Below are 288,358 nucleotides of genomic sequence, written 5' to 3'. Positions count from 1 at the left end.
CTGGGGCGGAGGTTCACCTTCCAGCAGGACAATGACCCTAAACATAAAGCCAGGGCAACAATGGAATGGTTTAAAACAAAACATATTCATGTGTTAGAATGGCCCAGTCAAAGTCCAGATCTAAATTCAATCGAGAATCTGTGGCAAGATCTGAAAACTGCTGTTCACAAACGCTGTCCATCTAACCTGACTGAGCTGGAGCTGTTTTGCAAAGAAGAATGGGCAAGGATTTCAGTCTCTAGATGTGCAAAGCTGGTAGAGACATACCCTAAAAGACTGGCAGCTGTAATTGCAGCAAAAGGTGGTTCTACAAAGTATTGACTCAGGGGGCTGAATAATTACGCACACACCACTTTGCAGTTATTTATTTGTAAAAAAAGATTTGGAATCATGTATGATTTTCGTTCCACTTCTCATGTGTACACCGCTTTGTGTTGGTCTTTCACGTGGAATTCCAATAAAATTAAATCATGTTTGTGGCAGTAATGTGACAAAATGCAGAAAACTTCAAGGGGGCCGAATACTTTTGCAAGCCACTGTATGTATATATATATATATATATATATATATATATATATATATATATATATATATATATATAAAATTTTTTCATCAAGTCACCCTTGCTCTGTATTATAGCAGTAAATCCAGCAGCTGCATCGCAGGAGGGCTATAAAAAGTCATTATAAAATGGTTTCTTTCCTGTAACACACTTGACAAACTCTCTAGAACAGCAGCCGTTTTATTACTGCAACTCATCTAAAGAAACAGCATGGAAGAGCATGAGCATACAACCACTTATTATCCTCAGAGGATACAGAAAATATTACAAATAAATCCCTGATACAGGAATACAATATTGGTTTTAATTATAGAGACATTTTGTTCTAATTGGCGGAAGTATAAAAAAAACAAAAAAAAAAACAAAACAGAAAACTATGCAGACTATGCAGCTTTTACCATAATGCAATTTTGTAGTGATCACTGTAGGCGAACCTTAGTAATATTGTTTATTGGGCCCGGAAAATGCAGGCTCCCACCACCCCACATGACCACTGTCTGGCCTCTACATTCATGGCAGACTATAATGTGAATGTTGGTAATACATACTAAGTATTATGGTGTTTTCAGTCTTCAGTTAACATGCTACAATTTCCAGCTGTGATGTCTGCCAGTGCACACCAGCGGCGGAATGCCGAGACCTGAGCTGCGGCTCCTGCTTCCGGGTCTCGGCAAGCTGCTGACGTCACTGGAGCGCAGGAGACCCATTGGTCAGGCGGAGGATGCTCTTTTAGTAGGTGCTCCGCCGATGTAAACAGTAGCCACGTGTTGTTGCGTGTCAGCTGACTAGCTGAAATGCTGATCTGTAATTGGTTTATGTTCAATTCTGCTTTGTATTGATTGGTTAGCGCTAGTATTTAAACTTAGTGAGTGCCCCCAGTCATCGCCCGTGATAGCATTAGCTTTGGCTTGTTGCTGGGTGTGTGCTCATTGTCTGATTAATTCCTGTTGCTGATTACTGCCTTGTACCTTGACCAGATTTAACCTCTGATTGATTCCATTTGCCGACTATTGCCTTGTATCCTGACCACGTTAACCTCTGATTGATTCCTATTGCCGACTACTGCCTGGTATCCTGACCATGCTTATCTCTACTGAATTTCCTGTTGCCAACCTTGCTCTTGTACCTAGATTATGCTTGCTAACTGCCTGGATTGACCTCTGCTTGGATACGGACTTGCATGAACGCTGCCTGGACTGGGACTGACCTCGGCTTACCCTGACTACACTATCTCTGGAAAGTATTATCTGGATTGCCTTGCTATTCTGAATCATCTGTCTCTGCAGTCATCTGATTAATTCGTCTGGATAGCCTCATCCTCCAGGCCTCAGGTGACTATATATGTTTACTTGTGTAGCACCCATGGTTTGTTTGCTATAAATATATCTATAGGGGTTTTCCATTGTGTTGCCATTTTATATTGTAGTACTGTTATTCACCACAAGATGGAGCGTTTTTTTTAATCAGTACATATCAGGGCCGGGCCGAGGCATAGGCTGGAGAGGCTCCAGCCTCAGGGCACAGTGTAGGAGGGGGCGCATAATTCATTCAGCTGTCATTCCTAATTGTGTTTGAAGCAGAAATAAATAAGAAAAGGGGACACATGGCAGTGACTGCAAGCCAGATAACTACATACTAAGGTGTTGGGGAGGTTGTGGGCCCTGTGGCGCCTCTTAGTCTAATAGCAATCAGTGTGTGATGGCTGGGGTGGCAGGGATGGAGGGGCGCACTTTGGTGTCTCAGCCTTGGGTGCTGGAGGACCTTGTCCCGCCTCTGGTACATATCTACAACATGAGGGAAGTTTCTGGAAAGGGAGAGACAGAACAGGGAGGAAGGAAAAAGAGGTTCTGAGCCTGATATAGAGTGCTGAGAAAAGCCCCTTTGGAACTGAGTGCTTCCCCCACTTTTCTGGAGTGTCCTGGACTCTTTCATTGGAGCCTTTTGCAGAGGACATCAGGAGAATCCTGCACTGCTTCAGACCCTGCTGCTACTGGACTGTGAGGGGGACATTTTCATCTCATCAACCGGGCAAATTGCTGTTTGGGAGCTGGTCTGTACATCCTGCTGTTTACAGAATTGCATCAGCACAGCGGTAAGGGCCTGTGGCCACCTCTACATGTTAATGCAGTACTGGGTCATTAGATGGAGAGACTGCCACTCTCTAGGAACTGAAACTGTTTAGGACTTAGGCTCAACAGTACTGCTCATCAGACTCTGGGAGTTATTGTTCCACCATCTAAGTGAGGAGTTTCTTCATAACACAGTGCATATAACTTTCTTGGTTTCAAACGAGCTCCAACAGGGCCCCAACGTTAAGACTTAATAGCAACTGGCCAGTGAACAGGGTAGATTAATAGTCATTTTTATAGATTGCTAATAAGCCTGTTTAGATCACATTATTATTATAACTAATTTGCTTACTGCAGTTGTCATTGCTTTCATATTGCATTGAATTGTTGCAAATATTGCATTCCCTCATTGAATATTGAAATGTGATATCTTTCACTGTTTATATACTGTACTGTGAGACCTGTTATATTATTTTTCTTGCTGAGACTAGGGACCTCAGTTCAGAGTAAATCTTACTGTTTCTGCTACCTTGGCGTGTGGGGTGTTCACAATTCTCTGGGCTGAAGAATATTGCAGAAAGAAGGTAGGAGAACCCAAATCATATTCAGCAGCCCTGCAAGGGTTTGTTACACGTGCTGGCTTTCGTCCGGGATCCTCCTAGCTTTCCTGTGCCAATATGTCAGCACCCACAGCCTCCAACCAGTGCATGAAGATGGATGCAGAGAGTGTCACCAAGTGGTGTGTACAACATCACGCAAAACCAGAACTGTGTAGAGCATTGAACTTCCCTGGTCAAGATTGGGAAGAGAGCCAAATTCGTCAGTTTATTACTTCTTTGACTCCTGACAATCGAGGTTTTATACTGAGCTGTGAAAAAGACGATTCAAACATGTATGCTTTGATAGAATGGCGAGATACAGTCCCACTGTGTTTTCAAGCACAGAAAGTGTTCCTTCCCAGTGGCACAGAAGTTACAGTGATCGTTCCGCAGTGCTCAGTCAGTCCTGCAGAGGGCGATTTAGCTCAAGATGTTTCAGTGCCTCCTGGAGATACACAAGCCAAATTCTATACTGATTTTGGGAAAATGGTGGAGTGCTGCTTAAAGATTTCTAATAGCACCACTAGTCATGGGTACAGAAAATTACGATTTTTCTCAGGAAAAATACCTACCCCAACTGGCGAGGAAGACTTTGAAACCTGGGTAGATCAAGCCACTCATGCCTTAGAAGAATGGGATGTGTCAGATTCCCAGAAGAGACAGAGAGTAATTGAGAGCTTGCGGGGACCCGCTGCAGAAGTGATCAGAAACCTAAAAAGAAGTAAGCAAGATTGTACTGTTGAAGAATACCTAGAGGCTCTACATGAGGTTTTTGGTCGAGTTGAAGAGTCAGAAGATCTACTACACTTATTCAAACACACCTATCAAGGGGATGAAGAGAGGTTATCTGAATACATTGTGCGGCTGGACAAAATCATGCAGCAGATCATTCTAAAGAAGGGGATACAGCCAGGGAAAGCTGATGAAGCGTTATTACAGCAAGTTTTACATGGAGCCAGACCAATGGACCCCATAATGTGGAAGCTCCAAATTAGGGATCGAACAGGAGTGCTGAGTTACCCCAAGTTAATTAAGGAAGTCAGGAAAGAAGAAGCTTTACTAGGTGAGAAGTCACAGAGAGTTTCTCTAAAACCGGGACTGGAGATCTTGGTATATATCAAACGGGTATGTAACCTAAATTTGACTCCATGCCCGCTTATGCTTCTGTTCAACTATGTGGAATCCGACAAGACAGATCCTAATGCAAAAAATAGCCAGAACTTTAATAAGTTAGCACATCTGATCATTATCGCTTCTCGAAAAGTGATCTTCAACAGATGGATCTATCCAAGCGTCCCTACTGTGTGGGACACACAAGAAGAACTCCAGCATCTTTTCAACCAAGACAGGCTTGAGTCAATCATCCATAAGGATAAGAAAACAGCAAGTTTCTTCAAGAAATGGAAAGGATTTATCCTGGCAACACTTACAAAAGACGAGATAGGAACTTTAATGGAACATTTTAAATATACCAAATGGTACCTCACGGAGCATCTGAAGGGATCTCTAGGCCGCCTTGATATTACATAAAGGCCAAAATGGCAAATGATCTGCTCTCAGAGGTGACAGAAGGGGGGGGGGGGGTTAAGGGGGTTTCTAAGGTAAGGGAAGGGTAGGGAGGGGCGACAGGAAATAGAGCTAAGAATAATGCTGTAATTAAAGAATGTACATACGTTTATTATGTGAGATGCCTATACGTGATACACAATCTTGTAACGGACATTTATGTTACAGCTGTAATGTACCATTTCCTGTCAGAACATATGCTGGGTTCAAAATAAAAATGTTGTTTAAAAAAAATAAAACCGGGACTGAGATACAGAAAAGAGGAGGCTTCTGTGTATTCTGCTCATGTGAATCCTTGTACTGCTGGGAAAGAAGAAGATAGCGATAAGATGGATACTCTGATCAAAACTATGACTCAGATGATGCACACGGTAACTCAAGCAGTCACCGATCTTCAGACAACTGTAGTCAATCTGACAACTGCAAGTCAGACACCTATGTCTACAGTACCTCCACATGATAGAACATCTAGATATATTGGAAGGTGTTTTAACTGCGGGGAAAGTGGGCACTACCAAGCAAGATGCCCAAGGTCAAGGCATGCATCCAGAGAAATGGAAGAGGTCGTTCATAAACAGCAAGAAAGACGGCAACAGGGAAACTTCAGTGGGCCCCGGTAAAGGAGCAACCTGGGTGCCTGGAAACATCAGTCAGCTCCAAATCTGAACATACCATTTACAAGAAGAGAGGACTCAACTTACCCATTAAGCTTGAACCCCAAACTAAAAACATTTGGCAAAAAGATCAGCACCCCTCATCCGTTTCTTTATCACAGGAAAAGCGCTCTCATCAATCCAGAAAGCTCAAGAATAAACTTAAAGTCACTGTTAAGCCTACTATACCAGCTGCTCAGTCTTCAATACCAAAATTTCCTTCTGGATTGGTAGGACCTTCTCCAGTAGTTCCGGTGCAAATAGAAGGAATCTATACTCGAGCCCTGTTGGACTCTGGCGCTCAAGTGACCTTGTTATATCGGGACTTTTATGACAAATACCTGAGCCATTTGCCTCTCAAAGAACTTCAGGAGTTGGAGATCTGGGGGATAGGAGAAAAGCAGTTTCCTTATGATGGATATATTACAATCACTCTGGAATTTGATCCTACAGTAGTCGGACACCCAGGAACTTTTGAAACATTGGCTATTGTGTGTGCACGACCTCCAGGCTCTTTAAACAGCTCCATAATAGTGGGAACTAATACTGATCTGGTGAGAAGAATTTTGGCACCCATTGCATCTTGTTATGATCTGCCCCCAGAGTCGGTGCACCCTCTGTTGAGACAAGCTTATCAGCGCTTGGTTCAAGAGTCGAAAGCCCCAGAAGAAGGTGTAGGCAAGTTATGGCGACTTGGAACCAGGGAGCATACTTTACAGCCTGGGGAAGTGACCTTTCTTAAGGCATCAGTAAGGTTAAACTGGAAACAACATGGATCACATGTGTTGTTGGAAGGAGTTCCTGGTCGAGAAGAAGCATCTGGAATAGAGTTAGTACCAGAAGTGGTTACTACGAAAGCTCTGGAAAGAAGCCAAGGACAAGTCACTATAAGCATTCGCAACACTTCTTCTTCTCCACTGAAGCTCAAGTCAAGGATGCTGTTAGGACAAGTGCATGCAGCCACTCCTATTTCACCCTCTGTTTCAGTGGGGGGAGAGAAGACTGCTGATGAGTTGCATGATGACTATTTTTACCCTGCTGACTCCCCAATCCCAGAAGAGTGGAAGATTAGACTTCAAACAATGCTGTTAGAACACCGCAGATTGTTCTCAAAGAATGAGTATGATGTAGGGTGTGCGAAGAGTGCAGAACACCGCATCAGGCTGACAGATGATAAGCCATTCAGAGAGAGATCACGGCGAGTTCCCTTGGGAGACTTGGAAGACCTTAGGGAACAGATAGCAGAGTTAAAACATGCTGGAGTCATCAGAGAATCAAGAAGCCCCTATGCCTCCCCTATTGTTGTTGTCCGAAAGAAAAATGGTTCCATTAGAATGTGCATCGATTACCGAACCCTTAACAGCCGCACTATCCCAGATCAATACACAACGCCTCGCATAGAAGATGCATTGCAGTGCCTTACTGGTGCCAGGTGGTTCAGTGTGTTAGACTTACGTAGTGGGTATTACCAAATACCTATGCACCCTGATGATCGGGAAAGGACAGCGTTCATCTGCCCTATGGGATTCTTTGAATGGAACAGAATGCCTCAAGGGTTATCAGGTGCCCCAGCAACATTTTAGAGACTGATGGAGAAGACAGTAGGAGATATGAATTTGCTAGAGGTCCTGGTATATCTTGATGATGTGATTGTGTTTGGGAAGACTCTAGAGGAACATGAGCACAGGCTGAAGAAAGTATTAGACCGTCTTCAGAAAGAGGGGCTCAAGCTTTCTTTAGAAAAGTGCCAGTTTTGCTTACCCTCAGTCACCTATCTTGGACATGTTGTTTCATCAGAAGGAGTGGCCACAGATTTGAAGAAGGTGGAGGCAGTAACCACTTGGCCTAGACCTCACAACATTACAGAACTGCGATCCTTTTTGGGGTTCTGCTCATATTACCGGCGCTTTGTGGAAGGATTTGCTAAGGTAGCTCGACCTTTAAATGAGCTTCTACAAAGTGATTCTGAAGAGAAGGGATTTTCAAGAGCTATTCTGCCTAAAAGGTCCAAGGAGCCTTCCAGGAGAGGTGGACAGAAGAGTGTGAGTCAGCCTTTCAGCAACTGAAGTGGAACTTGACACATGCACCTGTGCTGGCCTACGCTGATCCATCCAAGCCTTATGAACTACATGTCGATGCCAGTCGGGATGGACTCGGAGGAGTACTGTACCAAGAGTCAAATGGTCAGCTGCGACCAGTGGCCTATGTTAGCAGAAGTCTGACTCCTTCGAAGAAGAATTACCCAACTCACAAGTTGGAGTTCTTGGCATTAAAGTGGGTCGTGGTGGACAAACTAAGGGATTATCTCTATGGTGCAGAGTTTGAAGTGAAAACAGACAACAATCCCCTTACTTACCTTCTCACTACTGCCAAATTGGATGCTACTGGGCATCGTTGGTTAGCTGCTCTGGCTGAGTTCCGTTTCAGTCTTAAATATAGGCCCGGAGTGGGCAACCAGGACGCTGATGCCTTATCCAGAAAACCATATGAGACACAGTCACCTAATGAGAAATGGACACGGCTCACACCAGAAGGAGTACAAGCCGTATGTCAAGGAGTTGAGAACCAAGGTGCAAGGGCAGGGGTAGCTGAAAACATTGCAGTAAGAGCTGCTAGTGTTCCAGACCTCTACTGCAATTTGGCTAGAGTTCAGGCCACTAATCTACCCTCGCTCACTAGACAAGATCTGCGGAATGACCAGTATAATGATCCTTTATGTCAGCTAGTCCTCAAATCTTTGAAGAGTCAAAAACCAGAGATGTTAAAGACTGCTACTACAGAGGGAGCAAGGCTTTTGTATAAGGAGTGGAACCGTCTTCAGCTACGAGATGGATTAGTTTATCGTCGGGCACCTGCTGATAATTCAGAAGAGAAGTGGCAGTTGATGCTTCCTGAGAAACATCGGAACACTGTATTAGTTGCTTTGCATGATGATCATGGACACCTAGGTGTGGAACGCACACTAAGTCTCATACGCGATCGATTCTTTTGGCCCTGCATGAGAAGAGAGATAGAAGAATACTGTCATTCATGTATAAGGTGCATTCAGCGAAAGACCCTGCCTGTCCGGGCTACCCCGATGGGCCATCTCCAGAGCCAGGGACCAATGGATCTCGTATGCATGGATTTCCTGTGTTTGGAGCCTGATAGAGGAGGATATAGCAATATTTTAGTTGTTACTGACCACTTCACTCGGTATGCTCAGGCGTTTCCTACAAAAGATCAGAAGGCCACAACCGTTGCAAAAGTGCTGGTGGAAAAGTACTTTGTCCATTATGGGTTACCCAGAAAACTCCATTCTGATCAAGGAAGAGACTTTGAGAGCAAGATGACTAGAGAACTTCTAACAATGTTAGGGGTACAGAAGTCTCGAACAACCCCCTACCACCCTCAAGGGGATCCTCAACCTGAGAGATTTAACCGTTCACTTCTAGACAAGTTGGGTACTCTTTCTCAAGAACAGAAACAACACTGGAGTCACCACGTAGCCACTATTGTTCATGCATACAATAGCACGAAAAATGATGCCACAGGATATTCCCCTTACTTACTCATGTTCGGGCGAGAAGCTCGTCTTCCTGTGGATTTAGCTTTTGGGACATCAGCTGATGACACTTCCGCCGCATCTCATAAAGGTTATGTTGATCGACTGAGAAAGAGTCTAAAAAATGCTTTTGATCAGGCCCAAGCTACTGCTGATATCCGGGCTCAACAAAACAAGAACAGATATGATCTAAAGGTTCGTGTTCATGATTTAAAGCCAGGAGACAGAGTCCTACTGCGCAACTTACGTATACCAGGGAAACATAAATTGGCTGATAGGTGGAGTCAGAATCCCTACATTGTTTGTGCACAACTCCCTGGCCTTCCTGTTTACCAGATCCGTCCAGAGAATAAGGTGGGCCCTATTAAGACATGGCATAGAAACCATCTACTACCTATTGAAGAAGCTGTTCGAGTACCTCCAGCCATTCAGCCTACAATCAATCGGAGAGTTCCATTAACCAGGTCGAAAACACTGCACAGGCGGCTACCTACAACTTCTGGTTCCGTTGCAGTTGAAGAAGGATTATCTGAAGGAGAAGAAGAGGAGAACTGGCACTTTGACCTGAGGGACAGTTGGTTGTGGACAGATGAAAACTCAGAACTTATATCAACAATACACAGGGAAGCTCTTAGCCCACTGCGAGCTGAGGCTCCAGAGTTCATACCTCAGGCCCCTGGGGCAGTGTGTTCACAAGCTACTGAACAAGAAATGGAAGAGAACAACCTATCTGCAGTGAGCTCTTTGAGGTTCGAACAAATAAACCAAGAGGAAGAACACTCTCTAGCTCCAGAGTCTGGGGAAGGTAGTCCTGCCTTGCCTACCATTTCAACTCAAGTAGACAACGCTACACCTAATATCAGTGGGGAGAGAGAGCCCTGCACACAGAGAGAGCGACGCCACGTACGGCCTCCTCAAAGGTTGACTTACAATACGATGGGATGCAATTCAGAAGAGCCTGTCCTCACAGCCCATCGGAATGTTAATGCATCTTTCCTGAAAACTGCTGAACAAATGAAGTGCCCACTTTTGCTGACACCCAACACGCCATGGTGGGAGGTCCCTATTTGTACATCATATTTAAATAACCACTATTTAGTTCCTGTGAATGGTTATTAAGTTACCATAGTATTTATTGTTATAAATTGTTTCTTTGGGGACCAAAGTTGTTTAGTGGGGGGAGAGTGTAGCACCCATGGTTTGTTTGCTATAAATATATCTATAGGGGTTTTCCATTGTGTTGCCATTTTATATTGTAGTACTGTTATTCACCACAAGATGGAGCGTTTTTTTTTAATCAGTACATATCTACAACATGAGGGAAGTTTCTGGAAAGGGAGAGACAGAACAGGGAGGAAGGAAAAAGAGGTTCTGAGCCTGATATAGAGTGCTGAGAAAAGCCCCTTTGGAACTGAGTGCTTCCCCCACTTTTCTGCAGTGTCCTGGACTCTTTCATTGGAGCCTTTTGCAGAGGACATCAGGAGAATCCTGCACTGCTTCAGACCCTGCTGCTACTGGACTGTGAGGGGGACATTTTCATCTCATCAACCGGACAAATTGCTGTTTGGGAGCTGGTCTGTACATCCTGCTGTTTACAGAATTGCATCAGCACAGCGGTAAGGGCCTGTGGCCACCTCTACATGTTAATGCAGTACTGGGTCATTAGATGGAGAGACTGCCACTCTCTAGGAACTGAAACTGTTTAGGACTTAGGCTCAACAGTACTGCTCATCAGACTCTGGGAGTTATTGTTCCACCATCTAAGTGAGGAGTTTCTTCATAACACAGTGCATATAACTTTCTTGGTTTCAAACGAGCTCCAACAGGGCCCCAACGTTAAGACTTAATAGCAACTGGCCAGTGAACCGGGTAGATTAATAGTCATTTTTATAGATTGCTAATAAGCCTGTTTAGATCACATTATTATTATTATTATTATAACTAATTTGCTTACTGCAGTTGTCATTGCTTTCATATTGCATTGAATTGTTGCAAATATTGCATTCCCTCATTGAATATTGAAATGTGATATCTTTCACTGTTTATATACTGTACTGTGAGACCTGTTATATTATTTTTCTTGCTGAGACTAGGGACCTCAGTTCAGAATAAATCTTACTGTTTCTGCTACCTTGGCGTGTGGGGTGTTCACAATTCTCTGGGCTGAAGAATATTGCAGGAAGAAGGTAGGAGAACCCAAATCATATTCAGCAGCCCTGCAAGGGTTTGTTACACTTGCAAATACTGTGCCCATTGCATTGCTAAAGTTATCAGGTTCTGTTGGTGGATTACTATCTGTCAGTCTGTATGCAACATCTACCTGCAGGGTATTGTAGTTCTGTGTTAGGGAGGAGTTTGTGCAAGTGTTATGGGCTGGGCTATAGGTCAGTCATATGGGCATAAAGCCTGACCTAAAGTCATTGACCAGACAAGCCTGACACCAGCTACTACTATATTAGGGAAGAAGGTTCTGTTGTCTTACATTTAATGTAACATAAATAAATGTATTGCTACATTTAGAACAATGCAGAGTCAGAAGCAAATCTGAAAGTCAGACGACCACAATACAAATATTAAACTGGTCCCCTCATGATTCATACTTAAATCTTTAATAGTGCTCTTAAGCTGTGAAGAGCTAATATTTAGAACAATGAGATAATCTCTTCTTTTTCAGTAAGCCTAATATGCCTACTAAAGGCTCAGTTAGATAAGAAAAGAGCAGTGGAGGGAACTGATAAGCTGGTTTATTTTGTACAGAACATAGTGTGAGTACACAGCGGTTATAATGAACTAGCATTTTGGTTTTGCAAACCCTAATCTCATGATTCCAACATCAATTATACCCGCTGCAAAAACCATGTCCAAATGTACAGTCTGCATAGAACTGTGGACTTCATTACATTACTGGTACCCTAAAGTATGTGACAGTATTTGACCTAAACTGACAGTCCTGTGTTATTGGTCCAGCTTGCCACATCACTTCCTGGTTGTTTATCCAACACACATCACTAGGCAATCAGTATGTATGAATATGGCCACACAGGGCCAGGGCATAAGTTCTGGAAAGGCCACCAAGGCCTGAGCATTGGACGGCGGCAGCCAAAGGGGGCACCTTGACATAAAAAATAGGCTGCTACATTTTCAGTTAAATGCTGTGGTCATTGTTCAAATGAAAGTAACACATACACGAGTGACTTCGTGTTAGTGTACTAACAGTATGCACAGAAAGATAATGTGTGAGGACATCTTGTGGCTAAATAGTAAAAGTTCACCTACATACATTTTTTTAATAAAAATACATACATATCCCATTCAAATTAACCTCTTACCTCTCCCACTCTCCCATAGTAACCAATATAAAACATTTGTATATAAAAAATGACATTTAAAAAAATACATAAACAGTTACTATAGGGACCTAACATTTTAAAATGTATGTCATAAGGGTATATTACTGTTAATTTTGCAAATATGGCCTTGTAATTAGTGATGGACACAAAAATGAAAAAATGTACCTTATTGCTAAATAAAATATTGTCGCAATACTTTGTACTGGGGATATAATTTAAACGTTGTGATAACCAAGACAAATGGGAAAATAAAACGTGCGGCTTTTCTCCACAGTAGCATCTATTATTTTATAACTATATTGGCTGAAAACTGAGAAATAATTAAATTTTCCCATTTTTTTTTTATTATTATTTATGTTAAAATGCATTTAGAATAAAAGAAAGCCTAATTATGGCAAAAGAAACAAGATATAAATAATTTCATTTCTGTGTCATAAGTAGTGATACATTTATTGGCAAATGAATGGGAGGAGCGCTGAAAGATGAAATTTGCTCTGGTCCATAAGGGGAAAAACCCCTCAGTGGTGAACTGGTTCATTTTATAAATGTGTATGTGGACTGCCAGTTTGGTTGTGCAATAATAAATCGAGAAACCTTTACTCTTTTCCTATTCAATTCAATATGGCCATGTACTGCTGCTATTACATTTGGGCAAGGCCCCTGGTATATGCAGAAGCTCGCCAAAGGGATCACCTATGGGGCCTGTAGGCAAGAGGGGCTTGGTGGTCTCTGCCAGCAATAAGGGGGTCTGCAGTGGGCCTTGATGATCCACGGTGGATTGTGCTACGAGCCCCATGATTTATAGCTACACACCTGAAGCTAGCTGTTGTATACAACGTTGCTGCTTACCTAGTGCTTGGCAATGGAGGCAGCAATAAGTAAGCCCCCCAGGTTAGTAAATTTCCATCTAAGTCAGAAGTAGTTCTATGCTGACAGGTACACTTTAAAAGAAGGCATTAGTATTCCTTTAGTATTCAAGCTACTACCCAAATTACAAGCATTGTACAATGCTGGGGTCTAGGGACTGCTGCGTTCTGCACCTTAGACTATATATCACTTACCACTTTGCCCTTTTTTTCATACAATACAATTTGCAGATGCGTGTTCATTCCAAACCATCTGTTACTCATATGATTTTCTCAGCGTTTTCACACTATCCCTCCACCACTGAAGGATGTCTCATCATTTCTCATCCTGCTCCACGCTCGCTATATAATGCAATGCTTCCCTTTCTCTCTGTGTATGTGCAGTCTTCCAGTTAAATCATTGTGCTGGCTTCATATCCAGTATCCAGGCCAATGCTTCTATTTAAATTATGCAGGATATTTGTGTAAACTAGATAGATAATAGTGTTCCTCAAACAGGCAGCAGTCGCTTTCACACCTAGTTATTAAACATCATTTATCTCTGGTGAACAGCTGTCTTGATAGAACTGTTAAATCCCCTCCCTGTGTATATGCTGTATAAATAGACTGTCTGGGGCTGTGAGATATAGAGCCCCACTCTTCTTGGACAACAATGGGTAAGATGCTCAGCTGAGCTGCTAGAAGTGGATCAGTGATGTGCTATTTAACCACCTGTGCAATGACTAGGGCAATATACAGCTCCACTCATTTCACATCTGCTCTTTCTCTAATGTAACGCATGTTGGGGATCACTGACTTTATTTAAAGGGAAATTCAAATCTTGTTCTGAAATTCTCACGGTGTGTCTTTTTGTAACTTGAAGTTATTTCCTTCTCTTTGTATATATTTCAGCTTGCAGCCAGCTAAGAATTTCCACCGACAGTAAGCTCAATTTGTAGTCATTTGCAGCCATGACAACAGCACGAGGTTTGGAGTACAGACTGTCCATAGACTCATAGACAGAAGCCATTGTTGTTCCTTCTCACAGCAGCACTTATCCATTACCTGGCAGTAGGGATGGCATTGTTTAGGAGAACTCATGGAAAAGCATGTGATCAGTTTGATTAGTTGATAAAGTTGTAAGGCTCTGATTTGCTGTGATGACTTTCTGGTTTAGCACATGATCATGACCAGCAAATCAGAGCATAAAGGCCCATACACAGGTCTGATTTTTTTAAACGATTTTTGGACATCCAAACGACCCATCGTTTAAAAAAATCAAAGACATGTTTAAAAAAATCAGACGTGTGTATGGGCCTTTACATGGCGTTTGACTGGTCAATGGACTTGATAGAAAAATAGACTAGATCAAATGACTGATCAAACCACTTGTTGTTTGAAAGTCTATTAGTGCCACCCCCTCCCCCAGTGTGATGTCAGGACAGTTTGCTGTCTGTGAACCTCGTTGCATTGTGGAAAATAACAGCTTTTTCCAACTGCCAAGCAAGCAATATCTCCCCCTGGGTGGATGTTTGCTGGTGACTGTTGTTAGCCAGCTTGCTCTACTTCTGTGGACGTGACTGTGAGCTGCGGTTGCTACTAGTTACGCTCCAATCTAGTCCTATCTTGTACCTGTCTGAATGCTTGCTATCGCTAAGGCAGCGCAACATCGCACTGCGCTGCCATTGTGTCTTGCTTGTCTAGTTACACTCCAATCTATAGTCCTGTCTTGTACCTGTCTGAGTGCTTGCTATCGCAAGGGCAGCGCAACATCCCATTATTTGTAGTGATATCGGAAGCCCAGAGCTGCAGTTGCATTAATCAGCTACCAGCCTTGTTGCTCTGGGGGGTCAAAGTTTAACCACCAAGCATTACACTTGTGATTTGTAGACAGACAGTATTGCTTACGAACACAAGCATTACAGAAAGTGCTTCCTTAAGGGCCCTTTCAATTCACACATGTCCATAGTTCTCTTTCTTTTGCATTTGCATTCCACTATGGAAATGTCCCGCAGCACACAATTTTCCAGATATTGGACTGCGTTGTTATTCATGCCACTACCCTCTGCTCAAACATTTCCATTGTTGATAGATTCTACCAATAAAGTCGAGGATATCTAAATAAAAGGCTTTCTCTACATTGAAAATAAATGGCTGCTACCAGTTGTCACACAACTATAACTTCTCTAATTGATTGCTCTTTTCTACAGGGGTCCAAGGGATATGTGGGTCTCGGCCACTGTTACTTCTGACTGGTTGGGCTCTTGTTATTGCACATGGATACAAGCTGGATTTGTCTGCTATATTAAATCTTCAGAATGGCCACTTGTTAAATGGAATCAGTGCTGAAAATGTTATGAACTACCCAAGCAGTGGTAAGTGGCATACATAATTTTTTAAGCAAGCCTACAGATTTGGACGACTGTATATTATACAAAGTAGAGAAACTGGTGGCCAAACACTTTAGAGTGCAGCTTACCAGTAGCCGAATGTCAGTATTCAAAGGAAGGGATGCAGGGCAGTGCACATCCAAGTAAAACTTCACCTTTAATAGCACAGTTAAAACCAGTTACAGGCAGTCAGTTGCAAGATGGAGAGAGGTATTGGCAGTGGGAGTTTGACAGCCGTTTCGCCTTACAGGTATGGTGCTTTGTCAGGACAAACTGCCCCCCAAAAGCATAACCCCTTAACCACTTCCCCTCCCCCGGGACGAGTAACTACGTCTCAGCAATTTCTCACTTTACCTTGCAGGGACGTAGGTACTGTGTCCCTTGCCGCCGAGCTTTCCCGCTCGCTCCCCCACATGCTCCCACACTCATTCTCACAACTGACCGTTAGAGGTGGAGATGAATAAAAGGGAACACAGTTCCCATTCATTAATCTCTGTCCCCGTGTGAATGATCGCTGATATCAATGAGATGCCGCAATCATTTGTATACTTCCGACATAACACATCCACGCATTACTTCCTATTTAGCATACTATAAGTACTATAAGTATGCAATAGGAAGTAATGTGCGAGGACATCTTGTGGCCAAATAGTAAAATTACACCTACACACATATTTAAAAAAAAGACCCACATTTAAAATTAACACTTTACCTCCCACACTATCCCATAATTACCCAATTTATTTATATATTTATTTTTGTTTTGTTTTATTTTTACAATTTAAAAAAAACAAAAAACATAAATAGTTACTTTTGGGACTGAACTTTTTTAAACATTTATGTCAAAAGGGTATATTAATGTTCATTTTTAAACTATGGGCTTGTAAATAGTGACGGACGCAAAACTGAAAAATGCACCTTTACTTCCAAATAAAATATTAGCGACATTCATTGTACTAGTGTAGAAGCACCTTCTGAAACTTCACATAAGGTTAGGTCAATCATGGACACAGGTGCTGATTTATAAAGATAGCCACAATAAAAACTAGAGCAGCAGCAGAACAGTTTCCAGAGCAGCCAATCACAATGCTTATTTCATTCAACATCTAAAAACACAATTGGTTACCCTGGACTGCTCCACATTTGATCCAGTTTTCCTTGCATTTGTCTTGTCTGCCTCACAGTCATTAAAGGGGCAGAAAATAATGTTTTCATCGATCTCTCAGAGCAGATTATAGCCAAGAGTAAATATATTAAAATGAATTGCTCTAACTGATTACACATCGACATGTGTATGTACAGTGCCAAGCACACAAATAACTAGTCTGTGTTCCTTTTTTTTTCTTTCTCTGCCTGAAAGAGTTAAAAATCAGGTATGCAAGTGACAGTTCATGTCTGGGTCGGGACCGGGTTGGACTGGGTCAGACTATAGCATAACCCTCACTGACTAGTAACTACAGCCATCAAATACTTTTACTTTCCTGTCAGTAAATGGCTTCTGAGAGCAAGAGGAGGTAAAATGGGTAAATAATTCAATGATTTCAGCTCTGCCATACTTCAATGAAGGTGTCATTGAGTAGAGACAATGAAACAGTACATTTTAAATATAAAATAAAACTGTGGGATATCTTAAAAGGTCATATTTAGGAGAAGGAGGATATATACAATTGTTTTTTTCATCAGTTTATTTTCACCTTGGATGTCCTTCTTTAAAGGGACACTTAAGCCAGGAATGAAAAATCAGTTTTACTTGCCTGGGACTTCTACCTGCCCCCTGCAGCCATCCTGCGTCCTTACAGTCACTCTTGGAGCCACCGGTCCCCCGCCGCCAGCTAGTTTCATTGTCGCTGACAGGCCCTGACAGGAAGTCATCGGGGCTTTCTGTGCCTGCAAAGGCCTGGCCACGTGTATCCTTCTTCATGTTCCCGTTCTCAATAGCATCCTGCACAGGAGCAGGACGCTATTGCGGGCGGGAATGCGAAGAAAAATATACGTGGCCAGGCCTGTCTGGCCTGTCAGCAAAAACGTAACTAGCTGGGGGCGGGGGACTGGAGGCTCTGTGAGTGTCTGCGAGGGCACGGGACGGCTGAAGGGGGCTGGTAGAAGCCCCAGGAAAGTAAAACTGATTTTTTATTCTTGGTTTAAGTGTCCCTTTAACCACCTGAGCGGTCTGGACGAGCTGAGCTCGTCCAACACCGCCGGAGGTCGCCGCTCAGGCCCTGCTGGGCCGATTTTAATCAAATAAAAAGCAGCACACGCAGCCGGCACTTTGCCAGCCGCGTGTGCTGCCTGATCGCCGCCGCTCTGCGGCGATTCGCCGCGAGCAGCGGCGAAAGAGGGCCCCCCTAGCCGCCTGAGCCCTGCGCAGCCGGAACAAAAAGTTCCGGCCAGCGCTAAGGGCTGGATCGGAGGCGGCTGACGTCAGGACGTCGGCTGACGTCGATGACGTCACTCCGCTCGTCGCTATGGCGACGATATAAGCAAAACAAGGAAGGCCGCTCATTGCGGCCTTCCTTGTTTATTCTGGGCGCCGGAGGCGATCGGAAGATCGCCTCCGGAGCGCCCTCTAGTGGGCTTTCATGCAGCCAACTTTCAGTTGGCTGCATGAAATAGTTTTTTTTTTATTTAAAAAAAACCCTCCCGCAGCCACCCTGGCGATTTAATCAGAACGCCAGGGTGGTTAAAGAGACACTGAAGCGAAAAAAATATATGATATAATGAATTTGTTGTGTACTATGACTAATTACTAGAAGATTAGCAGCAAAGAAAATATTCTCATATTTTTATTTTCAGGTATATAGTGTTTTTTCTAACATTGCATCATTCTCTAATATGTGCAGATTACACAACACTCAGCATTTAAAATGATTCTTTCAGAGCAGTCTGTGAACTAATGACCTCTCCTCTGGCAGAGAAAAAGTAAATAGTTAACTAACAGTTGAGATAATAAAAGTCAGAAAACAGCCCTCTCCACGACTTTGAAAGTCGCAGAGCTTAATGGCTTTTTTGCATAGATAACAACTGGAGTTTCTTGTACTGGAAACAATTAGACTGATGTATCTGATCTTAATGTTTTATTTCTTAGCTGTACTACACATACAAATCATAATATCATAATTTTTTTTCGCTTCAGTGTCTCTTTAAAGGAATACTGTAGGGGGGTCGGGGGAAAATTAGTTGAACTTACCCGGGGCTTCTAATATTCCCTCGCAGACGCCCTGTACCCGCGCAGCCACTCACCAATGCTCCGGCTCCGCCTCCAGTTCACTTCTGGAATTTCAGACTTTAAAGTCTGAAAACCACTGTGCCTGCGTTGCCGTGTCCTCGCTCCCGCTGACGTGACGCAGGAGCGTACTGCGTAGGCCCAGTAAGTGAACCGGAGGCGGGGCCGGAGCATCGGTGAGTGGCTGTGCGGGCACAGGATGTCTGCGGGGGACCATTAGAAGCCCCGGGTAAGTTCAACTCATTTCCCCCCGACCCTCCTACAGTATCCCTTTAAGATAACTGGATACACTAATTTGTTCAAATTTTCCATAGACAGCAGGCTACCACTATTGCTTTATACTGTCCTATTAAATAACCTAAACCTCCAAACCTCTAAAACCTCATATACATATCAGATAATGACCACCTCTGCCGAGAATCTAGACTTGGTACAATGGCTCTTGAAGCATCGGCCAGCGGTCAGCCCAGCAGATCGACTCGGCTGGTCACTTGCCTAATGGATTGTTCTTATAAGCCATGTGATGCTTCTCATGCCATGCGCCACTGCTCTCCCCCCCCCCCCCTCATATTAAAAACCCATTACTAGCTAGGAGGCTAACATCACGTCTATACAGCCTTAGCCGTGCATAGTTGCCCGAGGGATCGAATGCCGATCTCTGCTAGGCAACTTTCCAGGTATGTGTGCATGAGGCTTGAGAAATGGCAAGAAGCTGTAACTGAGGTCAGCTAGGATGAGGATACATTTCCAGAGGTGATCAGTTGCTGAGACAGCTGATTTAAGGATGGGTGTTGCAGAGATTTTCAAGATTAGTGTGTTGCAAAGGGAAAATTCCTCGGACAACTGCCTCGTGAACCTCTATCAACCCTTTGCAAACAACTACAATGAAACAATTATTAAACAGAACATACTCCACTTGTCCACACTAAACCACAAAGGAAGTGGTTTTCTTGAGGAATAAGACCTTTTTTTTGTTGCATAATTCATAAACTGCATTTGCTAAAAGGTGAAATATATTTATGAAATGTTTGTCTCCCTCTGCCCTAAGCATTTGTACAGTATATCAGTAATATCTTCAGCAGTCTATCTAGTATTCATGTCTGTCTTTTTTAATAAGATAAGTAATAACCCATAAGCAATTAATTGTATCTGAGTTTTTTTCCTAGAAGATAATTTACATATTCTCTTTCAAATAACTTTTTGCCATTTTACAATTGAAAAAAGTACCCAAAAGTAGGTAAAAATGTACTGTAAAAATTATTTTGAGTATTTTCTTGCTTGCTGGTGGCTTGAAAGCCATTTTATTACAAGGTGTGAAAATATCACCTAGGAGAAAACTTAGGCGAAAAAGTAAATTGCATATGGGCCAATAAGTCATTGTAACAGCGTAAAGGGTGGCCAAACACTGATCCATTTTGGTGTTCAAACAACCAATAGATTTGAATCTTTTAACAAACCAATTGTAAATCGATTCAAGTTCTAGTCATGCAAACCAATCGATTTCTACCAGATAGTAAAAAAACAGGCGGAAAATTTCTGTTGAAAGTGCATTTCAGTTATCTATATCAAACCAAGATCAATTCAGTTTTTCTGAACATGCACGTCATCAACTTGATGGAAGGGAGAAGAGGGATGGCATTATGACTCACTTCCTGAAAAGTTTAATTGCCAGCGCATTATCTATCAAAATCTATCAGGTATTAATTTCAGGGTGTGGAGCACTCATCGATCACGCCTCAATTGACAAAAGCAAACATTCCTAATCGAAAAAAAAATCAATTGATCGAAACTTTGACTGGATATAGTTAAATCAGTGTATGGCCACCTTAACTTAGCCTGACAGCAGTTTTCTGCCTGCTCTAAACTGACATGTGGTTGGTTGTTTTTTCTAATTAAGCCCATGATGAAAATAATGACTGCTGGAGTTTTGTTTGGCAGGTAAATCTTACCCAGAAAGCTGCACAGCAATAAAGCATGGGATCAGTGGCCTATACGTCATTGAACCAGTACCAGGAAAGCGTCTGCTAGTACGCTGTGAGCTTGGTGAAGCAGATGGTGGTTGGACTGTCATACAGAAGAACTGTAGAAAAACACCAAGTATTTGGGACACAACATGGCAGTGTTACAAGAAGGGTTTTGGAGACCTGCAAGGTGACCACTGGCTGGGTAATGAACACATCCACTTATTGACCACGCAACGGCTGCACCATGTTCGTTTTCGAGTAAGTTCTGCTAGTGGGATACAACACATTGCCAACTATAACTCATTTAACCTTGAAGGGGAGCAAAACTGCTACCGGATTAGACTGGGTCGATACTCAGGGAATGCTGGTGACGCCATGACATCTGGAGAACCTAGTGCAGGACATGACAACATGAGATTTTCAACCCGAGATCAGGACAATGATTTATCAATGTCTCATTGTGCACAACTTGGAGGTGGTGGATGGTGGTATGATAACTGTAGGTTTGCCAATCTAAATACAGGTGGTGGAATTTACTGGCACCAGCTATGTAAAGGGGATTGTCAATCTAGTGATATACTTATTCAGCCAGTTTATGACTGTTCAGAGGATGATGGAGGAAATGGAGGTGAAGATGGTGGTGATGGAGGTGGAGGTGATGGTGGTGGAGGAGATGGTGGTGGAGGAGATGGCGGTGGAGGAGGTGGCGGTGGAGGTGATGGCGGTGGAGGAGATGGTGGTGGAGGAGATGGAGGTAATGGTGGTGGAGGGGATGGAGGGGATGGCGGGGGAGGAGATGACGGTGGAGGTGATGGTGGTGGAGGAGGTGGAGGTGGAGGAGATGGCGGTGGAGGAGATGGTGGTGGAGGAGATGGCGGTGGTGGAGGTGATGGCGGTGGAGGCGATGGCGGTGGAGGAGATGGCGGTGGTGGAGGTGATGGTGGTGGAGGAGATGGTGGTGGAGGAGATGGTGGTGGAGGAGATGGAGGTGATGGCGGTGGAGGGGATGGAGGGGATGGCGGTGGAGGAGATGGAGGGGGTGGCGATGGAGGAGATGGAGGGGGTGGCGGTGGAGGTGATGGTGGTGGTGGAGGAGGTGGAGGTGATGGGGGTGGAGGAGGTGGAGGGGATGGTGGTGGAGGAGATGGAGGGGATGGCGGTGGTGGAGGCGGAGGAGGTGGAAATGTGGATCCTACACCAAATCCATGTGAATATGATTAATAAATGGTTGCCAAATTACTGTATGTATCCATCTATATATTTATATCAGACTATGTATAATATGACACCAAAGCTCAAACAAAAGTTGGATCTAATTTATTCTCAGCTTTTATGCGTATGCTAAATTTCCATTAGTAAATGCAAGCTAACCATAAAGCTTCCTTCTATGGTACCTTACTTACCATTCCCCGGGCCGGCAGTCACCTTTTAAAGACATACCTCTAATGATCCCCAGCAAGTCTAATTTGTTTAAGGTAACAAGGACTTAATTGATAGGCACCCTGCCTCCTTACCCTATGTGACCTCTATTTGGCCTCTGCATTGGGGGAGGGCACAAAGGTGCAGGATCCCACTGAGACCCACCAACGCTCAGTAAGGTATTTATTTAAAGAAGTGACACCAGGGGCGTTTCTAGGGTCCTTGGAGATCGGGGGCACCTGTGGGCACCAGGTGGGGAGATGGCAAAAAAAATGGGCGTGGCCATGAGGTGAGTGGGCGTGGCCATGGGTGGGACCAAATGTACATGAACTTAGCAGCGGTGTAAGCTACAGATAACGGGCCTGCCCATCGAAATATTGGATGGAGCCCCCTGTCCTTTATTTAGATCATTTACAATCAGTATAGGCATGGATCAAAGATGTATACGCACATACAATTTTAATTGGTCAATCACTGACCCCCAATTTTACCACCCTCGAGAAGTAAGTGGGCCAACAGACAATGAATTTTATGAACAGAGCTAAAATTGGCTAATCAAAATTGTATGTGTGTACCAGGCTTTACAGCTAATACTGTACATACTGAAAGTAGCAGGGATCAGCATACAATATAGCTGGTTTACAATCAGTAAAGGCACAGAGTAACACCTTACACTGTACACACTGGAGGTAAATCAGCACACAGTGCAGGCACTAGAGAACAGCGTATACTGTACATACTGTAGGCAGCAGAATTCAGCACACTGCAGTTAGCGTGCCAAAAATATGAGGATCACGTTGTGCGGCGTGCTTATCGCGCCGCACCGAAAAATGGGTAGGCCATGGACCAGAATATAGGTGTGGTAACGGGTGGAGACAAATTTACATGAACCTAGCAATCTTGGGACATTAGATTATGACAGTGGTGGCGAACCTTTTGGAGGCCGAGTGCCCAAACTTCAACCCAAAAGTCACGTATCTATCGCAAAGTGGCAACAGCAATTTAAACTAAATACTGTACAAACGTTTTAACTCATACATGAACATTATGGAAAATCCAAGTTGAAAATAAACTGTGAAGATAAATAATTTCATCCATCCTACTCCTGAAAAATGTATTCAATTTTTTAGAACCTCCCAGTTTTATTTTCTGTTTTAAAAAGCTAAAAAACTAGGTTTAATGCTATTGTCTCATATGATAAGGATTCAGCTTTTCCCATAGTCTCGCAGTTAGCAATCATGTGACCCCCAACAAGACAAATTCAGCAATCATGAGGCCCCCAACAAATCCTGAGGCCCCCAACAAGACAAATTCAGCAATCATGAGGCCTCCAGCAAATCATGAGGCCCCCAACAAGACAAATTCAGCAATCATGAGGCCCCCAACAAATCATGAGGCCCCCAACAAGACAAATTCAGCAATCTTGAGGCCCCCAACAAATCATAAGGCTCCCAACAAGACAAATTCAGCAGTCATGAGGCACATAAATAGACAGCATTTCACATAAATAGGCAGAATGCCCCCTTAATATGGGAGCCCCCCCCAAGTTAGGTAGTGAGTGACAAGGACCCCCAGGTTAGCTAGTGAGTGACAGGCGCCTCCAGTTAGGTAGTGAGTGACAGGGACCCCGATTGTGAGTGACAGGGAGCCCCTTTAGGTAGTGAGTGAGTGCCAGGGAGCCCCTTTAGGTAGTGAGTGAGTGCCAGGGAGCCCCTTTAGGCAGGGAGTGAGTGCCAGGGAGCCCCTTTAGGCAGGGAGTGAGTGCCAGGGAGCCCCTTCAGGCAGTGAGTGAGTGCCAGGGAGCCCCTTCAGGCAGTGAGTGAGTGCCAGGGAGCCCCTTCAGGCAGTGAGTGAGTGCCAGGGAGGCCCTTTAGGTAGTGAGTGAGTGCCAGGGAGCCCCTTCAGGCAATGAGTGAGTGCCAGGGAGCCCCTTTAGGCAGTGAGTGAGTGACAGGGAGGCCCTTTAGGTAGTGAGTGAGTGCCAGGGAGCCCCTTTAGGCAGTGAGTGAGTGACAGGGAGCCCCTTTAGGTAGAGAGTGAGTGCCAGGGAGCCCCTTCAGGCAGTGAGTGAGTGCCAGGGAGCCCCTTTAGGTAGTGAGTGAGTGCCAGAGAGTTCCTTTAGGCAGTGAGTGAGTGACAGGGAGCCCCTTTAGGTAGTGAGTGAGTGCCAGGGAGCCCCTTTAGGTAGTGAGTGAGTGCCAGGGAGCCCCTTTAGGCAGTGAGTGAGTGCCAGGGAGCCCCTTTAGGTAGTGAGTGAGTGACAGGGAGGCCCCCCCTCTAGCTGCCGCCGCCGCTCCCCCCTCACCTGGCAGTGTAGTCAGACCTCAGGATCAGCGGCGACCCGACCAGTAGTACGAGCGGGCGCCGGACGCACCCGCTCTATATGCGGAAGTGATGTCACTTCCGCATATCAGTGCGGGTGCTGGGTCCTAGCGCCCGCACGATTGGTCGCCGGCTCGCCGCCTGATCCTGAGGTCTGAGTGACACGGCGGCGGCGGCTGGAGGGAGCCGCTGAGATCCGTGGCACCCCAGGACAGATTGGGGGCACATGCCACCCCAAAATAGGGCTAGCGACACCCCTGAGTGACACCAGGAACTGGTAACTAAGGCTTCTTAAACATTTTTTTAATTCAAAATATTTAGTTGCACCACTCTGACACATACAACGATAAATAAACACTCCTTCAAGTCTATGAGCATTTCAGTGCATACTTTTCACCTTTCTCTTTTCATAACTTGGGTTATACAGGTGGCAGCCATTAGCAACTCCGCCTTTGCCGGACACCACCTACTCCACCTGTCGGATTCTGTCCCGGCAATATGAAAGAAAGGGAGGGGTTCCTCCAATAAATGTAAAATATTTTATATTTGTCATCATGCAGCTGAAAAAAGGCTGCTATTTATAATTATAATTTAGAAAATAGATTTTATTTCTGAAATCTTGTATTTTTAATTTGGGTCCACTTTAAAAGACAGGGCCAATTGTATGTGGTCCGGTGTTAGTCTTGGAGAGAATCCAAAGACATAACAACAAAAGTTGCTTGGATGATACTTTTAATGACTTAATGTACAAGAGTTCTTTGCAAGCTTTCGAAACTTTAAGTTTCTTCTTCAGGCATGATGCAAATCTAGATCAGCACTATAGTTCTGTACAGTTCCGATCCAGTTCTCTACCATGCCTTTTGTTGTTATGTCTAATATAGTCTGACTCTTTCCTCCTTAATTAACTTATGAAGTACCAAGCATGATTGTCTCTCTGCTCTGGCTGTAGTGTTCATAATGAAAATCCAAAACATATAGGCCTCAATTCACTAAGCTTTATCAAACACTTTACCGAACGTTTCATAATTTACCGCATGGGTAAGATCTCATTTTGAATTCACTAAGGTGTTATAGATTTGTTGAACATTTTATCGATAAAACATTCAATAAATCTGTAATACCTTAGTGAATTCAAAATGAGATTTTACCCATGAGGTAAATTATGAAACGTTCGGTAAAGTGTTTGATAAAGCTTAGTGAATTGAGGCCATAGAAGACACAATAAGAGTAAGATACTTTCATATTGCTACCAGCAGGTGGTTAGCACGTTCACTTCAGAATCATTAGGTAAGAGGTGTGCATGCACCACTGTATAGAAATCCTATAAATGACTGCTACACTTGTCTGTAGTTCTGCTCACAGTCTTTTATACACAGTCTCCAGAAGAGAAAAACAAGTAATTATTTATTTGTGTAAGGCAATCAAACAAGCAAGAAGGAGAGTCCACCCAAGAGGTCAGACACAAGGAGTCAAGGTTATTTCACATTCTAAAACGTCTTCAAGCCTTATGAATAGTAAATGATGCAGCAGGATGCAGAGCGATTCCAACCCGAACAACTGAACAAATTCAGAAACAAAACCTTCCTTATGCAGCAATGACATGTAACTTAGCAACCGTTTCACGCTCTGTATGCAAATAGCAAATCAATAGAAAACAATAATAAATACATCACAAAATAAATATAATACTGTTCACCCTTGATGACGATTTTTTTTACTATCAGGCCTTGTGAAAACTTGGATTTGAATTTTGTCTTTGAGCGTGGACTGTTGATTGAACGTAATGAGTTATTTGTGGCTATGAAGTGTCAGTTGCTGTTTAAAGAAAATGAGGTTGATTTATTGCAGTAGGCTACAGTATACTTTGTGCTAGAATTACTGTTGTGTGCCGCAGCTTATTGCGTGCCATAATTCAATGAAACTCTATGTACATTCTCTAACGTGCTATCCAGCGCTCTATGACAACATACGTGTACATACGTCCAATAGCTGTGACTATTTCACTGAGAAACGCTCATTGTTCTGCAGTTATAGCTGTGATCAGATTCAAAGACACGATATTGAAGATGTTGTTTTTAATAATAAGCACAGAAAATATAAATTCTGCAGGTATATTTGAAAAATAAATGCTAGTGTTTTAAAAAGCTAGCTTTGGAAAGGAAACATTATACTTACTTAGAAAGCATTCCCAGTCAAAGCGGGTAAAATGGGTTTTAGGGCTCTTTTCCACTGTGAATCGCGATTACACTCGTGATAGCATTTCAAACCAATTTCCACTAATGCGATTGCAATTGCAATAGAGCTACTATACTCAGTACAGCAGAGCTCAATCGCATACAAAACGCAGCAGGACGACGATTGCGCTCAGGCCAAAATCGCAACGCAATCGGATCACCCTAATGGAAATAGCCACTGCCGTTTCTGTTAGTTTTACTTTACCCTACGTTTTGGGATCCATTACAAATCGGAATCAGATCGCAAAACACAGGCTAGTGCAAAAGGGCCCTAAGGTCTCTTGCACACTACAAATTGTAAATCCGATTTCTGATTCCAACTTGCGATTCTGATTTTCCCTGGATGATATCAACACAAGAAAAAAAACACAGTAAAAATGCAACATGCAGGACCGATTTAAAACTGAATGTACAACCGAAAATCAGAATTGCATGCAGTGTGCAAGAGGCCTCAAGGTGTGCATTGTAATTCTGGCACCCTTATAGGCAGCTATGTAGTTAGCAGCTATAGCGGCACCCAGTGTGTGATTTGGGTTCCAGAATTTGTTTAGGTGTAGGGCAATATATAATAAAGCCAAATGCTGGGGAGGGGGGGGGGTGTAATTTAGGCACCGGGTTAGTATAGGGGGAAGGGCCGGTTTAAGGGGCCCTGGGGCCCCACGGCAAACTTAATCTGTGGGGCCCTCCTTCCCCCCACAGTTTCCTCCTGACCACTAATAATAATAATTTACCTCACCAGGATTACACTTTTATTTAGCTTTCCTGTATGACAAGAAGACACCCAACACTAGGGGAAGAGGGAAACAAGGGTGAATGAAGGAGTGCTGGTGCACACCAAGAGGGCTTCTGAGCATTTTTCAAATCGAATTGAAAAGCGCTTGGCTAATGTTACCCTATGACGGTGTTCTCACAGCAGGAAGTAGCATTGTGATTTTTTCAAAATTACAAACACACGGCATGTAGCATGTTTTTGAGCGATTCATTCAAAAATCGCTCTGAAAAAAAAAATCGCTTCACAAAATCGCACTCACAAATTGCTAGCGATTGCTATTGTGGTTTTTGCGTGCACTAGCCCAGAGAGAGAAGAAGGAGTGGAGAGAAATTGACAATAGCCTGAGATGGAGCAGAGAGCTTATCTGTATTGCAGTCCCACATCCCACAGAGGCTATTTGCCTGTAATATGACTCCTGTCCCTGCCAGTCTCTCACACAAGACAGAAAGAAGCCCTCCTGGAGTTTAGGGACTGTCAAAAACTGTTCAACTTGTATAACACCTTATCCACAAATGCAGTCATTATAACAAGGGGGAGAGACCAGACAGATATTTTCCCACAGACCCTCCAGGCAAGCTCTGCATCATGCTGTGCATATTTACCAGCTTGCCTACCCTGGAATTGCACTTTTATCTGCTAGCCTAGTGTTTCACATTGCCTTACAACAACAAACCTGAATACACCAGGCACTGGACCGGCCCTAAATCACTGAATAAAAGGCGGCCTGGGGGGAGATTGCCCCCCTTCCCCCAGCACTAGAGAGGGGGAAAACAAGGGTGAATGAGGGAGAGATGAGGAGTGGAGAGCTTGAGATAGGGCTGGTGCACACCAGAGCGGTTCTGGAGCGTTTTTAAAACGCTTGCAGGGGGAAACCGCTTGGCTAATGAAAGTGAATGGGCTGGTGCACACCGGAGCGGCTCGCTTTTCCACAAATGCAAACTCGGGGGCTGCAGCATTTTTGAGATTTCTGAGGCATTTCTGCCTCAATATAAAGTATAGGAAAGTGGAAAACCGCTCTGAAAAACGCCAGATCAGAGCGGATTTCCAGGCGTTTTTGTTACAGAAGCTGTTCAGTAACAGCTTTACTGTAACAATATATGAAATCTGCTACACAAAAACGCTCCAAAAAATGCTACGCATGTTTAGAAAACCTCTCTAAACATGCCTAGAATAGCTCTGAAATCTGCTTCAAAAACCTCTAGCATTTTGCAGATCTGCTAGAGGTTTTTGGTGTGCATTGTCTGGGCCTTAGAGCAGAGAGCATATCTGTATTATTATTACAGAAGAAATACCGCGCTAGAATACACCACCAGATATTAAATCTAAATTCAAAAGAAAGAATGTCTCTTTAAATCGTGGAGCGCAATAATAAAAAAGTCACTTAACTTTCAATTATTGTATATACGAAAATATTGCGCTACAGTTCACAGTTCCAATGTAATGATGAAAATAGAGTTCACTAGGAAGATATTTCATCCAAAGGCCACCGGAAGCAAACACTTTTAAAAGGAGTCAAAACGAAAAGACTTCATAGGGCAACACTGTTATTTCCAATAGGTTACCATCACCATGTACACCTGTGCGATCACAAAGCCTTTCCCAGAGGACACCACACCTTATGAGTGACAGGCACCCCCCTCACTTAGCCCGCACTCACCCAGGCGACCTCTCAAGCAAGAGGTATATAAATCGCTTTGGGGGGTTGTTTATCGATTGCACAGCTTTCCCAACCTTTCCAGATGCACTTCCACAGGGTCCCTCTCACAACTCTACTTCAGTTGTATACTGAAACTCAAGAGGAGGCGACCATAGCGTAATACAATTTATTAAAAGAAACTTTAAAACACAGATTGCACTCACAATGTTCCAGAAGATACAAGCCTTTAAGCATCACCATTGAACCCAGCACTTCCTTGCGGAGGCGGAGCCTACGGCGGTGCAAGGAAGTGCTGGGTTCAATGGTGATGTGGATTGGCGTTCTCCGTGTTTACAAAGGCTGATGCAGTGGGAGCGGTGTCCTGGGAACACCATATGCTTAAAGGCTTGTATCTTCTGGAACATTGTGAGTGCAATCTGTGTTTTAAAGTTTCTTTTAATAAATTGTATTACGCTATGGTCGCCTCCTCTTGAGTTTCAGTATACAACTGAAGTGGAGTTGTGAGAGGGACCCTGTGGAAGTGCATCTGGAAAGGTTGGGAAAGCTGTGCAATCGATAAACAACCCCCCAAAGCGATTTATATACCTCTTGCTTGAGAGGTCGCCTGGGTGAGTGCGGGCTAAGTGAGGGGGGTGCCTGTCACTCATAAGGTGTGGTGTCCTCTGGGAAAGGCTTTGTGATCGCACAGGTGTACATGGTGATGGTAACCTATTGGAAATAACAGTGTTGCCCTATGAAGTCTTTTCGTTTTGTCTCCTTTTAAAAGTGTTTGCTTCCGGTGGCCTTTGGATGGAATATCTTCCTAGTGAACTCTATTTTCATCATTACATTGGAACTGTGAACTGTAGCGCAATATTTTCGTATATAGCATATCTGTATTGCAATCCCACAGAGGCTACTTGCCTGTAATGTGTCTCCTGTCCCTGCCAGTCTCTCACACAAGTCAGAAAGCAACCCTCCTGGAGTCTAGGGACTGTCAAACACTTTTCAACCTGTGAAATACCTTATGTAGCTGTCCACATCAGTCTTTACAATAGTGAAAGAGCTGAGTTTTTCCCACAGACCCTGCAGGAGGCAAGCCTCTGTACAGTTACCAGCTTGCCAGCTGCTTCAGCGATTTCAGGGAATTTTTTTTTAAAGGTACAGGAGGTATTCCAGACATCCAGCTAGCCAGTGATGTCTCCCACCCATTCACCTTTTCTTGCACACAGTCACAGCATGTCTCTATCCCTCAGCCCCTTCTCCCAGGAGATCAGGGGACATCTGCAGGCTGAAAGATGAGATGCAATGCACAGTGAGTTAGACTCATGGAGATGTGTCCGTGTTCCTGGCTGCTTCCAGCCTTGTCAGCAGCACACACAGACACAGCATGTCTCCCTCCCTCAACCCCCCTCTCCTAGTGCAGTGAGTAACACAGACTCACTGAGATGTGTTCATGCTCTGGGCTGCTTCTGCTTCATAGTCTGCCCCCCTGCTTCAGAGGCGTAGCTAGGGTTTTCAGCGCCCGGGGACAAAGACTATTAATGCGCCCCCTAAGGTGAAGGGTCGTGACCAAATGTGGGCGTGGTTATGGGTGCTCCACATTTGGTCACGCCCCTTCAAATGTACATGGAGGTTAGCAGGCTCACGCTCACCCACCCTCCCTCAGTATGTACCTTCCAGCATGTTCCAAGACAAATTCAGCAATCATGAGCCCCCTCCATCAAGACAAATTCCGCAATCATGAGTAAACATGAGGCCCCCAACATGACCAACTCAGCAATCATGAGGCCCCCAACAAGACAAATTTAGCAATCCTGAGGCCCCCAACAAGACAAATTCAGCAATCATGAGGCCCCTAACAAGACAAATTCAGCAATCATGAGGCCCCTAACAAGACAAATTCAGCGATCTTGAGGCCCCCAACAAATCATGAGGCCCCCAACAAGACAAATTCAGTAACCATGAGGCCCCCAACAAGACAAATTCAGCAGTCATGAGGCACATAAATAGACAGCATTTCACATAAATAGGCAGAATGCCCCCTTAATATGGTAGACACCTCTCACCTGGCAGCAGTTCCCCAAAATACACTCAATCTGACAGCAGTGCTTCCCCAAAAATAGGTAGCCCCAGGTCTATAGGTGTCCCCAGAATAGGTGGCCAGCAGTATAGATGTCCCCAGAACAGGTAGCCAGGGGTAGAGATGTCCACAGAACAGGTAGCCAGGGGTATATGTGCCCAGTATATGTAGGCAGGGGTATGTGTCCCCAGTATATGTAGCCAGAGGTATATGTGCCCAGTATATGTAGCCAGGGGTATATATGCCCAGTATATGTAGCCAGGGGTATATATGCCCAGTATATGTAGCCAGGGGTATATATGCCCAGTATATGTAGCCAGGGGTATATGTACCCAGTATATGTAGTTAGGGGTATATGTGCCCAGTATATGTAGGCAGGGGTATATGTGCCCAGAGTAGGTAGCCAGGGGTATATGCCCAGTATATGTAGGCAGGGGTATATGTGCCCAGAGTAGGTAGCCAGGGGTATATGTGCCCAGAGTAGGTAGCCAGGGGTATATATGCCCAGAGTAGGTAGCCAGGGGTATATGTGCCCAGAGTAGGTAGACAGGGGTATATGTGCCCAGAGTAGGTAGCCAGGGGTATATGTGCCCAGAGTAGGTAGCCAGGGGTATATATGCCCAGAGTAGGTAGCCAGGGGTATATGTGCCCAGAGTAGGTAGCCAGGGGTATATGTGCCCAGAGTAGGTAGCCAGGGGTATATGCCCAGTATATGTAGGCAGGGGTATATGTGCCCAGAGTAGGTAGCCAGGGGTATATGTGCCCAGAGTAGGTAGCCAGGGGTATATATGCCCAGAGTAGGTAGCCAGGGGTATATGTGCCCAGAGTAGGTAGCCAGGGGTATATGTGCCCAGAGTAGGTAGCCAGGGGTATATGCCCAGTATATGTAGGCAGGGGTATATGTGCCAAGAGTAGGTAGCCAGGGGTATATGTGCCCAGAGTAGGTAGCCAGGGGTATATGTGCCCAGAGTAGGTTGCCAGGGGTATATGTGCCCAGAGTAGGTAGCCAGGGGTATATGTGCCCAGAGTAGGTAGCCAGGGGTATATATGCCCAGAGTAGGTAGCCAGGGGTATATGTGCCCAGAGTAGGTAGCCAGGGGTATATGTGCCCAGAGTAGGTAGCCAGGGGTATATGCCCAGTATATGTAGGCAGGGGTATATGTGCCAAGAGTAGGTAGCCAGGGGTATATGTGCCCAGAGTAGGTAGCCAGGGGTATATGTGCCCAGAGTAGGTAGCCAGGGGTATATATGCCCAGAGTAGGTAGCCAGGGGTATATGTGCCCAGAGTAGGTAGTCAGGGGTATATGTGCCCAGAGTAGGTAGCCATGGGTATATGCCCAGTATATGTAGGCAGGGGTATATGTGCCAAGAGTAGGTAGCCAGGGGTATATGTGCCCAGAGTAGGTAGCCAGGGGTATATGTGCCCAGAGTAGGTAGCCAGGGGTATATGTGCCCAGAGTAGGTAGCCAGGGGTATATGCCCAGTATATGTAGGCAGGGGTATATGTGCCCAGAGTAGGTAGCCAGGGGTATATGTGCCCAGAGTAGGTAGCCAGGGGTATATATGCCCAGAGTAGGTAGCCAGGGGTATATGTGCCCAGAGTAGGTAGCCAGGGGTATATGTGCCCAGAGTAGGTAGCCAGGGGTATATATGCCCAGAGTAGGTAGCCAGGGGTATATGTGCCCAGAGTAGGTAGCCAGGGGTATATGTGCCCAGAGTAGGTAGCCAGGGGTATATGTGCCCAGAGTAGGTAGCCAGGGGTATATGTGCCCAGAGTAGGTAGCCAGGGGTATATGTGCCCAGAGTAGGTAGCCAGGGGTATATGTGCCCAGAGTAGGTAGCCAGGGGTATATGTGCCCAGAGTAGGTAGCCAGGGGTATATGTGCCCAGAGTAGGTAGCCAGGGATATATGTCCAGTATATGTAGGCAGGGGTATATGTGCCCAGAGTAGGTAGCCAGGTCAGGTGTCCCCCTCCCCAGCAGGAGAGGAGCAGCGCAGAGAAGAGCTGCTCTCCCTTCCTCGCTGTCCCCTCCAATGTCCGGGTGGCTGGCAGCGGCGGGCGGAACTTACCTCCGTCTCGTCGCAGCGCCGGATGGATCTGCCACTACTCTGGTCTGGTCCAGACCAGAGCAGCGGCTGCGCACCCAAACTTCCGCCCGGCGCTGGAGCGAGACGGAGGTGAGTTCCGCCCGCCGCTGCCAGCCAAGAGCCAGCCACCCGGACATTGGAGGGGACAGCGAGGGAGGGAGAGAGCACCTAAGGTGAGGGAAGGAGGGGGGATATGGCCCCCCTTCCCCACCGTCCGCACAGCTCTCCCTCTTCTCTGCGCTGCTCCCCTCCGCCGCCAAAAAAAAAAAAAAACAAATGAAAAAAAACCCCGCAGCTCAGCCAGGCGGAGGGCGCCCTTGGGGACCAGGCGCCCCGGGGCACTTGTCCTACCCCGACCCCCCCTAGCTCCGCGCCTGCCCTGCTTGTACACACAGACACTATCACTATACCTCACAGATCAGCAGCCTCTGAATGCCTGGGGGTGGGCAGCGGAGCTTTCTGAATTGTGCTAGTAGGCGAGGCAGCCTGCATTCACTTGGCTTGAACTTTTAAGCCTCTTTAGTAAAAACAAATAAACAGCAGTGGGGAAAACAACTCTGTCAGCAGGGGGCCTTTGAAGTGGTGGGGGCCCTAGGGCAAATGCCTAGTCTGCCTGAATGGTAGCGCTGGCTCTGATAGGGGGGAAGGTTGGTGAGTGTTAGCCATATATAGGGGGAGGTTAGTTGTAGAAGTAGGTGGGGAAAGGTTAGTGTTAGGCGTAGATAGGGGACAGTTAGTGTGAGAATTAGACTACAGAGGGATAGTAGAATATTGGTATAATTACAGATAATCTACTATCGGAATTGGGGATAGTAGAATATTGGTAAAATGATCAGTATTCTACTGTCGGTGTTTCCTCTCACCCATTTTACCAGGCGTCCCTTTTAGTTGTATGTTCCCCAGAGCAGAATCATCCAAATCAACCAAGGCAGAAGCCTGGGGCCTAGTGGATATTAAGGGGCCCAGCTACCACTTTCTCTGGTTACTCTCCCACCTCCACTTACCAAAATACTATAGGAGGGAGTGCAGGCTAGTATCTTACCTTGGGCCCCATTTCATCTTCATCCTTTTGTAATGCTCCCCAACAGTGGCGTAGCTAAGGAGCTGTGGGTCCTGATGCAAGTTTTTACGATGGGGCCCCCCAAGCACTCTATACATAACAATTGATACGGCGCACCAAAACCTGCCAATGGCAACTACAGTGTCAGAGGAGCAGGAAGGGGATGGGGAACTGTTTGTTAGTGATTACCACTATTCAAAGTATCCGTAGAAGTGATTGTTATGAGCACAGGACCAATAGAGAGCTAATACTGTAGTTGAGGGAGGGCCCTTTGGGGCCCCTCTGGCCCAAGGGCTCCTATGCAGTGGCTACCTCTGCACCCCTATTGCTACGCCCCTGCTCCCCAATCCCCCTCTTCTTTGCCCGAGACCCTCTTCTCCTTCACTGCTGCTTTTAGTCATGGGTGCTTTCTCACAGTTTCCAGAAACCTCACTGGTAATTGGATATTTTCTATGACAAAGTGATTGCCATTACGGTCCCAATGGGCAGGCTCCTAGAAGGGGCAGGGTGTGGTAGCCATGATGGTGACAGCCTGAAGTTATTCTCTGAACAAGCAGCACCATTAGTAGAGATGAGAAGTCCCAAGCAAAGAAGAGGAGGTTTGGGGACCAGGGGAAGGCTGTCTAAGGAGGTAAGTACCGTATAATGTTTATTTCCCACAGGATTACCTTGAATTCTGAGCCTGGGGTTTTACTTTAAGCATTGCTGCTAAAAAATATTTAAAGTGAACCTGAACCGAGTAAAATGTTTTAAAATAAACACACGATGTACCTGCACATGAATATTACATACGTACCTCGTTGTCAGTTCCTTTCAGAAGCTCACCATTTTCTTCTTACTATGATTCCTTCCAATTCTGATAAACATTTTTTGTCAGAACTGAAATATATCAGTTGCTGTCAGCCTGTCAATTATATATCAGTTGCTGTCAGTCAGTTATAACTGAAAAGACAACTGATGAGCAAGGTAATGTCCATGTTTCCCTATGGGTCAAGCGGGTAATATTACAGCCAGTGTGCTGACCAGGAAGCTGTTATGAGATAATGGCCATTTTCAAAATGGAGATCTATGCAGGAGGTAAGTATGATGTGTGTATGTTTAGTTTGACTGTCATTTTCTGCACATTTATGTAAAGCAAACCTGAGCTGAAAATTAAGACAACAATGTAATCAACATAAATTACTGTTAACCACTTCAGGACCAGCACCCTCTGCCCCCTTAAGGACTAGAGGGTGCTGGTCCAGTAAACCGCCACTTCCCAACGAATCGCCGCTAAAATCCGCCGCTCACGAAGGTCACGCCGCTCTATCCCCGCCGCAGACTGCTCTCTCTGCTGTCGGTATGACGGCAGAGCGCTGTGCGCCGGTCAGGAGCCGCTTTCAATGGCTCCTGACCCTGCCACTCCATGTAAGCCAATGGGAACGGCTTACATGAATGACAGGGCCAGGAGCCAATGAAAACGGCTTCTGCCCGGCTCACAGTGCTCTGCCGTCATATTGCAGCGGAGATCGAGCGGCAACAGCGGTGGGGACGGGCGGGGGCGCGCGGTCAATGGGACTTAGAGTTCACGTCAGGTCAGAACCGCAGCACCCCCTGTCCGCCGTAGATTTATACTGCGGCGGTCCGCAGGTAATTAAACATCTACATGTTTTATTATTAAACATTAGCTCCTGCAGCACTCTGAATGAAATATCTTCCATAATAATACATGCCTATAATTAGCATTGCTGATGCCTAATGAATGGCCAATAGATGCACAATCTTATGCCTGGACATGATCAATGGCATTTTTTCTCACTAGTAAACCAGTCACAGAAATGTCTGACATCATACAATTGTCACATAGCCACAAAAAGTTGGCTCTCATAAACACAGCACTATAATACACCAAGCTGCAATTAGCTCCCTGGGTAGCAGATAAATAACTTTTTAAATAACATGGGGTCATATTCCGTAAGCTCCAGTAAAGCTTCTGTGCACAGGGAGCACACGGCCATTTTGCCGTTCCTTCTGTAGACTATTAGAGATGGACTGAATGGTTCGACAGCGAACTTATTCGCACAAACTTTGGTGGTTCGCGTTCGCGGTGAACCGCAAACTTTATGGCGGTTCGACCAGCCCCCTATACTACATCATTAGGGTCAACTTTGACCATCTACATCACAGTCAGCAGGCACAGGGTAGTCAATCAGGCTACACTCCCTCCTGGAGCCCCCCCCCCCCCCTTATAAAAAGCAGGCAGCGTCAGCCATTTCAATCACTTGTGTGGCTGCAGTAATTAGAGAATGCAGAGGTGTTGCAGAGACATTAGGGAAAGCTTAGTCAGGCTACAATTAGGCTTGTTAGGTTGCTCTTTCTTGCTGATACTTATTGCTAAAAAGCACTCCTCATCCCCAACAGCTCTTTTGAGAGCTAATGTTGTTCTTGTGATCTATTTTGTGTGTGTGTGTGTGTGTGTGTGTGTGTGTGTCCCACAGACACTTGTGTTGCATATACAACCCTGTCAGTCAGTCTTAGCTGCTGGACCTTGGCCCCTTGGTAATTCCTACTGTGCCACTGCCAGGCCTAGCACCTTCAGTGACTACCTGTGTGTGTGACAGGTGCACATTTGTAATACCCATCACTGCATATACCTACCTACGTGATGGCATGCAGTGTCACTGCACCTGTTCACGGTACCTGTGTGTGTGTGTGACAGCTGCACATTTGTAATACCCATCACTGCATATACCTACCTGTTGTTCAGTGCCCCCACCTACCTACGTGAGCACACACAGTGTCACTGCACCTGTTAACGGTACCTGTGTGTGTGACAGCTGCAAATTTGTAATACCAGTCATTGCATAATTGTTCACAGTACCTGTGTGACCGCACGCTGTGTAATATACCACTCCGTGCATACCTGTTAACTGCACCTGTGTGACAGCTGCACATTGTATTGTAATACCAGTCACTGCATACCTTTCACTGCAGCTGTGTGACTACACGTTATATTAGTCAAGTCAGTGCATACCTTTCACTTCATCCCCCCCAATATGGGCAAAACAGGCAGAGGCAGGCCACCCGGCAGGTCTGTTCGAGGTCGTGCTGTCGTGATTTCATGCGGCCTTGGACCAAAGTACAGTGTTCAGAAGGCCCGTGCCATCAACCCCCAAGATTGTCAGGACGTAGTTGACTATTTAACACAGAACACCTCATCTTCCTCAGCTTCCGCACGGAACCGTGACATATCTTCCTCCTCCTGCTGTGATTCTGGCACCCCTCTTAACACTCAGTCAGCCACCACCAAAGTGCCATCACCCCAGGGCTCAGCGGTGTGGAAATTTTTTTGTGTGTCTGCCTCAGATGAGAGCAATGCCATCTGTACTCTCTGCCACCAAAAATTGAGCCGTGGAAAGACCAAGACCCACGTAGGGGCACCTTCTTTACGAAGACACATGATGACAAAGCACAAATTGCAATGGGATGACCACCTGAGGAAAAGCAGCACACAAAAGTAAAGCCACACACCGCAGTGAAAGATACCAGGCCGCAATTATTTCTCAAAAAAAGTGATACCCAAACTGTACTGTGATGTTGAAAGGCAAGTGGTGTCATCTCTGGCACACAGCGTTGGGTCAAGGGTCCACCTGATCACGTGGTCTGCAAAGCACGGTCAGGCCTGCCCGAAGACTAAGTCAGTCCTCACTGACTAAGACTAAGTTGCTCCCCACACAGCATCTCTGCCTGCAGGCCGCTTGACTGCCTTCTCGGCCACCACCAACAGGGTCCAGGACTCCAGGCGGATTCCTGAATTTTTAAGGCCGCTGCTAGCGGTGGCCGCTATAATAATTTTTCTGGTGTGTGTACATGCCTGCCTAATTTTTCTGGCTGCACTGCGGCTGCAAAAACAAAAGGCATGTACATGTGTCAATTCCCCTTCGTGATCGTTACCTTGACGCGGGGAAGGGGCTTGCGTATCACAATGGAGCAATGACCGAAGGCTAAATGTGTGTCTCGGGGGGGGCACACCCAAGATAATAAGGTTGTTGCTTCATTGTGGACAGACCAAATTCGATCAGCTGGACAGTCACTGTTGTTCTGTCATTGAGCTACCTCAGCCCTGAGCTACACTCTGCAGGGCGCCATGTGCTGGCGGCGGCTCACTTACCAGCAGACCGAGTTCCAGCGTTGACGTCACAATTCTCTCTCCGCCTCCACTCTGTCTGTAGTTAGAGCAGGGATGCAAGAAAATGGCCGCAGATGTCCACAACTGTGGACATCAGGGGCCGTTTTCTTGCAGCCCTGCTCTAACTACAGACATAGCAGAGACGGGAAACAGCGGGGAGAAAAGTGTGACATCAGTGCTGGAAGGGAGCTGGTGAGTGAGGCACCACTGCCATACACGCTACTGGCTTCCTATACTGAGGGCACCTATGCTTGAATTCCTAGGCACCACTTATATCTGGCTACCTATACACCTATACCTTGCTACTTATACTGAGGCTGGCACCATCTACACCTGGCTACCTATACTGGAGCACCACTTGGCTACCTATACACTTATACAAAACACAGAGTCACTCAACAAACTATAAAAATATAAATTTTATTTTGTCAATTACTCTTCCAAAACCCAAACTTTTCCCCAAGCCTCAAACCTCCCCCCCATAAAAAACTGCATGGGCTATCTTACAGGAGCGCTCCTGGCCTCACATCCATCACCAGTTACACCACAAACATACAATCTTGATCGGCCGATCTTATAATTGACATCATGTGGAAACTATGAGGTTGCAGAGGATTGTCCGTTTAAACTGGACTGAACACAACAACTCGTTTGACACCTTGATCTTCAGCAGATCACCATGAACCCCAGGTAAAGCTTCATTAGTAGGACATAGTCCATCTCTTTATACCGCCTTTATGGCCGGATTCCGCCTTATTGTAAGCCTGCGGCTGTATATCAAAAACCGCCCTGCTCGGCCACCATATGACACTGCCAGTCACTTGAGGACAGATGTTCCTCTTCAACACGGCCACCACACGGAAAACATAAGCTTTTACCTTTGTTCTTCAAAGTATGTAAGTGTTCAGACTTATGTTGCGGCGTCCCGCAACACCAGGTACCCGGTATGTGCAGCCCAGCGGACGGACATTAAACCTGCGGCATACGTGAGGTGAAGGAGCGTCCCATCAGCGCTTTGCAGTTAACCACGCCCACATACGCGTTACGCCCACATCACGTGGGCTTCTTCAGTGTGATGACGCTGTGGATCCTCCTGCTTGATCCACAGCGTCATCACACTGAAGAAGCCCACGTGATGTGGGCATAATTGATTGGTGACCTGCCTTCCCCTTCATTGGGTAAACTAATCTACTAAGGACCTGTGCACCAGATTATTCTAATTTTGCAGTACTTATACACTTATGCCTAGCTACCTATACTGTGTCTGGCACCACCTATACCTAGCTACCTATACTGGGGCACCACCTATTCCTGTCTACACTGAGGGCACCACCTTTATGCCTGGCTTCCTATACTGAGGGCACCAACTTTACCTGGCTACCTATAATGAGACATCACCTATACATGGCTGCCTATACTGGGGCACCTATAGCTCACTACCTATACTCAAGGTACCTGTACCTGGCTAACCTAGACTGGTGCACCATCTATACGAGGCTACCTATACTGGGGGCAACTATACCAGGCTACTTATACCAGGGCACAACCTATAGCTGGATACCTATACTGGGGGCACATGTACCTGGCTAGCCTATAGTGGGGCACAGCCTATACCAGACTACCTACTGTATACTGGGGGCAACTATACCAGGCAACCTATACTGGGTCACCACCTACAGCTGGCTACCTCTACTGGGGGCAACTATACCAGGCTACCTATACTGAGGCACCACCTATAGTTGGCTACCTATACTGGGGGCACCTATGCCTGGATATCTATACTGGGGCCACCTAAACGCCCAATTTTTCACCATGATGCACACGCCACTTTCTTCGGTGTCAGAGCCACACACATTTTTGCCGTGGCACACGGATGTGGGGTGGCTGGTGGGTGGGCACAGCAGCCAGTGGGTACGCCTGGGGAGGGGGGGGGGGGGCAGGCCTGATAATGTGTGAGGGGTCTTAACATTTCTGATGGCGGCCCAGAGCTCTTGAGGGCTTTGAGTCCAACAGGAGAAAAGGGCTATACAAATGTAAGGATTAGTGCCCCCACAGCTCTGGGTCACCCTGCAGTCACAGAGGATACTCCCTTGTAGTTACACCTCTGACTGGCCATGTCCCCAACCACCAGCTGTCATTACTATATAAGCTGCAATCATCTTTGATAAATTCAAACTACACCTCCTCCTTGCAGTCTGAAACGTAGAGATGATGCAGTCCAGACACCAGGACCAGGCACTCCCACAGACTTTGAAACTGACCCACTCCACTCTGTTGCTTCTGGTCATGTGCTCAAAATTTCAAAATGGGATTTTTAGCTGTAGAAGCATAATTTCACACAGGATGGCTACATATCAGCTTTCTGATTACTAAACTATTAGATGGTGTATTTCCACCTGTGCCTGGAGGTGGGCTTTAATGCTTTACATGTGTGTGTAAGTTGATTGTATTGATATACAATGCCATGTCTTCTTAGCCATAAACTCAACCTATGTCATTCTTTTTAAGAATTACTTATTTTAAAGCATTCGCGTTCCGTCGTTTTCACTTGAGCAATGTTCACCTCTCATTCATTAGCCTATAACTTTATTACTACTTATCACAATGAACTGATTTATATCTTGTTTTTTTCCGCCACCAATTAGGCTTTCTTTGGGGGGTACATTTTGCTAAGAGACACTTTACTGTAAATGCATTTTAACAGGAAGAAAAAGAAAAAAACGGAAAAAAATCATTATTTCTCAGTTTTCAGCCATTATAGTTTTAAAATATTACATGCCTCCATAATTAAAACTCACGTATTGTATTTGCCCATACGTCCCAGTTATTACACCGTTAAAATTATGTCCCCATCACAATGTATGGCGACAATATTTTATTTGGAAATAAAGGTGCATTTTTTCCGTTTTGCATCTATCACTATTTACAAGTTTAAAGTAAAAAAATATAGAAATATTTCATCTTTACATTGATATTTAAAAAGTTTAGACCCTTAGGTAAATATTTACCAGTTTTTTTTTTTTTTATTGTGATTTTGTTTTTTTTATATTAAACATTTTATTTGGGTAGTTTTGGGAGGGTGGGATGTAAACAATAGATTTATAATGTAAATGTGTGTTGAGTTTTATTTTTTTTTACTTTTAGTTGTAGTTTTACTTTTTGGCCACAAGATGGCGGGCATGAGTTTGTTTACATGACGTCACTCTAAGCGTAACATACGCTTAGAGAGACGCATGGGGGATGCTACAGCCAGAAAAAGCGAAGCTTCCGAGAGAAGCTGTCGCTTTTTCAGCGGGGGAGAGGAATCAGTGATCGGGCACCATAGCCCGATTCACTGATTGCCTGGCTAACAAACTGCGGCCGGGAGCGTGCGTGCACGCGCACAATCGGCCGCGGGAGCGCGCATGGTTCCTGGACGTAGTTTCTACGTCCAGGAACTAAAATAGGTTAAACAAAGGTGGAGCAGAAAATGTCCACTTATATGTTTCACAGAGCAACAGGAACCCCTAAAAGTCAACTTAAATCTCTCAGTGTCCTGAATAGGGATGATCAATGAGATGCAAATATTTCCAAGTTTATGCAAATGTATGTACATTTTTATGCAAATATATGCAGCTTGAAAATGGACCAATCAATTTAAACCGGGGTGGGACCTGATTGGTCCATTTTCAAGCTGCATATATTTACATAAAAATGTACATAGATTTGCATAAACTCTCTTTTCAGACTAGGCATACTGTATGGGTAATGGGACGGTCACAGGTGTGCCGGACTACCTCCACGGTCACAGCCTGCTGTTAAAAACAGTATGTCACAAATATAAAAAAAAAAGAAAAAGAAAAGCACCTTTAAAACTGTGTTTATGAGCTATAAAATTGTGTATTAAACTATATATCTAATAATTAAGAAGGTATTAAAAGAAATGTATAGTACTATCATGCAAAGGTTTTTAGATTGACATTTGTAGTTGCAAGCAGGGCTGTGACCGTGGAGGTAGTCCGGCACACCTGTGACCGTCCCATTACCCATACAGTATGCCTAGTCTGAAAAGTGAGATATTGATTCATTTATCAATCAATTAACTATTTATTTGGATATTAATAGTTTGTTTGGGCACTCATGCCCTATACTTGAGCTCCCATCAATATGTGCTCATTATACATATTTCATCATTATGGGAATTTAATGTGTAAATGCATACATCTATATATATATTTGCTCCCCTAGCTATTTCTATGCACATACGCATTGAGATACGTGGATGTGCATTATCATTTGCACAAATTTTCTGTGTCCGAATATATTGCATACAAATCTATTCGTCTTGTCAACTACAAGATTTACTAGCTCTTTTATTTGAGTGACCATTTATCATAACTGTTTGTTTAAATACCCCCTGCAAACCAGTTCATAGCAATTCTACTAACTATATATCAGCTACTTATTGATTGCATAGACTTGTATGCATCCATTGTATCCTCATGTTTTATTGTCGCATTAATTTTTCTACTTGAAATTTTTGTTTTTTATTTATATATTATATACGTATTTATTAACCTATATGTTTGTTATAATGCTGAACTGTAGCACTAAGCACCTCTCTGGATGGTTGTAGGCACTTTATTTGGCCTGAGGAAGTGGGCGAGTTCCCACGAAACGTGTTGCCTGTGCTTTTTTTTTACTAATAAATATCCATTCCTATATGGGTGTGTCATCATTGAGGTAAGCCATCTCATTTATTTATATTTTAGTTGCTTTTAATGTATTTTATTCACCTTGGGCGCCTCTTTACCCCTTTTTACTGCGTCTCACCCCATCGCGCTCGTTTGTAAGGCAGGGGTGAGAGCGGCTATTTCTATTTTGCAACTGCCGCTTGTACACCCTTATACTGACTTAGTCTACACCACGTCGCCGTCGCAAATACAGGGGGGATTAAATGCATAATGTAAGTTTTTATGTTTCATAATGCACAATAAGAAAAAAATAATGCTACTCACATTACACCAGCTCTTAAGGTATCTGTTTTTGTAAAAAAGCCCAGTCATGATACTGGTCCTTTAACTGCCTTATCTGCCATGGCGGTCATGTGACTAAGGTGGGAGATCAAATTACAACTTGTGATAAGACAAACTTAGACACAAATAAGGGGGAATTAAACAGGCTAAACTGTCTAAATACATACAGGGTGCATTTCTCTAAGTTTTCCTTCTGTCCTGTGCAAGTGATCAGGAACACTTTAAAAGCTCCCCCAAGCAAGTAATTACTCAGAATAAGTTTAAGAATACTTGTTTGTCGTACGTTTTAGTACTTTTACAATCGCTAAGTTCTGAGAGGTTTTTTTTTTTTTTTGTTAAAGATAAAAAATGATTTCTTGGGAGAAAACTCATGAAAAAAAGTTAACTGAATATGAGTGTTCATAATAAAATATTTACAAAGATTATTGCAAACATACAAGAAACATTTACCAAGAATCATTAGACTTGACCACCAGATTTTACATAGAGCTGAGAGGACAACAAAACAAAAGCACTGCATCTGATTCAGTACAATCAGAAGCTATATGGATGCAGAGTTGGCTTTCAACTGGGTTGCAAGGGATTGTATAGAAGCAAAGCTATCCCATGGCCCTGGTATTTGTTGTTTGCTTAATAAAATAGCTCTTTATTATAACCCACATGCAAGGGTGAAGGTAATCTGCAATCCGTTCCCCCTTGGGTTCTGCAACGCTTCCCTGTCTCAATTTTATTGTTTTTCTTACACTGGAACTCTTTATTAGGATCATTAGTATGAATGACTACAATAATGAGTTTTTGCTAGAGCAACAAAGTGGAGAGGAGCAAGTAAAGAGGAGCTTCAGCCTAAACAAGCACACTGTCATTGAGCTACAATAACAATCTCAAACCTTCAGAGACTGTTAGAATATTTGAGGATGTTTAAAGCATACCAGAGCTGAACGATTTATTAAAAACGGGAGGAGGAGCGAGGCATGTACTAGATACAGTCCTCATGCCCACCCCTCCCCCTTCTCCTCCATCCCCCTCCTTTGTGCCTTAAATCGCAGCTGCAGCTCAGTCCAGGTCGCCCAAGTCGGGCGGTAGTGCGCAGATGCAGGCAGCCAGGAGAGATCTGTGCATGCGCACAATGGCACGATGACGTCATTGTGCCATTGTGTGCAGCCACAAAGCGCTCCTGACTGTGTTGACCTGCGCACTACTGCCCGACCTGGACTGAGCTCCGTCAGAGATTTGGGGTAAAAAGTAGGGGAGATGGAGAAGAACAGGGGAGCAGTGGGCATGAGTACTGCATCAAATACATGGCTGCTCCCCCTGTTTTAATAAATCATTCAGCTCTAGTATCCTTTAATTTCAGAATCAGTCTGACACAAAATCAGTAGCTCTAAACATCTTAGTTTTGCCCGCTGGGACTGAAAGCATCCAGCTCTGTTTTACATTTATTTGGAATGGTACAGCCTTGAAATTCTTAAGCATTTTGCTCCCAAAGGATCTGAACCAGATTTATAATTTAAACTACTTATCTTTGTGTGATAAGATCACAGATCACTGCCAATTTAAATGCCTGGCATGAACTCACGCTCTTGTGGATTGGAAGAACCGCAGTGACTAAATCTTTTAACCACGGAACTATATTTCATGCCAACTTTACTTACACCACTGCCTCCAAAGTTTCTGAAACAATTAGGGCCTGTTTCCACTATCGCGGTTCCCGCCGCGATTCCGCAGAGTTTCCCCGCACATGAATCGCACGGGGAAACTCTGCCATAGGGGATGACGGCGCTGCGGCGGAATCGCTTGCGGGAGCGATTCGGCCGGAACCCCCCGCAGAATTCGCAGCGGAGGCTGCGAATCCCATAGCCGTGCATGGCACGGCTCATGGGATTCGCCTGCGATCCCGCTCAGTACCGGCGTGCGTCTGCGACACGCACGCCACACTAGTGGAAACAAGCCCTAACAGAGCTCAATGACTCATATGCAATTAACTTTTTTCTACAGAATTTTCTCCCAAGTCAGAGGTGTCCAAACACTTTAGACCAAGGGCCATATCACTGTTCTTGAGAGCGCTAGGGGGCCGAACTATGGAAAATAAACACAATTTTTGCTGATTGCAGTTAGGTACACTATGCCTGTGACATGCTGTGAAATGAACCTGGAAATAAATAACCCATATAAAATGTACAGATGGCACAGTGGCATCAGTGGCTGTTACTGCTGCTGGCATAGTGGTGGTTGCTAATCAGTGGCTGCTACTGAAACAGTGGTGGCTGATAACCTACAGGTAAGCAAAGGGATTTCCAGTGAATCGGGCAGCACGGTGGCGTAGTGGATAGTACTCTTGCGTTGCAGTTCTGGGTCCCCGGTTTGAATCCCAGCCAGGTCAACTTCTGCACGGAGTTTGTATGTTCTCCCTGTGTTTGTGTGGGTTTCCCCTGGGCACTCCTGTTTCTTCCCACATCCCCAAAAAATACAGGTAAGTTAATTGGCATCCCCCTAAATTGGCCCTAGACAACAAAACATATATTACACAATATAGACATAAGACTATGGTAGGGATTAGATTGTGAGCCCCTCTAAAGGCGTACGTTAAAAAGGGGCGCTGGGATAAAAGGGCGCGGGGTTTTAAACGATAAACATGGATAACGTTTAAAAATATAATGTACTATATTTCGCTTAAAAATAATGTTTTATAAAGTTATAAAACATTAAATAATGTGCATGAAATTGGCAATTGTGAAAACGTTAATCTTCCGTTTAAAAAGTGAAACGTATAATAACGTTTAAAAAAAATAGTAAGTAACCCTCCCTGTACCTACCCCTAACCCCTAGACCCCCGTGTTGGTGCCTAAACCTAAGACTCCCCTGATGGTGCCTAAACCTAAGACCCCCCTGGTGCTGCCTAAACCTAAGACCCCCCTGGTGGTGCCTAAACCTAAGACTCCCCTGATGGTGCCTAAACCTAAGACCCCCCTGGTGGTGCCTAAACCTAAGACCCCCCTGGTGGTGCCTAAACCTAAGACCCCCCTGGTGGTGCCTAAACCTAAGACCCCCCTGTGATAAGCATTAATAACGTGTGAAAAAAATATTGTGCTGTTTTTCGTTTAAAAATAATGTTTTAAAAAAGATTGTACTGTTTTTCGTTTAAAAATAATGTTTAAAAAATTATAAATCATAAAATAATGTGTAATCATGAGAAGCAGTTATAAAACAGTAAAAGTCTCCGGGCGCCGCTTATAAAACGTTATTTTTCTCCGGCGCCCTTTTTTCCTGTCGGGCGCCCATTAAACGATATTTATTATGGGAGTGAATGGCGGCGCCCGATTTGTCCACTTGCCTCAGGCGCCCGAATTTACTGTTACCCTCTAAAGGGACAGTTAAGTGACAAGACAATATACTCTGTGCAGTGCTGCATAAGATGTCAGCGCTATATAAATACTAAATAATAACATACAGCATAATTGTTAAATGTTGTATTTTCTCTTTCACTGTTCTGTGTGCGATGTTAATGTTTGCATTGTTTTAGAGTGCTTATGTTATATTATGTGCATATGAGTCATAGCCATGCCACACGCCACAGAAACTGGTAAGTAATAGGGACAAAATTTGCTGTCAGTCAGAAGATGGTATAAAACTGGAGAAATCCTGTCCTGGGATTAGTCCTTCCATCCATGTATCTAGTCAAGGGACGTTTCTGTTTTGCAGCTCCTGCTTTTGCAGAAAGCCTATGTCTTACATTTTAATAATCTGCCTATTAAAGTATACAAGACATACAACATATGAACTTTGTAGCCAGTTTAAATTTGCCTTGTTAGTAGAAATGCCTTGTTAGTAGAAATGTAAATATGCATGCATATGCTATATGAAACTCGGCAGAGACAACCATCTCTGCCAAGAATCTAGTGTGTGTACAGCGGTCCCTGATTCATCTTGAAGTCTCGGCCTGTGATTGATTCAGCCGCAAGCATTGTTCTGCCCACTCACCCTATCCACTGTGATATGCTCCTCATGCGCCACTCAGTCGGACCTCCTCTCTCCCGCATAGCAACAGAACGCATCACTAACCTGGATTGGGTAAGATGACGATGCACCTTCAAAAGAGAACAGAGAAACAACAGGATCCCCCCCAAAAATGGTGTAGTATGTCACTGCACGGAGGGTAGTGGAAATGGAGCAGTAATCACAAAGAAGAGTCAACAGGTGGAGATGTTGACCCTGTCTCCACTGTCAGGGCTGGATTTGTACTTTCCAGTGCCCTAGGCCTGCTGTCACCAACCGCCCCCCCCCCCCCCCCCCCCCCACCAAAAAACATTCTGTCAAACACTTGACTAGCGATCACTGGTTTGAATGGGCTCGTTTCAGTTGTGCTGCTCTGCCCCCCATTCAACAAAGAATTCCTTTAATTTGCGCTCCTGCCCGAATGTGCAAAGCAGCCAATAGTGTTCTGGGCATGCATACTTGATATATGACCGGTACTTGTTAAGAATGCCTAACACTATACTGGCCTCAGTTGCTGTGCACATCTGGACAGGAGCGGGAAATTACAGGGAGTGCGAGTGGCCAGAGCATGAGCTGCTTCTTTGTCCTCTGTGTGACTGGCTGCAGTCAGAGCCACAAACAGGTGGCAAGGCAGTGGAATGGAGAGAAGCCCAGATTCCAAAACAGAGAACAGGTAAGTAGACTCACTTTGGATGTTCTGTTGTAATTAGAGTGGACCTGAACTCAAAACTTCCTCTCTGCTCTAAAAGATATGCAACAACATAACCTTTAAAGAAAAACCTTTCTTTGTTATAGCTTATATAAAACCTGAAATAAATCTGTCTACTTCCTGCTTTCATGGAAGCAGACATATTGTTAACATCCTGTGCTTTCAAATGAGCTTAGTTGTTGTGGCAGTCAGGTGACACAGGACAAGACAAGACAAGACAAATAACATTTATATTGCGCTTTTCTCTTGGCGGACTCAAAGCGCCAGAGCTGCAGCCACTAGGACGCGCTTTATAGGCAGTAGCAGTGTTAGGGAGACTTGCCAAAGGTCTCCTACTGAATAGGTGCTGGCTTACTGAACAGGCAGAGGCGGGGTTCGAACCCAGGTCTCCTGTGTCAGAGCCCTTAACCATTACACTATCCAGACACAGGGTAGAGATCAAATTACAACTTGTGATTAGACACAGATTAGGGTTAATTAGACATGCTCTCTAAATACATACAGGGTGCACTTCTCTATGTTTTCCTTCTGTCCTGTGCCAGAGTTCACCTCCACTTTAAAGCATCAGAAAGTGAAGAAACTAGCAGAGCTCACTGATGTTTGTGAATGCCTTTAAAACTCACCGGACCTTAGTTCTATCTGCCTTGTAATGTAAATCCCTGGTATTTCTCACATCGACTTGTATGTCCATCATACAGAGGATCATCAGGTGACAGCAGATGATGATTGTCATAACACATCAGGAAGTGTGTGTGAGAGAGAGAGAGAGAGAGGCAGGGATTGGGGAACTCTGGAATTCAGCTATTAGTGCAGAGCAGGGCGCTGGCTGGCTGCACTGCGGGACTAGAAGAGGTGATTTACTTTGGCATATGACCTCTTCTCTCTCCAAGTCCTGCCGCCCTTCTGATCTTATCTGATGTTATCTCCCTAGGCCATGGCCTTTGTGGCCTTCCCAGAAATCCGGCCATGTCCACTGTTAAATAAATCCAGTGTTAAATAAATCTTTTGTATTATCCCAGTGTCATCTTTAGAGGTAAGCCGCCTCTTCCTTTTCACATTTTATGTGTTTTTAACATAGTTTTATTTCTCCCTGCTCATCTTATCCCCTTGTGCATTAATAGCCTGCAAGCTAGCAATGCATCCGTACAGCCTTGGCCCTGCAATGCTTTCCAAGAAATTGAGTTCAGATCCCTGCCGAGTGACATGCCTCATACGTGTGTACTTGGCTGAAGACTGCTTTATCAATCAAGGATTGGCTTAAAATAGTGTGGGAGCCCACTACTCCTACCTCTCCCCACCCACATGCAGAGTATCTCGGGGAGCAGTATAATATTTACCTGCCGCTGCACTGTGGGTCTCCTCCATGCTTCACTGCCACACACACTTTATTGCCATTCGACGACTACCGATCATCTGACTGATTTTAGTCAGGTGATCAGGAGCTGGAAGATGACAGCAGAGAGTGTGTGGCTGTGAAACGTGGAGGAGATCCGCAGCGCCAGAGTAGGTAAATATTATCACCCCACTCCCTGCACTACTCGGCATGGCAGGAGGAGATGATGGGGGATGGTCTGTGGGGGGCAGGGGGTAGTATTTGTTATATATTTTTTGTTTGTTTATTGGCTGGCTGCATGGTCTATGGGTCCATAGACCAGTTGGCTCCATACATTCTAGTTATGCCGCTGATAAAAGCAGAATTAAAGATTTATCAAAAACGCTTTACCCCTCTCTTTCGTCTGACCCGATAGCAATGTAAGGGCGCAAACATCAACAATTCAAATATATATTATCCACAGATTAATTAATATTCATATAACTACAGAGTACGCGTGGATTATCAGTATCCATGTCTGCACTAAGATTCTGTATCAAAATGTAGTTTACCATTAAAAACATTCAAGCCTGCCTTGAAACAATTATCTTGCTGCGGTATGTAATTGTTGCTATTTTCAATCTATAGTGCGGTCCTTATTAGGATAATTGATCCCTTGCGGAGCTGCTGTGTGGTTACACTTGTACTGAATGAAATCAGCTTTCATTTGACCCTCATCTATGTAATGCTGATACAAACTGACTTCACAGGAGAGGATTTTTTTTTATATTTCTGTGGTTAAGAGTAGTTTGATCACAATATCAGAACAATATATTATTTAATAGGTTAGGGGTTTATAGGCGGTGGATAGATTAAAAAAAAAAGGTAAATCACTCATATAAACCACATTATAAATTATTATGCAAATTGTGTTTAAGTGTCATAAAGATTACACTTTTTTGTTTTTCAATTAAACTCATGGATGGTATTGTGTCCCAGGGCTCTTTTGATCAGAGAAATCAATCTCGGACACCTGTGATAATTAGATTGCTAGGTGAGCCCAATGAAAGAAAACTACTATTATTAAGCAGGCCACCATTTTCAAGCAATATGGGAAAGAAAGTCCTGAAATAGTAGAATACTATTGGACAAGGTATGCAAACCTTAGATATTTACAAAACCTTAAAGTGATACTGAAGTAAAAAAAAACAACGTATGCTATAATGAATTGTATGTGTGGTAGGGAAAATTAATATGACATTAGTAGCAAAGAAAAAAATTATTTTGAGTTATATACGGTAGCTTTATTTTTATATAACATTGCACAATTCTCTAATATTTGCAGTTATCAAACTACACTGTATTTTAAACTATGAAACAGAGCAGAGCTAAATGACCCTTTGAACTTTCCTGCAGCAAAACATTGAACAAACAAGACACAGTGAGAGACAGGTTGAGATAAGTGCTTCAGAAAACATTACTGTAGCCAGGTCAAAGAGCTCAGAGAAGCTCTTTTGCATAGATAACTGAAGTTTCTTAACTCTTCCTGTACTGGAAACAATATGAGACTCATACCTGTTCTTCTAATGTTCTATTTCTTAGCTGTATACTACACCTACAAATCATTATCTTGTACGTTTATTTTCCACTCTGCGGATCGGTCAAAACCAGCCTTATCAGCCTGCCGACAGCCTGTACACACGGGCAAACTGTCGTCAGAACGGCCGCCCCGCGGGCGGGTCTGACGACTCGTTGTTTGAAGAAATCAGGCATGTGCACTTTAAATGTATTATATGTTTTGTATCAGTAATTTAATTTCTGACTGTGTGTCAATAGTTTCCTGTGGTTATTCCTATATTATATTCATTTATAATAGATTATTCCCTGGGGATCTTATTGGCAATTACATTGTACATTTATGAGTGTTTCTTACTCTCCTTTGGCTTGTGGTTGTAAAGGTGTACACTGCTCAGCTTCCTCATCCTGTTGAAGGCCTTTGGTTCATGTAATAACTGGTAGATGACATGAGTTATATAGAGGTGTGCAGCACAGAAGAAAGCAGAATGGGCCCACTGTACTTTTCCCATCTTCAGCTGATCTGATTCTGACGTTTTCAGCAGAGCTGGTCTTCCTGTTAGCAAAGTGCAGGTAAAGTGTGGATTACAAAAGATTAAGGGGGTTAAAGGCATAGCCTGACTGTGGCTGTGAGCTGTGTGAGTGCTGCATGCAGTGAGCATGTAAATTGTCTGTGATTTCTCTGTCTCGCCTAACTTTCACATGGCTGATCTCTGCATATTTGATCTTTATGTGTATCTCTCATTCCCTTGACATGTAATGGTCTCTCTGTGTTTGCTAAACCTAACCCTAGTCTTACATAGAACCCCCCCCCTCCCCTCCCCACACACACACACACTTCCCCAACCTTAAAAACTCCACCTTCCTGATACCTAACATTAACCCTTACCTTGACACAAATCCGTCACAAAAAACACAAAATTTTGTGTGCCACCATAGGCATAGCTCCCAACTGTTCCTCTTTTGGAGGGAAAGCCCCTCTTTGGGAGGCCTGTCCATCTGTCCCTCTTTCCTCCTCATTTGTCCCTCTTTTAGGATTGATGTAAAAATCTATGTAGATATATGTATTTTATCTCCTGAAAAATGAGTTTTGTTGACTTTAAACTTTATTCCCATCATTTAAAGAGGAACTCCAGTGAAAATAGTGTAATAATGTAGCTGCTGCTAGCTGTTTTGGCTGTTAGAGACAGCTGTAAACAGCTATTTCCTGTCTGTGAACCTTGTTACATTGTGGCAAACTGTCAAAAGTACCGCGGTCCTCAGAGCTTCATGTAGGAGGGGTTTCACCACAATATCAGTCATACAGCGCCCCCTGATGGTCTATTTGTGAAAAGCAATACATTTCTCATGTAAAAGGGGGTATCAGCTACTGATTGGGATTAGAGTTGGGCCGAACGGTTCGCCTGCGAACGGTTCCATGCGAACTTCAGTGGTTCGCGTTCGCGTCCCACAGGCGAACCTTTGCGGAAGTTCGGTTCGCCCCATAATGCACATGGAGGGTCAACTTTGACCCTCTACATCACAGTCAGCAGGCCCAGTGTAGCCAATTAGGCTACACTAGCCCCTGGAGCCCCCCCCCCCCCTTATATAAGGCAGGCAGCGGCGGCCATTACGGTCACTCGTGTGCTGCCTGCGTTAGTGAGAGTAGGGCGAGCTGCTGCAGACTGTCTCTCAGGGAAAGATTAGTTAGGCTTAACTTGTTCCTGTCTGGCTGCATACCTGTTCTGTGAACCCACCACTGCATACCTGTGCTGTGAACCCACCACTGCATACCTGTGCTGTGAACCCACCACTGCATACCTGTGCTGTGAACCCACCACTGCATACCTGTGCTGTGAACCCACCACTGCATACCTGTTCAGTGAACCTGCCACTGCATACCTGTTCTGTTCAGTGGACCCGCCACTGTATACCTGTTCATTGAACCCACCACTGCATACCTGTTCAGTGAACCCGCCACTGCATACCTGTTCTGTTCAGTGGACCCGCCACTGTATACCTGTTCAGTGAACCCGCCACTGCATACCTGTTCTGTTCAGTGGACCCGCCACTGTATACCTGTTCAGTGAACCCGCCACTGCATACCTGTTGTGTTCAGTGAACCTGCCACTGCATACCTGTTCTGTGAACCCGCCACTGTATACCTGTTCTGTTTAGTGAACCCGCCACTGTATACCTGTTCTGTTTAGTGAACCCGCCACTGCATACCTGTTCTGTTCAGTGGACCCGCCACTGTATACCTGTTCAGTGAACCCGCCACTGCATACCTGTTGTGTTCAGTGAACCTGCCACTGCATACCTGTTCTGTGAACCCGCCACTGTATACCTGTTCTGTTTAGTGAACCCGCCACTGTATACCTGTTCTGTTTAGTGAACCCGCCACTGTATACCTGTTCTGTTTAGTGAACCCGCCACTGCATACCTGTTCTGTTCAGTGGACCCGCCACTGTATACCTGTTCAGTGAACCCGCCACTGCATACCTGTTGTGTTCAGTGAACCTGCCACTGCATACCTGTTCTGTGAACCCGCCACTGTATACCTGTTCTGTTTAGTGAACCCGCCACTGTATACCTGTTCTGTTTAGTGAACCCGCCACTGTATACCTGTTCTGTTTAGTGAACCCGCCACTGCATACCTGTTCTGTTCAGTGGACCCGCCACTGTATACCTGTTCAGTGAACCCGCCACTGCATACCTGTTGTGTTCAGTGAACCTGCCACTGCATACCTGTTCTGTGAACCCGCCACTGTATACCTGTTCTGTTTAGTGAACCCGCCACTGTATACCTGTTCTGTTTAGTGAACCCGCCACTGCATACCTGTTCTGTTCAGTGGACCCGCCACTGTATACCTGTTCAGTGAACCCGCCACTGCATACCTGTTGTGTTCAGTGAACCTGCCACTGCATACCTGTTCTGTGAACCCGCCACTGTATACCTGTTCTGTTTAGTGAACCCGCCACTGTATACCTGTTCTGTTTAGTGAACCCGCCACTGCATACCTGTTCTGTTCAGTGGACCCGCCACTGTATACCTGTTCAGTGAACCCGCCACTGCATACCTGTTCTGTTTAGTAAACCCGCCACTGTATACCTGTTCTGTTCAGTGAACCCGCCACTGCATACCTGTTCTGTTCAGTGGACCCGCCACTGCATACCTGTTCAGTGAACCCGCCACTGTATACCTGTTCTGTTTAGTGAACCCGCCACTGTATACCTGTTCTGTTTAGTGAACCCGCCACTGTATACCTGTTCTGTTTAGTGAACCCGCCACTGTATACCTGTTCTGTTTAGTGAACCCGCCACTGCATACCTGTTCTGTTCAGTGGACCCGCCACTGTATACCTGTTCAGTGAACCCGCCACTGCATACCTGTTCTGTTTAGTGAACCCGCCACTGTATACCTGTTCTGTTTAGTGAACCCGCCACTGCATACCTGTTCTGTTCAGTGGACCCGCCACTGCATACCTGTTCAGTGAACCCGCCACTGTATACCTGTTCTGTTTAGTGAACCCGCCACTGTATACCTGTTCTGTTTAGTGAACCCGCCACTGTATACCTGTTCTGTTTAGTGAACCCGCCACTGCATACCTGTTCTGTTCAGTGGACCCGCCACTGTATACCTGTTCAGTGAACCCGCCACTGCATACCTGTTGTGTTCAGTCAACCTGCCACTGCATACCTGTTCTGTGAACCCGCCAAGGTATACCTGTTCTGTTTAGTGAACCCGCCACTGTATACCTGTTCTGTTTAGTGAACCCGCCACTGCATACCTGTTCTGTTCAGTGGACCCGCCACTGTATACCTGTTCAGTGAACCCGCCACTGCATACCTGTTGTGTTCAGTGAACCTGCCACTGCATACCTGTTCTGTGAACCCGCCACTGTATACCTGTTCTGTTTAGTGAACCCACCGCATCAGTGCGCATACCTGTGCAGTTAAGTGAACCCACCTACCTACGTGAGTGCACGCAGTGTGATATACCACTCCGTGCATACCCGATATGGACAAAACAGGTAGAGGAAGAGGTAGTGCCAGAGCCAGAGGAAGGCCACCCGGCAGGTCTGCGCGAGGTCATGTAAATGTAATTTCGTGTGGACCTGGCCCACAGTACAGTGCTCGGAAGAAGGCACGTCCCATCACCTCCCAAGATTGTCAGGACGTGGTTGAGTATTTAGCGACACAGAACACCTCATCTTGCTCAGCCACCAGCGCTACTACTAGCACCACTTCCGCTGCATTTGACACTTCGCAAGAATTATTTAGTGTTGAAATCACTGATGCACAGCCATTGTTGTTACAGCCAGATGAATTTTCACCAGCTAATATGTCTGAGTTACGCGGCAACACTATGGATGTAACGTGTCAGGAGGATGAAGGACCTACTGATGGTGCAAGTTTGGATTTGTCTGAGGCAAGCGAAGCTGGGCAGGATGACTACGATGATGACGGTAATAGGGATCCTCTGTATGTTCCCAATAGAGGAGATGAAGAGGGGGACAGTTCAGAGGGGGAGTCAGAGAGTAGTAGGAGGAGAGAAGTTGCTGAAAGAAGCTGGGGCAGCTCTTCATCAGAAACAGCTGGTGGCAGAGTCCGGCACCATGTATCGCCACCTATGTACAGCCAGCCAACTTGCCCTTCAGCATCAGCTGCTGAGGTCCCCATAGTGCCCACATCCCAGGGTGGCTCAGCGGTGTGGAAATGTTTTAATGTGTGTGCCTCAGATCGGACCAAAGCCATCTGTTCGCTCTGCCAACAAAACTTGAGCCGTGGAAAGGCCAACACTCACGTAGGGACAAGTGCCTTACGAAGGCACCTGGAGAAAAGGCACAAACAGCAATGGGATGGCCACCTGAGCAAAAGCAGCAGCAGCACACAAAAGCAAAGCCACCCTCCTTCTCCTCTTCCTCCTCCATCAGGTGCATTATCTGCTTCTGCCGCTTTCTCCCTTCCACCTTCACAGGCACCCTCCTCCACTCCGCCTCTGCCCTTGAGCGGTTCCTGCTCCTCTGCCCACAGCAGCAGTCAGGTGTCCGTGAAGGAAATGTTTGAGCGGAAGAAGCCAATTTCGGCCAGTCACCCCCTTGCCCGGCGTCTGACAGCTGGCGTGGCGGAACTGTTAGCTCGGCAGCTGTTACCATACCGGCTGGTGGACTCTGAGGCCTTCCGTAAATTTGTGGCCATCGGAACACCGCAGTGGAAGATGCCAGGCCGCACTTATTTTTCGAGAAAGGCCATACCCCAACTGCACCGTGAAGTTGAGAGGCAAGTGGTGTCATCTCTTGCGAAGAGCGTTGGGTCAAGGGTACACCTGACCACAGATGCCTGGTCTGCCAAGCACGGGCAGGGCCGCTACATTACCTACACAGCCCATTGGGTGAACCTGGTGGTGAACGATGGCAAGCAGGGCGCAGCGGACCAAATTGTGACACCTCCACGGCTTGCAGGCAGGCCTCCTGCCACCTCCTCTCCTCCTGCTACATGCTCTTCGCTGTCCTCCTCCTCCTTGGCTGAGTGGCAGTTCTCCTCTCCAGCTACACAGCCCCAGCTCCGCAGGGCCTATGCTGCATGCCAGGTACGACGCTGTCACGCCATCTTAGACATGTCTTGTCTCAAAGTGGAGAGTCACACTGGAGCAGCTCTCCTGGCTGCTCTTAAGAAACAGGTGGATGAGTGGCTGACCCCGCACCACCTGGAGATAGGCAACGTGGTGTGCGACAACGGCAGCAATCTGCTTGCCGCTTTGCATATGGGGAAGCTGACACACATACCCTGCATGGCATATGTCATGAATCTAGTGGTTCAAAGATTTGTGGCAAAGTACCCTGGCTTAGCGAATGTCCTGAAGCAGGCCAGGAAGTTCTGTGGGCATTTGAGGCGGTCTTACACAGCCATGGCACGCTTTGCGGAAATTCAGCGCAAAAACAACATGCCGGTGAGACGCCTCATTTGCGATAGCCCGGCTGGAACTCGACCCTGCTCATGTTCTCCCGCCTGCTAGAACAGAAGAAAGCCGTGACCCACTACCTATACAACTACAGTAGAATGAAACAGTCTGGGAAGATGGGGATGTTCTGGCCCGACAACTGGACACTGATGGAAAATGCATGCAGGCTCATGCGGCCGTTTGAGGAGGTGACCAACCTGGTGAGCCGCAGTGAGGGCACCATCAGCGACTTAATTCCCTACGCTTACTTCTTGGAGCGTGCTGTGCGTAGAGTGGCGGATGAAGCTGTGAATGAGCGTGACCAGGAACCGTTACGGCAGGAACAGGCATGGGACCAATTTTCATCAGACCCAGCTGTTTCCTCAACACCTGCGGCAGCACAGAGGGGGGAGGAGGAGAAAGAAGAGAAGTCGTGTGCAGAAGACGAGTCAGACTCAGAGGATGATGAGCAAGGTGTTTCTTTGGGGGAGGAGGAGGAGGAGGAGGAGGGGACAGCGGCAGGAGAACAACCTCAGCAGGCATCGCAAGGGGCTTGTGCTGCTCAACCTTCCCGTGGTATTGTTCGCGGCTGGGGGGAGGAGGTTGACTTACCTGACGTCACTGAGGAAGAGCAAGAGGAGATGGAGGGTACTGGATCCGACTTTGTGCAGATGTCGTCTTTTATGCTGTCCTGCCTGTTGAGGGACCCCCGTATAAAAAACCTCAAGGGGAATGAGCTGTACTGGGTGGCCACACTACTAGACCCTCGGTACAGGCACAAAGTGGCGGACCTGTTACCAACTCACCGGAAGGTGGAAAGGATGCAGCACATGCAGAACCAGCTGTCAACTATGCTTTACAATGCCTTTAAGGGTGATGTGACGGCACAACGCCAGCAAGGTACCACTGCCACTAATCCTCCTCCCGTGTCCACGCAGTCAAAGACAGGACGCTCCAGCGATCTCATGGTGATGTCGGACATGCGGACGTTCTTTAGTCCAACGCCTCGCCGTAGCCCTTCCGGATCCACCCTCCACCAACGCCTGGAACGGCAGGTAGCCGACTACCTGGCCTTAAGTGTGGATGTAGACACTGCTGTGAACAGCGATGAGGAACCCTTGAACTACTGGGTGCGCAGGCTTGACCTGTGGCCAGAGCTGTCCCAATTTGCCATCCAACTTCTCTCCTGCCCTGCCGCAAGCGTCCTGTCAGAAAGGACCTTCAGCGCAGCTGGAGGCATTGTCACAGAGAAGAGAAGTCGCCTAAGTCACAAAAGTGTTAAGTACCTCACCTTTATCAAAATGAATGAGGCATGGATCCCGGAGGGCTGCTGCTCGCCCCAAGACTAAGTCAGTCCCCGCACACACAGCATCTCTGCCTGCACGCCGTGTGACTGGCTGCCTGGCCTGCCCCAAGAAGACTAAGTCGCTCCCAGTCCCTCCACACAGCATGTCTGCCTGCAGGCCGCTTGACTACCTTCTCCGCCACCACCAACAGGGTCCGGGACTCCAGGCGGATTGCTGAATTTTTTAGGCCGCTGCTAGCAGCGGCCGCTGTAATAATTTTTCTGGTGCGTGTACATGACTGCCTAATTTTTCTGGCTGCACTGCGGGCAGCTGCAACAACAAAAGAAAAGGCATGTACATGCGCCCATTCCCCTTCGTGATCATTACCTTGCCGTGGTGAAGGGGCTTGCGTATCACAATGAAGCAATGACCGGCGCCTAGATGAGTGTCTCGGGGGGCACACCCACGATAATAAGGTCGTTGCCTCATTGTGGTCAGACCAAATTTGATCAGCTGGACAGTCACTGTTCTGTCATTCAGCTACATCAGCCAGGCGACCATATGGGCTGTAAAGCCACCAAAACCTGCACTCTCGCCATGGTGCGCACCAGTCCAGCACGGCCGTCACTACACAAACAGCTGTTTGCGGTGCGTTACACGGTGAGTTTGGTGTGTCAGTGTGAAGCAGTACCTTAATTACACTACCTGATTGATGTATACACATGCAAGATGTTTGAAAGCACTTTAGGCCTGTCATTTAGCATGCAATGTGATTTCTGCCCTTAAAACGCTGCTTTGCGTCAAATCCAGATTTTTCCCGGGGACTTTTGGCATGTATCCCACTCCGCCATGCCCCCCTCCAGGTGTTAGACCCCTTGAAACATCTTTTCCATCACTTTTGTGGCCAGCATAATTATTTTTTTTTTCAAAGTTCGCATCCCCATTGAAGTCTATTGCGGTTCGCGAACTTTAACGCGAACCGAACCTTCCGCGGAAGTTCGCGAACCAGGTTCGCGAACCTAAAATCGGAGGTTCGGCCCAACTCTAATTGGGATAAAGTTAAATTCTTGGTTGGAGTTTTTCTTTAAATTGATATACTTCTTGTTTTCAAATGTTAAGATGAAGGAAAATGAACCAGGATGGAAAGGACCAGTGTGGTTGGAATTATAAAATAACATATTTTTCTTATGAAATCTTTATGATATGCGTGACTAGGGGTGTGCTGGGGGTGTGATTAGTACATATGGTAGGGGGTGTGGCTTATGTGTCCCTCTTTCTTATCTCAAAAAGGTGGGAGGTATGCATAGGTGCTCATAGTTATAATAATTATAGATTGAAATTTGGGCGCCGGAGGCTGCCCACTGTCTAAACTGTGGCTACAAATAGCAAACGCCATCAACTTTCCATCTGTAACTGATATTAACCAAACTTCTTCTGCAGTACAGGCGGCACCTAATTTTCCTGCTTCTTGGGAGAGAGAGGGGTACCCGTCCAAAAGTTTTGCAAGGGGGCCCGAGATTTCTAGCAAATATATATATACAGTATATGTATATATATATATATATATATATATATATATATATATATATATGTATGTGTGTATATATACTAAACTCCTCCCCTAACATTCAGGGAGGGTGAACATGTGTTTCAATAATGTAAACCCATCAGGACACACACACATATTTTTATACATAATGAATAGAGATCTGAGGGGTGTTAAATCTGAAATGACACAACGGGATTGTTAAATATAGCTGCACATACCAAATTCAATAGAACAAATTAAAATCCTATCTGGCGTTAAACCCATCAGGTACCCGAGTGTTAAAGGGAACCTGTACTGAGTAAAATTATTTAAAATAAACACATACGGTAACTTCAAATGAACATTACATAGTTACCTCGCCGTCAGTTCCTCTCAGAAGCTCACCATTTTCTTCTGACAATGATCCCTTCCAGTTCTGAGAACATTTTGTCAGAACTGAAATATATCAGTTGCTGTCAGTTATAGCTGAGCAGACAACTGATGTGCCAGTTAATGAGCCATGTTTCCCTATGGCTCGTGTGGGCAATGTTACAGTTTAACAGTGTGCTGACCAGAAAGCTGTTATGGGGTAATGGCCATTTTCAAAATGGAGGACAGAGAGTTCCCTTGATCACAGTTCGACAAGCAGGGCGCAGGAGGGGAGAAAGAGATTGAGAAGTAGACTACGCAGGAGGTAAGTATGACATGCGTATATTTATTTTGATGTTTAATTTTCAGTTCAGGTTTTCTTTAAGAAGGAGTTTCAGAGGGGGGTGTTATTTGCAAAGGCTCCTCAAAGGAGAGGATAAATGGATATATATTTTTTTATTTCCACTTGATATTTGCATTTATATTTAACAATCAGTAATATTAGAAATTTTAAACTATATTTTACTACAGCCTAGCCTATCCGTATTCTCACACAGAGCCCTCCCTCTAACAATGCCTGAACCTAACCGTCCTTCCTCTGATGCCTAAACTTAACCCCCCCCACTCTGTTGATGCCTAACCCCAACACCCCCATGCCTAACCCTAAAAAAAACCTTCTGCTGCCTAAGCCTAACCCGAAACCCACCTCATGCCTAACACCAAACCCTCCCACACAAGCCATTTGTCTTGCCAGTCAGGATTGAGCTTAGCCACCCATGCATCACTGTGGGTAATAAGCACTGTACAGATGTTTTGTCCTGGTATTCCTAAAGGACACTAGTTGCCGCTATGGAGGTTAGACGAGGGCATGCCGCAATGGGGCAGCATCCAGTGGGCATGTTAAGGGAGGGGAACAATGTGTTTGGGGGTTGCTGTTGTTTAAAGTGAACCCAAGGTGAAAATAGACTGATAAGATAAACAATTATATTTATCCTCCTACTGCTAAAAATGACTTTCTTAAGTATCCCAGAGTTTTATTTTATATTTAAACATTTACAAAGTAGGTTGAATGTTTTACTGTCTCTACTCAGTGGCAGCCTACCGAGTGTCCTAGAGTTAGAAAAAGGTCAATAGTTCATGTATTTTATCTCTCCCAACCCTCAGAAGTTGTATTCTGCCAGGAAAACGTTTATGGTTGTAATTTGCTTATCAGTTATGCTTGCTATCACTTCCATGCCTTGAAATTAACTCTTTCAGGCAGAAAAATAAAACAGGTAAACAGCCTGGTTAATAATATGTTTTGTATTGTACATACACAAGCCTGGCAATCAAACTGTGATAAGTAGGGATGTTCACCCGGATTCCGGATATCCGGGTAACTCGGATATCCAAACTTTTTTCAGCTATCCGACCGGATTCGGATTCCGGATACCTGGATACCGTGACACGTGTCAAGTGCCACGTGCCACGTCCGGCATGCTAATGGCACACGTTACACCTGCTGCTGCTGCATTTCTCTGCTCCTGCTGCCTGTGCAGCTCCCTCTGCCAGGGTGCCACTGGCCACTGATACCACCTATATTTAACCCAAAACACAATTGCTGCATAATTTTTTGGGAGGTGTCTTGGCTGAAAACTGTCATGTCCCAGTTGTGAGGTTGGACTTTGGACACAATGTGGGCTGCACGACTGCTGTCCGGAACCTAGTCCTGATGTTAATTGACGGCCAATTTTTATTTTAATTTTTTTTGGTGGAGGGGGGGGGGGGGATTTTAAGTCCTTACATAATCAATTAGTGTTTCTTTTTTAAAAAAAACATGATGCTACATGCCTCATTTACCATACAAAAAGTTTTAGAAGCAATTTAAAGCCCACTTCCGTTTTTTCTATTCGGATATCCGAATCCGCCTGGATAGCCTGGATAATGCGTTCGGATATCCGCATGGACGCGGATATCTGAAAGTTCGGATTCGGATATCCGATCCGGATCCGGATATCTGGGTATCCAGATCCGGATCAGTTCGGATTTTGAAAAGGGGTATCCGAGCACCCCTGGTGATAAGGGCAGCAGTTTAAATCTGCCTATTAGTGGGTTAAACTTGATTGGCTGATGGTGGCTATACCCACTTTTCATGCTATGAACAGTGTAGGAATGGCTGCAGTTTAAATATCCCCATTGAAAATGAAAGAGTAACATTTGATTGGCTCTTTGTGGCTCTGCCCACCTCTTCAAACACTAAACTGCAGCCACCAGTCAACCAACTTTGTAAAGTTTGGTGTCCGTGGCATTAATACTGTGAGAATCGCAGTAGTTTAACATTCAATGAGGGAAATCTGATTGGCTGATGGTGACTTTGCCCACTTATCCAATTTTTCCTACCCACACAAAATGTCACCTTTTTTTACTTAGTTTCATGACTAGGTGATTTAAGTTTGGGGTTGTATGGGTGTCAGCAACTTTAATATGCTCCCAATAAGTGAATGAATGAAGGAATGAATGAATGGGGTCTTTGGTGGGCCATGCCACTAAAATGTAGAGTGAGAAGGCTAACAATCTCCTAGCAGCGATCGCCGCTGGGAGACTGATGGCGGAGCGAAGCTCCATCATTCATGAGGAGATGCGCGCGCTCCTGCAAAACACACCCCCAGGATTGCATGCCAATTGGCGTGGAGCAGTCATTAAAAGGTTAAATTAACTTCTTAAAATTAGAAACACAAACAAAAGGAAAAAACAGGCCTACTTTTCCACATGCTTTAAATTGTAATGCAACAAACACATTTCTGTTGCCTTTTATTCTTTTTGCAATGAGATTAGCAGCAATTGAGGTATCTGGCACCCTTCAATTCACTGTTTTTTTATACTTTTGTGTGGTTTAAAAATAGAACAAAAGAATCGGCCCTGAAAAAACCATTGCATTCCTAGCAGGATTAGTGACACATAACCTTTGTGTTTTTTACACTTATTTTAAGACCTCACCAGAAATGTGCCTGGCTTTATGTAATAGTATCTACTCAGTTCTATAAAAGCCTATTTAAGTATATGCACACATTCAATAAAGTGCATGGCCAACACCACGATATGACCAACCCCAGGACAAACCGTTCACATGGCTTGTATTTTCCACGCACCAAACAACTGAACAACCAACTCAGTAACATACTGCGCGAGCAAAGGACGGATTGTACGACAAGAACGCATTCAAAACACGTGCCCAACTGCACGATATCAGCCCAACAGTCGTATCAGTTGATCTGCATCACATTGGAAGTATTGTCTCGCACTCACTAATGGATCAAACCCATAGTCTTTAAGGGGAGTGCAACAGCTAAAAAGAGGGATGACGCCCTCTATGCTGTATTCAACAAGGAGGAAAGCTGGCACATCCAAAATCAATCTTTATTACTTCCATGTAAAAATATGGCCAATGTTTCGGAGCCGCGTAGGGCCCCTTTGTCAAGGCAATATTTGCAATATCAGCAGCAGCTGCTGCCCCCGGACGAATACACATCGCTGATAGCGAGTGTTTTAGAGGAGCCAGACTCCTGAATTCCTATGTAGAATTTTTGTGCAGCAGCAAACAGATCTTTGCCTCAGAGCAAATATTGCCTTGACAAAGGGGCCCTACGCGGCCCAGAAACGTTGGCCATATTTTTACATGGAACTAATAAAGATTGACCTTGTATCAGTTGATCTGCCGGATGGATCGGACAAACCGCTTGTTATCAGTCACTTATCTAGTTGTTTGCCAAAGTTACACATTGGGGCCTGCCACCACTTGCAGTAGTTACCACCCCCTCTTTCTGGGCAACAGAGGTGGGGATGACTCCCTTGTCCATAACCTTCTATGGTGAAACAGAAAATTTGAGTGCGAGCGGCACTATGGAAAAAAGGGCGCTACCATAGGCACTAATTAAAAAAGACGCAATTAGCATGCAGTGCAAGGAAATTTAGACGCACAAGCTGGTGACGTGGCTACCAGCAAAGCCGTCCTGCCTATGACGCGGGGTGATGCAGCTTCCTCAAGCGGCGGAAGTGTGGAGGCTGCACTAGGCAGAAACAGGAAGAAAAGAGTGCGCCTGGCCTGCCGGCGCCCGCCTTACCACCACCCGTCTGTAAGCAAGCGTATGTGTCGCCGCGTCCACCGCATATGTGTCGTGGTGTCCCCCACTCTGTTTCCGTCCCCCCCTTGTTAAATTTCATCCCCCAATCCGTTTATTACAGCAGGGCTACAAGAAAATGGCTGTCAGCGTCCGGATTTGAGGACATCGACGGCCATTTTCTTATAGCCTTGCTGTAAAAGACGGAGCAGAGGACACGATCTGACAAGCAGGGAGGAAAACAGAGCGGGGGGCGCTCTGCTCCGTCTCCTGTGAGCTTTCTCCTATCGGAAGCTAAGCCGCGACCTGGGAGGTACTTCCTGGGTCGCGGCTTTGCTTCTGATAGGAGGAAGCTCACAGGAGGTGGGCAGCGGCGGGACAGAGGCGGGGGAGCGCGCATTGAATGACAAACAGAATGTAAATAGATGGCTAGTGACAAGAAGACTGTCGCTAGCTGGGCGCTTTTTATATGGGGGCACAAGAGACCCCGGGGATACTAGAGGTGGCAATAGCGAGACCTAGAGGCATGTCATTATGCACAGGGCATGCCTCTGTGGTCTCTTAAGATTTCAAATACCCGCCTCGGGTTCTCTTGAAGGCAAATCAACCAGGTCGTGACAAAAGGTTGTGGTAGCAAAATAACATAAATAGATAGCCATGTCCCCAAAATAACATTTAGGTAGCGTGTCCCACAATAACATAATTCAGAAGGGATGTTCTTCAAGCAGGTCTGTGCTCTAAATAACATTTATGCTGACATACTCCCCAAATAACATAATTAAAGTACACCTGACCTTAGCAAAACTAGGGGAAGAGGTAGGCTTGCTGCAATTTTCCCTCATATCACCCTCCCATTCTTCCCCAACACATTGACTGCCCTTAAAGTACTCCTGAACTGTATATTTAGTAAACTGTAAAAAAAAAGCCACTGCATAACTTACCTACTCCAGGCTCCCTTCGCTGACTTCCGGCCTGTCAGCTCTCTCATTCCGCTGCTATGTCCTCTCGTATCTGCTGGCATCTTCACCACTATGGGGCTGGCCCGAAAGTACTTCCAGGTCAGCGCCATAGAGGTGAAGATGCCGGCAGATACTAGAGGACACATCGCAGTATGGCAAAGCTGAACCTTAAATAGGTGAGTTATATGGTGGCTTTGATTTTTTACAGGTTACTAATTTCAGCAGTATAAGGTGGCGTGATCGAGGGCATTCCTAGGGAGGATAGCTGCCTCTTCCTCCCCGACCATACTTGACGGACTAGATAGGTGACCCTTGGGGGCACTGTCCAAATATCACTGCACCAGGTATCAGGTGATTCACAAAATTCCCCCACACTACACACCCCTTATTCCCAGACGCTCCCCGGATATAAGCCACCTCACAATCCAGGTGGTCATTGCAGAATAATGTTGCGTGTCAACTCACTTCCCATACAATCCTATGGGCCTGTTCACAGTACAGCATTGTAGCAGATCGCATTATTCTAACTCGCTGCATGCAAACTTTGTATTAAAGTCTATGGCCCGGCTCACCTAGGCAGTAAAAAACGGTTTGTTCGCACATCGGAACGGTTCTTAACGGATGCGCATAGATACAATAAAAATCCGTTTGATCCGTTCACATCCATCCATTGTAAAGGATCCGTTCCGCTGAACAAGTTTCCTAGACCGCTGAACTCAGCGGAACCAAAACAGAAGCTGAAGCCCTGCACTGGGGGCAATGAGAAAACGGAACGTTTCTTCACACTAGTGAAGAAACGGACCATTGTAAACGGAAAAATCCACTTTGGGAGTTGGAGTCTGGGGGCATGCGGGGAAACTGATCGGAAGCAGCTGAACGGCATCGGAGTGAAAACGGATTCGATCGACCGGTAATGAGATCCGTTTTCACGGCTGTATCCAGTCTTCATTGCAGTTCATACTCATTATAACGCGTGTGTTATGCAACAGACCACTCTGAATTCAGCCTTAGTTGTATTTTTTCTTTTTTGTCCTTCTTCTATTTTTCTTTCAGAAATCCTCCCAATGCTTCCTCCTGTCTCGACACCATCCAAAACTAAGCAGGAAAGCTGCCATCTTCAAATTTTATAATTCCCATTTGGGCTTCCCTTTTACCTGGCCTAATGGGAATCTTTGGTGGCAAATTTCCCCATTGAAGCAGATTTGAAATTTCCAGCTGGGGCTTATTTGAAATTGTTACCTAATATACAGATAAAAAACAGAATACATACAAATAAAAGTACCATAATTACCAATGAATAATAGAGTGATTACAAATGGAAACAGAAAAAAATATTCATGAACATCGCAAATGACACCATAAAAGGAGTCATAATTACTGTAACTAATCTTATATGGATGAGACAGAGTACTGAAAGTTTTATTTAAGGGGGTTTTCACATTCCACCCCCTACTCTTACCTGCACCGGGACACCATGGGCTTGATTCACAAAAGGGTGCTAAGTGTTAGCACACCTGTGAAAAGACCCTTAGCACACATAAAGAGACTTTGCGCACGCTTATAAGTTTGCGCGTGCAAAGTTTAGTGCTGCGCGCAAAATGTCGCACCCGGTGCGACTATAACTTCCCACCGGGTGCCCCTAAAACGTTGCACCTGGTGCGCCCAAAATGTCACGCAGTGCAACGTTTTGGGCGCACCAGGTGCAATGTTTTAGGAGCACCCGGTGCAATGTTATAGTCGTACCCAGTGCGACATTTCGCGTGAACCACACAGCACTAAACTTTGCACGCGATTAATAAAAGCTTTAGCCGTGCTAACTGAGTTAGCACCCTTTTGTGAATCGAGCCCCGAATGTGGGAATATGCCCCTTATGTCTCAATCTGCCTTTGTAAGGTAGCTCCCAATTTTTACAACTATGCATGTTTAAGCCCCATGAAGTACACATAGCATACAAAGCAACACAACCCTTAAAGAGACTCTGTAACAAAACTTTCATCCTTATTTCTTCTATCCTATAAGTTCCTATACCTGTTCTAATGTGCTCTGACTTACTGCAGCCTTTCCTAGTTGCACAGTGGCTGTGTTATCTCTGTTATATAATTGAATCTTCTGTCTTCTGTCGGCTCTGTCGGGCTCAGGCACTCAGGCTTGAATGTGCTGGTCTGCTTGTGATAGGATAGAAGCTATACACACCCTCTCCAGTCCCCCTCCAAGCTCTGTATGACTCACACACTGAGCTACTCTCAGCCTATCACATGCTGTTAGCAGCCATGTCTTTTGTTTGAAAACACTGCCTAAAACTGGCAATTACAAGCCAGGATTGCAGCAGGGAGTGGCAGAAACAGCAAAGAGGGGTCCAGGAGAACATAAGGAATAGAATGGTATGCTTTTTATTGTAAGAATTTTAGAGTACAAATTCTCTTTAACGTTTAACTGTCAGGCGTAACAACAAAAACCAATTCTTTATTTTTATTTGGTAAATAAGTTATAAGAATGCTAACCAGGCAATCCAAAAGTTAAAAACATAATTTCCCAGTTTCCCTGGCTCTTATTTGGTACATCTACTGCACAAAGGAAGTTGCAGGGCATGCTGGGTTTTCTTTTTTCTTCTTTACTTTCCCCTCAGACATAGCTAATGCAGCCTGATTGGCTGAAGACACTTCCCCTCCTATTTTCCTCTTCCACACCTCTGTTCCTCTTTGAGGTCTCATTGAGACAATGCACTTTCTACTGCAGAGCTGGATGGGAGTGTCTGAAGACTGGGAGGAGGGAGGGCAATGATACACAGACAGAGTAAGGGAGGAAATGATGTCAGGATTTACTTCACAATAGACACAGTAAAAATGGAAAAAAAAAGGATTTTCTCTTTTTTACTATAGAAAAATCACTAAAATCAAAATGTGGACAGTGCAATACATATGTACTGTAAGTAGAGCAAGTATTTATCTACTCATATATGTTTATTTCTGAGATAGTATGGCTGACAGCTCTTTAAATGCCCTTAATAACCTGTAACATCCAATCACTGCAAACCAATCCATCATTTGAAACCCATTAATTAAAAGAACAAGATGGGAAACTGCAGGCCTTGAAGGAAAAAAACAAACAGCCCCTTAACTATCAACAATACACATACAATAATACTGCTGCAATCAGTTGCTTAGTAAAACAATGCATAGCAATCAATGTTAGGGGACCAGTTAACCAGTTCACCCCCAAGGGTTTTTACCCTAACGGACCAGAGCAACTTTCACCTGTCAGTGTTCCTCCCTTTTATTCCCTAATAACTCTATTACTACTTATCACAGCAAAATGATCTATACCTTGTTTTTTTCGCCACCAATCAGGTTTTCTGTGGGTAGTACAATTTGCTAAGAATTTTTTTTATTTTAAATGCGTTTTAATGGGAAAAATAAGAAAATAATGGAAAAAATGAATTATTTCTCAGTTTTCAGCCATTATAGTTTTAAAGTTGAACGTTCTCCTGTGGATAAAACTAACACATTTTATTTGCTAAGTTGTGCCGATTATTAAACTGTTTAAATTATGTCCCTATCACAATGTATGGTGACAGTGAGGTATATTATTTGGAAATATAGGTGTTATTTTTCTGTTTTTGTTATAGTACATGCGGACGCGGCTGCCAGTAGCTCCAGGCAGCCGCGCACTTCCGCATTACCTGATGGCATCCCTGGTTTCTCTACGGCTGTGAGTCAGTGCAGCGCTTCCAGCCATCCCTCTGGGCGAGCGCGCTTGGCTCAAGACAGCCTTTATAGGCTAAGGAAACGAGTGTGAGGCTGGTCAGCCGACACAGCGGTCAGCTGACACTTGGGAAGCCTCTGATTGGTTGGGAGTTCAGGGGCATGCTTACACGTTACCCCAGTATATAAGACTTGGCTTCTCAGTTGTCCAGTGTCCGTTATGCTATATATGTACTAATGTGTTACCCATGGAGCGTGTTAGAAAAGAAATAATGGCATATAATATATATACATTACTGTTGTGTTGCCTTTTATTCACATATTTCTGATTATAACAGCAGCCCACGTAATTGTGTGGATTTAATACCGTTAAGAATAAATTATATTGTTTCTTTCACATGCATGTTTTTTTAATATATATTTGTGTTTAATATCTAGGAGACTGTTTAACCTCTGGCTATCTATAAGCAGCAACACACATCAATTGAACAGATTAGGTCAGCTCAGTTTCCATAACAGAACACCTCATAAAATATGCATAGTTTAAATTATTTGGAACACTGGAAATACTAACAGAAAAACTGAATTGTAATTACAGCAAAAAGCTTTACCATGAATGAAGTAAAATAACAGTATGAAGAGATATAATGAGATTTTCTGGTACATAGCACTGTATATAGAAATCGGTGGGCAGCTTCTGTATGTGGAAGCCAACGTAGCTTGAATTTAAAAAAATGTCTCTATGACTGAAGTAATGATTAGATTAACCTCTTTGTCATCACTTACTGCAATAAATACGCCAGGTGACCCTGAACATTAATATTTAGTGCTGTTGATAGAATATAAATTACCAGAAACAGTGCCTGCCACTGGCTTCTAGTTCGCTGGACAGCCTGTAAGACCACAATGACTCCTTCCATATATCAGGATAATAAGTCATGTAATGAGAATTTCTGCACTTACAATAAGTAATGTATTTCAGCAGATGTTGCTGCTGTAAGAAAATATGAAGTTTAAACTTGAACCTAAACCATTCTGAATCTTTCTGAAGGCTAAAAGGCATCACTACATAATATTTGGGTAGAGCAATTAAGTCACGCTTCCCAATAGGTGCCATGTCCATCAGCGAGACATCTGCAAAAGTAAAAACATAAGCCGTTGTTCAATTCACTTTTTCTCCTAGATCATTTTTCACCTCGTCTTTAAAATAACTTTTCAGTACTTTGCAATAGGAAAAGTACTAAAACGTCAGTGAAACAGTACTGTCAAAATTATTTTGAGTATTTTCTTGCTTGCTGGTGGTTTATTGTCAATGTACGAGAAAAGTGAATTGCATATACTGTAGGCCATAGCGTGAAACTTTAGAGTTAAGTAGCATTAAAGGATACCTTAGTCTTAAGATGGCTTATGTCGATGGTTCCTGTGATTAAAACAACCCCAGTTTCATCTAATAGACAAAAGGAGACCAGGAGCCCAATGGTGCAGAATCGTGTTAGATTTAGGAAAGCAAATTGCTAAGGATGTTTATACTCACAAAGGTGGGTTGTAAATCCTTGCAACCACCGTTAGAGCAGGCGGGAAATTAACTGTCCTCGCTCAGTTTTCCAGCTTTGTGACAGGAAGTAGGTTGTCGCACTCCGGAAGTGCTTTAGGACAACTAAAAAACTATCACCTCTAAAAGAGGTATAACAAGACACATAAAACAAGGGTGGAGGCGCCCAATGCATAAAAGATAGGCTAATAAGCTGTTTTTTAAAGGGACACTTAAGTCAAACAAAAAAAAAATGAGTTTTACTCACCTGGGGCTTCCAATAGCCCACTGCAGCTGTCCGGTGCCCTCGCCATCTCCCTCCGATCCTCCTGGCCCCACCAGCAGCCATTTCCTGTTTCGGTGACAGGAGCTGACAGGCTGGGGACGCGAGTGACTCTTCAAGTTCCTGGCCACAATAGCGCCATCTATGCTGCTATAGCATATATCATATACCATATAGCAGCATAGAGGGTGCTAATGTGTCTGGGAACGCGAACAATCACTCGCGTCCCCAGCCTGTCAGCTCCTGTCAACGAAACAGGAAGTGGCTGCTGGTGGGGCCAGGAGGATCGGAGGGAGTCGGCGAGGGCACCGGACAGCTGCAGGGGGCTATTGGAAGCCCTAGGTGAGTAAAACTCATTTTTTTTGTTTGACTTAAGTGTCCCTTTAATGCAATTTATTGAAGAAGTAAGACTATTTCCAGCTCTCATATCAATTCCAATACAACATATCCTCAATTTTCAAAATTACAAAATACAAAATAAACAAAACCCATAAAGAAACCCCACCCTCTACTCTCCTCAATCTTCAAATCTACAACTCGTAAAGAGTTCAACATTATTAGAATTTCTTCTCTAAAGATCCCCTCCACCAATTACCATCCAAAGTACTACATAAAAAATTATAATAATTTCTAATTACAGGAAGCTCCTTCCCCTACATTTCCACTACATCTCCATACTCCTTAGTATCTTGAAATTCACTCCCTTTTCCCCATTAAACATTACATGCCTCCAATCTATCCTGCTGCAAAGTAATCTGATTCTCCATATTCTTCACCATATTAACCCTCTCAACCCATTCTTAAAGGGTTGGAGAACCCTGGCATCTCCACTTAACTGGAATTAAACTTTTAACCGCAATCAGGAGCTGAGGAACTAATAAGCTGTTAATCTTATAAACAGAGAGGGAATCTTACCTCTCCTGAAGAATTAGGACCAGTTTATTGAAAAAAGGTCTTTTATTCGAGCACAAAAAATTGACAATGCGTTTCGTGGGTACTGTCTTGTCCACAGAGAGGTGCTAATGCTTGCTACACAGCCATAGCAGCTAAAGCAGCTGTTTTTTCATTGACTTGACGAAGTGGGCAAGTACCCACGAAATGCGTTGTCAATTTTTATGTCCTTGAATAAAGGACCTTTTTTAAAATAAACTGGTCCAAATTCTTCAATAGAGGTAACATTACCTCTCTATTTATAAGATTAACAGTTTATTAGCTTATCTTTTATGCATTGGGCGCCTCCACCTTAGTCTTAAAGCAGAAAGCAAACTCATAATGTCCTCTCTTCTCTAAAAGATAAGCAACAGCATATTCACCTTTAAACAAAAAACATTTCTTTGTTACAGCTGATACAAATCCTAAAATAAATCTGTACTTTTTCTACTTCCTGATTCATGAAAGCAGACATATTGTTAACATCCTGTGCTTTCAAATGAGGTTATCTGCCATCTTTGCCGTGGCAGTCAGGTGACACAGCAGAGAGATCAAATTACAACTTGCAATTAGACACAAATGAGCTGGAATTAAACAGGCAAACCTCTCTAAATACATACATTCTCTATGTTTTCCTTCTGTCCTGTCCAAGAGTTCATGTTCACTTTAAATACATTCAGTAATTGATGCCCTGTGTGTGGAGGGGAGGTGCGTATAGGCTTACTGCACCTCCCGTGGCCCAGCATCTGTCTCTGTTTAGACCAGGTCCAAAGTCCTGGTCGGCGCGGTAGGCACAGATGCAGTATGTTCAAGGGAGTATGCGCACACTCCCGCGGGAAGATGTAGCCAGTGTGTGTGTCAGAAGGTGCCCAATCGGGCATACTGCACACAGTACTCCTTTAAGGCTGAACATTGTATGAACATTAAAAGGACTTTGATGATGGGCAGGCTTATAGACGTAGTCATCCTAGGAAACTACATGGAAACGGATCAGGCAATCCAGTTGGCATTTGACCTAGAGTAGACCAATACTGCTTAACCCCAAGTCCAATCCAAAGAAACCGAATACAGCAACAAACCCCCCTGGTGACACTTACTCTGAGACTGATGCTCAGAGTGATTTTTTATCAGAAGGAAGCGAGGTAGAAAGCGAACCAGAAGGGGCGGTAGGATGAGACATAGGAATGGACCAGCTATTACATGTAGCACAGGGGTCTTTAGTGAAAAGCAAATTGCAGGCGCAGTTGAATCAAGTGCAGCGATTTTTGTTCTCTAATGTGCACACTTCACCTGCGTAGGTAAGCGCAGTGTTTTTTTTTTTCACTACTGTTAACACCTGTGATCTTGATTTCACTGCTCACTATTATATCTGGGCAAGACTTAGATAGCTAGTTCTGTGCTCCAGATAACATTAGGTCACTTGAACTATACCGGTTAGGGCTTGTTCTGTCATGATCTTTATTATTTTCTAAAATATCTTTTAGATATTATGTATGCGCTTATGTAGCTCACACATAAATATTGATCTTTGCTTTGCTCACCATCCACCTGCTGAATACTGAACACTTTTGCTTGGACATTTCAAAGAAATCACATCTAGATCCTCCTCAATTGCCAGTAACCTGCTCATGGCTTGGAGCTCAGTTTTGTCTTAATTGTGCATGATAACTGGAACACATTTCCTACATCAGGGTCGATTGTTTAGGACTCAACATGATTTCTCGAATTCAGGTGCTCAAGTTGGATTCTTATGGATGAAATCAGAAGTTGCTTCAATTCTTTAAAATATGGGGATAATCAATGAGTATGCACATCTATGGGGAATGGACGTTTTCACAGTGCCCCCTTACATCTGCATGGGCGCTTATATGTGCCCCCCATTTATTGCTTCAATATATTATGCCATGGTTATATTGGATAACATTACATTGCTTAGTATGATTTATATGTACGGTATGTTTTTATCCCATTGTATTTTTGATATGTCTCCTCCAGCAGGGTTTCTCCTAATCTGTCCTTCTGGGGATTTTAGTCTTTTAGTCATCTATTCCCCATTTGTTTCTAATTTACTCCATACAAGTGCATTACATCTGCATTGAATTGGACTGTGGTTTATGCACTTGCATGGGTATGGGGGGTATTAGGGGCTCTGAAGTAACCCCCTTTCTGTGACTCCCTACCCTAGGCCCTTCCAAGTAAGGTGCAGAGAGAAAAAGCGTTCTGTTCTCTGCACAATTGTTCTAATGAATGCATCTGCTCAGCCACTGATAAGGAATCATTCAAAGTTTTGTAGGCAGTCCCTATTCAGTGGGCAGGAGGGTCTTGTGTACAACTCCCTGCCCCAGCCTCTCCACCCCCTTCCCAATTTCTGCTCCACCCTAGGAGGACGGTTAGTGTAATAAGAAGCTGTGGCTGGGAGCTCAGCATACTTGTCTGTCAGTTTTCTGTGTGCTTTTTCTGTACACCATGTGTATCTTTATAAGTGAAAAAGCATGTTTTATCACAGAAGCCAATGTAACTGATAGATAAAATGTGTGCAATGGTAAATGTACTTTCAAACTAGATAACGGTACTTCCAGCAGTTTACATAAGGACTTACCATACTGTGTGGGCTGCCATAGTCAAAGTCTAATGTCCCACCAAAATATTATTATGTATTAATATAGCACTGACATTTTCTGCAGCACTTTACAGATCACATAGTCATGTCAATGACTGTCCTCAGAGGAGCTCATAATCTAATCTAATAGACTAAAACCATAGTCATAGTCTAATGGCCTATCATATTATTATTATTCTGTATTTATATAGCACTGACATCTTCTGCAGCACTATACATAGCACATAGTCTTGTCACTGACTGTCCTCAGAGGGGGCTCACAGTATAATCCTATTATAATCATAGTCTAATGTCCTACCGTATTACTATTATGTATTTATATATCACTGATCACTTCTGCAGCGCTTTACAGAGTACATAGTCATGTCACAGACTGTACTCACAGGAGCTCACAGTCTAATCCTATCATGGTTATAATCTAATACTTTCACTGTTGGATTGTTTTTATTGTGTGTGTGTGTGTGTGTGTGTGTGTGTGTGTGTGTGTGTGTGTGTGTGTGTGTGTGTGTGTGTGTGTGTGTGTGTGTGTGTGTGTGTTTGTGTGTGTGTGTGGGTGGGGAGTTTGAATGTGTGCATCAAGTGGAGGGGGAAGGTTTGGGACAGTTGGAGAGCATGAAGGGGAAGGGTGAAGGTCACATGTCACTGCAGGGCAAAAGGGTTGGGGGGAAGATCCCCCACCGCTTATTGGTATTACTGTGCATTTCAGAAGGAGGGAGGGGAGGCAGAGGCCCATTTTTTAAACTTGAGCACACCCACTTGAGGATCCTCTGCACGGCCCTGCTCTGTGTCCTTAGTTTGTGCTCCGGGGGCCACCATCCATACTATCTGGTGCCATAGCGCTCCAGAGTGATTAACTTTGCCTGTGGTGACGAACTTCCGCTTTCATCCCTTCAAGCCTACAACAGAGCTTGGCTCCCTGCGTTCCAGCAATCAGGAAGTGCGTCTTTTCAGCGCGCTCCTGCATTATCTAACACACAAGTGTTACTAATTGTTCACTGGCCAATCCTCTGCACCCTTTTGGATATAAATGATAGGCAATCACCCTTAATTCACAAAGTTTTAAAGGACGCCTGATTTCTATGCATGATCCAGTTGTTCAAATAAAAGTTTATATTTGTGCATATATTTTGGTTGTGCAGCCCAAGTTTTCAAGATTTCTCTTGCTTGGTTGGAATACAGGGCTATTTTCAGAGAGAGATAGGAACATAAATGTTGCATGCATCCATGTTTCCCTTCCCGATGAGTAAGTACCAAGAACCGCTCCATCCTCTTTACAGTGAGTTTAAAGAGGAACTCCAGTGAAAATAATGGAATAAAAAAAGTGCTTCATTTTTACAATAATTATGTACAAATGATTTAAAGAGTGTTTTCTCAATGTAAAATCTTTCCTCTCTCTGATTTACATTCTGACATTTATCACATGGTGAAATTTTTACTGCTGACAGGTGATATCACTGGAAGGAGATGCTGCTTGCTTTTTATGGCAGTTGGAAATCGGAAAATTGATACTTACCTTCCGTAATTTTCCTTTCCTGGATCAAACGATGGCGGCATACATATGGGTATTGGCTCCGCCCCCGTACATGATAGGACAGATCACCTATAAGATTTCCGCTCCGCCCCCCTCCAGCCATTCTGGTGAAAATCAGGCCTCGAATGGACAAGAGGGAGGGATCTGTATGCCGCCATCGTTTGATCCAGGAAAGGAAAATTACGGAAGGTAAGTATCAATTTTCCGATTTCCTGGACCAAACATGGCGGCATACATATGGGATATAACAAATCACGCTTGAGGGAGGGAACTGTTGCAAAAAGATTAACACTTTATTTACACAGACAATACAGCTCTCCCAAAATCAACAGATGACAAGGAAGCAGGGTCAACATGGTAATGTCTCAAAAAAGTATTAACGGAAGACCACCCTGCTGCTCTACAAATAGACTCTACAGAGACTTTAGAAAAACAAGCCCAGGAAGCAGCCATGCCCCTGGTTGAATGAGCCCGAACTTCAGTAGGTACAGGTAATTTCTTAAGAATATAAGCCTTCTGTATGGTCTTTACCAGCCACGAAGCAATAGTTCTAGAGGTTACTGGCATTCCTTTCCTGGGGCCTCTAAAATTGATGAACAGATATTCTGAGGCCCTGAACAAAGCTGTAGCTTCCAGATACAGTCTTATGGACTGCCCCACGTCTAAAGGATAATAACTCTCCTCCGCCAGAAGAGTGGGTAAAGAAAGCTCCTGATTTATGTGGAACGAAGAGGCTACTTTCGGAACAAACTGCAGCACTGGTCTAATCACAACCCTGTCTGGGAAGAACTCCAAAAGGTTGCCAGAGCAGCCCAGAGCTTGGAGATCTGACACTCTTTTTCCCGAGGCCATCGCTGTTAGGAAGACTGTTCTCATCGTTAGATCTTCTAATGACAAGGACTGCAGAGGAAAGAATGGAGGAGAGGACAAAACCTCCAGTACCAAAGACAGGTCCCATTTTGGAAAGAAGGGCTTCCTGGGAGGACGCATTTTAAGAAGTGCCTGGATAAACTGCACCACTATAGAGTGAGTGGCCCATCGATGACCTGTCAATGCTGATAAGGCTGAAACCTTAACCTTTATGGCTGCCACACTAAGGCCTTTATCAACTCCCGTTTGTAAGAAGTCAAGGATGTTCTGGACCTCCGGCTTCATGCTATCGAATCCTCCTTCCAAAGCGAAACTCACAAATCTTTCCCATATCCGGTAGTATGTGGAATTCGTGGAAGGTTTTCTTGCTTTTAGAAGAGTCTCTATCACCTGTCTGGAACATCCGATGTTCTCATACCTCTTCCTTTCAACCTCCAGGCCGCTAAATCCAGCTCCTTGACCCTCGGATGAAGGATGCTCCCTTGGGACAGGAGTTTGTGACTCATTGGCAACCTGATTGGATCCTCCACACTTAGAAATATTGCTAGGGCAAACCAAGGTCTTCGGGGCCAGAAGGGAAGTATAGAGATGATCGTGCATGATTCTCTGCACAGTTTCTGAAGGAATCTCGCAATCAGAGGGAACGGAGGGAAAGCATATCCCAGATCGAAGTCCCACTTCTGGACCAGACAGTCCACTCCTGCCGTCGAGGGGTGATGAAACCGAGAGAAAAACTTCTGAACCTTCTTGTTCCTCGGGGAAGCGCATAGGTCTACCTGTGGAAGACCCCATCTCTTGGTGATTTCCAAGAAGACTTGTCTAAGGACCACTCGTGGGGATCCACAAATTCCCTGCTCAGCTGATCCGCCAAGGTATTCTGCTCCCCTGGTAAATAGATTGCCGTTAGGTCTGCCAAGTTCTTCACTGCCCAGGTCATGAGATGTGCGGTTTCTTGAAGGAGAGACCCGCTCCGAGTCCCCCCCTGTCTTCTGATATAGGCCACTGCGGTTACATTGTCTATTCTCATCAACACTGACTTCCCGTAGATCATGTGCTGAAGAGCCTTCAAAGCCATGAAGGCCGCTCTTAATTCCAGTAGATTGGAGGGTATACCTTCCTGTATCGTCCTTCACCTGTCCTGAACTTGCACATCCTTGCAATGGGCTCCCCATCCTCTGATACTGGCATCGGTCGTGATTACCACTGGGGGATCTGGCTGAATCTGCCGACAATTCCTCAAATTCTGCTCCCTGGTCCACCAGAGAAGAGAACTCTTCACATCCAGAGGGAGGTAGAACCTCTGACTCAGGCTCCTCCTGTTCCAGTGAAGAAGGAAAAAGAATTGGAACTTCCTGAGAAACCAGTCGGCCCACTTCACCATCGGTATTGCAGATGACAGAGAACCCAGCAGGCTTAGACAGTCCCTTGCTGACAAACTTGCGACTCGCAGAGATCTCTGAACTCTTTTCTGTATCGCTTCTACCTTCTGATCTGGTAGGGAGATTTGGTTCTGTACTGTCCGAAACCTTGCCCCCAGAAATATTAAGTCCTGAGCCGGGGATAGCTGACTCTTGTCGAAGTTGACCAACCAACCGAGCTGTTGCAGCAGACTGAGCAAGGTCTTCTGATGCTGCAGTAAGCCCTGGCAATCTTGATGGAGCAGCAGGATGTCGTCTAGGTAATGATAAATTCTCAGCCCCTGAACTCTTAGATACGCCACTACCGGAAGCAGGATCTTGGTGAAGGTCCTTGGGGCTGTAGACAGGCCAAATGGTAGGCATCGAAATTGATAGCATCTTCCCTCTACTGCAAACCTGAGGAACTTCTGAAATTCGCTCTTGATGGGAATATGTAAGTAGGCGTCTGACAAATCCACCATTGTCATCCAGTCGTCCACAGCTATCATGGAGGTTATTGACTGCAAGGATTCCATTTTGAAGTGCTTTATACTTATGTGCTTGTTTAGAAACTTCAAGTCGAGGACCGGCCTCCATCCTCCTGAGGATTTTCTTACCAAGAATAGTGGTGAAAAGATTCCTACATGACTTTCCTCGACTGGGATGGGAATGATCGCTTCTTGTCTGAGTAGCGTCTGCACAAAATCCCTTAGAGCTAGATACCTCTCTTTGTCTCGTGGGATCTTCGTGGGTGTGAACTTGAACCGTGGAGGTCTCCTCTTGAACCTCCAAGAATGTCCCACCTTCAGAGTGTTCACCACCCAGGGGTCTTTGATTATTCCCACCCAAGATTCCCAGTAACGGTGCAGTCTGGCCCCCACCTGGGAATCCTGAGTGGACGTCCCATCAAAAACGCTTTTGACTCTGCTGGGGATCGGATGAGGCCTTGTTCTTCCAACCCTTAGCAAAGGAGGCCTGGGTCCCCTTCCAATTCCTATTGAACTGTCGGCTCGGTCTGTACGATCTTGACTGCTGAAACCTGGTACTGGGGTTTCTTCTAGAAGTCTGCTGCCTAAACGGCATCTGCTTTCGATCCTGTGGGATCAGACCAGACTTTCCCCCAGTCACCTTTGAAATTGCCTCATCCATCTGAGGGCCGAATAGATAAGACCCATCGAAAGGAATCTTGCACCAATTTGCTTTGGATGCTGCGTCGGCGGACCAAGGTTTCAACCAGAGAGCTCTTCTGGCCGTGACGCTGTGCAGCATTGACCTGGCGGCTGATCTGATAACGTCAATTGCTGCCTTTCCCATAAAGTCCCCGGTTAGTTTTAACTCCTCCAAAGCTTTTATTATCTCCTGCTTGTCCGCGCCCGAATTCAGGGCTGATTCCACATTCTCTACCCAGACATGAGTAGCCTTTGCCAAGGAAGTTAAGGCAATAGCTGGCTTGCATGCGGCTCCTGCCGCTAAAAAGGCCTTCTTGACGTCTGTGTCAATCTTTCTATCGGAAGGTTCCTTAAAGGCTATCGCATTTTCCATGGGGAGCGTCACGTGCTTGGCCAATCTGATGACTGAAGCGTCCACGGCCGGTGCAGAATCCAGCAGCTTAGCATTAGAGTTGGGCCGAACCTCCGATTTTAGGTTCGCGAACCGGGTTCGCGAACTTTCGCGGAAGGTTCGGTTCGCGTTAAAGTTCGCGAACCGCAATAGACTTCAATGGGGATGCGAACTTTGAAAAAAAAAAAAAATTATGCTGGCCACAAAAGTGATGGAAAAGATGTTTCAAGGGGTCTAACACCTGGAGGGGGGCATGGCGGAGTGGGATACACGCCAAAAGTCACCGGGAAAAATCTGGATTTGACGCAAAGCAGCGTTTTAAGGGCAGAAATCACATTGAATGCTAAATGACAGGCCTAAAGTGCTTTAAAACATCTTGCATGTGTATACATCAATCAGGGAGTGTAATTAAGGTACTGCTTCACACTGACACACCAAACTCCACTGAACAGAACAGGTATGCAGTGGCGGGTTCACTGAACAGAACAGGTATGCAGTGGCGGGTCCACTGAACAGGTATACAGTGGCGGGTCCACTGAACAGAACAGGTATGCAGTGGCGGGTTCACTAAACAGGTATACAGTGGCGGGTCCACTGAACAGAACAGGTATGCAGTGGTGGGTTCACAGAACAGGTATGCAGTGGCAGGATCAATGAACAGGTATGCAGTGGCAGGATCACTGAACAGGTATGCAGTGGCAGGATCAATGAACAGGTATGCAGTGGCAGGATCAATGAACAGGTATGCAGTGGCAGGATCAATGAACAGGTATGCAGTGGCAGGATCAATGAACAGGTATGCAGTGGCAGGATCAATGAACAGGTATGCAGTGGCAGGATCAATGAACAGGTATGCAGTGGCAGGATCAATGAACAGGTATGCAGTGGCAGGATCACTGAACAGGTATGCAGTGGCAGGATCAATGAACAGGTATGCAGTGGCAGGATCACTGAACAGGTATGCAGTGGCAGGATCAATGAACAGGTATGCAGTGGCAGGATCAATGAACAGGTATGCAGTGGCAGGATCAATGAACAGGTATGCAGTGGCAGGATCACTGAACAGGTATGCAGTGGCAGGATCAATGAACAGGTATGCAGTGGCAGGATCAATGAACAGGTATGCAGTGGCAGGATCAATGAACAGGTATGCAGTGGCAGGATCAATGAACAGGTATGCAGTGGCAGGATCAATGAACAGGTATGCAGTGGCAGGATCACTGAACAGGTATGCAGTGGCAGGATCAATGAACAGGTATGCAGTGGCAGGATCAATGAACAGGTATGCAGTGGCAGGATCAATGAACAGGTATGCAGTGGCAGGATCAATGAACAGGTATGCAGTGGCAGGATCAATGAACAGGTATGCAGTGGCAGGATCACTGAACAGGTATGCAGTGGCAGGATCAATGAACAGGTATGCAGCCAGGGACAAGCTAAGGCTAACTAATCTTTCCCTATGAGAGACTGCAGTAGCTCGCCCTACTCTAACTAATGCAGGCACACGAGTGGCCACGGCCGCCGCTGCCTGCCTATATAAGGGGGGGTGGGGCTCCAGGGGCTAGTGTAGCCTAATTGGCTACACTGGGCCTGCTGACTGTGATGTAGAGGGTCAAAGTTGACCCTCAGTGCATTATGGGGCGAACCGCAATGGGGCGAACTTTTCCGCAATAAAGTTCGCGTGCGGTACCCGCACGCGAACCACCTAGGTTCGCGCGAACCAGGTTCGCCGGCGAACCGTTCGGCCCAACTCTACTTAGCATCCTCCTGCTTTAAAGGGTAAAGCTTTGAGAATCTGTTGTTAAGAGAGGCTTTCTGCTCCACTTTACTCCATTCTTTCATGATCACCTCCCTAATGACCTTCATGAACGGGAACGCCTCTGGTTGCTGGTCGAGGTGAGGATAGTATTTATCTGGCTCATGAGCCGAACCCTCTTCCTCCTGCCAGTCAATAGCTGATTTTATGGCTGATAGAAATGCTGGCACCAGCGCGAAACTGAAGCCTCCTTGCGGTGAATCCTCCTGAGGGAGGGGATCCTCCAATGGTGCCTGAGGGACCGCTGTCGCTGCTGGTTGCGGAGGTGCCATATTCTGGAAGGTGTCTCTAACCGCTTGTTGAATAAAGGCCAGTACCTGCTCGTTATCAGTGTCTCTCTCTCTCCCAAGCTCCGCAAAACAGGCCTCACAGACCCTCTTATCTGGCATAGCTGGCTGAGAACAAGACCAACACTGATTTTGTATGGGCCTCTGAAATGGCTCAAGGGCCTCAGACTGAGGCGAAATGTCCCAATCTCTACGGGCCCTCTTAGGGGACCTATAATCATAACGTCCTCTGTCTCTATAAGGAGAATAACGATCCCTATTCGGAGATCGCCTTCTTCTAGTGTCTCTGGAACGCCTGTCCCTTGATCTTGATCTGGAGCGGTAATCCCGCCTCCTCGAGGACTCCTTCCGATGTCTCCTGCTCCTACTTCGGGATCTGGATCTACGATCTCTGGAGGACTTGTTCCTCTTGGCCGATCTATTACGGGAACGACGGCTTTTGCTCCTGTCCCTTGATTTCGACCTGGTCCGCCGGGCCTTAGATGGGGATCGGTGCTTGGATACTGCCCGGCCACCTCCTCCTTCCCCCGAACTGCAAGATAATATAACATACACAATATGCTTCAATTACTTCCCTTATGACTACATTAAGAAAAAGGGGAACTGCACTCTTTTACTGAACATCCCATAGGGGCCCTGTGCCAGGAATATTATATATGATGACACCATGTGCATAAACAGAAAGACTACATTTAGTAGTCTATACCTGTTAATGACCACCTCCTCCACATGCTCTCTAGGCTCCATATCTCTGTTTAAGAGAAGGATTTGAACAACTATAAGCCAACCTTCACATAATGCAGGTAGCAACACTGGCATATTCTAGAATACGGCAGATGACTGCATACCTTCTTCAGAAGATTTTAAGCCCCACAGGAACGACCAGTCTGACCCACAGCGGTGTATGGCAAGAAAGACTCCGCAATCCGGATCAGCAAGGCCTCAGCAAGGCTTCAGCAGGCTTCCGTCAGGTTTCCGCAAGGCTTCGCATCCAGGAACAAACACACACAGCCTTCCTCCGCCAGAACGCCAGGAACAGCGCGCAGCCATCGCTCTGCGGCTTCCTGTACGCCCAAAGATTTCTCATGGGAAAAGGGGTATCAGCTACTGATTGGGATGAAGTTCAATTTTTGGTTACGGTTTCTCTTTAAGTACCAAGGGCAGCTCCTTCCCCTTTACAGTGAAAGAGAACCAGGGACAGCTCCTTCCCTTTGAATACAAGTACCAAGGACAGCTCCTTTCCCTTCACAATGAAAGAGTACCAGGGACAGAACTGACTCCCCAGCATGTTACAGACTGAGCAGCATCAGTGAGGGCTGCTGTCACGGTGAAATCACGCTGTGTACACGGCACACAGGCAGCACAGATTAGGTATCACTTATCAGACACACTGTTGCACAGCACAGCTTGTCGATGCTCCCAGAAAGCCCCACCCCTTCCCACAATCCCCTGACTGAGAGAGAGGAAGATAGGAGAGGATGCGTTTGCACACTGTGCAGGGCTAGGAGGGCAGCTGACGGGATGTGATTGCTGCAAGGAGTCGGCTTTGTGCTAGAGCAGAGGAGAGATCTAGGAAGGGGAGGCAGGCATGTGCGTGCTGCAGCAACTCGCCATCATATGATGCCCAACTCACTCATTTAAGGGCATATGGGGAACGGGATCTAGATAGTTATTATGCACAGACCTCATCGTAATCATTATTAAGATACAGTAGATTTTAGGTCTATTTGGGATAAATATCTAGCTGAGGGTCGATCTGGCCGCGCTGACCTACATGCATCAGTAGGATGCTCTGTCAGTATGAGCGATAGGCAGTGACAGGGCTTGCAGAGCTAGCAGTGGGCTGAGGAGACATCTGCCACTCTTTGTTCCCGGAAGCCTGTATCAGCGCCCTGTGTGGCCCTTGGTGGGGCCAGGATGAAGGATCGCACCCGGGAGCTGCGTGCTGTGAGTATCTGATCATTGGACTTGTTGCATAGGAGTCTCTCCCCTGTGGCCCCCAGGCATGTAGCTCGCAGGGGTAGCTGGAGAGTACTGTGGGATCAGCTCGATGTGTACCCCTCGGCTATTCAAGTGCCCACTAACGGTACAATTTTCAGTGGAGAAACGACTGAGCGATCAGATAAATGTGATTGGATTGGCAGAAAACCTCATTCACGTCCCAAATAGATAATGGTGATTGATGACACCTTAAGGTGGCCACTCACCGTCCAATTTCTGGAGAACAATCGTTAGAGCGATCAGAAATTCTGATTGGATTGGTTGTAAATAATATCAGTTGATGGGCACAATTGACTACAAACAATTATAAAAATAGTCGTCCGATTGGATTTTTGTCAAACCAAAATTTGGATTTTCTTGTTGGTTGTGATAGATAGGAAGCAAAGATTGGTTTGTTGATGGTGTGGTGAACGATTTTTCGTCCGATCAGAATTTCTGATCGCTCGAATTATTTTTCGCTAAAAATTGGACCGTTAGTGGCCACCTTAAGTCAATCAGAGAAACGTTTTTATAAGTGGTTGCATTGGATAGAAAGTACAGGTTAGTTTGTTGACAATTAAATAATCAATGTATCACAATATTTTATTTCAGATAGCATTTATCTGTTCGATCTGGCGATTCTTCTCTGAAAATTGTACTGTTAGTGGGCACCTCTGGGGCCAGTTCACATCGGCTTCTGTCGGCATGTCGGTCAAATGTTTTCTCCAAGCGTGCAAAGAAGCATGTGACATCTTCTGGCGGCTTTTGGCATTTTTCACCCCGCAGGGGGACAGACGCGAAGGTGCGGTGGTAAGCGACCCTGGAAGCAGCATGTTGCTTCTAGGGTCGGCTGAAACAACCGAAAAATCGCAATTGAAACGTGGCATTTGTGCAAAACAGCGGTAAACGACGATACAGGCACTGCCAATTTGCTTGAATGGGCATCGTTGATGGCAAGCGCCACGGCCGGCGGTAAACGTTGAAGAGACGCGCATGTGAACCAGTCCTAAGTTAGCTTTTTATGAGTGCAATGTGTATAATGTTTTATCTCCACGCTGTACCCAGCCCTTATGCAAATTATATTCTGTACTAAAAAGAATGCAGAATCCATAAGCAATGCTATAGCAATTTTTTTTTTAATCTGCAAAGCTCTTGCTGTATCCACTCAAGTCTGTGCTGTCAGATGCAGCTTGCTGTTGCATTGCTAGAGGGCATTTGGCTGTGAAATGGTTAAACATGGAACATCACACATTGCCAGCTCATTAACAGAATGCATTCCAGATCGTCAGCTTCATATAAAGTATCACCTATAAACATATACTGGAACTGTATAGCTGTTGTGCTGTAGAATAGTACACCTCTGGTAATTGTGTATACTGCTGTCAGTGCAGTCGCCTCCCTTGTCAGCTTCACTCCTGCATGCAGTGCAATATAACATATAATTACAGTGTAACAGATGCCTGTTGCTTAGAACTAGATTTCAATTATGGGAAGTGTAGCAAGAGGTTCTAGAGGGCCCCATTTGGCCATTAACAAATGGGATTGCTTGTAGAGGACGTGACCTGAAAACGTGTTTGCTTATCCCTTGGTCTCCAATTTAGGTTGGGTCGATAAGCAAAACCACAGATACAATTTGCACACTTAATTCTAGTTATGAGAAAGTTAAACTGTTGAGGTAGGGAAAGCCTGTAGGATTTATGTAACAGGTAATGACCAGTTTCGATCTTGGATAGGACATCATACGCATTGAAATTGCTGAGGGATTTGAACACACATTTTTTCTACTCATGCATTTGAAATGTAATCAGAATATGCATTCAGATGTATCTGCCTTTCGCCATCATGTGTCTATGTGCATTCAAATGTGTTCATGTGAATGCATTTCTGGATGCAGTGGGTAATTTTGTTCCTTTTCAGGTTGGTCTTTGGTGTTTCACGCTATATTACTACAGTGATGTTTAAAGGGAACCTAAACTGAGAAGGATATGGATTTTTCCTTTTAAAATAATACCAGTTGCTTGACTCTCCTGCTGATACTGTGTCTCTAATACTTACAGCCACAGCCCCTCAACAAGCATGCAGATCAGGCAGAGCAGTGCTTTTCAGCGCTGCTAGATTTGGGCGCAGCCGGCGCCTCCATAGACTTCAATAGGAATCATTACTATTGAAGCGCTCAGTGAGTAACGTCGGCTCCTTCAGAAGACGGAGCCGAGGTTGCTTAAAAACATAATAATTCGGCCTCCAGCAATCGCTGGAAGCCGAATTATTTCATTCCCCCACTATCCATGGCAGCCTGGAGGGGGAATAGTAACCCCGGACTGGGACTTGTGCAGAAGCAGGATCAGCTATATACTGCTGTATCCTGCGCCCAAGTCTACCGGCGCCGATTTCAAATGTACTCCAGATCAGGTGCTCTGACTGAAGTCAGACTGGATTAGCTGCATGCTTGTTTCAGGTGTGTGGTTCAGCCACTACTGAAGCCAGAGAAATCAGCAGGACAGACCAGCAACTGTTATTGTTTAAAAGGAAACATCCATCTCTCAGTTTAGGTTCCCTTTAAAGCTAATGGGAATTGAAAAAAAAAATCAACCAGATACTCACCTAAGGAGAGGGAGGGCTCTTGGTCCTATAGAGCCTCCCCGCTCCTTTCACAGTCCCTTCATTTAAGCGCTGGCTCCCCTTTTGAATCTCCCGCTGCGGGAGGCTTCAGAAATCTTTGGGAGCCCGAGTACTTCTGAAAAAGGGGCGGCTCCATACTGTGGATGCATGCGCAAGAGACCCTTGCACAGGCGCAGTACGGAATCACCTGTCTTCGGGAGCACTCAGGCTTCCAAAGCCTCCTTCGGTGACCAGTTGGTCGAATACTGCTACCAGGGGAGTCAGCGCTGGAACGCAGGGACCGTGAAATGAGCGGGAAGACTCTATAGGACCCAGAGCCTTCCCTCTCCTTAGGTAAGCGCCTGGTTGATTTTTTTTCCCCGATTCCCATTTACTTTAAATACATCTTAACATTGAAAAAAAAAAAATAAATGCTACTTTGGTTAAAATGCACTGGATGTGTGTTGTTAAAGTAGAGGCATATGACAAATTTAAACTGTAGAATGATCAGTGCATAATTCATTAGTATTCTACTTTTCTAGTTCCTTAAATCTGTTTATAATCAGGCTAAGCTCTTGTTTGTCTGTATAAACATTTCGGCTTGGTACTGTTTGGCTTACTGAATAAGGCTAAGAACAGTTTGCAAAGGAACAGGCTTCTCTCTTATTGGTGTGTATTCAGCACAATGACATCTCGTTGATAGGGGTTAATGCACTTTCACATCATTTCAGTAATGCTTTATTCAATAACCACATATGGTTTTCTGTGCATTTACCTTGTAGCTGCAGAGCAGAGCATATTGTTATGTAGTGCCCATACAGTGACTGAGCTGGCTATTTTGTCTCTCCAGATACTTTCAATGGGGGCTACATTAGCTGCATGGAATTCTTGTGATTAATGCGCTATTTTGTACATCCAGATAGTTTCTGCTGGGGTTACATTAACTATTCAGATCCATATGGTCTTGGGTGCTGCCTGTTTCACAGACCTGCACAACCTGTTTCTTTAGTGTGGATGCTATCCGGGCCTTCAAGATCATCATGCTTACCCATTCAGATGATACTTAGGTGATCACAGATTAGCCATATGCAATCACTAACTGCCTGCATGGTATGTACTCTCGCCTTATAGTAAAGCCTGGTACACCATCCAATTTTGATTGGCCAGTGACTGACCAATTTTATCACTTCTATGCATGGCTGTTGAGTCGAGGAGTCAAAGCAATTTTTAGGTATCTGGAGTCTTAGTCGGTGGTTTCATAAACAGGGGTCAGAGTAGGATGGTTTTTGTACCGACTCCACAGCTTCCATGTAGCATAAGACATACTACATAGTACACACATACTACATGCTAGGCATACTAGACATACTACACATTCTGTTCATAGTATTCAAAGTCTGTCAGTCCTCATTCTACATGGAGGTAGCAAAATTGGTCAATTAAGGCAGTGATTGGTCAATTAAATTGGAGGTGTGTATGCACCTTAACTTGAGGTGGGACTATTTTAAAGAGCAAAAAGGAAGGTAACCAGAGCATAGAAAAGGTTCACAATATATATACTGTATATAGATAGATGGATAGATAGACACACCCCTTTTCCCATTTTTTTTCCAGCTCATCCTTTTTCAACAATATTAAAGCTGGCCACCTATAATAGATTGTCACCCTTTGTAGCAAAACAATCAATTCTTCTCTGATCACAATCCAAACAACTGCTACTGCACATTGATTATGTGCTGTTGATCTACCACCGCTCCTGAAACTGCCCCCCCTCCCCAATCGGCAGAGATTTTTCATCCTGTCAATCAGTAGTTTCTGTCAAAATCTGACTGTTCAAATCTGCTAGGTATCAAACTGAAAAATCAATAAGTGTGTGGATACCTTAAAGAAAACCTGAACTGAAAATTAAAAGTGAAAATCAACATACACGGGTCATACGTACCTCCCATGTAGTCTACTCCTCAATCTCTTTCTCCTCTCCTGCGTCCTGTTTGTGCACTGTGATTAAGGGAATTCTCCGTCCTCCATTTTGAAAATGGCCATTGCACCATAACAGCTTCCTGGTCAGCACACAGTTAAACTGTAACATCGCCCACTTGAGCCATAGGGAAACATGGACACATCAGCTCTCCTCTCAGCTGTAACTGACAGCAACTGATATATTTCAGTTCTAACAAAATGTTGTCAGAACTGGAAGGGATTGCTGTCAGAAGAAAATGGTGAGCTTCTGAGAGGAACTGATGGCAAGGTAACTATGTAATGTTCAATTGAAGTTACCTCATTTTTACCTCATTTTATTTTAAATAATTTTACTCAGTACAGGTTCTCTTTAAATCTAAATAGGATACTATACAATTATTCACATCATTTTGATGTAGCTGTTCCAGAGCACTACCCTATGTATTTGTCAAGTCATGTGACCCCTTCAGAAAGCATAGTGCTGGCAAGTAATGGATTTTTCTCTTGCTCTCACTACTGAACCCACAGTGCCTAATCACCTGACACTGCCCTCCCTATACTGGTTACAGTTTAACTGTTTGTGGCAGCACTGCAGCTGAGCAGATTATTATCATTACTAGTTAACCTAAGCCCATTAAAAACAGGCTCTAGGTCTTTTCACGCCGCCTCTGCCAGTCATTGCGTTTGCGTGCACCCGTCTGCCCGGCTCCCTGGCCCCCGTCGTCCTGTCCCAACGGCTTTCCGATCCTGCACATGCACAGTAGCGCAACACACAGACGCAGGGACAAGATGACGCAGGGACACAGGGATATTATTAGATAGGACTAGACCTAAGGCCTGTTAAAATAACGGGCACTAGGCCTCTGCCTCACAACCTCCCGCCCCTGTCGCCACTGCCGCCGCATGCGCGCGCATGGCTGCGACACATACTCGAGTGCATGCCTACCCCCTGGCTCCATCCTCCTGCTGTCCCAACAGCTGCTCACATGCCGCGCATGCACAGTAGGCCGAAATCATGTACACAGGGACACAGGAGGAGGACGCAGGGACACAGGGGTTTTATATAATGTGATGAAACTGCTGGGAGGAGGGGTCAGGTGACCTTTGCTGATGGGAGAGACTGGGTTGTGCTCCCTCATAAGGGCCTTTACACATTACACACACAAACTCAGTGCAATGCAATTGCGTTTTTCAATCAAATTTCTATTTGCAATGCTTCTGCGCTTGCGATTTTGCTGAGGCTGTCTTTTACTTGTTTCCGAATTGTTTACCTAAAAAAACGTAATGAAAATCGCATGCCTTGCGTTTTTCATGCGTTTTTGCAAATGCAGCGCTTAAAAAGTACAGTAGTCAATGCGATTGCGTTTTTCTAAAGACGCACGCGTGTGTACAGGTCATCACAAATTTCATGATTTTTCAAAAGATCTTGCCATTTATAAAATGCAGCAGTGTGTACCGGCCCTAACTCCACTCCAAATACCTTGCGGTGATGGGATAGGGGGGGTATTCTAAATATCTTTCTCTCCAGTAAAATGTCATTGTCTTCAGTGGGGAATGAAGCTGTACAACACAGTCAGCCAGGAATTATCAGAACATATGCACTGTAAAAAGCATAGGCGCTCAATGCACAAACTGCCCTGGTAAAATACACACTTTATATAAATAAACATTCATTCACATGGGAATGTGGGTAATAAAGCGATATGAGAAAACAGTGAGAAGGTCTGGCTCATAGTTCCTAGCTACTTATTATCCTATTAGCTGCAATCAATGGACATCCTTATATTCTTGTTAGCTGAAACAATCATTAGCAATTATCATGGGTAGCAGTTTCTGTATGAGTGTTGTATAGACACGCTGCTTAGTTCGAGTATACTCTGCTGTATACACAGGGGAAGAGGAGGACAAGATAGTAACATCTTTTTCCAGGATTGCCAAGGTTCCCACAAAACAGCAGTGGTTAGACAGGGCAATCTTCCCGGCTGAATAGCTAGTGGGGAGCCGATTGATGTCAGGGGAAACTCAAATTTTAATCAGGGATAATTGTCTCTTTCGGTGAAAATCCAAAAGGTTGTGTGTAGCCTCTTTTGTGACATGGTCCTTTAAGACCTCCTTAGATTGAGGTCTTACAATTATTCATCACTTACTTTCTCTGAACTACAGGTTTGATTCTTGACATAGCATACAAGAAAAAGAAAAGGGCAACCATATAGGATACTATAATGAAAACCCAAAGCTTGTAGCCCGTGTATTGGGAAGAATATGACTTTATTGGAACCCAAAAAACAAATAAAAACACGCAAAAACAAATTAGCACGGGGGGGAGGGTTCTGGTCAAAATGACTGTAAATCAAAATACAATAATTATAACTGAGTACGTAAACAGGTAATAATCCACAATTGCACAATCCAGTAAAGAAACACTCCTGCCTCAATAGGCTTATACAAAAATAAAAACATCACGCCTGGTAACTAGACATGGCCCGAACTGTTCACTTGCGAACATCACATGGGGAATGATATCAGGGTCACTTCCGTGTTCACAAGCTTCCTCAATACTACACAAAAGAGGAGAAAGCAACAGGCACTGCAATAACAGGAGTTCAAAGTTACGAAGTTGCATAAATCGGACTGCTATGACATTGACTGGAACTACTGGATTGAAGGGTTGCGTGCTCTAATCCACAAAAGCAACAAGGCATATATAATGTTCCAGAAGAGAGTGAGGATTGGCACATGCAGAACTCCTTATTAAAACACAGCTTTATTGTGTCCGGCTGTACATCACAGAAAAACAGGACATATCCAAATGTAGTTAAAAAGATTCCTACCCAGTCTAATGTCCGGTGGGGTGAGGTGGGAGCGGTGGCTTGCCTGACGCACGTTTCGCTCGTATGAGCGTCTTCTGAGGCTCTGCGCACGCCGGTCATCTTGCGCTGTAGGTTTAAATAGGGAAATCCCTTATTATCCGGCGTGCAGCAGGCCATTGCCCGTCCCCAACTTCCGGTATATGACGTGATGACGTCCTCCGGAAGCTCAGGGGGAACCACCGTGGTTGCTGGTCTTGCGCATCTACTCTAGTTGCGTCCAGCCGGCTCAGCAACCACTAGGTGGAGCCAAAAGATAATCAAGAGGCGACAAACAACACAGCATGGATTTATATAGGCAGACATAGTGCCCACCTACATAGCGGTATAGTTTGCGGCTGCAGGACAAAGGAAGGAAAATTTTTTTTCTTTACTTATGGAATTAAAAATACTCAAGTAGGGCAGGAACGGGGGAAGAAAAAATGGGGGAGGGCAAGCGGTGGGGGGGGGGGGGGGGGGAAGAGAAAAGGGGGAATCCCCTGGAAAAGTTTCTCAAGTATATTTCTATTACTTTAGGCAATTTTAATGCCTTTAATACAAAGGAACACAGGGGGATGTAAGAAATATATCAATGGCTTCTATTTCATTACAGTAAGACCATGCTTTGCTGAATAGATCCCCATCGAGTACCCTTTGTAAAAAATCTTTGAGTTATTCAAAAAAGCTCCCACCTACAACTCCACTTCCTCCACCCATATCTCCCCCCATCCCACCTACGTGAAATTAAAAACCCTTAGTAAAAAACCAATAAATTAAGAGAACTATGGACAATTAACATTGCATTATTCACCCCTATATCAAGTTCAGAGGGAGAAACAAAAGAAATAGTAAGGAAAAAAGGAAAGGAAAAAAGGGGGGAGGGGGAAAGAGAAGGGGGAAAGAAGACGGGGTAGATAGGAGAAAGACAAGAACAAGAAGAAGAAGGGAAGAAAACACATAGAGAGAGAACATAAGGGGAGCAGAACCCCAGAGAAATCAGCTCTATTAGACCTTCTTCCTGTGATTATTATATCAGTACTGTTCATTCAAGGAAAGACTTCTGTATAGGGCTTCTCCTTAGCTTGACTTATTAAGGATCCAAAAAACAGGCCATGTCTATATAGTCATTAAGACCTAGAGGTCCCATAGCATCGGTTCCTATTATCCATCTAGTTTCCCTCCTGAGGAGGTGCCTCTCTCTGTCTCCCCCCCTGGATTGCAGAGGGACATGCTCTAGGCCTGCGAACCTTAGACAATTCGGGTCCCATTGGTGCTCTGCCCTCACATGGTCTATTAGGCGGGGACTTCCTTTTCCCGATGCAATTGATCGCACATGGTCCTGAATTCTCTCCTTTAGTTTACGTGTTGTCATGCCAATGTAGAATCTAAGGCAGGGGCACCAGATAATATAGACAATGTACTTTGTTTGGCATGTGATAAGTATTTTGAGCTTGTTCTCCACCGGGCCTACCTTAAGGCTATCACCTTGCTTCATTAATGGACAGACTGAGCACCGTCCACATTTCCGGTTTCCTTTTGGTTGATGCCTCTCCAGCCAGTTACTTTGTTTTATGGTTTTATACTCACTACTGGTAACCTTGCTGCCTATTGTCGGTGCCCTTTTAAACGTCACTAAAGGTGGCTTCTTGTAGATTTTCCCTAAGATCGGGTCTCTTTTTATTGTTTTCCAGTTTCGCAGGATGCTTTTTCTAATCTCCTTGGCCATTGGGGTGTATTGGAACACAAAGGTTAGTCTTTCCTTACTCTGGTTATTGGCTCCTTTCTTTTTAATTTTCCTTTTTACTAGATCCTCTCTATTCCTTCCCCCGGCTCTCTCTTTAGCTGCCTCTAGATCCCCTCTGTCGTAGCCTCTTCCTAACAGATCTACTGTCAGCTCTTCCGCTTGGCTGACATAATCCTCGTATTTCGAGTTATTTCTTCTAAGTCTTAAGTATTGGCTATATGGCAGAGATTTGAACACATGGTCTGGATGGTAGCTATGTCGATGTAAAAGGGAATTCCCTGATACTGGTTTTTTATACCCTTTTGAAATCAGCTGTCCCTCCTCAATTTTCAGGATAAGGTCCAGGTAGGTGACCTGGCTGTGGCTGTATTCATATGTAAACTCCATATTGTTTTTCCCATCATTAAGGTAATTGAGGAACTCTTCAAAGTCCCCCTTGGTCCCGGACCAGACCACCAGGATGTCATCCACATATCTGGACCATCTCCTGAGGCAAGCGCCATGGGGAACACCAGGGCCATACACGTATTGGTGCTCCCACCATGCCAAAAACAAATTAGCATACGTGCACGACACCGATGTCCCCATGGCGGTGCCCGACAGCTGCCAATACCATTTGCCGTCGTACAAAAACGCATTATGGGAAAGCACAAAAAGGAGGCATTCACAGATAAAGTCAATATAACCTGGTTCCTTGTTAGTCTTCTCTAGAAAAAACCTAACCGCTGTAACCCCGTCTTGGTGCGGTATTCTATTATACAAACTGACTACGTCTATGGTGACAAGAGCATCACCCTCGTGCCACGACGCGCCTTCAATGCTTTTTAACACGTCGAGCGTGTCTTGGAGGTAAGATGGAACCTGTTCGAGCAAAGGCCTCAGGAGATGGTCCAGAAACTTAGATAGCCTCTCGGTAAGGGATCCCATACCGGAGACTATCGGGCGTCCCGGTGGTCTATCCCGGGACTTATGAATCTTAGGTAAGTGGTACCAGATTGGTTTTATGGGAAACTCCGGCAGGAGATCCTCCGCCATTTTTTGTTTCAGGTATCCCTTTTCCACTCCTTTCCTCAAGAGGGTTTGTAGTGCTCTTTTATGTTTAGGCATAGGGTTTTCATTCAGAGGTTTATATGTTTCTCTATCACCTAGCTGTCGCAGTGATTCTTCATTATATTGCTCTGATGTCATTATCACCAATGCCCCGCCTTTATCGGCCCTTTTGAGTATCAAATTAGGTCTTTCTCTAAGCCACTGCATGGCCCTCCATTCTTCTCTATCTAAGTTGGGTTCTGCCTTCCTGTATCTAAGTGCCTTTAGATCATCCTCCACTTGCATTTGGAATATATCGATAGCAGAGCCTTGTGTTACTGGGAAAGGTTTTAGAGACTTGCATGGTCTGAATCCGGGAACATCATCTTGGGGTTCTCCTGTTATCTGGTCATCCATCTCTGGATTACTTTCCAGCCACAACTCCTCCAAGGTCCTTAGATTCTGTAGATCCTGAGTTCTCCATTCCTTTCCTGGAATGAAACCTAAATTCCCAATTTTTGCTGCTTCTTCCAATTGCTTTTGGTGTTGGTCTCTCTTTCCAAACATCTGCTGAATGTTCATCCGCCGTATACCCTTATACAAGTCCACTTTAAAATCACAGAAGTCAAAATCCTGGGTACATGAGAAATTTAGCCCCTTCTTTAAGAGATTTTCGCATTCTGGGGGGAGGGGAACCCCACTTAGGTTTACTATTTCTATCTGCTGGATCCTTTCTGGTATTTCCTTTTCTTTGGTCTCTGTTCTACATCCGTTTTCTGACCCTTCCAGCTTACTTGCTTCTCCTGTTTTGCCTTTGGTTTTGCCCCTTCCCCTGCGTGTCCTCCTCCTAAAGGGGCCTTCTTGTGTGCTTTCCCCTGCCCTCCCCTCTGCTGCTGTTGTCCATCTTCATGTTCCCCATCCCCTAAATTCCGCCCACTACTCTCCTCTCCACTGGACTCCGTTTCTGTCGTCCAGTAGTCTTTAGCCTGTTTGGGATTTCTTGGACCTCCTTTGGGTCTGAAAGGTCTTGGTCTTTGTATATTCCAATTAAAGAACTGGCCAGTCTTGAAATCTTCCGTATCCCTCAGATACTTCTGCAATTTCCTTTGTTTAATTTCTTCCTGAATTGGTACTAATTTTTTCTCGATTTTGCGTATATTGCTGCAGTAGATTTCATCTGTCACCAGAATCTTATATTGCTCCTTTAATTTCTTAATCTCTTTGGTTAATGTGGCTAGCTCTTCTTCAGTTCTTTCCAAAACTATATCTTGAAAGATAGCTGCTTGTGCCAAATGAACATTTCTCCATTTCTCCATGAACTTAACATCATCACGGTATTCAGCGGGTTCTTGATAACGTCTAAAACCCCTTGCTGTAATGCTTTTACTTTTGTATTTTTTGAGGGTTGTCACTGTCCAGAATATCTTAATTTCCTTTTTGCAGAGCCTCCTGAGCTTCAGCTCCACCACTCTTGCCCCCACCGCTTTATTCCTGACAGTTGAGGTGGCTGGGTTGTCAAATAAATTGTCCGTATCAACCCGTCCCGCTTCTATGGCTTCATCCAACTCATTATTACTGTCAGTACTAGAAGAATTTTCAGCGTCTTCCAATAGATCATCAAAATCTTCCATAGCACTCTGCATCTTGCGTGCTCTTGTTGAGAAAACAGTTTAGCATTCAATGTAGACACAAAAGAGGAGAAAGCAACAGGCACTGCAATAACAGGAGTTCAAAGTTACGAAGTTGCATAAATCGGACTGCTATGACATTGACTGGAACTACTGGATTGAAGGGTTGCGTGCTCTAATCCACAAAAGCAACAAGGCATATATAATGTTCCAGAAGAGAGTGAGGATTGGCACATGCAGAACTCCTTATTAAAACACAGCTTTATTGTGTCCGGCTGTACATCACAGAAAAACAGGACATATCCAAATGTAGTTAAAAAGATTCCTACCCAGTCTAATGTCCGGTGGGGTGAGGTGGGAGCGGTGGCTTGCCTGACGCACGTTTCGCTCGTATGAGCGTCTTCTGAGGCTCTGCGCACGCCGGTCATCTTGCGCTGTAGGTTTAAATAGGGAAATCCCTTATTATCCGGCGTGCAGCAGGCCATTGCCCGTCCCCAACTTCCGGTATATGACGTGATGACGTCCTCCGGAAGCTCAGGGGGAACAACCGTGGTTGCTGGTGTTGCGCATCTACTCTAGTTGCGTCCAGCCGGCTCAGCAACCACTAGGTGGAGCCAAAAGATAATCAAGAGGCGACAAACAACACAGCATGGATTTATATAGGCAGACATAGTGCCCACCTACATAGCGGTATAGTTTGCGGCTGCAGGACAAAGGAAGGAAACATTTTTTTCTTTACTTATGGAATTAAAAATACTCAAGTAGGGCAGGAACGGGGGAAGAAAAAATGGGGGAGGGCAAGCGGTGGGGGGGGGGGGGGGGAAAGAGAAAAGGGGGAATCCCCTGGAAAAGTTTCTCAAGTATATTTCTATTACTTTAGGCAATTTTAATGCCTTTAATACAAAGGAACACAGGGGGATGTAAGAAATATATCAATGGCTTCTATTTCATTACAGTAAGACCATGCTTTGCTGAATAGATCCCCATCGAGTACCCTTTGTAAAAAATCTTAGAGTTATTCAAAAAAGCTCCCACCTACAACTCCACTTCCTCCACTCATATCTCCCCCCATCCAACCTACGTGAAATTAAAAACCCTTAGTAAAAAACCAATAAATTAATCAATACTACGCAGACGCTTTGACGAGGGCCGGGCGATCTCGATCACGTGCCCATAGCCGGGAGCACTCTACGTGAGGTCATGCACATGCGCAGAGCGCTCCCGGCTACGGGCACGTGATCAACGATGCCTGGCCCCCAGGTCATTCCCTATGTAGTGTTCGCAAGCGAACAGTTCGGCCATCTCTAGTTACCAGACGCAGTGATGTTTTTTGTATAAGCCTATTGAGGCAGGAGTGTTTCTGTACTTGATTGTGCAATTGTGGATTATTGCCTGTTTATGTACTCAGTTATAATGATTGTACTTTGATTTACAGCCATTTTGACAAGACCCTCCATGTGCTGATTTGTTTTCAAGTATTTATATTGTTTTTTGGGTTCCAATGAAGTTCTATTCTACCTAATACACTGGCTTCAAGTTTTGGGTTTTCATTAACGTACCCTATTTGGATGCCCCTTTCTTTTTCTTGTATGCTAATGTAGATTCATCCATTATCAGGATGTCAGTTTTGTTAGTTAGCTAATGGGCTAATTTTTGAGTTTATTATGCTTCTTGGCACAGGACACATGGTTTTTACAGTAATGCTGGGAAAATAGTCTAGCGCCTGTTCTTCTTCCTACTTTTGCTGTCACATGATCTCACTTGACTGGCCCACCCACCAACTGAATCCAGAGAAGAGAGGAAATCAGTTGTGGTGTAGCTTGCCAGATATATTTGGCCAATGAAATAGCGATTCTGACCATCACTTTTACTTTTGCTTAATGTTTATAGAGCTGTTGTCTGTTAGGAATCTATGCAGCATCAGTGTGAACAAGCTTAGTGCTCAGAAGCCACAATACTGTATAACAAGCACATGCATATAATCCACGTTCAGCGTGGGCCCTCTCTATAGGTAAGTATTTAACTCTTGACCTGAGGTTCACCTCGGGTTCTCTTTAATATTCCTTTCTTGGATAGTATTTGAAATGTGCTGTGCAGCTTCTCATGGGCTGCGCCTGTTTTACAGTAATAAGTTATAATGGGGCCCTAGGCAAGGTAGTAGATTTGGGGCCCCCTTGTGGTCCTTTTGGTAAGCTAAAGTGCAGAGAGGTCAGAGAAGGTGACAGGTGGGCCCCTTGACACACACTAGGCCCCAGGCACCTGCCGAGGTTGCCTGGTGGATGATCCTGCTCTGTACATGATTGTGATCTTATTGTTATAATAAGTGTTATACGTTATGGATACATGACAGACTCTCATTGGCCTATAAACTGTAATCTTTTTGTTTGCACTCTCTTTGTGATATATGTTAGTAATTTGGGGTAGCCTTTATTGTATTATTGACTTCCTTTGTCTATACTATTGATGCAGTGCTAGTTGTTTGATGGATCTAGCAAATGATGTCTTTCACCACACGATTTCAATCACATTTCAGCAAAAATCTTTTCAAATCAATTGAAAGGCTGTCACTACTAGCTTTATACTGATTATTGCAGTAAAAAGCTGTCGGTTTCATGACACTCCTGCATCTAGCATGGCCTTTCCTGATCAACATTAGATCCATATTCCTGTTGAATTTGTTTAAAGCGGACCTGAACTCTTGCAAAACACACAATGAAAAGTTTATATTACACATATAGTTGTTAAAGCAATGTGCTTTTCTGTGTTCTGTGTTTCTTTAGGCAGACCAAAGTGTCTAATTAGGTGTTATCAGCAGATGTGAATAGAGTGCAGGAGAGCTCTGCCTAGGCAGCTCTCCCTGCAGCAAACACTGAGGCTTAACTCTTTCGGTGCTGCCTGAAAATGTAAAACCAAGTGAAGCATCAGGTTTTTCTAAGATTTCCATAAAATGTAATGAAGATTTTTTTACCCCATAAATATTATCATGCTGTGGCTAATCTTTTAGAACAGAGAGGATGTTCTAAGTTTAGTTCCACTTTTGTTTAACCAAGGCCCCAGTTTTCTTTTGTTGTTTTTCTTTTGATGCAATGTTTTTCGTTTAATGCAATGTTTTTGTTTTTTTAATTGTACATTTAATTGTTTACATTTCTAACAGTGTATGTTGGCTTCAGTATCATACAGCTCACCTTTTAGGAAGGAATATATTGATTGTGTTGTGCTTGAGTAGCAACTGCAAGAACAACCGGAGTGTGTCTGCTTGTAATGCTATCCTCTCAGGAAAATTAAGATTTGCTTTAAGGGGAAATTCTAGTTTTGTTGAGAGAATCTCAAATATTACATATTTGAGACCTCTCCCTTCACCACCACTACTACCACACAGGGCCGGATTTGGGGAAAGGCACCCAAAGCCCGTGCCTAGGGCGCCAGAATCCACGAGAATCCAAAGGGCGGCAGGTGGTGACAGGCTGACTGCACTTGTTGTCACCAGCGGTAAGAAGGACCGCTCCGCAAGTCAGCAGCCGCCCGCCCCTTTACAATCGGCAGCTTAGAGTGCGCCGCTCTTCCAGGCAGCGTGGAACGGCTTCCTGAGGCTTGGGCAGCAGGGTCACTCAGCTCAGCCGCAGCCCGCACCTGCCAGATTGGCCGCTAGATGCTATCCCCTGCCAAGTGCCAACTCTCCCCCCGCCCCAGCAGGAGCCTGTGCGGATGTCTTCTCCCTCCCCAACCCCGAGAGAGCGCGGGAGCAGCAGAGTAACGTACCTCTCCAGACTTCCAGCGCTGCCACCGAAGTTTCCTCTGTCAGCCGCCGCTGTGCATCTCTCCCTCTCCTGCTGGCGATTCCTGTCATGTGACTCACCGGTAACTTGCCAGCGAGTCACATGTGAGAGACACCAGCAGGAGAGGGAGAGATGCACGGCGGCAGCTGACAGAGGAAACTTCGGTGGCAGCGCTGGAAGTCTGGAGAGGTACGTTACTCTGCTGCTCCGACTCTGTCTCGGGGTTGGGGGGAAGACATCCGCATAGGCTCCTGCTGGGGCGGGGGAGAGTTTACAGGGGATAGCATCTAGTGGCCAATCTCGTGGGGGGGGGGGGGGGGGAGTTGCAGCATCTAACTTTACTGGAGGGGGGGCTACCAATGCTAAAGGGGGGGACATGGCTACGGGCTACCTATACTGGGGGACAAGGGGGGAGAGAATCTGACTACCTATACTAAAGGGGGGGGCATGGCATCTGGCTACCTATTCTGAGTGGGGAAGCCTCTGGCTACCTATATTACTGTAAAAGGGGGGGGGGCAGGTTCTGACTGACTACCTATACAAAAGGGGGGGCCACAACTGGATACCTACAGTGAGGGGGCAAAGGGGGAAAGCATCAGACTACCTTTACTAAAGGGCAGGGGGGGAGACACATATCAACTGTCTGCCTATAGTAATGGAGGGCGAGGGGGGAGTTCAGCATCTGACCACCTATACTGTGGAGATGTTGTAAAGTGTGTGGAGGTGTGTGTGTGTGGGGGGGGGGGCGGCTGGTGACAGTAGGCCTTGGGCGGTAAAAGGTACAAATCCGGCCCTGCTACCACATAGAGAAGTATAGGCAGTGTAATGATACCTAACTCCTCCCTCCCCCATGGCAAGTGTGTCCAGTGTAGCACTGCTCCCTTACTCCCTCCACATAGCAAGAATGGCTAGACCCCCTCCCCCCACCTCACCACCCTCATAGCAAAGTGTGGCCAGTACAACAATCCCTAAATGCAATTCACTAGAGAAGAATGGGCACGCACTTCCAATGCAAAATTGTAATTTATTTCCACAAGTTTAAAAATCATTAACGGCTACAGTACCGTATGCAGGAGAGGAGTACTCCTTAGTGAATTCAAAATTAGATTTTACTCACAAGGTAAATTATCAAACGTTTGATAAATATATAACACCTTAGTGAATTCAAAATTAGATTTTACCCATGAGGTAAATTATCAAACGTTTGATAAAGTGTTTGATAAAGCTTAGTGAATTGAGGCCCATGAGTTTTCACAAAGGGTGACACCATCCCTAATGATGCCTCTGCAAAGCTCTGTGATTATAGTCAGTTCCAGAAATACAGTACTTAGTGGTCTGAACATTTGAATAGGTAATCTGCATTACATTCAATGCAGAAGCTCCTGTTTTCAGCTGCCATTTGTATTTACTGTGATTTTAAGGTAAAACTAGATTCTCCCTTTAACAGTAAAAAACAAGCCTTGATGCAGATGTATGTTGTTTATACAGGAAAAATATGTATTAAATATTTCATGTTGTTCACTTTCTAGTGTCAGTATTCCATTTGGAACTGCTGCTGTATGTGTGAATATTATTATATGAATTAATTAATTTATTAAAGAACACAGAGCTTTGGAAAAAAAATGAGCCTGTGGGGAGGAATGACTTCCTCACATCTCCCAGGAGGGGTGCCTTCTCCTACTGAAGATCCTCTTTCCTCTGTCTTCTGTAGCATCCCTCTTCAGTTTGCTGCTTCGGCCTTCCGCATCTGTTTACTATAATTTGTGAAATATGAGAGGCCCAACAGGTCTGCCAGTCAGTCCTGCAGCCACTATTTTCACATAGCTCCTGTGGTTAGATTGGAAGGGACGCTGTAGAGGCACCCAGAGGTATAGAAAAATTAAGTTAAGAAAACAACTAAAATAACAAAAATAAGAGATGGCTTACCTCAATAATGACAAGTTCATATACCAATGACATTTATTATGCACTGGCAACGCATTTCGCGGGTCTAAGCTACTACCTCAGGCCAATTGTAGCGCCTCTGCACTCATTGTTCATCCTAAAGAGTAACTGTCAGGCATAAAATCCAAAATCAATTCTCTATTTTTATCTGTAAGTAAAATGTTGATAACCAGGCAATCCAAAAGTTCAAAATCAATCTTTATGGTGGCCATACATGGTAATTTTTTCATACAATCTTACCATTTCTATGTAGTATAAGGGTACATTAAAGGGGAACTTCAGCCTAAACAAACATACTGTCATTAAGTTACATTAATTATGTTAATTAGAATAGATAGGGAATATAATCTCTTACCCACCCCGTTTTAAAAGAACAGGCAAATGTTTGTGATTCATGGGGGCTGCCATCTTTGTCATGGGGGCAGCCATCTTTTTGGTTGAAAGGAGGTGACAAGGAGCAGAAGACACAGTTCCAACTGTCCTGTGTCCTGATTACCCCTCCCAGCTGCTCACACTAGGCTTCAAATGTCAAATTCAAAATGTATAAAAAAAAAAAATTGCACCAAAACAGCAGAAGGAGAACCACAACATCAGAAATCCCATCATGCTTTGCACAGCATCAGGGGAAAAATGCCCGGGCAGTTTTTTTCTGTGCAGCTAAAAATGAGGCTTGTATAAGAGAAAAAAAGTTCTGATGCTGTGAAACAGTTAAAGAAACACCAGGCCTTTCCAGTGCTGCTGAGTCAATTTTTAGTCTGGAGGTTCACTTTAAGTGAATATACTGAAAGGATAATTTAGGCAGTTCCCTTATATTACATAGAAATGGTAAGATTGTATGAAAACACTGTACCATGTATGGCCACCATTACTTTTCTTTTCCATTAGAATATAATTCTCCAGGTCCCCTGGCTTTTATCTGGTACATTTGCTGTACAAAGGAAGTTGCAGTGCATTCTGTTTTGTTTTTCTTCTCTACTTTCCTCCCCTACATTAGTTACCGGTATTCCCTTCAGAAACAATCAATGCAGCCTGACTTGTTGAAGCCTCTTTCCCTTCGATTTCCCTCCCATGCCTCTGTTTTGCTCTGATTGGCCAAAATGATGATGTATGAAAATGCACTTCCTACTACAGAGCTGAGTGGGAGTGTCTGAAGATTGGGAGGAGGGCAGGCAATGCATACAGAGTCAGAAAGAGGAGAAGAAACAGAGTAAGTGAGGAAATTACGTCAGGATTGGCTTCAGTCAGAGGGAATCCAAGATGGAAAATGACAGGAACAGAATTCTCTTTATTTACTATACAAAATTCACTGAAATCAAAACGTGGACAGCACAATACATATGTTTTGTAAGTAGAGCAAGTATTTATCTACTTATATATGTTGGTTTTGTTTCTGAGATTGTATGGCTGACAGTTCCTCTTTAACAGATTCATGTGGCAATACAATTTGCCTGAGGAAGTAGGCTTAGCCTTGCGAGACGCTTTGCCAGTGCATAATAAATGTAATTGTTTTGTGATACCAGCCAGCCTCCCTACTCACTTGCACACTATTTTGGCCAAAAAATAAGGTAGTTATTTGTAACTGGTATGGACAATAGCATCTACTGCAGCTACAAATACAGTCGATGTCTAGTGGACACGTCTCTTTCCTATGCAGTACCCTGGTGTCTAGTGGCCGCCTTCTGCATTCATGGCGTTTCGCTACCCCCTTTTTGGGCTTTTCAGGTCTCGCCCTGCTGCCAAACAAATTCTGGGTGGCGTTAATTACTATTCCCCCTCTAAATTCTAGCAACTAGGAGGAAGAAGTAATTCGGTGTTCGGCGGAGCTCAGGTCAGTCACCGCGCATTGCAGTGTGCGTGCCAAAACGACCTGCTTCGTGCCTTAACTCATTCCCATATACAATACCCTTGTGCCTAGTGGCCCTCTTCCTCCCCTATACAGTTCCCTGGTGTCTATAGCCCCCTCCCACCCTTATACAGTTCCCTGGTGTCTATTGCCCCCCCTCTCCCTTATACAGTTCCCTGGTGTCATTTGCCCACTCCCTCCTCTTTTCAGGTCCCTGGTGTGTAGTGGATCTCAAGTACCCTTTGACGCATATATACAGTATTTGTTAGGAGTACTCTACAGCTGTGTATAAATCTTTTTTAAACATACCTTTTATGTTTGTCATTAACTAAAAATACGTAGGCTGATTTGCATGTGATTTTAATTTTCTTGAAACTCCAAACTCATTTTGATAGACTTACTAAACCAAGTTCAAGTAACCCTTGAACCCCTCCTGAGTACCCCCAGGGGTACACGTACCATGTGTTGAGAACCAAAGGACTAGAGGACTGCATGGAGTGCACTGTCTGAGATTCCCGCTTACATATTTCACAGCATTGTGTTCTGAAAATTCACTGCTGCATTCATTTGACCTATTTAGTGTACTGAATGAGGTTAGCATGGCAATAGAGAGCAGTGTAAGAACTGCGCATTGCAGTTTAACACACAGCCACCTATATTGCATAGTGGAAATGAGGCCTAACAAATGACCTATGTCTGTAAGAAGTGTATTCTGGGGGAGCGTTTGTTTTTGATTGATAAAATACAATGTTAAAATACCTGCTGTACCAAGTCATAAGTTATTGTTTCCACCATAGAGACATACCACTGACTGCTCACCCCAGTGAGTGTGTGAACCACTCCTCCTTAAGTCACATGGGCATGCAAGGGGCAGAGGGATTGCCCTGCTGAAGCCACACCTCTCTGCTTATCATGGCTGTCCACTCGCAATTAAAGCCTTATGATTATGTTGGGACCCTATCCCTTTAGGTGACATTGAAGGGCCCAGGCTGTACAGCTGCGTTGCTAGCCTGCATGGGTAGGGGAGCGCGGACGGAGCGTCGCAGGAGTAATATCATGCGTGAGATGTGAGTTGGGAGAATAATACTCTTAGCCATTGATCGGCCGAAGCGATCCACCAAGTAGATTGCTGGCCGAGCACCTGGGGGGAGTCGGAGGCTGCTGTACACACACACTGGATTCTTGGCAGAGGCGGTTGTTATAGGCGGCCTCGGCCTAGTGTCAACTAGTGTGCGTACAATGCTTAATACAGATCGGTGGGAGCGTTCAGACAGCTGCAGGCTGCTGAGGACATGCGTATCTGTGAATTGGTGCAGCAGGAAACTTACTTTTTTTGTATTTTACTATTTTATGAATTATTCATTTAAAATAACGTTCTTTTAAGTGTTTTTGATGAAAGCTGTGTCTTAAAGGGAATCTTGAGTAAAAAAAAGCCCCATGGACTCCTACCGAGCCCACGACATCCTCCTGATCCCCTCCGGGCAGCGGCAGCGACACCGCAAGACATTGCGGCAGCTACTGCGCACCCTAGACGCGCTACCGTGCATGGTCGGGAGCGTTCTTCACATGCGCAGTACATGTAATTCCCTACTGCGCATGCATAAAATGCTCCCAGGATTGCGACCAGGGTGAGCGCTGCTTGGGGCCACACATGTACAGTACCCACCGACTGGTGGCGACAGCCCAGATTTGCGGGGGTCACCACCACTGCCCAGGGGGAATCAGGAGGACGTCGTGAGCGCAGTAGAAGTCCAGGGGGCTGGAAGAAGCCCCAGGTAACTTTTGAGGGGGGGCTGGGGGGGGACTTAAAGAGACTCTGAAGCCTCTTTAGAAATAAGTTTTTACCTTTTATTTAGTTTAAGGATCATTGCCAGACCTAAAACACCGCATTCCTGCGGCCGAACGAGGGTTTTATCACCCTCAAATCCTAGTGCAAAAAAAGCCCCCTGGACTCCTACCGAGCCCACGACATCCTCCTGATCCCCTCCGGGCAGCGGCAGCGACACCGCAAGACATTGCGGCAGCTACTGCGCACCCTAGACGCACTACCGCGCATGGTCGGGAGCGTTCTGCACATGCGCACTACATGTAATTCCCTACTGCGCATGCATAAAATGCTCCCAGGATTGCGACCAGGGTGAGCGCTGCTTGGGGCCACACATGTACAGTACCCACCAACTGGTGGCGACAGCCCAGATATGCGGGGGTCGCCACCACTGCCCAGGGGGAATCAGGAGGATGTCGTGGGCACAGTAGAAGTCCAGGGGGCTGGAAGAACCCCCAGGTAATTTTTTTTTTTTGGGGAGGGGGACTTAAAGAGACTCTGAAGCCTCTTTAGAAATAAGTTTTTACCTTTTATTTAGTTTAACCACCCTGGCGTTACATCAAAATTGCCAGGGTGGCGTGCAGACAGTTTTTTTTTATTTTTATTTTTCTGAATCATTGTACCTAACTTAAAGTTAGCTACATGATTCACCACTAGAGGGCGCATCTGCCCATCTAGTCTGATCGCCGCCGGCATTTACAGCAAGCAGAAAATCCAGTTGTAAATGGGATTTTCTGCTTGGCTTCCCTCGTCGCCATGGCGATGATCGGGATGACGTCATCGACGTCATCCACGTCATGGCGTCGGGGGGTGTCCGATCCAGCCCCATAGCGCAGCCTGGCACTGATTGGCCAGGCTGTGCAAGGGGTCTGGGCGGGGGGGGCTCCCTTACGCCGCCGCTAGCGTCGAATCGCCGCGGAGCGGCAGCGATCGTACCCCACACGCAGCTAGCAAAGTGCTAGCTGCGTGTATGAAAAAAAAAATCATCAAAATCGGCCCACAGGGGCCGGAGATATCCACTGCGGCGGTAATGGACGAGCTGAGCTCATCATTACCGCTAAGGTGGTTAAGGATCATTGCCAGACCTAAAACACCGCATTCCTGCGGCCGAACGAGGGTTTTATCACCCTCAAATCCTAGGGCAAAAATCCACGACTTTCAAAGTTGTGGATTTTGCTGCCCAGGGAGGCAGAGCTTAGCGCTATAGCTCTGCCTCCATTAGCGTCAATCCACCACGGATCTCCGACTCTCTCCCGCCCTTCTCAGGGAAAGAAGAATGGGAGTGAAAGAGCATGGAGATGCGAGGAGAGGCAGAGCTACTGCAGAAAGCTCTGCCTCTACCAGGAAATGCTGCCCATTTTTCCCCCCCGGAGATTTGGTGGTGATAAAAGCGTACGAGAGAGAACGGCGCAGGAGGCTTGTGCGCAGAATTCAGCCGGTATATGGCTGATCCTGCTAGCGCACAAGTCCCGGCCGTATTAAATACTGTTCCCCCTCCAGGCCGCCATGGATAGTAAGGAATGAAATAATTTGGCTTCCAGCAATTGCTGGAAGCCGAATTATTATGTTTTAAAAGTAACTTCAGCTCTGTCTTCTGACGGCGCCGAAGTTACTCCCTGTGCCTGCTACAGCCGTAATTCCTATTACGGTCTATAGTGGCGCCGGCTGCGCCCAAATCTCCATGCGCTGATTTCAGCGTGTTCGTGATAAAACCCTCGTTCGGCCGCGGGAATGCTGCGTTTTAAGTCTGGCAATGATCCTTAACCTCCTTGCCGGTTATCCTGAGCTCAGCTCGGGGTAACCTGCGTAGGAGGATTTCTCCGGCCCCGCCGGGCCGATTTTCACAATTTTTTTTCCTGCACGCAGCTAGCACTTTGCTAGCTGCATGCAGTTTCTGATCGCCGCCGCTCACCGCCGATTTGCCGCTACCCGCTGCGCCGCCCCCCCCCCCTCCAGACCCCCTGCGCAGCCTGGCCAATCAGTGCCAGGCAGCGCTGACGGGTGGATCGGGATTCCCTCTGACGTCATCCCGCCCGGTCGCCATGACGACTGGGGAAGCCCAGCAGGAAATCCCGTTCTGAACGGGATTTCCTGCTTAGTCTGATCGCCGAAGGCGATGAGAGTGGATAGGGAGATGCCGCTTGTCAGCGGCTATCATGTAGCGAGCCCTCGGCTCGCTACATGATTTAAATAAAAAAATTTTTTTAAAAGTGCTGCGCTGCCCCCTTGCCGCCAGAATTGTAACGGCAAGGGGGTTAAACAAAATAAGAGGTAAAAACTGATATTTAAAATGGCTTCAGACTCTCTTTAAGTTTCCCTTTAACTTGCGATGTAATATTAGCGTGACAGATGCTATAAAAAGATACCTTTTTGGAGAGTTTTTAAATAATTCAACATGCTAGGAAGAGGCCCATCACCTGCCAGTGCACAGGTGAATACAGCGTTGTTAATCTTTAATTTCCAGTATTTTCATAGCTTAAACCAACTACAGAGTTCTTTTCACAGTATACCGAGCCTTTGCACCTGTCCCTATCACATTCATACAAGCACGCTCTCTACACTGCATTTTGACCAGGGGTCCCCAAACGTTTTGGGTCTAGGGCCGGGTCAACATACTTCAGACTGCTGGGGGGCCGGAGTATACATAAAATGATGTAGAAGTCTTGGCAAGCCAGACAGTGAAGCATACCCAGGTGACAACCTGCAGTCCAATTGGACAACAGTGTCACCTGATGTGGAATTTGATTGGAAACCAGCAAATTACTGCTTTCTGGCTCCATTCTATATGTGGACCACCAATATTTAAAGATGTAGCTGACTGCATCCATAATACATTTTGTTTGTGGGGGGACGGTAAAAAAGCCTCAGGGGGCCACATTCGGCCCGCGGGCCTTAGTTTGAGGACCACTGATTTTGACCATATGCCAGGTTACCAGTATGTTTTTGGAACATTTTCAATTTACAGAATGCAAACTCCATACAGATAGTCCCTGAGGTAGTGCTAGTTCCTTGGAATGGAAACACAAGAGTTCTGAGCTCCCATGTGATGTCTGTGTACTGTGATTGGTGTAAAGGACACAGTGAGGCTGTAATAAGAAGCACCCATTTGACACTGTGGCTTAAATAAATTTGGAACCCACAGCGTTAGCAAGTGCCAAATACAGTGCTAAATCCTTGATGCGGCCGTCTGCGTGTCATCAGCTCTATACATTCAGAATTACAGCAATGCCATCTGCACAGCACACAAACTGCCCGCTCCCCATGAAATGGCAGCACAGTGTTTGCATGCTTTACTCAGCAGAGCCTATGTGACGGCAAATACAGAGCTGCATATACTGATCAGCCACAAGAGCAAAGCCACTGACAGAGCAAGAGAATAACACTGATTGTCTCATTACAGTGGCAACTGTCAAGCCATGAGAGAGATTAAACATCAACAGTCAGATCTTGATGGTGTTGTTGTGAAAGCAGTTAGAAATAAATGTAAGGGCAAAGGTCAAATTCTGACGGTTAGATTACTTGGCCAGAACATCTCAGAAATGGCAGGTCTTATGAGGTGTTCCCAGAGTGCCGTGGTTATTACCTTCCAAAAATGGTCCCAGGAATAATGGCCAGCAAGCCAGTAAGAAGGTCACAGGCATCTAAGGCTCACGACTAATGTACATGGGAGCCAAGGCTAGCCCACTGGTCTGATCCTGCTGCAGGAAAGACAGTAGCACAGATAGCTTAAAAGCATCTTGCGAGCCATTAAGAGAAAGGTGTCAGGACAGTGTGTTGCAGATTTGTGTCCGAGGTTGCATAGATACGGACCAGTCAGTGTGCCCATAGTGAACCCATTCCACCAAAACTAGACCATGGAGCAGGGAAAGAAAGTGTTTTTGTAAGGGCCGGTTTAAGCAGCACAGGAGCCCCGGGGGAAAAGATAACCTGGGGTCCCCCTAACCCCTCCACCCAGCAAAGTCAGCCCCCCTGGTAATCTCCACTTGACTGCTCCCCAGGGCCCCTTCACGATGTGTGGCTAAATTATAATAACTTACCTGTCCCGGCTCGGTGCTCCACCAGTGCTCTGTCTTCACCCCCACTTCCTGCCCCATCTCAATTCGGCACAGGCTATTTACACATAAATAGAGAGCCATGGGGCCATGGAGAAGAGGCGGGAAGCAGGGATGAAGACGAAGCACGGACAGGTGACACAAGGCAGCCACACATCATGCAGGGAAATTGGGAGCAATTGGGGGGAGACCACCTGGCGTGGGGAGCCTGGCAGCGGTTGGGAGGCCCTTGGGCAATTGCCCCCCCTTGACCATAAAGGGACCCTGAGCAGTGATCTGAAATGACCAAATTAACTTACATGGGACTTGTAGCCCCTTGTAGTCTGTGAGGTCTCCCGGCGTCCTCCAGGCTCCCTCATTTCTTCCCATGGTGGTTCCATTAGAGCAGCGACTTCAGCTAAAATTGTGCGCAATTGCATATGCGCAGCACCTCCATGCGCCTGTCTTGCTCGTGAGCCTTTCGGTGTGAACAATCTGCGCACGTGTGGTTTAATTTTTCTTGAACCGCACATGCGCAGAACGCTTACGGCAATGTGTGTGCGAGCGAGACAGGTGCGCAAAGGAGCCATGCATGAGCAGTTGCGCACGACATTTGGCTGAAATCGCCGCTCTAATGGAACCACCATGAGAAGAACGGAGGGAGCTTGGAGGATGCCTGAGGAGCTCGAGGAAGTCCCAAGTTCCTTCATTTGGCCATTTTAGATCACTGCTCACGATCCCTTGCCAGAGCCCTGGCTCTGGACTAATGAATCGTGTTTTAATTGGCCTTCAGATTCCCCAGATTTCAATGTATCTTTCAGCTTTGCTGAGAATATACCTGTAGCCACAATCTGTGGAGTTTAACCCTTACAGTTTATAGGACATAAAGGTGTGCCAGATACCAAATGACACTTCAATCAATTATCAGTACTCTCTATCCATACACTCTATACATACACTCTATCAATTATCACCACGATTTGGGCACCCGAAACGGCTAGTTACCGATCAACTAGGTGAGGGGGAGGTCTCTTGAGGCACTTATGAGAGGGGGGGGGGGGTTAGAGACCTGTGGAGTCCATGTCCTGAGATGGACAGAGCTGTTTTGGTAGCACAAGGGAGACTTTCACAGTATTAGTAGGTGAGTATTCATGTTTTTGCTGATTGGTGTACATTTTCTGCTATGGACCTTTACCTTTCATGTCTGTAAATTCTGCTAGATTTACCGGTACATTTTCCTTGCCCCACTTATGTTTTTCTCTGTAGTACTTGTAACATTAGGCAGCCTTGGCAGATGATTTTCTTTAAAACAGGTGTAGCAAGCCTGACATTTAATAACAATGCCCAGTGCTATCAGAGCTATGTGCAATAGTTATCGTAATAAGCACACCCCTACCCTCTCTGTCCACTTAGGGAGCCGAGATCTGCATGCACAACATATTCTTTGTGGACACTGCAGTCTTTAATACTGCTAATCTAGCTGACTCTGTTTTGAACGACAACACTTAGGTGTAGCAGGCCTGCTTTTTAATCTGATGTTGTGCTGTTGGGTCCCATTACTATTTTAACTGTCATATAAGATTTATTGCAAGATATTTTAATTACTCTTCGAGAATCCTCAAGAGATAGGCAACACAGCTCCTCACAGCACGTGACTCGTATCCTCACCAAAGTGGTACAGGCTTCTAATTAAATTGGATTGTTCCATGCCCGCCGTTTCTTTGCATGGGCCGTTGCCTTGGCAATCAGTTTAGATTGTGGAACATGCTTATGAAGCAATACAGAGCTGATTAATAAAACATGAAGAAGCAAAGTGGGGAATTTTTTTTCTATAGCAACCAATCAAATTCTAGTTTTCATTTTATAACATGCCCTGAAGTGGAATAGTTTTTAAAGGATGAGCTAGACATTTCCTTTGATACAGAAAATCAGCTCTGGTGTTTTGGGTGATGGATTTGTCGGTACAATGCGAGACTTTTTAGTATTATTTTGCAAAGGAAAGTGATAGGTTTTGTACAGCCGATAGAAAATGAAAACCAAAGCTTTTTCTACGTTTTGCAATCAGCTGTATATTATGCTAGGTACACAAGATGCAATTTTTTGACAGATTTACTATCAGATCGACTATTTCCAACATGTCCGATCTGATTTTCTGATCGATTTTTCATTCACTTCTATGGAAAATCGATCGGAAATCAGGTCGGACATCAGTGGCGTAGCTAGAGATCATGGGGCCCCATAGCAAATCTTCCATGGGGCCCTCTAATGTAGGCATAAGTTCAATCCTGGTTTCCTATCAAGTGTACTGTGTTGCTCCTGCAGTTGGTGATCACTGTCTCTGCTATGGTATTACACCACCACCACACCCCAAGCAGTGGGCACTCACCAAATCGTATTGACCCTCTATTAGATGGGTCTCCAGCGCCTGTGGGGTCGTATGGCCACCCCCTGCCTTCTCGAGCACCCTTGTCCACTTGTTTCAACCTTTCTCATGGGATCATCACACCTCAAAAGACAATATTTGGGACAGCCATAGCGTAAAACCATAAAAACAATAAATAATAATAATAAATAATAAAAACAATAAATAATGTAGGCACTATTAAAGAGAAACTCCAACCAAGAATTGAACTTCATCCCATTCAGTAGCTGATACCCCCTTTCCCATGAGAAATCTATTCCTTTTCACAAATGGATCATCAGGGGGCTTTGTATGGCGGATATTGTGGTGAAACCCCTCCCACAGGAAACTGTGAGGACCATGGTCCTGGCAGTTTCCTGTCTGTGAACCTCGTTGCATCGTGGGAAATAGCTGTTTCTAACTGCCAAAAAAGCAAGCAGCAGCTACTTCCACTGACATCACTTGCCAGCAGTAAAAATGTCACCATGCGATAAATGTCTGAATGTAAATCAGGGAGATGAAAGATTTTACAATGAGCAAAGACTGACTAAATCATTTATACATAATTATTGTAAAAATGAAGCACTTTTTTTTTATTACATTATTTTCCTCTTTGAGCAATACCACCTGCCCTTTTCCTATGAATGAGTTACTGTAATTGGTCAATTTACATTTTCATGAAATTAACACTGCACATAGTTCATGGGCACTGAGGCAAAATCAGAGGGCGGAGCAACACAAGAAAGTTATTGGTGAATATAATAAGTACCACCTGGGCCCCTATGCTCCAGGGCCCCATAGCAGCTGCTATGGCTATTGTTACACCCCTGTCAGACATGTTGGAAATAGTCGATCTGACTGTACATCTGTCAGAAAATTGCATTGTTAGATCCTTGCAACAAAAGGGAGGTGGTTTCCTGGTAGATTGGTGCTGCCTATATAGGAAGGCACCAGAGCTGCGACTGCCACTAACCATGGACATCCGTGCACTGGTGCTTTACTCGCCTAGACTGCCAGTTACTGTGCATACACAGGTTTCTATAGCATTATCTGCAGGATGTTCATGTTTAACAGCTGTAAAAGCCTCCCTGTAGCTTATCTGACATCAGACTAAATCAACTGTTCAGCACAATATAAGAAAGTGTTAAAGTGAACCTGTCACTATTTTACGCCTAGACAGCAGAGATGGTCAATTTATTTTACAGAGGTTCCAAGGATTTGTTAAGCTGGCCATACACTTATACACTTTTGACGGCATCCAAATTGCTGTCTAAACGCCGCTATTGCCATAATTCACATTACAGCCGGTGCGTGGTGCGCCCAAATTTCCCTGCGCCATTTTACGCTGTCTCACTTCAGAGGTGCTTTAGATTCTTTGTTAGGGACACATGACCCCAAAGATCATGTGGTGTGAAATGCAGTTACATCAGTTACAGGAAATTATAGTTTCAAAAATAAATTCATTGTGCTTAAAGGGGCAATATGGCGAAACTAGCAACATTTAAAATGTGAGAAAACATAGACAAATAAGAAGTATGTTTTTTCCAGAGTAAAATGAGCCATAAATTACTTTTCTCCTATAATGCTGTCACTTACAGTAGGTAGTAGAAATCTGACAGAAGTGACAGGTTTTGGACTAGACCATCTCTTCATAGGGGATTCTCAACAAGGCTTTTATTCTTTATAAAGATATTTCCTAAAAAGCATTTAAACAATGATGCTGGCCAGCTTCCCTGCTCCCTACACAGTTTTTTGGCAGTGGGACAGAGCAACTGCCATTCACTAAGTGCTTTTGAAAATAAATCCTTAAGAATACCCTATGAAGAGATTAACTAGTCCAAAACCTGTTGCTTCTGTCATATTTCTACTACCTACTGTAATTGACAGCAACATAGGAGAAAAGTAATTTATTGCTCATTTTACTTTGTAAAAATTTGTACGTTTCGCCATAGTGCCCCTTTAATACATGATGATAAAAATGTATTTCCTTATATTAAAAAAAAAATGCAAGAAGCAGTAGCTTCAAATGCTGAAATGCAAGAATAAGCTAATAGGTTTTTATTTGGTTTTTTTTTTTGTTTTTTTTTTTACTAATTTAACAGTGTGCTATCTGCTGTACTTCATTCCTAAACACAGACTGCACCGAAAAAAAATTCGGAACTCATTATTTTAGTGACTCAACAAAGCCTTGTCAGTTCAGTGCCAGATTTCTGGCCTCTTTGAACTCTGATATGTCCCATAGCTGTTGCAATTAGCTGGTGATGGATCTCTGTATATTGCTTGCAACAGATGCTCTATTAGATTGAGATCTGGAGACGAGAGAGAGACATTGTATTAAGCTGAATTCACAGACTTCTCTCTGGAACTAATCCAAGACTTTACTAACCTTGTGGCGTGCTTACTGCAGACCCTTTTCAGATGGCTTCAGCTGTGGTCGGATACAGCTAGCGGTATATGATGTTCATGTATGCTGTACAGGCAAGTGAGCTAGCTTAGACCGGATCGCCCATCGTAGCGCTTTGGCATCAGGTGAATTTATTGCATGATGGTGACATATATAGTCTCCAGCTGTGTTTGACATAAACAGTAGCCCAGATAAAACAAAAGTTCCATTACATACACTGTGGAGATTTAGCTCCCATTCACACTGGGAATCGCAGAACGCTAGCAAAATCGCTAGCGTTTTGCAAAGCAACTTTGCTGTGATTTTTCACTGTATGGAAAAGCGATTTTTTTTTTTAGCGATTGCATTTTGCAATTCTTTAACATTAAAACGCTGTTGCCCCAAAATCACAAAAAAATGCTGCACTCACCACGTTTGCAATTTCAGCAAATCGATAATCGCTGGTGAGTACTGCACTTGCACTTTTCAAAATGTTAGCGATCGCAAGCGATTGAAAGCGCTGCTGAAATCGCTAGTTAATCACTCCAGTGTGAATGAGGCCTTAAAGCTTGTTCACACTATGTGCGTTTGCTGATTTTTTTAAGCGCTGGCGATTTTGCAAATTACCCTGAAATGGCTTGTATAATAATTCCCTATGATAGTGTTCACATGTAAGCGTTTCGATTTTCTTGAAATCGCAAACGCGCTACATATATAATTTTCTGAGCACTTTGACTCAATGGAAGGTATATGGAAATCGCAAAGAGCTTGGAAAAGCGCTTTGTATAGTGTTTTCCCCAGCGCTTTTATGAATAAATATATTGTATTTATTCATTGCGTGTACACGCGTTCACTTCCTGACTGATGTCAGGAAGTGAAAAAAATCATCACTGAGCAAAAGTGCTTAGAAAAGCGCTCACGAAAGAGCTTTTCTAAGCATAAAGCACAGGGAAAAGCGCTTTAAAAAAGCTCAATAAATCGCTACGCACTTGCGATAGCACTGGCGATTTTAAATGTGAACAAAGCCTAACTGTGTAAGTGCAAAAGCTTGCGGTGAAATGAAGTTCTGTGTACTTCAAACATGCACCCATGCAGAGCATTTTCTATGGGTTCAAAATCGTATGTAAGCTATTGGCTACTTTATGTAAACAGAACCACTCGCCTGTACTTATTAAGAAAATCTCGGATGTAATGTGAAACGGCTAAAAATATCATTAACACCTATGAAGGAAAAGGTTCCCACATCTGTACAGAAATGAATATAATTGTTAATTATGTAACTCGGTTGTGCAGCTGTTGGTCTGTGGAAGCTACCTTGGGAAGAAAAAGAGTTTAGCAGTTTTCCTCAATGAAATTAAGAGACAGGAAATCAGCTGTGTGCTGGAAAATAACACTCCCAGTCATGAAAGAATAAGTTTAGCTAAAATAAAGGGGGAATCTGGGTCATCACTGCTTAGACATTCTTTGTTACAGTCATGCAATGTCACACTTTCTCATAAGCTACAAGTCCTGGTCGTTTCTTTCTGTGCTAATGGCAGTGTCTGCAAATACAGTAGGTTGTGGTGGCTCTGGGGTCATAACCTCTGCTTGCAGACAGATTACTTAACCATTTACCAGCAATAAAAAAGGATCAATCACACCCAGGGGCGTAACTAGATGGGAGCAACCCCTGAGGTCGCAGGGGAGCTCAGAGCTGTAGAGGACTCCCAACTGCCCAACTCCCAACAGGGCACTATACCTCAGATCAGGTGTTTGTGTGGCTACACTTCTTATAAGTGTGAAAATCATGATGGCCACACCTGTCTTATGGCCCTTGTGAGATGGGCATCTAGCCAATGAAGGGCAAGAATGGGAGGCAAGGGAAAGAGTGTAGACATTTGAAAGGCCCCATCAACGTTTCGCTGGGGGGGCTCCATGGATTGAAGCTATGCCATTGACCACACCTGTCACTGTGGCCTATGGGAACAGTTCTTCAATACCCTAAAACTATAGTCCATTTATACTTCTCTCAGCACATATTGCTTCTGCTTGCCAAACCACTTTCCCCATGAATGAAAAAACACATACCAGGAAAACTTGGGGATAATAAACCTGGTACACACTTTCACAAATGACTGGCCAATCACTGACCAATTTTACCCCTCCATGTAGTATGAGGGTCAACAGATGTTGAATACTGTGAGCCGATTGTGTAGCTAAACCCTCATACTGCATGGAGGGGGTGAAATTAGTCAGTGATTGGCCAATCATACGTGAAAGTGTGTACCAGGCATTAGAGTAAAGCTGCCCCATACACTTATTGATATTGACAGAAATTCGATCAGAACTATTGACAGAACAGGATGGAGAATTTCTATAGATTGGGTTGGGACAGGACCAGTGTTCGATGGGCCATAGTGTTGCACTTTTAGTTATCATCCTTTATAGAAAAGACTTCCGTTCACTGATCAGACTGGAGGAAGAGAAGAAAATGCAAACGAGGGCGGATTGAAGCCTCGCCTTCTGCAGAATACAGTCAAAAGGAAAGGGATTCATTTCAGATTTAAATCTATTGGAAATCGATCTAAATGCATTGTTAGACCATTAGATCCAATGCAACTCTATGGGCCATCGATCTGCTTCCAGCAGATTTTCCATCCAGTCAGATAGATCAAAGAAATTGAATCGGCCGCAAATCGATCGACCGGCTGATTCGATAGAATCGATTTCCGATCGATCAACTCCATAGAATCCATCGATCGATGCCATAGAATCGATTGATGGCTGAAATCAACCAGTGTATGGGCCCCTTTAAACAATTGCCTGGTGGACATTTCTTAAGCTGGCCACTAATGGTCCAATTTCTAGCGAAAAATCGTTCGAGTGATCAGAAATTCTGATCAGAAGTGAAATATTGTAATACATCGTTCACTACACCATCAACGAACCAATCTTTGCTTCCTATCTATCACAACCAACAAGAAAATCCAAATTTTGGTTCAACGAAAATTCATTCGGATGACATTTTTTTCACTCAGTTATAATTGATTGTGTCCACCAATGGAGATTATTTATAACCAATCTGATCAGAATTTCTGATCGCTCAAACGATTTTTCGCTAGAAATTGGACCGTTAGTGGCCACCTTAAGAGTTCACACTGCAAGACCTTTTTCTCAGTGCTTGTGATTTGAAAAACTCTTGCTAATGTAGTGCTATGGGTGTGATCCCACTTGAGCGATGTGATTTTATAAAAATCCCCCAAAGCATTGCATTAGCAAGAGCTTTTCAAATCGCAAGCACTTAAAAAGCGCTTGTAGTGTGAACCAGCCAGTATGCCACAGAAATGCTGCCTGGCATACCACATGCTCTCCTCCTTAGGACAGCCCTCTGACCTGGCATGGAGCAGCTTACTCCTGACAGGAGCTTCATCATCTGTGCTGCTGCTAAAATGGACATAAAACATGCTCTCCTGCACTACCAATGACTTTTATTATGTCCAATATTGTCCTGCTGGCCATCAAATTGGGTGCAGATGGATCTTTCTGCAACAGATGCAAAGCGATGTGAATCGGCCTCTTTGTCCGTTTTGATTCCACTGTCTTATCTGTCAAAATGCAGAGCAGCAGCCTTAGTTGGTCCAATCCAATTCACTTCTCATAATGCTGGGAACACACAATGCAACATAAAGCATGAAGTACTTTCTAGGTCGCGGCTTGGCTTCCTATTGGTGGAAGCTAACAGAGGCGGGGAGCTGCCGGGGGAGCCTGGAATCGAGGCGGCGATGCTACAAGGCTGACTGACAGCCTCACATAAATAAAGCCAGCTAGCGACAAGCAAATTGTCGCTAGCCTGGTGATCTTTTAAGGGCGGTGCAGGGGGGGCTGGCAGCGGCAATACATTATAATATTCCACCTCGGGTTCTCTTTAACTGTGGCTATTTTGAAGCCAATCCTGATGTAATTTCCTTCCTTACTCTCTTCTGCCTGATTGTGTATGCATTGCCCGCACTTCACTATAGAAAGTGCATTGTCTCAGCATGAGAAGTATTGGCCCATCAGAGAGGAACAGAGTTGTGGGAGGGGAAAACAGGAGGGAAAGAAGCTTCAGCCAATCAGGCCGCATTAGTTAAGTCTGAGGGGAAACTAGAGAAGCAAAAAAGTACAACCCAGCATGCCCTGCAACTTCCTTTGTGTGTACCAAATAAGAGTCAGGTAAACTGGGGAATGATCATTTATCAACAAGAAAAGTAATAGTGATTTTTAACTTTTGGATTGCCTGGTTAGCATCCTTATTACTTGTTTACTAGATAAAAATAAAGAATTGATTTTTTATTTTATGCCCGACAGTTACACTCTTAAAGGGCATTTTATTGGTAAGTTGTGAAAATATCGCTTAGGAGAAAACTTATGAGAAAAAGTGAATTGGATTGGACCCAGTGTAAACAGGGCCTTAGAGGCAGATAATCACCTTGCCATCCAGGCAACCCATTTTTTAGAATGAGGTCCGTATAGTCACTTTTAATAACATCTCAGTAGAAGTCGGCTTTAAAACTTAACTTGTAACTTTGCATTGCCTCAGATGAGCCATTATTTCTCACAGAGTTAGAAGCTACGCAGTAAAAACTTGGATGGCTCTGATTTATTATAAAATCAAAGTACGTGTAGAGAGAAGACTGTTCAGACTTCTAAGACTTTCTTTTATCTGAAACGTTTGAAAGAAAGGGTCAGATTTATAAAGCTGCGGAGTCAGTTTCCATTGCGAATTCACAGGGAATTCACAGCAATTCTCCTATCACATCAAGACAAATGTATAATGCTGCAGACTCAGATTCTGGCAGGAAAACACAGGGATTTCCCAGGGAATCTACCACTCTCTCAATGCTCAAAACTCGCAGTACATATAAAAACCTATACAGTTTGTTCTAGCCCAAGTCTAGGCATAGAGGTATCTTTAGTCCTCTGTAGTTACTCAGTGACAAGCCTTGCAACAAAAAGAAGAGAAGAGATCGAGAGCCCCCGATAGTGTATTATCGTATGATATATGGCACAATTGTGGAAAAGAAAGATTTATACTCACAAGTATGGGTTGCCAATAGGGGCAACCACTTCAATTGCAGACGAGGAGATTAGACCTGTCCTCGTTCAGGTTTAAGAAAGTCGCTCTCCGTAGAAAAAAAGAGGGGTGTCAACACCCATCCACCAGGTGGATCAAGTTGTACTCAAAAGAGGAGGCGCCAAAAGGTTAAAAAGAGAATCAGATTAAAATGTTAAAATTGTAGGTGGCAGTGGTGGACTTGCTCACCTCACAAAAAACTCCAGCACTGGTTCAGTGTAATAAAATCATATAATTTAATTACTACTCCTTAAAAAAAATTCAAGATTGCAACGCGTTTCACGGATCTCAAGTCCGCTTCATCAGGCAACAAAAGTCACACAGGCAGGAGCAACCGTGGTGCTGCGTAAACACGTCTGGCGCCTCCGCTGTCAGGGTGTTTGAGTTCAGTGACAAGCCTTGTTTGTATCTGTGTATAGTAAGCTTCTCAACCCCCCCATGTCGGGCAAGTCATTCATGTGAGTCCTGGTTATTTAAAACATTCCCTACTTTTTAAAATCTGATATAGACTTTTATAACGCCAAATGCATATTTTATAAAAAGGGAATCAGACTTATTACAGTATTAATGACTGCTTTCATTGCCTTAGGGTCGATTCAGATGAGCGGTAAACGTGGCGCTTTCGATCATTTGAAGTGATCAACTGCTATTCCAGTCAAATGGAAGAAAGTTTTTAGTAAACAGTAATAACTTTTCACGTAAATGCCATGGCAGATCCTATTGTCTTGTTTCGTCTTGGACACTACATGTAGCTTCCAGCTTCAGGTGTTTCGATGTCCCCCTAGGGGATAAAAAAAACACAACACTATGAAAAAAACGCCGGTAACCGATGCTTGCTAGTGGGAAAGCGTTGAGCATTGTCTAAACGAGCCCCAACCAGCCATCCCACCAGCCTGGCTGAACCAGTCCTTACAGTAATGCAAAGGTCCGCGGACTGCCAACCTAATTAACCTAATCCGTTGAATCAAGAGTTCCATTCACCTGAACAGAATGACTTGTTTTCAGCCACGAACATCACCTCTTATCAGAAAAACTGGTGGTACGTGGACTGTTAACGTTTTACAGCAGAAATGTAAGGCAAATTAGCAATCGAGGCATTAAGAACAAATAACACTGTTCTTTACTGTAGTCTGCGGTGTTCTCTTCTTTAAAAGTAGCAAACTGTGTTTGGCAATCTATTTGTAGTTTTTTTTCACCAGATCATTCTTTCAGCTCTGTCAGCCAGTCTAGAGTCAATTTTATTGGCTCCTGACCATGTAATCAATGTGAGCCAATGAGATTGGCTTATAGTGATTACGGGCTCAGGCGCCAATGACTGGCTTACAGAGCTTTGCTGTCTTACCGACAGCAGGGCAAGTGAGCTGCAGCAGCGGGAGAGCAGCGTAATCGGCAGTAACGTGCGGTGGGCTAATTGAAATCTACACCCTAGTAGGGATAACAGGTCCCAAACAGGGCGTATAGTTGGTTTAAGATCAGACCATTTATAGAGATCGCCTATAGAGCTAGGCGCTGAAACTGTGAACCTGTGAAGGGAGAGTGGCTGCTTCAGACAGACATAGAACATTTATATTGCGCTTTTCTCCTGACGGACTCAAAGCGCCGGAGCTGCAGCCACCTAAGGCGTGCTCCACAGGCATCAGGATCATTAGAACGCCTTGACCAAAGACTCCTTACTGTTTTACATACTTGCTTGAGCCAGGATTCGAACCCTCGTCACAGGCCTCAAATCAAAGGCAACAGCCCGTATAGAGGAGGGAGGGGGGCCACTAGACATCAGGGAACTGTATAGGGAAGGGGGCCACTAAACACCAGTGAACTGTATAGGGAAGAGAGAACCACTAGACACCAGGTAACTGAATAGAGGAGGGAGGGGGCTACTAGACACGAGAGAACTATTTAGGGGAGGAGCCGTCAGACACCAGGGAACTGCATAAGGGATGGAGGTAGCCACTAGACATTGAGGTTAGCCTGCGACTTGGTCGCATTGTATATTTGAGTTTGACACCCCTGATTTATATGTATGTTTACAGGGTTTACTTTCTATACCCACATATTCTCAACATAGTTTTAATAAAAGATGAATTTTAGTTTTGCTGCTGATTTTCTGTTTATGTTCTTCACTTGGGTTAAGGATTACTTGAATGATTAAATGTCACATGGCAGGGAATGAAGGTGTTGTTCCAATCACAGTTCTGTCAAAAATAATATCTTGCCCTTGGCTTGTTGTTGTTCTTGTGACAGTGACTGCAGTGTGGATTGTAGGGCACAGAATCTCTTACAGAGGCTCAGGACTCATACGTCTGCTATTGAGTCATTGCAATAAAAGGGAAGATACGGTTTCCTACCTGTTGAGTTAAATGTACAGAATCTGTTCTCAGGAAGAACACTTGATAGCATAACACCGTCCAAGCTTCCTCTCTGCCTGAGCTTCTGACGTCAGCTGTGAGAGATGATTCTGCGGCCTCTGTCCTGTGGGTATGGACAAGTGGAGAGGTAATAGCCCTTACATTGTACTTAGTGTTTCCTGTGCTTTCCATTATGTCAGTGTGACCTCAGAGCTTCCTCTGGCCATAAAGCTAGCACGGATTTTTCTTTAAACCGTTAATGCTTCTTGCTTAGTAAGAGCTCTAATTGCTAGAGGGAAACAAATTGAACATTTCATGTGCAATTTACCATGACTCATCAGCTGATATCCATTGATTCAATGATCTTCAGAGTTTTCTATTCAGAAATGTAGCAGGGGGATGACATTTTAAATTCTCCCACTCAGGCTCCTGGTCCATAATGTGAATTTAAAGTGTAACTCAAGCCTTATTTAAGGGGGGGGGGGGAGGGGGTATTTATAAAAAAAAAAAGCATTTGATTTAGAAGCTATTTTACACTTTAAAGTCCAGCTAATTTCTAGATTTAAAAGGCAAAATCTAAAAGCAATCATGTTGATTAGCGTTAATTTGTATACTTTTTGGACCTGATTTTTATTTATGTAGATTCTTCCAGCCCCCTGTAGTCATTCTGGTCTCTGGTTTTCATTCTTCAGTGTTCCATTCAGCCGCTCTTCCACTCCAAAAGTTGCATATGCAAGCCCTGTGCCTTCTCCTTAAAGCTCCTGTGGCTGGGTACATTCTGCACATGCACAGCATGTAAAAATTGTCCCTGTGCATGCGCAGGTGAGAGGCCACTGGCTGAGTCAGCCAGCTTCCAAAGGGGGACAGAAACTGAACGGAGGAGCGCGGAATGATGGCGAAGGATAAGGAGGACTTGAGGGGGCTGAAAGAAACCCCAGCTAAGTTAAACTGGCCAGTTCCCTTTTGGTACCTTTTGAGACATCTAGAGCATGTTATTTCTTGTAAAAAAAAATATACTCCTTCTTCCTGTAAACCGCTAGGTCTTAACGTCTCATGTAGACATGGTTTGTACTGTAATGCCAGGCATAGCCAGCCAGGCATCTATGATATTAGTGTGTTACAGGGTCCTAAGAAAGGCAGGTCCTGCTACTGCATCAACACTGCTGAACACTACAGCTGGGCACTATAATTGACCAATACGATGCTATTCTTTTGTTTTTCATTGAACTCCAATGCAGATTCCATGCCAATTTAATGAAGTTGGTACAGACTTTGCCAGAAACATAAACTTTTTGTTTTCGGTAACCTAAAACGTACCTGTCATAAATCAGAAACAAGGATTAATACTTACCTGGGGCTTCCTCCAGCCCTCTGTAGTGTGTTGGCTCCCTCGGTGACTATCCGGTCCCATCCGTTCATCCGCTGTCCGCCCCGTAAAGTCCTTGACTGGCCGTGTGCCTGCTCAGTCAACTGCACAGTTACAAACCTAAACTAACTGCACAGGCGCAGAATGCTTCTGGTCACTGGAGCGTAACCAAGGAGGCGTCCCACCAGGGCTGTGGAGTTGGTACAAAAAATCATCCGACTCCAAATCCGACTCCTCAGTTTATGAAACCACCGACTCCAACTCTGACTCCTGGTACCCAAAATGGCTCTGACTCTGACTCCTCGACTCCGACTCCTTAGTCTAATTCTTACCAGGGTTGTGGATTTCGTACAAAAATCATCCAACTCCGACTCCCGACTCCGATTCCTCCGTTTATGAAACCACTGACTTCAACTCCGACTCCAGGTACCCAAAATTACTCCGACTCCTCGACTCCAACTCCGACTCCACAGCCCTGCGTACCACAAGGGCTGCACATGTGGTGCAGTCCCTGACTTCAGGGGCTGACAGCAGGAGAATAGAGCGGCCCAGGAGGACACTGAGGAAGCCAATGGACTACAGCACGTGTCGAACTCCAGGCCTGGAGGGCCAGAACCATGCCAATGTTTAGGATGGACTGAGAAGGAAAGGAATTTATTCTACCTGATGGACCACACCTTTCTTGATTCAGACCCATCAATTAATTTGAACTGTGTCGAAAATGTGTGAGGATCTCGGCCCTCGTAGGACTGGTTTGACATACCTGGACTACAAAGATCTTGAGAAGGCCCCAGGTAAGTATAAATCCTTGTGTTTCTTTGGTCTCAGGTTTCCTTAAAAAGTCCTTTTTTTCTGCAGATAATATCTCAGTATGTATTATTTGCCCACATAAAATAAACATTGGCTGCATTACTGTTATTTTACGTGTAAACATTAATTTAAATAAGAGTGAGGAAATGAGGAGTGGTACCTGGTCATTTTCCTTGGTCTGTTCATCAGGTGGACATTCTCACAGTCCCTGTTAGTCTTGTAGTTGCTAGGAGGTTATACCTTCTCTTGAATCATTTAATACATTTTTCGCGACTGTGTCATGTGTTGCTTTTGCATCTCTGCTTTTATTTGTACCAGGCCTGTGGGTGTGAGCGCAGAACTTCTGCCTATTTAACTGATTTAAAATACTCTAGAAGACATTAGAACAGACATGTAATTTTCTTTCTTCACACCACTAGCCATTTACGTTGAAGTACGCCTGTCACTCACGCAGAATAGACAGACATTTAGTGTGACTACACACTGTTCAAGTATTGTAAATGGTGTTGTTTCTAATGCTTGATATTTAGCTGTCAAGTAGGTAATTTCCTTATGCATTAGGGGTTACGCTAAGGAAACCTGAACTAGGGTCTGTGTGAGGTGTGGAGTGTTTAGAGCTCTTTTCCATTTGCAAGAGCGCTGCGTTTGCAAGAGCGCAACCTGCTTTCTTTTACTCGCCACGATTGCACTGGTATCGAAATGCGGTTGCACCGAACATCATGCAGATTGCTGCGATTGTGATTTGGGCAATATCAAATCATGCTGATGGAAAAAAAGCCCTGTCATTTACATGTAATCGCAAAGCTGTTGCTATCGTCAAAATGGCAGCAATCCATTTTTTTTTTAGTGGATCGCAGCAAGTGGAAAAGAGCCCTTACTGTGTATTTAATAATCAAGCCATCATTCAACTTGGAATCTTGGAAAAAGGGTTCCAGGATCTTTTTAAGCTGTTGTAAGACTTTTCTGTAGTGTTCTTTTTATGATCCAGGATTTGTAATTTTATTATCGTTATTATTTGTTTTATCAAGTCAGGTGCAAAGAAAAGTAGAACAAAAATGGAGCACTTGCTCAGAGTAAATCATTCTTTTCTTTGTATGAATCTCAATAATTTATCTCTAGACCACAGGTGCCAAACTCAAGGCAATTCCAGCTCTCCTTTCAATTTTATGTGGCCCTCGAGAGATTCAAATGTGCATCATTGTAAGCAATAAGTGAATGACGGAACACTGCTTTCCCATCCAGAGAAGCACACCAGTGACACTGGTTGAAACACTGTCAGTTTGAGCTATAGTACAGCAGCAGTCCACAGGACCCCCAAGCAAAATTGGCATGGAGCCCTTCCTTCGATCCAGCCTGTGTGGCTGATAAAACCTCTACACACCTCTCCCGGCCCCCCCCCACCACCACCTTTCTGGCACCCTCCCGCAACATATCAGAGTACCGCAGGAGAGCAATGTAACATTTTCCTGCTCCAGTATTGCATCGGGTCTCTTCTGTTCCTCCTGACAGCTGCTCTGTGCTTGCATAGCTCCAGTTCCTGATCACTTGACATGCACTGGGTTCCAGAGGTATTCAGCATGTGACTGACCCGATCTAGCGCTAGAGCAGGTACATTTTCAACTGCTCCACTGCACTTCTCTGCAGAAGGGGGAGGAACGGGCCCCCACAATCCCCAGCCCCCCATGGTCACTATAGCAATGCCACTTAGTTTGAGACTGTTCAATAAATGATGCATCTTAATAAACAATTAGGCAGACAACTTAGACTATGTTTTAGATGCTGGCAACTTACGAAATTGAGATTGACACTCTTGCCCTAGATTAGAATGTCTGGGTTGGGCAAATTGATTAGAAGTAAAGGTGCATACACGCATTGTCACCCACTGAAATCAGGACTCGATCCCCCCGGCAAGAGTTTGGGGCCAAGTGCTATACAGACATGTTGCTAGTGTGCAGCTTTGCGACACATGTTGTTTCCATGGGGAGGGCCAGTAGTGCAGTACACAATGGAGTAGCTTCCATTGGGCGGGATAAGGAGGAGAACAATGTTTTTGGCCGAGATAAACCTGAATAATCCATAGTTGGCTCCGAACTGCCACCTTGACCATTAACACTATAGTTTGTTTAGCAGCCTTTACAGCAGTGGTCCTCAAACTAAGGCCCATGGGCCGAATGCGCCCCCCAAGGCTTTTTCACTGGCCCCCCAAGCACAAAATGTATAACTTATAGATGTGGCCCACTGCACCTTTAAATATCAGCGGCTCGCATATAGAATAGCAGTGCTGGCCCCACCCATCCACATACTGGGGAAGCCAGCGAGCAGTCATTCGCTGGCATCCAATTCTGCATCAGGTGACACTGCTGTCCAATTGGATGGCAGGTTGTCACTTGGGTATGCTTCACTGTCTGGTGCACAAAGACGTTCTTTGGGCGCCACACGACTGAATGGCTGCGGCTGCTGGGAGTTCTCCTCCGGGCATGATTGTGGAGAATCAATACCTAGATTTAATGTAAAGTTTTTCATCATTTTATGTATTTTCGGCCCCCCAGCAGTCTAAAGTATGTTGACCCGGCCCTTCACCAAAAAAGTTTTGGGATCCCTGCTTTCTAGTGTTTTGTAAAACAATTTACAAGTTAGAAAGAAGGCCACTGACCACAAATGCTGACAGTACGTAGAATTTGTTATATATATAGTACAATTTATTTTAACTGACTTTAGAATAAAAGCCTCTATACCTGGAATTTGTATTAAGTGCATTTTAAAGGCAAAGAGGTTGATTCTCCTATGTGAGGAATCCTGGAAGTCTGGCGAAATAATAAAGTAAATAATAATAAAGCTTATGTACTGCCTATGTGATTGGAGGTGGAGATAGCTACTTTTCGTTTTAATTTGCTTTCAAGTAAACCTAAAATGATAATAAACATTTGAGATAAAGAATTAGGTGCAGTAGCAAGGATGAATAGAACTTTCACCGAGTGTCATAGTCTTATTTAAAAGCTTAAATGTAAACAGCCATGTCAGTGTGAATTAAAACCTGGTTCATTCAGCTGCCACACAAAGAATTAATTACCTTTTGAATTTAATACTATATTAGACTACTAGCCCCACTACCCGACCTGCATAGATAAAGCCCTGGTTTATTAACTTTTGCAGTGTGAAAAAATAAACAAATAAATATGTCAGTTCGTCCGGCGTTGTCGACGATGACCAAGAACATCATTCAGAGGTTGACTTGGTACAATGTGTCCAGCTGTGATTCAGGCTTAGAAAGCTTTGCCACATGTAGGGCACAAGTGGTTTGCTGAGATGGTTGGCAGAGCATTGGCTCTGGATTTGCACAGCTCACACTTTTTCCGCACCTCTGCAATCCTGCTCTGCTCATAGGAAGTAGCACCTCTGCTTGTATAGGTGGGGCAGTCTTTTGCTAGGCTCTTCCAGGAGTCCAGGTCAATGCCTAGGCTTTTCACAATGACCTTGATCGTGCGCTTGAATCGCTTTTTTTCTGCCCATCTCAAGTGCGTTTTTCTTTAGCCAGTTCACCATAGAATAGTCTCTTGGGGAGACGTGTGTCTGGCATATGAACATGGTAGCTTGCCCACCTGACCTGGTCTCTCTTCAGGACACTTGACAGACCAGCAGCTTGAGAGAGTACATCTGTGTCTAGAACCTTGTACTGGCAGGTAATAAAAAGAGACATCAGACAAGTTCTTAGTAGGATGGGTACTATATGTATCCATGTTTAACTCATGTCAAATGTCAGTTCAAATACACTTTCAAAAACAATGTTCTTTTTGTTCCAAATCAGTGGTTTCTACCCATTAGGTACTATTTGTTGGACCTCACAGGGGTCTTAGCAGAATCCCCAGTTAACCTATTTTTTGAGGAGGGTGACCAAATGCTCCCCTCACATTTCCCAAAATGTAATACAATAGGTGGGGTTCTCCTGCCTTGTCATTTCCTTTTCTCAGCATTTCCCTGTTTCCTCATGCTTATCCCGCTTTCTCACCAGAATTATGGGAATGGCCATGAGAGGGCTGGGTGCTAGATTCAAGAGACAAGGTATAGAGAGGAAGGTGGCTGGAGTGTTGCAGTGGCCATTGTGAGTCTGGCTGTGGGTACCACATCATGACTGTTGATCTGTGGGATGCAGAAGAGGACCCATGGTTCAGAAAAGAGCTGATCAGCAGCTAAAATGATGTTGAAGAACTGAGCTGGCTTTAGTTCTGGACAGGTGGCCTTCCAAGTGGAGAGACAGGTGAAGCAATTAACAGTTACTCTGTGTAAAAGGACACTTACGATGGTTTGAGGTAAACCATACAAACTACAACATACAAATAGGTTAATTAGTTTCTGCCCAAAATTGGCCTAAAGCCTTGTACACATGCCTGACTTAAGTCAGCTGAGGGGGCTGAAAACTACCATCTCAGCTGATAATCAGGTGTGTGTACCCCATGCTACATCCCCCACCGTTCCCATTGTTCACCTCTCCCCGGTCCGCCATGTGACGTCACGCACCATTCGTTGTCCCTCATAGCATAGCACAGAAATGCACCACACTATCAGCTACACAGTGATGTCGCCCAAGGGGATCAGGTTGTGACTCCCCAATGGGCGGCATCCATCAAATGTGTGTACACACCTTTAGACTGCAATAGGAACATAAGATAACGACTGACTATGTTAGGGATTAGATTGTGTGCTCCTCTGAGGGACAGTTAGTGACAGGACTATATACACAACATATAAAAGCACTGCAGAAGATGTGGGCTCTATATAAATATAAAATAAGTACATAGCAGATTGTTAGTGGTGTGGTGAGGTGCCAAATTCCTGCAGCTAAGTGAATGTTGATATTAGTTAGTGAATAGCAGACTGGTAGGGGAATGCTGAGAGGCACCATGCCTCTCAGCATTCACCGACCAGTCTGCTATTCACCCTGAGACTGAAATGTTTGGAGCTGCTGTTGTGGGTGATGCTGAAGTTCTGCTAATGCTGTGATTGTCATACAAGGTGTGATGGAAGCTTTGCTCTGCTAATTATACAGGTTCTATGAACTCATTACTTTAAAATAAAACACAAGCTGCAGCTTATTGCTCCATGTTTCAAATATTCCTCTTCTTAATTAGCAGCAAATTGTGTGCTTTTAATTCCTCCATGCCAATGTCCTGTTACCGAGCTCAGGCTAATCCCACACCTGTTCAAGTCAAATTAGGCATTTAAAGAGGAACTCTAGTGAAAATAACAAGTTGCTTATTTTGTTGACAATAATCATTTATGAATTATTTAGTCATTTGCCCATTGTAAAATCTTTCCTCACCGTTATTTAAATTTTGAAATGTACGACATTTTTACTGCTGGCAGGGGATCTCTGCAGATTGTTTACAGGGAGTTCTAAAGCCAGTAAAAAAAATATACCCGCTCTCCCAGAATGCTCTGGGGGTAGAGAATTCTACATATTTAATCAGCCTAGGCTAAACACAAGGAGGGCAGGGCTACAAAAAATGTACAGCTATATGTACTGAATATAGAAAGGATTTCTGATACTGAAGCCAGGATAATTAATGTAGAACTGGGTATCCAGAATAATTGAATTCTATGTTGTATCACCACATTGTCTCATTAAGCAGAAAACGAATTGGGCCCCTTTATGGAAAATGGTAACATGGGCACTACACCAGTTCATAAGTGAAGACATCGTCCTTTTACAGGTACATTTAAACTCAGCAAGGGAGGGATGTCTGACTGACACTTCTGTATGACTGCATGCATGCTCATATGGGTGCATGTTTGGCGTGCAACAAGTGGACATTTTATAAATAGATAACAATTAGTGTGAAGGTTTCCCCATGATTTGTATAAGACCCACTCCCCAGGCATAGCAGCTGGTAATGAGCAGAGAGAAGACCAGTGAGCAAGTGGGTCCTCCTGAGCTCTATTTACTATCCCACCATACCTGCCATCAAACAGAGGATTGCTTGCAAACGAGGCAGCTTACTCTCCCCTCCTCACCAAGCACTGTGCACACTGATGGTGGAAGTTTGAGTACTTTGGGTGTGCCATGGCCTGTGGGGATGGCTTGTGTTAGGCGTTTATGGTGCTATTAATTTACCGGGTTTGCTGAGCACCCCCAGCTAAGGAATACAGCCCATAATGTACTTGCTTTGTTAGTGTATAACATTATAGTTAAGTAAGCCACATGGGATTTGTAATATTTTATTTTCTTCTTAATGCTGACACGTCTTAAGGGTTTTCCTCTCTTGCCATTTTCTGTTAAAATTAAGAAAACAATTAAATAAAATGTTTTAACCCCCATGGTCTGTTATCTACAATTTACATATTAGGTAAAAATATTCTTTTTACCCATTACCTGAGTGGTAGTGGTTGTTTGTCATTATTTTGGGGTGGATGGACCGAGAGCAGCTCCATTTCCTACATTGGCCTCAATTCACTAAGCTTTATCAATCACTTTATCAAACGTTTGATAATTTACCTCATGGGCAAAATCTAATTTTGAATTCACTAAGGTGTTTTATAGTTATTGAATGTTTTATCGATAAAACATTCAATAAAACTGTAATACCTTAGTGAATTCAAAATTAGATTTTACCCATGAGGTAAATTATCAAACGTTTGATAAAGTGTTTGATAAAACTTAGTGAATTGAGGCCATTATATTACCCCATCACTTTCTGGGAGTTAGTAGTACAGCGGTGATGAAAGACTCCTTGTCTGGATCCTCCAGAGGCTTCTCCCATCTCCTTCCACCTTGGCAGTCCAGCGCCAAAACCTTTGAAGCTCGCTGCCGCCCATACAAGAACAAGAGCATGCGTACTGAGGGCTCAGGTATCAGAAGCCATGTGGATTGTTAATGGGCAGGGGCAAAGCCCCATAATTATGGTCTCTTTCTTTCTGGCCCCCCCAACCTGCATGGCTCAAGTTAATGAGGCTTGGGAGAAGCTTTTCTTTAACAAATATTTTAAAGATGTAAATATTAATATAACATTTATTGCTAGTTGTGCTTCTATTTTATAAACATTTATCCAATGTTCATAATGCTGCACCATATGCTATTTGTTGGCAAGCACTGCAGCCCTTGCTTGGAGCAGAAAGCTTTGTAGGAATGGACTGGGATTGTTATTGTGAATACAGTGGGGATTTGGGGTACACCTGCTTACATACAGGTACATGCTTGCACACCAACACTCTCATAAATATGTGAGCAGCATTTGCAAATCAGGCCCAGTGTGACCATGTTACCGAGTAAACAGAAAGGCTTTGTTCACATCTAAAATCAAAATTGTGAACGCAAGCATTTTGCGATTCTATGCGCTTTATTTTAGCTCCTCCCGGTGCTCCACTGCACACTACGATTTTGTACAAAGCGTTTTTGTAAGCGTTTTTGCAGAGTGATTCCATTTTCTCACTTCCAGACGTCAGTCAGGTAGTGAACACTTTCACCCGGAAAAAAATAAATACAATGTATTTATTCATAAAAGCGCGAACGCAATCGCCAGATAAAACGATTTTGTGAGCGTTTAGCGCTCTTCCTATACCTTCCATTACAGTAAAATGGCCCCATAATTATTACAGGCACCGCTTTGCGAGACGCAAAGCGGATGAAACGCGCTGATAAAAACCTTCTTATAGAGAATCAATGCAGAAGCGTTTTGTTGCCGATTTTGAAAATCGCCTGCACTTGAAAAAAGACCAAAAATGCCCTTAGTGTGAAGGAGCCTAAAAAGTGTCACCATTTCACCAGAGATGGTGATGGCCATACAAGGGCAAAGGAACCTGTTTTGCCTTGTGAGCAGAGACTGTGTTGCCATGTTACTGACAGGGAAGTCATAGCTCAAGGGTAAAGTTGACCTCTAGATACTTCTCTGTATGGATGGTCAATGAGATGCAAATAATTCAGGATTAAGCAAATTCTGTATGCAAAGTTGTGCAGCTCGATAATAGACCAATAGGATTCCTTCTTGGCAGGATTCAGTTGGTTTATTTTCAAGTTGCATAATTTTACATACAAAGTTTGCATAATCTTGCTTTAGCTCAGAATTATTTGCATCTCATTGACTGTCCCTGTTTCACTACATTCGTTTTCTGCAATTTTGGAAACGCTTTTTATTCGAATTCCCAAATTTATGGTTGTCTAACCTCTTCTCCACACCCAAAGCATAATAGCAATGATTTAGCATAATGTTGTACTGAAGACTGTCCAGTTGTGGATGTGAATTCTCCTGGACTGATGGGTGCACAGGCAGTAGACACCCACATGGCAGTGCTTGCCCATTACGCTGTTAGTGAAGGGACTTGGAGAAGACTTCACAACCAGGAAGCTAAAGTCACTATAGTAACTGCTGTTTAATAGGAATTTAACTACCAGAATAATCACCATTTATGGTACAGTGTTAAAATATGAGCTACTGTGGTTCTAGGTCACCATAGGGTTTACTGGTTGGACTTGATGTACGAATGTTTTTTTACAACCAAATTAACTATGAAACTCATGTCTTCAATGGAACCTGAAGTGAAAAAAACATGGAGTATGCCATATTGCTGTCATCTTCTCAAAATGCCATTGGCTTAGCTAGCACAAAAAATCCGTGTACCTCTCTCTAGTACCATATATTAACTTTATTACTGAATAGAATTTACCGTAATTACACTAACCAGTTAACAGCTAACAGTGATTGGCATGGAGGTTATAGCATAGAGTAAGGAAACTATGCCACAAGCAGTGTAATGCGCAGTGGACCAGACAGTGGTTGAGCAGTGGATGAAATACACTATTTGATACTGCAGGCAAGGTGAGAGCCCAAGCCATAGGGCTGAACGATCTTAAAGAAAGCTGCCCACTGTGGTACTGTAGACAGAGGAGACCGGAGCTGGTGGAATGATCTGCTCAGATGAGAGGCATGCTGAGTAACAGCACCCTCCGCCCGCTATTGCTGCGGAGGGAGGGAGAGAGAGGAGAGGGGAACACTGTTGCAGGGAGGAGGAGGTTAAAAAACAAAGTTTGATGATCACGTGATTGTCTTGTTCTAAATTGCGATTTCATCTACAAACGATAGATCGCTCAGCCCTATCAGGCACCACAGATTGAGCTTGCAATCCATTGCTTATCATAAGCACACACATCATGTGCCAATTATATCATCTGATTTCAACAATATTAAAAAACTGGGGACTATTGTTAAATTGGACACAGTGGAGAGACACTGAGCAGCAGATTGTGGGATATGGAGCAATAGCAAATAGTATAACCACAATTTTGTATAAATATAATAACCTCAAAACCAATTGGTAAAAAACACACCAGCATTATCACTTGGAGAATCTATGGTCGGGAATGCTGAGATTATCAAAGGTAGTATGAGTCAGGGTTGCTGACAAGGGTAGTATGACTCACAGTAGCTAATGCTAACAGTGCGTGAATGCAACCTGCAATAGAACTCAATAATTAAAGATGAATAGTCTAATTACCCCAGGATCCAATAGCTGCTGAAACTTCTAATCCCGCCGTTCCTCACACGTATCGTGGACTCAAGTCGCTTCATCGGATATTGAAAAACTAATATAGGCTAATTGCAGATGCAAAGGAGATGCAGCATTTCTCCAAAAATCAAAGCTCATTGGTGGATAAGGGGCACCACGATTGAAAAAAATCACTTCAGGTTTCATACATACCTATGTAGAGGGAAGACTCTGATGTTCCTACTCTTTAGTCACGGTGCCCTTTCAGAAGAACACAAGCATTCTGATAATGAAATCGGAATGAAGCCGGTGGAAAAGAGCCGTATGGTATTTGACAATGCCCTCTGCAATCAGCATAGCTGCGTGTAACGTCAAGTTTTATCGCAAACTTTCTTTTTATAGAACTCACCAGCCACAATGTCTTGTATATCATTATTATCACTGTATAATGCGGCAAATTAAGTATTTAAATATTGCTAACAAACAGCGATAAGTGAGCTAAAGCCCCAATAATTTTCTCATCTTGTTAAGTGGAACATCGATATTTTCACAGCAAAAGAGACATTTTTAACACCTCTTATCTCTGCTGGAATCTCTTGGTTTATTAAGTCTATATAATGGTATAAGCATCCTAGGGCAGAGCTGACTCGAGAGCACAGGCTCAATGTACACAATGGTTCCTGGTGCCTGACGTTTCATTTCTTCTGCCCTGTGTGCCTTGATTGCATTAATTTCACCGCGAGTGTGTGGTTTAAGCACCATACTGACAGCAGTGATATTAAACGCTGTGATTAATCTAAGATTGCATGGTGCAGCTCTGGGCCTGGAATTACTAATATAGGATGAGAGGAGCAGATTAAATACTGCACACATTTCAGCGCTGGCTATAGAAACCATCACATCTCTTTGATTAAACTTCTCCAATTTCACATTTTATTAAAGTTTATAGAGCGTCAATACATTAGTGGTTAACACACCTGAAACATATTCTTGAGATAATGAAATGTATTCTTTGCAATTACGGTATGCATTACCATCTGTCTATAATGTAGTGCAGCTGACATTTCCAGAAAGCCATGGGAATCCTGTTAAAATGTTTAATTACTAGCTCATTTATGGTGGAAATAGACTGCGAAGACAGAAGGGGCCCACCTTGTAAGAGAAACCTGATTGTACGTCTCAGACCCTATACCAACATGATGCTCCCCCCCCCCCCCCCCCGGGATTGACAGCCTGACCGTATAGAAGAGCATTTTACATGGAGTAGTATACTGTGGCTTAGTGTAGCGTAGCATCTGCATCATTGAGGGGTAAAGCCAGCCTGGCCACCAGAAAGTGGAGTCTGTCTGCTATGATTTTAATGGCAGTGGAGGAAATCTGGAGATTGTAAAGCTGTTTGAAACTCTGCTGAGAATCCAGGTGTGTGCTAGGTGAAACCTCTGCTGAAAATCCAGCGTGTGTACAGCAGCCCCCGACCCCCTTGTCTGCTTACCCAACGTTCTAACTGGTGGATTGCTTCGGGCTAACAGCAATGTTCTCCCCACTTTCCTGTCTCCCATGTGACATTACTCCTTTGCTGATCATTTGGCCCTTTGCCCCCTTGAATAGCAACAGAGTAATGATTCCAGTATTTGTATAACGCTTTTCTCCTGTTGGACTCAAAGCAGTTGCAAAGCAGCCACAAGGGCACACTCAGTAGGCAGTTGCAGTGTTAGGGAGTTTAGCCCACCAACCCCTTACTGAATAGGGGCAGGCTTACTGAAATAGGAAAAGCCGAGATTTGAACCCAGGCCTCTTATGTCAGAGGCAGAGCCCTTAACTACTACACTATCCGGCCACGTATACATTGCTAGCCTGCTGGCTAGCGAGGCGGCTATACAACTATGGTCCCGTAGTGTCGCCTGAGGGATAGGGCCTTGATCATTGCCGGGCAACATGCCTCCTACGTGTGTATGAGGCTTGAGAGGACACCTATTCACATTAAGCATGTTGCATCATGTCATAGCGCAATGCATTGTTATTTTTTACTTACATTGTGTTATATGAGACCTTTACTTATAGTTCCACAGGCCTTTGTAGGAAGCACTGCATTATGCATATTGGTGTGCTTTGCAACTGAGCCCCATTCAATGTAGTGGATGGGGTCAGCAATGCGAGTGGCTACCTGCGTTGCATAGTGTAAATGGGCCATAAAGCTGCCCTGCTGCTTGTAAAATGCCTTTGAACTTTCAGAGGACTCTCTTGGTTGCACACTTGGTGGGTGGATATGGGGGGCGGGTACTGTTAAATATGTAGTTGCCCTTGGGCTATAATGGGGCTTCTGTGGCTGAAGAATAGTGGAGAACATAGGACATCCAATGAACCCAGGCTGGGTGTTTTTTTTTTTGTTTTTTGTTTTGTTTTTTATTATTATTGTGAATTGTTAGATGAAAAAAGTGTGCAACCTTCACTTAGGCAATATCAGAATAAAGTTCTCACTGAAGGTGTGTGCACATGACCATAGTCCTACAACAACCAATCTATTACCTTATATACTCGTGTATAAACCTAATTTTTCAGCACAAAAAATGTGCTGAAAAGTTACCCTCATGGCTTATATGCGAGTTATTGGAGCAGAACGGATGGTGGAGCAGGTTTTGTTACTGGCAGAGGAGCGTGATGTTCTTGCACCAGTGATGCTGATTTTGCCAGCTGACTTCCTGCAGTGTTCATGTTCCCATCCCCTGCAACATGGTGTGCAGAGTGCTCTGCTCAAAACTACCTGTGTACCCTGGCTTGTGGAGCGGAGCATGCAAGCAACGTCTCAGCGGTACAATGATCAGGAACTCTTTCTGTGTGGCAATTGTTGTGTCTCATCTGTATGACGCCATCTAGTGGCGTCTTGAGACACAGCTGTATCATCCTTGGGGCACATCTGGCTATGGGGAGGGGGGCTGATTTGTACCTGGAGCACATCTGGCTACTGTGGAGTGGGATATACTGGGGAAGGGGCTTATACACAAGTGAATCACTTTTTTTCCTGGTTTCTGAGAGAAAAGTGGGTACCTCGACTTATACGCTGGTCGGCTTATATGCGAGTATATACGGTAACCTTTTGACAAGCCCAACTGTGTTCTGACATGACCCAAGAAATGGTTGCAAACAAATTTCCACCTATTGATAAATATTTTTTATAAATCTAGTCCCGGTTTGTTGGATCATCTGTGTTGTCCAATTCAGGTTCGTGAAGCTGCCTTCCCTACAATCAGCACAAATAAATATTCCACTGTGCATGGAGTTCTCTTTATGTTTCTTCCCAGGCACTCACTTTCTATCCACATCCCAAAAACATTTTGGGAGGATAATGAGCTTTCCTGAAAATAGGCCTTAGAATGCCACAGGGACATGGGATTGTGAAGTGCTCAATGTACTGCTGGAAATGTCTCAGCACTGTATAAATGCATAATAATAGTAATCAGCATAGCTGTGATACAGGGGGGAGGGGGGGGTTGGGCCGGAGAAAGCCCCAAGTAAATGCAGATTCTCATTTTAAGGGTCTGCTCTGGGGCCCTTTAACTTTTGACCCTAGGTTCACCTTTGAAATCTAATGCTAGTAGACCAAATAAAATGATCAGCATCCGGTAGCTATCAAACGTTTACTTGATCTTCTGGTTTACATTTTTTTATACAAAGTTTATAGTTGCATGCTCACCGGGTTTAATCTTGGCTTCAATTTCTCATCTCCATGCTGCCACTGCAGATGTCGTCTCTTGAGCCTGTATGCTTTCTCCAGCCCCTCCATGTCCATGTACCTATTATCTGCATTGGTTGATGAGCTGGAGTAGAAGTTCCCCCTGCATGCCACATATCATGGCATCATCACTCATACAGGGGGAGTGGCAGTCAGAGTGGAATATTGACATTTATGAGGCGATGGGGGAAGATTCTCATTACTTTTAGCTATGTTTTTGGAATTAGACTCAACCTCAGTTGTAATACCTTAAGAGAACCTGTACTGAGTAAAATTATTTAAAATAAACACATGAGGTAACTTCAAATGAACATTACATAGTTACCTTGCCATCAGTTCCTCTCAGAAGCTCACCATTTTCTTCTGACAATGATCCCTTCCAGTTCTGACAACATTTTGTCAGAACTGAAATATATCAGTTGCTGTCAGTTACAGCTGAGAGGAGAACTGATGTGTCCATGTTTCCCTATGGCTCAAGTGGGCGATATTACAGTTTAACTGTGTGCTGACCAGGAAGCTGTTATGGGGTAATGGCAATTTTCAAAATGGAGGACGGAGAATTCCATTGATCACGGTGGACAAACAGGACACAGGAGAGGAGAAAGAGATTGATGAATAGACTACACAGCAGGTAAGTATGACTTGTGTATGGTTATTTTGACTTTTCATTTTCAGTACAGGTTTTCTTTAAGGTTTTTGCAGTTTTATGTTCACATGAGTGAAAAGCAACACCCATAATGCATTAGTTTAGGACAGCTGGTGCAATAGGGAGATCTTCCTTTGTGCCCTTCTAAGTGCAGAACTACTGGTTTATAGCACACCTAAAATTTGCAGATTTTACAGAGTTTTATATTCCATCTAGTGGACAGCTTTTTCATCAGTAAGGGCTGGGACCCACTACGTTTTGGCAGCGTTTTGGGATCACTTTTAATCGCTAACGACTTTCCAAAATGCAGTGGATTAGATCACTGGAGGGATTTCAATAGGGAAATTGCAATCGCAGGACATGCAGCATTTTGGGAGCGTTTACATTCTGATGTATTGTATAGGAGCAGGGAAATCGCTTGCAATTTCGGTAGCGGTTTGCGCTTTGTAGTGGGTCCCAGGCCTAAGGGCCTATTTCCACTAATATACTCTGCGTTTTGCATACGAATTTGCATATGTGAATTTAGTGCAATTTGGAAACCGCATGCATGCGATTTTATGTGCGTTTTAAATGTGAATTTTCGCATCTGATTTTTAATCTCCATAGCAACATGACATCACCGTGACTACACAGCAACAACAATGTTAGATGGGAAAATAGATGCAAAAAAATTTATTGAGAACATGAAAGTTCGGGGCAGTGTGTGTTGCGGAAATCTGCAGCATGCAGTCCATATTCACATTTGTAAAAACTCCTTCAATAGAGACAACTGCATTAAATTGCATTGGTTTCAGTGTTAATGTGAAAATTCCCATTGCGATTTCGCACTCAGTGAATGGGCTGTTGAAGGAAATAAGAAATCTGATTGGTTGCTCTGGAGCAGCTGATCACTTTTGCCCCAGTTTACTTTGCACCTGTCTTCATAATTCAGCCCCACTGTGCATAAGGCCCACGGATTACAGCATTATGTGCTCCATTGGACTGGCAATAAACTCCCTAATCTTATTACTATTGCAATAAGTACTGCAATAAGCAATGAATACATTTGGTGGTTCCTCCCTGCAACGTTCAGTGTAATGTCTGTACTAAGTATGATCTGAATAGAGTGTTCTCATTTAAGAGAGCAGAAAGTGGGCTAAGCAGCTCCTTCCTTGCACACCTTCTTAGCATTGTCTATGCTGCCTCCCTGGTGGGTTGGCCAAAGCATTCATTACTGAGACACATGATTCGAAAATAGCTTTTATGATCAGCTGAAATTAGGCTGCAGAAAAGAGATTGCTTTCACGTTTTATGATCACGGTTCTGTGTCTCACATTTCTCTTAAAGAAAAATGACACCCAATTAAGAAGACTGCAGTGGTAGATTACTTGTTGTGAGAATTTGGAGTGGTTGCGTACAATGGTTTTGAATTTGTTAGGATTCGGTATTGTGTCCTTTTTGAATATGGTATTTGACAATGATTAGATAATTTTATTTTTAGATTGAATATCCTTATGTATTTTTATTTCGAATAGCCATACGTTTTAGGACTGGTATTTTTTTCCTCAAAAATCCCATGTTCTTGGTCTATTTTTCCATAATTTATTTCTCATTTTAAATAAAATGTCCATGTATTGATATTGTTGATTATCCCATTGACACAGCTTTCACAACACCCAATATTAGGTATAGATTATTGTAGTAAACTCTGATCAGTGTTGGACTGGGAGCTGGAAAAGCTGAGGAAATCCACTTGCTGGCCAAGCAGCAGTAATCAGGTGCTGCTCATAGTGAAGACTTGCTGCAGGTTTCTGTTGGGAGTGATAACACAGGGTTTCAGCTGCTTGGCCAGCAGATGGATTTCTTAAGTTTTTCCACCTCCAAGTCTGACACTGACTCTGATTCTCACAAAACTACTTCTGTTGCTGCCCTGACACAACCTTCATCCCCCCACCCTAACCCTTGTTCCTTGGCTCACCTTAATTTTTCCCTAAAAGGTGTACCTGCTCGTATTGCTTTTTTTGTGGAACTGATGTCTCTATTGCATGCAGTTCTCAACACCTGTGTATATGGGCGGAGAAGTGCATCAGCTTGGTCTGTGCTTTTACAGGAGGCGGGAGTCTTTTGTTCACCCATATACAGGACAGGTGTTGCTTGGTTCAGAGCACTTGCTCTTTTCTACCTCTGTGAGAGAACCAATAACAGTAAGGGAGGTCTGATGTCTGATGACTCTATATATTGTTTTGTCTGTCTCCATTGCTTCTCTGCCAGATTGTTGTCTAGGTGAGAGGTTGCAGCAGAGTGCAGCCCTCACCCAGTGTTGTCAGCTTCACTGAGAGGACTCAGAGTTCTTGAGGATAGACACCATCACTGGTCATTCTTAAAGAGGACATCCAGAGCAAATCCTAAAATCTGTCAGCCTGCAAGTAAAACAAAGTTATATTAACCCGAGAAGCCTTGTCCTGCGATTCCATCCCGAAGTCCCTGCATCACCCGACTTCCGTCGCCTGGCCCCGCCGCCTCTCTAGGCGGAGGAATTGGGGTGATGCAGGGACTTCGTGATTGCATCGTGGGACAAGGCTTCTCGGGTAATTATAACTAAATTTTACTTGCAGGCTGCCAGATTTTAGGATTTACTCTGGAGGTCCTCTTTAAGTGAACCCGATGTGAGAGTGATATGGAGGCTGCCATATGTATTTCCTTTTAAACAATACCAGTTGTTGCTGGCAACAGTAGTGTCTTGAGTCACAACCCAGAATGGATGTGGCTAATCCAGTCAGACTTGAGTCAGAGCATCTGATCTGCATGCTTTTTCATGGTCTATGGCTAAAAGTATTAGAGGCAGAGGATCAGGGGAACAGACAGGCAACTTGTAAACGAGATGTCAGACAATAAGGTGAACATTGTTTTTAGAAAGAAATATACATGGTATCCTTCATATCACACTCACCTTGGGTTCCCTTTAACGCAAGTCGCCTCTAGAGACATATCGCAGCCTCTGGAGAGAGAACAAACCCATTGTTTTACATTGGGTCATTCTTACTTACACCCTTGTGGTGAGCAATGCACTGCTGCACACATTTTTAGCCTACAACGCATGCGTTGCTAATTACACAAATGAATAGCATCTGCACTGCAACAGACATATCAAAGTTAACACGCCTTATCAGAGTAGCATAGCGAGCGCTGTAACCCACAGGGGCTCAGGGCAGGACAAGTGGAGCTCTTGTCATTACCAATTAGCAGGCATAAGTTCGCTATGCTACTCTGATAAGGTGTGTTATCTCTGATAAGGCATGCTATTTGTCTTACGCTGGGAATACACGGCTCGATTTTAAGTCATTTAGATGGCTCGATAGATAATTTCCGACATGTGAGATCTCCCGCCCGATCATTTCGCCGCTCGATTCCGGATTGAAGTGAATGGAAAAAGATAAGAAAAACGAGCGGAAGATAAGAGAATTGACTGCGGAAACAAGCACCAAAATGATGGAGTGGGAGAATTGAGCGGCAAAATCGAGCCGTGTATGCCCAGCATTAGTGAATCATTGTGTTGCATCAAGAGTTACCACAAAGCAAAGCCATAGTTTAAAGAGAAATTCCGACCAAGAATTGAACTTTATCCCAATCAGTAGCTGATACCCACTTTTACATGAAAAATATAATGATTTTCACAAACAGACCATCAGGGGGCGCTGTATGACTGATTTTGTGCTGAAACCCCTCCCACAAGAGGCTCTGGTACCGTATGGTACTCTGGGCAAACTGCCACAATGTAACAATGACACACACAGGATATGGCTGTTTATAGCTGTCTGTTAAAGCCAGAACAGCTACATAATCTGCCCACAGTAACAATGTCACCATGTAATACATGTCAGAATGTGAATCTGGGAGAGGAAAGATTTTACAATGAGCAAACTCTGACTAAATCATGTATACATAATTATTGTAAAAATTAAGCACCTTTTTATATTAAATTATTTTCACTGGAGTTCCTCTTTAAACATTAATTTTACATTTAAATTTACACAGTGAACTCAATTATATTCTAAAAGCAGGTGCACCCTTGGAGATAGGACTGATGCTGGTTCATGTTGTCAAGCAAAAGACATTCTGCTTGTAATGGTCCTCTTTAGTCTGGCTAAAAAGTCTAATGTTGTCTCATAAGGGCATATCAGTCACTTGTCCATCACAAAGTCTTTCTGGAAGGCTTCAGACCACACATGCCAAGCAGGGCCTATAGCGGGCTAGTCATAGAGAACTTAAATAGCCAGCCCTTTCCATTACTGTCAAATGTATTTGCTCAGTTGGTGTCGGGCCTTGCAGACTTCACCACAAAGATCTCGTCTCAGCAGTGATGCTAATTACAACTGAATTGTTTGACTGAGAAATCTCAGATCAGGCGATTTTTCAGCAAAGGAAATAAGATGGCTCTGCGACTTCTCTTTTAATCCATTTTTCAATGTTCTGTGCTTGCCTTTCTTCTGAACCTTCCCCACCACCTCCAGTGAACAGCTTGCACAGAGCAGTTTCATTTGTGTCATTCTCTCTAGAAATAGCGGATGGGTTATCGGTCTTCTGGGGCCTGCCATCTAGGCATTCTTAAGAAGATTTATGGGATTTATGTTGCAGGTGCTATATTTTAGTTTTTCTTGTGTGTGTAACAGTTTATCCATAAACAGGAAGGAAATCTGTAGTATTTTTGCATTTCAATTTAGATATACTGTACATGCAAAGGTGACAAATCTAATTAAATTAATTTTCACAGTACATAGAATATTTAAAGCCCTAGTTCAGTCAAGTGTTTTTTATGCAAATGTGCAAAATATATCACAATAATAGTCATCATATAAGCCAGCAGTGCTTTCTGTTTATGAATGGGGCAAATATGTGCAGTAGAGACAAAGCAGGGATTCCTAGACGTGGCAGACAGTGTCTACTCTGGACATAAAATGCTGTCCTTTATTTCAAAGAAAAAAACAAGACTTGATCAAGCACATTGGTTCACTGTGTTCTGACCTACAGTTTACGCGTGTGCGCTCATCATTCACTGATGTGTTATAAGTTAGCATGGGCAGCAGTATGCATGTAAAATGTAAGGCCAATGCGACTTTTCTGCGCTGTGTGAGACAAAAATCTGCTACAGATGTCTCACCACGTCCCTGAGGGATCACTAAGCAACACCTACATAGGTGATGGATGAGGGGATTGTTACAGTGCTTATCCTGCCTGCCAAAAGTTGCTTCAATTAAATACTGTCCATCTTTCTCTCACTATTGAACACTAGCAACTCAGTATACCGCTTTTGTTCCCCACAGTGTTGCCCTAACAATGAAGCCACTATTGTTATGGACAACACTGATTGTGTGTGTGTATATGCAAACCTGAACTGAAAATTAACTCAAGAAATAATTAATTGTGTGTGTAGTAGCAAAAGTATTCAGAACTGTCCTGGGGTCTCATATTAGTATTCTCATTGTTCAACTAATGCATTTGGCTCCTAAGAAAAACAACAAATAATTCGCTTGGAGACTGAGAGAACTCTTTTGTCATCAGCAGTTGTTTGCTCAGCCAGATAAAAGTGTTTGGCTTCTATTTACTTTTCAGTAGAGCAAAATGAATTCTACTCCTTGTTCCATTGCCTCATTTGCATAGATAACAGCACTGTTTTTTTAGCACTTGCTGTGCAAAAATATAGAAAGGAACCTCTGAAAAGTGAAAAATTAGTAGAACTAGTAGTATATATAGCCATGGTTTTTCTATAATTTCGCATGTCAGTTCAGGTACGTTTAACTACAGTTTTATTTGCATTAGAATAGCATTCCATTTACATTTGAACAGAGTTTGATAATAGCCACCCATTGAATTTAGTAATGGATTCCAATTGCAGGATAATAGGACATGCTTCATTTGGAAAAATGTAAAGCTTGTAAAATGCTAATACAGATCCAGCCTTACACTGCTGCAGAACACGGCTGCTCAAAACCTTGTTTTTAAGATCAGTCCATATGCTTCAGAAACAAAATGCTTCAGAAACAAAATGTCCTTGTTTAGAAAACCCAACATATTGTATACTCCCTCAGCTGCAACCTAACTTAATGGAGAACTCCAGCGAAAAAAAGTAAGCAGTTAAAATCTGTCAGAACCAACAGGTTTTGGACTAGTCCATCTCCTCATGGGCGATTCTCAAGGTTTTCTTTATTGTCAAAAGGATTTCCTGAATGGCAATTCCTAAGTCTAAGGTTGGTTTCACAGTGGGACGTGACAGGCGCACGTTAGAGCAGCCTGTAACGCTCCCCACCGCACAGCAATGAAAAATCAATGGGCTGTTCACAGTGCCCACGTTGCGTTACTTAGTAACGCTGCGCCATGAGACAACGTACTGCATGCAGTACTATTTAAGCGGCAGAGCCGCGTTAGACTGCTTGCACATGCTCAGTAATGTTGGGGAGGAGCGGAGAGCGGCCAGGCACATGGCTAATTAATATTCACTGCACTCAGTGACGTGCAGTGTTTACTTCCTGGAGCGGCCGCTCTGTGCGGCGATTGGCCGGGTGGGACCACGTGATGCCGCATGCGTCAAAGAGTACGCATCACGGCATCACGGACGCCAGAGTGAGCTGCACAACGCGGCTCACTCTGACGTCCACATCATAGAGCACCAGGTGTTGCGTTAGGGGCACGTTATGCGACCATAACGTCCCCTAAAACGCAACGTCCTACTGTAAAACCAGCCTAACTGACAAATAGTGTGCAAGTAAGTAGGGAGGCTGGCTGGTATCTTACTATTTTGGCAATTATCCTGAGACTCCCCCATGAGGAGAGGGACTTGTCTAAAACCTGTTGGTTCTGACAGATTTTAACAGCTTACTTTTTTGCTGGAGTGGTTCTTTAGAGAATGCCGATAGGTTTTCGAGAGCCTTACTGATAACCTTTCACAGCAATAGAAGATTAATACAAATTTATCAGTTTTATCAGTTTTATTCGTTTATTTGCTCTCTTAATGTTATTTATAATACATATGTAACATTGGCTTAGGTATATACTGGTGTTGTTAGTGATTTGTGTTAACCATTTGTGTCACTACAGTGGGGTGCGAAAGTTTGGGCAACCTTGTTAATTGTCATGATTTTCCTGTATAAATTGTTGGTTGTTACGATAAAAAAATGGCAGTTAAATATATCATATAGGGGACACACACAGTGATATTTGAGAAGTGAAATGAAGTTTATTGGATTTACAGAAATTGTGCAATAATTGTTTAAACAAAATTAGGCAGGTACATAAATTTGGGCACCACAAAAAATTAATAAAATCGATATTTAGCAGATCCTCCTTTTGCAGAAAAGACAGCCTCTAAATGCTTCCCGTAGGTTCCAATGACAGTCTGGATTCTGGTTGAAGGTATTTTGGACCATTCCTCTTTACAACACATCTCTAGTTCATTCAGGTTTGATGGCTTACGAGTAGTATGGACAGCTCTCTTTGACTCACACCAGGTCTGGGGACTGAGACGGCCTTTCCAGAACGTTGTACTTGTCCCTGTGCATTATTGTCTTAGTGGATTTTGAGGAGTGTTTAGGGTTGTTGTTTTGTTGAAAGATCCAGCCCTGGTGCAGCTTCAGCTTTGTCACTGATTCCTGGACATTGGTCCCCAGAATCTTCTGATACTGAGTGGAATCCAGGGGAATTACAATAGGGGATGCAGCCCCTGCACCTGCCTAATTTTATTTAAACAATTATTGCGCTCTTTCTGTAAATCCAATAAAATTAATTTCACTTCTCAAATATCACTGTTTCTCCTATAATATGATATATGTAAGTGGCATTTTTTATCGTAACAACCAACGATTTATACAGGAAAATCATGACAATTAACAAGGTTGCAGAAACTTTCGCACCCCACTGTATATTGTTTTGTGATGTGACTTTGTCTCTTTGTGGCAAAACCTTGTGATGAATATATTGTGCTAGATAATAACCTAGGTACTAAAGAGAAAGTGACTGCAGAAGAATGCACTGACCTTGGACAAGTCCATTTATCTCAAGGAAACTGTAAACTGAATTGTACAGGCAGTCTGGGCCTAGGAACGTCTGCCTATAGAGCCACAATGATGATAAAGAATGATTGCAGGTAGAGGTTACATTTTATCAAGATTCTTTGTATGGTGTCCCTGACTCTCCATGGAGAACTGTTTTCTTTCTGTAAGAAAGTCTGCACTTTCTAAAATACTTCTGAGTTCTTTTTACTGATTATTGTTATTTGTGGATTATCAATATACATAGCATGGAAGGTTTATGCATAATAAGCTCTCATTTCTTTTTAAAGTCATTTGAACCCAAAAGGAAGCATGAGAGGCAGATAAGGATTAAAGCCTTACTATAAGGTAAAAAGAAAAAAAAAGTTAAGAGTTTAACTCACCTGAGGCTTTTACTGTCCACTTGCAGACATCCTGTGCCCGCGTCGGGAGAAAACAATCCTCAGGTCTCCTGCCACGGCTCGCTTTTGGATTTTGTGACTTTAATGTCACGTGCCACTGCGCCTGCACAGCCCTGGCTGCACGCATCCTCGCTCCCGCACAGGTCGCCGACCTCGCTTTCGCTAAAGTCACAAAATCCGGAAGCGAGCTACGGCAGGGGACCAGAGGATCATTTTCTCCCTGCGCGGGCACAGGATGTCTGCAGGGGGCTGTTAGAAGCCCCAGGTAGGTTAAATTCTTTTTTTTTTACTTTTTTTACCTTACAGTGCTCCTTTAACCTATTGAGCCTGAGGTTTATACCCCCCCCCCCCCCCCCCCCACACACACACACACACACACACACACCCCAGTGACCAGGCCATTTTTTACAATTTGGCACTTCACAAGAGTTTATTGCTCTGTCATATAACGTAGTACCCAAATGAATTTTACCTCCTTTTCTTCTCACAAATAGAGCTTTCTTTTGGTTGTATTTGATTGCTGCTGCTATTTTTAGTTTTTTTTTATTTCAATTAAAAAGACTGAAATAAAAAAAAAACATACAGATAAGTTAATTGGCTTCCCCCTAAATTGGCCCTAGACTACGATACCAACACTACACTATACATTCATAGACATATGCCTATTGTAGGGATTAGATTGTGAGCCTCTCCGATGGGCAGTTAAGTGACAAGCCTATACTCTGTACATCGCTCCGTAAGATGTCAGCACTATATAAATACTTAGATTGATGATTACTTATAAAAAAAAACAGCCTGCCAGCACTGATCATTGACTGGCAGGCTGATCGCTCTGGCCCGCTGCTCAGACTGACGGGAGCTTGCGCTTGTGTAAGCATGCGCTTCCGTTACATCGTATATGCTTTGCTGAGGATCGAGAGAGCTGCGGACCCACTGCCATTCAGCAATAGGCAGTCAGGAAGTGGTTAAGATGAAATGGGGCGCTAGGGAAGATACCAGTTTTTTCCAACTGCTAAAGATCACCTGGCTTTTTTAGTAAAATTTGTTGGAGGCTAGCATCCTCCAGGCCCCTAGACTCTCTCCAGGCCTTAGGCCACTGCCTAGAATTGCCTTGTGGATGATCTGGCTTTGATGAGAGGAACTGTAACCAAAATTACATAAAGAATAAAATTGCTTTTTTTTTTTTTTACAATATTAATTTATAAATTAGTCAGTGTTTGCCCATTGTAAAATATTTTCTCACCCTTATTTTTTTTCTTAAATTTATCACAGGTGGTGACATATTTAGACCTGCCAGATGTTCTCTGTTAGTTTACTGAGAGTTCTAAATCCAGTACAAAACACAGCTGGTCTCCCAGAATGCTCTGGGTGGGGTGGAGGGGAGTTCTGCATAATAAACACCCTAGGATACGCCTAAGTTAGAGGGTGGTGCTACATACCAATATAGAGCAATATATAGCTATAGAAAGTGTTTCTGATGCGGCAACCAGGATATTAAACATAAAAGTGAGTATCCTGAATAATTTACTGCATTCTACTATATGTTGTTACGGTTCCACTTCAAGATATGTAATTAGAGGGACTTTGTGTTTGAAAACAGTACAAATATGCTGCTTGGCTCCTAATAGGGCAGCTTAGGAGGATGTGCTAGCATCACCACATTGCAGAACTGTCTTTGAAGCTTCTGCAGCAGCAAAAACACAACAGCGGTCAAGCCTACTGTATTGTTATGGGGAGGGAAGCAGCCACTTATGCACACTTTCACTTCCACCTGAAACAGACAGGAGCAATAGTTTTGTATGAAATAAGTTATTCCTTTTTTAATAAACTATCAGTGCTGCTTTTTCACCTTTTTATAGTACTTTCTTGCTTGTTGGGTACTGAAAAGGAACAGATAGGTGAGAAAATGATGAGACAATAATGGGAAAACCATTTGGACCCGGGGTCTCCAAACTTTTTCGGTCAAGGCCCGGGTCATCATACTTCAGACTGTTGGGAGGGCGGAACATACATAAAATTATGTTGAACGACATTACATTGAATCTAGGTATTGATTCCCCCAATTATGCCCAGAAGAGAACTACCAGCAGCAGCCATTCAGTCATGCGGCTCCCGAAGAATGTCTTTGTGCACCAGACAGTGAAGCATACCCAGGTGACAACCTGCCATCCAGTTGGACAGCAGTGTTACCTGATGCAGAATTGGATTGGAAGCCAGCAAATGACTGCTCGCTGGCTTCTACAGTTTGTGGATGGGTGGCGCCAACACTGCTATTCTATATGCGGGCTGCTGATATTTAAAGGTGCAGTGGCCACATCTAAGTTATACAATTTTGTGTTTGGGGGCCAAGGAAAAAATCTCGGGGGGTGGGGGGGCACATTTGGTCAATGGCCTGTAGTTTGGGGACCACTGATCCGGACCTATGTGTGAGATGTGTGGATACAGTGTTATGTTAGGGAATCTCTAATGCCTGGTACACAGCATGCAATTTCCTGTTAGACAGACGGGTCAAAATGATAATTTCCGATGGGTCTGATCTGATTTCCCATTGTTTTTCTGATCAATTTTCCAATCACTTCTATACCAAATTGATCAGAAAAAGATCGGAAAGCACTTGGGGGTACTTATAAATTTGACTGACTTTGATAAAAAAAGAGAGCCTAATCATAACTGATTCCTATAGTTAAATTCCCTTTCTGAGGTTTACCATCCAAATGCTAAACCTAACCCTGACACTCTTTTCCCTACCCAACATTAACCCTTTCCTTATGTCAAACCCCAAAAGGAAGGCCACCTTATGCCTTTATTCCAGGGCTCCTAATCTTGAAGCCTGTCCAGAAATAATAACCTTAACATATAGTCACCTTCCGTTGTCAGCTTCGACTTCAGTTCCAAGTTTCAGCATGTCCACAGGTGTCTGCGTATATCTTATTTAGATAGTGCCCAAGTCAAATTCCATATACTGATATGTTTTGGCACACATAGCACAGACTTATCGGGAAAATGTGCCAGTTTGACCATCTTTGACAGCGCCATCTATTTGTGAGGTTTTTATGGGTCCTAAAAAGATACAAAGTGCTTTGACCAACCTTCTCTTCCAGTTTTAGCTCCTCCCATCTATCCATTAACAGTACATAAAGCTGTCACCTTGAAACCACTCATAGATATGATCATCCCCACTTTGAGTTTGCCTACTTCAGTGAAGGGAAAGTACAGTGGACAGAAGAAAAAGGAAAGGGATGACACTGTGATGTGCCAGTGTATTATAATTTAAGCAGGGATCGTTTGTTCCCACCTCCTCAGCAAGATGGGTACAATGACAAAGAAGTGGTCATGTGACCTGGATCATAGATGGGAAAAACATGTTACAAGAACAGGCACCAGAGCCAATAAAACAGGGGGAAACAAGGGGCAGAATGATACATTCACCATCATTCCAGGGGACCTGCTTTAAGTGCTTGTGTGGGCACATAGTTCAGTCTCTGCTCCCTCTGCACTGGAATTCCTGCTGCTTTCTCCATTGTGTAAAATAAATCGAAATTCCACTGGGGAGATTGAGGCTTAATGGAATCTGCTGTGACAGGTGGACGGACCTGGAAACATAAGTGCTGAGATCTCGCCGCTAGACTTCTACGGAGATAAAGTAATTTTCTGGACATGAATGCATTCACCTAAAGCTGAAATATCGGGGGGAGGGCGACCCAAACCTCTGATGGAAGCATATTACACAGACTGCAGATGCCACAAAATACTATAAATTGTATATATGGTTTTGTGGTTCATTTGCAAGGGTTTTTGTCATAGCATCTGCAGTCATTGGCAAGTCTGTTTACTTGTGTATCTACTAACATGTTCCTTCTCTGGTTTCCATCTACTCCTTTGTTGGAAATCAATAAAGTTGCACAGAAAATGTGAGAAAATCCCGAGTATGGAATTTCTAGAAATGAGATGGACCACCTCATTTGTGCTACATTGTATCTTTTTGCATCCAAATGCTAAACCTTGCATCTTTTTGCAGGTGTAGCTTAATCACATTTTAGGTGGCAAGCGCTATTCAAGTCTGAGGCAGTTGACCTCTGAAATTGTGAGTGCGTTACTTTTTCAGTTTTAAATGAAAAAGCTGTTATTATGCTATAGCGAACTCCTTTAGTCATTAGGAAGTTCCTGGTGAGACCTGCCAACTTGTGTGCTGGAATAGGCGGAAGTGAGGAGACAAATAAGCGCATTAAGCTGGACAGCAAAGAAGTAGGTAAAAGACCATTGTTTGCACTAAGGTGGAGGAGAAGCGGTGGTGGAGTTTAAACATGTTGGCCCATATGCAATTCCCATTTTCACCTGAGTTTTCTCCTAGGTGAAAAATTGTAATCTTTGATTAAAAATAACTTTTTAGTACTTTGCAAAGGAAAAAGGTATCAAAAAGTAGGTAAAAGTACTAGCAAAATAATTTTAAGTATTTTTTTTTGCTTGCTGTTGATTTAAAATGCATTTTATTGGCAAGTTTTAAAACCTCACCCAGGAGAAAACTCAGGTGAAAAAGTGAATTGTATATGGCCCGTTGTGTTGCTGTCTGGTGTGGCAGCCATAAAGAAGGTGAGAGGTTGTGATACCCAAATGTGAGGTGGTGGTGGTGACCATTAAGAGGAGTTGTGTTTCACAGAAACCTAAAGAAAGCATGGGGGACATATGCCATTCACCTTTTCTCCTGAGTTTTCTTCTTGGTGATATTTTTACAACTTGTCAATACTGTACAATGCCTTTTAAGCCACCAGCAAGCAAGTAAATGCTCGAAATAATTTTGATAGTACCTTTCACCTATTTTTTGGTACTTTTACAATTGCAAAGTGCTGAAATATTATTTTACATAAAAGATTATCTCCTTGGAGAAAACTCATTGCATTTGGTGTTAAGTGAACAATGCAGTATTACACTATGTTCTTTTAGCTGTCTCTTTGAGGAGATTGCACATAAAAGAGGATCTAGTGGGGATTATTATATTAGGAGAATGCCTGGATTGAACAGGAAGATTCTGTTTAGGTAGGAAACTGAATATATAATAAAAAATATTACTATTTAGCTTTTTTACATAGTACCCAGTTAAGCCATGGGGAAGCACAACTGCTAGGATTACTAGTCCTCTTTTCTCTGGACTAGCTTTCCTCACTTGAGTTGATACGTGCCCGAGAAAGCAGGTTGGATCTCTGGAGCACTGGTTGAGCCTTCATTGGCGTAATCACATGAATTACTGTTTGTGATTAGAAAGTTGTACAGTTACCTTTTATCTTCACTGGTGATTAATGTACTTGATATCACTTGAAAAATACTTTTGTTGTTGTATTGCCCTATTATACAGGTAGCGTATAGAGGCTGTAATTTCTGCAAAAGGAGGATATACTAAATATTGATATCATTTCTTTTTTGTGGTGCCCAAATTTATGCACCTGCCTAATTGTATTGAAACAATTATTGCGCACTTTCTGTAAATGCAATAGACTTCATTTTACTTCTCAAATATCACTGTGTGTGTCTCCTATATGATATATTTAACTGAAATTTTTTATCGTAACAACCAACAATTTATACAGGAAAATCAGGACAGTTAACAAGATTGTCCAAACTTTCGCATCCCACTGTATGTTGAAAACCAATAAAACTTTTGAAACATAAATAATAACTTTTTCATTAAATCAAATTGTCTTATTTTCAAAGATATTATTCTACCTCTAATAAAACACCATGGTCCATATGCAATTAACTGTTTCTCCTCAGCTTTCTCCTAGGAAATAATTTTTCATCTTCTATTTAAAGTAACTTTTCAGTACTAATTGTAACTTAAAAAGTAGGTGAAAAGGTACTTTTACAATTATTTTGAGTATTTTCTGGTGGATTAAAAGGAATTTTATTGTGAAGTTTGAAAATATCACCTAGGAATAAACTTCATTGAAAAAGTGAATTGCATATGGGCCCATGACTCTAAGGATTTTTATTTTACATGGGGTTTGAACACTGCCCACCCCCAAAGAAAGGAAAAAACACAGCAACGTTTATACTTTTCTGCAAATCTGTTATTGCCGCACATCCAATGAAATTCTATGGAGAATTTAATGTTTGCCTCCAACTTTGAAAATATGTACTTGTGATTTATTTTGCATAAAAAAGCACATATTTTGCAGCATTTCAAGGCAAGACTATGGGAATGCATGGAAATGCAGAAAAAAAATCCCCTTTTTGCTTAAAAAAAAATATGCACTTTGTTTATTTAAATTAGCTAATGTGTGTATATTTGCATGGGTTTTCTCCACACATGTGAACCCTGCCTTAAAGGACACATGAGTCAAAAAAAATCAGAATTACCTACCTGGGGCTTTCTTCAACCCCTAGAAGCCTATGTGTCCCTTGCCGCAGCTCCACTCTCAGTCAGTCTTCTGGGGTCCCCTCCATAGCGGCCACCGACCCATGGTGAATCGTATAAGCCACCTTTAGTGTGACAGTCAATCAATCATGATCAGTAAATTGGGATAATTTTATGAAATAGGAGAGCAATAACACTTAGTTCTAAAGGTGCCCATACACGGTACAATCAAATAGTTGATTTTCCCATTTATTTGACCAAAAAGATTGAATAGAGAAAAATTGTAGAAACAGAGGCACCAGTAGAATGTAAAATTGGTTTAAACAGTTTAAAAAAGGAAGGGGGGTAGTGGGGCTGGGGATAGTGGTGGACCTACCTCCCCACAGCTGAAATGATGGTTAGATATCAAATAAGAACAGTCGTTTATTTCTTACTCTAAAAAAAGTGCTGCAATGCGTTTCGCAGGTCTATGGCACGCTTCCTCAGATAAATACAAAACATAGAAACAATTTTAAAGAATCTTTTGTTGGATCAATAAAAATGATTATTCCATTTTTTGATAAAAATCTGATTGGATGTGTTGGAAAAATCAGGTTCACTGATTTGAAAATTGAATGGTGTATGGTAGGTTTGATAAAATAATCTAATAGATCAAAATCTTATAAACAAAAAAAATTGAGTTGTGTAATGACACCTTAATGGAAATAGATACATTGGATCAAAATATTTAAATAATTGTTTTAGAATCTTCTGCGTTCATTGTAGAATGGGTTGAGTTGAAGCAAATACATGTGTGGTTCCAGCATTAAGAAATGAAGAGATGTGGTCTGTGTACAGATTTGAAAAAGAAGAAAGGATGTGGGATGCTGCTAGATAAGATGGCTCATCTCACACTAAGAGCCTTTCTTTGTCTTAATAGCACCAGATGAAGAAACTTAATCCTAGTCTAGGTTAACCACTTCTGTTCTCCCCTTGCCATCAGCATTTCTTCATAAGTATTCAAAATAACCCTTCTCTGCTCACAATGTGCTGCTGAGATAACTCTGTAGTCAAACATGAAGTCTTGTGTATGGGAATTGGGCTTTGAAGTGAGTAAGCAAGGTATGCAACCTGTGATACTATGAGGTGTTATGTCTATTTTTGTTGCATTCTTTTCTTTGCAGAATCTGTAACACTTAGCAAATGTATTTTTACATATCTCTTATTTGTGATAGTTCTCTCTTCACAACTGTTGAGCTAAAAACTGTTTAATCAAATCACACTTGAAAAATAAACAGGCCACTAAGCAAAAAATTCAAAATAGCACACCTGCTCAGGAGTCAGCGGAACGGAGCAATAATGACTCTCTCAAAACAAGCCTTCATCATGTCTTCCACATGTCATATGAGGTTAAGGCCACTGTACTAAATCCTTAATAGATTAAACGTGGCTGTTCAGTCGTTCAATTGATCAGTCATTGATCGAGAACGGTCATAATTTATCTAATCAAGCGGCATTAATACTTGAGTGCCAGCTGAATTTGTTTGGTATTGCATTGGACAGGATACAGCTAGTGGCAAGCTGTATCAGATCGGGAACTCTGTTGAGATCTGATCTGATCTAATACCAAGTGGGGCAAGGTGGTATTGTTAGGATTAGCGGAGACAACGCCGCCACGCGGGGCAACATGGCGGCGGTCTCCGCTTCCCAGCCGGCGAGTTCCGCTTCACATGCGGAACTGCCGGCACAGGTTGAGGGGGACGGCGCCGCGGCGGCTGGCGACATGGCGGCGGGTCCTGCAGTGCAGCCGGTGGACTTCGGTTCGCGTTCATGCGCGGACCCGGGGCCTGGCCTCTCTGGTGCACAGAGGCAGAGGGTCATGCGCGCGCACGCAAGGAGGCAGGACTTTTACCTCCTACGTAGGAGGGTCAGCTGACTCTCCAGGCAGCTGACCTCAGGAGGTTTTCTGATTGGCTGGGCGGCTGAGTGGCGCTGCAGATGCGCTCCCAGCATATAAGGAGCTTGTGATCAGTTGCTCCTTGTCTGCTGTCGTGAATACTTAGGTGTTAACGCTCAGACCTTAGCTCAGTTCCTAGGTGTTGATATCAAGGACGTCACACCTCAGTTTAGGATTGTATTGTATATTTATCTGTGTCTTGACTTTGGCTATCCCTGACTACTCTCTCCTCTTCTCGATTTTGTACCTTTGCCTATCTGATTCTTAGTTGCCGACCCTGCCTGTTAACCTACTCTGAATCAGCCTTCTGTTCCTGTACTGCTGCCGTCTCTCTGTTGCCGAACCTTTGCCTGTCTGACCTTTCTTTCCCCCAGTGGAACGTCTCCCACTGGTGGAATATCTCTGAGGCTTGCCTCTCCGAGACGCCTGCCCTAGCAGACGATTACTGCCAGGGGCTGAGATCCCAATCTTCACCTGGGCTGAGGATCTCACACACGGGGTTCCCATTCAGAGGTAACCACACCTCTGAGGAATCACCGTGTGGTGGATATTTCCACGATCTTGTATATTGTTACAGTTTTGATTGTCATTTTCTGCATACGGTATCCAGAGGTTAGTTGCACTTGCATTATTGGTGATTCTGCAGATCATCAATAATCAGGTGACATCTGCATTATTGGTGATACTGCAGATCACTAATAATCAGATTCTCTCTGCTTACTGACACCGATCGTTACAGGTATCAAATAGTTGTCAATCATTTAACATGCCTAATGCAGCTCTGTTAAGGTGCCCATGCACTAATTGATTTTTCCCATAAATATCCCAACATGCCCACCCAATCTAAATTTCAATCAATTTTTGACCTCTTGAAGAGAGGTGGGATCAGCGGTAGAGCGGTATTGGTACAGTGGTGCTCTGCATTGAGCAGTGCAATACTGTGTTTGATAGATGTTCAATAGAAACATCTACAGGCAGTTCAGAGAGAGTAAAAGAGGCACCCAGAGGTATGATAAAATTGAGTTAAAAATGAGAACAGAAAAAAAAAATGAGGTATGCCACCTCATTCTCTTTTCTCTTGTTTTTAACTCAGTTTTATCATGCCCCTGGGCACCTCTTTTCCTACCTTTGTGCTTGCTTGCCCTCCTTTGCAGGGATGTGCCTTGGCATTCTGGGACTTTTCCACCATTGGGACCATCGGTTCTTTTACACAAAGAGCGCAACCACATCTAGTATTCCTGGGCACCCAAATGGAGTCGGGTTTATACATCTCCCATTGCTTCTAGTAGTTGGTTGCCCTGCTTGCATGCAACTTTCCTATGTAAGTTCAATTTTTTTCTCAATGTATACCACTTTCTTTTTTGTGACATATTGCACTATTGGAGCTCCTATTGTCTCTGTGCTTTTTCTTTCTGGGATGTCCAATCACAATCACTATCTACAATCTATGGGCAGTGTGTGGAAGGAATAGACTCCTTACCGATCACAGAGGGGGATGTATCTTTTGGGCAGGTTGGGTGGCATTTTTGACTTTTGGACAAGTGTATGGCTAACTTAAGTGCGTGTTGTCTGCCAGGGCTGTTCCACAACAAGAACGCTTTTTAGCTATTTTTCGAATCACTAGCATTTTGAAAAATGCTGCATTAGTGTAATCTAATGAGCTATTTCAGACTGGAACAATTAGTTGTTTTTTGTTTTTTTTAAGAAATCACAAAAGCATTGCATGCAGCATTTGCGCTTTTGTACAAAGTATAGAAAAGCAAAAGCACTGTGAAAATCGCTTCAAAATTGATTGCCAAAAATCACCATAAAATTGTTCCAAAATCACGAATATCTAACACTTTTTGGTGTGAAGGAGCACTTAGTGAGTGAGTGGATCTGTTAGTAATGTCTCCCATGGGTGTTTTTATCCGTTAGTGAGTGAGTGGCTTAGTTAGTAATGTCTCCCATAGGTGTGTGTGGTCTGTTAGTGAGTCAGTGAATCTGTTAGTAATGTTTCCTGCAGGGCGGTGTATGTGGTCCGTTAGTGAGTCAGTGAATCTGTTAGTAATGTTTCCTGCAGGGCGGTGTATGTGGTCCGTTAGTGAGTCAGTGAATCTGTTAGTAATGTTTCCTGCAGGGCGGTGTATGTGGTCCGTTAGTGAGTCAGTGAATCTGTTATTAATGTCTCCCATGGGCATATGTTGTCCGTTAGTGAGTGAGGAAATCTGTTAGTAATGTCTGCCCTGAGTGGACCTCAATAAGCCACACATATTAGTCTAATTACACAACAGGCTTTTAGTCGTTCTTGTGTCCTCAGTGTCAATGATCTCCCCGCTAGCAATCCTGTGAGACAGATCGTTCTTGCCCAATGTCTGTTGTAACTGCAGCGCTTCTTTTGATCTCCCACAGCTGGGTGGCACCCACTCATTCTCCTCCCCTCCATGGAATAACACAGTGCTCATGGTTAAACTGCTGCCCAAATGATGGATACAGATGATCAACGAGATGCTGATGCTGCATTTCCATCTTTTATGCAAGCCGAATGTACATTGTATGTAGCTTTGAGATTGGCCAATGATAAATGCCAGGAAGTGCATATGATTGGCCTAATAATAATAATTCCAACATTTGTATAGCACTTTTCTCCTGTCAGACTCAAAGTGCTGCAGCCACTAGTATCTTTACCAACGTTTGTATAGTGTAAAGTATAGAAAATTACCATGACGATATTTATCAGAGGGGTTATTTAGTGATGAACCTTGTTTTAGATTACATTAGATATCTATATATTTATCGATTTTATATATTCAGGTTTCTATTTCCTTACTCTGCCATTCCTTAAGGAGACACTGAAGCGAAAAAAAATTATGATATTATGATTTGTATGTGTAGTACAGCTAAGAAATAAAACATTAAGATCAGATACATCAGTGTAATTGTTTCCAGTACAGGAAGAGTTAAGAAACTCCAGTTGTTATCTCTATACAAAAAAAGCCATTAAACTCTACGACTTCCAAAGTCGTGGAGAGGGCTGTTATCTGACTTTTATTATCTACACTGTTCCTGAACTATTTACTTTTTCTCTGCCAGAGGAGAGGTCATTAGTTCACAGACTGCTCTGAAAGAATCATTTTGAATGCAGAGTGTTGTGTAATCTGCACATATTAGAGAATGATGCAATGTTAGAAAAAACACTATATACTTGAAAATAAAAATATGAGAATATTTTCTTTGCTGCTAATCTTCTAGTAATTATTCATAGTACACAACCAATTCATTATATCATATATTTTTTTTTTCGCTTCAGTGTCTCTTTAAAGTTATTGCGTTTGATCGAAAATCTTTGTAATGAATCTACTGCTGTGGATTGCCAGTTCCGTTTTCCATAAATGTGATTGCTGGTTGGTTGGATGGTTGCATGTGTGTGAGGGTGAGATGTTGCAATGTGGCCACGGATCGCACATTTTTTATGTGTATATATGAGTTTTTAAATAAAAAAATATGATATTTTACTAAACCTGTTTGTTTATGGCATAACTGAAGTGCACACTCTCAACCCCTTTGCTTTAAAATTTTCACTTGATTGTTTTATGAAATTGAAAGTGTGGCTAGGTTCACAGTGGTTAGTTGCACAACTCACGCGTTATAATGGCTGCGAACTGAAATGGAGACTGGACGCAGAGTTTAATACAAAGCCTACATGCATCAAATTAGAATAATGGGATCACTTACAAGGTAGTACTGTGAACAGCCCCATAGCAATGTATGGTCAGTGAGTTGACATGCAGAATTATTCTGCAACTCAACTGACCACTGTGAACAGGGCCTGAATTGAATGATTGTATTTGAAATGTGTGAGGTCAACATTGGTACTCTGACAGGTCCTTAATCTGTTGCCACATTTTTCAGTTGTGATAAAACATCCACGGTACTACGGATTTAAGAACCTGCATGCATGATCACAGTGCTCAATGTAGCTCCCAACACCAGAAATTATAAACTGATATGTCAGTAGCATAAACAGACAGAGCCCAATAGTGTCAACACAAATAAATTAACACAACATGGGTCCCCCACATCCCTACTAATATAATCTGAAAAAAGGGATACATTTTGAACATAGGACTTTAAAGGGGAAGAAAATCAATAATTGGTTTAAATAAATATTCATGACCACAAACCCTATGTAAGGTGAAAACTTAGCCCTAATTAAGGTCAAAACTTTATACGACATAAGCTTACATAATAAAACATTGGTATCCTGGCTAATTACAAAATCATGTGCCATCCTGAATAAGCAAGTAAGTAGAATTTGTATATTCAAAAAACACCACACTTCTCTTGAGAGCAGCGAGGAACTTGTGCCTTGGATTGCTTAAGTTATTTTTCTGCCTATGCTTCAGTTTTACTCCTAGTTATTCAATACATAAAGTTCTCAATTCACAAAGATCAATACACCCTTCCTGGTAGAGACTAGTAATTGTAATTAGCCAGAATAAGTTTGAATGGTCTAAAAACAATAATTAATCTGAAAAGTCGAATAACTTTCTCCTGAGGTCCATGAATCGCCTACAATTCTCTATATCAGTTATTCTTAATATGAGGAAATCATTTAGCTTTCATTATACTAGTTATCTTGTAATTTGTGCAATGGCTTCTATTTCACAGCTACAGACTGATGGCCTTTATGTACCAATGAGAATTGCAAAGCTAGCAATGGGCCTTCAGGCTGGTGATGCCTGGAGGTCCCAACCCTGACCCTCATTCAGCTATGCTTGACCCGTCTCCTCCAATCCCCCAATGCTGTTCAAGTGAAAGGATCATCCTGATGAGTTCATGAGTAGACAAGGCTTTTGTGCTCAAGCGTGTATTTTATTGTGTGAGACGTTTGTATTCATAGGAGGAGCTCTTGATGTTGTTGTGTGCCTTTTTTTTAAATATATTTGTACGTTATAAGTATTTTCTTCTAGTGCATAGTCACTGCTTAATTAAATGGATTCACAGAAAATTGGCAGCTGGAATTTAATTCAGGCGCTATTCCCCAAATCAATGAATGTCTTCAGTGAAAATGTGGCAAAATATTTTTCTTTCCAGGAGAATGATATGGAAGTTTGTGCCGTTGCTAAGAATGTCAGTAGGAAATTTCCATGGGATTCCTCCATGAGCATAAGGGATAAGGGAGCACAGAAACCAGTGGATTTTGAGCTGCTACTAATAACAGGTTTTTGGATCTCAGGAGGGCCACTTTGGAACCTTTCCCATTCCAGGGAATAGAGATAAACTATAAAGTACAGTAGCTTCCCCAGGAAAGACCCAAGACTTCATGTGCCAAACACAGCAGGGAGAAACAATAGGAAGCAGTGCATCAATGTAGGCAGGCTACAGAAACTGACTGCATTGTTCTCATAGTGATGACACTTTCCCTTAGACTCAGGCCTATGCTATTTAAAGGCATACATAATGGTTGTCTTTTGTCTTAGCATAAAATCTCTTGGCCACTATCTCGTTTATATTGCGGGATGTGTTTCTGCACGTTATAATGTCTCTGTTATATTCTTAATAATTAATAATCATCATAAGCGCTTGTGCATTCAGCTTAGCTTGAGATGCCTGAGTATTTTGTGACACTGCTAAGCTTACTTAATAAGGCAGTGCAGAGCGCCGCGATGATGTGCACAGTACATTAACCCATAACACATAATCACGTTTAAGTTTAATGCAGTCGCATCAGTAAAAGATACATTGTAATTGGTTGCTGTGGGTCAGTGCACTTTGCATTGCCTCGCTAAGCAAGCAACTCTTTTCAATTTGTAGAACAAGCTTGTCAAGAGAGAATCTGCACAGGAAGCAATGGAGTTGTCCAAGGTTCTGAAACTGGGACTTCCTGTTCACAGCTGCCTTGATTGTCAGATGTGGCTGGTAGAGCGTTTATTGTGGCTTTGACCCAGCGTTTCACCTGGAGAAGAAAAAGCCAGGTTTTCCTTGCCAGTTCCAGCCCAGCATTTGACACATGGCATGGTAGAAAGGAGCGGCCGCCTGCAAAGCTTGCAACAGATCAGCTGGGAGAAGTACACGTTCAATCCCCATCTAATCACTCACTTTACATGGGTTTTGTTCTACAAAAGCGCCTGTATTTTTTTTTCTTGTATTTGTTTCATCTGAAGCCTGTAAGTAGAGCACAAATAAAGTGGCATTTTAATCAATATATTTATAGCATGCCCTATTTTTCCAGCTGGATGTATACGTAAGCAGGTGTGAGGAATGATCCAACCTGGATTTTCTTGGGACCCTTAAAGTGTTGAAGTGCTGAAATGAAATTTAAATAGGTACAACAAAAGTAACCTATCACTCCACCCTTTAACCATCTGTAAGGTGCTGACTGGGACCCATCGAAGCACCATCAGTTCTGGGAGCTCGAAAAATCCATTTGTTTTTAATATTGACATGTGCCTCTATCTTCACACAAACGAGAAGTGTCTTTGTTCTGTGAAAGGACCTGTTCAGACAGATGAAGCCACTTAGCAACTATCAATCAACCACTATTCATCTGCTGTAAATGCAAACTAGTGGGGACATCCACACAGGCAGTTCAAGCAGCTGCCAGGCAGTTATAACAGTTCATAATAGCCGCATGTAATAACTAGAGGTCAGTGGCAGTGGTGTACTCTGCTGTGTAAGCAGCATTCCATGCTGTCTACAGCCACCGGTGAATGTCTGCATACACACAAAGGTGATGGACGAAGCAGCAGAGCACAGATGAAGTTAGAAAATGAACTGAAAGAGGGAACTTCATAAGAGTTAGCTTTAGAAGCAGGCATGTGTTTTTTTAGTTTTTTTTTTCATTCAAATATTCTTTTCTTAGGCTGCATTCAGAGTGGTCCATTGCATAACGCGTGCGTTATAATGTGTGTGAACTGCAATGGAGACTGGACATAGACTTTAAAAGCCTGTATGCACTGAGGTAGAATAACACGATCTGGTACAATGCAGTACTGTGAACGGGCCCATAGAATTGTATGGGGATTGAGTTGACATGCAGAATTATTCTGCAACACAACTGAGCACTGTGTACCAAGCCCTTAGTATGGATGTTTGTTTGTTTTTTACTTTTCTTTACTTAGAACCTTTTTGTGTGAATAAGTAATGGGATCGAAGAAAGATCATTTTACCTATTCATCTTGGGGGGGGGGGAGTGCGGGGGGGGGGGGGGAGTGATGTCACGATCTGTTATTTAGGGGTTGACCAGATAGTAAAACAACCCCCAAGTTTCATTTCATTATTACTTTAACCTGGCTGGGAGAAGGCTGCTTCTGGCCTTTTTGGCCTTCATCAGTGTAATGTATATTGTGACTCAATGCGTTGTGCTTGTGGCTATATTAGGGCCACAATAGCACAAAAATTGTAAAATGTAAAATATATTTTGTCCCAGATTAAAATGTGCTATAAATTATTTTGGCTTCTGTTTCTGTATTTATAGTAGGCAGTAGAAATCTGACAGGTTTTGGACTAGTCCATCCCTCATGGGGGATCTTGGTATGTTCTTTATTCTTTGCAAAAGCAATCTGTGGAAAGGATCTATACAAAGATGTTCGCCGGCCTCCCTACTCATTTCCACACTATTTTAGCAGTTGGACCAAGCAACCGCCATTCAGTAAATGTTTTTAAAAATAAAGAAAACTTTGAGGATCCCCAATGAGGAGATGGACTAGTCCAAATCCTGTCAGATCTGTCAGATTTCAACTGCCTACTGTAAAAGATGAGAACGTAGGAGAAAAGTAATGTACTTCTTATACCGTAAGCAAGTGTACACATGTATTTTAAATGTTTCTTATTTTTCCTGATGGTGGTCCTGAGATCCCACTGAAGCATATGTATGAATATGTCGCCAGTGAGCTGGGTGCAGGGTGTGCCCAGTGACAGCTCACCATGCTGCTGCTCAAATCCCAGGTGGTGTTAAATACTTTTCCCCCTCCAAGTTGTCGCAACTCAAAGGGAGAAGTGATTTGGTGTCTGGCGAGTGTCCGACTTACCCTTACGCGCCCCACACACTATAGCATTGCTGCTATAGTGGCACTTAGTTTCAGTGCTGTGCGCCAAAACTATCTGCTTCGCCACTGAATATGTGAAGGACTAGAACCACCAGAATTTAGTAGTATGTAGACATTCATGTAAATGTTCAGCTAAGCATTTGGGTTTAGGAACTTACCTGTTGTGATAATGCCCTGAGGATAGTTGGTTCAGATTTGCCGGCCTCTGATGCCTGTGGGCGGCATTAGTTTACATTTCCTGTTAGTGAAGCAGTAAGAGATGTGACACAACCAATTTAAAGCAGGGCAGCACCAATGAGATTGTAGGTCTTTTAAGCTTCCCCATTGACTTCCCAGTTGGGAGCGACACTGATAAAGAGTCTCCTTGGCAAGATGACGACATAATAGGAATACGTATATGGATGGTAGTTAGAATTTCTATGGTACACTTACAAGTCATCTTTGTCATTGGCAGTACTTATTGTGTAGCGCTCTTTTTTCTGTAAATGTTCACATATTTGTGCCTCGGCTGCTTCTTTTGTTGTGTTTATTGATGCTGCATTGATGGCCGGGCTTCTGTTGTTTTACGTCTGTTTGTATTGATTGGACCTATGGAGGGTTTAAATAAATGAATGTATACAGCGGCGGCTGAGAACGCAGAGCTGTGCTCTGTGCTCTCACTAATGGAGCTGATTCCATAGGAGGATCCTGTCACGCTGGATTTCAGCTACACTGTAATCCAGAAGTAGGTCACAGGCTGCTTTCTTTCTGAAAGCCAAGAGAGGCCTGCTCGGTTAGTGCAGATCCCGCAGGCTTGCACAGAGGATGCCGGCAATCCCATCGCACTTTGGGGGAGGAACAGTCGAGGCCAGAATCTGAGAACAGATGGGCATATACCACGAACAACAATAAAGCACCATTACAGTGCAGAACAGGAGGAAGTGTACAAATGAGAATCCTTTAGTGGTACACGGGGGACAGGAAAGCATGATTCATGAAATACAAACTCACCACTTATGTCTCGTTAACGGCTGTGCTGTCAGAGTCTATCATCAGTATTCTCCATTATTTATAGAACAGAAATAAATATGCACCGGTTTATAAAGAACATTTTATCATGGTCAAGTCAAGTTTAGAATCCCGTAGGGATGTATTCACTAAACTGCGGTGAGCAGAATAAGGTGCGTAAAGTCTTACCGCACGATGAGTAGAGCAGAATGCAATGCATGAAATGCAATGCATGATGTTCCACTCATGTTATTCTGATTACCACAACTTAGTGAATACACCCCATGGTTATATAAAGACAGACAGCGATGCATACACACACTAATAAAAGTGGGTGCAAACATTAAAGCCTGGTACACACCTTCAATTTTGATTGGCCGATCACTGACCACTTTTATCACCTCCATTTAGTGTGAGAGTTTACCTACACAATCTTTTTATACTACATGGTGGTGGTAAAATTGGCCAATCATTGGCCACGATAGGGGGAAGACTGAATATTTTAGTGGAGGTGCCCAGTATAGCTGTAGTATATCTATCAGGTCATTTCAAGAAGTTGTGCCTGTGTGTCTAGTAGTAATGAGCATGAGCACCTCCTCTATAGAGAGGAGGCGCTCATGCTCATTACTACTAGGCACACAGGCACAACTTTTTGAAATGACCTGAGGAAGCTGGCGAGTACCCACAAAACTAGTTGTCTATATCTTGTGTTGAATAAATCTTTTTCCAGTTAAACTGTTGCCGTATTTTCCAGAGAGGTAAGAAATTACCTCCCTTCTCTTTTTGATTTTTTTTAATATATAAATGTATAGATATATATACTACAGATTTACCGGGCGTCACCACCATAGTATTTAGTCTAGTTCTAGACCTCCAGAGTAGGTATTTATAGATTTACAGTTTGTCAACTATAAAGTCTTCTAGGAAAGAGCGACCATCTAGCGTCCAGTTGGGCCTGGAGAACAGAGCGGGGCGGTTATTTTCCCATTGCAACCCACCAACCCACCTTTGTGAGTCTAAATCACAAACATTACACCTTGCTCCGATACCTAGCGGTACTACACCGTAGCGCTCCCAGTCTCTCCTTTCTTCTTTAGGGGGTACTCATCATGAAGATCACTGATACAGTAGGGGGAAGATGTGCCCTGGAAAAATAAAATTCATTAAAATCAAGTTTAGGAGGTGGCTTACCTAAAGGATGACACAGATACAGTATGAACTGACATTTATTTGCACTAGGGCAATGCATTTCGTAAGCATACACCACTAACTTCATCAGGCATAGTATAAGTGCCAAGAGCCAAAATAGCCTAGCATTGAACATCCAATGCTAGGGAGCGGGGCATCATCCAATGACTGTGCAGAGGATGGCATCTTTATAGAAGGAACATGGAAGGAAGAGAGAAGAGTAAGTGGCAGATGTGTAGGGGTGGAGGCAGAAGACAGGAATTACTAATCAGCTTAAACAGCAAATGCTGGGTGTTCCAGTATTAGGCAAGCCTATCCTTTGAATAGAACCTGTAAAGAGACAAGGCACGTCAGAAGCTTTTTGTATGGAAGTTGCAATTTACAGTACTGCTAATGCATTGATGCAGAATACATCTAGTATTGATGTCAAGTAACACAGGGTAGTTACCCATGTAGGGTTTGACCAGACGGCCCAGATATTTGTCCTCCTGTCCAGATGAAAGGCGGGTGTAACATGGTAAAGAACTGCAATTATCTTGTAATTGCTATCAGACTTGCAGCCATTGTCTGAGTCATATTGGGTCATACCATGAATTTGTTGGTGAGAATTTTCTGTAATAAATGAAGGGAATGCAAACATTCCTCTTTGCAGCTGAGTGCATTCAACTGTAACTGCTATTCTACACTACATTATTTCACTAACTTGATAGCAAGCCACGTTTTTATCATGTCCCAAACTTCTGCCACTAGGAGCAGACAGATTTTTAAACACAATCCAATGCCTGGCTGAAGCAAGTTATTAATACAGGTTGCGAAAAAAGAAACTTCTCAAAGTCTATTTAAGCTTCACTCAAGCATAGTGGCATATGTAACTTTATTTCAAAGTATTTTATATGCAAAGGAAAAACAGTATTCAAAAATATTTTGATAATCATATGATGTGAGTTTACCTTTATGTAATATATATTATAGACCCCCTGTAGGTTTTCCACTGTTCCCCACACTTGAGGATATTAGTAAGTCAGTCCCATCAGAATAAGAATGCTGATGCTTAATGAATAGTTTTTTGCCCACTTTTGGAAATAGTTTGTATGGAAAAAGAAAATTGAAAATCAAACCCATTCTTGTCCATGGGGGAGCTTACTTCAATTATACTGGTCACCGATAAAGTAATAAAAAGACAAGTGTGCTGCTCCTTTCATGTGGTGAACCACCAATCAGAATAGATCTAAAAAACAAGACAAATACAGAGAGGCACTCCTTGTGTTTAAATATATGTCGCCCTCTTGGGTGTATGCAGCTCACTTTGGGTTGTTACTGAGATAGACAATACTGACTTGTCAGTAAATAAGTCTTATGTGTGAAGTCATTCCCGGTAACCCAGCATCTGGCAATGATTGGTGTTTCTCCAGTCTCGGTCCTCCTCTGCATCCTGGATGTGATAATGTTTCCAGACTAATTTGCAAACTTTCCCAGATGAGGTGGAAAATGCGTTGGATTTATGTTTTACAATAATAATGAACTTTTGGTTACTCACACTGAAGTACCCTGCCTAACTTTACCAATCCACCTAAACCTAAGACAGGAGAGGAATCTGGAAACAGCCAACCTTATTGCATCCAGGATACAGAGGAGGACTGAGACTGGAGATTCTCCAACCATTGCCAGATGCCAGGTTACCCTCAGTGATTTAACTCAAAAGACGTATTTGCTGACAAGTCAGTACTGACTACCTCAGGAACTACCCAAGGTAAGCTGCATACTTTCAAAAGGGTGACCTATCCCTATACAGGGCACGCCTTTCCCTGATCACTGATCTGGTCCCAGCTGCATTACACAAAGTTCTGTATGGAAATGAATGCTGGCTGCAGTATCTGTGGACACTAAAGCAGCTGACAGGGATGATGATAGTAATGCCATAAACCATTGCATAGATAGATTTCTGTTTTACTATTTCTGAATATTTCATACAAGTAACGGATGGCAATGTTTGTTGTTTCCTGTTGTCATCTTCTTGTCATGGAAGGATAACCCTGGCTTTCCATACATGACAAGTCCTGTACTGATGCTGAACTAAAGGCTTAATTAGCAGATAACCCCATCTGCCTTTCATGACTCAGCTCAGTGAATCTGTCCAAACATAAACAATAGTTCCTCACTAAACACTTCTTATTGGATTTATCATAACCGGTCAGCAGAGCACCCGGGATACAAGACTTCCAGCGCTAGCACCTCTCTTTCCATAATGGCATTAATTACTGCAGGCTCTGTAAGCTGCTTTGCTGGCTAATATCTAGAGAGATTCTTATCCCATTACTGTGCTGCCTGAGAAGCATCCCGTAAGGTCAGGAGAAGATGTAGGAGGTGTAATATGTATGTAGTGAAAAGCCGTGGGAGGCATCTTAGATTTGGTTTAAATTATAATAATCGACAAACCTACCGTATATTATACTTTGCACTTCATTATAGGTATAAAACATTATCGATCTATATATGTGAAATATGAGAGTAGTGGGGATAAATGCTTAGCTACAATTTTCCACTTCTAGTTTTTGTACCACTTTGCATGATTCTTGTTATTTGGAGGCGGGGGATACCTTAGAGGGTGGTTCCCCTTCCCCAACACGCACATACACAACACACGCTCACTCTCTCTACCCTCTTTGCAAAGCAGACTTGTCCATTGTCAAGAACAAAGGGATCGTCCTCACCCCCAAGAGGCGGTAAGGGTAGTTATATGGGGGAGTGGCTTAAAAATAATCAGAATAATATAATAAGGGATTTGGGTTAAGGAGTACAATTGTAACTCTTGCCCACGTCCCCAAACAGTTGAAAGCGAAAAACAAAAAAAATACACCACCTGAAAAGATACTTTGCACAATTTTTCTAAAACTTCTCCCCCTAAGGGGGGTTTGTTAATTGTGTGGGCTTCTGGGTGTGCAGCAGGCATTTCTTTGCGTACAGGGTGCTGATCAGTATCCCCCCATCTATATGGAGGTCTGCATTTTCTATGTCCCTGTGCTGCAGAACCACAGGTTCCAACTTCCCACAGTGATATCCCGAGTTCCTTGACTCTTCAATGCATGCTAGGATGCGTGATGCATACTGGGAGATGTAGTTCTCATTGATGTGGTTATGCCTCCTGGCCGGGAGACGTAACCACATCAATGAACTAAATCTCCCGGCATGCATTGCAGAAGTCAAGGGACATGGGATATTACCGCGGGAACTTCAGCCTGCAGCACAGGGACACAGAAGATGGAGGCTTCCATATATATATAGGGAGGCTAAGGAGCAGCCCCCTGTAGGTTAGTAAATGCACGCTACCTCCCAAAAGCCCCCACAATTAATGAACCTCCCTTTGTTTGAGAAGATTTTTGCACTTAGAGCACCCAGGTGCTCAGGATGTATTAAAGCGGACCTGAACTCAGAACATCCTCTCTGTTCTAAAAGATACGCAACAGAATTATAACCTTTAAACAAAAAACATTTCTTTGTTACAGGTGATACAAATCCTAAAATAAATCTGCACTGTTCTACTTCCTGATTCATGGAAGCAGACATATTGTTAACCTCCTGTGCTTTCAAATGGCTTTATCTGCCATCTCTGCCATAGGCAGTCATGTGACACACGGGAGAGATCAGATTACAATTTGTGATTAGACACAAATGAGGGGGAATTAAACAGGCTAAACTTTCTAGATGCATACAGGGTGCTTTTCTCTATGTATTTCTTCTCTTCTGTCCTGTGCAAGAGTTCAGGTCCACTTTAAATAAATTCTTAGGGCTCATTCACACTAGAAGTGCTTTTCTGAGCGTTTTGCGATTGATTAGCGTTTTTAAAATCGTTCCCATTCCCTTTCATTAAAATCACAGAAAAAAATTGCTGTGATTTTCGCAGCGATTTTTCCACAATTTTTACCGCGGTTTTAATAAAAGTGAATGGGAGCGATTTTAAAAAAACACTAATCAATCGCAAAACGCTCAGAAAAGCACTTCTAGTGTGAATGGGCCCTAAGAGCTTGGAATCTGACAGCACCACATAGGTAAATTATAGGTCTTTATTGGGTAGAAAACTGAGAGATAGCCATGACCAGCCGCAGATGCTGCTTTGGCTAAATAAATTCTTCAATGAAAAATGAACACAAGACAGAACCAAGACACATTTTTTTTTAATCAGACCATTTCAGTAATCCAATCAATACAAGCTGTCCCGATCATTGTAATCCAATCTAATCGAGGAGCCATTAACGTAATCCATGAGGTTCTTCTAAAAAAATCTCGATTGATAAGCCCCCGAGACTGCTGGGACTTTCCTATCCTTATCTGGTCAGTGGCATCACCTGAATCCTTGCTGCCACTTTTCATTTCCTTGCAACCATAATGGGGATTTTCCAACTTAAATGGGTGCTCCCACCAGCCAGGATGAGGAGAATGCAAGTCAGGTGACCTGTGCTAATGGTAAAGACAGGCTTGAGCTCTCCCCGCCTCTTTCCTGACCGCCTCGTGTAGGTGATGATGGAAAAAAGGGGAGGAGTCTGCACAGCTTTCTCTCAAGCAAACTGTAGCTGTCATCACAACAAAAAAGTGGAACAACAGATGTCTTCCAGCATGCTCATTTTTATATATTAATTGCATAAAGTACAGATGTGCTCAAAATATTGCTAATTAACTACTTAAGGACCACGATAATTGAAATCTACACCCTGTTTTGATGGCTATCTGGCTGCCAGGGCGTAGATTTCAATTTACCGCCGCAGCACGCATCCGCCGTTTTCGTTGCTCTCGCCACTCTCTCCCTGCTGTCTCCCGCCGTAGCTCACTCACCCTGTCAGTCTCTATAACGGCAGAGCCCCGTGAGCCGATTTCATTGGCTCCTGGACGTGTCTATCAATGTAAGCAACTCCCATTGGTTTACATTGATAGATACGGTCAGGAGCCAATGAAAACGGCTCCTGACCGGCTCACATGGCTCTGCCGTCAGAGACGGCAGAGTGGATGTCCTGAGGATCCCGGCGTACAGTGTTTGCGGCAGGTATGTGCGGCGATTAGTCGGTATTCTATCGTTATTGTACCAGTGGTCTCTGGTCCTTAAGGGGGCAGAGACCGCTGGTACTTAAGTGGTTAATGAAACTTTACTATGAAATGCATTAAAAAGTGACAGGCAGGATGAGGGCTTTAGAAATGTCATATCTGACACCAGCTAATCAAAGCACATATATGCAGATAAAGTTCCACCCTACACAAGAACAGCATTTTATTTTAATTATGTTTTTTCTCTGGCACGTATAACATTCATAGATGATCCAAATAATAACTCAGAATGGAAACCAAAACAGTACCAAGAAAAATATATATATTGACTTGATCCCTCATATGAGCTATGATTCATAGCTAGAGTAGGTCATTTTGATTATAGCAGGTCTGTAACAGCTGTAATAAGGTCTGCTTTGTACGTTCCTCTCTTTACACAATAGCCCAATGTGTTCAGGAACTTTCATTTCCATATCTCTGATGGCTCCTGATACAGGTGTATGAGGCCACTTACTGGTCAGACTTCCGCAGATCACACAAGTAGAAAGTATAAATAGCACAGGATTCTTTATTAGTGTGAAAGATGTAAGAAAACGGATAACAATAGGAAATACAGCAGTCCCTGGGAATTTTACCTCTTCTGAGATGGCATCTGTGGGTTAAATAACAAATAGCTCAGGTTCCTTTATTAGTCTGGAAGATGTAAGAAACGGATAATAAAAGGAGAACACAGACTCTGGGAATTTTAGCTTTGTTAAGATGATGTCTGTGGGTGGTTAGATGGCATTGCATGACCTCACCCAGTCTTCACTTGGGAGATGTGTGTGTTGTTCTCTATACCTGCTTGTAATTAGTGCCTGCCTGGACTGCTGTGTTTTTTTCAGCACCTGTAGCGGGAGGCCAGTGAAGTAAGGGGCGGGGTGGGGGGGGGACACCAGGCCAGATGTTCCCTGGGACAGATGGTGTTTCATTTTGCAGCCTGCCTTACAGCGTTTAGACAGGCTTAACACCTTCAGTACTATACATATGAAAACTATTCCTAAATAGTGTTCTGAGCTATATTACCGGCTCATGAACAGAACAGACATTTCTCCTCATAAATAAATGCAGTGGCTGATAACCTGGAATACATGTAGGGTCAGAAGAAGCAGATGAGGAAAACCTAGAAAAACAAATGAAGCAATAATTATTGTATTTGTTCAAGGTTTTAAAGTGTACCTGAAGGAAAACTTACCTCAGTAGAGGCTTCCGCCCTCTCTCTCTCCTCCTCGCATTTCCAGCACTGAGACCCCCGAAACCTGTCGACAAGGGCTTATCAACAGAGCTTGGCTGCACTGCCCAGGCACAGACTGCTTCCGACTGCGCACTTCCACAGAACTGAGCAGACTCGACTTTTTCCGCGGAGCCTGAGTAGTCTAGTCTCTGCGCACTGCGGCCAAGATCATTCTCGTATGGGAGGGAAGACGTGCTTTAGGAGTCCCAGCGCTGTAACAGAGAATTAAAGAGGTATGGGGAAGACTCCAAGAGCCTTCCCTCTAGTGAGGTAAGTATTTTTTTTCTAGAAAAATAATGAAATATCATATCTTTGTGTGGACAAAAGTAAGTCTGGTTTTCAATCAACCAGATGGCAATCAGTGGGTGAGTTTTTTTTTTAAAAGAACTGAGATCCTGCAAAGCATGATCACACATACATCACATAAGGGGTAAGTATTATGGCTCAAACAAAGGAGGTGTCTGAGGACCTCTGGAAAAAAGGGGGATAGTTGATCCCCTGAAAGCTGTGAGAAGCTACGAGACCTTCTCTAAAGAGATTGTGTACAAATACAGGAAGTTCAAGACCGCTATTACCCTACCCAGAATTAGTAATCCATCAAAGATAATAGCAACTATTACATGTGTACTAGTCCAAGAGGTTACAAAGGAATCCAGGGCAACTTCTAAGCAACTGAAGGCGTTTCTCAGACTGGCAAATGTTGATGTTCATGAGTCCACCATCAGGAAAGCACTAAACAGTAATAATATGTATGACAGTGTAGCAACAAGAAAGCCACTGCTTTTCCCCCCAAAAAAATGCTGACTGAGGACAGTCTGCTAATGATTGTGTGATTGCTAACGATTGTGTGGAGAAACTTTTTGGGTTAGATGAGAAGAATTACATTTGGAGGAAGAAAAACACTGCATTCCAGCATAAGAACCGTACCCCACTACGAAACATGATGCAAGTGTTCTGGTTTGGGCCTGTTTTGTGGCATCTGAATCTCGACAGCTTGCCATCATTGATGGAGCAATGAATTCTAAGCTATACCACGGATTTCTAAATAAAAATGTCAAGATATCTGAACTGAATCTCATTAGACAATGGGCCTGATCCAATTCACGTTTTCTCCAAGTTTCCTCCTAGGTGAAATTTTCACATCTTATAAATAGAATGCCTTTTAAAGAGAGCCAGAGATGAAGCACCCCATGTATTTTATTACATTTATCAGTGGGAACATGACAGTAAACACCTACCATGCTTTTAGTTTTATTCTTCTCTGCCTAATCTGTCTGTTATCAGCTGTGATAAGAATCCCCGACTGAGCATTCAGTCTAGGTTTGACCTGGAATCATTACAGCTGAGTCAGTCTTCTGTGGAGTCTTTTCAAGCCCAAGCCTGCCCCCTCCTGGCTCAGCTTTCCTGCTTTGCATACTTAGAGCTCTGATGACATGGGAGGGGCTGCTGCTGCCGAGAAAGAAGCTCTGAAACAGACAAGTGTATCTGTGTGCACTGTGCAGCCAGTCTTTATCTACTGTATGCAGTTTAATTCCTATGAGAGACACTTCCTACAGGCAGCCACACAGCATGCCAGAATAATAAAGTTGAACGCACACAGATGAAAGGCTGCAGCAGCCCTGCTTGTCTATAGTCTCAGAGACTAGACAGCAAATCCAGAACAGCTGATAACCTGGAAGCAGAAGGGATATGAGCCGGCGGCTATATTGGATTTTTCCTGGAGCAATAATGGATAAAAAACACTCAAAAAGGCACACCAGAGTGGCGAAATTATCAGGTAGAGCATTTATTCTTTACAAGCTATCAACTGATATGTTTATTTTGTGTGAATTGTTCATCTCTGGTTCCCTTTAAGCCACCAGCAAGCAGGAAAATACTAAGAGTAATTCTGACAGTACTTTTTCCTTTTACTCGTTGGTACTTTTTTAATTGCAGTGCTGAAAAGATTTTTTAAACAGAAGATGAAAAATTATTTCCTAGGAGAAAAGTTAGGATAAAAAGTGAATTGGATTGAGCCCAATAGGTCATACAACAAAACAATGACCTTAAACATACAAACCAAATAGTGATTAAAGAAGAATAAAATAAATATTCTGGATTGGCCAAGTCAAAGTCCGGACCTCAATCTAGTTGAAATGTTAGGGAAAGACCTCCTAAAGCAAGCGGTTCATGTGAGGAAACCCACTACCATCCAAGAGCTAAAGTAGTTCTGTGTAGAGGAATAGCCCCAAAATGTGTTTAAAAGTCTATGTGCAGGACTGATCAACAGTTACTACAAACATTTAGCTGCAGTTATTGCTGCACTTGACACATCAAATCCTGAGAGCATGGTTCACTTACTCTTGCAACACACGTTATTGGGTCTTTTTCAATATATAATTGACTGAATATAATTTTTATTTAATTTGTTTAGGTAATTAGGTTTCTTCATATACTTGTAGGAATTGTATGGAAATTAAAAGGTGTTTTAGGTCACTTTTAAACCTTATAAAAACTTAAAAATAAAAATATCTAAAAAAAAAATCTAAAAGTTAGAATAGTGATTCTTGCAGCACAAACCTGGCACTACCCAATGCTGCCCATAAGCTGTTGTAGGAAATGTTTTTATTATTATTATCTTCAAAAGCAAAGCAGCACAAATCTTTATTTTTCCAGCACAAATGTAGCACTAACCAAGCATGATGGATTATGTATTTGTGCTGATTGTAGAGGGTTGGGGGGGGGGGGGGGGAGTAAGGCAGCTTCAAGTAGCTATGTATGTGGCACTCACTGAAGATTCCTGATTGCAGTGTCTCTGTCAAAGGGACAGGAAGTAATGGAAAATGTGCTCCATTGGTACGCAGCATAACATTCCTGGCAGGGTTAACCCTTCCCTGCTGTATCGTAAACTGTTGGCTGGATTCCATTTTTAATTAAATTGTTTAATTGAGAACAGATAAAATTAGTAGCTTGACTCACTTCACTGACACTGTATCTCTGGAACCACTGGTAGGGTTTGGTTTATTTAGCTTAAATACCCAGGGACTGTGCGTAGTTACATCTACACCCAGCTTTCTGCTTCAAGGACATCTGAAGTGAGAGGGATAGGGAGGCTGCCAATAGTATTTCCTTTTAAGCAATACCAGTTGCTTGGGTATCATGCTGATCCTGTGTCTCTAATACTATTAGCCATAGACCCTGAACAAGTGTGCAGCAGATCAGAGGTTTGTGACATTATTGTCAGATCTGACAAGATTAGCTGCATGCTAGTTTCTGGTGTGATTCAGACACTACTGCAGCCGAATAGATTAGCAGGACTGTCAAACAACTGGTATTGTAAAAAGGAAATAAATATGGCAGCCTCCATACACTTTTCGCTTCATGTTCCCTTTAAGCCCACAGCATATATTTCTCGCCCTCCTACTGTTATCGCTCACACGAACTGCATCTTAACTTCCATGCACCGATCAGGAGCCAATCCCATTGGATTCCCAACCCAACATAGTGGAATAGTGGCAGCTGCACAATTTGGGAATCCCTGTTCTATGGGAATGTGCTGCAGTAATTAAGGCCACCCTGAAGTGAAGGAAAAAAACTATTGATACCTAAGAAGAGGGAAAGCTCTGGATCCCATAGTAGAGCCTTCTCCCTGTCTCCTTGTTTCACTGATGTCCCTCCCAGTTGAATTATTCCACCTGCAGGTCTAATGCATCTTCGGCCCTCCCCAGGCAGCCTTTGGAAGTCCCCGTGCCCCTGAATACTTTCAGAGATGAGTGGATCGTACTGTGCATGTACAAGTCCAGGCTTGCACATGCGCGGTACTGATGTGCCCATCTCGGGAAGGAGTTACTAGGAGTCCCGAAGGTGCAAATTTTATACAGGGGACAGTAGGGTAATGAGGAGACAGAGAGGTCCAGGAATGCTCTTCCCTCTTCTTAGTGTCTAAGACTTTTTTTAGGTCGTTTTAGGGTTGCTTTCAATTATCGTGCAGTGGTGGTAAGGGGCAGAGGCATAGCTAGGGATTTCAGCACCCGGGAACAAAACGTTTTTGTGCCCCCCTCTGGACAAAATGGGTGTGGCCACTGGAATGGAGTCAATAGTTATTTAGATATATGTGCCCCTTACCCGATTCAGATTTAGCCACATTAGCCAGATGTGCCCCCTTTAAATAGCCAAATGTGTGCCCCTTTAGTTAGCCAGATGTGCCCCCTTCACCCTGTTTAGATACCCAGATGTGCCCCCTTTAAATACCCTTATTCTGTTGCTGTTAATGCTTCTGCAGAGGGAGGGAGAGAAGCAGGGGCACTTCGGGCAGCCAGCGAGCCACCTCTCATGCACGTGGGGGTGCAAGGACCGTGCTGAGTGCCCTCATAGTGCTGCGCCCGGGGACATATGTCTCCCCTTGCCCACCCATGGCTACTTCTCTGGTAAGGGGTTAACCAGCAGGGCATCTCTGGAATCTGTTTTACAATACTGGCAGCTCTGAATCTAGAGTCCTTCTTCTTTAGATTCAGAGATCCTGTGGGAGTGAATATCTTCTTAATTGACTGCAGTATCAAAATGGACAATTTGGAATAGCTTCCCTCAGTGAGGCTGTGTCTGGAATAGCAGGGGTCCATCTTCTGAAGGGGCATGCATTGCTCAGCCACTGTGTGCGGTGTTTCTGTGATGCTCTGTTTTATTGTCTTTCATCTTGTCTTGAGCTCTGTATAGCTGGTTGCCCTGGCATGCCTTCCCCTTGTTCAGCATACACAGTTCTACATAAGTGGGAGGAAAGATTCATCTGCGGTTCAGCTCTTGTAGAGAGGATGATATATGACAGTGTCAGCTCTGCTCTCTCACGGCCGGTAATTCTCTTGTTGTATTGTGCGGGAGGTGGGAGCGACACTGCCTGCCCACATAACATCAAGAAGCCATTGACAGCTCCTCTCTCTGGTAATCCACCAAGAGCTGCACTAAAGCTCTTCCTTGGAAATCCTGCAATATTTATGCATGTGTCTGTGTTCTGATAACGCCACTTCTAGCGCAGTCCCTGATTCATTAACCTCTGGAAGTGGGTGACAGAACCCCCCCAGAAGGCAGGATTGATCTATGCTAATAGTTCCTTAGAGAGCGTGTAGCGTGGCCCGTGATGGAGGGATGTCAGTGAAGGTTCTGCACACTGATTTGAAAATCAGAAGCCAGTAATAGCCCACAAGCCAGATTTATTTTAATCTCCCTACCTGAATGCCCAAAGCTATTAATAGAACAGAGGTAAATTATTGAGGAAGCTGTCACTACTGTAGTACCTTCATTTGTAACTCTTCAGCCATCTTTTAATATGCAATACCGGAATACATATGCTAATATTAAATTGTATGTTAATCAGACTCAGAGGGTGGATTATCTCTGAAAATAGAGCAACTGTCATACTATGTAATAACATGGAGCCTTACTTATTAGCGTCTGACATTATAACAGTCCACATTGCTCCATGATAATATTAAACCCAGTTATTTTCTCTTCCCATGTGTCATTTTCTGAACAAATATTAAATTACTGTCACCTACAATAATGGTTTATACAGTAGTCAGTTATACAGTAATCAATTGAGCTGATTTATCTTCAGCCATAGAAATGAGGAGGTACTTTACCTAAAAGTCCCTTTAACTTCAAGATGGGTACAGTGATACAGTGGGTGTGACAAATTGCAGCCTGACGGCTGTTTCAGGCGACTTCTTGCTTCGTTAGAGGCTACGCTCGGCCTCTGACAAAGCGAGAAGTCTCGCGAAACAACTGTCAGGCTGATTAGAGATGGTATATGGGATGCAGATAAGATGGAAGGGAAGCAGGAGACACTACACTTAAACACTGCATATGTAAGCAAAAACAATCATAAACTGTCCTTTCAGTAAGGAAATATCTAGTATCTGTAGGGTGCATCAGATAATTGGTACATAGCAAGGAAATGAACAGCGCTACTTAAAAACAGGCAAGTGCCTACCTGCAAAAGAGTGCAAGCCCCAATTGTGGGATATAATACACACCGAGCATCAGATAATTGACCAATCAGTGCAGCCTTATCTATAGGTAGTGCTTATGACATATACTGCTTAAACGGTACCTGAGGCAAGTTTATCTCTCGGGAATCGGCCTTGTGATTCTGCATCACCACCATGTTGATGGCCTTTTGTCACTACTGTTACCATTAAATTTTCAAGTAACTCTGCTATAAAATGTTATTGATTTTGTTAAGTCTGGTTTGGGTGGAGATACATAGGGAAAAGTGTGATGTCCTGAGTTACCGCACCGGGTGACCCCAACCCTAGTGATGACTCTGATCCTTATGAAGAGGGAAGCCTTGGATCCTCCAGAGGCTTCCTCTGTCTTCCTGGAAACTAGCGTTGCTATGCATAGACCTCTGAAACATATCCTACAAGGGCTTATCGGATATGTCATCATGGCCGCATTCTTCCCTGTGCACGAGTGCAGCCGTATTGCACCTGCGGGAGTACGGCCACACCTGCGCAGTAAACCAGAGCCCTGTACAATAGGCATGACCGAACTCGTACACAGCTGAGAGCATAGACACAAACTTCAAAAGGTTCCCATCATGGGCGGCACTACACTGGGGCACGCTGCCCCCCCCCCCAATTACTGTTCCCCCCTCCCGCGCCGAGTCCCCCCCCCCCCCCCCCATGCTTGACAACCAACAGCTAACTGTTTCCAGGCTCCAGAAACGTACAGTGAACAGGATAGGGTCTGTAGAAAACTCTCCATGTCAGACTAGCCTATGTCCATGTCAAGTCTATGTATGTGTTAAGTACACCAAGAGCCATATAAATACCTCACAATCCTTGTAAGGTCTCTTGTAATTAATGTCTTTGTATGACACTTATATTTGCAAAAAAAATGTCTCTACCTCCTTCTGATTGTTTGTTCTAACATTGTTAGTCAACAGGAATATGGCTCGAAGAAGGCTTACAAGCTGAAAGCTTCCTGTTTTTTTTTTAAATTAGCCAATAAACTAGAGCTTGTATTTTACAGACAGAACATTTTGAATCAGGCTAATACAGCAAAATACAAACTTTAGCCTCAAGCAATGCTTAGCTACTAAGATAATGAATTACACACACAGTATTTCTCTCCTGCCTGCCTGTTCTCTCTCCCCTTGCTTGTAGAGTTATCAGACTCAGGCTGGAGGCTGGAATGATGTGTCTGTGATCTGTCCACACAGGAGCAGCTTGCTAGCAAGTAAGGATTAAAACACACAAGGAAACTAGTCAAGTACATCAGTAGGTAACTTTTCTTCAATAATAGCACATGGACAATCTGCTCTGCTCAAAAACCTCTGTCTGTGATGTTTACATTTGGTTCCTATCAGTGCTGAACTAGTTAGCCTTAATTTTATCATCTGAGTTAGGTAAAAATATCTAAATCTTGCCATGCAAGCATCGATTTTGATCACCCAAATGGGCCCCACCAGCGAGCCATCATGACCGCCACTGGGTCCTGTGCAGAGGAAGTGCTCTCGAGGAGGAAACCTTCCCTCTTCATAGCTAAGTATCTCATTTTTCATTAGGTTCACTTTGGGTTTGCTTTAAGCTAGTTATACACTTACCGATTTTTGTCTTTGTTTGACCTCTAGATTTGTTTCTTAAAATGAGTCGATGGTGAATGTAATACACCTTTGGCTGAGGCCCCTTTTACACTTGCGTTTTAAATCTGCATTGTCTCACCCTGTATTACCCAGGGCTGTGGATTCAGTACAAAAAGCATCCGACTCTGACTCCTCAGTTTATAAAACCACCAACTCTGACTCCAGGTACCCAAAATTGCTCCGACTCCTTAGTCTAATTTTTACAAAGGCTATGAATTTGGTTCAGAAATCATTCGACTCCTCAGTTTATTAAAATCACCGACTCTGACTCCAGCTACCCAATATTGTTCCAACTATGACTCGACAGCCCTTGCTTTACCGCAGGGTAACGCAACAGCAATGCAAGGTGATGGGGCCTAGCACACTTACCACGTCACGTTGCGCCAGAAGTGCCGGATCTGCCGGAAAGTCAACAGCGCATTACCGGCCGACTTCCGTGGTGGCTGAAGGCATTAAAGTTATTGGATGATGCATACATTTTAAAGATTTTGACACATGGAATGACGGAAAACTAAGGGAATCCCAGTGATGTACTTCCTGATCAGCAGGGAGTACGTCACGTGGCGAGGGGCGTGCTGGTAAGCGGCTCTATGCAAATGACCTTGTCAGCGTACTCTGACGCAGGGTCATATGTTTGTGATTTAGTACATTGCGGCGGGGACTGGGCATCGCAACGCAAACAGACGCACATCTCAAAAGTAAAACTGATCTGATAATTTGGATGAAATCTATCTAATATTACTACCAGTATATAATGCTTTCATACTGTAGATTTCTTATCAATCAACGTAATATCGATCGATCAGAACTTGATGCATCTATAGTCACCTTTAGGGCCCATTTCCACTTGTGCCCGGTGTACAATTCCAAATCGCATACTTGTTACAATCAGTGTACGCATGTGATTCCCACTAGCCATAACACGCACAGCCACGGGGAATCTCACGTGCGATGCAAAATTATGCAACATGCCATCCATTTTTCTTCCACATGCGATTCGGACGGCAACCTGATTTCAATATGCTGTGTTTCCCTATACGAATCACATGCGGGAAAATGCTGTGAATTTGCAACAGTGGAAACAGGCACTTAGCACTGTGGTATAGACAGAACAGGGCTGGTGTTTCCATAGAGGCAAAGGGGGAAATTGCCCCAGAGTCTGTAGCCCCCCCCCCAACTTACTGGGCCCCAGAATAGAGTAGCGCCTCACCTGTCCTGGCTGGCGTTCTATTCCATCAGTCCGTGGCTCCGTACTCCTCATATTCATCAAAGCCTGGCTGTGCCTCTAAACATAACATGTACCAGTTCACAGAGGAGAGGCACCCCTGTGTGGATGAAGTCCAGGAATGCATGGAGCCATAGACTCACAGAGGAGTGTGCCCGCCAGCACAGGTGAGTCACTATTTTGCCAAAGACATTGCAGAGGTGCACAGTTAGGTGGGGGGTAATAGGGGGATGGAAGCTGGCACAGAAGACCTTGGGGGAAATTTGGCTGCAACACAGGGCCCCTAATGCTTCTTTTTGGTGTGGGGGGTGTCTGTCAGCGGGGGTTAATTTTGTCCTGGGGCCACATTGTTACTACACCCGGCCGTAAGACAGACTACCTGTGGTGTGCAAAAGAACATATGGTCACGAAGAGTTAGGATCGACTAAACAATTGAGGAGGATGATGGATAGTAATAGGCAGAAGACATAGGAAGGCCGTGCTCATTCCAGTGTACCTATAAGGGTACATTGGACAGTACAAGACAAAAATACGCTAAAGCGGCTTTCACTTAAAATAACAGAATATTTTCATTGTCAAGAAAGAAAACCTGTCATTGTTTGTGGCGGCTGCTTCCAGGTAAATGGGAGGCAGCATTCATTGTTACAGGGATCCTAAAACATAACTTTAGTAATGACTACTGACTGAAGGGAAATTAAAGCAACATTTTGTTTTTGATTTTTGTTTCAATCAAACAGCGGTTGGGCTGCAGTATTGGCTTTGCTTAAATGTCAGCCTATTGCTATTCAATAACCAGGTCTGGGAAAGTTATATAATGTCAGTATCTGATGTTTTTGCTACCAACCACACAATACTGAAATATTTTCTTTACGTTAAGTTGTTTTCTATTGGCATTCGCATGAAAGTGAGCTGTAGATCCATTAGACCCCGGCATTACAGCATCAGCATTTATTATTATGTTTTATTCAGTGCTGGGCCGAAATTACGCATGAGCGTAATTACGCATCGTAATTCAATGTAAATTTACGCGTAAGCGCTACGCATAAATTACGGTCTTACGCGTAATTATTTACGCGTAAGCAGTAGAGTGGTATCGTAATTACACTGTCTACCGTAATTGCTAGGTATGCGTAATTTTACGAACACTTACGCGTAATTTTACGCGTAATTACTAACGTAAAAACTCCCCTTTTCTAAGAGTAGCCAATCAGTCAACATCCTAAGCAACCAATAGTATCTTTTCCCGCCCTTCAGTATAAGCGTACGTTTTGACGCATACGAATGATATGTACGCAATAACTGTCACATTGACGGCTATTGCGTACATATCGTCCGTATGCGTAAAAAAATATGCATTAATGGGTATTACAGCACTACGCGTAACATCGTAGTGTAAGCGCCTACATTACAGTATCCTTACGCGTAACTGCGTAAGTTTACGCGTAATTACAGTGATGTACCGTAGATAATTTCCTACGCCGTAACCGTAATTGCGTAATGCGTAATAGCGTAAAATTACGCGTAATGATCCGTAAGCGTAGATTTTTCCATTACGACCAGCACTGGTTTTATTTATATGGCACTAATATCTATCATAGTGCTGTACATAGTAAAAAAAGAAAAAGGCAACAGTGGTGAGCATACAGCAGATGCATGATACACTGTACAATCAGGACATCTAGCAATACACAGATAAATACATGCATAGTAGATGTGTGGTTTGAAACATCACCTAGTATATGTTCATTTGATGAAGAGCAACAGAAACAGGGGGAGGACCTTGCGAGTTTACAATGTTGAGGCCTTGTCACCTTCAGCTCTTTCTATTTTAAAGTGATGGCAGAATGTACCATAACACATCTGTAAGTCAACATCTATAGCTCCTGTTTCAGAAAGAGCAATGAAATTCATACACTGGCCAGTGGCGCAAGGCATACCATCACATCCAGTCTACCCATTATGGTTTCCCTAGTTTGAATAAAAGGAAGCAATCATATGCAGTTACCTTCTGTTTCAATAAAGAATAACTATACACTGTTTTGCAGATGGATTATAGGTTCCTTTTGGTGTACTGCATAAAATCCATGTGTTTCTGGGTCATATGACTAAGCTGAATACCAGTGGCGTAGCTAAGGAGCTGTGGGCCCTGATGCAAGTTTTACATTGGGGCCCCCCAAGCACTCTGTACATAACAATTTATACGGCGCACCAAAACCTGCCAAAGGCAACTACAGTGTCAGAGGTGCAGGAAGGGGATGGGGAACAGTTTGTTAATGATTACTACTATTCAAAGCATCTATAGAAGTGATTTATTACAAGCACAGGACCAATAAAGAGCTAATCCTGTGGATGAGAGTGGGCCCCATGGGGCCCCTCAAGCCCAAGGGCCCTGATGTGGTCGCTACCTCTGCAATCCCTATTGCTACGCCCCTGCTGAATACAAACTTCTCTCTCCCAGGCAAGGCTGGATTTGTATTGTTTTCACTCCTAGTCCAACGTTCTCATGGCTCCTGCATGTGCAGCAGGTCCCCTCGCATTCCATGTGCATCCACCTCTTCCACTCCCTCTTCATTATTTTGCTGCCTATTTGCATTCTCCCTTTTCCATTTGCCTCCTGGGACCATTTAATTGGACGCAAAGTGGTAAATTGGGTGTTGCAACAGGCCACAGTGTAAATTTTGATAAGTGTAAATATGGCTACAAAATAGCCGAACATCTATCTAGCAGTGGTGACCCCAGCCAGCGCAGTGCTTTGGGATGGTGTGCTCAGACAGGTGTCATTGGGCTCCAGTGGCTGGTTTGCAGTACTCATTGCTCAGCTATAATATAGCCATGTGCTGGGGGGGGGAGGCGTTTAACAGCGGCTGCAGAAGGTTAGGTATCAGCAGTGGGCTGGCTACTGGTTTGTGTTAGGTATAGGTAGGGGGAAGATTACTGTGAGGATTAGGTTGGAGATGTCGATAGTAGAATATGAGTAACTTTACTGATATTCTACTATTGGCAGTAATCGCGCCCAAGTCAACAAGCGAGATTCATTAAATGTACACTTTGCAGCCTCCTCTTCCATATGCAGCAACCTCTCTTCCTTGTCCAGTCATCCTCTTCAGCAGTAGCCACACTAGGCCTTGGTCTCTGTGGCCTTTCCAGCCCTGCTCCATGCCTCACCATACAGACATATTTAGATCCATACCATATACTGAGGAGGGGCAATCTCTATGAAATGACTGTGTGAGTAGAATTTCTGTAGTTAGTGTGCTGTAGTCCGGGGTTCTGGATGTATTTTCTGGCTCGCAGAAGCAAAAAGGATTTGATTTGCAATGCCCTGAAGCGATGCATTACACTTGTTCCATTTCAGACTCAGAGAAGTGATAATATGTCTTCTGTTTTAAAAAGAGAGAACTGTGCATTACAGTGCTTTTGTAATAAGGGCTTTTTATTCCTCCACAATGTAAAATCCTGGTGGTTCTGGGTTGGTACTACGTGACAGATCAAATAAAAACGAATTTGATTGCTTTTGGTCACAGCAGATTGCTGCTGTTTGCAGCATCTTATTAAATACAGTCTTACATAGATTTTGTAGTGTCTATATTGTAACATATGCTTCTCCCCTTCATCTTGGAAGTAGGAGTCACTAGAACAAGCCATAGCCAAACGTAGCTTCTGAACACCCACACCGCCACAGAGCAGTGACAGTGATCAGTGTGCAGCTGCTGGGTTTCGTGGGAGATATAGTAACAATGTGCCTGAGCAAGTAATGGGGGCAGAATGCGGGGATATGAGGAGGAGATGGAATACAGAATAGCTAACAGGTCTCAGGAGACACTTGGACAAAGTTTACGGAGCAGTGTAGTAGGAAGAAGAGACTGGCCATAAGCAGGTCAGCCCAGCCATTATCACCCCCTGACTAGAGGCTGGAGAGAATGTTAAAGGAGAATCCCAGCTTTTACCAAGGTTGTTTCCTTAGAATACAAATGGTATCATCCTGATTCGAACCCCCTTCCTTAGAATATGAAACTGATCAATACAAATAAATGCTGTAAGAAAACTTAGTGCTGGAAGTAAGTGTAGGTTCACACTGGCCATAAATGTGTTTGATTTTCTACATTGGAAAAAAATGGACAAGACAATGGATCCTATGTTATCTTTATAAGCTTTTCTGGCTTGTTATATTCAAATACACAACAGAAACTGCGGATGCTCACAAAAACAGAACGGGTCTGTTCTAACTAGGTCTTTTCTCCTATCTGTTCGCTTGTCTTCCCACCTGTTTTGTCACTTTAACCTTATCTGTCCTTCTGTCTCCTCATCTTCTGTCTTCATCTGTCCTTCTGTCTTCTTACCTTCTGTCTTCAACTCTCCTGTTTTCTTACCTTCTGTCCTCTCACCCTCTGTCTTAATCAGTCCTTTTTGTCTTCTCACCTTTTATCTTGTCACCGTCTGCCTTCAGCTGTCCATTCTTCTCACCTGCTGCATCGCCATCACTGCTGGGCACAAGTGCCACAATACCAATGGGAGTCTCAGATACTACCCTTTTGATTGGAACTGACCAATCTGTTCACTTGTCTTCCCACCTGTCTTGTTACTTTGACCTTATCTGTCCTTCTGTCTTGTCACATTCTGTCTTCATCTGTCTTTCTGTCTTCTTCCGATCTGTCTTCATCGGACCCTCTGTCTTGTCACTTTCTGTCTTCTTACCTTCTGTCTTCTCACCCTCTGTCTTCATCTGTCCTTTTTGTCTTCTCACCTTATACCTTCAGCTGTCAATTCTTGTCACCTGCTGCATCGCCATCGCCACTGAGCACAAATGCCGCAATACCAATGGGAGCTCCAGCAGCTACCCTTTAGATTGGAACAGACCAATAAGAATTCTCCCTCCAAAGGATGATTCTAATTGGTGCAGGGAGTGGTCCCAATGTATATTATGTCCCCACATTTTCTCCTTTTCTGTTACAGTTTGTACTTCTTCTGTTACCGTAACTCATAATATATTGGTGCTGTAACGATCGGTGTAACACAGAGAGGGTCTGATTACCGGTGAACTGCAGTATCACCGAGAATACAGAATATACCCGATTATTGGCGATCTGCAGTATCACCGATAATCAGATATATCTACTAACCTCTGGACACCTGATATAACCAGTGAGTGTTTGGGTGTAACAGTAACACAGTAGACTGTACCTAAGGAGTAGGTACAGAGGCAGTAAGGAATACTGCACCGTAGTATGCTCCTTCCGTAAGCCTAGACTCTCCCGGGGAAGGAGCTAAGCAGAATGTGGGAAGGACAGAGCGTGAGTGACACTAATGAGCGGGTGTCACTAACAGATCTGGGAACAGCCTCTAACAGTAAGGCTAGTTCACGAGGTCGGCCAAGCCAGGTCGTCAACACACAGACAGATAAAGTACAGAATCAGAAGGCAGATACGGAATCCAATAACAGGCAGGGTCAGGCAACGGAGAATCAGAATAACGAGGTACAGAATCAGGAGGCAGGCACAGAGTCCAGGAACGAGCAGAGATTGGCAACAGGATATCAGAAATAGCAAAGTACAGGATCAGAGTTCAGAGGAATAGTCAGGCAGGCAGAAGGTCATAACACATAATACAATTCAGTATTCCTAATGCTAAGGTGTGAATTCCTTGATGTCAACACCTTTGGAAACTATGCTAGAACACAGAAACAGACAAGGCCTGAGTGCTACCACGTAGTGATCGCAACGACAGACAACCAGAGAATGACCAGCACCCAGTATATATACTAAAGCGCTCTCCAGCGCCACCCTAAAGTGCTGGACCAATGAAAAGTGGTGGAGATGTCAGCTGACCAGCTTGGTCAGCTGACCTTCTTCTGGCTGTCATATAAACTCTGCCTCTCAGCGCGCGCGCGTCATTCTGAACCTGTGTGGACTATCAGTCCCAGCCACACCAGTCATGTTTTGCAATGTCTCTGCTGGCCTGCACGCGGGGTGAGGCGCACCGCTATCTGCACATGCGGTGGCCTCCCCGCCCCTGGTCAGACCGTCAGTAGCAGGCCTGTGTGCGCAAACCGCCGCGACTCAAACCGCCGCGTCAGTCGCGGCGGTTTTTCCGCATTCCGCTATGCCAGCCGCGGAAACAGCCGCCTCATCCTGCGTCCATGCGGCGGCTTTTCCGCGTTTCTTCACAGGTGCTTTATTAAAAAAAAAAAAACTAAATAATGTCAACAATATTATTCACATCAAAGTGAAGAACGGAGGGAAATCATAAGTTAGGTGATATATATATATATATATATATATATATATATATATATATATATATATATATTTATTTTTATATATATATATATATATATATATATATATATATATATATATATATATATATATATATATATATACATACACACACACTGTATATACACTGTTTGGTGATTTACTGTATATATGTATACACACACTGTATATACAGTACATTTTAGTTTTAGTACTACTGAATTTTAGTAACTATTTGATAAAACAAACTGATTTTTAATTAGTGACAGGTTTGCATGCTATATAGAAGGCTGAGATTGAGGGTTTCTGGACTTAAACTCTCAGCTATGTGCTTATCGTGCTACTTAGATATCTGAGCTCTGCTCAGACTGTGTATGTAACACTTGTGCTACACACCAACACAGAGTGAATACATCATTCCTATTAGCCTCTTATGGGGAGTCTATAGCATGTGGTTTAGTATAAAATCTCTAGGGCAAATTAAAAATGTGGCTGGCATTTGAAGCCTCTAGGGTAAATCTATAAATACATTGCGTAGCGTCTTGGGTGATATACGTAGCTATGCTTCTCTGTTACAGATATCCTCCCCCATGCTTGTAGAAGGATTCCCTACTCAAAACCTAACATAAAAGGAATTCTGCATACTTAGGAAACAAATGAACAATTATAGATGTGTGTGTGATGGTAAATATTAAAAGTGGGGAAAAGGGCTAAAGTAAACTGATACCGTGTACATAAAGTATTCAGTGCTGTGAGATCTTGCACTGGAATTTGCTATTGTTAAAGAAAATGTGTGCACACATACAATTACTATGTCCATGGCCTGCAGAGATCAGATCTCAAATTTGAGTCCTTTGCAGATGCAGTGCTAGCTTAGAGGCTAGCAACACATTCTGTTACTATGGCGAGGGCAGGGGGATGACGGCACAGTGCATGATGGAGCGGCAGGGAGTGGGAGGGGAAGTAGGAGACCAAAAGGCTCAGCTTGTTCTCAGCCTGCTCTCAGCCAAGATGATATGGCACTCCAGATCTCTCTGCAATGCATTCTAGGCAGAGGGACCAGCTGTCTCAACCATGAACCATAGCATTTGTCAATGCTTCAGTCTTCTTATGCTTACAAATGCTTAAAAGTGCACTGTAATCAATAATGTCATATGCTTGTATTGCTAATCTTTCCTTAAACCTCGTTAGCGGTACTCACGAGTCCAGCTCGGGGTGGAAAAAACAAGCCAGAAGCAGTAACCCCGAGCTGGACTCATGCCGCCGGAGGTATATGCAGAGCGATGCATGCAGTAGGCGGAGGATCCCGCCGTTGGCTGCCATTCTTCCTTCTCTCCACGAAGGCTCTGCATCCCTCTGGTGAGAACGCTGGTCTGTCGTCATGAAGACAGATGGTGATCTCACTACAGGGTTACAGCGCCACCCGGGGGATGGAGGGAAAATTGCAGCGCTGGATCTCAGGGAGGTGAGAGTGCTGGGCTGCTGCAGTTCTCCCCAGCAGCATGCTATTTTTTCCCGGTTTTAGGGTCTAAAAGCATGCAAAAAAAATTGCACCACTTTTAGACCCTAAAATCCGGAAAGAATCATACCGCCAAGGGGTTATTCTGGGCTTCTGCTTTTAGTAAACTAACTGCAGTGTGTGAGGATCTTATCACCACATGCTGAGAATGGGGTATGGAACTAGTAATGTAATGTCACAACGCCACTTGTAGGACAGGAGGGAGAATTGCAGTACTGGATCCCAGGGAGGTGGGTAATGCGCAGGGCTGCTGCAGATCTCTGGGGGGCGGGGGGAGAGGTATGATATTTTCCTGCTTTTAGGGTCTAAAATCACATGACATTTGTTTACCACTTTTAGACCATAAAATCAGGAAAGAATCATACCGCCAGGGAGGGTAAGCACAATCTTCCACTTTTAAACAGCATATGCTAACACTGACAACATAAAAGGTATATGAAGATTAGAAATCGGGTGTAACATTGCTGGATGCTCTGGGTGCCTAAATCCATTTTACCAAATATGAGAACTCCTTTTAGAAATAAATGACAATTCCGGGAAGCAAGGATTCCTAGATTTTGGGCTTGTATTGAATACAATTACTTTTACCTAAATGCTTTTGATTCCGAGCTCTGCATCTTCAGCGCTGTGGTTTCTGACTCTTGCGTGCTCCTGCTGGCCGCTCTACCATGCATTCGTTGTGCTCACAATACTCACAAGCATTTCATGGCTGACTGATGCTAGGTCTGTACAAAGTAGCAGGTTACAGGTGCATTTGCACCAGAAAATACATATTTTAAAGGGTAACCGAAGTGAGAAAGATTTGGAGGCTGCCATACTTATTTGCTTTTAAACAATATCAGTTACCTGGCTGTCCTGTTGATCCGCTGCCTTTTAATACTTTTAGTCATAGACCCTGAACATCCATGCAGATCAGATGTTTCTTACAAGAATCTGACAAGATTAGCTGCATGCTTGTTTCCCGGGAGATTCAGACATTACTGCAGCCAAAGAAATCAGCAGGACTGCCAGGCAACTGGTATTGTTTGTTTGTATGTTAACCTCCATATCCATAAAGCAATTTCAAGTAACAGTAGGGAAGAGATCAGGCTAGTGCTGGCCCATTGGCTGCATGAAAACAGACCATTTTGCTACCAATAGCTCATGAAACTGCTTGGGGCTCATTTGCATTTCAAGGTTAAGCCAAAGAAGCCTGGGGCTTGTTAATGTTTTTTCTTCTGAATAGAAGAATGCATTTAAGGCAGAGATGAAAGTCTGGAAATGCGTGCTGTACAAATAAATTCAAAGTCAAGGTCACTATTATAGATGTGGGCATGTTATAGGATATTATGATTCTCATCACACTTCTGCGAGTCTTAATTAGTCATGCATATTCTGCTGGAGACTACTGAATGCTTATTGAAAAGATAAAGGCCAAATGTTCAAATGCAGTTGCAGCTTGAAAAGGTACTTAATATCTCAAATAGAAAGGACGTTTTAGTATGGTTAGTTTATCTCTTCATACATTCTGACTTTATCAATACGATAGATAATGTGTGTGTGTGTAACCCTCCATAAAGTCACTATCATTGGTTGATGAGCTTAGCTACGCACAGCAAGTACCCTTAAAGTGGGATTGTCAGCCATAAAATCAAATTCCATTTACCCACTGCTCTGTGTTTATTATGCAACCTGCAACTTTACCCTGCATTGCAAACACTCTAATCTAATCAGAAATGTTTCTGCTGTAATAAATCTTATCTTAGTCAGGTTGGCTCTATTTGGTACATTGCCGAAGTGACGGGAGCTTGTCATCACCCCTCCCATATTCCTGCTCCTCACTGATTGGCTGAGGGCAGTTCAATGAGCTGCTGAAATACGATCTATGCCTGTGCTCTCATGTGTTTACAAAGCAAGCTAGCTATCACTGTGCAGTTTCTAGGAGGAAAAATACGGAAGGGAGGAAATTACATCAAGATTGGCTTCAGTCAGAGGGAGTTAAGATGGAAAATGCCAAGAACATTTTTCTTTTATTTACTGTAAAAAATTCACTGAAATAAAAATGTGGACAGTACAATACATGTGTATCTACTCATATATGTGTTCATTATATGGGATGGCTTTCCCTGCTGCTTTAAAGAGACACTGAAGCGAAAAAAAAATATGATATAATGAATCGATTGTGTACTATGAATAATTACTAGAAGATTAGCAGCAAAGAAAATATTCTCATATTTTTATTTTCAGGTATATAGTGTTTTTTCTAACATTGCATCATTCTATAATATGTGCAGATTACACAACACTCTGCATTCAAAATGATTCTTTCAGAGCAGTCTGTGAACTAATGACCTCTCCTCTGCCAGAGAAAAAGGAATTTGTTTAGTAACAGTTGAGATAATAAAAGTCAGATAACAGCCCTCTCCACGACTTTGAAAGTTGCAGAGATTAATGGCTTTTTTCCATAGAGATAACAACTGGAGTTTCTTAACTCTTCCTGTACTGGAAACAATTAGACTGATGAATCTGATCTTAATGTTTTATTTCTTAGCTGTACTACACATACAAATCATAACATCATAATATTTTTTTCGCTTGAGTGTCTCTTTAAAGGGAAGGTCCAAGCAAAATAAAAAAAAATGAGTTTCACTTACCTGGGGCTTCTACCAGCCCCATGCAGCCATCCTGTGCCCTTGTAGTCACTCACTGCTACTCCAGTCGCCCGCTGGCAGCATGCCGACCTCGGAGGTCGGCGGACCGCATTGCATACATTTTTACGCATTCCTGCTAATGCAGGAACATTAACACATACATTTTTACGCGTTAGTGGTTCAATGCGTAAAAATTTACGCATTGAATTACTAACGCGTAAAATGTATGTGTTACTGTTCCTGCACTAGCGGGAATGCGTAAAAAAGGGTATGCAATGTGGCCCGCCGACCTCTGAGGTCGGCAAGCTGCCAGCGGGGGACTGGAGCAGCAGTGAGTGACTACAAGGGCACAGGATGGCTGCATGGGGCTGGTAGAAGCCACAGGTAAGGGCTCGTTTCCACTATTGCGTTGCGGAATCGCCGGCGAATCATCGCAGGCAAAATCGCATGCGGGTGCGACTCCGCATGCGTTTTTTGCCGCGATTTCGCATGCGATTTCGCATAGGGTAGTAAGTATGCGATTTTAACCATGTCACTGCCTGTGTGAATTAACATGGGTACCTATGCGAAATCGCATGCAAAATCGCGGCAAAAAACGCATGGGGAAAACGCATGCGATTTCCCTATGAAATACATTGTGTCCGATTCGCCTTCATTCCACACGCAGGCGAATTCTGAGGGGTCTGCCGTGCAGATTTTCCCTGCACACAAAAACGCTCCGCACAACGCACAAGTGGAAACAGGCCCATCCACTTGTATTGGCTGTGCGAATCCGCATGCGGACAACGCATGCGGATTCGCTATAGTGGAAACGAGCCCTGAGTGAAACTAATTTTTTTATTTTGCTTGGACCTTTCCTTTAAACATCTGGGGTCTCTGTTACTGATGGTATCTCCCAGTAAATTTAGAGAGCCACTTTCCAGTGAATTTAAAACCTTTCCTTCCACAAATAATAATATGCATATTTACATAGGACTGTAAGTGCATTTGAAACAGTAAGGGCTGGGACGCACTAGAAAGTGCAAATTGCAATCGCTGATCGCTTTAGGCAGCAAATTTAGGGGTGTTTTTCTTTTTTGAAAGAATATTATTGATTTTGTTTCATTAGAAAAAAGACATTCAACAAATACAGCGGCAAACAACAATGCTGTAACATTGCTCTGCTATTCCAGACAGCTAGGGCCTGTCTCCACTCGTAAATTTTCTGTACAGGAAAACTGCAACCAATGTTAATCAATGGGATAGTTCACACTTAAATGCATTTTTCACATGCTGAAAAACAATTGACAGCAATGTAGAACTGTCAGACAACTCATGCAGAAAAACTGACCCAGAGCAAAACTGACGAGCATAGTTCTCATAAGCACAGTATTGTAAAGTGTACGGTTGGTCTTGGTTTGTTTATACTCTTTCCAGGGGCCTTCCATACATACCCCCAGTAGCCATGTGAGCTTCAGTGACTAAGCTTCAGTTTATAGTATGATATCCAGCAACCCCAAACGGTTTTGACATTTTTTGGGGACATTTTTGTTTTACATATATATGCTTCAGCAGCATCAGCCCCTTGTGGATGTATGAGACCCAGTGCTTTTTCAATGGGGATGCAATCTGATTCCATTTCAGGATAATCATTTTGTGAGCATATGCTACTACTGACCTGTAAGCAGCCATTTTAGGACTGGAGAGGGCGTCTCCATCCAGGTGTCCCAGCAGTAGGGCAGTAGAGGGATGCTGATTTTAAATAGTTTTTGTAATTCAGAGTGCGTCAGTGACCAGTAACGCTGAACAATTACTAATTGTGCCAGACTACATGTATAGAATCAGCTTCCAGATTGGGAGCATCTATTACATAACCCATTAGCAGTATGATCTATTTTCTGTAGCCTGATATATACTGTAGGTTCTGTGTAGAAATGTAGGTGAGATCAACCTGTCCCTTGCGCAGCAACAGGAACTACAAAGTAGTCCTGGTCCAATTTAAAGCTGCATGCAGTTCGCATTCAGTTATTAGCATCTCATAAAGCATTGCTTGCAAAACTTAACCCAATTAAAGGGTGAAGAAAAGCGTGGGTGCTGAAGAGTGAGAGAAGATGTGTGGCTCTAAAGCAGGGGTGTCAAACTCAAATACAAACTGGGCCGAAATTGAGCTTTGGGACCTAGTCGCTGGCCAACCTCTGAACCTCAATGCCTAGTGGCCACCTCTCTCCCTTATAAAGTTCCCTGGTGTCTAATAAACTGCCACTACATCCCCTATACAATTCCCTGATGCTTAGTGGTCCTCCCTCCCTCATCTATACAATTTCCTGATATTTAGTGTTCTTTCTCCCCTATACAGTTTCCTGGTGTCTAGTGGCCCCTTCTCTCTCCTATACAGTTCCCTGGTATCTAGTGCTGTCCCCTCCCCATATAGCTTCCCTGATGATCTAGGGCTTACCCTCCAAAATAGTTTCTCTGGTGGTCTGGAGTGGGCCAAACATAATGCAAAGTGGGGAAAAACCACCTGAGGGCCAAATCTGATGACTCAGAGGGCCAGATTTGGCCTACAGGCCGGAGTTTGACATGTATGCTCTAGAGCCTGGGAAGACTCTAAAAGTTTGCACCTGATTTAACTTCAAAATAGTTTTCTGTTGTAGTGTTCATTTTAAAGAGGGCCTGAACTCAGAACTTCCTCTCTGCTCTAAAAGATAAGCAACAGCATAATAACTTTTAAAGAAAAACCCTTCTTTGTTAGAGTTGATACAAATCCTGCAATAAATCTCCAGTATGTGTACTTCCTGCATTCATGGAAGTAGACATAGGATTAACATCCTTTGTTTACAAATTAGCTGCTCTTCGGAGGCAGGCAACTGACACAGCTGAGAATATATACATACAGGGTGCATTCTCTATGTTTTCCTTCTGCCCTGCACAAGAGTTATGGTTCATTTTAAAGATTACTGTATATTCCTGCGTATAAGACTACTTTTTAACCCTTGAAAATCTTTTGAAAAGTTGGGGGTCGTCTTATACACCAGGTATCATTGATGCCAGGTGATAAGCCCTATCCTGTTACCACCTCTCAGATCTCGCTGCTGAGGACTGTAGTGAAGCGGCGCAGGCGCATATGTGTGAGATCTGAGAGGCAGAGAAGGAGGTAAATAGGATACAAGGGCGGGGCCAGAAGGGTGAAAGAGGCGTGTTTTTTGGGCACAGCGCAATCTATTCTTCCATACCCCTCTGATAAACAGGTAGACAAGGAGAGCTGACCTATCCACTTTGGGAGAGGGAGAGCTGACCAATCCAACCAGTCAATTGACTATATACTGTTATATACTGGGTACCACATACAGTACAGCACCAGTATATGATTTTTTTTTTAATTTGGTGTACGTTGGAAGAGGGGTAGTCTTATACGGTGAGTATATCTCACACTTTATATTTTAACTGAAAAAGTTGGGGGTCGTCTTATACACCCAGTCGTCTTATATGCCGGAATATATGGGTACTTGAATACAATAAATTAAAAAGTTAGATACTTACCTCAGTAGTGGGTGGGTGGTCCCTGGATGGTCCAGAGACTTCCCCGATCCTCTTATAGCCCTCCATTCCAGCACAGGATCCCTATGTACCTATTTGACTTATGCAAGTCGAATACGCTTCTTCTTGCCGCAAGCACAGCATTGGACAATCACATCCAGACTGGTCATGTGCAAGTAAGGTCTGGGCATGCCCAGTAGAATGAAACACCCATGCATGGAGAACAAAACTTTGCACAAGCGGCTTTGTTCTACTGGGCATGTGTGGACCTTACTAAAGCATGCCCAGTCCGGATGTGTTTGTTCATGGCTGGGGGCATGGCCAGAAGATGAAGAAGACCAAACACTGGATCGGTGGGCTCTACTAGAAACCGAGAAGCCTCTGAAACTTCCGCAGGCTTCCAACTACAGGTGAATATCTAACAACCCCCCTCACCCCCACGTCCCTCCTATTTCACGTGTATTTTAAAAAGGGCTAAAACTCAGGCATAACATAAAAAATAAGGTTTTCTTGCTTTTTATTACCCATACAATTATCATATTTGCTTTTATGCACAAGTAATATGGTCTGTTTACAAATTACAAATCCCCAAAGTACAGTTTATCTGCTCTGAAAGCTGCCATTGTATTTTATTACATAGCTGCTATGTTTATATATGATCACTTCTCAGCTGCACACATACTAGAAGCAGGGAGAGCTCAGCTTCAGCACTTACTAAATGTAGCAGACAAAGGAATGTAAACAAAAGATAATGTTCGCACCTCTTTGGTTGAGGCCAGAAGCTGCCCACTGCAGCAAGAAGCTTTCTGCTGAAGAACAAAGTGCTGTGTTTAATGGTTTGAATGCTGTTGTGCTACAATTTTTATTGTGGTAGTAGATTTTATGCTGTGAATAATCTTTTAGCACAGAGAGGAAATACTGAGTTTCATACCTCTTGAAGTAATCATTTAAAGCTAAATGAATCTTCTTGTCTTGCAGGCAAAAGACAGTGATGAAGACGATGAAGTGGCTGTCAGTCTGGCTCGGGACCGCTTCATGGATGAGTTTTTCGAACAGGTATAATCTTCACCATGTATTCTGAAATTCTCCATTCTCCTCACAGGAAACCTCAGACCTGCCGTGAGCAAAGCCAGCCTGTCTGTCAGTTCAGCGCCGCTTTCAAGAGATACGGCTTTAATAAGTACTGAGAAATAGGCAATTAGTTGCCCGGCTATTTTCATAGCTGCACCTGTGCTCAGGCAGAAATAATCCTAGAAATACAGCATTGTGCAGGCCGGGGCCTTCCTCCGCTCACATCCAGGCTGGAAATTAATAGGGCATTACATTTCTCCTTGTAATGGAAAAGGAATCTGCTGTACCTTACATTCTTCTTCTGTATGAGGAGATTCTCTTCCCACTGAATGCCAGTCCTTCCCCATCCTCTATTTTTAATACACAAAAGGTATGAGTGTATGAATAAAGCTGTATAAAAATACCTCTGAATCTCAGTATCCACCAGATATATAGCGTTAGCCAAACCCAATAAGATTGCAGCCGCATTCAGGCGTGAGCAGTAGAGATGGTGAATGAGATGCAAATGAATCCAACTTGCCTGCAAATTTCCTGCAGTTTGGAACTGGATCAGTCAAAATCAACAGGAAATACTTTTATGAAATGATTTGACTGTCATTGACTGTCTCATTGACTGTCTATAGTGGGTAGCTTACAGTCACAGAAATTCGGGTGCCTTAAACCTGCACCCATCAAATCATGTTTTAAAACAACCCACTTTCAAGAGAATATGTACTGTAAAATTCTTACAATAAAAAGCATACCATTCTATTCATTATGTTCTCCTGGGCCCCTCTGTGCTGTTTCTGCCACTCCCTGCTGCAATCCTGGCTTGTAATTGCCAGTTTTAGGCAGTGTTTATAAACAAAATACATGGCTGCTAACCAGAGTGTGATAGGCTGAGAGGAGAGCTTGGAGAGGGTGTGTAAAGCTTCTGCCTATCACAAGCAGTGCTGCACATTCCACACATTCCAGCCTGAGCCCGACAGAGCCGACAGAGGAAAGAAAACAAGATTTATTACAGAGACAGTGCGACTAGAAAAGGCTGCAGTATGCCAAAGCACATTAGAACAGGTATAGGAACTTATAGGATAGAAGAAATAAGGGTCAACATTTTGTTACAGAGTCTCTTTAAAGTCTATGCTCACCAAGTACTCCCTGGAGTGCATGATGAATATTAAGTATGACTCAAGTTACAATGTTTCAGAAGCAAAGCTGTCTTTATGCACCAAATACACAGTACTGTTTTTTATTACATATTTTTGCTGCTAAATGTTACAGTACAGGTAGTCCCCGGGTTACGAACGCCCGACTTACGAACGACCCGCCGATATGAACGCCGCGACCGTAGCTCCGCCCCGTCTCATGACGTCACGCCCGCCGGGGACTACCTGTTCTGGCCCGTTGAAAAGCAAGAATATGGGCAGCGGAAGGTAAATAGAGGCCTACTCACCTGATCCTCGGCGGTAGAAGGTGCCCTCGTGGTGCCCAGGAGGTCCGCAGCCCGTCCTCTCGCTTCCTCCATTGTTCCCCGGCAGCTCCTGGCTTCACGTGCGGCGCATAATGACGCAATTAGGAAGCGCCGCCACTAGGGGGCTCTTCCTGATTACGTCATTATGCGCCGCATGTGAAGCCAGGAGCCGCCGGGGAACAATGGAGGAAGCGAGAGGACGGGCTGCGGACCTTCCGGGCACCCCGAGGGCACCTTCTACCGCCGAGGATCAGGTGAGTAGGCCTCTATTTACCTTCCGCTGCCCATATTCTTCTTTTCAACGGGCCAGAACAGGTAGTCCAGAGTTACGGACAGATTCAAACACTTGAAAGAGGATCTGTAAAAAAAAAAAAAAAAGAGCCCCTGGGGGATACTTACCTCAGGAGGGGAAAGCCTCTGGATCCGTCCCTCCGTTCCAGCGCTGTCCGCCAAAGATCCTGCTGGGCTTCATGATTAAACCAATCCTGTGAGAGCCACGCGCAGGCGCAGTAGCGGCTTTTGTTCAGGCTCAGGTGGAAATAGCTGAGCCCGATTGGATCCACTCTACTGCGTTCCGATGGGACACAGGAGGACGGGGAACCCTCATTAGGTTCCAGAGGCTTTCCCTTCTTAAGGTAAGTACCCCCAGGGGCTCTTTATTTCATACAGATCCTCTTTAAAAGCACATTGAAAAGACCTAAACACATAGTTTATACTATATGTTCAAATCCAGATTTGTCTGAGAGTAATTCATTTATCCACATTTCGCCATGTGTAACACAGGACTCAACTTACAAACAGGTTCAGCTTACAAACAATCTCCTGGAGCGGAACCTGTGTACAAGTAGGGGACTGTACATGGTAATTGTCTCTAAACAATTTCCAATCATTTATTATTGCTTTTAATTAGCTAAAATACAAATTTTTTGTTATGGTTCAAGTAGGATTTAACATTTTCTACTCTGAATATGTTATACTTAGTTATATCACGCCTGAGTACCACCTGGACTCACCAGACGTACCCCCTGGGGTACACTTACCACACGTTAAGAACCTAGGATATACACTGATCAGCTAAAACATTAAAACCTCCTGGCTAATATTGTGTAAAAACCCCTTGTGCTGTCAAAACAGCTCGGACCCACAGGTACATAGACTTCATAAGTCTGCTGAAGCTGTCCTGGGAACTTGGAGACTAAAAATAAGTGTTTCATCAGACTAGGCCAGCTTCTTCCATTACTTCCTGGTCCAGATGCTCACAGGCATGTTCTAGGCATTTTTAGCAGTGGTTAGGGGTCAACATAGGCACTGTGACTGGTTTACAGCTACACAGTCCCATATGTTTCAAGCCACTGGTAGAGTCTGGCTGCCCAGTAATCTGTGGTGTGGTTTACTTAAAGGGACTCCAAGCAGTGCAGAAACTATGGAAAGATGCATACCATTTTGAAGCTCTCTTTCTCCTCTTTCCAACGACACATAAGCTGACGCTTTACACCTTTTAGTTTTCGTTATTTTCACGATCGAAATTGCATTTGCTGCGATTTCGAATGCGAAAATAGCGAAAACTAAAAGGCATAGGGCGGTGGTTTATATATTGTTGGAAAGAGGAGAAAGAGAGCTTCAAAATGGTATGCATCTTTCCATAGTTTATGCACTGCTCGGAGTCCCTTTAAGTTTTTGTTTCCCAGAATAGTTGTTAAAAAGCACAGCTGTCCTTTCAATATGTTGGAGTGGTGTTTAGCTGTGAGAAACAGGCTGAAATAATTAACCACTTAAGGACCTCCTCCTCCCCTTTCCCCAATGACCAGGCTATTTTTTTTTCCAAATAAGGGCTCTGCTTTAATGGCTTGCTGCAGAGCCACACAAAGGTGTACACAAATGAACCCCCCCCCCCCTTTTCTGCCCACCAACAGAGCTTTCTATTGGCAGGATTTGATCGCTGCTGCAGGCAGGTTTTTTTTTTATTATTTATTTATTTAATTATCTTTTTGTTACTAATAAAATTGACGATTTTTTAAATGTTTTTTATATCCCCGATTTCTCCTCCCTCCCGCCAGCCAATCACAGCGATCAGCTCTCATAGACATCAGCCTATGAGAGCCGTTCACTCTCTGAGCCTCCCAAGGGGACAGCCGAGTGACATGGCTGTCCCCAGTGCAGTGCTGCTGTAGATCGCAACGCTGTACAGTGTAAATAGATGCCTAACAGTCCCCTAGCGGCGATCGTCGCTGGGAGACTAATGACTGAGCTCACATCGGTGCGCGCGATCTCCTGCAAAACATGCCCCCATGACTGCATTGGCGTTAGGTGATTCTGGGGCTGCCGCCGCACCAACGCCAATTGGCGTGGAGTGGTCTTCAAGTAGTTAAACATCATTTCTGAAGGCCACACATGTGAGAGAAGGTGATTCAAAGCACATAGAATGCAGACTGACATGCCATATACCTCCTATGCAGTTACAAGAAGGCCTTCTCATGCTGGTTGCTGACCACAGCCGTTGCTTTTTATTGTCTTCTGCCTTGTGGAATGATGCCAACGTTTTTGTCAATACTTTTTCTATTTTTTTTTTTAGCAAGGGTCCAAAACAACAGCTACATAATATGTCCAAAATAAAATGAGTTAGCTCTAACGGTACACCTTTTTATGTTCTTATTAGAAGATCTGAAGAAGGGGCTGAGTGGAGGTGATGAAACGTTTTCAAGAACATGTAAAGGTGTTTGTTACATTATTGCCTCTTTGAATATATGGATAAATGAGAACCTTCACGGAAATAGGCTATCTGTTTTTCATCTGTGACTTTCATGTCAGTCAGTATCCAGCCATCCATGCTGAACAAGGTACATGTGGGTGGAGTCCACCTCTTTCTCCTGGTCCTCATCCATCTGCACATCAACATTGTGTGAAGAAGAGAAACACAGAGGAGCATGATGTGCTGTCCTTCCCACGCTGGCAGCCAAACAATAGTTATAACCTTTGAAAATGTATATACCGGTATGTAACTAAATGTTGGCAGTCATTAAGGTGGTTGTCCACCTTTCTGTCTACAGGTGGAGGAGATAAGGGGCTTCATTGACAACATTGCAGAGAATGTAGAAGAAGTGAAGAGAAAGCACAGTGCTATCCTTGCATCTCCCAACCCCGATGAGAGTAAGTGGTGTTTTATTACCAAACACTTTACATGGAACTATCTTGCTGCACTTAAAATGTATCATTAATACAACTTAAATGAAAGCATAATTGCAGTGTATAAGCTATGCCATACATTCATTACTTTTCAAGGCTAGTTCTTTGTTTCTTTGTTCATATGTTGTGTGAGATAATGTGTGGCAAATGGTTGTTGCACTAAACTGCATTCAGAGCAAATGGATGTAAGTATGTACAGTGGGTTGGCCCCCTTGAAGTTTTCCACATTTTGTCACATTACTGCCACAAACATGCATTAATTTTATTGGAATTCCACGTGAAAGACCAATACAAAGTGGTGTACATGTGAGAAGTGGATCGAAAATCATACATCATTCCAAACATTTTTTACAAATAAATAAATGCAAAGTGATGTGTGCGTAATTATTCAGCCCTCTGAGTCAATACTTTGTAGAACCACCTTTTGCTGCAATTACAGCTGCCAGTCTTTTAGGGTATGTCTCTACCAGCTTTGCACATCTAGAGACTGAAATCCTTGCCCATTCTTCTTTGCAAAACAGCTCCAACTCAGTCAGATTAGATGGACAGCGTTTGTGAACAGCAGTTTTCAGATCTTGCCAAAGATTCTCAATTGGATTTAGATCTGGACTTTGACTGGGCCATTCTAACACATAGATATGTTTTGTTTTAAACCATTCCATTGTTGCCCTGGCTTTATGTTTAGGGTCATTGTCCTGCTGGAAGGTGAACCTCCGCCCCAGTCTCAAGTCTTTTGCAGTCTCCAAGAGGTTCTCTTCCAAGTTTGCCCTGTATTTGGCTCCATCCATCTTCCCATCAACTCTCTGAACAGCTTCCCTGTCCCTGCAGAAGAGAAGCACCCCCCGAGCATGATGCTGCCACCACCATATTTGACAGTGTAGCTCTCTGCAGCTCGTCCAGAGTCACCATGGGCCTCTTCACAACAACAACTTGAGCACAATGAAGAAGTAATACAATAAATCCATGTTCATGGACCAACAAATCATAAGACAACCGAACAGAAGTCCATATTGAACCAAATATTCAAAGAATCAATGCAACTCCAAGCAAGGTGAATAATACATTTATTTAAGGAATGCTGATAAAAACAATTAAAAAACCACACACAGAGCCCAACACTCTCCGTACAGCAGACAATAAATAAGTACTATGAAAATAAATATGAAATATATATGTGTATCCCGCATGCATCATGGGAAATACTCATACCATAAACATACATGAAAATCCAAGTAGGCTGCTATGCAATAATATTTCCGTAAATACGTGGCAGTTGGTATGTAATAATGGTATCTAGTAGATATGCTTACCCCCAAGAATGCTGCTGTCCGCTGGGCGAGGCTGGGCTCACTGACTGTCAGTGAGCCCAGCCTCGCCCAGCGGACAGCAGCATTCTTGGGGGTAAGCATATCTACTAGATACCATTATTACATACCAACTGCCACGTATTTACGGAAATATTATTGCATAGCAGCCTACTTGGATTTTCATGTATGTTTATGGTATGAGTATTTCCCATGATGCATGCGGGATACACATATATATTTCATATTTATTTTCATAGTACTTATTTATTGTCTGCTGTACGGAGAGTGTTGGGCTCTGTGTGTGGTTTTTTAATTGTTTTTATCAGCATTCCTTAAATAAATGTATTATTCACCTTGCTTGGAGTTGCATTGATTCTTTGAATATTTGGTTCAATATGGACTTCTGTTCGGTTGTCTCACCATGGGCCTCTTGACTGCATTTCTGATCAGCGCTCTCCTTGTTTGGCTTGTGAGTTTAGGTGGATGGCCTTGTCTTGGTAGGTTTACAGTTGTGCCATACGCCTTCCATTTCTGAATGATCGCTTGAACAGTGCTCCGTGGGATGTTCAAGGTTTTGGAAATCTTTTTGTAGCCTAAGCCTGCTTTAAATGTCTCAATAACTTGATCCCTGGCCTGTCTTGTGTGTTCTTTGGACTTCACGGTGTTGTTGCTCCCAATATTCTCTTAGACAACCTCTGAGGCCCTCACAGAGCAGCTGTATTTGTACTGACATTTGATTACACACAGGTGCACTCTATTTAGTCATTAGCACTCATCAGGCAATGTCTATAGGCAACTGACTGCACTCAGATCAAAGGGGGCCGAATAATTATGCACACACCACTTTGCAGTTATTTATTTGTAAAAAATGTTTGGAATCATGTATGATTTTCATTCCACTTCTCACGTGTACACCACTTTGTATTGGTCTTTTATGTGGAATTCCAATAAAATTGATTCATGTTTGTGGCAGTAATATGACAAAATGTGGAAAACTTCAAGGGGGCCGAATACTTTTGCAACCCACTGTATATAGAGTGTGCTTAATGACTGCTTTCAAAAGCATAGTTAGCATGTGTGATGGACTGAAATGTACATATCTGTAGTAAAATCTGATTAGTTATTATTATTGATTTATAAAGTGTCAACATATTCGATGGTGCTGTACAAAATAAGAAACAAATATGGGGTACAAAATAATACAGCCAATGATATACACCAATTTATAAAATACAGAATCGGTACAAAATACAGAATTGGTAACTACAGTGACAAAACTAGCATTAATTAAATGTGTATCAAATTCCAAGACACAAAAGGATGAGAAAGCCCTGGCCTCGCAAGCTTACAATCTAAAGGAATGGGGAAAACAAGAGGTGGGGTTGTATACAATTTTCATACCTAGAGGAAATGTGTTTTAGGTTATCTAGTAGGAGTACTACAGAGGTCAAAGGGGAAATGGCCTAAAGTAGAGTGTGTGGTTCACAGAAAAAGTGAGTTTTGAGGGCTTTTCAAAGTTTGGAGAGGGACGGATGTGTTGTGTAAGAGGATTCCAGAGGAGGGGTGAAGCATGTGCAAAATCTTGCAAGGTGAATGCGAGGAGGTGATTCTAGAGGAGGACAGAGAAGGTCATGTGCAGATCTGAGATTGCAGGTGGGTTAGTATGTGGAAACAAGTGAGGAAACGTATAGGGGATGGAGATTGTGGAGTTAGGGTTGAGAGTTTGAACTGGATCCTCGGGTTAATTGGTAGCCAATGGAGAGCTTGACAGAGAGTTTAGCAGAGGAAGAGTGAGAAGAGAGATGAATGTGACAAGCAGCCGAGTTCAGAACAGATTAGAGCAGTTACAGTCTGATAGTTCACAAAGCAGTATATTACAATAGTCCAAACAAGATATTATAAGAGCAAGTATTAACATTTTAGTTGTGTCCGTAGGTGTAACTATGTAAATTAACATAGTAGTGTGAGCGAGTGAAGTATTGCGGTAACGATACTTTACAGGACCACCCACAGTTAATGTTAAGTGCATTGCTATGTAAGCAAAGCGCGTAACTAAGGAAGGCAAGCTCCTTACATAGCAGCGAGCACTGAAGGCAGGCAAAGTGGGCGCTCTTTCACAGTAAGCAGTGCAGCTTGATAAATCAGGCCCATAGACACCATCATTGCCCTGTTCAGAATGCATTTCTGTTTTTTTTTTCCTAAAGCTGGCCATATACTATACAAATATTACTTGATTTTTATTGATATAACTATCACATATTTTAGGTTCGACTAAAGACCAACATTGCAAATCAATCTTTCAAATATTAAATCCACTTCAATTAACAATCAATTAGATGTTTTGTGTACTTGAATTTCTAATAAGCAAAAAAAAAAAAAACAATGTGCAGTGTATGGCTACCTTTGGAGTGTTATTGAACTTTAAAGATACATAAAGAGGAACTCAATCGATAATGCAATATACCTTTATTTTATAATACTAGCATATCAAACTCCGTATGTATACAATTCGTTGTAAGGGCCCATTCAGATTTCATGTGCTGCATTTCTATGCAGTTAACACACTACTCATAGCTCAAGAACTGTAAGTTGGAACAAAGAGTACAAGTATAAAATGTATAAAAAAAATGTTTAAAAGAGGAGGTAGTGGTGGACTTACCCCTCCAAAGTAGACATAATTCATAGTTACATACTTATTTGGGTTGAAAAAAGACATAGGTCCATCGAATTCAACCAGAGAACAAAGTACAACACTAGCCTGCTCCCTCACATATCCCTGTTGATCCAGAGGAAGGCGAAAAACCCTTACAAGGCATGGTCCAATTAGCCCCAAAAGGGAAAAAATTCCTTCCCGACTCCAGATGGCAATCAGATAAAATCCCTGGATCAACACCACTGGGCATTACCTAGTAATTATAGCCATGGATGTCTTTCATTGCAAGGAAAGCATCTAAGCCTCCTTTAAAGGGAACCTAAACTGAGAGGGATATGGATGTTTCCTAAAAAATACCAGCTGCTTGGTAGTCCTGCTGATCTCTTAGGTTGCAGTAGTGGCTGATTCACACACCTGAAACAAGCATGCAGCTAATCCAGTCTGACTTCAGTCAGAGCACCTGATCTGCATGCTTGTTGAGGGTCTGTGGCTAAAAGTATTAGAGGAAGAGGATCAGCAGGAGAGTCAGGCAACTGGTATTTTTTTAAAAGGAAAAATCCATATCCTTCTCAGTTTAGGTTCCCTTTAAATGCAGATATAGAATTTGCCATAACTACTTCCTGTGGCAATGCATTCCACATCTTAATCACTCTTACTGTAAAGAACCCTTTCCTAAATAAATAGCTAAAGAGTTTTTCCTCCATGCGCATCAATTCTACTGCTTATTGTCAACAAGTAGCTTTGTTCATATACTCCACAATGGAGGAGGTGAGTCCACCACTACCTCCTCTTTTAAACAGTTTTTAATACATGTTATACTTGTACTGGTGCCCCTTTTACAACTAACTGTTCATATTATCGTTCACCCTTGGTGGAGGGGTGCAACCCCCTTTGTTTCCTGTCTACAGAGAATGACTTCTTAACCTGAGTGGGGTCAGGTCTAATCTCCCCATCTGCCTATGTAGTAGTTGCCTGAACGGTAACCTATGTTTGTGAGTATAATTCATTCATCTTTGGGCCGGTGCACACCTAAAAGCACTAGCGTAGTCGCAAACTATCAGCTCTTTTACGTGATTTTTCAAGACGATTCTAGGCATGTGCCTATCAATTTTACATTTTTACCTAGCGATTTTTGGAGCGTTTTGTGTAGCACTTTTTTTTTAGATACAGAACAACTGCTAGTGTACTGGTTATGTAACAAAAACGCTTGGAAAATTAGTCTGATCTAGCGCTTTTCAGAACGATTTTCCACTTTCCTATACTTAACATTGAGGCTGAATTGCCTCAGAAATGCTGCAGGACCGACGTTTGTGTTTCGGGAAAAATCACATTGCTCTGGTGTGATCCATCCCATAGAGAAACGTTAGCCAAGTGCTTTTGAAAGCGCTGGCATTTCAAAAAGAGCTCAGAAGCCGCCTCAGTCCTCGATTACCTGACACCTGTAATCTAACGTACTACACCATTTTTGGGCTCTGTTGCCTATTTGTGTACTCATAGCTCATGAACACCTCATATGCTCACTCCAACCTTCTGTTTTAAGAAGGCACATTTCTGTTTTGCATCTACATTCAGAGATGACTTACCATTTGCAAATAACAATTCTTGCATTGAAGTACCTACAAAAATAGCCAGGTTTCAAATGCTCTAAAGGAACTTATGTGCAAATAATACTTCTAGGTAATGATTAAAAAAAAATAAAAAAAAAATTCTACAGTATATTCTTATGGTTGCACAGGCATACCTCTGCTTCTTACCTGATGGAATTTGGGGAAAATAATGGCTAGAGTTTATTCTTTTAGTCAGTCACTGTTGTTTTCACAAAGAATCTGGTGCTAAGGATACTTGCTAGCTCTTCCCCCTTCCCTCCTTCAGAGTAATAAATACCCATGCTTAGCATAAGTAAATGTACATTATCAAAGCTCGGTTACTGGCAGTCACTGTTTATAGAGCCTCAAGTGCACTCAGACTGCCCTTCGATGTGGAACCGCACTTGTATGTCTGTACCCAGGCCTAAGTTAGATGTTAGGTTTTTAAAAGTGACTCCTCATTGAGTCTTGACAATTCCCTATTCTTGTCTGTCATTCTGGAAAGTGAAAATGCAGCCACAACCTTCTATAATATCATCCTCAAGACAACATTGCAGAGGCTGGAGTACTGTTATGTGAGAGGAGTGTTGTGGTTAGCACTGCGAAAACCCTCTAATTTGCTCACAGTAACTAGACCTTCCAGAGCTCAATGAGGATTAATTTTTAAAAATTGTCTCCATTTTATCTGAAGCTACTGGTGCTTTTCTTCAAATGAGCCTTTGCCACGCAGGCACTTAGATGTAGCTATTTGAGTACCGAGAGGATGAAAAGGAGACTGGCTTAAAGTGATCCCGAGCCGAAGCTTGGGATCAAAATAAGATACTCACCTAAAGAGAGGAAAGCCTCAGGACTTATTGAGGCTTCCCTTGGTGGTCCGATGTCACCCCTCACTGAGTACAGCCCCTCTCCATATCAAGGCCATGCAGTTCCTCTTCTTGCAGCGTGGTCACTGAGCACAGCCCCTCTCAACATCGAGGCTATGCAGTTCCTCTTCTTGCAGTGTGGCCACGCAGTAGACATTTGAGCACAGCCCTGCATGTGCAGTAGCACAGAGCCTGCAGCTCCAACTTACTGCACATGTGCAGGATGGCTCACACGGCTACTGCGTGGCCACACTGCAAGAAGAGGAGCTGTGTGGCCCTGATATAATTATCGACAATGCCTTGTCGCTAATTTTCAGGGGGGGGGGGGGGCACGCTCTGAAACGGGAGACATCAGAGCACCGGGGGAAGCCTCAATAGGATCCTGAAGCTTCAATCTCTCTAGGCAAGTATCCCATTTGTACCTAAGCTTTGGCTCTGGTACACTTTAAGTCATTTTATAAGCCCTGAATCAGCTCTGTCCTTCCCACTTTTCAAGCCTTCCAGACAGGAGAGTATGGCGCTAATTGCAGGAAGGATGAGTCAACTAAGAAACTGAAAATGTTGCTGTTTTAATGACCTTGATTCAGGACACCCGGGGCCTCTCTGCCCGTTGTGTGAACATGCATTCAGGTACATCTAGGGGTTATTTTTTATTTCACATTGTTTAGTGTTGCATGAGCACAATCATTCTGCTATGCAGCATACTTTTCATCTCAGCTTTTGCAGTTTCTTTCCCGTCATTCCTCTTACCGATCCTCATGGTAGAAGCTCTCTGCACCAATGCCTAATCCTAGCCCCTAGCACTGATGCCTTACCATAACCTCCCACTTAAGGTTAACCTCTTCCTGATGAAACCATAACCAATACTGACCTTTCATGTTCTTCACTCCTGGTGCCAAGTCCAAATACCTGGGGCTGCAGCTTTTTCAACTATAGCTGTGGCTATATCGGGGCTTAAGAACAGTGTCTAAATTAACCATTCCTACCCCCAAGTGGTTGTAAACCGCTCAAGTGCTGGCACTTCAATAAAGTAATAGCCAAGTACCAGCACTCAAGTGTTACTGTATGTGCCACGTTCTACATCTAGGTGCCTGCGTGTATGTGCTGGTGGTTTAGGTAACACTTATAAAACTAATTTGCTTTGAAGTGTACCTGAGGCAAACCTCCGATTAAAAAAACAGAAACTTACTTAAGAAGAAGAACTGAGGAAGGGAACCTCTGGATGCTGTGGAGACTTCTCACACCTTCATCTGGATCACTGTTGCCACTGGGATCCCCGAAAAAATCTGACAAGAACTTGTTTGATTTCTGATTGTGACAGCATTCTTCTTCATGCATGAGTGCGTTCATACTGCGTGCTACTGAGCAGGTGCGGCTGTACTTGCGCATCTGCAGCTCGGACACATTTGTGCATGAAGAAGAGAGCTGACTCCATCTTCATGAAGATCCCAGGCAGCCATGGTGGTTGGCAGGAGGACATGGAAAGTCTTTGGAGTAATCCTTTTTTTTTGGTACGTATCAGGTTTTTTTATTTTACCTGAGGTTCTCCACACGAAAACTGCAGTTTATATATTATGGTAGTAGTAGCATAAGTAATAGTAAAAAATAACGAATACATACATCTGTGCAAAATAAAGCCATTAAACAAAATCACCAAAAAATTGAATTTGTAATCTTGAAGAACTGGGCTGACACATCTTTCGCTCCAGCTCTTTGGAGGTGATTGCAATTAGTACAGCAATTATCCATTTCAGCAAGACTGACAAGAAAATAACTTGCTGTTTGCTGAAATGAGGCAAACTTTCTGGCACTATTGTCTGCTTAGGCTACCTTTTTAGCTACCAGTGCAAAGAGTTTTAAGCTAAGCTTTCAAAGTGACACTTTCTGTGTGGGCAGCCACGTGTAATTTGTTTGTCGGCATGAAAAACAAAAAGGGTTGTTAGCTAGATTACACAGTAAAAGGCCTATATAGGGAAACCAGTCATCATTTATCTACAGGTTTTGGGGTCTTGGAGAGTTATAAATGTACATTCGCAAATTAACAATCTGTGCAGTTAGTATCAGATCTCCTGGAGGATTTCCTCCCTTATCCTTATCCACATGGATGCTTCAGTCAGGTAGGCTGTCAGGGGGGCTTCAGGATGTATCCCAGAACTGGTCCCCTTGGAGGATCCTAATGGTGGTCACTAATGATCCAATCTTTTTCATCCAATCTTACCAAATCTATGTAGCAAAGGAGTAAACTGAGTGAATATATTGAGTGGATACTTTAGGCAGTCTTTTATATTACATAGAAATGGTAAGATTGGATGAAAATGATTGAATTATTAATGGCCACCTTAAGATGTCCCATGTATTGGATGACCTTAAAGAACAAGCGACACCCATGCTAACCTAGAAATAAAAAACACATATATAAGTAGATAAATACTACCTCTACTTACATAACAGATGTATTGTGCTATCCATTCCACGTAATGAATCCTGTGAATTTTACAAAGGAAAAGCAGAAAATCCTATTCTAGGCAGTGGCAATCTTGCCACGCTAATGCTGACATCATATCCTCCCTGACTCTTTTTTCCCCCCTCCTTTCTCTTGCTCATTGTGTATTCATTAGCTGCCCTCCTCCCAGAGTCTTTTTTTTTTTTATTTACACATCCAATCACTGAGTCACCTCAGCCTTGTTTGTAAACACAAGTGATCAGCTAGGCAGGGAAATAAGTGGAAGAGGAGGAATATGGTGACAATTTTGCTTTAAGTTTAAGTTCCAGTAGTGGTCCAGGTCTCAGAAAAGTCTACCACAGACGTTCAGGAGTGGCCATTCTTGCAAGGATGACCTGCCAGGTTGACATATAAGCATGAACAGTTTTCTCAGCCAGGCATTCATATTTATGTGTGTGAAGAAGAGATGAGCAGTGGGTGCTGCCAATAAGCTGTGCACACACAATAGTTTTTCCTTGCCGGAAGTGATCTATGTGATCATTTGGGTGAAAATCTAGAGCAAATCATCACGATGTTGGTGGTATGCCATGTTGGATCTCGTTCAAAAGGCGACTAGACCAGAGCAGACTATTCATCAGAGAGCCAAGCAGCATCTCTGTGCTTGAAACAAAAAGACAGAACAACACCCCCAGAGTAAAATGTCTCCACTCCATGCTTGACTGTGGGGATGGTGTTTGCAGTACTTCTCAGTGTTCTCTTCCTACAAACATACTGGTTCTTGTTAATGCTAGAAAGCTCGATTTTGGTCTCATCTGGCAATAGCATCTTCTCCCAAGCCTTCTCTGAATCATTTAGATGTTCACTGGCAAGCTTAAGAAACACAGGCTTCGGATTATTAAGTATAATCTGTATATAATTATGTGGGCCAAGAACATGTAGGCTATCGATTTTTGACTGATATACATTATTTACCTGACCGTGCACCACTTTATCTGACCGCAACAGCCAGTACCAGTCAGTAAGGTTGGTGTTCAAATTTGGAACATTGTTCCGAACTCACCCAAACCCACTTGAAAGGGTCAAGGGAAGTTCACTTACTTGTTCTTCATGTTGCATTTCACGGGACTCTGATACTTCCTTCTTTTGGCTTTTAAAGGAGGAACTGTGGAGTCATGTGAAACGTGACGTGAAGCACAAGTGACCTCCCCCTGTCCCTGTCCACAGGTTCTGTGCTGATTGGTTCTAAAGTCTGGTGTCCGGGCGAATTCAGAGCGATGTTCCAATTTCAAACACCAACACCACCAATCAGTGGTGTGTAGGAAACCTCACTGCAGCACTGCGCCTCCCAGCTCTTCACCTGCTCCCACCTGCATCCATCTGGAAAAGAATGGCCTTTCATAGTCAATATTCAACCAATAGTTCAATCTAATATTAATCTTAATGATCTGAGATTTTAGCCAGTATTAATAATTGAAATGTTTCTTATTAAGTCAAACACCTAAACTATTAAAACATGTAATAGTGTATGGTGGCATTTAGATAGAAACATACATTGAGGATGTTTCCCTTTGCCTTCAAAACGCCAGCTATTCACACAATGTTTTCCATTAGACAGCTTGCTTATGAAGTTGTTCCTGCTCCGAGCTAGCTAGGATCTTGCTAGGGTAGTTGGCACAACACTCTAAGACATATGTCTCCAGACTTGTAGATAAATATTCTCCACACAAAGAGCAATGCTTGTGACTTCATCAACCTATTTACAGTGTAAACAGCACACACGGAACAAACGTGTACTTGAAAACTACTACAGGCAGCTCCGTTTAGTGATGCCATTTGTTAATACCACAGCAGATGTCTAGCATTATAGACAGTAGGGATGAGTCAGGATGTTCGTTTAGTACATTTCACAAATGTCAGCCTTTTAGATGTAATATTTTTTTCAGTTAGCAATCTGATCGCTACATTTGTGGTGGTGATTGTTTGTCAATCAGTTAAAGTAACCCTGAAGCAAAGAAAAACCCCCAAAGAGGTAGAAAGTCACCTATGTAGAGAGAAGGCTTTGGATCTCATAGACCCTTCCTAGTCCTCCCTCTGTGCCCTCAGTCCACCGCTGTCCCATATTGAAATTACGTGCCTTCACATGACCTCATAAGGCTCTGAAAGCACTTGTGTCCCTGAGTGTTTTCAAAGGCAGACATACTGCACATGCACAAACCTGCATAAGGAGTCCCGAAGGTTTATTCAACCTGCCGGTTGAATAACTTCAAAGCAGAGAAAGAGGTGGAATGAGGGGACAGAGTGAGGGCCGACTGGTACCAGTTGGAGCCCGGTGCATGCGTTGTCCACTCTGTGCACCCTCGTGGTACCTTCTCCTGCAAGGCCTTGCACAACAGCTATGGCCAAGAGCATCCTGGGCATGCGCAGTTTATAAACATTCAGAACTGTGTATGTCTAGGTTGCTCCTGGCGATGGCTGCTACACTTAGCCGTGTGGGAGCGTGTACAGAGAGGTTATGCAGATTGACTGTGCATGCCTGGAGACCCCACCAGTTTTCTTATTCGCAGCTCATGAGCTATGAGGTTCTTCTCAATGCTGTCAGTGTCAAAGGATTATTTCAAATCCCTATTTAACAATCATATTTTAGAACTAGTCATAAAAATTGCACCTATAATTGGTACTTTACTCACACTGGCATTCGGACTTCTTTATACTGGAAGAAAGCCTAATGGAGCGGTGTAGAAGGTATGTCCTGCAGCAGGCAGGGTGAGTGGAGAGAACAAAGTTCTCAGTTACCACCAGGTGATCGCTGGTCGAGGCGTTGGAAGGGTATTGGGGGCTGCTGTGTACACAGCTTATTAGCACGAGTGACAATACTATAATTTCTACTTTTAATACCGCTATTGAATACCTCTCAACTGTCCCTCTTTTGGAGAGACAGTCCCTCTTTGGGAACCTAATCCCTCTGTCCCTCTTTCTTCCTCATTTGTCCCTCTGTCAGGACTGATGTAAATACTGATGATGTAAATATGATTTTTCTCCTGAAAAAATGTGTATAATTGGCTCCAAACTTTCTTATCATCCTTTAAATTGATATGATTTCTTATTTTCAAATGTTAATATGAAGGAAATGAACCTGGATAGAAAGGACCAATGTGGTTTGAATCATAAAATAACATATTTATCTTATGAAACTTTATGGTATGTGGGACTAGGGGTGTGCCATGGGGTGTGGTTAGGGGTGTGGCATAAGTGTCCCTCTTTCTTATCTCAAAATGTTGGGAGGTAGCTATTGGGGATAATAAAATCTAGTAAAGCAGGTTGTTATTGTGGCTCTTTTAGCTATTTGTATGTGCTTTCAATACCCAGGGGTATTTGTCTCTTTAGTGAATGTGTGTACATATCACTCATTCACACTTGCCTGTATATTCCTCTTGTCTGCTGCTGGCTGATTATTACCAGTCCTAAAAGAACATGAATGGGACTTGTGCAGTTTGTTGGAGCTGTGCCAGTGGTTGTCACTACTACCAATTAAATGCGGATAATTGTTTCTTTCATTGTAAAGCACCCTATTTTATAGGTGATTGTTTGGAGGGTGAAGAAGGACCCAGCTCCTCCTGGTCTGTACAGAGGATATAATTAGATTTAGTAGTGCTTCTAGCTGTCTATTCCCTGGGGAGACGCTCTCGCTCCTCAGGCTTTCATATCTACTACCTTTTTGCCCTCCCACTGCAATGTCAATTTTGCTAAGAAACAATGTTCCGCATTTATCATAATTCTATAGCAGTAGGCTGCTCTGTCTCTTCTATTTTAAGTGCAAGTTGCAGAGGAAATTGCGAAAACAGATGGAACTTTAAAGCTGAATTTTAGGCAAACAGCAAAAATACACAGATGGTATATACATGAACTCTCTTAATTACCCTATGATTTGTAAAGCTGTTCAGTCAGTATTGTGGACCAGAGGCCCCTTCCAGATTGCATAGCTGGATCGGCTGACCTTACTTTACTGCACAATATAGCTTAATCACTGGCCATCTTCGTAGTCTGAGTATTGCTGTGCAGCAGAGAGCAGGACAATAACATGAGCACATATTCAAGTGATGATGCTAGCTTTATTTACATTACATTTAACAATTTAAAGCCCTAGTTCACTTTCCCAGATTTTTATTCTTAGTAAAGCAAAATAGAGTACTAGACCACCAAATATAATTGTTATACTTGATGCAACTAGTACAAATAAATTACCTTGGGAAAAAGTCAGTCATGTGGCCTAGAGTTCTGTGCATGAAGTAGTGTTGGTGTTCAAATGTAGAACATCATTCCGAATTCACCCAAACCCCACACTTCAGCACCATTCAGCACTGAACCTGTGGACAGGGTTAGGGGGCGTTCACTTACATGTGCTCCACAGCACATTTTGCGTGACTCAGATACTTCCTACTTTTGGCTTTGGAAGGAGAAAGTGTTGAGTCACTTGAAATGTGCCGTAAGGTGCAAGTAAGTGACCTCCCCCGACCCTGTTTGCAGGTTCAGTGCTGAAATGTGGTGTTTGGGTGAAATCGGAACAATGTCCTGAATTCAAACACCACTAGCAAGAAGTATGGAGTGAGTGGAGTTGCTTCCCAAGCACAATGAGTGTCAATTTGTGTTTTTTGCTTTGAATTGCCTCCTTCCTTAGGTTTTGGAAGACCAAGGCAGCATGGTAGCACAGGTGTGCGCCAGCCTAGTTGAAAGAACTACCTCAGTGGATAAGACCCTCTATGTTGTCTGCATATAAGAGGACACAAGGGTTTATACACTGGTTCCAGTGACTGTTTCTTCTCCCTATGGCACTGTTGCCATACAGGTATGCACAATGTCAATATTGGTGCATGTATTCTCAGTGGAATGAGACCGTTCATTGTTTTTGGAAGTATGAAAGTGAATGAGAAATAAAGTAACTGTGCTGCCCAGTTTCCTAAAGAAATTGGATCCTTGCCTTCCGCTGTTAAAAGTGGCCATATGGAACTTAAGATACATATGATGACTATGAAACTGATGGTACAGGTTTACAAGATTGATTTGGCCCACAGGATATTAATCATTCAAGATGGTGTATAGTTGAAGTCTCTGTGGATTACTTGATTTGTTGAAGCGTATTTCTCACATATGAAAAAAAAAAAGAAACACCAATGCTGCTGACTGCTGAGCACCTTCAGCATGTTCAAGCGTCTAAATCAGGACATCTGTGCAGGGGCGTAGCAATAGGGGTTGCAGAGGTAGCCACCGCATCAGGGCCCTTGGGCCAGAGGGGCTCCGAAGGGCCCTCCTTCAACCACAGTATTCACTCTCTATTGGTCCTGTGCTCATAATAATCACTTCTATAGATACTTTGAACAGTGGTAATTATTAACAAACTGTTCCCCATCCCCTAATTGCATCTCAGACACAGTAGTTGCCATTGGCAGGTTTTGGAGTGCCGTATCAATTGCTATATATAGAGTGCTTGGGGGGCCCCATTGTAAAACTTGCATCGGGGCCCACAACTCCTTAGCTACGCCACTGCATCTGTGGTTGCGGACCAATAGGTGGTTTAGATACCAACTGTTAAAAATAAATTCTGTCCCTGATCCACATACCTCTCTGCATTGTTTGTTGCTCACATCATCACCTGGTCCCCTGTAATCACTGCTTGAAAAAGTAGATTTTTGGTTATCGCTGAATTTTTAGATGGGAAGAAGCAGGCTTGCTGCTATGTTTCTGCCTATCGCCCTCCCATTCCCTTCTCTTCTCTGCCCCTTAAGGCAGGGATCAGATTGGAATTGGAGGGTGATAGGAGGGAACATCGCTGCAAGTATGCCTTCCTGTCTGAAAAGGTGGCTTTATCCAAAAGTCACATTTGTCAAGGAGTGATTATGGAGACTAGGGTGAGCAAGGTGAGAAATGGACAATGCACAGAAGTATGTGGCTCACCTTAGGTAGCTTTGTCTCGAGTCAGGTGTCCTTTGAAAGTCTTCTAAAGTGATATAACTAGCTTAAAAAGTAAAATATTCAGTAATGTTTACATGTGTTCTGACCCAACCTGGGTAAAAAGAACAGAACAATATAATTCTCCTCTATTCCTTTCTAGAGTCGATCTGTCTCTACTGAGAATTACGTATGTGTACAGACCCGATGTGTCGCCCAAAGATAGTCCTTCCTACTACCTGCATAGTAGTAGAACGCATCACAAGGATGTAGCCTAGCAACGCAGCTGTACAGCTCCCAAACCCCAACTCTTGCCCAAAGGCCCAAGTCCCAAACTCTATTGGGGACGGTCACTGTGTCACCCATAGATATCAGGACACAAAGCCACTCTGTTGTTCTTTCTACTACCTCCATAGTAGTAGAACGCATCCCGAGGCTGTAGCCTAGCAATGCATCTTTACAGCACCCGGCCCCCAACTCTTTCCCAAAGGACCCCAAGTCCCGATCTCTATGGGTAACTCTTTGGGATATATTTTTATGTAACTGTCTTGAGAAATCATCCTTTTACACACTGTTCAGTTGTATGATGGCACCCCAATAAGCACTGAATTTATACTGAAGCCCAGAGGCAGCTGTTTCTTGGATGTTGCTATGCCCTCTGAGCAGGCACAGATAAATTGATTCATATCTTGTATTTATTTATCTATCCCATTACGAGATATATAGGTGGCATTTATTTCTGCAGTTTCATGGCTGAAGAGCATTACTGTATGCACACTACAGTATTTGCTGTCACTCTGCCTCTTGCTGTGCCTCAGGATTATCTCTGACAGAACAGTGGTTGTTTATTTCTTTTAAGAGACATCAAAACACATTTTTGTTTTATCCTAAAAGCAGGCAGGGAAATGCCAGAAGAGGATTCCACGCAGCCAGGCAGAGGGATGAGTGTACATTGAACAGGGAGGGAGTGCATGCAGTGTCAGGCTGGGGGTGGGTGTTCTCCCTGCTAGCTGGTGGCGAGAGCTTCGTGTGCTTGTGTGAATCATGACTTTGTACAGGTGGCAGCTGCTGAGCATGTCACGGGGAGATTGTGACTCACTGCGGGAGGCCCGACATTACTGAATAAGGCACCCAGCTGCTACAATGCTTCCCACGCACTGCCGTTGGGCCGCGCAGCGTCATCTCTCCTAAGCACAATCTGCAGGCCTTGAAATGTTGCTGAGCCAAGACATGTCTGGCTGGATGCAAGTTAGAAAGTGAGACAAGAGTGGTGACAAGAAGAAGCTCTCCAGCTGAAGGCACAGAGAGATGCACGCAGACTTTTTCCTAAAGCAACTTTGAAAGGAACCTGTATCACAAACTGACTGTGTATAGATACAGTCAGGCAGGGCTGTTTCTGGCCATTTTGGTGTCCCAGGCAAGGCACCTATTGTCCCCCCAATCTTGTGAATAGAAAGATCCTAGCGTGATAGCTTTAACCACTGGCACTCTGCTCCCTCAAATCTTCTTAATCCTTAGGACTCATATGCATAAAAGTAAAAGCATATACTTCATAGCGCTGACTGCATCAAGCTTAGGCATCCACCATCACCTTGGACTCCCAATCAACACCGTGTATCAGGGGCTCTAGTGTCAATACATTGTTAGCCTGCACAGAGAGCTTTGAAGATATGCTGCAGATTTGCATCTCTGTTTTTTATTTTCTTTGATGTTTCACTTTATGTATTGACACTGGTAGCACCTAGCACTTTCATATTTGCCCCTGATGAAGCCCCTCTTTTAAAGGGATGAAACATGTCAGGTTGTGGTGGGGTGATGTGTGTGTATAGTATGTAGTTGTTATATCAGTCTGGGGAAAGGGGGTAGACCATAACACTGATTAGAGACAAATAATGGCTATGCATGGTTTTCAGGGATTCCCAGTTCACCTCCCCAGAATTGTATTGAGATGTCTGCAGACACAGGCATTTTAATTAAATATAGGAAACATTAGGTTTTAATATGTTTTTCAGATAGGTAAAATTGTGTTTAGCATATAGATGTGTTGCCGCAGTTGAGCCAGAATGGATTTGAAAATCTGCAGAGCCTTGTCCATAGGTTGGATAAGAATGATCAGATTATCAGGTCACTTAGCAGCTGATATAAAGCCAAACGTATTTTTGACCTTTTGATTAGATCAGATGGTGGTAATTTAAAGACATCCATTGACACAAATGTAAATACTTGCAAATAGTTAACAATTATCTAAACAATCTGTGCCTCTTCATCCAGTCCAGCCTTTCCCAGGCACGGGACAGAAGGATGCCCCAAAATTAAGTTAAAAGTTGTAGATAGTGTTAAGTACTGCTAGTTTAAAAGATAATTAGGCACCCAGCAGGATGCAATTCTAGCAGGATGTGCCACCACTGAAATGGGGGAAGATAAGTATGCATTTCCCCCTCATGAATGCACTGACTCACCAGCTGGCCACTTGCCCGATTGCATATAGTATAGCTTTGCAGAAAGAAAAGACCTCTCTCCAGGCTTGTCTCCAATGTAGAGTTTATTAAAACATCGGCAACCACAGTGACAGACTAGCGGCCCTAGCAGCGTAACTCAGGCTGGCCACTCCTCCCTGAGACGTGCTGTCCTGTATTCCACGGCCAGGGCCTCTAGTCTGTTACAGTGGTTGCTGATTTAAATAGATAACAATAACAACACTATTTAGCAGTGGCATACTAAGCTGGGGGGGAGGGGGGGTGGTTGTGGTGCACCAGGTGTCACCATGAGAGGGATGGCACCTGGTAAGTGATCGAGGCTCCGGGGCTGAATATCGTTTAGTGTAGTTGGAGGACATGGGGAGCAAACATCATCCCTCCTTCTCCATGGGCTCCCCTCCTTTGTCCCCCTGCAGAGTAGAGTGCAGTGGAGTGGCTTATAAGTGAATCTCACTTCATCCTGATGCATCCATGGTCTTCGACAGCCAGCCCCTCACTCTACTTCCTTTTTCTTGCATGTTGCGTAATTACACAGGACTTGCAGAGATTGGGTAGGCAAAGCAGCTGGTTGCCAAGGAGCATGGATGCATCGTGATCAGATGAGATTGACTCAAGCCACACCACTGCACCCTACTGTGCAGGGGGACACAGAAGGGGGGGGGGAATGGAGGAGGATTGATGTCGGCCCTTCTCCTGGTGGGGCAGGCAAGCTATATGGGGATTTATTAAAGTATTCACAAAAGATGCAAATAAGTTGCATTTTTTAAAAGGGAATAAAAATGGAAGCCTCCATAGTCCTCTCTCTATAGATTTACCACTTTAAATACCTCTGAGGGGGAGTAGATATCTGCATTATTAGTACATTTATCTTTTGATTTCTTCAGGTCCACTTTTACCCATTTTTGTGAGATTCTATGTTTATAAATAATTGAATATTTGACAAATCACCCGACAATATACTGTATGACTTGATTTAGGCTCCCTACATGCTAGTAAATAACATAATGATTGGATGTATGATTCAATCATATCATTGACCAAGTGAAAAGTCAAAATATTTTGCTGTCCAAATAAAATTGTTTGACTGCTTGACAAGTAGCCGGTTGATCTTAAATTTTTCCAATCTTATTACCAGTAGATGTTCTTTAAAAATGTACTGGTTTCAATTGCTTGACGTCCTTGATTGACCGCAGCAGGCTGAATTTCTTTTAACTAAACAAAATGCTTGAGTCTATCGCACCAATGAGTCATTAGATCAATGTTTGGATGTTTGAGGCTGGCATGACTGTCTTCCTCTGACTCCTCACCCAATCCCTGGATGGTGCCTTACTTCAATACTTTCTCTTTACAGGCATATTTTAGACTTTAAAAAAACACATGCAGATAAAACAGGTTGTTTTCCTTTCATCCATTAATCCTGTTCTGGTTTTCATGCTCTAAAACTGCGCTGAGAATAAAGAGCTGTGATTGGCTGCTATTGTCATATTCACCTTTCTCATACTCTTTGGTTTCCCTTCGGTGTCTCAGCAGGATAATAACACTGCCCTTGATTTCTCTTTGAGTTTTCGGACATCTTTAGCAAGCTGAGCGTTGGCTGCCTCCTGTATTACTTATTAGGCAGCAGAGAGTTAACCTTTTCCACTGAGCTTTGTATTAGTAGAAAGCACTAAATTATTTAACATTCTAGAACTGTCATGAACTGCTCCTGCTACCAAAGATATAATACAAATCTCTCCCGTGCTCTTCCCCCCTCTCTCGCTCTCACAATTGGTCTCTCTCAGTTCTTTTAGTTTTTTTTGGCCATTTTTGTCATTTTCTGTCCTCAGCTTTCTTTTTTTTTCAAGTCCTCTGCAAGTGTATAATCTGTTATTCTTCCACACAGTTCTCTCATTATCTGTTTCAAAGCTTCCACTCCATATCTCCAAGTCTTCTTGTCTGCATTGATGTGGCTCTGGTAGTTTTATGGCTACTGTAGTGTTTGCAGATAATTATGCTTCTATAGTGATAAATTGCTGTGTGACTCAGAGGCCAAGTATCAGGACATTGCTGGTGTGAGTCTGCAGCCTTCCAGCTCCTAAAAACACCCTCAGACAGTATAGTTGGATCGCGAAATATTATTTTTATTGCTTATTTAGTATAATGCCATCATCTTTCATAGTGCTGTGCAGAGTATGTAACAGACAGTAGTGAGGACCATACATACATAAATAGTTGAGAAATAGTACAGAGTTAATTTGTGGTAGAAAAACAGCCAGTCACCCTGATACATGTTTATTTGATAAAATAAGTGCAATAGAAATGAGACATACTAGAGGGAAGACTCTTCTCTTGCGAGCTTACAATCTAGAGGGTAGTGTGGTGGAAACACTAGGTGAGGGGAGGAATGGTCTGGTAGATGAAGCAGTGAGACTTATCATCTGATGCAGATGTGAATATGTCTCTGAAGGGGGACTCGATGACAGGTTATATGCTTGGCTGAAGAGGAGCTGAAGAAGTTTTCCAAGCATGCCAAACAGCAAGCATACATGTGAAATTGCGGCTGGGAGACTTGGGCACAGGATACAGACGATATACGGCCTACTCTGCTCCTGCACAAGTCCCGGCGGGGTTAACTACTATTCCCCCTCTAGGTCCACGTGGATGGTGGGGAATATTGTAATTCGGCTTCCAGCTATTGCTGGAGGCCGAATTACAGTGTTTCAAAAGTAACTTCAGCTCCGTCTTCTGACGGCACCGAAGTTACTCACTGTAGGCTGCTATAGCTGTAATTCCTATTACGGTCTATGGTGGTGCCGGCTGCGCCCAGATCTCCTGCGCTGTTATTACAGAGCTCTAACAGCAAGGCCAGCATTTCCATAGGTGCAAACTGCCCTGCATTGTAACTTGTACCCTGCATATTGTATTATAATATGTGTATTACACCTAAACGAAACACAAGTGCTCTGCAAGATCACACAGCCTTTCTTTCTGTAACATTTCTTGGTTACAATTGATACAAATCCTGCAAAAATTTGCAGTGTTTCTACCTCCTGCTTTCAAATGAACTTATCTGGCTTATCTGTCGTGGCAGTCAGCTGCCACAGCAGAGAGATCAAATTACAACTTGTGATTAGTCACAGATGAGGGGGAATTAGACAGGCTAAACTCTCAAAATATATATATAGGGTGCATTTCTCAGTTTTCCTTCTGTCCTGTGCAAGAGTTCAGGTCCACTTTAAACAGAAACTGTAGTGAGAATAAATTAATAAAATAAAAAAAAAATCCTATTTCTTTTTACAGTATTTATTTATAAATGATTTAGTCAGTGTTTGTCCATTGTAAAAATCCTCCATCACCACAATATACATTCTGACATTTATCACAAGACTGGCAACATTTTTAGTGCTGTCAGGTGATCTCTGCAGAATATTTAAGGCCTGGTGCCCTGTTGCGCTGACAGAATGCTAGCAAAATGTTGAATGATTCCTGTGCTTTTAGAAGCTATTGTTTATTAATGAATATTTTTATCAAGGGGGGTGTTTGGTACTGAAATTGCACAATCACTCCAAAAATGCTGCAGGGGACCCGAGATAGTGATTTTCTTAATTACAATTGGTCCTGTGGATTTGCTGCCATTACGTTTCATTAGACAAGCACTTTTGGAATTGCCAGCGATTGCCAGTACAAAATATGATTGGTCTCCCTGAATGCCAGTATACAGCAATTTATAGACATATGAAGTGTTTCTGATGCTGAAACCAGGAAAATTACTGTAATAAAGGGTATCCTGAATAATTTACTGCATTCTACTATATGTCACTACAGTGCCTCTTTAAGAGGGAGGCATGAAGCTGAAACAAGGAAACTGGTTGGTTGCTGTGGGTAATAAAGTCATTTTGCCTTTAGAAAACCTTTCACAAATACATCTCGGACTATTTCTTAGCAGCGGAGCAGCAACTTCATAGGCAAGGGAATATGATGTGAATACTTTTCCCTTCATTGGGACATAATGGTACATCAGCTCTTAGAAAATATGATTCATCGATCTGAATACCGTGTTACCATGGATAAGCTATCATTTCTTAAATAGCATTTTCCTTTTGCATTTCAGCCTGGTATTAAATCATTACTATGCAAGAATCCTGTGTAGATTATGAGTATTGTCAGAAAAGTATATTAGTCAGGAGGAACTGTAGGAACATTCAGAAAAATAGTCTCAGAGTTGAGTCTAATAAAAAAAAAAAAACACCTTTAAAGGGTTACTGTAGGGGGGTTGGGGGAAAATGAGCTGAACTTACCCGGGGCTTCTAATGGTCCCCCGCAGACATCCTGTGTTGGCGCAGCCACTCACTGATGCTCTGGCCCCGCCTCCGGTTCACTTCTGGAATTTCTGACTTTAAAGTCAGAAAACCACTGCGCCTGCGTTGCCGTGTCCTCGCTCCCGCTGATGTCACCAGGAGTGTACTGCGCAGACACAGACCATACTGGGCCTGCGCTGTGCGCTCTTGATGACATAAGCGGGATCGAGGACACGGCAACGCAGGCGCAGTGGTTTTCTGACTTTAAAGTCAGAAATTCCAGAAGTGAACCGGAGGCGGGGCCGGAGCATCGGTGAGTGGCTGTGCGGGCACAGGACTTCTGCGGGGGATCATTAGAAGCCCCGGGTAAGTTCAGCTCATTTTCCCCCGACCCCCCTACAGTAACCCTTTAAAGAGAATAGCATTTGAAATAGGATCTGACACGTTTTCGGTTGTGTGGGTTAGTGTGTATTTCACATTGTGCACACCGGCCTCAGAAGAAGCTCGGCGTTTTACCCCGCGAAGCGGTCGCAAGGCCGTGCACCCATGGCACCCACAGCTGCCTCCCCACCACCCATCTACGGACACAACAACTGGAACATAAGTATACTTCTTCTGCATTCACCAATTGTGGTTTTTTTTTGCATGTATTCCGTGTTGCCTATTGCACCAGCTGTGTTTACACCAATTGTTTCAGTAAACTATAGTGCCAGACTTTCTTTGCCTGCTCGGTTTGTTGCATAGACTTTGCTTTCCTTAGTCTTGAGCACATAGTTTTATTGGGTGATTGCATTGGTTGTTGCATGCGAGTTGCATTTCTGACTTTATGCAGCATGCCAACCCGAGTGCCTGCCTATCCCTTGTTGCTCCAATAGTATTTTACATTGTGGCAGAAATATCTGGATCAGAGTGCCCTTCCCCCAAGCCACTGTCACTAAAGCCTCAAACACATCTTAGATGAACTTCAACTGAGATAGTCGCTCACCACTACTTCTGCTAATTATCTGACGTTGTTCAGCGACCTGGCATGCACAATATGTATATATAGTCCAGTCAATGCATATACAAATGTTAAGCTGGATTCTGTACCTTCTATGGAATGGGTAGACAGAAAATGAAATAATACTCAAACAAGGACAGCGTTGTCTCATCAAGGAGAAAATACAGAAATTTGAGATGATTTTCCAGTAACATTAAAGAGGAACTTCAGCCTAAACAAACATACTGTCATTAAGTTACATTAGTTATGTTAATTAAAGTAGATTGGTAATATAATCTCTTACCTACCCTGTTTTAAAAGAACAGGCAAATGTTTGTGATTTCATGGGGGCAGCCATCTTTTTCATGGGGCCAGCCATCTCTTTGGTTGAAAGGAGGTGACAGGGAGCATGAGACACAGTTCCAACTGTCCTGTGTCCTGATCACCCCTCCCAGCTGCGCGCGCTAGGCAATGAGAACAACAACATCAGAAATCCCATCATGCTTTGCACAGCATCAGGGGGAAAATGCCCAGGCAGATTTATTTGATGGGAGATACAAAGGAAAAAACAGAGCGCTCCGATGGTGCGTTACCACTTTTAATAGATTCATTAGCCCTGGCCTGGCCAGGGCTAACAGGGTCCGTGCGGATGGTGAGCAGGTGGAGAGGAGGACAACCGCCAGCTAACGATCCTCTCGGCAAGCCGTCTGACGTCACAACGCGTTTCGGCGCTTAACCACGCCTTCTTCGGGACCCGAAGAAGGTGTGGTTAAGCGCCGAAACGCGTTGTGACGTCAGGCGGCTTGCCGAGAGGATCGTTAGCCGGCGGTTGTCCTCCTCTCCACCTGCTCACCATCCGCACGGACCCTGTTAGCCCTGGCCAGGCACAGGACGCTGAGGGGACTCGCTGGTGGCCTCTTGAATGTGCAATTCTTGCACATACACTGTAAGTGTATTGATTTTAAAGCGTGTGAATCTATTAAAAGTGGTAACGCACCATCGGAGCGCTCTGTTTTTTCCTTTGTATCTCCCATATTAGCATACTGGCACCACCCAGTTTAAGGAGCAGCACTGAGGTGAAATCCACTTAAAGGGCCATAACCATCTCCAGCTAGCGCCGGTACTAATACTTTGCAGATTTATTTGATGGAGCAGAGCTTAGCTTCTGTGCAGCTAAAAATGAGGTTTGGGTAAGAAAAACAAAGTTCTGACGCTGTGAAACTGTTAAAGAAACACCAAACCTTTACAGTGCTGCTGAGTAGATTTTTAGTCTGGAGGTTCATTTTAAGCTGTAGGTTCAAGCCCGGATTTACATCACAGGAGCCTATAGGCATAGATGTCCTGGCATCCTAGACTTTGCCCTCAATTAACCTACAAACCCCTGCCGAACAGCACCGCTAGTGTGCTGGCTGGCCCAGCTGTCACTTTTCCCTTACTTCCCTTGCCCATCATAGGTAGCTGCAGGTATCCCTTAGCATTAGGTAGCCAGAGGTATCCTAAGGCCCCGTTCACACTTGCGTTTTGGCATGCAAACGGACCAGATCTGGATCAGATCAGGACCTGATCCGGATCGGAACCGTACAGTTCCGATCCGGATCTGGTCCGTTTGCATCAGGCATGCATCAGGCTGCCATCCGGATCCGTGTGGTAAAAACAGCAAAATTACTTAAAAAATTTTTGGGGTCAGCAGAAGGTGCACCTGTAGAATCAGGTCTTCCGCTGTTTAGGCCTCACCTCCACCTCCGACATACTGCCAAACAGCTCCAGCACGTTAGTCACTGCTGCTCCACTGCTGCCCATGTGTCCCCATCTGAAATGGCCGCTAGAATACGCATAGGAAGTGGGGTAGAACGTCAGGTGTTTGTATCCAGTGTGTTCTGTGCTTTCCGTTCCCCATAGGTTTCTATTTCCGGATGGTGCAGTCAGGCTCCGTTCCGGGTGCGTGGGCCGGATGATCCGAACCCGAAAAATAGCGCATGTTGGAAAAGTGTCCAGATCTGATCCGGCTCCGTTCTGTACGGAACGTACGCATGTGAACGTCCGCATAGACTTTGCATTGCTATGCGGAACGTACGTTCCGTTTGTAAAGTAAACGGTCCGGATCCGATCAGGCGGATCCGAACAGGGAACGCTAATGTGAACTGGGCCTTAGTATTAAGTAGCTAGTGGTGCCCCCAAGCGAAGGGAGATCTCGTCAGTGGAATGCTGAGAGCTTGGTGAAAACCTCTCATTTACACTCTGTTTGGGACTGTGCATAGGGAAGGATGGAGGGAGACACTAGAGGAGGGAGCCGCCTTTCCAATATCAGAAAATCAACGGGAGAATCGCACACCACTATAGAGGTGCTGGACCATAGTAAACTGTATGCAAAAAATTGGAAAGGTCCGCACACTCAATTGATCCAAGATCAAGGTTTATTCAACCAATGTGACACAAGTCCACTCCATAAACCAACGACTCGTTTCGGGGCCCCGTGGGGTCCCCTTTGTCAAGGTAAAACAACACAGAATGGTAACAATGTGTAGACTAACAGTGCAACTTAATAAGCAAACAGACCAGTACATGGCACCACCCCCTAAATTCAAACATGTCATAATTAGCATATGTAAACACATTACATCTTGATAAAAAACCAACATCTCGTTGTTATAAGTTGTGCAAATTGCGTATCATTGTCAAGCTGTTTGTAAGGTGCATAGTACCTGCAAGACATGATTACCATCATTGTCCCCAAGCTGTGACCATCCTAATTGTCACCGTGACATGCCAAGGGCGGATATCCCGCCTCTCCCGTGGTGCATTGTGCGGGAGAATGTGACAGGCGTCCGTGAGATTCACTCCTGGGTAGCTGCACGCTCTCCCTTTTCGCCTAGGTAGGGCGGAGTTGTGCGTCTGACGTCGCACGGAAGTAAGCGCACGGACCGGCCGGTCAGCACAGAAGCGCATCGATCTACACCCTGCGACCGAGGAGGGAGGCGAAAAGGGAGAGCGTGCAGCTACCCAGGCGCATCCGGACATTAGCCGGAGTCGAGACGGATGGGCACTGGTAGAAGCCTACTGTATGAGATACGCGCAGAACGCACTTGGAGGCGTAAGTGATATTGAGTTTATGCGCATTGGAGCAATTCTAAGCTGTATTACGCTATGTTGGTCTCTTTTATGTTTTTTATCGAGTGAATTTTAAATTGGAATAAATAGCAAGTCCTTGAAAAGGCCTTTTTAAAGGATCCAGGAGTGTGAAATTTGTTTGCCTACAACAAACAGCGCAACTTCCACCTGGACATAGAGGTGGGCTACATCTGGTGAGCGGTGTGATATGTAGCACGGCGGTTTGGCACCAGCACAGGGTGATTTGCAGGACACGCGGTGGAAGTAGTGGTTGAATCATATTGAATTGTTCAAACTGTATTACCCTATGTGGAGATTCTCCCTTCTTTGCAGAATCCAGTGAAGTGGTATATAACTGTACTGCCTATGATCCACCTGAAAACTGAGGTGGCCAGAATCTGGTGAGCATTTAGCGAGAGGGGATAAGGGACACGGAGTTGATTGAGAGTTGGGAGAGCACTTCACATGTGACACGTGGAATTAGTGGAGGGATGACCTACTTAGACTGAACGATATTGCCCTATGTGGAGATTTCTCTTTTTCAGGTCCGGAGAGCGCAGCAGTATCTTTGACATTTTTTACCCAGCGTGTGGACTATCTGCAGCGATCCCAGTATCTGTGATTTGTTTCATTCAACTTTTGGTGAACTGTGGCGCAGTGTGTTGTTTATTGGTCCACATGCAAGTACGCATAGGTCCCCGGGTCGCTTAGCAACCCAGCACAACATATGTGCCCTATGCAAATTATGCATGTCACAGTAAACAATTCAGATATGATACAAAGAAATTGCCAAAAGTCAGCCAAAAAAGTCTGCTTAAATTGGCTTAATGTCAGTACTGAGAAATCTCCAATACTAACACATATGCAATTCTGCATAACATTTTACTAACATGAACACCCATGTCAATATATCCCCCTACAGTTTTTTGCAACATTCAAACACTAGTATCAAGGCACAGAAACAGATAAATATGAAAAATTACATAAGCCAAGGTGAGGATTGGACCAGAAAGACCGAGTACTTACATACCACCAATGTAGAAAGACCCTAAGATGAGAACACCGTGAGGAACAACAGAAGAAGACCCCCTTAACCTGCCTGGCGTTCTATTAAGATCGCCAGGCAGGCTGCGGGAGGGTTTTTTTTTAATAAAAAAAAAACTATTTCATGCAGCCAACTGAAAGTTGGCTGCATGAAAGCCCACTAGAGGGCGCTCCGGAGGCGATCTTCCGATCGCCTCCGGCGCCCAGAATAAACAAGGAAGGCCGCAATGAGCGGCCTTCCTTGTTTTGCTTATATCGTCGCCATAGCGACGAGCGGAGTGACGTCATCGACGTCAGCCGACGTCGTGACGTCAGCCGCCTCCGATCCAGCCCTTAGCGCTGGCCGGAACTTTTTGTTCCGGCTGCGCAGGGCTCAGGCGGCTAGGGGGGCCCTCTTTCGCCGCTGCTCGCGGCGAATCGCCGCAGAGCGGCGGCGATCAGGCAGCACACGCGGCTGGCAAAGTGCCGGCTGCGTGTGCTGCTTTTTATTTCAGCCAAATCGGCCCAGCAGGGCCTGAGCGGCAGCCTCCGGCGGTACTGGACGAGCTGTGCTCGTCCAGACCGCCCAGCAGGTTAATACCCAAGAGAAAGAAGAGCCTGAAATAGAAAAAGACAATATTAATATGGTTACATATATATACATAATATACATTATTGCATATAATATGCAATTACTCCTTCAGTGTTCATAAACAACACATCACCTCACTGGTAGAAAACAGGCCAAACCATTGTAGGTGTTTAACCCTGCGGGGGCTACTGTGTTTAACGTATAAATCCAAAAAGCCTCCCTTTGCAACAACAAACGTTTGCGATCCCCACCACGTCTGGGTGCCTGTACCCACTCGATAACCATTCCCCTTAGGGGATGTACCTGATGTTTCTGTTCTAGGAAATGTAGAGCAACAGGCTTAGTGGAATCAGGGTTTTCTCCTTTCTCAACTGCCCTATACATCGTCCGTATGTCGCTCCGGTGTCGCTGAAAACGTTTTTTGAAAGGCTGTCGTTTTTCCAACGTTGGGGCCATTCCACATGGGCATTTGAGGATATAGACCACATGATCCGTGTCACAGTTCACATAATCTTTGATCGTTTATTTCCTCCCACTATGTGGGTGAAAGAAAGCATTGCCCGTGATAAGAGAGTTACAAATATTGCATCTGCAACACCTGTAACATCCTGTGCGTTCCGAGAATTTAAATAGTTTTCGCATATATTTCTGCCATGGATCAGCCTGAACCAGAGTGTTCTGGATGTTCCTGCAGTTTCTATATGCGAACAGGGGCTTCTCTTTCACCACTGCGGTCAATTTCTTATCGGCCTGCAGGATGACATTGTTTTTGTTCATTAGCCCCTTGATTTGTTTGGCCAGTGGTCCAAACGTTTGTACGAATGGTATACTTTCGCTTGACCGATTCGCTCATGCTTCCTCGTCCAATCTCTCTCTGGCCTTGTCAAGTGCCCGTGAAAGAATGGATTCGGAGTACCCCCATTCCAAGAACCTGTTCCTCATAGAGGCAATCTGATTATTCCTCTCCTCGTCAGTGTTGCAAATTCTCAGGACTCTGAGGAACTGAGATATTGGCAAAGATTCGACAAGGTGTGGAGGGTGATAACTTTCAGCTCGCAACAGACTGTTGCGATCGGTAGGCTTTTGATATAAGGTGGTGTTAAACATCCCCCTTCCCTTGCTAACTCTGACATCAAGGAAGGTGATGCTCTCCTCGGAAATCTCAGGATTAAAAACGATGCCTTCTGCCACAGTGTTTAAAAATACCACAAACTTCTGCAATGCCTCCCTCTCACCACCCCAGATCAAAAAGACATTGTCTATGAACCGAAGCCATAATTTGGCCTCTTCTTTAAACAGGGCACTTGGGTAAATAAACATCTCCTCCAGATACCCCATAAAAAGGTTTGCAAAGGAAGGGGCTGCCAAACTACCCATTGCTGTGCCCTTGATCTGTTCATACCAAGAACCTTCAAAGCGAAAAAAGTTGTTAGTCAAAACAGACAATAAACATTCACTAATAAACTCTGCAGGCACCGAATCACTTTGATCCTGTAAGAGAAAATGGTTAACAGCCCTTAACCCCATATCAGTGGGTATGCTCGTATATAATGCTGAAATGTCCATAGAACATGATATCATTGAGTCAATGTTCCCTTGGAAACCTCTTAATTTATTCAAAAAAGTCATCCGTATCCCTCAGATACGCTGGTAGTTGTTTCACAAGAGGCTGCAAATAAAAGTCAACATACCTGGCCAGTGGTTGTGTAACCGATTCTGACCCTGAGATAATGGGTCGGTATTTTAAGGGTGTCAAGCCTTTATGTATTTTGGGGAGTCCATAGATAACTGGAATTTGTGGATATTCACATAACAGGTATCCCCTAGTTTCTGATGTTATCCATCCTTTTTGGTAACCCGTTTCCACAAGAAGCTGGACTTTTTCCAAAACAGAACTTGTAGGATTCATTGCGATTTTCCTATAGCTGTCGGCATCATTAAGCATATCCAGCATGGCCCCTTGGTACTCTCTGTAATCTAGTACAACTATGGCCCCACCCTTGTCCGCTGGCTTGATAATAATGGAGTGCTCATCCTTAAGCGTTCTAAGTGCCTTCCTTTCACTCATCCTAAGATTGTGTCTGGGTCGAACAGTGTCTATCGATTGCAAAACTTCATATTTGGTCGTCTGTATGAAGGTTTCTATGGAAGGAAACTGACCAGGGAGAATGAAGTTACTCTTTAATTTGAACGGAGTCATGGTTGTCGGCTTATCCGTTCTTGGTTCCTTAGAGAAAAAATTGTTTGAGTTTCATGCTGCGTTCATACCTGAACATGTTAACTTCAAAATCGAAATTGTCAAAGCCTGCGTATGGGCAAAAGGAGAGTCCCCGTGATAACATACTTATCTCATCCAAGGAAAGGTCTCTTTGTGACAAGTTGACTACCAGTATCTCTGTTGTCTGGTCTGTACCGGAGAGTGTTGGTCGGGCCTTGATTTTCCTGCCTCTCCTGGGTCGGCGCTTCCGGCGCCCCCCTGAAAAGGGCGCTGGGGGATATGTGATGAACCTGATGCGTTATCACTATCTCAGGTGGGATTTTCACTCACAATGTCGCTCTCCTCACCTCTTGGTTTTTGTGGCCTGGGTTTAGGTTTCCTGGGTTGACCAGGTTTTCTGGGAAACCTTGGTGGAAACCTGGGATCTCTTCCTTCCCTGATGCCGCTCAGCCACGGATAGACCCTCCCCTCTTGATAATCCTTGTTGACCAGTTTGAACTTGTCCCTTTTGTATTGCCTTTGTTGTTCAATATATTTATTAATATCCGCTTCCAGTTGGTCGAGATCTTTCTGTAAATTGGTTTCTTTACCCGATTTCAGCTTATGCTGTATATGGGCATTCACCTTGCCAATCTCCTTATTAGTACCCACCAGCAGAACTTTGACCTCTTCAATGACCATCAGCATATAGTTTAAAGAGTGCTGGGTAGATAATGCACACCACCGTACACAAAACAAGTGCTTGTGCCGGCTAATTGTGGGTTGTATTTGGAGCCTAAACCCCTTTGGTATCTTCTTCAACTTGTAATACTGTGACAGAGTCTGACCATGAAGTTCTAGGTCAGCTTTACGTTTCTTAAAGAGACTCCGTAACAAAAATTGCATCCTGTTTTTTATCATCCTACAAGTTCCAAGAGCTATTCTAATGTGTTCTGGCTTACTGCAGCACTTTATACTATCACTGTCTCTGTAATAAATCAATGTATCTTTCCCCTGTCAGACTTGTCGGCCTGTGTCTGGAAGGCTGCCAAGTTCTTCAGTGTTGTGGTTCTGCTATGAACTCCCCCTTCCAGGCCCCTCTATGCACACTGCCTGTGTGTTATTTAGGATTAGAGCAGCTTCTCTGTTATCTTTTACAAGCTGGATAAATCATCCTCTGAGCTGGCTGGGCTTTCACATACTGAAGAATTACAGACAAGGGCAAAGCTGTTTGCAGGAAGAAACAAGCAGCCTGAAACTTCAGTGCATGAGAACAGGGGGAAAGAAACACACAAATGATCTCTTGAGATTCAAAAGGAAGGGTGTATACAGCCTGCTTGTGTATGGATGTATTTTCTATGTGTGGACATACTGTACATCAACCTACTTCCTGTTTTGGTGGCCATTTTGTTTGTTTATAAACAAACTTTTTAAAACTGTTTTTAACCACTTTTAATGCGGCGAGGAGCGGCGAAATTGTGTCAGAGGGTAATAGGAGATGTCCCCTAACGCACTGGTATGTTTACTTTTGTGCGATTTTAACAATACAGATTCTCTTTAAGACGTCTTAGTTCTTTGAGTGAATCCGCTGTGGTTTCACCACTAAACGCTGTGTCAGTGTCAGCAAAAAGAATCGAATCCACTTCTGCTTGAGTATAAGTAAAGGGTTCAAATGGTTCCTGGCTCCATCTGCAAGGATGATGATTATCAACAAACTGTGTAGTACTTAGGAATCCTTTTCAGTACCTGATTGGTACTAACACTAGGTCGTTTCCCAACCAAGTGTACAATATGTCGATTTCAATCAAACAGTGCAGAAAATGCAACTTTGTAATCCGGTACTCACATTGACAGTTCAGGTAATGTCGAAAATTGCAGTGCATGAATACTGAAGACACCAGTGTCCCCCACTCGCAGGGACCCTGGACCAAACAATTCCACGTTCTGTAGGGTTCCTTAGATGCTGTCACAAAAAAACATCTTTTGTGTGGGTGCTGATTCTCTTGCAGGCATAAATTCAAAAAATCAACGGGAAAATCGCACACCACTATAGAGGTGCTGGACCATAGTAAACTGTATGCAAAAAATCGGAAAGGTCCGCACACTCAATTGATCCAAGATCAAGGTTTATTCAACCAATGTGACACAAGTCCACTCCATAAACCAACGACTCATTTCGGGGCCCCGTGGGGTCCCCTTTGTCAAGGTAAAACAACACAGAATGGTAACAATGTGTAGACTAACAGTGCAACTTAATAAGCAAACAGACCAGTACATGGCACCACCCCCTGAATTCAAACATGTCATAATTAGCATATGTAAACACATTACATCTTGATAAAAAACCAACATCTCGTTGTTATAAGTTGTGCAAATTGCGTATCATTGTCAAGCTTTTTGTAAGGTGCATAGTACTTGCAAGGCATGATTACCATCATTGTCCCCAAGCTGCTGACCATCCTAATTGTCACCGTGACATGCCAAGGGCGGATATATCCCGCCTCTCCCGTGGTGCATTGTGCGGGAGAATGTGACAGGCGTCCGTGAGATTCACTCACTGGACGCTACGTCACAGGGGGGGTGTGACGGCTATTCCGTCTAGCCTACCAAAACGGAACACTGCATACGCAGATGTGCCAATCAGAGCGCAGCAGAAGCAGCCGGGTTACAGAGAGGTGTGACGTAGCGCCCGGTGAGTGAATCTCACGGACGCCTGTCACATTCTCCCGCACAATGCACCACAGCTTGACACCATTGTTCTCTGCCGTGGTCCACCCCGCTGTCACGAGCTGCACATCATCAGTACATCTTCGGTCATGAGCGGTCGCCCAAGAAATCGTGTCCCAATCCTTACCAAGCACCAGTAGTCGGAAGTGTGTACAAGCGTTTAGGGTGTGTCCACATATCCAATTTTGATAGGCCAATTTTACCACATCCATGTAGTATAAGAGCTTACCTATACAATCTGTTCATAGAATTCAAAATATGTTGGCCCTCATGCCATGTGGAAGTGGTAAAATTGATCAATCATTGGCCAATAAGCATTGAATGTTTGTGTAAACCCATCTTGATATGTCTGAATTCAACTGAAGTGAGAGGTATATGGAGGCTGCCATATTTATTTCCTTTTTAAACAATATCAGTTGCCTGGCAGCCCTGATGATCAATTTTGCTGCAGCAGTGTCTTAATAACAGCAGAAACAAGCATGCAGCTAATCTTGTCAGAAACACCTGATCTGCTGCATGCTTTTCAGGGTCTAAGGCTAAAAGTATTAGACGCAAAGGATCAGCAGGGCTGCCCAGCAACTGGTATTGTTTAAAAGTAAATAAATATGGCAGCCTACATATCCCTCTCACTTGAGTTGCCCCCTTAACCTCCCCGTGTTATCTAAACACCTATTACATCCTCCTGTAGAAGATAATGGAAATTATATGGGAGGGCCACAGGTAATGGACTATCGCTTTGATAGATCTGAGTAAGGGGCGGGGCTAGGGGGGCTTTCTTTGCAACAAATGTTTGGACCAGAGGACTGCTAGAAGCAATAATGGTCTCCTGTCATTTTTTTTTTTAAATCTGCTGATAATATTATGTGTCATCTGTCTATGACATGTGCTATGTTTACTTTCTTTTTATTGTTAAAACGTGGCCAGTAATATATTAGTGTTGATGTGTGTGACTGATATGTTGTATATGTGCCACAAAAAGATTTAAAAACAAACAAAATATCAAGTGATCATGAAATGCCTGGCAGAGATAAGAATGATCACTTCCTATGAAGTGCTCATACATTTATAATGTGTAATACCTTATCAATATACAGTAGTATGTTTGGAGATCTGTAGCATGCACATATATGGAATAAGCTATGGTCCTGTGTGTGTCTCTCTCAGCACTTTCCCTGTACATCTTGCTATTATTGCTTCCTGTATATAATAGGACAGCTGCTGCTTGTCATCATAGCTTCTCATCCTGCTGATTCTCTCCACAGAAACCAAGGTAGAACTGGAAGAGTTGATGTCGGACATCAAGAAGACTGCCAACAAGGTCCGCTCCAAGTTGAAGAGTGAGTGACCTTAACATCCTTACATCGTTGTTATAGTCTGTACAAGAGCTCCACATGGTTGCCACTCCTGAAACTATGCTATATTTTAATCTATTTTATTTGCCAAATGACTTGTTTTTATAGTTATTTCTAGCTAGAAACAGTTGGCCTGACCTGCTGCTGAGAGTCTGACACTATTCATTTCAGGAAATGGTAAATAATGACTGTACATTTAGAGTTTTATAAAGGAAGTTTAATATGAGTCTTGAGGCACAGGCAAGGAAACGGATTCTGTAATGCAGCAGTATGTAAACAAATGGCTTCTGCAGGCTTCTAAAATTAGCATTTAAGAGCAAAATCGGCAATGTGGCATATTTGCATAACTGATCAGATGCCAATATTAACGCTTTCTGTGTACAAAGGTTTTAATAATACATTGAAAGCGGTGTGAATTATTGTTTGTCCCTCTCAATTTTCCTTACTGTACCCTACATTTCACACTGAATGGTCTCTGATTTGTAAGTGACCTCTTATTGGATCATTGTAAATAAAGCCAGTGGTGGTATGGTAGAACGTACTTGTAGTCATGTCCTGTTCTTCCATAGTGTCAAACTGGGCATTGGCCTCTAAAGACCTTTTCTTTTGGGGCCCCAAAACTCAGGGACTGTAGCGATCACACGTTTTCTTACATTACAGTATGAAAATGGAAAGAGCCCCTTATTTATTTATGTCCAGGGCCCCACTTTACCTAAAACCATCCCAACCATTGGTATCCCAATCACCACAGAAGCATCTCCTGCTATCATTACCATGGTTCTCTCAAGCCCTGACTTCAAACCCTCATATTTCATGCCACACCACTCCAGACACCCACCCAATGTCATAATTTCCGGGCCTATGATGTGTTGGTGAGCAAGGTTGGGTTTGGAGGGGGCATGAAAGGACCTTCATATAAAGAAGCCCAATCAGATTCAAAGACATAACTACATTTCATGCGAAAAACATACAGTTATGGGGAAAGCTAGGAAGGGGGAACTCTGTTTACACATCACTTTGTCCTATAATGCCAAGTGGGAGGAGTGTATGAGACAGGAAGTAGCTGCATGCAGTAGGAAGGCTGTTTTGTCTAGAAGGGATAAAGAAGTCTATAGAGACACATTGTGCTACCTGCTTAATAGGGCTGCACGATTTTGGGGAAAAATTGAAATTGCGATTTTTCTGTCAAAAATTGTGATTTCGATTTTTTTCCACAATTTTTTCCAAAACAAGCTTTAGCACTCGGGGGGGAGGGGGGGGGATGGGTGGTGTCCTAGTGTAGTGTACAGTGTCGTGCAGAGCGGGTTTTGGGGGGGCGGGGGGGGGGGCTTGGGTGTGGCGGCATAGCTAGCATAGTTGCCCCAGTATAGATAGCATGGTGTCAGTATAGTGCCCCAGTATAGCTAGTATAGTGTCCCAGTATAGCTAGTATAGTGTCCCAGTATAGCTAGTACAGTGCCCCAGTATAGCTAGTATAGTGCCCCAGTATAGCTAGTATAGTGCCCCAGTATAGCTAGTATAGTGCCCCAGTATAGCTAGCATGGTGTCCCAGTATAGCTAGTATAGTGTCCCAGTATAGCTAGCATAGTGTCCCAGTATAGCTAGCATAGTGCCCCAGTATAGCTAGCATAGTGCCCCAGTATAGCTAGCATGGTGTCCCAGTATAGCTAGTATAGTGTCCCAGTATAGCTAGTATAGTGCCCCAGTATAGCTAGCATGGTGTCCCAGTATAGCCAGTATAGATAGCATGGTGTCCCAGTATAGCTAGTATAGTGCCCCAGTATGGGTAGATAGTGCCCCAGTATGGGTAGGTAGTGCCCCAGTATAGCTAGTATAGTGCCCAGTATGAATAGATAGTGCCCCAGTATAGCTAGTAAAGTGCCCAGTATAGGGAGGTAGGTACGCGGATCCAGTGGCAGAAGCAGTGCATATTTATGATGCTAATGAGCCGGGTCGGAACACCGGGCAGCGGAGGGAGGCGAGTCCAGTCCAGAGCGGCGCTTCATACACAGCTTCTCCAATCGCTGGATAGCAATGAAATGACGGAGGCGGTAGGCGGAGCTGTACTAGAGCGTACAGCTCCGCCTACCGCCTCCGTCATTCCATTGCTATCCAGCGATTGGAGAAGCTGTGTGTGAAGCGCCGCTCCGGACTGGACTCGCCTCCCTCCGCTGCCCGGCTCATTAGCATTATACATATACACTGCTTCTGCCACTGGATCCGCCCCCCGAGTCCCGTACGGCGTACCTGCCTACAACTGTATGCCGCTCTGGACTGGACTCGCCTCCCCCGCTCCTCCCCCCCCCCGCTCTGAAATATGCACTGCTTCTGTGGCTCAGCGGACCATGGCCATGCGGCCAAGCGCGGGCACTCAAAACCGAAAACCGCTGGATACAGACGATCCCCAGATCGTCTTCACAGGAACCGCGGTTTCGGTTTAAAACCGAGAAATCGTGCAGCCCTACTGCTTAATTTATTTATACTAATTGTGTGATGGTTGCAGTTTTTGTAGGTCTTGGTTCCATATACAGTAGGTTCTGTGCATGCGATGTGCAACATAATGAAGATTCCCCAACTTAATCCCAGCTAGTCAGTAAAGGATTTTTTCACACCTGTTGGCAATCGAGAAGAGATGTCAGTGGCTCATATATGCAAATATAGTTTATGTAAAGTAGCAAACACCCTGTCACCCTATTTTGACCATTAAGACTTATGGTGCCCATACATGGTACAATTTTTTCATTTTTTTTCGATTACATAAATCTGTTCGATTATCCCGTTGGATTGAAAAAAAATCACATAGTTGTCTTTCGAGGTACCATACATGAACATTCGATTAGGCTGAAAATCCGAGGAAAATGATCGAATATGCCGAAAAATCAAATTGAGAAAAATGATTGAGAGAAAAAAAAAATTATTCAATCTAATGGTTTATTTGATCGGAAGTGACGTTTTTTTCAACCGGAATCTCTTTTTTTTTTCAGCTCGAGCTGTATTTTACCTCAGATAGTTAACACAGACGGCAGTTGTAGCTCAAAGCGTCTATTGAGCTGTATTTTACTCTGAGTGGTTCAATTTATTTATTGTGAAGTTAATATTAACTCAGAGCAACTATATAGGTGTGTTTTACCTCACAGTGTTGTTGTTGTTTTTTTTCCCATGCTGAGGGAATTTTTACCACAGAGCGATTACAAATGGCTCTATTAACTAACAGGAAGAAGGCCAAAATTGCATTTGCATTGTATCTGTGGACTCTCTTTGATGAGGACAAACTTACTGTGCTTTAGAAATTTTTTTAAATTATAATCAAATGATAACAATCATACACATACTTCAATATTTAATATTTAATCTTGTTATGAAGACAATGCAAATAAAGATTACAGTCTTTGAAACAAATCTTACAATTAGGATCTAAAAGATATTTTCATACAACTTAACATGCATGATACAATTACAACACACAATCATCAACATTTTTCCAGCATGTCTGATCAGATTTTTCTCGAAAAAACTGGATAATCGTTCAAATTTTTTTCATCGAAAAAAAAGGATTATTTTCGACTTTCATTTGATTCGATAGTTTAAATCGAATAAGCGGGAAAATCGAACTTTTTTATTGTACCGTGTATGAGCACCATTAGAATACATATTTTAGTGGTCTGAATTTCTGAATTCAGTAAAGTGATTTCTCATTGAATATTTTTTTCAAAAAGCCCACAGAGGCTTAAAGGAAACCTGAAGTATGAAAAAAAAAAAAATTCACTTACCTGGGGCTTTTTCCAGCCCCCTGCAGCCGCCCTGTGCCCACGCCGTTACCATACGATCCTCCAGTCCCCCGCCGCAGCTCACTTTTAAAATGGCACCTTTTTCAAACATACGCTGGCCAAGTACCCCTCTTTTGCTGGAAATGTCATCTTACATACCGCTCAACGCATATATAGTTGTTAGGTTTACTCCATAGTTATGAATAAATGCTTTTCAAGCACTGAGTCCTTGATGCTTAGTTTTATTATTATTTATTGCATTTAAAAAGCGCCAACATATTATGCATTGCTGGACAATAAACACACTATGTAGCTGTTTAGGACGTGATCCCCGCAATTTGATTGGCTCAATAGGCTGCCAGTCAATTAACAGGCAGTCTATTGGGCCAATCAAAGTGCGGGAATCACATCCTAAACAGCTACAGGGCTCAGGGCAGGAGTAAAGGAGCAGCCACTAAATACAAGGGGGCACACCTAAATTAGAAGCGTACGCTGCTTAAACTAAGCTTAGTGACTCAAGCCCAATGATATAATTTATGACAGACGTAACAAGGTTATACGACATGGGTAAAAGCTGTACTAGCCAAATGGTACAAAATACATGATCATGTGATTTTGGGCTGGTTAGGTAGGCCCAGTAATCCAACTACAAGGCGATCATAGGTAAGGAGCACAATGAGAGGGCACATGATCATGTAGAATACCCTGTGGAAGGGAGGACCCTGCCAAAGGCTTACAATCTAAGGGATGCTTAATTAACTGCTCATATTTATTCATATTCATTTATATAATTTCTGATTTTTTTAAAGAGGAACTGTCACGAAACTCTTAAAATGTAAAAGCACATACAACTAAGAAGTACATTTCTCCCAGAGTAAAATGAGCCATAAATGACTTTTCTCCTATGTTGCTGTCACTTACAGTAGGTAGTAGAAATCTGACATTACCGACAGATTTTGGGCTAGTCCATCTCTCCATAGGGGATTCTCAGCACGGCTTTTATTCTTTATAAAGACATTCCCTGAAAAATCTTTATACAAAGATGCTGGCCAGCCTCCCTGCTCACTGAACACTATGTTGGCAGTTGGATGGAGCAACTGCCATTCACTAAGTGCTTTTAAAAAATAAAGAAAACTTTGAGAACCCCTCATGAGAAGATGTGCTAGTCCAAAATCTGTCGGTAATGACAGATTTCTACTACCTACTGTAAGTGACAGCAACGTAGGAGAAAAGTCATTTATGACTCATTTTACTCAGGAAGAAATGTACTTCTTATTTGTATGTGATTTAAATTTTAAGATTTTCGTGACAGTTCACTAGAGTCTCACTACTTACTAAAATAGATAGACTATGATAAGCTCAAATACCCCCTGCAGCCTACTAAAGTATCCCTTGGGGTACTTGTGCCATATGTTGAGTAGCTAGGATTGAAAGGATTGCTTTAAGGTTGACACTTTTCCTCTAAAAGAAGAAAGGGTCACGCCGATTACTTATGTAATGATTAAAATTGTACCTTGCCCTTCTTAGAATTCAGAGAAAACCGGTTTGTGTAGAAATCAGAATGCAGTACACAGGGAGTTAAATTGTAGAACAAGGTGTTTAGTAATTATTATGAGAACATTACTATTTTATAGTGTACAGAATAGACCTTCCGAGGTTTAAAATATACTATGCACGCAGGATGTGCTTTGGTTTGATACACAGATACCACAGTGTCGCATTATAATTGTTTCATGACCACTATGATTTATTTATTATGGTAGCAGTCAATTAATACACAAGAGATTGATTACAGGAGTGAGTAAAAGACATGGCGGGCTACCAGGCTGCTTTGTTAGCTGCAGAGGTCGCTTAAATATTGTAAAATATGCCGACTGCAAGCTTTATACTGTACTGTAGGTACTGTTCACCTACAGTAACTCATAACAGGCTGAGTGCTAGTGACAGGTAAATTCAGGGTAGGAATACACTAGGTAGAATCGGATATGCATTTTCCATAGCAGAGTGGAAATAGCATATGTGATTCTGCCTAGTGTGTTCCTACCCTTAAAGTAGCACTTCAGTCTGCTAAAAAAATGAATTTTACTTACCTGTGGTTTCTACCAGCCCCCTGCAGCCGTCCTGTGCCCATGCAGACTTGCTGGGATCCTCCTGTCCCTGGCGGCAGCTATTTCTGGCTTCGCTGACAGGCCTGACATGCATGGGAACGCGAGTGATTCTTCAAAGCATCAGACGCGTGGCCAGGCCCGTCAGGCCTGCCGGCGAAAGTGAAAGTAGCTGCCGGTGGGGGACAGGAGGATCCGAGCGAGTCTGCGTGGGCACAGGATGGCCGCATGGGGCTGGTAGAAGCCCCAGGTGAGTAAAACTCATTTTTTTTTACAGACTTAAGGATCTCTTTAATTTCTGCTTTGTGACAAAACTTCCAAAAAGTCATTGGAGACTTTCATACTTCAACGTTACGGTGCGCCACGGCGGAAGTGACATTTTCACTGCAGGTCAAGAAGTACGTTAATTAACGATGCGTCGAGTTGCAGCGATCTGCATTGGCCCGGAAGTCATGTTAGTCTATGGCGAGACGCATAGATGTTTAAAAAATTACTGAGGCGATGTTGCGGCATGCATGCGCGTAAGTGTATTTAAGCAATACACTTTCGCATTCCCAAAGCAGGAAGTGACGTTAAAGGCGTGGGTCACGCGCGGGTCACTTCCTGTTTGGCCAGACAGGGAACACCAGACAGGGAACACCACGCAATAGCGCGGTGTTCCCTGAAGGTTTGTTTTTGACAGTGCGTTGCGGTGCGTCTGGCACAATGCACCACATCGCTGAAGCTGGTTTCTGGTGTGAAACCAGCCTTAAGGTCAGCCTCTATGTGTGCACCTGTGAATAATGTGAACAGAATGACACTTTGGATGATTAACTAAGGTTAGAGAACAATAGGATACATTACATTAATGGCTCAGCAAACCTGCATTAGTATTTAAAGGATATTTGAAATGACATGTGACATGAGATAAACTTGTATGTACACAGAGGCACTCTGTACCAGAATGCATTCAGCCAATTGGCACTCTTTTTTTTTTTTTTGGTTGACCTGAGGAGACTGGCAGAAAATCGTTGACTTATTTTCAATTCTCATTAAAATTCCATTCTAAGAAAAATGGTTGTTTTATCTTGGGAGGAAAGCTAACTTATACCTATCTTTTAAACTGTTCTCATCTTTTTGGGCATATCCTATTGTTTAGCATACCGTAATTTCAAACAACCTTTAGCCCCTCCCCCCAAGTCATGCGGAATATATTGGTTTTGAGGAAGGGTAAAGATTCAGCCAGATTTTATTTCAAATATTGTCTGAAATTAATGTAAAGCCAATAAGGTGTGGGATTTTGAATGAGCCAACATCAATCATGATCACAAAGGAGGAATCCTTGGAGTTTTCTGGGAGAGGGAACTCAAATCCTTTTTGCAATTTATATTGGTTATCATTTTTTGCCTTCCTGAAGTCATTAACTTCAGAATGTTCACTGAAGGGTCTAATTCCTGACCTTGAAAATACTGGTAGTTAGATCTACCTTAAAGAGGAACTCCAGTGAAACTAATGTAATAAAAAAGTGCTTATTTTTTACAATAATTATGTATAAATGATTTAGTCAGTGTTTGCTCATTGTAAAATCTTTCCTCTCCCTGATTTACATTCTAACTATCACGCTGATACGTGATGAGGTAACGTACAAGTGTATACACAAACAGTAGTACGTAAAGCGTAGCCAGGATCAGGCCGTAGCCGTACACAAAGTCACAGGTATCAAGGTACAGAGTAGCAAGGCAATATCGTAGTCAATAAACAGGCAGGGTCATACACATAAGTCAGATGTCAGTCGTATTGTAAGGATCAGGCAATAACGAAGTCAGGGACAAGCCGAGTCAAACGTGTATCAGATGGCAGTGGTACAGAAGCAAAGACAAGAGCGAGGTCAAGAGGCAGGCAAGAGGTCGGTACACAGATAAATATACAATAAGATGTTACTTCAAAATATTACGATAATATATAATATAATTACAAAAAAGCAAGACTGACTAACTAGAGTACATGTATATTGTGCGTCTACACAATATATTAATGTAGCTCTAGAAACTCACTGACTAGGCCAAAAACCAGCAAACTGATTAGTATCAAGGCCAACGAGCAAGTGAATACTCTGGCCTTAAATACCCAGGAGGCAGAGCACAAGCCCAGCCCCCAGAAATGACATCACTGCTGACACCCCATCAGACACGCCTCCTCAGCCTATAAAGACAGCTCTGAGCTGCGTGCATCCTGCCAGAACCAACACACCGACCCACATCTATAGGGGAGCCGGGGATGCCATAATTCTGATTCACGTCTACAGGGGAGCCGGGGATACTTTTGATCAAAGGGGAAAGGGAAGCTTCCTCCAGCTGCTCCAAACTATCAGAGCAGAGACCACACCAGGTAGGTTTGTAACACTAACATTTATCACATGGTGGCATTTTTACTGGTGGCAGGTGATGTCACTGGAAGGAGATGCTGCTTGCATTTTTTGGCAGTTGGAAACAGCTGTTATTTCCCACAAGGCAACAAGGCTCCCACAGTGTGATGTCAGTACCTCAGTGCTGTGAGGCGCTGACATCACACTGTGGGAGGGGTTTCACCACAAAATCAGCCATACAGAGCCCCCTAATGATCCGTTTGTGAGAAGGAATAGATTTCTCATGGGAAAGGGGGTATCAGCTACTGATTGGGATGAAGTTCAATTCTTGGTTACAGTTTCTCTTTAAGTGGATCTCCTGACAAAGACAAAGCTTAGAGGAAACAAACATTATAACTCTAACTGAAGACTCCATATGGTCTCTATTTATCCTTAAAGGGGAACTAAAGAGAGAGGTATATGGAGGCTGTCACGTTTATTTCCTTTTAAGCAATACCAGTTGCCTGGCAGCCCTGCTGATCCTCTGCCTCTAATACTATTAGCCATAGCCCCTGAACAAGCGTGCAGCAGATCAGGTGTTTCAGTGGTTCAGACTTTAAAGTCAGATCTGACAAGACTAGCTGCATGCTTGTTTCTGGTTTTATTCAGATACTACTGCAGAGAAATAGACCAGCAGGGCTGCCAGGCAACTGGTATTGATTAAAAGGAAATACACATGACAGCCTCCATATACCTCTCTCTTCAGTTTCCCTTTAAATGACATCGCGAAAATCTTACAATTTTAAGTATATGTAAACATATACAATTAAGAAGTACATTTCTTCAAGAGTAAAATGAGCCATAAATTTATTTTCTCATATGTTGCTGTCACTTACAGTAGGTAGTAGAAATCTAACAGAACCAACAGGATTTGGACTAGCCCATCTCCTCATGGGGGATTCACAGGGATTTCTTTATTTTCAAAATACACTTAGTGAATGGCATTTGCTCCGTCAAACTGCCAAAAAAAAGTGTACGGTGAGCAGGGAGGCTGGTCAGCATCTTTGTATAAATCTTTTTCAGGAAGTGTCTTTATAAAAAACAAAGGCCATGCTGAGAATCCCCTATGTAGAGATGGACTAGTCCAAAACCTGTCGGTAATGTCAGGTTTCTACTACCTGCTGTAAATGCCAGCAACATAGGAGAAAAGTAATTTATGACTCATTTTACACAGATAGAAACGTACTTCTTATTTTTATGTGTTTTAAATTTTAAGATTTTTGCGACAGTTCCTCTTTAACCACTTGAGGACCACAGTGGTAAACCCCCCTAAAGACCAGGCTGTGTTTTGCATAATTGGCCACTGCAGCTTTAGGGCCAAGCTGCAGGACCGCACAACACAGCACACGAGTGATTTCCCCCCCTCCTTTTCTCCCCACCAACAGAGCTCTCTGTTGGTGGGGTTTGATCGCCCCCCAGTTGTTGTTTGTTTTAGTTTTTTTACAAATATTTATCTATAGTTATTGTTAATAAAAATGTGTATTTTTTTCCCCCTGTCCCTCCCGCCCACTCCTTGCCAGCCAATCACGGCGATCGGCTGTCATAGCCTTCTTCCTATGAGAGCTGATCGCTCTCTTGTCCTCAGTACAGCGCTGCTGCCGCTCGGAGACTGCGAAGGGGGCGGAGTTCCGCCCCCCAAGCAGGAGATCGTGCGCAGCCTGCGCGCGATCTCCTGCAAAATGCAGCCCCAGGACTTGACGCCAATTGGCGTTAGGCGGTCCTGGGGCTGCCGCCGCGACCAGGCCCATTGGCGTGGGGCGGTTTTTAAGTAGTTAAAGGACCACTCCAGCAAAAAAAGTAAGCAGTTAAAATCTGACAGAAGCCACTAGTCCATCTCCTCATGGGGGATTCTCAGGGTTTTGGTTTTCAGAAGCATTTCCTGAATGGCAATGTAACTGTCAAAATAGTCAGATACCAGCCAGCCTCCATACTCACTTGCACACTATTTTGGCAGTTATAGTTAGCAACTGCCCTTCAAGAAATGCTCTTGAAAGCCCTGAGAATCCCCCATGAGGAAATGGACTGGCCCAAAACCTGTCGGTTCTGTCAGATTTTAACTGCTTACTTTTTTCGCTGGAGTGGTCCTTTAAAAAGCACCTAAGAGTATCTCTGCCCTTTGCTGGAATTTTCTGTTTGAATTTTCATATGCTACAAAATAAACTTATTTAGAATTCTTGGAATAACTGGCCTTGGAGCATTCTGTACAGTCATGTATTTGGCAAAAAGTCACACTCTATGAGAAAGTGGGCTTTAACCCATGAAATACGTTGCGGTGGAAATTCACATTTTCATACAGTATGTTACTCCTGTAGTCAGCTATGTTCTGTAGTAAAGAGGAAATGTAGAGAGGCACTCTGCCCTTAAACACACCTTTAATCGATTCACATGGACATCACAAACAGCAGCGTACAGTGGGGGTTAGGTGAGGCCTGACAGCTTTTTTGCGTGCTAACGCGTCATCAGAGGTACTAACCTCTGATGACGCGTTAGCATGCGAAACAGCTGTCAGGCCTTACCTAACCCCCACTGTACGCTGCTGTTTGTGATGTCCATGTGAATCGATTAAAGGTGTGTTTAACCACTTAAGGACCACGGGTTTTTTGAATGATCGGTGCTGCGCAGGCTCTCCAGCCCACAGCACCGATCGGGTAAAAGGCAGGGAGATCAGACTTCCCCCCTTTTTATCCCACTAGGGGGATGTCCTGCTGGGGGGTCTGATCGCTGCTGCTCCGTGTGGACTTGCGGGGGGGCTCCTCAAAGCCCCCCTCAGCAGCGATTTTCCTACCTCCCTCTCCTTCCCTCCGCCTGCTCCTCTCTATGGGCTGCGCAGGACGGAAATCCGTCCTGTGCCGCCTAGGATAGGCTTCAGCATATCAGATGCCGGCGATCCCCAGCCAATCAGAGGCCGAGGATCGCCGATCTATTGATGTAAACAGCAGGAATTTCTTCCCCGCGTGTTTACATTTAACCTGTGAGCCGCGACTCGCAGACTGTTCACGGAGACACCCTCCGTGAACTGACATGGAACGGTTTCCATGGAAACACCACTTCGACCTGCCGACGCCTATCGGCTTTAGGCGGTCGTTAAGTGGTTAAGGGCACAGGGCCTCTCTACATTTCCTCTTTACTACTGTGCACTAGACATTGTGAGTAGCATGCGGTCCTGTATCATCAGCGATTCCATCCCACCTGCCGCATCTGGTGCCAGATTTTCCTTCTAAAATGTAGTCCGCTATGTACATTTTTCCTTTGTCCTGTGATACCGGGCTATTTTTTGGACTGTTCTTGTCAAATGGCACCCTCTGATGTTTGTGTTCTCAGTATTTACCATTTGAGCATTTGTTATGTCATCTACATTAGACAGGATGTCTTTTGTTGTATTTTGTTTGTGTAATTTTATTTTGGTATTTGTCCTACCAGACATTGCTCCTGAAAAGCCTTTAAAGGGTACCTGTAACCTTTTTTTTTAATAAAGTTAGATACTTCCCTCAGTAGGGTCCAGAGGCCCCCTGGATATTCCTATGCTCCTCCGGTGCTGTGCTAGGACCCTCTGAACAATCATTAACATTAAAGTGGCTCTCCAGCCTGCCAGCAGTCTTCCTGTAAAAGAAAGTTATAGTTACCTGCGCTGCCTTCTCCCTCAAAGCCTTCCTGAAGGCGTCCTGAAGCCCCCAAATCACCTGACTTCCAGCGTGTCACTCCGCCTCCCATCCCTACCTGGAGAAAAATGCCCAGATGTTTACTCCAGTAAACATCTTGGAATTTTCCTTCAGGGAGGCGTGGCCACATGCCGGCGTCTAGGGAGAAGGCAGCACAGGTAACTATAAATTTATTTTATAGGTAGGCTGCTGGATTTTAATTGCAGGCTGGAGATCCGCTTTAAAGTCAAAGATTGCTCTCAGCCGTGTACTAGTTCGGCCACACTGTGCAGGTGCCAAGTAAGGCCTGCACAGCATCATATGAGGGGAGAGCAGCTGCAAAGACAATTAGTGTCCCGTCCGGCAGAGAAGGAGTCGCGAAAAAAAAAGACAGGTTTACTTTAAGCTTTGTCTGCAATAAATTTAATTTTATTACATTTTTCCTGAAGTTCTTCTCTAAGTACGGTAGTTTTTTTCCACCAACTGACTTTTTAAAACAGTAGGCTGTTTTATTGAAAAAATAATAGGTCACTTTATTTAGGGACTGACAGTTCCCTGCTAGAGTTCTGCAATAGCTCTATGCTCGCTAAGCTAATGGCGCTACAGACAGCTGTTACTGAAGACTTCCTCTCTCAAATGATGTAAAGAACCGCTATAACTGGAACCTGTCCTGTCTCCTCTCTGCCAGATATTGAACAAAGCATTGAACAAGAGGAAGCCATGAACCGCTCCTCTGCAGATTTGCGCATTCGGAAGACACAGGTAAATGAATGTGATGCAGCAAGACTAATGTGCTAACCCCACATGGGGATTTTCTTTTCAAACTTTTTATTAAAGGTTTTGTTTTTAACAAACACAGTAGTGCATATCCTCAATCTGATTGTCACATAATGTGAACATCAATGAAATTAATGCATGTCACATTAGTTTGTAGTTTTTGACAGACAGCCTTAATAAAGCAAGCAGATCATATGGTGATGTTTTTAAAGCAGACATGGCATAAATGTGAGCAATAGATAATGAACATATGGTGGAAAAATGCATAATCAGAAATTACCATCACTGAAACTGCTTTCAAAAAACACTTGATAGTTCCAAAGATAACGATTCATCAAGATGTATCGAATTGGTTAACGACAGTTCAGTAAAATACCGAATTTGTTAAGTTGATTTCAGGATTCATCAAATTTATCTACAGCTGTTAGCGAGCATTCGGTAATCATTCGGTAATCATTCGTTAGTGATGCGTTAAAACGGAAGAAAGTGCAATTCATGAAAATGAAAGTGGGTGTGGTTTAGTGTTATATTTAGGATTAGTTATCTCCTTCACTGCTCTGTCATTATTCCTGTCAGATCATTGCTGACAGAGAAGATGGAGCCATTTGAAGTGGTTATGTATCAGCTGACAGTGATTCAAAGGCGCAGAAGGGCAAGAATAAGGTCTAGAACCATATCAATTTGCAAGAGAATAGATTTATTTGCTATAACAGGACATCTGCATTTCTCTTGAATCATCTTGTAAGGGAACACAGGCAGTGCCAGGGTTAACTGATTTGCTAGCTGCACTATTTTTTTTAGAAAAGGCTCCTATCAAGCCGCAGCTGGCGAAATTGTGGGATTGTCCCAAGCCACTTCCAGAATCCTGGTCCAGGTGTAAGCCCTAATCAGAATGTTGCTATGTGGTGTTCAAAGGACTGCCTTTTACCCACAATTCCATGGGAATCGTATGGCCTTTGTTTTAAATTACCGCTGTAAAATGGAAATATCGACACGTTATCGAATGGTTACCGAATTGTTATCTATATTTTATCGAATTCACACCGAATGTGGAAAAACCTTGATGAATACAACTAGAAATCGATAAACTTCGAATTCGGTAATTTAACAAACTGGAAAAAGTTATCTCAAAGACAATGATGAATCGAGGACTGCTGAAGTCAGACTCAAGTAATTTCAGCTGAAGTTCCTGTATGGACCATGAAGCCATGTTATAGGATCAATATGGAAGTTGACGGGACTGGACCAAGCTCAGCCTTTACAAAAAAAAAAGTGAAAATCTCCCTGTTAATTCAGAAATCTGTATATCTGAAATTCCTAATCATTTTGATGTTTAACAGGAGATAGCCTGTGAAATGATATCCTTTCTTGCATTCCTGTTGTTGTACAATGAAGGTGCCCGTACATCTATCGATGATGGGCAGATTCGACCAAGAGACAAATCTCTCTCTGATCGAATCTGATTAGAGAGAGATCTGCCGGCTGCCCATACATAACAGGCTGATTCCCAGTGGATTTCAGCATGAACTCTCTTGGGAATTGTCAGAGTCTGCCGCATCCGCCGCTTCCCCCAGTGTATTAATGGGCCCCTCGTGTGTGCAATAATACATTACCTGTCCTGTGTCCATCCATCTTCGGGACACCCGGCTCTTCCATTAACAATATACACACCGCCGGCGTGGAGCACATGTGATGTCACACATGCGCCACACTGGCAGCATAATACCACCATGGAAGAGCAGGGGGGATTCAGAAGATGGATGGGTACTGTGTGGTGGGCAACACAGAACAGATAATGTATAAATGCACACACCGAGGGCACAGTTATACATAGTGCTGGAGGTTTCCATATCGCTTTCCAGTACCCGCCGTGCACCTGATCAACCACGATGGCCCGATATCCTGAATCATGTTTGATCGATACATGTGACCGATTTCGGCCCAAAACTGGTCACATGGTCAATCGGGTGTGCTTCTGGCGGCACCGATTTTTATCTGATTCAATAACAATTATCAAATTGGATGGTCGATCAGCCACCAAGTCGAGAGATTTATTGCCACCTTGAGGCCTCTTGCACACTACATGTGATTCCGATTTTTTATCTGATCCGATTTCTGATTCCATCTGATACGATTTTTGAATCGGATGATATAAAATCGGAATTGCATGTAGTGTGCAAGAGGCCTCAGGCCCCCTGCACACTGAAAATCCGATTTGTGATTCTGATTTGCGTTTCCGATTTGCGATTCTGATTTTCCCTGAACGCTATCAAAATCAGAAGAAAAACGCAGCATGCAGTACCGATTGAAAATCGGAATCGCATGTAGTCTGCAAGAGCCCGAAGAAATACATTAACCTCAACCCTGAATGTTATCTAACAAGAAAAGTTCAGAAACCTGCAGCAACTGCTGTTATTAACTCCCTTGAGACTGTAAGGTTCTTGGTAAGACCACCTGTTGTAACGCCAAAGTTCAGTGCTTCTGTCTGAATTCTGCTACTGGCTATAAAAATCAGCTGAAAAGTCTTAAATTATTTTCATGTAAAACTCACAGGCACCTTTGACATGACACTTATAATTATGCTTCAAGCTGAGGCCGCTGAAAAAGACAATTGTCTTTTTAAGATATTGTCAGTAAATTGCATGCTAATGGACCAGTTGTGGCTTCTAGCTACAGAGTCTGTAAGGAGATAGGGGCGGGACGTACCTGGAGCTTACTTTGTCTCAATGGAAATGTGGACATGATTACTTTAGGCTTACATGAGGCTTCTTTTGATGTTTGTTATTGGTGTTTGTAATCTGATTCATGTTATCGACGCCTGAACAGTCGAATTCTCCTGAACAGCACACTTCAGCATCATATCAGTACCGAACAAGCGGGTGGGGACACGTACTTGTGTTTCACAGCGTACGTTACATGACTCCAATGCTTCCTCCACCCAAAGACGGAAGGAGGAAGTACAGGTGACCATTTATTGCTAGATTCGAGCAAGAGACAAATCTCTCTCTAATTGAATCTGATAAGAGAGAGATCTGTCAGCTGCCCATACACCACAGTCCGATTCCCAATCAATTTCATGCTGAATCCAATCAATTTCATGCTGAAATCGATCCGGAATCGGCCTTGTGAACTGCATCCGCTACCCCGACGCTGTGCTTCCCTAATGTAAATATCCCCCGTGCCCCGTGTAAATGTATACATTACCTCTCCGCGGCCCCCGCTTGTCCCCTGCTGGCTTATGGGATTCCGTTTCTGCATACACGCACGCCCCACGTATTTTCCTAGTAAGGGTGCGCGTCTGACGTCACACGCGCGCGCTTACTAGGAAACCACGTCGGGCGTGCGTGTATGCAGAAACGGAATCCCAGAAGCAAGCGGAGGCCGCGGAGAGGTAATGTATACATTTACGACAGGCACGGGGGACAGCGTCAGGGGTTTTGTCGCGATCGTTGAGAAATTACACACAGTTACCGCCGCGCACCTGATCGAGCAACATCTTGCAATCGAGAATACAACCAATTTTCCTCCCGAAATTGGTCGCATTGTCAGTTGGGCATGCACTTGGTGGCACCGATTTTCATCCAATTTGATTATAATAATCGAATTGGATGGTCGATCGCCCGCCAAGTCGTCTGATGTATGCCACTTGTATGGAGAAGTGTGTCCTGAACCGCAGGTCCCTGTCCGTTGGTTTGGTACTGATATGGTGCTGAACACCAACGTTATTTGTTAGGTATCCAGCTGTTTGTATTCCATATTAAAGGAAAGTTATTAAATTCATTTATTAGTACATACTTTAAAAACATGTATTTAAAGGACAACTGAAGCGAGATGGATATGGTGGCTGCTATATTTATCTATTTTTATCCAATGACAGTTGCCTGGCAGCCCTGCTGATCCTCTGCCTCTAATATTTTCAGCCATAGCCCCTGAACAAGCATGCAGTAGAGCATGTATTTCTGACATTATTGTCAGATCTGACAAGATTAGCTGCATGCTTGTTTCTGGTGTGATTCAGACTCTTCTGCAGCCAAATAGACCAGCGGGGCTGCCAGGTAACTGGTATTGTTTAAAAGGAAAGAAATATGGCAGCCTCCATATACTTCTCACTTCAGTTGTCCTTTAAAATAAGGTTGAAAAACCTTTAATTTTGGTGCTAGTATGGTTGAGATGAGCCATCGTGAAAATCCATAAGGAAAAAAAGCGAATGTGATTGGGTGGACAGCACCCCCTTAAACTGCTAGGTTTCAGATTGGTTGTAGGATTAATACAATAATAACACTATGCAATAATACAATAATCATAACACTGTGCAGTGTGCAGCCAATAAGAATGCTTTGAATTGTAGACGTTGCTGTGGTTAGAGAACTGTTGCCTATGGACTTTCACACTGGCTTGCTTCAACCATACTAGCTCCTAACTGTTGCTATATACAAATTAAAAACATTTTCTGCAGTGGATCATGGTCCCCAGCCTCTCACTGTCGACATACTGATATACCTCCTCACACCCTCACCCTGATGACTGGAACTTTGCTCCTTGAGGTCTCATGTTGAGCGAAGCGACGTGGTCCACATCACAGGGAGAGGGTTTCCTGATTGGAAGTACATAGATCTTACAAACACTGATCTTATGTCCTTGTTTGTCTTTCCAGCATTCAACACTTTCTCGCAAGTTTGTAGAAGTGATGTCTGAATATAACGCCACCCAGTCAGATTATCGTGAGCGCTGCAAGGGCCGCATCCAGAGACAGCTAGAAATCAGTAAGCTGCACCAGTTTTCACAGTATTTGTGCTGAAGTATTTACTCTAAGGGAACACAACTAGATTGTATTGCCATTTGAATCATATTGAAAGTTTTTTTTGTGTGTTTCTAAATATTGGGTAGGGAAATATTCCTTATAAAAAATGACATCATATCTTGAAGCTGACCTTGACGTAAACTTGTCCAGTGCAAACTGAGCATATGATAGTAAATTAGATCATTAGAGATACCTACAATAACAGCTGCAGGTCTAAATGTTCAGCAGTTCCATAGACTGGAGTAGGTGTACAGAGAACTGAATGTGAAGTGAGCTGAGCTTTGCCATTGGTCAATAAATCCATCAATCCATCCCATAAGAGGGCCAACATAGAGGCCTGACTGTTCAATGTGGAGGGACTTGCTCCTGTACTGGGGGACTTCCTCCTGAGACTCTTAGCAACAGTATTTTTTATGTACAGTAAAACCCCCGTTATCCAGAACTCAGTTAATCAGAAGTCTCAAGCAACCAGAAAAAAATGCTGGCCTTGCAGGATGCATAAAGCTTTTGCCTGAGTGATCAAGACTGGTGTGAGAACAGCGGGCACAGTGGCGGGGATCCCCAGGAGAGGGAGGAGTGGGGGGGGGGTCTGACCCCCTCCCTGCCGCTGTACCCGCTGTTCTCCTCACGTCCTGGCTGCTACATCCTCCAGCTCGGTGCCCCCCCCCACCCACCCACCCACCCACCAATGGCCAGGAAGGTGCAGCCCCCCCGCCACACACTTCCGTTGCCTGAGGAACCTGCCTCACCCCGCCTTATGGGCGGCCCTGTGTGTGATGCTGTCTAATGATTGGCCACCACACAAAGGAAACCGGCAATAGGATTTGCTGGTAATCCTCACACGATGGCTAGGAGATAAAGAGCCCGCATCTGCAAGCTACTTATCACCTTGAATAGGATATGGCCCTTAGCCCCTTATACTCTCTCAGTGTTTCTGGGCCACCATTAGCTATTTGCGTATTTTGTAATACTGGTCCAAGCCCTATCCCATAGAGCCATATAAATCCCTTCCATGTACTGCTGAGCACCAGGAAGTCTGAATTAGGCCTGGAACCCTCTGCAAAACGATATCGCTAATCGCAAGCGCTAGCGTTTTGTATGAGCAGTTTGTAAGTGATTTCATGAGCGTTTTAGGAAGTGATTTTACAAAGTGTATCAATTTGCCAGCGGTTGTGTAGCGATTAGCGATTAGCGTTTTAATGTCTGATTGGTCCGTTTAATTAATTTTAATTTTGTTACAGTGTGCAGTAACTTTTAAACGCTAGCAAAATCGCTCCCTGCAGGTGTTAATGAGCGATTACGCCAGCGATGATATACTTAAGATTGAAGCGCTAACGCTCCCAAAATTCTGCATGTCCTGCGCTTGCGATTTCAGGAAGCGCAATCGCTCCAGTGGAAGTTGCCCCATCCATTAACATTAGCTGAATGTTTTGGCAAAACGCTAGCGTTTTGAATCGCTCCAGAAATGCTCACAAAACTGCTCTTGTGGGTTCCAGCCCTCAGGCTGTATGCATAATGAATGGTGTGGCTCTGTAAAATGTATACAGGTAGTCCTCGGTAAACGAATGAGATAGGGACTGCCCACTCGTTCTTAACCTGAATCTGTTTGTAAGTCAGGACTACCTGTTCTGGCCCGCTGAAAAGCAAGAATATGGGCAGCGGAAGGTAAATGGAGGCCTACTCACCTGATCTTCAGCGGTAGAAGGTGCCCTCGTGGTGCCCGGAAGGTCCGCAGCCCTTCCTCTCGCATCCTCCATTGTTCCCCGGCGGCTCCTGGCTTCACATGCGGCGCATAATGACGTAATCAGGAAGAGCCCCCTAGTGGCGGCGCTTCCTAATTGCGTCATTATGCGCCGCATGTGAAGCCAGGAGCCGCCGGGGAACAATGGAGGAAGCGAGAGGACGGGCTGAGGACCTTCAGGGCACCACGAGGGCACCTTCTACCGCCGAGGATCAGGTGAGTAGGCCTCTATTTACCTTCCGCTGCCCATATTCTTCTTTTTCAGCGGGCCAGAACAGGTAGTCCCCGGCGGGCGTGACGTCATGCGACGGGGCGGGGCTATGGTCGCGGCGTTCATATTGGCGGGTCGTTCGTAAGTCGGGCGTTCGTAACCCGGGGACTACCTGTAAGCTATAGGCTCACTATGTGTGCCTGGTTCTGGATGCGTGCCTTGCTTTAAGGGGCATAAAGGGATGATTTGCATGTTTGGTAATAGTGCCTCATGGGAAACCACATGTGCTCAACTAAAGCTGAATTATTGCAAATACCTTCTGTTGTAAGAAGGCACAACTATGTCCAATAAACTTGTTGAACTAAACAAAAAAATTTGTGTTCTCTGCCCCATCAAAGTTTATAGTGTTCTCCTCTTTCAAAGTGCGAAACACTATTAGGTGATCTATAGGGTGGCGAGCATTCTGACTGTAAATTACTGTGATAGCAAAAGTTGATGTAGGCGGGATATGGAAAGTGATTAAGGTGATTAGCACATATATTAATGTGCTCCTGTTTCTGGAAAAGACGTGTAAATGTAAACTTTTGTCCAGATAATGGTATTCTGGAAAATACCAATTAACAGTGACTTTGCTTAGGGGAATACATTTTTTACAACAATAACCGTTTCCAAACATGTTAGGGGAATACTCCAAATCCAAACATTTTTTCTTTTTCTTTGTTCCACTGCATTTTTTTTAAAGTTTTTTTAATTAAAATCACTTAGTGACATCAAGTAAATTGTTACCTCATGGGAAATAATGATGTCACTTATGGATCTCGGTGGATTTAATAAACTGAGCTGAGTCATGCTGCAACCAGTTGACAGAAGTGTGTAGAAAGAGGTGGAGCTTTACTTCTCCTTGCTGAGGAAGGGAGATTACAGATGAAGAATTCCAAGTTTAGCCGTGAACTATAGCATGGAACACTGATAAACTTTAATCTAAATGTGTGTGTTGAACTTGCTTGTGTTTATTTTAATGAAAGGATTTTTAGTTTAGTGTTTGTGCTTATATTTATAAATAAGTAAAGGGTGTGCAAAAAAATAATCCTTAATATAGGTGGGGATAGCTAGCATAGTCCGGAGCAGGAAAAAAGGGCGCATGCGCTAAGTGGACTAAATGGGTGCCGCCATAGGCGCCAATACAAAATAGCAGTCTTTGGGCGCCAGAGCGAAAATTTGGGCACTCACTATATAGCGAGCGCTGATACAGTGCCCGCTATATATTGGGCATCGCGGGCGCCCAAATGCCGCTATTCTGCAGCGCCCATTTAGTCCACTTTTTTCTTGCCCCGTGTGCAGCCACCGTGCAGACAGGAGAGCTGAGTGTCAGCTCTAGAGACCCGCTCACCTCCCCTCCTCCTTCAAAGCAATGCCCAACTCCTCATCCTCTCCTTGTGAGCCCTATGCCACTGCTTCCCCTCCACCCTGACACTCCTAGCCTCCCCCACCTGCTCTTCCAGGCTGGGTGAGGCTCTTTCTGCAGTCTTTCTCCTCCTCAACCAACTTCACTACTGTGTGCGCTCCAGCCTGCTCTGACTTCTGTCCCCTTACAGCCCAGACAGGGCTTCCGTGGCCATAGTAAAATATCGGTATTTAATACTATCGGTGTTACCGGGCACCCTTTCTTGCATGTATGCATCTTGGTCACCTTCTGGATAGATCATGACCTGCACATAATACCCACGACTTTTCGTAGGCACAGGACATGTGAAAGAACCAGGTGTCCATCAGCACAGGGTACCGGGGCTCAGGGCCGGGCCGAGGCATAGGCTGGAGAGGCTCCAGCCTCAGGGCGCAGTGTAGGAGAGGGCGCAAAATTCATTCAGCTGTCATTCCTAATTGTGTTTGAAGCAGAAAGAAATAAGAAAAGGGGATACATGGCAGTGACTGCAAGCCAGATAACTAGATATTAAGGTGTTGGGGAGGTTGTGGGCCCTGTGGCACCTCTTAGTCTAATAGCAATCAGTGTGTGACGGCTGGAGTGGCAGGGATGGAGGGGCGCACTTTGGTGTCTCAGCCTTGGGTGCTGGAGGACCTTGTCCCGGCTCTGCCGGGGCTTTGCCCCAGGGGAAGAGTTCCTCTCTCTACCTACCGGCATCTGGGTGGCAGGAAACCTCACAGTGCAGAAAGGCAAGGGGGATAGCATGATTTTGCGGAGGGAAAACCATGCCATAGTATGGTGCGTGTGGTCCCTGCAGATCACAAGCCCTTAGAGCGAATCTGACCTCAGAACTTCCTCTCTGATCTAAAAGATATGCAGATTTTTTGTTACAGCTGATACAAATGCTGCAATAAATCTGCGGTGTGTCTAATTCCTGCTTTCATGGAAGAAGACATATTGTTAACATCCTGTGCTTTCAAATGAGCTTATCTGCCGTGGCAGTCAGCTGACACAGGGGAGAGCCTAAATTACAACTTGTGATAAGACACAAATTATGGGGAATTATACAGTCTAAGCTCTCTAAATGCATACAGGGTGCATTACTCTATGTTTTCCTTCTGTCCTGTGCAAGAGTTCAGGTCCACTTTAATGCTGGCCCAATGATGGGAACGCCAATTAGCTAATTTTCACGGTAAGCAGTAACCCCCTAAATACAATTTAAACACACTTCGCCAAAGTATCCATTTTCCATTATCAGATAAAACACCTAATAATTTCATTTTGCACTTTGGCCTCAACTAAAGTACAAATTCAGAAGGGCTTTGAAAAAACAATTGTGATGATAAACTGTAGATATGATTTTTTTGCACATCACTGTGCACTGCTATTATCAGAAGCCTTGTAAGGTTACAGGAAGCCATCAGCCGGCCGACAAGAGGCCCAATCAGCTTTCCAAGAAGGAGACGTCGCTCCCTCCAGAACACATATCTGAAGTGACAGCGTGCTCATAGCCTGACACAGACAGGAGGAGGAGAAGGACTGACTGACTCTCTGGATTGCCCTTGAGCTCTGCCAGAGGTTGCACTGGGATTTGCAGGGATAGTATATTATTTATAGCTGGACTGAGATGTATTTTCTTTCTTAATGCCATAGACCAACATGGATTCAGAACGCCAATAACAGATCTCCCTTGTGGGTGACAGCTTGCACAGTGATAATTATTGCTACCAATGAGAATAGCTATATTTATACATTACATCATGCAATGAGAGGTGATCACTCATGTTGTTTAACTGGAAGTTGTAGCTCAATCCCCGTACACGCCAGATGAAACTCGACTGAGGCAGCCGATAACGACCACCTCTGCCGTTAATCCAGCTTGGGTACAGCAGCCCCCGGCACCTCTCGATCAGCGATGCTTCCTGGTGGATCACTTCATCTCAGCTGCAGCTGAGAGCATTATTCTCACTGCTTACCTGGCTCCCGTGTGACGTCACTCAGCCCTCTGCATAGCAACAGTACTTGTTGCTAGCCTGCAGGCTAGTGACGCATCTTTCAGCCTCCCCATGTCCCCCAACCAGTACCATCTAATGGTAGGAACACACTAGGCAGAATCGCCTCATATGTGTTTTCCAGAGCACATAGTGGAAAACGCATACGCTATTCTGCCTAGTGTGTTCCTACTAGGGATGATCGGAAAGGTCGATTTCTGATTCCGCGAAAATTCGGAATTCCGTCAGAACGAAATTCCATTACCATTACATTCCGGCTGTATTTTGTGGAATTCCGCGTTCCGGCAGTACAATTTCAGTAATCTCAATTGAAACCTCGTTTTTGAAACATCGTAGGCCATGGGACCTAGTGGCTGTTCCACCAGTCATTTTTTTTAGAGGTGGTTCCACGGCGGTCATCACAATTTTTTTTCGGGAGCAGCAGGAGTTGTCGTAGGAGGGAAGTGGTAAGTAATTTAATCCATTAATGTTTTAATTTAGCACTTAGTTAGACAACATTTTGCTATGTGTGTTTCTTGCTATGGAGGGACCACATCATGCCTTTATAGAGGCTGTCACCAAAAAGATGTATTTGCTTAAAGTAACTCTGAAGGTTTAAAAAATACAGGTTTCATACTTACATCAGTAGGGAGGTTTCCCCGATGTCCAAAACTTCTCCGCTGCCGGCTGTGACCCTCCTCCGTGGCCACGATTCCCTCCATGTACAAGTGTGGCCACACTGCAAAGTCACACCAACTTCTGCACAGAGCTGCTCGTGCACACAGAAAAAAGCAGCGCATGAGTGGCTCTGGGATTCCGCACCTGCCCAGCGCAGCCACTGGCAATATTCGGCATCAATGTAAAATATCCCAAAAGGGGTCCTAGCGCAGGAATGGATAGACTTTGCAAGACAAGGCAAGCCTCTGGACCACAGGCGTCAAAGTCAAGTCCTCAAACACTAAATCCATGCCAGTGTGTAGGATGGACTGAGAAATGAAGAAATGTGTTCTACTTGATGAAGCACACCCTTCCTGATTTAGTCCCTCCTATCAATTAATTTGTGTTGTGCCAAAAATGTGTGAAGACCTCGGCCCATGAGGCCTGGAGTTCGACAGCCCTGCTCTGAACCATCCACAGACTTCCCCTACTGAGGTACGGTAAGTATCTAACTTTTTTTAAGTGACTTCAGGTATCCTTTAAAAAAAATCTAATTTTGCACTCAACTTTTCTGATTGCTTCTCTGCTCTTTCCGGTCAGTATTTGTAAGAAAGTGTGGTGTGTTCCCACCATGTGCTGCAGGCAATGCTATAAATGGATAGCCAAGACTCTTGATCTTCTTGTCTCCCTAAGGCTGGACATACACAGGCCAAGCTCTGTAAACCATGCCCTTCATTAGACCATAACTGGTGATAGTCAGACCCTGTGTAATGCTTCCCCAGGGAGAAATATCAAGTGTTTCCAACTGACACAACCTCCTCTTATCCCACAAAGTTATTTTTCAGCTTGTTGTAAGACCTGTGCAGCAATTGTTGCTTTTTCCATAGAGAAAGGAAAGGGGTATTCTAGCATTCGTATTCCTTATCCATCCAAATATCTGAGCTTACAGTGGCAGTAGAGCAATATATTGCAGGATGAACTCCTCCATTTTTCTGAATGACAAAATATCAGTGACCAATACAACTGCATGCTGACCTGTCTGTTAGGATTATGTGAAAATGTAGGCGTGTCATACGTAAATGCTAAAGGTGTTCTCCTTCCTCTACCCCAAAGAGTATATTAAATGCATAATTTCTTTATGTAACAGCATTGAATTCACTCTGTGGACCAGTGGTTCGGTCTATAAAGTGTATTGCTGCACACTGATGTTTGCATCCTTCGCAATCTTGTTTTTACTGGATGTGGAATGCAACCTGCCAATGGGCAACTAGCCTAAAGCCTGGTACACACTTTCAATTATGATTGGCCAATCACTGACCAATTTTACCACCTCCATTTAGTATGAGGGTCAACAGATATTAAATACTATGAGCAGATTGTGTAGGGAAACCCTCATACTACATGGGAGTGTTACATTGGTCAGTGATTGGCCAATAATAATTGAAAGTGTGTTCCAGGCTTATGGGTGCATATACATGTCCAATTTTGATTGGCCAGTGATTGGCCAATGTTACTACTTCCATGTAGAATGAGAGCTAATCTGTTCATACCGTAGTATTCAAAGTCTGTTGGCTTCATGGAAGTTATAAAATTGGCCTGTCATTGGCCAATCAAAATAGGATATGCATACCAAGCTTGACCAGTTTTACCACTTCAAAATATGTTGGCCCTTCTACTACAGTCTTGGCCAATGAAAATTAGATGTCCATTCACACATCACACAGATTTTGAATCCCATGAACAGACTGTGTAGATAAGCTCTCACACTACATTGAGGTGGTCCTCTTTAAACTGTCATTTACACTTTGTGTGTCGCCCATAGACTTACATTACTCCAAGCACCATTCATTAAGCACGGTGCTTGCGGTAATGTGATATTGCCCTTGCCTCGGCTTGATACTTCTGCCGAACTGCAAAGGACCGCAAGTCTCCATAGACTTTCTTTGCTTTTGCGGCCCCTTGAGGCAAAATCTGGTAACACAATGCAGGTTTACTCTGCAAGTGTAAAAGGGGCCTAAAAAGGCAATATTTGGATTCTACTGTTAGGAGCGTAGTGTGTTGGCTCCTAGTTACGTGTCTGTTTTGCTTCCCCACTTGCTATTGGCAAGAAGGCAAATGTTCTATTTTCCTTGATTGTCCAAAAAGCAATAAAAAAAAGTTTTAAAAAATATAAAATTAAATAAATAAAGCAATATAAGGAACCTAAACTCACTGGTGAAATAATGCATGCAAGCCATGGGAACAGTGGAATACATTTAGCTATAGGAATGGTAATCTAGATTTTTTTTGGTTTCCACAGCTGGCAGAACTACAACCAGTGAGGAGCTGGAGGACATGCTGGAGAGTGGAAACCCAGCCATCTTCTCATCAGGGGTATGTTATACTGTATAGATATGGATAACATGATATAAACTATACCTGTGTGCACCCGAGATTCACTGCCATCCACAGTACACTGTGCTAAGACACACAAGCATGGTGTAACACTCTCTACCAAGACTTCCAACCTTACATCAGGCCCACTTAACTGCTGCCATGTCCCAAAAGAGCAACCATGATGTTACAGAAGACTGCAGGCACGCTGTATGAGACTGCTGGCATGTTGCAACTAATAGTGTCTGCAGAGTGCACAAGGAAGTTTGGCTGCATTGGACATCATGTACATTCTCTGTTTGCAGGGGATACACAAGATTTGTGGCATCGATATCTGGCCGATTGAATCTGGCAGATATCAATGCCACACCGTGGCCGCTTGATCCCCATTTCAATCAATTTCTGTCCAAAATTGGTTCAAATGATCGATGTGGCATGCTGGAAAGAATTCGCTCAAAATGGCTCTGTCAAGTGGGCAGTGGTAGTGACATTTGATTTCCCGACAACCATCGAACCCCCGGCCATTCTCCTCCCATGTAAAATTTGTACTCCCAGGCGAGTGGTGAGTGTCACAGGCTCACCTGTCCGCTTTGCAGCCTCCACTGGTGTCCCGCGTCTTTCGCCATTGCTGCTGGGGACGCCTGTACCACGCGGTTGACAGGCACACGGTACAGGAGCACCTGGCAGCCATGGAGAAAGAGCGAAAGACAAGAGGCACAGAAGGAGGTGCGCCAGAGGATGGGTAAGCCTGTGACACTCACCACAAGCATGGTGGTATTAGCATACAATTTAGTAATCATGAGCCCCCAAAATGCCAAATGCTTCAATCATGACCCCAAAATTTCAAATGGAGCAATTATGAGAATCAAATAATAAATGCAGCAAACATTACCTCCCACACATGAAATGCAGACAAACGTTACCGCCGACATATAAAATGCGGCAAACGTTACCTCTGACACATGAAATGTGGCAAATGTTACTTCTCACACATGAAATGTGGCAAATGTTGCCCCCGACACATTAAATGTGGCAAATGTTACCTGCAACACATGAAATGCTCAAACGTTACATCCGATACATGAAATGCGTCAAATGTTGCCTCCGATACATGTAATGCCGCAAACATTACCTCCAACACAAGAAAAGCGGCAAACGTTACATCTGATACAGGATATGCGGCAAACGTTACATCCGATACATGAAATGCAGAAAATGTTAGATCTGATACTTGAAATGTGACGAATGTTACCTCAGACGCATTCATAACAGACACAATACACACACACTGCAGAGTGCAGACACACAACACACATACACCACAACACGCCTGTTTGTTTCTCTTACGTGCAGTTTTGTAGCTGGGCTGTATAGGCTTGGCTGTGCAGGCTTGGTTTGGATTGGCTGTGCAGTCTTGGCTGGTGTTGCAGCAGCAAAAACCTCATGGCCGGGCAGGGAGAAAAGCTAAGAACACACAACCCCTGCCCCTGGAAGCAGCGCCCCCACACAAGGTTTGACACTGCAGGCAGAAGATAGCAAGGCTGCCCAGCAGTGCCCAGGCTATTTATGATGATCCTGATTGGATAGGGGACAAACCAGGCAGAGAAGACGCAGCTACATATTGAAGCTGTAGCAGGGGGAGGGCTCAGCCTCCACTTTACCCTGTGGCCAGCCTTCCCTGCTCCATGCGCTGCCCACCTAGATGGTGCTCCATCGTCATAACGACTAAAACACAGAGATTCAGGGGCACACAGGAGGGCACTTTGGGGCTACACATTAGGGGCATCCCATCTATAGACCTCAGGTAGTGCCCTGGATATACCCCCCGATACCTGCTATTAACCCTTTCCATACCCAAACTTGTTACTTTTTCACAGACAGCAATAAAAACACTTCTTGCATGGTTTAAAATAGGAAGTATTAGCTCACAAAACAAGACTGCTGAAAATTGATGATCCTCATTAGTCAGCAGGAATGGTCTTGATTTCAGTCTTTTGTGACCACTTTACATTTTAGACAGTGCTATTGTTGTATTTGGAAAAGTAATTGTGCAGCTTGAGTTTGCAAATGGTAAATTTGATCATTTAATGTAGACCAGACACGTGTGCCAAAAGAGAAAAAAAAGAGACTGCACCACAGGTTTAGTGTTGGTGAGGGAAACAGAATATGAAGAAAGCATTGCAGTAACCATACTGGTGTGAAAAGTAGCAGAATGGTGCTTGGTTAAAGTGAACCTCCGGACTAAAAATCTACTCAGCAGAACTGAAAAGGCTTGGTGTTTAACAGTTTCACAGCATCAGAACTTTGTTTTTCTTACCAAAGCATCATGTTTAGCTGCATTTTTAGCTAAGCTCCACCCATCAAAGAAAACTGCCAGGGCTTTTTTTCCCTGATGCTGTGCAAAGCATGATGGGATTTTGTTGTTCACGTTGCCTAGCAACTGGGAGGGGTGATCCGCACACAGGACAGTTGGAACTGTGTCTCATGCAACCTGTCACCTCCTTTCAACCAAAAAGATGGCTGCCCCCATGAAATCAAACTTTTGCCTGTTCTTTTAAAACAGGGTGGGTAAGAGATTATATTACCTATCTATTTTAATTAACATAACTAATGTAACTTAATGACAGTATGTTTGTTTAGGCTGAGGTTCCTCTTTAAGGTGTGTGGCTTAAACATAACTAGAGATGACTAGTGAAGCATGATTATGCAAATGTATGCATCTTGAAAATAGACCAATCGAATTCCACCTCTGTGGGTTTTGATTGATCCATTTTAAAGCTGCATAAATTTGCACACTATTTGCATAAACCTGCATTAACTTGGAATTATTTACATCCTATTGATCATCCCTGATCATAACCCCAATGCTAGTCAATTTGACCTTCGCAATGACCTTGGTATAAAATCTCAAACCCTCTTGTATTCACACTCGTGGATGCCAGCCCCTGCTGTATCAGTAAGAAAAGCTATCTTTGATATTCCTTTTTCTGTATACGTATTATCAATGAGCAGTGGTCCACTGAATTAATGGCTTGCAGCTACTGCTAAACAGACAGAGCACCTAGTTGTGGACTACATGACATTGCTGATGTAATCGGCTTAAAGAAGCTACTCAGTACAAACAAAAGAGTACTATAATGGAACTGGTAAGAACAGCAAAGGCAAACACCAAGTTTAATGCTGCATCTGCAGGTGCCGGGTAGAGGAGGGGGGGGCGCAGCAGCTGAGAGAAAATACAAAAAAAAGTGCGCTTTGGCTCTAATAATAATCCAGAAGCTGACAGATCATACTGAGAATTCCAGCTTCCATGCTGAACAGCTCTGCACCTGCCATATCTGCTGTCTGTGCTATTTTTAAAATAATGTATATAGGAGTCTGCCAGCGGCGTATTTAATAATATGAACTGCTGACATACATACACATTACTGGGGTTCTACCTTAAAGGATACCACAACTGAAATGTGACATAATGAGATAGACATGTGTATGTACAGTGCCTAGCACACAGATAACTATGCTATGTTCCTTTTTTTCTTTCTCTGCCTGAAAGAGTTAAATATCAGGTATGTAAGTGGCTGACTCAGTCCTGACTCAGACAGGAAGTGACTACAGTGTGACCCTCACTGATAAGAAATTCCAACTATAAAACACTTTCCTAGCAGAAAATGGCTTCTGAGAGCAAGAAAGAGGTAAAAAAGGGGAATTTCTTATCAGTGAGGGTCACACTGTAGTCACTTCCTGTCTGAGTCAGGACTGAGTCAGCCACTTACATACCTGATATTTAACTCTTTCAGGCAGAGAAAGAAAAAAAGGAACACAGCATAGTTATCTGTGTGCTAGGCACTGTACATACACATGTCTATCTCATTATGTCACATTTCAGTTGTGGTATCCTTTAGGGCCCTTTTCCACTAGCAGTCGCTAGCGTTCGCGCTGAACGCTAGCGATTGCTGAATCGCAATTCCGCCGTTTTCCCGACGTTTGCGGCCGCGATTTTGCTATGCTATGCACTGCATAGCAAAATCGCGGCAAAAGTCGCTCCACGGCGCGATCGCGATCAAGTAAAAAACGAATCGCGGTAGTGGAAATGACCTACCGCGATTCCTATGTTAAAAAGCAAACCGTAGCGATTGTAAAATCGCTAGCGGTTTGCGGTTTTGCGATTCAGCTAGCGCAAACGCGCTAGTGGAAAAGGGCCCTTAAGCAGTGTGCAGAAGCAGGAGCACACTGGGTACAAGGTTATTCAGTGGTTTTCAATGTGTGCCTTCTAGCAGTTGCTAAAGCTTGATAGGGCTTACTCACATGGATGGTCACCAAGCACTTAAATGCTATACAAAGTACAGTAACTAGAATCCCAACTTTATAAACAGTCCTGGCCACCAAGTAAATAGTGTATGTAGTTCAGGTGTAGGTTGTTTCTCTTGAGCCCAGTTCAGAAGCAATAGTAACTGCAGCTAAAAGGAGATTTCTCCAACAATATCTATGGACAAGCCCCTGGCTTCCGAAAGCACTAAAGCTGGGTACATTTTTATGATGAATTTCGGCCAGTATGGATCGGGACTCGATTCCTGGAGGGATAGTTCAAGATGAGTTCTGTACATGCATCACTAGCCTATAAGCAAGCAACGCGTTTTGTTGCTATGGAGGGGAGGAGGGATGACAGAGCAGCGAATGATGGAGAGAGAAAGAACAATACAGTCAGCCGTGTTGATCTGCCATAGCAGATTGTCCACCTGTGCATTGTGGGTGGTCTGGGGCTGCTGTATCGGTCAAGGTCTTCCCACAGACTGCATCCACAGAGAACGATCAGACGTGTGCATGGAAGTATTTATTTTTCTGTATTTACTGTACAGGTGAAACTCGAAAAATTCGAAAATCGTGCAAAAGTCCATTTATTTCATTAATTCAACTTAGAAGGTGAAACTAATATATGAAATTACATGCAAAGCAAGATATTTCAAGCATTTATTTGTTATAATTTTGATGAATATGGCTTACAGCTTATGAAAACCCAAAAATAAAAATCTCAGACCATTAGAATATTGTGGAAATGTTCAATATTCTAAAGCTACGTACACACATGCGACAACGATCGTTCATTGTCCACGACGAACAAACTTTTAATTGATGAAAGAACGACCTAAGTAAAGTTAGTTTTAAAAGGTGTGTAACGATCTGATCGTTAGAAGGAACGTTACATCACGTAAAAGTAACTATTGCGCCTGCGCATAAAAATGAAAAGTTTCATGGAGAAATAGTGAAATGCGCATGTCAAGCCTAGTATGAATGACCGTTTCCAACGATGTACTACTTTTGCAAACGATCGTCGTTGGGAAAAATCCGTCAAGCTAGATCATTCGTTTTGAACGATCTAGTTTGTCCGTCGTTAGACTTAATGGTCGTTGGCTGCTTTTTTTCAAACGATCGTCGTTTGAAAGGATCGGGGAACGATCGTTTCAAACGACTATAGTCGCATGTGTGTACGCACCTTTAGTGTCAGACTCTAATCAGCTTATTAATCCAAAACACCTGCAAAGGGTTCTTATTTAATATATTAGTTTCACCTTTTAAGTTGAATTACTGAAATAAATGGACTTCTGCACAATATTCTAATTTTTTTGCATTTCACCTGTATATAGCACATTGTTTATGCATGTACACAGTCTGCATAGTTCACCTAGTCCATAGAACTGTTAACATCTGTCCCTGCCCTTTACAGATGGTAAGCTTGTGTAGATAAAAACACCATGGGGAGCACAAATTCAAGTAATCCCTAGTATTGTTGAATAAACCTCAGGTGAGGTACCTTCTGCAAAGCGACAACTGTGAAACAGGTGGAGAAGAGGGAGGGAACAAGTAAAGACCAAAGGGTAATTCTCACCTCTGCACAGGCCCAGATTGACAGATGACAGGACACCAATTGTACATGACCGTGTGGACTGAGCCTGCATATTGGTCTGACCCGTGTGTGCTGCAGCACTCTGTAACCCCACCATAGAGTCCTTCAATTGGTTTTACAAGACCTAGAATTTTGAGGCCCCTTTTACACTATGAGGCTTGCTTTGTGTTGCGTTACCCTTTCTGCACGCGAATGAAAGTCTATGGGGCCTAGTACACTTACGCCGCTGCGTTGCGCCGATCGGCCACGGACCTGCTGCAAAGTCAACAGTGCCCTACCAGACTTCCGCGGCCCCCAGTGGCGGCCCCCAGTGGCGGTGCAATACATGGAAGTCAATGAGCCACAGACATTTTACATTTGTTTGCTGCAGCGGTGTGTCTCACATGCACGGAAAGAGGCAAATATATCTGGAGAGCCAGGAATCCCAGTGATGTACTTACTGTCCAGCATGGAGTATGTCACTGGGCAAGAGGCAGCGAAGGGCATGTGGGAGGGGGGTGGTGCTATGTATATGACCCTTGCCGCACTCTTCCACAGGGTCATATGAGTGACGATTTGTGAGCTGCAGTGCAATGCTATGGGGGCGGAACATCACACCGCAAACACACTGGCCAGAAGGCCGCAAGGATACAAAAGATTTTCAGACATTTCTGTTACATTTTTTAAATTTACTCTGGGGACAGATTTGTGGGACACGGTGTTGGTCACAGCTTTTTATTCTGTGGGATCCCTTTATTTTTCCTGCTCCGTCCCCCTTTTAGATTAATCTTCCAAGTTGTTACTGTACAATGGCAATTCTGGAAGGCTTACCCTTCTACAGCTTGCTGAAACACCCATAAGAAGGCTTAAAGCACACCTACACTGAGAAGGCTATGGAGGCTGGCATATTTATTTCCTTTTAAACAATGCAGATTGCCTGGCTGTCCTGCTGAGCCTCTGTTTTGAATACTCTTAAAGAGACTCTGTAACAAAATGTTGAGCCTTATTTCTTCTATCCTATAAGTTCCTATACCTGTTCTAATGTGCTCTGGCATACTGCAGCCTTTCCTATTTGCACAGTGGCTGTGTTATCTCTGTTATATGATCTAATCTTCTCTCCTCTGTCAGGCTGAGGCAGTCAGGCTGGAATGTGCTGTGCTGCTTTTGATTGGATAGAAGCTATACACACCCTTTCCAGGCCCCCTGCACACTCTGTATGACTCACACACTGAGCTACTCTCAGCCTATCACTTGCTATGTCTTCTGTTTGTAAACACTGCATAAAACTGGCAATTACAAGCCAGGATTGCAGCAGGGAGAGGCAGAAACAGCACATAGGGGCCCCTGAGAACTTAATGAATAGAATGGTATGCTTTTTATTGCAATAATTTTACAGTACAGATTCTCTTTAAGCCTGGTATAATAATAATAATAATAATCCGAACATTTATATAGCGCTTTTCTCCTGGCAGACTCAAAGCGCTCAAGAGCTGCAGATACTGGGGCGCGCTCAAGAGGCCACCCTGCAGTGTTAGGGAGTCTTGCCTTGAACTCCTTACTGAATAGGTACTGACCCTAGCCAGGATTCAAACCCTGGTCTCCCAAGTCAAAGGCAGAGCCCTTAACCAGTACACTATCCAGCCACTACCGTATACTTATCCAATTTTGATTGGCAATGATTGACCGATTTTACCGCTTTCAATTAGTAGGAGAACTTACCCACACATTCTGTTCAAACTACTTGAAATCTGTTGGCCCTCATACTAGATGGAGGTGATAACATTGGTCAGTGTTTGGCCAATCAAAATTGGATGTGTGTATTCACCTTTAGCCATAGACCCTGGACAAGTAGGCAGATCAGGTGCTCTGACTGAAGTCTGACTAGATTACCTGCATGCTTGTTTCAGGTGTGTGATTCCGACACTACTGCAGCCATAGAGTTCAGCAGGATAGCCAGGTATTGTTTAAAAGGAAGTAAATATGGCAGCCACCATATCCCTCTTAGTTCAGGTGTACTTGACCCTGTGCCACGATGTGATGGCAGGGTTAATATGCCTCCCCCCGGCTAGTGACATACTCCCCAGCACTGGGATTCCCGTTGGTCTATACATGTTCGCCACATTGCACCGCGCTCCCGTTGTGCACACTGGCTGCATCGCCCATTAACTTGCATTACTGCATAATCCGTGCGGTAGGTACAGGTCATGCGGTAACGCGTTGCAGACTTTGCGTCTGAATTGTGGCGATTTTGATACTTCTGGGGCATCACATCGCATGAAGTGTGCCATTTTTCATAGACTTGCATGGCCCTTGCGGCGGGGAAACGTGACGTGGTCCAACGCTGTGTGCAAGGTGCAAAAAGGAACCACACATTATTTTACAGATTCATCCCTTCAGTCGCTTAGTTCAGTCGCTGCGGTGGGCAGCTTGGATTGCACTGCTGTGTGTTATTGAAGGACACTTTCTATGTCCGTATAATAGAACGTTACAGTTTATGCCACTTTCAATCAGTGTTACACGCTAATACAAATGTGTACTGAAGGAGTCATACCAACAGGCTGCCTTCACCATTTACAGAAAATAATCAAATGCCGATCTTCTCTTTGCAGATCATCATGGACTCCAACATTACTAAACAAGCTCTGAATGAGATTGAGACTCGGCACAGCGAGATCATTAAGCTGGAGAACAGCATCCGGGAGCTGCATGATATGTTTATGGATATGGCGATGCTGGTGGAGAGTCAGGTGTGTACACTGCACTTCTATCATAGCCATACTATGAAGGATATGCCAGTCTGGATGTTACTTATAGTGTTAAGCAATGATAATGGAAGCCCCTTATTCTTACTGTGACTGTAGAAAGTAGGATTGACATTGCATTTACATGTAAAGTGTAGGTGCTCTGGTCATCATCACTGCACTTGGACAATGGGTTTCTCACCCCCACTCCTATCTTTACTTCCCATGCTGCATGTGAGATGAGTACTCAGCTGGTAGGTACTATAACTGTATAGCTGTCGTGATGTGTACTGGTGACGTCTGCTGTGTGGCCATGTGTCCCCAACGCAATGTCTGTCTCCTTTTCCTGCAAACCTTCCCTGTAGTAGGCACCCAGTAGCTTTACAGCAAGCCTGAAGTGACAATAAACTATTGAGATCAGTAATTGCATGTGTAGGACTAATCCTAAACAGAACTTGAGAGGAGTCCCATAAACCCCATAAATATAAGTCTAATGGGCTGCTTTCCACTGAGAAAAGCGATCACGTTTCTCCAATTTTCTACTGCAGTGATTGAGCTGCAAGCTGTTGGGTGTACAGCGCGATTGCAATGCCTTTGCGACTTCCGACTGGAGAAATTAAAACCAGCCGGTGAGGTTGCTATGTGATTGTCCTGGCCAATTGCACAGAAAATGCAGCAGGTACGACAATTGCAATGGGGAAAAATCGTATTGCAAACTCAGCACACTAATACAAACATCCCTGTGGGATTTCCAGCATTGTAAAAGTACCTAGCATGTTGTGATCGTATCGCAAAACGCATTCGGCGAAAATAGCATCACACTGACATGGCTGCTGGTCATTCAGCTCACACACAGAGAAAGGATGACCTACTGAGCTGGAAATGACTATCCTGCCGCCAGGTTTGTTTGCACAGCTGCACACAGGTTTTATGACCCCTAATTAGTTAGTTAGAGAAAAAAAAGTTAGTTAGAGAATTGCAGCAGCACTCTGGCTTCCCCAACTGCACAGATAAAACACTGGTTTATATTGCACTGAAAAAAAATAATTAAAAGGGGAACATGGCAGATTCTAAGTGGGCTTGGTGCTATATGTACAAACGTTTATCACATCATGCCATGTCAGTTCAGGTACCCTTTAAATCAGTCACGAGTTATAAATTACCACTTTGATTATCAAGGAAGATCATGTAGCACTGTAACCTAAAAAAGGAGAAGAAAGACCATTTCCTTGATTTTGTTAACAAACTAAATTATTCTTTTCATTTTACCTCTTCACATTTTAAAACAGCCTGGGAAGAAGGTTTAAAACAAAAATTGTGGTTCAGGTTAGTTAGTTTAGGAGTTGAAAAGTACAATGAAAAGCACTGAAAATAATAACCTAATCTGAGAAGAGAAGAGAAGACACACACACACGCACCACACACACACACACACACACACACACACACACACACACACACACACACACACACACACACACACACGCACCACACGCACCACACCACACCACACCACACCACACCACACACACACACACCACACACCACACACCACACACCACACACCACACACCACACACACACACACACGCACCACACACACACACAGACACACACACACACACACACACACACACACACACGCACCACACACACACACAGACACACACACACACACACACACACACACACACGCACCACACAGACACACACACACACACACACACACACACACACACACACACACGCACGCACCACACACACACACAGACACACACACACACACACACACACACACACACACACACACATATTAATATGTAAAGGGAAACTTAAGTGAGAGGTATATGGAGGCTGCCATATTTATTGCCTTTTAAACAATACCAGTTGCCTGGCTGTCCTGCTGATCCTCTGCCTCTAATGCTGGGAATACACGGTTCATTTTTTAGGTGATTCGATGGTTCGATAGATAATTTCAGACATGTCCGATCTTCCTTTCGATTCTTTGGCTGCTCGTTTTCTGATAGAAGTGAATTGAGCGGCAAAAACGATCGAGAGCAGAGACGCACGGCAGAAAAAGACCTGTGTATTCCCAGCATAATACTTGTAGCCATAGACCCTGAACAAGCCTGCAGATCTGACATTTCTGACAAAAAATCTGACAAGATTAGCTACATGCTTGTTTCAGGTGTGTGATTAAGACGCTACTGCAGCCAAAGATATCAGCAGGACTGACAAGCAACTGTTATTGTTTAAACGCAAATAAATATGGCAGCCTCCATATCCCTTATACCAGCACAAGGATATGTATAAAAGATATTGAAGAAACTCAAAAAAAACTTTTAGAGTTTCTTCAATATCTTTTATACATATCCTTGTACTGGTATGAAGTTTATGTGGGTGTTGTGGTACACCTCTAAGGATATTGTCCCTATATCTCCCTTTATGCAGAATATAGCCTCCATATCCCTCTAACATCAGTTGTCCTTTAAGCCAGGCATATATGAAATGACTTAAGTTCAATCAACTTTCAATTTAGCTGACTCATTTGATATCAACAGATGATCCAAAATGCATTGATGCAGGTAGCACACACAGCAATTATTTTTATTATTATTATTTATATAAATCTTCCACAGCGCTGTACGGAGTATATAGTCTTGTCACTAACTGTCCCCTAGAAGAGCTAAAAATCTAATCCCTACCATAGTCATATGCATATATCGTGTAGTGTATGTCTAGTCTAGGACCAGTTTAGGGGAAGCCAATTAACTTATCTGTATGTTTTTGGGATTGGGGGGAAACCTGACACGGGGAAAACATACAAACTCCTTGCAGATGTTGACTTGGCTGGTATTCAAAACGGGGACCCAGCGCTGCAAGGCGAGAGTGCTAACCACTAGGCCACCATGCTGCATTTTTAGTCAATTCTGCAGTGTTCCTATAGGGCAAAAGGCCAGTGATAGACAGAAATCAATCAAAAGGCCTCGAAAATGCATCAGCTATTTATATTATCAGCAGAAATGTTCTGTCCTGAAGAATTAATTTTCTTTTCATTCTACATTCAATATTGATCACTTTGGTCAATCAAATTCAAAGAGCCAGACTATATTTGTGGTTATTTAGATGAAATGATTGAATGGAAAAATGGACTCAGTAATGCCAGGCTTTATTAGTGTCACAACTTGTGCAGCGATCAGGAAATCTCTCATCATCACTTCCTGTGCCCTCCCTCTCCTTGCCCCACCCCTTCTGTCACTGTGCTCCCTCCGATGCTCCTCCCTTCTCTATCTGCTGAGCGGCGCAGCAGGTGGGTATAAACAGACAGGTATTACAGCTCAACTCCTCCGGGCTCCAGGCACTACAGATCCAAGTCTCTTCAGTCTCCTCTGCAGCGCTGCTAATTCTACTGCCTGATTTTCAGATTGGGAACTAGAGCATGAGCGGCACTCCAGAGGAGACAAAAGGGACTTGGACCTCTATTGCCTGGAGGAGGTAAGATGTAATCCCTGTCTGTCCATACCTGCCCGCTGCACTGCTCTGCAGATGGGGGCGCACAGGAGGGGGGCCAGAGAAGGGAGGGAGGAGAGAAGTTGGGCCACTGCCACTAGACGCAAGATAAATGTATAGAGGAGGGGGGGGGGGGACCACCAGGGAACGCTTTATAGGGGAAGGGGATCACCCCCCCCCCCTCCATACGCACACATCTTTTGTTATAGGCGGGGGGGTGCACTTTGTAGTGTCTGCCTCTGCTGCTGCCAAGTCCAGCTGAGAACAGACATTTCTGGAGACTGACATATGATGAACCTTACTACCTACACAAAGCAGTCAGGCATCAACTGGCACCAGACTCTCAAATGTTCATATTTGATCTGTCTGGTCAGCAAAATATAGAAATACTAGTAGACCCAAGCCCATTTAAAAACGGGCTGTAGGTCTTTTTTCTACCGCCGCCGCCAATGCGCATGCGCGCGCACGCACCCACGGCATGCACACATACACCCACCGCGCGCGCACGCACCTGCTCGCCCACCTCGTTAGCCCACCTCGCTCCCTGGTCCCATTCAGCTGTCCGTACTGCGCACATGCGCAGTAGCAAATAACAGGGACACAGGGACAGCTGGACGCAGCTACACGGAGATTATTATAGAGGATGTAAATAATCATATCCAGTCACTATGCCACAATGGGCAGGTGTTGTTAGCTTGGCACATCGAAACCAAACCAAGTCTGACTGGTTGCCAGATCATAATAATGACTTTCTGATCGAGGCTGAAAAATGTGAATTGGAAAGGCATGACAACCTATTGGTACATGCAGACCATGCCATCTACAGTACATTCAGAGGAGCAATTCCCAATCCTTTCTCTCTCCACTGTGACCAGCCTCCCAGCTGAATTGTGATTGGTTACGTCTGTCAGCTTTCTCACCTAAATCAGCCCCAATGTTCTAAAATCTATCTTACTAAATATATCCTTGCATAGCCAATTACTGTACAGCACTCCTGTGAGGACAGCCAAAAATAATGTTGGCAGAACTGATCATAAATAAGTCGGCAGACAGTTATTACATTTTCTCCCAGCAATAGCTTGTGAAGCTGTCTGAACAGCAGCTGAAACCTGCTCAGATTTTCAGAGGGAACAGCAATTATTCTGCCTCTTTAGATGGTACCTGTGGAATCCTGCAGCTTCTCTGTTGTGTCCCTGAGCTTCTCTGTTTCTTACTAGTCTATATGAGCCGTGTAGTGATTGTCTAGTATGTGTGTCTTGTAGATTGTCCATGCCGCCAATCTGTTCAGCAGCCACTAATGACACCTGTCTTTGGTTTCAGTGCAGGTTAAAGCTGGTCGGAGCAGCATGTGGGGCTGAAAGTCACCCACAGAAGATCAGGTAACATGCAAGTGATTGAGATGAAACAATGATGATATTAAGTATCTTTCTTTTTCTGGCCCTCCTCTGTTATCCCTCACTCACTCTTTCTGTCTCCTTACTACATTCTTCTCTTGCTGTGGACTTCTCTGTGTACTCGGATCTGTCTCCACCCTCATCTCATCTCTCTCATTCATGTTCCTGTTACTTCACTGTTTAATCTCTTTCCTTCGCTCTGTTCTCCTCCTTTGTTTCTTCCTCTTCTTCTACTATCTCTGCATTTCTCTGATGCATTCTGGATGACATTTACGTACTAACCAATGCTGCATGCTTGCTGTGCCCCATGGACGCGCCTGTGTTCACTTGCATGTGTCTTTAATCTTGTATGTCGCCTTTTGTATTTCTCCAACCTCTCTTCTGTGTTACTCTCTTTCTCTTGATGTCTTCCGAATATCTCTGGCTCCTTCTTTTCGGCCTCTTCTATTTCCCCCCCTCCCCCCTCCCGTCCTTGTTTCTGCACACCATCAGGGAGAGATGATCGATCGCATAGAGTATAACGTGGAACACTCCGTGGATTACGTGGAAAGAGCCGTGTCCGACACCAAAAAGGCTGTGAAGTACCAGAGTAAAGCCCGAAGGGTAAGTGCCTGCTGCTATTCACATTAGACCACTGGTGTCCAACTCCAGTCCTTGAGGGCCTTATACAGGCCAGTGCTTAGGATGGTCTAAGAACTGGAGAAACTTGTTCTTAATGAACCAGCACTAGTGCTGATTTGTTATGCTGTGTTATGGCCCATACTCACGGGCAACTTCTAGGGCCTGTCGCCAGCACACGTGAGCGTGTGGGCGACAGCTCCTCGCCAGGTCCCTCCGCGTACACACGCGGAAGAGGGACCAGCGGCGCGACGGAAGCTGTCGCCGACGTTCCTCCTCCCCCTGCCGGAACCTCCGTATACTTCAATGGAGGTTGCTGTCGCTAGTCCGCGTTCTCACGCGGACTAGCGACAGTTGCGGCGGAGTTGCGGCGGCAACTGTTGCCAGGCGATTGACCGCGCCAATCGCATGGCGACATCAGCGACGAGCGACGGTTAAGGGTGCACGCCCGTGCAACGCCGCATACTCACGGGCGACCTGTCGCTGCAACACGCGCGCGCCGCATGTTGCGGCGACATTTGTAGCCCGTAAGTATGTGCCATAACCGCCTATTTCTTGATGAACCACCCCCTTCCTGATTCAGTCCTATCAAGTAATTTAACCTGTTCCAAAAATGTGTGAGGTATGGCAAAGAATGCACATATTCCATAGTATTGTGCAGAGTGTGTATTCAGACATTATTATGCAAACTTCATATGTTGAATGACTGGGTCAGAAGACTCTGCACTTTTTTACCTGAAGTTGATTATTTTGCTTGCATCTTAGTAGAGAGACTCAAGGGAGTTCTGCAAACAATTGCACTGGGGGGGGGGGGGGGGGGGCAGGGGGGTGTAGTCCATGGCCTACTGGAGGTCCTATATGGTTTCTGTTAATGTAATGTTATAATCCACAGTTCCCTTCCAGTTAGCTAGCGAGAGGGCTCATAATACCAAGCTATGATTGTAATTAAAAGCGGAAAGCTTTACTATACATACTTGCCAATATTTGTGAAACACCAACCTCCCATCAGAAAATCTCTGTAATCCCATCTGATTATTGTAGGCTTGTTATTGGCACTGGATGTTAGGCTGTGTTCCCACTTCAGCTGTTCACACTTGTCAGCCTGCAACGGATGCATTGGATTTGTTGTGGTAAGCAGGCCACACTCCTGTTTCATCTGCAATAATGCTGGGCAGTGGGATGCGTTCTCCACCATATAGCCTGTGGAGGTAACGCATCTGCCCCGGGCTACAGAAGACCATCCACGGCAGATGGGAACCGAGGCTTAAAGTAAACCCGAGGTGAAAATAAACCGATGAGATAAGCAATTGTATATATCCTCCTACTCCTAAAAAAATACTTTTTTTGAGATGTCACACGGTTTTATTTTATATGTAAACATTTACAAAGTAGAACAAATGTTTTGTAGTCTCTGCTCAGTGGCAGCCTATTAAGTGTCCCTTAATGAAAATACATGAGCTATTGACCTTTTTCTATCTTACTCTGCTCTCAAAGGTTGTATTCTGCTCTCAAAAGTTGTATTCTGCCAAATTATGGCTGTAATTTGCTTATCAGTGATGTTTACTATATTCCCGACAAGACAGAAGCTGTCACTTCCATGCCTAAAAATTAACTTTTTCAGGCAGCAAAATAAAACAAGTAAAACAGCCTGGTTATCAATATGTTTGCTCTTTACATACACGTTTATCTCATCATGTCACATCACCTCAGGTACACTTTATGAGTTTTAATAATTTAGATTTTTTTTTCTAACACTTTGTTGAGAAGCTTATCAGTTTTATGCATACTGCCACATAGCCTCCCTAATCTTCTTTTAATTACTACAGTAATTTCTGTTGATAAGAGTGAGTAAACATAGCAAAAAAGGGTCTGCTGCAGGATTCACTATGACTGTAAGCAGTGGAGTTTTCTGAATGAATTAGACATAATACATTAATTGCAGTGGAAGTTTCCAACCTTCCTGTATTTCCCGTGGGGGAGGGGATTGTGATTTTTACATAGGTGACATTAGTATGCTACAAAAGCAAATAGGATAACGGTATGGCCAGTATATAGTAGGGACACAAGTTATGTTTTGCCAAACTGTTATTCTGCTTTTAAGTACACCTTTATATAATTGGCATAGATTTCATTCATTTGCTGCGCACGGATGGGCAGTATCATGCAGCCTTGTCTTTTGTGGCCCCCTTTGAATAATGTTCAGTGCTTCCGAAATCCGTGTTGCTGTAAAACGTGCAGCATTGTGCAGCCAGATGCACATCTCATGCTCATCCAGATCAAACAGGACTTTAAGTGACTGTAAAAAGCCATTCACAGCAGCACACATAGCCCTGTGCGCCTTCACATCCATGTCTGATCATCAAACAGAACAGAGGGGTCGCCTGCAAATTAGAAATCAATGACCTCACGTCTGATCACACAAGGAGAGCACGGTGGTGGAAAATAACTGCAAATACTCCTTTAATCAATACAGTATAATGGCCCAGTTCTAAAATAATGACTTCCTTCATTGTGAAAATATCAGTGTATATATATATATATATATATATATATATATATATATATATATATATATATATATATATATATATATATATATATATATATATATATATATATATATATATATATATATTAGGGCAGCACGGTGGCGTAGTGGTTAGCTCTCTCGCCTTGCAGCGCTGGGTCCCTGGTTCGAATCCCAGCCAGGGCACTATCTGCAAAGAGTTTGTATGGTCTCTCCGTGTCTGCGTGGGTTTCCTCCGGGCACTCCGGTTTCCTCCCACATTCCAAAAACATATGTATAAGTTAATTGGCTCCCCCTAAAATTGGCCCTAGACTACAGTACTTACACTACATAATATAGACATATGGCAATGGTAGGGATTAGATTGTGAGCTCCTTTGAGGGACAGTTAGTGACAAGATATATATATACATTGTACAGCGCTGCGTAATATGTCGGAGCTATATAAATACTAAATAATAATAATAATATACAGCATACAATCGCCCATAATCCTAACATGCTAAAATATGGCACATACATTGAACTACCACTTTTTTGTGATTGTATTTTAGCCATATTAGTCAGACTCCTATTGCAGCATTATTCATATACATTATTGATTACAGAGCATGCTTGTAGCTGATCCCATATAGTGTATGTGCATCACTATGGACCCTATTGCCCAGTTTGTTAGGCTTACTTCACTTGGGCGATTATAAGGACAAGAAAAGTGTGAATGATTTACAGTCCTCATAACTACAGACAGTTCTCTGTCCTGCTGTTGTCAGTGGTTATAAGGCAGCTGTGGCCTCATACCACATCCACATTTATGGGCCACAGCATGAAAGTACAGTGGACACTAGTGGTGGGCGGTGTGACAGGTAAAGTATTTTAATGCACAGGCACTGGGGGGCACATATAACTTTTGGGGGGATAGCAGCCAAGGGCGACAAGGCGGCATAACTAGACTAATTCCTGAAAGATTTCATCCTGAAATTGATCAGGAATTGGCCTGCGGTGTATGGGCAGCCAACATATCTCTCTCTAATCAGATTCGATCAGAGGAAAGATCTGTCTCTTGATCAATTTGCCCGTACTTCGGTACCTTTATTTTGGGTGAGAGATTGTAAAGGTAATAAACACAATATCCAGGCAAGAAGTAGGGATATTTGTATTGTATACAAAGACATTACCTGGAATAACACCCTCAAGACAAGAAGAGGCAAAAGACAAGGACTTACACAGTGAAAACTTAAAAAATGCCTAGCTTGTCAGACAAAGATATAGTATACAGTACATTTTGATAAATATGTTAAATATCTAACTAGAATCTACGTTTCTCTAAACCCAGACCGGGGCCCCAAATTCGAGTATACTTGGCAACATCATCCAATGTCATCCTTGCCCTTTGCCAGCTCCTCTCCAGGAGAGCCCTTCCCTTTTTGTATTATGTGCATGCATTCCCTTTTGTAATTGTGTAAGCAAGGTCTAAAGCCTCATACACACACCTGACTTAAGTCAGCTGAGGGGCCAATAACAACTGCTTCTTCTGGCAATCAGCCGGTAACCCTGGATCCCCATACTGTGAGCAATCCACTTGGTGGATCTACTCACCCCCAGCGATGCCGATCCCATTGTTTGCATCACTCCCCGCCCGCCGTGTGACGTTAACGTGGCCTAACTGGAATCTACATTTCTATAAACCAAGACCAGGAGCCCCAAAGCTGAGTATTCTTGACAATATCATCCAAGAATATGCTAATTAATCTGTCTTCCTGAATAATACTATCTTATCAGTCATTATCGGAAATCATTGTCCTGAAACACATCTCTCTGCAGCTCCTGGTCTTTGAGGGTTTTTCTAGGTAATTATTTGCTTGAATGACTAAATAAAGCTATCCATGTATTGTTATGCTTATCTTCAATGAAGCCTGAAGGTGGTGATACATCTACCTATCCGACAATGCAAAAAATTCCAGAAAGGGAGCTCAGGGCTAACTTCATATATTCATGTAATTTAATTTATTGATAATTCATGATACAAAAGGACAGACAACACTTATAAAACACCCCCATAAAACAACAAATTCCAAACTGTCCAGCGAATTGCATGTGTCCCTATGTAGGAGTGCACTCCCTGCATTGACAGGTATCTAGCATGCATGCATGTATTTTGATCTTCTGGCCCAGTCAGAACTATAGTGGTGACCTCCAATATCCAGGACAGGCTTTGATTTTAATCTTCAACTCTGACCCCGTGTGCATACTCAGCACGCCTCTCTGAATAGATACGCAACCATTCCTGACACCCAAAAGATATGTCAAACCTCTACCGGACTTTCCGTTTGATCTGTGTATTGTAGCTACTTCATAGCCATCATAGCAAACATGGCAGACGGAGATTCACTCACCGCGCGATTCCTCACGAACCTCGTACAGGCCTGCGTGGTGCGGGAGCTGTCAATCCCTGCCTAGGCTGTATACATACTTGTCTTGTCCATAGATTGCAAAACGCCGTTCACGGTGTGCAAGCGGGACGGGAGCCAGGAGGAAGGTTGCGAAGGCACGGGGAACAGAGAGCACGCCCACTGGACCTTGGACGTCACACCCACGTGACGCGTTTCATCCCAAACAGGATTTCTTCAGACGTATAGCGTCTTAAAGGGCACTAGCTTTTATACCCTTGCGAGTATCATCCAGTCATTAAAATTTCACGTAGCCTGTCACCTTTACACATGCGCAGCGACCAAACCGGACATAGATCCGAAGACCTCTCAACGGGCAGCTGATTCCAAAGCTATAAGAAGACTTTCATATTCAGATTATTATTATTGTTATTATTATTATGTATTTATATAGCGCCGACATATTACGCAGCGCTGTACAGAGTATATATATATATATCCTGTCACTAACTGTCCCTCAAAGGAGCTCACAATCTAATCCTCATATTCAGATCCTTATTAAGACCAAATGACATTAGGCTTCCACACTTATAAATTAGTTCAGATTCTTTCTTTCTTAATTCAGAGTCAAAGTCCCCTCTCCTCGAACTGATATTTAATTTAAAGATACCCATGACCTGTAAACCTTTAGGATTCGAATCATGACAAGTTTTAAAATGCAAAACCATGGGATTTAATTTCTTTTTGTCCACATTGGGGTTTCTTATATTTGCTACATGTTCCTTTATGCGAGCATTTAATGCCCTATACGTTTTCCCCACGTAAATTTTATCACAGGGGCAACGAATTTGATACACCACTCGTTCTGTATTGCAATCAATTTTATCATTAATATAGAACTCTTGTGTTCGATCAAAGTTGAAGAATTTTCTTCCCATCAACACATATCTGCAGATATCACACCCGGCACATCTAAACATGCCCTTTTTTCCGTTCAATTTTCTAGTACACCTGTCCCAACCGAACTCACAACTTACTAGCAGATAATTCAGATTGGCACTCCTTCTAGCTGCCACATGGGGGTAGTTTCCCACAATTCTCGCCACAATAGAGTCCCTCCCCAGGAGGTGCCAATGTCTATTTAGAATTTCTCTTATTTCCTTAAAATGCGCCCCATATGTCAGTATGACCCTTGAGACACTAGCTTCAGCATTGTGTTCACGTGGGGCAGGTGCACGTCTCTGGGGGTCAGCCTTTGGTCCCAACAGGGTAGATCTCTCCCTTATTAGGGCCTTTTGATAAGCAGACCTAACAATTTTATTGGGGTACCCCCTTGTCCGCAATCTTATCATCAGCTCTTTAGCCTCCTTTTTAAACGTGTCAAGATCTGAGCAATTTCGTCTTAATCGCAAGAACTGTCCATCTACCTATCTATTTTGCAGCCCGATCGACCATCTAATTTGATAATTTTATTGAATCGGAGGAAAATTGGTGCCGCAACATGTCCACCTGATCAATGTTTTTCGATCAATTTTAAGCTGAATTCTGTGGAAAGCATCGATCAGGCATGCTGGAAAATCTCAGTTGTACGTGCTGGATAGGGTGTGCAGCTGTAACAGCGTGTGATTGCGACAACTGACATACGCAACTGACCCTCAGCTGCTGTCAAGTGTTAAATGTCCCCTCTGGAGCCTGTGCTCTCTAAATTCTCACCTGTCCTCCCACGTCACCCCCATTAACAATTGACTGTATCACTTGGCACTAGGCATGTATGTGACATCACATACGTGCCACGTGGTACAGGCACTCGGAGAGCTGGAGTCACGCCAACAGTCACGTGAGTATTTACACTGCACAGGCACAAGGGGAGGTTAACACTTGGGGGCAGCCAGGCAGGTGATAGAGGCGTTGTCGCTAGGTGGATTCCTGATTGATTTCATGCTGAAGTCCATCGGAAAGCAGTGTGCAGTGTATGGGTAGGCAACAATTCTCTCTCTGATCAGATCAATCAGAGAAAGGTCTGTCTCATGGCCAATCTGTCTATACAAAGCCTGATGTATGGGCACCTTTAGTGATGCCCTCAACTGCTTTCCAAGAATTATAGCAAAAGGAAGGGATCCGCACATGTCCTAAAATGATTCTTTATTATGGACGTATCCAAAACACCAATCACGCATCAGTAGCTAACATGTTTCAGACCTACTGGTCCTTAATCATAGCTCATGAGCTATGATTAAGGACCAGTAGGTCTGAAACATGTTAGCTACTGATGCGTGATTGGTGTTTTGGATACGTCCATAATAAAGGATCATTTTAGGACATGTGCGGATCCCTTCCTTTTGCTACAGTCTCCTTGGATTTGCCTTCCTGGTTCCAGCACTGTCCCTGTTCGAGTGAGCGGTGTTCTGGTGCTTCTTTCTCTATTTTCCAAGAATTATAGACATGCGGACAACTCAAAGGATCTGTATGTGCTGCAGCCACGCTTACAATTGGGATGATCTCCCAAGACCAAAACAAAGTAGCTGTAACTGGACAAGTTTTTCTTCTGTAGAAGATATTTCATCACTCCTGCAGAGCAGCCGCTACACTTCTAATTAAAACTGAAGAGGTTACTCTGCAGGAGTGAAGTCTTCTAAAACTGAAAAGGGTATCCAGTTGTAGCTAATTATTTTTTCCGTCGGAAATACCACCATGACCTGGATAGAAGAGAACCTTTACAGAAACTTGAGATTGAAAGTTATAAATCTATAGTGTCATCCTAAAGGAATGTACTACCATATAAAACGTAACTTTCATTCATTTTCCTTCAAATAATTATTTCTGGAGGTTTTTAATAATGAGAAGCCCCCAATTCCTCCTCCCATTCAGTCAAGGCAAGTAGCAGTCCTAAAATAGTCAGAAGGTTCTTGGTTCAAGCATCCTTTAAACTAGACAGAACATTTATATTGCGCTTTCTCCTGGTGGGCTCAAAGCACCAGAGCTGCAGCCACTTAAGGTGCACTCCATGTGCTACCAAGATCATTAACTACTTAATGACAACTGGATGTTATAAACGTCCAGGGTATTAGTGTAGAATGCACCACCAGTTTGTTACTAAATGAGGCACATGTGGTATCATTTTACCTGAGACTAGTTGTAGAATACATTTTGGTGGGTCTTAAAGCTTGGACACACATTACATAAAAAATAGGTACGGAAAAACTCAATGCAACATGAAAAAGTCATTTTCAAAATTATGATCAAATTTGGGGATGTTCTAGCAAAACTACAAGAGACATATGTGGTAAAATTTTAACTGTGATAAGTAGTAGAATGGAGTTTAGAAAGTTTTAAGGTTGAGGCCCATGTCTTATATATTCTTTTTAGTCCCAAACTGAATAAAAGGCAATTACATTTTTGCATATTCTGTACCAAAATAAAAGACTTGTAAAATGAAAACAAAAGTGACAAAATATGAAAGAAACAACATATATTGTTACCTTGGAACTTGGCTCTTTAAATATATATGCCATTAGGGTATATTACTATCATTTTTGCAAATAAGGTTTTACAATTATAAATAGTGTACAATAAGAAAGCAAAAAAAATGAAAAACAGAAAAAAAGACACCTTTATTTCCAAAAACAATATTGTCACCATACATTGTGCTAGGAACATAATCTAAATGTTGCAATAACCAGGATGAATAGGCAAATACAATATGTGGGTTTAACTTATAGTCCACACTGTTTATTGTAAAGCTATAATGGATGTAAATGGAGAAATAGTGTGTTTTTCTATTTTTTTTTCACTTCTTTTCCATTTAAAATGCATTGAAAATAAGGTAATTACTAAACAAAATTACCACTTTCTAAAAGCCTAATTTGTCCTGAAAAAAAACAATATATAGATCATTTAGGTGTGATTAGTAGTAATAAAGTTAGCACACACTGGGATTAAAGTGAACCTCCGGACTAAAAATCGACTCAGCAGCACTGAAAAGGCCTGGTGTTTCTTTAACAGTTTCACAGCATCAAAACTTTGTTTTTCTTACCCAAGCCTTATTTTTAGCTGCACAGAAGAAAACTGCCCGGGCTTTTTTCCCCTGATGCTGTGCAAAGCATGATGGGATTTCTGATGATGTTGCTCTCGTTCTGCTGTTTTGGTGCAAATTTTTTTTTTTTACATTTTGAATTTGACATTTGAAGCCTAGCGTGTGCAGCTCGGAGGGGTGATCAGGACACAGGATAGTTGGAACTGTGTCTCCTGCTCCTTGTCACCTCCTTTCAACCAAAAAGATGGCTGCCCCCATGACAAAGATGGCAGCCCCCATGAATCACAAACATTTGCCTGTTCTTTTAAAACAGGGTGGGTAAAAAATTATATTACCTATCTATTCTAATTAACATAACTAATGTAACTTAACCACTTCACCACTGAGGGGTTTTACCTCTTGAACACCAGAGCAATTTTCACCTTTCAGCGCTCCTTCCATTCATTCGTCTATAACTTTATTATTACTTATCCCAATGAAATGAACTATATCTTGTTTTTTTCGCCACCAATTAGGCTTTCTTTAGGTGGGACATTATGCCAAGAATTATTTTATTCTAAATGTGTTTTAATGGGAAAATAGGAAAAAATGTGGGAAAAAATTATTACTTTTCAGTTTTCGGCCATTATCGTTTTTAAATAAAGCATGCTACTGTAATTAAAACCCATGAAATGTATTTAACCATTTGTCCCGGTTATAAAACCATTTAAATTATGTCCCTATCACAATGTTTGGCGACAATATTTTATTTGGAAATAAAGGTGCATTTTTTTCAGTTTTGCATCCATCCCTAATTACAAGCCCGCAGTTTATAAAGTAACAGTGTTATACCCTCTTGACATAAATATTTAAAAAGTTCAGTCCCTAAGGTAACTATTTATGTTTTTTTTTTTATTGTATTTTTTTTTTTTAATTACAAAAAAAAAAAAAAAATAAATTGGGGAGTGTGGGAGGTAATGAGTTAATTTATTGTGTAAATGTAATGTTTGTTTATGTAAAATGCTTTTAGGGTGTAGTTTACTATTTGGCCACAAGATGGCCACAGTGTGTTTGTTTACATGCGACCTGTAAGCGTCCTTCCGGACGCTTACAGGAAGCAGTAGGAGGTAGAGATGGGAAGTTCGGATCTTTTCAATGATCCGGATGATTCGAATCGGATCATTGAAGAGATCCGGATCTTTGATCCGAATCTCGGATCATTTTACTACCGGAAGCATTCGGGGGTGAAATGAACAGCAGGACAGGTCTGTGGACAGGAGAAGGGGAGGGGGTGGACACAGAGAAGGGGAGAAGATGGACAGAGGGCATGGAGTGGACAGAGATGGGAGGAGGGACGAGCAGAGAGCAGAAATGTTTGCACGTAATACCCACATGCTGAAGTCCTATGCTTTACATATATTTCACCTATATGTTCATCTGTACACTTTGAAAGAAAAGGTCGCACAGTGAAAGAAAGCATTCCCAGAAGTAAAGTGCAGCTGTTTAGGAGGATCATATTGCCCGGCAATGACAGTGCCTGCAAAGTTACTGAGCTGTGCTGAGCTGAGCCAAAAGCTTCCAATGTGTTCACTGTGCACAACTACGGAACAGACAGCCTATAATGAGCAGCAGTTATAGCCAGTATGTGTGCTCTACACATATCTGGCAGTGGCACCCATGTCCCCTCTACCTGTCCCTGTGCAAAGCTGGCTCCCCTGAGTCCCCTCCAACAGAGCGATCCATCTCTGCTCTGCTTCCAGCAGGACCCCGCTGCCCGCTGAGAGGGGGCGTGTCGCTCCTGGCCCCACCCCTTTTGCGAACCGAATCACTCATTTTGATGATTCGGATGATCGACTCATAAAATAGATTCGGATCAAAGATCCGAATCGTTCATGATCCGGACAACACTAGTAGGAGGCTGGAGAATCACAATGATCGCGCTGTTTCTGAAAGAAGCAGCAGATCATTGTGGGGGCTTAGATCAACGAACGGGAAGGGATTTTCCCGTTCATTGATCTCCGTGCGAGCAGGTGGCAGCGTGCACGAGCGGCGGGTGCGCGCGCACGAGCGGCGGGTGCGCGGACAGCGGCGGTAGCGCGGAAGGTACGGATTTCTCCGTCCCTGGTTTTTTAGGGGGGAAAAAAGGGACGGAGAAATTCGTACCGCGGGGGTTTAAGTGGTTAATGACAGTATGTTTGTTTAGGCTGAAGTTCCCCTTTAAGCAATCCCCATTAACCCTATTATCTCTATTGGTAGAGGTAATGTCTTACCTAAAATGTAACTTTTAATCAAAATTTAAATAAAATCAATCAGGGCTATTAAACCATCACCACACACCAAACATATAACTGTAGGGGGGGAATTGGTTTTATGCATCCAAATGGGCTAGGCTGCTGCAGGGTTCACTTACTGAGGCAAGATAGCCCACTATGTATAAGTGAGCATACAATCAAGCAGTTCAATAATACAGTACATGATCCCACAGTGTATCAATAACTCTATAGGGATGGGAGCAGAGTTTACTCAAATTTTTGAAGCCCCAGTCTTAGCCAGGCCCTATATGTCAAAGGGCTCAGATCCCACATCAAAAGGCATCACCAATAGACTATCCATCTGTACATCTGTTAAACTACAGTAAGAATGCCCAATACAACGTACACATGAAGCAGTGTTAGATCACATGACAGTGGACAGCCAATCAGAAAAGTATAAATCGATCACCTGATAAACTGATCATGTGCTTCACCATCATTTCTTGTAGGGGATGCCTTCTTAGAAGAATTGACTGTTTCTACAGACATTTACATTTTCAGAATTGTAGTTGAACACCAGAACCTAACTGCAATGCACATTATATGCACTCATGTAAAAACTGAAGTAATAAAAAGAAACAGATATGATTGTTATTTAGAGAAGAATGTTTTCTGACTGATTATCTTGTTCTTCCTGCAGAAGAAGATCATGATCATAATCTGCTGTGTGGTGCTCGGTATCGTCATCGCTTCAACGTTTGGAGGGATCTTTGGATAGAGCACAGGACGGCAGCCACAGTTTGCATGTTCTGGACATAGCAGGAAATACGCGGCAAGCAGTGCAAGCCGCATCTGATGGTGGGGGACTGAGCGAAAACCACGCTTCCCGAGAAGAGAGCCCCTCTGCATGACTACCCTGTGTGTAACCCAGCGCACGTGCCCAGGGAAAGACTATTTGGCGCGGGAGGGGGAGGAAGGGGTGGAAACAGCCCGACCACTGGGTTGGAATTGGATGCAAAGTGAAGCCCCTTTGTCCTTCCCTTCAAGGAGACATTCCTCCAGCGATGGATCCAGCTTGGTGCTTTTTAAGGGATCAATATAGGGTTAGGTTTCCTGCGCTGCCTTTCTATTTGGTCCCCTTGCCCACCAGATGCCTTTTAGGCTTAGAGCAGGATCTGTATCTGCCACAGCCAACTAGACACCAGTGTTGGGCCAAAGTGCCAAGCATAGCCAATTTCTACTTCTTTTATGTAACCCCCACATCCCTCCCCTCTGAATAAACAACTTGGGACAGCGCGCTGGGCCAGACCATGTTGGCCTCCCCTTTGCATGACAGGGGTTCAGTGTTTGGTTAAACATTTTAAGGTTGGAATCTGTTTTGTGTGATCCTTGCCCTTTGCCGGCTCCTCTCCAGGAGAGGGGTCCACCCTCCCTCCCCCTTTTTGTATTATGTGCATACATTCCTTTTTGTAATTGTGTGAGCAAGGTGTCCACTCGTGTGTATGTCTCTCTGAACCACTTATGCAGACTAAATAAATGTGTGAGGAGACTCCTGTGTATTGGAAGCTGTGGAGATGTCACAGTGGGGCAGGGCAGCACCATCTCTCCAGCTGATGATGGTAAACCAAGCCCTGATGTGCCTTACGGCTTGTACGAGTCAGGAGTTAACCCCTTTTAGAGCTGCGAAGACCTCTGTGTTTTCCCAGCTCTGAAGGGATTAATCACCAGCATGCTTTGTGAGGAGAGTTTTTATATTTGGTGTTCTATCTTCCTGGCGTATTTTGTCTGATGCCCTTGTACGGCATTTAATAAATTATGTGAGTTTGGGAACAGTACATATGTCAGATCTGGTTTTGTTGCCTATATCTAGACGTGATCGCAGTGAAGGCGCTTTTTCCAAAAATAAATGTCTTTTTTTTCATTCTGGGAAGCCTGGCAAGATGATGCTAATCCTGACGTGCTTGGCATTCACACAACAGCTTTTAGCAGTGTCCAAAATGCTGCAGCCAATCAAAAATCACACTTCCTTACGCCGACTGCTTTATACTGATTGGGCGATGAGAACTTTGGCTTTGAAATCATTGCAAGCATAAAAATATATGCTGATGTAGGACACGCTGCCCAGACATTAGGGAACGCCAAAAAAATCATTTAAATGGTTCTTTGACTCTTCACAAACACATCTACATGAAACAATCATATGTATAGAAGTACCAAGAACACATTCCTTGAATTACTACAGTATGGCTACAAAAAATCAGCACAATTACAAGTTTGTGCTTTTTTACAATAAAATCTACAAAATGGCTATTAAAAAAAACAAAAAAAACAATCAGCTTCTTTAACCTTTGAAATTACCTTACACAATAAAATAAACAGTTGTAATTCAGGTTTTTTTTTTTTTTTTTTTTTAAAGGACCACTATTAAAAAAAACAAAACACCCTGTAAAATACATGTGTACGCATGCATACTGTATAACATGTACAACTCCTAGAGTAAAATGCCTTATACGGTACATTACCTTTTTTCCCATGCTGTGTCACTTACGGTGGTACACATCTGGCAGGTTTTGGACTAGTCCATTTCCTCATGGGGATTCTCAATGTTCTCTTTATTCTTCACAAAAGCACACCCCAGAAAGGAACTATGCAAAGATGATGGCTGGCCTCCTTAAATCACTATTTGGGCAGTTGGACTGAACAGATGCTATTCACTAAGTGCTTTTAAAAATAAGGAAAGCCCTGAGAATCCCATGTGAACAGTCCAAAACCTGTCAGACCAATCCTAGCTACTGTAAGAGACATGGACATTGGAAAAAAGTAACTATAGTGCATTTTACTCTGGGATAAATGCACATTTTAAATATATACATACACATGGATTTTACATTTTACAGTTATTACGAATAGTGGTCCTTTGGGTTTTCCATGTCAAAGTATTCAGCCAAGTCTTGATAAGGTACATATTGATAATCTGGGAGATGTAGATGTACCTGGACACAGCTGTAACCAGAAGGAGCACAAATCCACAAAGAGTTGCGTAGCTTCTCTATGTGTTTTATTTTAGTTCTAAATTGACCTGATGAAGTTGACATTTGTTCCTACAAAACGTGTTTTTTGAGCTGTAATAAAATATTGAATTGAATTTGATATTAATTAAGTCCATCACCTACCTCCTTTTAAATGGTTAACCCATACAATGCCTATTCTCAACACACACACTTTCTTCTGCTCAACCCTTCAGGGCCTGACAAGCCAAAGAGAAAAAGTTTGTTCAGCAGAATAAGCTCTGAAATCTTTTGCAATCTCCGACCCTTCTTAGCCACAAGTACTCATATATGTGAAGCAGTGATATGCTTTGCAATGGGAAGTGCAGGCAAACTATACAGAACTTGTTTCACAAATCTAATATTAGTTCAATGTGTGAAAAGGTAAAAGGTGTTGTCATAGCTTTATCAGGGGAGTAATGTAGTAATCAGAGGTTAATCATTGATCGTGTGGACAACTTTCAGACTTCCTCCACTTCCCTTGGCCAAGAAGATCATTTATTTTCTGGACAAATGTAATTGTTTCTTGATCTGTTTCTGTGCTGATGGTCATTTTGGGCTGATGGCTGGCAGGTTCATAATTATTGAAAAGAATCTTCTTTCATTTATGAACTGATAAGCAGAAAATAAATTAATCCCTTTTAATTTAAACTAAGTAAACCTTTAGACCAGGGGTCTCAAACTCAATTTACCTGGGGGCCGCAGGAGGCAAAGTCAGGATGAGACTGGGCCGCATAAGGGATTTCACGTGTCCCCGCCGCAAAACGTGGGCTGCAGAGCCCCCAAATCGCCCGGGGGGCAATCCGCCGGCATTTCCTGGAAGGGGCAGAGCTTTCAGCTTCAGCTCTGCCCCTCCTGACATCAATCGCGGCGGATCATCGCCTCTGCCCGCCCCTCTCACTCTTCCTTCACAGAGAGGGGCGGGGAGAGGCGGCGATTGAAGTCAGGAGGGGCAGAGCTACAGCTGGAAGCTCTGCCCCTCAGTGCAGTCGTGGATGTTTGCCCGGGGGATTTGGGGGCTCTGCAGCCCTCGTTTAGCGGCGGATTACTTGGGAGCACTGAAGCGAACTATAAGGTAAAATAGGCAAAACTAGTTTGCTTCCGTGTCTCTTTTGCTTTTGCCGGCGGGGACCACAAAATATTGTATCGGGGGCCGCAAATGGCCCGCGAGTTTGAAACTCCTGCTCTAGACCCCAACCCTGTCCTTAAAGAGGAACTGTCACGAAAATCTTAAAATGTAAAAACACATACAACTAAGAAGTACATTACTCCCAGAGTAAAATGAGCCATAAATGACTTTTCTCCTATGTTGCTGTCACTTACAGTAGGCAGTAGAAATCTGACATTACCGACAGATTTTAGGCTAGTCTATCTCTCCATAGGGGATTCTCAGCACGCCTTCTATTCTTTATAAAGACATTCCCTGAAAAATCTTTATATAAAGATGCTGGCCAGCCTTCCTGCTCACTGAACACTATTTTGGCAGTTGGACGGAGCAACTGCCATTCACTAAGTGCTTTTAAAAATAAAGAAAACTTTGAGAACCCCCCTATGAGAAGATGGGCTAGTCCAAAATCTGTCGGTAATGTCAGATTTCTACTACCTACTGTAAGTGACGGCAACA

At 43.7% G+C, this 288,358-nt stretch overlaps 3 protein-coding genes across 7 annotated transcripts; 2 read left to right on the top strand and 1 right to left on the bottom strand.

Annotated features, from left to right (window-relative positions):
• Positions 1-13,851: 13,851 nt before the first annotated feature.
• On the top strand, positions 13,852-21,401 carry LOC137545224 (fibrinogen-like protein 1-like protein; the record flags this gene model as incomplete). The annotated part of the gene is made up of 3 exons (XM_068266348.1): positions 13,852-13,865; positions 15,399-15,563; positions 20,740-21,401. Coding segments are annotated over exons 1-3 (831 nt in total), but the record flags the coding sequence as incomplete, so codon positions are not given.
• Positions 21,402-81,489: 60,088 nt separating this feature from the next.
• LOC137545223 (serine/Arginine-related protein 53-like) lies at positions 81,490-82,659 on the bottom strand. Its single transcript, XM_068266347.1, has 2 exons — positions 82,547-82,659; positions 81,490-82,372 (listed from the first exon to the last, which is right to left on the bottom strand). Exons 1-2 carry the CDS (start codon positions 82,657-82,659, stop codon positions 81,490-81,492), a joined length of 996 nt encoding a protein of 331 aa, XP_068122448.1.
• Positions 82,660-83,294: 635 nt separating this feature from the next.
• STX1A (syntaxin 1A) lies at positions 83,295-285,522 on the top strand. Of its 5 annotated transcripts, none has more exons than XM_068270027.1 (10): positions 83,295-83,787; positions 194,250-194,327; positions 198,840-198,939; positions 232,413-232,487; positions 245,084-245,157; positions 249,827-249,935; positions 258,296-258,369; positions 266,857-266,994; positions 272,385-272,495; positions 284,388-285,522. In XM_068270027.1, exons 1-10 carry the CDS (start codon positions 83,758-83,760, stop codon positions 284,463-284,465), a joined length of 867 nt encoding a protein of 288 aa, XP_068126128.1. In that variant the 5' UTR covers positions 83,295-83,757; the 3' UTR covers positions 284,466-285,522. The 5 variants fall into 5 exon arrangements, with proteins under 5 accessions (XP_068126128.1, XP_068126132.1, XP_068126129.1 ...); XM_068270031.1 differs by lacking the exon at positions 284,388-285,522 and adding an exon at positions 271,824-271,877 and having other exon boundaries at positions 272,385-272,461; XM_068270028.1 differs by lacking the exon at positions 284,388-285,522 and adding an exon at positions 271,819-271,877 and having other exon boundaries at positions 272,385-272,461.
• Positions 285,523-288,358: the final 2,836 nt, after the last annotated feature.

The sequence above is a fragment of the Hyperolius riggenbachi genome, chromosome 2, assembly GCF_040937935.1.
Source record: "Hyperolius riggenbachi isolate aHypRig1 chromosome 2, aHypRig1.pri, whole genome shotgun sequence".
In the NCBI taxonomy this organism is placed as follows: Eukaryota; Metazoa; Chordata; class Amphibia; order Anura; family Hyperoliidae; genus Hyperolius; species Hyperolius riggenbachi.
Note: the sequence above shows the minus strand (reverse complement) of the source record. Positions and strands in the feature narration are given on the sequence as shown.

Bases quoted from the DNA above. Each gene is read 5' to 3' on its own strand.
- LOC137545223 (XM_068266347.1), bottom strand. From the start codon at position 82,659: ATGCCAGTGTTGCTACCTGCATTATGTGAAGGTTGGCTTATAGTTGTT. The intron at 82,373-82,546 runs GTATAGACTACT...ATTATCTTGCAG, and splicing joins GAGGAGGTGGTCATTAACAG to TTCGGGGGAAGGAGGAGGTG.
- STX1A (XM_068270027.1), top strand. From the start codon at position 83,758: ATGAAGGATCGCACCCGGGAGCTGCGTGCT. The intron at 194,328-198,839 runs GTATAATCTTCA...TTCTGTCTACAG, and splicing joins TGGATGAGTTTTTCGAACAG to GTGGAGGAGATAAGGGGCTT. The intron at 249,936-258,295 runs GTAAGCTGCACC...TGGTTTCCACAG, and splicing joins CCAGAGACAGCTAGAAATCA to CTGGCAGAACTACAACCAGT.